At 41.3% G+C, this 259,202-nt stretch overlaps 8 protein-coding genes across 23 annotated transcripts; 3 read left to right on the forward strand and 5 right to left on the reverse strand.

Moving 5' to 3' along the window:
• Positions 1–4,834: 4,834 nt before the first annotated feature.
• Positions 4,835–10,603, reverse strand: orc4 (origin recognition complex, subunit 4). 3 transcript variants are annotated; one of them, XM_026159966.1, is made up of 14 exons: positions 10,522–10,603; positions 9,780–9,841; positions 9,609–9,685; positions 8,564–8,654; positions 8,392–8,467; positions 8,213–8,298; positions 8,085–8,133; positions 7,849–8,000; positions 7,591–7,764; positions 6,394–6,480; positions 6,194–6,302; positions 6,013–6,108; positions 5,867–5,934; positions 4,835–5,735 (listed from the first exon to the last, which is right to left on the reverse strand). In XM_026159966.1, the coding sequence occupies exons 2-14, from the start codon at positions 9,834–9,836 to the stop codon at positions 5,553–5,555; spliced, it is 1,305 nt and encodes a 434-aa protein (XP_026015751.1). In that variant the 5' UTR covers positions 9,837–9,841; positions 10,522–10,603; the 3' UTR covers positions 4,835–5,552. The 3 variants fall into 3 exon arrangements, with proteins under 3 accessions (XP_026015751.1, XP_026015752.1, XP_026015753.1); XM_026159967.1 differs by lacking the exon at positions 10,522–10,603 and adding an exon at positions 10,458–10,519; XM_026159968.1 differs by lacking the exon at positions 10,522–10,603 and adding an exon at positions 10,452–10,486.
• A 6,616-nt stretch (positions 10,604–17,219) lies between these two features.
• On the forward strand, positions 17,220–73,036 carry mbd5 (methyl-CpG binding domain protein 5). Of its 3 annotated transcripts, none has more exons than XR_003271313.1 (10): positions 17,220–17,322; positions 33,957–34,582; positions 41,270–41,372; positions 47,024–47,195; positions 52,862–55,249; positions 65,495–65,715; positions 65,807–66,931; positions 67,416–67,489; positions 68,135–68,372; positions 68,501–68,557. XR_003271313.1 is itself a non-coding variant. In XM_026159964.1 (10 exons), exons 2-10 carry the CDS (start codon positions 34,470–34,472, stop codon positions 68,725–68,727), a joined length of 4,335 nt encoding a protein of 1,444 aa, XP_026015749.1. In that variant the 5' UTR covers positions 17,220–17,322; positions 33,957–34,469; the 3' UTR covers positions 68,728–73,036. The 3 variants fall into 3 exon arrangements, 2 of the variants coding, with proteins under 2 accessions (XP_026015749.1, XP_026015750.1); XM_026159964.1 differs by lacking the exon at positions 68,135–68,372 and adding an exon at positions 68,665–73,036 and having other exon boundaries at positions 68,501–68,576; XM_026159965.1 differs by lacking the exons at positions 17,220–17,322; positions 68,135–68,372 and adding exons at positions 17,332–17,420; positions 68,665–73,036 and having other exon boundaries at positions 68,501–68,576.
• Positions 73,037–76,729: 3,693 nt separating this feature from the next.
• Positions 76,730–100,588, forward strand: kif5c (kinesin family member 5C). The gene is made up of 26 exons (XM_026159284.1): positions 76,730–77,367; positions 81,069–81,156; positions 81,961–82,034; positions 84,625–84,729; positions 85,026–85,074; positions 85,157–85,212; positions 85,473–85,560; positions 86,430–86,554; positions 86,656–86,760; positions 86,850–86,998; positions 89,610–89,758; positions 93,192–93,373; positions 93,733–93,801; positions 93,890–94,096; positions 94,192–94,344; positions 94,439–94,636; positions 94,720–94,837; positions 95,975–96,039; positions 97,066–97,175; positions 97,683–97,784; positions 97,868–97,928; positions 98,695–98,766; positions 98,840–98,944; positions 99,061–99,277; positions 100,013–100,124; positions 100,274–100,588. The coding sequence occupies exons 1-25, from the start codon at positions 77,242–77,244 to the stop codon at positions 100,099–100,101; spliced, it is 2,862 nt and encodes a 953-aa protein (XP_026015069.1). The 5' UTR covers positions 76,730–77,241; the 3' UTR covers positions 100,102–100,124; positions 100,274–100,588.
• A 3,253-nt stretch (positions 100,589–103,841) lies between these two features.
• Positions 103,842–182,399, reverse strand: LOC113016737 (plakophilin-4-like). Of its 7 annotated transcripts, none has more exons than XM_026159808.1 (22): positions 182,025–182,399; positions 181,054–181,239; positions 151,712–151,824; positions 150,112–150,146; positions 149,432–149,542; positions 147,468–147,622; positions 144,384–144,888; positions 133,322–133,492; positions 132,378–132,579; positions 131,570–131,702; positions 124,343–124,556; positions 121,335–121,518; positions 115,592–115,709; positions 114,128–114,322; positions 113,044–113,217; positions 112,557–112,707; positions 109,174–109,366; positions 108,935–109,019; positions 106,509–106,626; positions 106,262–106,393; positions 106,078–106,151; positions 103,842–105,960 (listed from the first exon to the last, which is right to left on the reverse strand). In XM_026159808.1, exons 2-22 carry the CDS (start codon positions 181,177–181,179, stop codon positions 105,703–105,705), a joined length of 3,447 nt encoding a protein of 1,148 aa, XP_026015593.1. In that variant the 5' UTR covers positions 181,180–181,239; positions 182,025–182,399; the 3' UTR covers positions 103,842–105,702. The 7 variants fall into 7 exon arrangements, with proteins under 7 accessions (XP_026015593.1, XP_026015589.1, XP_026015590.1 ...); XM_026159804.1 differs by having other exon boundaries at positions 149,426–149,542; XM_026159805.1 differs by having other exon boundaries at positions 149,426–149,542; positions 181,054–181,250.
• A 1,022-nt stretch (positions 182,400–183,421) lies between these two features.
• c23h7orf57 (chromosome 23 C7orf57 homolog) lies at positions 183,422–196,299 on the reverse strand. 3 transcript variants are annotated; one of them, XM_026159814.1, is made up of 8 exons: positions 196,178–196,299; positions 195,479–195,526; positions 195,197–195,370; positions 191,367–191,454; positions 191,012–191,141; positions 190,290–190,354; positions 188,721–188,821; positions 183,422–185,918 (listed from the first exon to the last, which is right to left on the reverse strand). In XM_026159814.1, exons 2-8 carry the CDS (start codon positions 195,519–195,521, stop codon positions 185,860–185,862), a joined length of 660 nt encoding a protein of 219 aa, XP_026015599.1. In that variant the 5' UTR covers positions 195,522–195,526; positions 196,178–196,299; the 3' UTR covers positions 183,422–185,859. The 3 variants fall into 3 exon arrangements, with proteins under 3 accessions (XP_026015599.1, XP_026015597.1, XP_026015598.1); XM_026159812.1 differs by lacking the exon at positions 196,178–196,299 and adding an exon at positions 196,035–196,151; XM_026159813.1 differs by lacking the exon at positions 196,178–196,299 and adding an exon at positions 195,616–195,639.
• Positions 196,300–197,471: 1,172 nt separating this feature from the next.
• Positions 197,472–204,232, reverse strand: LOC113016873 (four and a half LIM domains protein 2-like). Its single transcript, XM_026160035.1, has 6 exons — positions 204,169–204,232; positions 202,029–202,208; positions 201,744–201,918; positions 201,177–201,346; positions 199,570–199,756; positions 197,472–198,057 (listed from the first exon to the last, which is right to left on the reverse strand). Exons 2-6 carry the CDS (start codon positions 202,182–202,184, stop codon positions 197,906–197,908), a joined length of 840 nt encoding a protein of 279 aa, XP_026015820.1. The 5' UTR covers positions 202,185–202,208; positions 204,169–204,232; the 3' UTR covers positions 197,472–197,905.
• Positions 204,233–223,741: 19,509 nt separating this feature from the next.
• Positions 223,742–231,052, forward strand: LOC113016822 (PI-PLC X domain-containing protein 1-like). The gene is made up of 7 exons (XM_026159960.1): positions 223,742–224,007; positions 224,176–224,312; positions 227,527–227,652; positions 227,735–227,890; positions 228,319–228,425; positions 229,037–229,107; positions 229,972–231,052. Exons 1-7 carry the CDS (start codon positions 223,905–223,907, stop codon positions 230,244–230,246), a joined length of 975 nt encoding a protein of 324 aa, XP_026015745.1. The 5' UTR covers positions 223,742–223,904; the 3' UTR covers positions 230,247–231,052.
• Positions 231,053–231,540: 488 nt separating this feature from the next.
• Positions 231,541–250,312, reverse strand: LOC113016582 (NACHT, LRR and PYD domains-containing protein 12-like). 4 transcript variants are annotated; one of them, XM_026159484.1, is made up of 18 exons: positions 249,778–250,312; positions 248,516–248,560; positions 248,262–248,364; positions 242,950–243,060; positions 242,742–242,852; positions 241,743–241,821; positions 241,434–241,635; positions 238,964–240,755; positions 237,981–238,154; positions 237,697–237,864; positions 237,419–237,583; positions 236,575–236,748; positions 236,138–236,311; positions 233,901–234,062; positions 233,369–233,542; positions 232,318–232,491; positions 232,190–232,236; positions 231,541–232,093 (listed from the first exon to the last, which is right to left on the reverse strand). In XM_026159484.1, the coding sequence occupies exons 2-18, from the start codon at positions 248,532–248,534 to the stop codon at positions 231,555–231,557; spliced, it is 4,368 nt and encodes a 1,455-aa protein (XP_026015269.1). In that variant the 5' UTR covers positions 248,535–248,560; positions 249,778–250,312; the 3' UTR covers positions 231,541–231,554. The 4 variants fall into 4 exon arrangements, with proteins under 4 accessions (XP_026015269.1, XP_026015270.1, XP_026015268.1 ...); XM_026159485.1 differs by having other exon boundaries at positions 238,964–240,638; positions 248,516–250,312; XM_026159483.1 differs by having other exon boundaries at positions 248,516–250,312.
• Positions 250,313–259,202: the final 8,890 nt, after the last annotated feature.

Genomic DNA, 259,202 nt, shown 5'->3' on the forward strand with positions numbered 1-259,202 from the left:
AAGCAAATTTGGCAGCATAAGTTTGAGGTTATTTCCGCACACCATATTGCAACAACACCGCAAACCTGAAGGAAGTTGAAGCCATCATCTTATTTACATATTGTAGCATGAGTACAATTTTTTGCATCAGTGTCGCTTCCTTATGCTGCTCCACTGCTGTTCAAAAGCACCCGTTGTCCGAGGTCCTCGCAAAGCTTGAACAGTCGGGGACGATCAGTACTGCAAACCCCAGCAGCCCTTCAGTAAGTACTACCTCACTTGCAGGGATTTCTTCAGTATAGAAACTATGGCAAATAAATTAAAATCATAACCAGGTTGCTAAAAAAAATAATTCTAAATGTTCTTGATTTAGGGGAAAGGTTTCAGTTTAGGGGTAAACTTAATTTGTTCCCTGAAGGTCTGACAGACAGAAACAGAATAAGGCTACAAAGAAGCTTCCTCATTTCCACCACAATGTGTTTTCTTGTCCCACAAAGGGAGATTGAACTGCAGAACGAAAAGGATCCTTGAATGACACCAACATAAGGGAAAAACACCAGTATTATTCTTTTTAGTTCCCATGTTTGTGTCCTCAAATGCAAAACCTACTCACCAGTGTTCCAGCAGCCAAGTGGATATCCAAAAACTGCCTCCAAACTGGTTGGTTACCTGCCAAAGTGGTTGACAAATCTTATCAGCCACGAGCAAAGAAACTCGCTGCTGTTTGGTTGGCAGTCACATCCTAAGCACTGTAGGGGAAAGACTTCCGGCTTGAGTTTAAACTGCGCTCAGAGAAACCGACCCAAACCGACAAATACCATTCAGGGATTCAGTACTATGCTTTTCTAAGTTCTAGCGAGTTATATGCAACCAGTGCCGCAAACTACCCTACACTTCTGTAGGATCAGCTGCAGGAGTGAATTTCAATACACACACACACACAAATAACTTGTAGCATTTTATTTTTTTTATCCGTGACCTTGCATATTGATATGTTGTATTTATTTTTTAATTTACTGGCCTGAGGTTTTGGGGATTGGAGCTCGAGTGCAACTCGGAATAAAGTTCTGGCATGAGCTTTGGTTTTTGTTGGGGTTTCAGGGTTTGGGGTGGGTTTTCAGTTGTAATTCAGGAACTACTTTCATTAATTGATTCAAAAAGAAAAAGATATAAACTTTATTCATGCTTCTTTCTATTCAGTCTATGGACAAAATGACCGAGAATGAATGTTCTTCAGACTCCTGGATTCCAGTATTGTGTGTACTTCGATGGATTGAGCCCGGCCCTGTGTAACTTTAGAGGGCTTTGCGTTTGGCTGGTTTCGTGTGATTGTGCCCTGTCCCGTAGAAACTTGCAAAGCCCAGCGTATTTGGACATCCATTCATACACCTCTCGGTTGTACCGGCTCTGTGGTCCATTAGGACCAAACCGACCATCCAAAGGACGATGGGGGAAAAAAAGGTCCTCAAAAACCTCTGGTCCTACCATTGTTTTAGCACCTAAACTTCCAAAACGAAGCAGATATTTGGTTCTGTTTGTCTTCACCTGATCAAGTACCCAATTAAAGCAATTGACGACAATCTCGTCTACCATCCATTGGTTCCCCTCAGGAACCATGCCTGTTCTGACTCCACCAAAGGAGCATCTACATGATGCATTGCTGAACTGAACTTTGAGGATCTGTAGCGTTAACTTCTTGCACTGAAAAGTTAGGAAACTTCACCAAAAGAGCTTCTAAATACGCAAGAATTCGGAACATCTCATTTTAATAGGTGGCGCTTCTAAAATAGTCCAGAATGAACATGGCCCTATGGATCTATAGCTCAAATATTTAAATTTTGTGAGGTAAAGTTTTTCCTCTGGAAATTTTTGGAAAGCATTTGAGACATTTGATGTAGTAGATGTATATTTTTCTTTAAACTAGCAGCTTCTTCTTGAATCTCCTTTATTGGGAAAATTAGCTTCATTGTAGGGGGAAAAGGTAGAATTTTTTTTTTTAATTAACTTTTTGTCTAGAAGAAGCTTTAAAGAATTATTATTCAGTGTCAGTGGTCTTGTGAGCACCCCCAACTGAACCCAGTCACCCAGTTTCTCAGCAATGGGTAGTGAAATGGATCCTGCTAGAGTGATTCAACTTTGGAAGCACCAGTTAATCAAGTCAGTGAAAATGTAATTGATTGGATGTTGTCTCTGTAATGAAGATGCCAGCAGAGATACACCCCACCCCACCCCTGACAAATGCTCATGAGAATCCTCTTGATTGGTAAATGTTCACAAAAGAGGTTGCACAGCTTTCTAGATGGCAACGACAACTGACAGCCTGCAGGGCCTGTTGTACCCAATGTTCTCGCCCTTGCAAATGTTGGTGAACACTAAAAGTGCTGTCATATCCACTGTCCACACTTTGGTGTTTTTTTTAGCTAATAGCATCAGGGGTTTTGTCACCTTTTCAGCTAGTGCAGGAGCTACCAGATTAAATTACACTTTCTGAGTTTCCTGTTTTGATCTCTGGCACTGTTGTGGAGATTGTGTCTTTCGTTCAGGAGGATAGTGCAGCGAGTAGCGAGGCAGTGTTGATATCAGTGTTTGCAAGATAGCTGGTCACCTCAAAAGCTGAGGTGACCAGCTTTGGAAAATAGTCCAGTCATATTCGACCCTCCTGATTTGTATAATTTATCTTCAACTTCAGCCTTATCCTGATGAGGAGCAGTTGACTTGGCGACCTGAGAGGAGTTAAAAGGATGGATCTTTTGGATATTTAAAGGTGTATGGATGGGTCCTGCGCATGTTGAAGCTTTACATGTTTCTACCTTGACTTCCTCCAGCCCAGCACCTCACATTGCTGTGCATATAAACAGTGAAACATTTGTGTCTTGTTGCCCCCACTATTTTAAGCAGTCTAGGATCTGTACAGACATAAATACCTGTATCAACTATATACTCTGAGCTGAATCTTTATAAGTGCGTGTTGAACTTCAGTGTTTCCTCTACATTCATTTATACTTTTCTTGTGTTTTGACTCAGCACCCAGGCCTGTAAAAGTTTCCCTTCACTAAGCTGGAGGCTCATTGGAGTACTTTGTAAGGCAGAAAGAAAACGAATTGTGATGGTTCAGCCAAAGGTGTTCCTCTGGGAGCCTGCTTGGATCCCCTGATGGTTACATTTTAAAAAGCCCTCCAAGCTCTTTAGGAGCTGTTGCAATATTCCCATACGTGCTACTACAATCATCCACTACAGGTTATTTCATTCTAACTTCCCAGTCTCCTCCTTTTTCCTGCTGGTGGTAAAGAGTTTTAGAGGAAACATTGAACTCCATTGACCCCCACCGACCCCCACCGCTAAGACTGTCTTGGCAGTAAGAGAAGTCTGGTTACCAGGCCTGAAATTTCTACAAAAAAACCCCCACAAAACAAATCAAAAAAATAACAAAACAAAAAAAAACAAAAACACTACTTTGACCCCACATTTCTCGAGGCTGTCGAGTTGCAGCGCTTATCCCGGGTCTGCCAACACTGTCTCCAATGCCAGTGATGCTCACAGGTTGTTTAAAGCTGGGAGAAACTGATCAGTCTGAACATGAAACTTCAGTGTGTCATGTTTTAAAAAGAAAAAAAAAATCCTCTCTTCAGTGATGAAAATGTCTTTTTTTCTTTGCTCCTGATACATGTGACTGTGCATTTTATGTTACTGAGAAAAAAATGTGAAAACAAGAAAGAAACTAAGGTCTGCAATTTCAAACTGGAAAGTGAAGTACATCAAACAAACAAACAAAAAAAGAAACAGCCCACTGGGTTTTCCTGAGTAGGAATGAGTCTTTACCAGCTTCAAGGATGTCCTCATCCTGACCTCACAGAAGGGATGAGAGGAAAATCTCTTGAAAAAGTGTTACAGCAGAGGAAACAAACTTCATGAACCCTGTGTACATTATGGCAGAGGAGGCAGGACTGATCCCTGATTAGCGCTGCGACTCTCGGCTAATGTTAGCCGGCCATGGTTTTTATCAGCTGAAGTGATCCACGTGATGTAAATAAATGTGTTTTTAGATTGTGAATGTGTTTTCTTTCCTTTTTTCCCCCCTCTCTGAATCACTGCAGTCTGGAGTTAACTCTTTTTAGAGGCTTGGCGTTTTCCTGGAAACAGTTTGGTTTTCATATTTAGGGACTTTTTAATAAAGGAAAGTCATAAAATAAATTTTGATACATCAGATTTTAAGAGGTAAACCCTAACCAATGCAATTAGGTGTAAGTACACCTTGTTAGTACTAGATTAAGTACTTTTGTCTTAATTCTTTGTTAGCATCACAGTTACTGCAGATGAGAATCTCCTGTTCCACCACATCTCAAATCTGCTCTATTGGACTGAGATATGGTGACTGTGGAGGCCATTTGAGCACAGTGAAGTCATTATGTTCATAAAACCAGTTTGAGATGATCTGAGCTTTTGTGACATGGTGTGCTATCCTGCTGGAATCAGCCATCAGAAGACGGGTACACTGTGTTCATAAAGGTATGGGCTGTGCCTGTGTCATGGCTCTGAACTATGGAGCACAGTCACCTCCTTTCCTCTCATTCAGAGAATTAGATTGGCTCTTCTTAAGGCTGATACTCACAGGTCCCTTCACTCAGTTACAAGCCTTGCTTAAATGCTCAGTGCTCCATGTTTAAGAAAAGGCAATTAAATTGAGGGTGGGGGGCTGGGTTCCCTGTTGGAAACATGAGGCTTATATTTGGATTATAGGCTTATATTTACAGTACAGCATGGCATTGCACACTGAATAAAATCTTTAAAACTGTAGCCACAAATACATAGCATACCATTTAAACAGTTAAAATTAGTAAAAAAAAAAACAACTTCATGTTTATAAAGCTGGATTTATGCAACAATGTACCTTTGAAACTTGATTCTAAAAGAGCAGCAATGAGGCTTTTGAAGCCTAGAAACAAAATATCTGCCAAGAGGACACCTAATTAAATGAGTTCTTTTTATTGCCACTAAGGTGAATCTTCATTCAGCTCACGGCCATGCAGACTAATCAGCTGATCATTGTGCATAAACTGTAAAACCATCGTGGGAGCAGCGATTCTTGTGAACTGTGGAGGGACACATGCCTCACTGATGCTACAGCGTGTTTAAAAAGAAACAACAACAACAAAAAACAGACTTTTGGCACAATTACACATATTTTTGTCCAAGAAATCAAAACTGCAACTTTCATCCAGGTTATTGTCAACTGCACAAAATCACCACTAGATAGCAGTATTCAGCAGCCTGATGCTCACGACCTGAAAATGATGAAAGCTGGACGCTTGATGACACTTGCTAAGTCCAACTACTGATCAAATGACACAAGCACATGAAGCTGAGTTTTTGTATTAAGATTTGGGGGGGGGGGGGGGTCTATCTTCAGCATAAACCTCTAACTGCTTAGAGGGTGAAACAATCGCACCAATGCCAAACTATTCATTTCCTTTTATTTTCTGATCGTTTAGAGTGGGCGGCAGCACAAACCTTATGCCCTTCAGTCCAAGTCAAAACAAGCTTCACAGACTCTGAATTCTAAATGTTCTGAAGCTCTACCCAAATGCCGACATGGCCCACTGCTTGACGTCAGTGGGGCACTGTGGGTACTTCTGCAGGGCATCCATGATCTGGCTGTGGTCCAGCGTGAGCCTCATGAGCTGGTACTCCCTCTGGACTTTGGCCGAGGAACCATCGACAGGCCGGATCAGCTCCAGCTGCTGCAGGTGCTCGAACGCCTAAAGGCGAAGAGATTAAGGGTCAGTCAGCAAACAGATTGTATCGGTGTTCAGGAAATGTCCACTTTCTGCCTGGTGTGGGGGTTTGGTAGGAAAGACTGGGGGAAGAGTTTCGAAGCGTTTCTACCAACCTTCATGACAACAGGCTGCTCAAAGTTGTACATGGAGTTGGACTTCCTATGCAGGAACTTCTTAAACTCTGGAAACAATCAGGCACGAGTGAAGAAACAGATGGGACAGCTTCTTCTATTTGTGTAATTTAATCGTGCGATCGTACCATTATGGACCATCTGAAGGTTAAATGGCTCTCCTTCATACACATCATTGAGGTGCTTAATGGCGATGACCAGGCACAGCTCCAAGATGGACAAACCTAAAGAGAAACGGCTCACTTAGACTCTTCGGACCACGGGTAAAAAAAAAAAAAAAAAAAGTCCCTTGTTAGGATTTGTACTCACCATGGAGCATGTTAGCCGTGGCGTCAGCAAAACACATCCGGCTGGCCTCGAGCAGGTCGGCTGGTTTGATGGTAGGTTTGGCGACAGAGACGCGACTCAGGCACAACATCTGTAAAGATATTTAGTACGAAAAGAAACAATGAAAGAAAAGGAAACACCCAAAACTTCCCCAAACCGAACATGAGAAATGATCTTCTCACCAGCAGCATGTGCAGAGAGCGAAAGTCTTTGCTGGAGTTGAAGTGTCTCTGCAGAACTTCCTCCACAGATTTGTCCTCACACAGAGTCTGAAGAACCAAGAAAACAAAGATCAGTACTTTTTGCTTTGTATGTCTGCACTTCTGTTCTATGTGGAAAAGGTGTGTACATCGTCTGCCGTTCAAAAGGAGGCCAGAGATGACATCGCTGTCTGAACCATGTTAGCTGGGCAGTGATGTTACTACGGTCACTCAAACAACTCAAAATTAGACATTTTCTGAACTTTAGTGAGCTATTTAAGGCTTTTAGGGCACGAAGAAGGTAGAGCACAAAAAACAGCAGTACCATGCAAAAGCCAACAATCGTTTCATTATATTTTGCCACCAAGCCATCAGACTGTCATTTTTTAAAGTGGTCTTGAGCAACAATTCTTCAGGCTTTCTGAAGGTCTTTCCAAGTTTTCCTTTGGACAATGCCTTCTTTTTCACTAAGAGCCATTAGCTGAAACCATGGCATATCTCAGTATGGTATTCAGAGTTTTCTTAAAACATTTCAGGAGACTGGACCAGTGAATAACAAAAGTGGAAAGAGAAGAAGGGCAAGTCCTTAAAAAAAACAACTATCTACAGCAGATGAACAGTATATGAAGGCCATATCCACAGGACTTTAGAGATTCATCTGGACCTTTAGCTGATCCATCTACTGTTCACCGAAGTTTAATCACAAACGGTCTCAGTGGCTGTGACGAAGCCATTCCTAATGAAGGGAAACAGTAAGAAAAGGCTGAGGTGTGAAAATTACACAAGAACTGGACTGAAAATCAGTGACATGGGTCTTGATAGTGATGAATCCACATTTGGAGTCTTTTGCTTCAAATCATTGTCAGTATGTACGGGGAGACGTACAACAGTGAGTGTCTACAGCCGTGTGTAAAACACGGTGGAGGCTCCATCATGGTTTGGTGCTGTATTTGCATTTGGCAACAGCTTCAATTTTTAATCACGACAATGATCCCAAACTCACTGCCAATGCAGTAAAGACGTACCTGGATAGAAGGTAAGGATCATGTTGACAGAACAGAACAAAAGGCAGAAACATCCAAAGAAGAGCTTTGAATGTCCTTCAAGAAGCCTTCCTGAAGACGACTTAAAGACGTGACTAAAAAAAAAACTAACTTTGTGTCTGCCTGCTAACGTCACCTTTACACCAGCGTTCCACTCCTGAGCGAACTTCTTGTCAGGAAAGCTGTCCGGCAGGCTGAGTTGCGTCCAAACCCGTTCCAGGTACTGGGTGAAGTTGAGGCTGCTCAGCAGGTGGATCTGACGGTGGGAAAACCGCGACTTTACCCGCTTCTCCAGCAGCTCCAGAACATCCTGAATGGAAAAAGTATCACGACACTTACTAAAAACACCTACCATTATCTAAGTAGGGTTTCTGAGAGGTGTTCTGAGGCCCACCAGTCTGCAGGTGACGCCGACCACAGCGATGGGAGCCTGGGCGGACTGGGAGACGTCAAACAGGTTGTAGAGCAGAGTCTGGTTCTTGTGGTGGGCGAATAAGTCAAACTCATCCAGGACAAACAACACTGGGCAGCTACTGCTGCGATTGCCTTTTAGGAAAAAACCAACAACAAAAAAACATCAAACCTGCCCCTCTAGTCTGAAATCAGCTTTAAATATTTGAACTTTCTCACCTTTTTTTAATGCCTCCAGGAGGAAAGCCAGATTTTCAGCAAAGCTTCCCTAAGAAAAAAACGAGGTAGAAAGATCTTTGCAGTTTTCAGAGCTGAAAATGTTAATAACGGTCTCTCTAAATACTCACAAACACTTTGTCTCCAACAACGTTTTCCAGGTGGAGCTGTCTGGTTATTTCTTTCAGCGCTGTTCTGTCATCAGTCTGCAGGAGACCTGCGGCAAACACACAAACCCATCCATCCAATTCACATTTCCAGCAAACGTGTGGGTTCTTAAATTGTGAAGAACTTAAATGAGGTTTGGTACCACTGAGGTGAACCTGAAGAAGGTTCTTCTGCACCTTCTCCTCCTTCTGCAGGTCTCTCAGCACGCACTGCAGCAGCTTCAGGCACAAAAAACACAAACCTCACAGGATTCACAACAAGTCCACACTTTAAAAAAAAAATTTAAAAAAAATTCATTTTTTCCCACGGCTCACCATTGTTTTGCCTGCTCCTCTGGGACCCACGATTAGCACAGAGTTACTCTCCCCGTGGATCGCCGTCCGCCTCAGCAGCTCCAGGAGGTGTCTGCAAACACAATGGCTTTAACTTCAATACCCACAATGCTTAGTAAAATATACACCCCCATCTCATGCTTGTAATGAGTGGAAATCTCTCACTGGGGAAGCTCATGTTGTGGCCGAGTTGGCCTGGAAACTGGGACAGAGCTGTCACCCAGGTGCGACTGAACTGGGCCACTGAAACTCACACCGAGCTCCAGGTCTGCTCTTAATTATGGATGACAGTTCTACTACAGGCCTTCTAAACCATCCAACGCCTGTAGGAACCGAAGCCAAAACAAAAACAAACACCCTTTACAGGTTATTTGCTTTTCCCAAACACTTAGGACAAATTATTCATGGTTTTATTTTCACAAGGCCAGATTACAACCGATTCCTCCTCTCCAGTATGAACAGTAAGGCTGTAATGGCCTCGAACTTTTAACCTTTTACTGATCACTAGTAAAGGTACCTTTCGTAATTACACCCTACATACTGTCACTATGTTTCACCACAGTGGGCAGTGTTTTGCCAGTCAGTGTGTTTTTACATTTGTAAGCCTCTTTCCAGACCTCCACTTTAAACAAGAATGTGTTTTTAAAGGACAACCATATTTAAGTCACAACACGCACACATGCAGGCACACACACGCACACAGGCACACACACACACACGCAGGCATGCACACACACACACGCAGCTTTGACAGAGCCAGAAACGCCCCGAGGATTAAAACAGGCCGATCCAGTTGAAGCTATGAGACAGGAACCTGTGCCAGTCATTTCTCCAGTTTCTTTTCTCGCACCGATTGTCTTGTTTCTTATTTTAATATCCAACTTTGTTTGGATTTAACATTCTGATTTTCTCTGTGATTTTCTTGTAAACTCTTTTTCATGATACTATGATATGAGTCTTTTTGGTAAATGTGTTGATGTTATTATAAAATCACCTCTATCCACAGGCCCTGTTGTTATGAACTTACTTGTACTGAGCTTCTACTCCCTCTGGTCTGTCAGGGAGCAGCCTCTCACAAAACCGCTCCCTTAAAATCTGCTGAACCTGCACAGAAACATGTATTATAAATAAACTACATTTTATTAGGTATATTTCAGAGTATCACACTGAAAAACTCACTGGCTGTTCATACACACACCTGTGTGATGCATTCCCCTATAGGCAGATGAGCATCTCTGGCCTTCCTCTTACTCATGATGACTGCAAAACGTGAACAAGTGGGAAAACAGGTCAACTTCAACATGCCACTAAATTCATTTTCAGCGGGATAATACTGACACTTTACATGTCAATTAAATGCACTAACATGGTGGAAACAACGGTTTTAATTCCAATAAATAACTTTTTTTTTCCCTTTTAAGTTTACGCCAAACGTAAGACTAATAATCACCGAAACGAAATAGCCTCACTTCAGGACATGTTTACAGTTGTGCTGTAACCAATGTTAGGGTCGATAACAGGTGAGGATAAAACACTTTTCAATTCGGCATGCAGCTGATGCAACGATACCAGTCTAATCTCATAGCTGCCTTTGACTGCTTATCTTACAATTTGGTCAAAAATGAATGTCTAAATAGATTTTATGTATGCCGAATTAGAAAGCGACTCATAAGTTTGAGAATCCGTCTCGGGCTGCATTCGAGGCTGAGATCATATCGACCGACAAGTCAGGAGAACTCAAAATTGTCATTTTTACAACAGAACTTCGGTGCTACACGCTTGCGACGCAACCCAGGGCTTTACTCGAAGATCTGCTCGCTAAAAGTGCGCTGAAGAAACACGAATGTTTTCCATTTCTAACTTTGATTACTTCTACCGTTGTGTAAGACAGGTGTCAGCTAGTCGAGCTTCTTTTCACACACACATCAGAACAAACATACCGGGAGTAACGAAGAGACGCCTCAATCTTCGCGGGAATACTCCTCGGCCAGCGATGACGACTTCCGGCTTTGACTATATCTGCTTTCTGATTGGCTGCGATTCAGAGCAACGCAGAAGAGAAACGCTGTGGTTGTAGAATTATATTATTCACACACACGCACAAAACCACCAAATAAAAAACGATTTAAAAGAAAAAAACATGACATATAGTAATGTGCAAAAGTCAACAATTCTTTCTTTATATTTTGTTACCAAACAGACAGGCTTCGTTGTATTGTTTTTAAAGTGGTTTTGAGCAATAGTTCTTGAGGCTTCCTGAAGGTCTTTGAACGTTTTTCTTTGGACATTGGCTGCCTTTTCACTTATTTTCGGCTTCGTCCTTGTCCCTGACCAATCTTTTGCTTGTTAAACCACTATGAATCATTCAAGCATAAAAAAGACTGAACCACTGTTGTGCAACCACAAAAACACATAATTTGTTCTAATGCCTTTAGTTGGATCGATGAAAAATGTCAAAGATAACACAGTTTGACAGACATTAAACAGTATTTTTGTACTAACAAAGATGATTCCTAAAAGCTATTAGTTGAAACCTTGGCATAGCACAACATGGTGTGCCCTAAGAAAATCTGAGGAAGCTGGACAAGTGGAGGGCTAAAGAGCTGTCAGCCTTCAAAAACAATCTACATCAGATGAACAGTATCTGAAAATCATGTCCTTAAAAACATGAAAGAATCCAGTAAAGAGCTGACACAGAACCATCTACTGTTCACTGAAGCCTCATCAGAAATGGTCTCAAGTACAGATGAAACTATGTAAGCACAAAGCTATTCAAATAGATCAATATTATTTACATAAATCCACAACAATTTTAGTCACGTTGTGGTTTAATAACTGTATCAGCAGTAAAGAGGACATTGCACAGAGGTTATATTTGAATGTGAATATTTGAATAACCCATTCAGGTGTGTACAGATTTTTGAACTTGTTTAAAAATATATAAATTAAAATGACAAAATATTGTTTTATTTTTCATTTCAATTTAAAATACAATATTTTTAATTTGGTATTATAACAAATGACGCATCCTTGTCTTGAGGGCAAGAGTTTAAAAAAATGTGTCTTTTTATGCTTTTCACGAATTTTACATGAATATGATTTTATTTGTTGAATTTTATATACATTTTATTGTTGAATTTGATCCTGCGCATTTCCGTTCTACAGCATTTACTGGCTATGAAATGAAAACAATATGATATTATACTATATATATCATTCACAATTTAAGTTTTCTAGATTACTTTTTATGTTATTTTTGTGAAATTAAAATAGCAGGATGCTCTTAAGAGATTTTCATCAGCATAAATGCTAAAAACAAGTCATTTTGGCCAGTTGTTATAGGTGGTTGCTAGGCAACATGATGGCGTCATAACATTTGACATAGATAAGAACCTTCAGGAGCCTAAGACATACTTGTGTGCCAAGTTTGGTTGTGCTGCTTGTGATCATGTAGGAGGAGTTGGTGGACAAATAAATGAACACACAGACAGATTTTATGTGTTATAGTAAGATATATAAGAAATAGTCTGTCGGCACTGAGAAAGACTACAATTATGTGTTATTATATATATTTATTTGTGAAACTATAACAGCCCCTTCTGCTCTGGTTTGATAAAATTAGGAGGGATGGCTCATGTATATGTCTAAAAGGCCGCCTTCATGACAGCATCTTTTACTCACTGAAGCTCTGGAGACACTTAAACGCTTCCTGCGGCTTTTTGGTTGACTGATGAAAAGGAAAAAAAAAGACAGCAAACCGCCAGATATCTCGCAAATCGTCTCCCTCTCTCCGCTCACATTTAGCCTGTCACATTATTCTAAAATACGACCCTCCGCTCGCACATTCAGCCCTCTGTGTTTGCCCTTAAAAATACATGAAGCGCTCCTTCCTTCAGCAGCCCTACACTGAATTCATTTAACGTCTCCTCGGGTTTGACCTTCACACAAAATTCAGGGGTTTGCACCCTGAGCTGCATCTCGTCCTTGCTTCAGACGGCTGAGCTCATGTTTTCTTCAGCTTTTATGACCTTTATTTATCTCAGGAAATTATTTTGCTGAGTGTCTGTTTTTGCTCCACTGCCACTTTGTGTTGTATTTTTTGATTTTCTTTGCACGCAGCCAGTCAAAGTTAACCTTAATGAGTGTCATCTTGTTCATAAATATGAATAGTTTAGTTTCTGCTAAAAGATGTTCTTGTAATTAATCATTATCATTGCAGTTTGTAGCTTATGGTGTTAAACACTTATCAAATTACACTTCATAGACAGTATTTAACAAAATACCTGTAAGGTATTAGCAAAATAACTGGTAATGGGATTGTTTTTAATTAGGTGGTGACTTTTTTTCTAACCCTGTGAGTCCACATATTCTGAGTTTCAATATGTAGCCACTGGCTTCTGATCATTTTAGTACATTATGCTTAATATGTAAAGACCACCTTTTATTTTTCGACAAAGTAAGACATGGTAATGATAACGTTACAAAAGTTAAAACTTCTGTAAGAGGTCTTTATGTTAGCTTACCTTCTGCAACAATGACCCCTTCCCCCTAGCCCCCAAAAAGGAAAACAACAGTTGTACTAAATTAATTTCCTGTCACTTTTTCTAACTTTTAGAATTAATCAAAGTGATTATTTGGCATGAACTCAAACTATTTTGCAGATTAAATCAGGAGAACTTAAAGATCACTGTGTTCATTCCTATTGTTTGTGATGTGAGCCAGTCATGTCCTCCTGAGAACCAGCCTATTCATTTATGTCCTCTGTAATGGACATTTGTTTTTGGTTTATATCTTTTGAGTGATTTGAGAGTCCTGATGTACTAAATAAAGGACATCCTGGGCTTTCCACTGATATCTCAGGTGTTTGGGTGGCCTCTTTTAGCTCCAAAGAGGAAAGGAATCACAAAAATCCTTTTGCCTTGTCTTTATTCTTCTTTGCACAGATTCAAAAAGGTGATGGAATCATTCCTCTTACATTCTGGTCCGTGTTGACATGACAGCATCACAGAGTTGCTGCAGATTTGTTGGCTGCACATCCATGACGTGAATCTGCTGTTCCACCACATCCCAAATGGGCTGAGATCCGGTGACTGTGGAGGCCATCTGAGTACAGTGAACTCAGTGAACTCATTGTCATGTTCAAGAAACCAGTTTGTGATGATCTGAGCTTTGTGACATGGTGTGTTATTATGCTGAAAGCAGCCATCAGAAGATGGTACACTGTGGTCATAAAGGGATGGACATGCTCAGCAACAATGCTCAGGTAGGCTGTAGAGTTTCAGTGATGCTCAGGTGGTACTAAGGACCAAAAGAGTGCCAAGAAAATATTCCCCACACCGTTACACATCCAACACCAGCCTGAACTGTTGATACAAGGCAGGATGGAGCCATGCTTCATGTTGTTTACACCAAATTCTGGCTTGATCCTGAATTGTATTAGTGGAAGAAAGTGGACGGATGTAATCAAAGTATACAGAAGAGCATCTCTGAACAGGCAACATACTGAATGTTGATGCAGATGGTCTACGGCAGCAGAAGATCATAGCAGGTGACACTGCTAAGAACAGGAAACTGAGGTTACAGCTCATCAGAAATGACCACAGCCTACCCATCTTCCGTCAAAGACAAAGTGCAGCCTGTCAATCCTCGCTTAAAGTCAATTAATTAGACTTAAACAACTAACCTAACCCCATACATGTTTTTGGACTTTGAAGAAAGGAGTTTGCATCCAGTCCACTGGATGAATCCAACCTAGGAGCCTCTTGTGAGGTGACAGTGCTGATGACTGCACTGCCATGGCAGCCTTCCTTGGTTATAACAAGTGTCTTGTCTTGGTTGACATATTGATTATTGTTTAAAATTGTCTAGTTTTAGTTGAATTTTTAGTAGTTTCAGTTTTGCTTTGCAAAGTCAGCTGACGTGACATCTTGATACCCAGTAAACATCTCCATGAAAACCTCGTTGGGGTGTTTGTGTTGTGAATGCGTTCAAACTGACAGAAAGAGTGAAAGCTGTATCTGAAATTTATATAACTAATTGTTAAGGTTCGTTTTAGTACTTAATATAATCATGCCACAGTCAAAACAGTGTTATTACTTACGGAAGCGTAGAGCTGCCACCCAGGCAAAAGAAAAATACAAGTGTATCACGTTATAACGTGAAAAGTTTATTGTTCTAACAAGATACTTTTCCTGTTTGTACAACATAATATCACGTTATTACAATATACATAATTATCACGTTTGTACAATATAAATATTATATTGTACAAACATGATGGTATATTGTACAAACAGGAAAAGTATCTTGTTAGAACAATAAACTTTTCACGTTATAACGTGATACACTTGTATTTTTCTTTTGCCTAGGTGGCAGCTCTACGCTTCCGTAATTACTAACAAGTTGCCTCTAAGTCATTTTTCTGCAAGTAAATTCAACATTATTTATTTGTAAAAAAAAAAAAAAAAATCAGATGTATTTTGTTACCAAGAAGGTTATGTTTTTAGTAGGATTTGTGTGTGTGCATACCACCATCCTGTCTGTAAACACAATAACTTCAAAAGTTGTGAATGAATTCTGATAAAACTTTGTATGAGTGTAGAGTGGGGTCATGTTAACAATCCATTCAAATTTGGCTTACATCCACCAAGGTCTTCAAGGTCAACTCAATGATGTATTGGTGGAAAATGGACTAAAAGCCTTATAACTTTGAAACTATGATATGTAGTGTCACTGTAGTCAACATATATTACTAGTTTTATTAATTAATATTCAATAATCATCAATTTGATTTGATTTTATGACTTTGCTATGCACATTAAAGTAACAAGTTACAACTGTCAAATACATAATAATCGAATACATGTACAATGTTCCATTTTTGGGAAAACAAAACCTTGTGATTAAAAGCTTTTTCCACTTCATATTTATTTAAATACATTTTTATTCAACATTGAAATGAACAGTGTCTGTGGTCCAAACTGTAATAACAAGAAATGATATAAAACAAATGTATGTACTTTTTTTTTATTGAACAGCAAGCAGAAATACTTGTGTGTGTGATTTCCATGAGGTCTTTAGGTTAAAGGCTTTATCTAATTCCAGTGATCTATAGTGTAAAAAAGTATATTAGTATGGAAAGATACTGAGGCAGTGAGGAAAAAATGAAAGAAGCACAAAACATAATGACCAAAAACCATGAAAATCATGTGGGAAGACAAAAACAAACTCCAAAGGATTTAAAAAAGGGAAGCAAAATTGTTAATAATAAATAATAATAAGAGAAATTAACAGTCTTTTTGTCAGTCTCCAAATAAAAGCAACAATCTATTCAAAATACAGTTGGAAAATGAAAAAAAAAAACCCCACAATGCATCTCAAATCCAACAGAATGAAAGTGAAAGCAGGGAGTTGTTTAGTATGGAAGGTTGTTTCCTGCCCTTGTAAGGCTTTGGTTTAAGTTTGAAACTCTTAAATTACTGACCATCTTGAAACTTTGAGTTACTTCTGAGTAACTCCAAATTTCGAGATACCTAACTCAGAATTTCACAAAGTTTTCATAAGTTGTTAGTGAGTATCTCAAAACACAGAGGTATCTTGAAATTTCAAGTTATTTCAAGCTTGAAATTTTGAGATGCATAACTCGAGACGTGAAATTTTGAGATACATAAATCTAAATTTTACGTTGATTTGAGTAAAGTTGTTAGATTAGTTTTCAGTTTGTAATTTTGATTTATTATGTCTTAATGTTAAAATAAAAATCTTGAGATTTTGATTTATTCAGACCAAATTTTTGACCTATATAATGTGAATACTTGCATTATGAACCCCAAATTTCACATTAGGTATTTTAAAATGTCACATTACTGACGGATTATTTCAAAATTTCAACTTACTCAGAAGTAACCAAAGGTTTTTAAGATATGTTATCTTGGAATTTTAAGTTATTAGCTGAAATTTTTGAATAACATAAATCAAAATTTTGAGTTATCACCTTGAAATTTCGAGGCTTTTGGATGGCAAAAAATATTCACTCTTTTACTGGCAGAAGAAAGCTTAAAAAAATTGGGAAAATGACACAATAATGAAGTGACTTTTAGTATATTTTTTTTATGTGTCTTTCTGTATTTTTAACCACACAATGAAATTATTGAATTTTACCTTTTTTACAGAAACTTACATTATATAAAAAATGATAATATATTGGCAGCAAATGATCAGTATATTTTTTGTTTTGTATTTATTTTTGGTGGATGAGTATATACATGAGTGTATGAGTGTATATAGGATGACCTCAATGACCTACAGTACATTCGTAATGTACTGTGAAACGTTTCCATAGTCTTTAGGAAGAAAAATTATAAAAAATAAAATAATAAAAAATAAAACCAGTTCTATATCTCCCAGGATTAAAGTCAAATATGTGGAAAAAGGGATCAAATAGTTTTGCAGCCAATTCTGCCTCAGGGGTCCCTGGAGGCCCCTCAGGCCTCAAAATGGGACCCGCCGGTTCAGGCTGTGACTCAGTATGAGGCCCCATCCCAACCCTCACATCCAGGTTACCCCTAACTTTTTCCCCTTTCTTTTTTCCCCTTTTGGCCATGCAGAGTTCGTGTATGTGAGGAAACGTGCATCACCTCTCCCATCTGCTGGCTGGTTGAGCTTGGCGCATGCGCAGTGCAGCTCTCCATCATTTCCAATATCCCAGTGTAGGAGAACCAGCAGAGGCAGAGAACTAATGGGTAGGCTGCTTATTCTTATTTTTCCTAAGCTTGCAGACGCACTGTTGCTCGCCCGTTTCGCTGTTTCGGCTCCGGTACGCATTCGCCGGGATGCCCGGGTAAGAACGGACAGTTTACGGTTTGATTTGACGCAGACAGAAACGTTAGTGCCTGAAAAGCGTCTCTCTCTCTCCCTCTCTCTCCCTTCTTCTTCTTCGCTCTCCCCTCTGCAAACGCAACGGGATTGCACGGCTGTTAGCTAGCATGCTAAGCTAACCCGTGCTAACTCGGCCTTACCCCTGGCCTTGCCTGCCCCCCTCCCCCTTTGGCTCGAAACCTCAACGACCGGGCCTAGCTGCTTCTTCTCTCTCTCTCTTTTTTACTTCGACAATTTGAAGTCGGAACCCCGGGCCTGCTGGTCCCCGGCATGCACGAACCCAGCTCCGCGGTTCCAATTAAACGCTGAAACGTTATTAGCGTAGCCGAGCTCGTCCTAATTCATTTTCGTTACAACAAGCTAGCTAAGCTAACGGCAGCTAGACAGCTGACGCTTGGCAGGCTAACCCCCCAGCTAGTTCAGCTAGTTCATATACAGTGCATCAAAAAGGCAGTCAGACAGGACTGATCCCGCTTGTTGACACGGTCCCCTCTTAATGCGGAGGCCCCTCACACGATGGAGCCCGAGCTAATGGTTATTAAACCAACATTTGGCTCAGTTGATGAGCAGCCCCAGCTAATGTCCACCAGGCTAATTGGCTATTATCTAACGTTTAGGTTGTTTTGGTTGTGTACACAAGCGGTTGTCATCTTCCTCCGGCTTCGGGTGGGTAAAAAAAGTCTTGTCATTCAGGCTATGTGGCTGTCAACTTTGAAGGCTGCTGCAGGACAATATGGCTCATTTATCCCCGAAGCTTTCCTTAGCCAAATCCAGCAGGCAGGAGCTACAGCAAGATTTAAGTGCTGTGCTGAGAATTAATGGGTTTAATCTAGCCAGCGGTGGATATCTTATGGGTCAGGACAGCGTGTCTAACCTTTGTGGTGTTGCAGGTTTATGCTTAGCAAATAGAAGGTGCTTTGTGCTGGTAGCTCTTCACTTTCATGAAACTGGACAGCTGTAAATATAGATGGAAATTCACAAAAAACCCTTCATATTGAACATCTTCAGCGCAGTCTCGCAGCAGTTTATGAATTAGTTGCAACCTTTAATCTATTGATTAGTGTTTCATGTACTGTACTCATGTACTGATTTGTGTCAGTGTACGGCAGATTAATGTTTTCCACTTTAAAAAGGTGAAAGGCAATAGAAAAGTCTTTAGCGGCCCCTCATTTCTGTATACTTTTCTAGGAAATGGGAAATGTGTGCAAACATAAATGAAGATGCAGTATATAAAAATGGACCTGTACAGTTCTGTACAGTTCTGCTGGGCTTGAATGTCAATATCTGGTGTGACCACCTTTACTCTTCAACACAGTCTGAACTCTCTTAGGTAGCGTTCTTGTCATTTCTTTAAGTAGTCTTCTGGAATAGTTCTCCAGGATTCTTGAAGGACATTCAAAGCTTTTCTTTGGATGTTGGATGCCTTTGGTTCTGTTCTTAGTTATTATGAGGTCCGGGCTCTGGGGAGGCCAATCCATGACTGACAGTGTAGCATTTTGTTTTCTTTTAGTGCACTGGTAGTGTTTTTGGGATCATTGGTGCATCAAAATCAGACTTCTCTGCATTCATACTTGTTTTACCAACAGTTTCGACAAGATTTCCCACATCAGTGGCTGAAATCTAGTCCCAAACCATGATAGAACCACTCACAGTTGTACCTCTCTTTACATACTGGCAACAATTTGAAACAAAAATGTCAAATTTGGATTCATCACTCCGTAAGACCCGTTACAACTGATTTTCCAGGCAGCCCTTTTGTGATTTTGCATAAGAAAATGACTTTAATATACTGTTCATCTGCTGTAGGCCTTCCAAGTCTTCTTGTGTCCTCTACTTGTTCAGTTTCCTCAGATTTTTTTTAAGGACATGTTGCACACCATGCTGAGACAAACCAGCTAATAGCTCTTTGGGAATCAGTTTGTTACTTTTTGAACCTGTCAGTTTGTGTTATTGTTGGCATTTTTCATAGATTCGACTAAATAAATAAGGAAAAACTATGACTCGACTGAACCCCAGTGGGGAAAAAAAAACCATTAAATGCCCAAAGAAAAACTTTGGGAGACCTCCAGAAAGCCTGGAGAACTATTGTTCAAGCTTTAAAAAATAGCAAAGTCTGGCTCATCTGAAGCAAAATATAAAGAAATAAGGGGTGGCTGAAGATTTTCACAATACTCAGGTATAGGTTTAGGTAGGGCTGTTCGATATAACGATATATACCGGATGACGATGTAAAAACGTCTATCGTTTAATTTTACGCTATCGTTTATTTTGTGGTGTCGCAAAATAAACTGTTTACAGCAATTTTTTTTTTTTATCGTTTTGATGGTCAATGTAGTGGCTATATTAATTTCTTAAAGTTCTCTCTTTCTCTTTTATTTAATATAACCACACTAGGGACGGACAAGCGCCTGTATTTATGCGTTAACGTTAGCAACAACGACAGTAAAACCATTGCATCACGTGTCCGCTTGTTTATTTTCCACATAAACCCTTCACAATAAAGCTCAAGATCCTGTTGAGACTTTTCAAAATAAACTGAATCACGTGAAAGAGTATGCAGAGTATTTTCGGATGAGAAGCAAAAAAGAGCCGCCAGGTGCTAAAAATAAACCTTAGACTCAAACGTTAGAACAGGCTTTTCCCCGCAGCACACTGTGTAATAAATACTCACAAAGAAAACGGCGGCCGTTACAACTTATGTCTAAAAATGTATAGTTTCATGCATCGGTTAAAACACTCGACTCCAGGTACATGACGCCCAGCTGGAAACACTCCACGTAAGTCGAGCTGCCCGAGATTCACAGAATTTACAAAAAAAAATGTTAAATTTTTGTGATTTATATCGTCATCGGGACGATAGATGTCTTATATCAGGATATGAGAATTTGGTCATATCGCACAGCCCTTGGTTTAGGTACTAAAAGCTACTGTACAAGTTTAGAAATAATACAATACAAACACAATGCAAACATGAAATATACCATCTATTGAAATACATTGCTTATAAAGTTGTGCGACCTATCACAAAAAATCCCTATAATTTGTCTCTTTGTACATCAACAAATAAGTCTCTTTTTGTGACACTTTCATGTTTCGCTGTGAAAAAACTCTCAAAAACTGTCTGCATCTGAAAACCCTCTCAACGTTTTTTCTTAATTAAGGGGGAAAAAAAGACAATAAGTAGTTCTTTGAATGCACAGATATCTCATCTAAATAATGGGTAAGAGCATTTCTACCTGTAATTTTTCCTCTTCATATGTATGTTTACCTGGACTCTAATTTTCAGACTTTAATGGGATTAAAAGCCCAAACAGAATAAAAATGCTCCATATAGACACCTGACATCTGACGTAGGCTCACTTTGTTGTAATTAGGGTACTTTTTCCAGTACCGATACACAGGCACCAACTTTCTGCTAATACCATGTACTAAAACAGTACTTTTGTTAATGAAACTGTCGTTCTTACTGTGAGGAACATTTGGGAAACTGTTATGTAGATATACAACAAATTTTTCTGGCACAACTTCACCTAATTCCAAGGTGCATGAAGAAGACAAAGATCTGATGACATGAAGACTCCAGCGACACTTAAAGTATTAGGGAACAACTTTATTGGTTTTATTTTAGATTTTATTGTATTGTCAAAGATTATGTAATTGCGTTTGGGGCTATGGCAATGCATTTGCGACTTTTACATCAGACTATTCCTAAATTAAAGACGTCTAAAAACAGTGGTATAATCTTTTTCATGCATTGACCTCATAAACTTGGTAAATTTTTTGCTGCGTTCTATCAGCTTGTGTCCTGCATCATAAATGCTTGTGGAGGTATGTTTCTCCAAGCTGGTGCTCTGTAATGACCTTATCTTTAAGAGTAAAAAGTGAAATAAAAAGTTGAAACAAATGTACTTAAAACCATAAATATTCAATTCAAGGAGAGATTTGTGACTTTCACGTCAGTATTTTTGAAAATGTGCTCTATGGCTTTATTTAAATGTGGATGGAGGTATGTTTCTCCACAACTGATAAATGGCATTGTTTTTCCTAGCTGAACTGGTCCTTTTAACTTAATTATATACAGACTATGAGAGTTATGAGCAACTCCATAATTTATGTTCTTTTCTGTCATGAAAATTTAGAGTTTAAAAAGAATTATTTTCGAAATACATTTAAAACAGAGAATGATAATTCAGACATACATGCAATATTCATAATTCTAACAGTTAAAAACAACACAATAATGAGGCACAACAATAAAAAGACCATTTTAATCCAATTTCAGACAGTTCATTAAATCACATGCCAAAAAGACTGAAATAAAAGTCAAGATATTGAGGAAGATGAATGCATGATGTATTAGTGGCTTTGCATGTGCAAGGAAATGATGAAATAAACATAGTATGTACAAAAGGAAAAATAAATGGATTTATAACAAATCTCTAAAATCTCTCTCGCTCTCCATCTATCTATTTGTGAATAATTGTTGTGTGTGTGACATCACACAACGTTTTGTTCAGATTTGCCCACCTGTTAAGATGGAGATGGGATAAATGCAGACATATGCCATAGTCAAAATGTGCAAAATAATTATATATAAATGTAGTAGAGGCCACTTTGTGCTCCTAGTTTGAGTGAGCACTGCATGTATCTCTGTATGCAAGTATTTCTGCTAGAAAGAGAGGATGGCTGCAATTTTAAGAAATCTGCCAAATTTATACTAAACAAGCTGTCCATTTGCATAAAGGCAGCTTTTTTTAAGTACTTTTTACCACTCCTAAAAAACAAAACAACAACAATTTTTCAAGCTGTACTGGTCCTCTTCAATGAGTTTATTATATACCAACTCTGTGAGTTAAGAGTAAGCCAATAATGGAAATAGCTGTGCTGAAAAGACTAAGAATTTCCAAATGCAGTGTTGTTCTTGTGTTTCATTTTTTAAATTATTGCTAAATAGGTGGACAACAAAAGGAAAATGCTGTTGTTAAAGTCACATATGCATAAAGTATTCATGACTATTCAAGTTTGTCAGATACTGCATAGAGAAGACCTTTGGAAGGGTGTTTCTCCTCTTATGAAAAAAAAGGGTTTCTGTGATTATTAATAAACTCTTTAGTGATTAAAATCAATGGTGGGCACATTGGTGCCAAAAGACCATCCATATCTGAATTTCGGGATTTTTATTCAAACATCTGCCAAAAATATGAAATTAAACAAAAAAGCTGTTGAGAAAGACGAGTGGATGACGTATTTGTGACTTTTACAAAGAAAGCAGTGTAAAAGATGCTTTTCACGTTTTTAAATTTGCTGTTCTGGTAGCTTGATAAAGACTCTTGTGGGCTTTTTACCACCAGGAATTTTTTAATTTTTTTTTTTTGTTAAATTGTGAATAACACAAAAAATCCTGCTGATGTCTATTCTGGGGGGAAAAAATTGTTCACTTCACCTGGGGTCATGCTTTCAGTCGTGACACTGCCACTGCTCTTCCATAGATTCTCATTTTAAAATTAAAAGCCAGCATCATATAAAAAGCAGACTCTGGCATCTTTATCCCCTCACCACTCAACCAGTTACAGCAGGATGCTGGAGGTCTCTTTGTGTTCAAAGGGAGTTCTTCCTCCCTACTGTTGCCCAGTAGGGATCATCGGATTGTTGGGGTTCTCCCTCTAGTACTGAAGGGTCTTTACCTTACAATACAAGGAGGCTTATTGTGAATTTTCAGTCTACTTTTAGCCTCAAATACAGATGAGGGGTTCATGCTGTGGAGCTCCAAACCTCCAGCGTTGCCTTCCCGCTGCGTTTTCCACACCAGTTTCTCTCAGCAGCCTCGTGTGCTTCCTGTAATGAGAAAATGCTCACTCACTTGTTAATGGGGTTTGACTTCATCTAGTTTTTTGTTTGTTGTTTGTTTGTTTTTTTACAGTTGAACTGATTGGTTGAAATCAACCTGTGCAGACACACATTTTACTTTGCCATTGGTTATGTCAGACCCTGTGTAATACCAGTAAGACTAACGGATCATCTATTTTAATGCTTCCGCTGGACTGTGACTGTGCTCCCTTGATTTTTACAGTTCCCAAAACAACTACTCCACCACTGTTATCTCTTCTAATTGGCTTTATTAATTTGTCACTCTGCAAAGACCTTAAGTCTTCCAGTGGGTTATGTGCTCCATTCAAACTTACCAGAGTCCAAATGCTGGCAAACTGGCGTTGCGTGCTCCTAAAGTCGTTTGGAGCTCATGTTCTGACCTGAATTGTGAGTTGGCGAGTAAATGTTGTCGGCTCCTAGATAAAGGTTTTCCTCTTTCTCCTTTTCTTGTCCCGATGACTAAAGATCGGTCAGAGACAGGTTGTCGTTAGAGTTGAGTGAAAGTCCAGCTCAGGCATGAACAAAGCAAAGAAATCTACCTCTTGACCTAATAATGAAATGCACACAGGCCACTTTGTCTGATCATATTCTTTAATATTTGGACACTGACGGAGAACGTTTTCATTTACATAAGCTGCCATCTTTAATGGACCACAAATTTAGTTACTCGAGGATCTTTGGCTGTGTTTCTGCTCGTCTTTTTTTTTTCTTTAATGTGATTTCTTATCTAAAACAGTTTGTAATTTTTTTTACTTATTTCCTATTGAGGGTGCATTTCTTCCTTTTGTACCACATTAGCTTTTTCCCTCTCTTGTTCTCTACTGTTTTGGTGACGTGTGCAGCTGGATTCACTCCAAACTGTAAAATTCCCATCACATTCAAGTACATGCACTTTTGGATGTGTGAGATTGACCTTTCTGGGTTTTTCCATACAAATCTGAGTTGGCATATTTAAAAAGGGGTTGCAACATTTACCTTCATTTTGTGAATACTTTCAGTTACAGGTCCTCAGAGTAGATAAACATAGTTTGAAATCTGCCGTTTTTTTAATGTTTTTTTAATTTTATTTTTACCAGCCCTGATAGCTCAGTAAAATAAATGACCATATGGCCAAATAAATACCTTTAACAGCTAGAAACAAATTTGAAGTCAAAATAAATACAATCAAGTAAAATTATTATAGATTTCAATGAAAACTTTGAGTAATAACAGAGAAAAAGTTCATGGAAAATAAAACAGAATACAATTAACCTACTAAACGCACTAGTGGAAAGTGTGGTGCAAGAAAGCATGAAGTTGTGATATATACCTTTCATACAGAACCTAATTTTAGCAAATATTCACTTCTGAAAATCTGGATGGCGATACTTTTAAAGAAAAAAGTAAAAAATTATTTTCATCCACTGTTCAAGTTTTTGCTTGAGGTCTAACTTTATGCACTATAAGTTGAGAGATTTCCTCTCATATCTCTCTTCTATGGTTTAAGGAGACAAAGTAGGAAAACGAATTTCAAATACGTGTCTCTGTCCTTTTTTTTTTTCCATCCACAGTTGGTGTATTTTATACAACTGCATTGGTTTGACTGCTAGTGTTTGATCTCAGACAGTCCAGCTTGTAGCAGTTTTATCCACCTCCTCCTGCATCTCTATGTAGCCGGCAGAGCAGTAGGTGGCAGGGTGCACCTTCACTGTTCCCCAAATTCACATCAGGAGTTAGAGACAGGTAGAGGTAGCTTTAGTAGGTGTGCTTTATTGAAGGCTGGGAGCCTTTATGCATCTTCCTCATTGTTCTCTTCGTGACCACCACTGCTATAAACAGCTGGCAGGAGAAAATACAAACAGCCCGAGATGGTGAATCATACTTCTTGTGTCTTCCACGTGGTATCTCCAGCTGCTGCAGCCATGATGTGCAGTTATGTTTCGGGAACTCAGCTCTGCTGTCACCTATGACTAAGAAAACACACTTTCATCATGTTCAAGCAGCAAAGGAAACGCACAAAAATGGGTTTCATTTCCTTTTCCCGCTGTTTTTTGTACTTTAGGTTTAAGGAAATCCTCTGTAAAAAGACACGTTTTTCTTAACCCTCCTGGTTGGGAGTCCTTGCTGACAGCGAGGACATTACTTGACCACTTGGAAGACGTCGAACTTGTAGATTTTAACCTAGGTGGATAGAAATTTACCATTCCTGTGATATCTTTGGTGAAGTTGTAGCCCTCAAGCTTTACAGTCTACCAGAACACAGCATTTGTTTGGGACAGCATAGCATATGCTGTATTCACATGTACCCTGTTTTTTGTAGTGCAGATGTGTACTGATACTACTGGTATGTGCATTAGCATGGCTGCTAATGACAGCAACTTTCATGTAGAAAGTTGTAGTTTGGAATAGGGCTGCTCAATTAATCGAATTTTAATCTCGATTACGATCTGGGCTTTCAACGATCATTAAAAATGACTGAGCCGATTATTAGCCCCTCCCTCGTGCTTTACTCTCGCGCTGCTCCGTGTGGGAAATCGAGCGCACCTCTTTGCATTTCGAACACGTGTCACAACAATTAAGAGCAGCGGTCTCCAACCTTTTTTGCGCCACGGACCAGTTTATGCCCGACAATATTTTCATGGACCGGCCTTTAAGGTGTCACGGATAAATACAACAAAATAAAACTAGTACAGGTACCGAAAATTTTTTTTATTCATAACACATGTGAAAAGACCCAGGAAAACTGAGTAAACGATAACGAAATAACGCTGAAAACCGATAAAAACCCTAAAAACTATACATTTCACACCTGAGCCTCAACTCTCGCGGCCTGGTACCAAACTACTCACGGACCGGTCCGAGGCCTGGGGGTTGGGGACCGCTGATTAAGAGGACCCGAGGGAACCTCGGAAAGCTAAGCAGAAGTTATTTGGAGAGGAGAGTGACTGCCGTTGGTTGAAAAGAGAGGTAAAAAAAACTTCAGTGGTGTGGAAACATTATGCCCATATGGAAAAGATATATATAAATCTTATAAAGTTTGTATCTGTCTTGTGTGAAACTTGTATGAAAAGCATATAAGAGTGAAAACAGATATAAGATCCCTTGAAAAATTATACAATGAAACTTGTATGTTTTGGATACTTACTAAAACAATGTATGAAAGTAATGAGAAAGTGGCCACTTTCACGAGTAAATCATATAAGTTTTTACTATTTCTTTTCCATATGGGTGGGTTCGCGGAGTCAGATGTGGATCAAGTAGACATAGGCTGTGTCCCAATTCAGGGTCTGCACGCTTGAAGTACGCATTTTAAGTGCGGTTACGTCACCGCCACGCGACGACTGCTCTCCCAATTCGAAGTGTACTTCAAATGCATACTCCAAATGCGCCATCGATTTCCCCAAATATCAAGCGTGGTCCGGTGCACGCTTCGTGGTCCCATATATCCCACAATTCATAGCGCGGCGGTGGGTGTGGAGAATTTTGCCGCAAAATACGGCAGAAGGGAGCGGCCGAAGAGGGTTTTTTTTCCCCCAAACTTTATTGAACGTATAAAGCGAACAGTCATTCCAGTTCAGTTTGTACAGTAGACATACAAGGCAAATAAGAGTAACAATATACAGTACAATGAAATAATAAGGATAAATAAAAAAAGGAAAAAAAAAGGGGGGGGGGGAATGTGACAGACTTCATAACAACTTTGTACTTGAAAGTTGTGACATCTCATTCGTTAAACATTTCTGAATGAATTTCCCTAATAAGATGGAGCGGCCGAAGAGTGAACTGTCAAAAGTACTGAATATGACGTCACTTATTTATGTGCGAATGTTTAATAATTAAAGTCAGTCATATATCCACAAACACAACAATCTGAAATATATATATCTGACAATACTATAATATTGGCCATATTATATTTACATTACCACAGTGAGATGACTTTAGTCTCATGAACAACATTAACTAATTGTTATTTACTAACTAATCTTAAATGACTGTTCAGCACAGAAATGAAGCCCAACAATCATGTTTTACAGTCCCGTGGTCTCAGCCTCAGATACTCAACTAATCAAAGTGATGTCATGACAAAAATGAATGACTAACAAAACATTTTTCTCCTTCATTTCTGTCAAACAAAGCTGTATGTTCCCTGTCTCGCGGTTAGTATCATGGTTGCTAGGCAACCTGAACAGCGCGACGAAGCGTATACCGTCCTATTTCACAAGCCTCTCACTTCTGCACTTCTCGTACTTATAGTATGCACCGTACGTAGTGCGCGTACTTCAAGCGTGCAGACCTTGAATTGGGACACAGCTATAGTGTGTAAACTTTGCTACAGTGTCGTAGCTGCACCACAGAGCAACACTGCAAAGTTCACTAAACATAGATGTTTACATTTTTCATTTATTTTTTATATTGCAAACATTTGCACTGTTATCAGTATTTGCACACTATTTTATATTATTTTTTGACAATCTTTAAAGTCATTATTCAATACATTGTTATTGTTAAATAAATATCGTCAAATAATCGAGATCTCAATTTCAGTGAAAATAACCGTGACTTATCACTTTTTGCCATAATCGAGCAGCCCTAGTTTGGAAAGCATGTAAATAGTTTGATATCAGTTTGAGAAAGATTTTTTTTTTTTTGTTGTTCGTCCATGATTGCCAAGACTTGAGAGAACATTTTTCGAAAGTCAAATGTGGTTGTCCATAATAATTATATGTGTGGTTTGAGAGAAATTGATAAAATCCTGTTTACGTTTGATTTTTTTTTCCCCTTAAATTTTATATTTATGCAGGGTTCAACATAAAAAGTGGCCGAATCTTTGGAGCCAGTAATCATTAGTTTTTAATGATTAGTTTTTATTACCGTCAGTATTTTCACAATGAAATGCCAATGGAAATCAAACCACCCATATGGATTGTTTAAATGTAACAAAAAACTGTTTTGTTTGTTTGGTTGTTATTGTTTTTTAACTGCTTCCATCTACTTTTTACACGGCAGCAGCTTAGTAATTTAAGTAGAAGCTAAAATGGAAAATGGAAACTGTCTGCTTGCAGTTAAACTGATCTTTGTCCATCCAACGGCTGGAGCCATGGACTGGTCGCCAATCTGGCGCAGACTTAAAACACTCAAACCAGAGACAACCATTCACAGTCACACTTATGGGCAATTTAGAATCATCAATTAACCTAACCCCTATAACGGCATGCCTTTGGACTGTTGGAGAAAGCTGGAGTACCCAGAGAGTACCCACGCAAACACGGGGAGAACGTGTGAACTCCACACCGAAAGGCCCCAGGCACGTGGTAGAATCGAACTCAGGACCTTCCTGGTGTGAAGCAGCACTGCTAAACACTACCTGATAGATCTCTAAATCTGTAAAAATTTCTTGTAAACTTGATGCAGGCTAACAGCTGCCTCTCTTTTAGAGCCTATGATGTATGATTTTCAAGACTGGTACAGATATTTAAAAATTTAATCGACCAATACTTTGTTGCTCAGTTAGATGAAGACAAAACAGATTCCCCTAACGTTTGTTATGTATATTTATTTTTAACTCCTTTACATGCATTTTACTTTACGTACTAACTGCAGTGGAAGTATCAGTCTGCTAATAAATGACATGTTATTTTTATGCGATAAGCTAACAGTACGTAAAGTAATTTTAATTGGCTTTATTTTGGGGGAATTTAAAGTGATCGACCTGCCCCAGTGGGGGGGTAACTGTTAACACTGTTATTGTTATGTAAGCTTTTGTAATTCATGTGGTATGACTGCAGCATGCCTTAGAGATGATCCCAAAAAACTGATCCATGAAGCTAGTTCGTGCATAAGAAGAAATTCTAAAGAAGGGTAAACCAAAAATAAGAAAAGGAGTAGGATTGTGTTAAGCGAATAAGATTAACTGCTGATCAAAATAATAGAGGTGGGAATCACCATACATCCCACGATACGATATTATCACAATACTTAACGCACAATACGATATTATTGCAATTTTTTAAAAATATTTTGCGATATTCAGATTCTGTACATAAAGGTAAACTTTATCAATATTCATTTTATCTAATATCAAAGTCTCGCACTCAGTCTTTCTCTCATTTCAGTCAGGTTTATTGTTGACAAACTTGAACGGTTTGTATTACAGTCTAGTCCAACTTAACTGAATGCAACCATCTGGTACAATTATAGCTATTCTGAACTATGCAATTTATGAAAACTATGCAGCCCCTTCAGCAACTGAAGAATTTGAAAGTAAATTAAAACAAAATATAATTTTACATTAAATAAAAAGGTTTTAAACTTAATTAAAATAAAACATGTCTTAAATTAAAATAAGTAAACTGTCATGTTTATTGCTGCCAAAAAAAAGTTAAATACATTTGGACAGTGAAGGAATGTCAGGATTCTTGCTCAGAAAAAGGAGCTGATCAACATGCTCTGAAGTCAGAGCGTGTTCCAGTCCACAAAAACTTTTTTTGTAACAAAATATCGATTTCTGCTGTCCCTGTATCGATACATTATTAGCAAACAAAATATCACGATACTACACAGTATCGATTTTTTCCCCCACCCCTACAAAATAATCATGCTTATGAATTTTTGTGTTGTAGAGTAGCTCTCGGTGGTTGGTAATTTAAAAGTGTTTGATTGAGATCAGGCCCATGATTTTACGAGTCTGCATCTTTCCAATTTGAGGGAATAATACAAGACAGAGCATGCCTCAAAAAAACAGCATTTATAAAAGCCAAAGATGTCTTCAAATAGCAACGCTGCACTGGGCTCCTACAGGGAAGCATAATTCATTTTTCCCTCCAGTGTGAACCCAACGGTAGAAACGATGTCTTCTCTAGACTTAGACTTATGTTAAATTAGATTTTAACTATGCAACAGAGGTTTCTCCTTTTGCTGTCGTGTCTTTTCAGATAAACTGTGTATGTTTAACTGCCACCTCTTTCCTTTCTTTCTTTCTTTCTTTCTTTCTTTCTTTTTTTTTTAAACCGTTCTTCCTCTGTGGTGGTGTCACTGAGTTTGGTCTCAGTTATGAGTCAGCAGCACCAGCGGCTGAGAGGAAGTTTTGCATGGAGCTCCATCACTCACAGGCTCTATTCAGCCTGATTACCAGCTTTGACGGGCTTCTCCTACTGTCTGATAGGGAGACGGGGGGAAGCTGACAAAACTGCTGCAGTTTTTTTTTTTTTTTTTCTTTATATAGACTTGAATGTTGAGGCAAGATTAAAGACCTGTTGTTATGAAAGCGGTTAGGATAAATGAAAGCATTTTCAACAATCAATTGCTGTGTAAACCTTCGTCTAATATTTAGGCGATTAAGTTACAGACTCCTAGTAAGGATACTGGTATTGGTTCTGGTACCAAACAGCTGATGTTGGTTTTCTTGCAGCGAGATGTTACTACTTCTAGTAGCCAGGCTTTCTTTGCATTAGCTCGCTTGACAAAACGTAAAACCCCAGTAAGAGTTAATGTGTATCACAATGCTGGTTATCACCTTTCTTTGTTAAGACCTTGATTATACTTTGCTACAGACATGGACCATTGGAGACTCGAGAGCTGAGCTATAATTCCTGTTCCATTTCTTAGAAGGTCGCAGAATAACTCAAGTTTTCTGGCTCAAGTTTCTGAGCTGCAAAGAGGAGTTCATCTTGTCAAGAACAGTCGTGTATTCATGAATTAATATTTTTTGTCTCCCTCTTGGTGAAGTCATTGATTTGTAATCTGTACATTAAAGCTTTTGAAACTTTAAACTTGCTTTAAACATTAAAAGCTAGTCTTTTGCTTGCGGTCTGACTCCATCTCATAGCCTGAAGACCCAAAATTAACTACATTCTGGTCTACATCATGTTTGCAGACTGTTTGTGGATTTTGCTTGTATTAAAAGCACACTTCTTGTCATTCTGCATTTTTATTGGTCCACTATATGTATGTCACATTACAGCAAGCACCAAGGCTCCCCCGACGGGCATGCTTGCGCTGTTCTTTGACGGGTAACTGTCCTTGCATTGCGCAGTGGTGCTGTTGTTGTGTTGAAGGTGAAAGACCTTTAATAAAGTATGCACCTTGGTTTTACTATTACTTTTACTCAATATCCTACTCATAGACCAAGAACTCTTTATAATCTGTGGTCAACTATAATTCCCGGACTCTTAGTAGTACATTTACAATTGCTTTGGTCTCTGAATGATAGCAATAGTCATCATTAATGTCTGTGAAGGTTCTCAGTCATCCAGGTCATCGTAGTCAAAGGAGCTTGCAAAGAAAAGCATCTGGACTTCTTTAAGTTGCTTGAAGATGTTTCACCTCTCATCCGAGAAGCTTCTTCAGTTCTAAGGTCAAATGGTGGGGAGTCCCAGATTTAAACCTAGTGGGAGTGACCCCCCAAAGAGGGACAAAAGGACCCCCTGATGATCCTCTAATCGCCTGAGCCAAGGTGTGAAACTGGGTGTGGGTCACAATCAGCCAGGGTTTCTAATTTTGACCATAATTTACAAGGTCAAATTAGTCTTTTACTCAGTATGGCTTGAAATTGGTGTCTGAGCACATAAACTCATCAGGAAAATGTTTTCTGAGGTAGGGCTGGGCGATATGACCCAAAATTCATATCTCGATATTTTTTAGCTGGATGGCGATATAAGATATATATCTCGATATTTTTTTTAAGCCATAAAGTAAGAACAAAAAGAGTTCTTAGTCAAAGCTGTGTCCCAGATGTCACACAGGCACTTTTATTAACATACAGCACAGATGTACATGAAAAATTACTCAAAATTAAATTATGAGCATTCATTAAATAATAATGCTCCATAAATAAAAGAAAACAAGGTTGTTTTTGTGCTAAACAAAGAGCTCACAATTGTGCAGTCAAAATGTAAACTAAAAGACGCTGAGCGTAATAACAAAGACAGACAGATTTTACAGCTGCTCTGTTCCCAAGTTTTACTGTGTGACTGATAGCCTGGAGTTTGAAATCCGCTTCATAACCACGTCTCTTACAGGTGCCATTTATGGTCCTTATACACACACAATACGGTAATATTACGTTGATGCACAGTACGTATCACTCCGCGAAGCTCCTCGGTAGCCGTAATGCGCCGACAATCTATCAAGCGGTGCAGCTCCGTAGCTTACCAAAGTCGTACTCAAACATTTTTGACAGATTGCTGAACGCCGTGTACCACATAAAATCGGTTCGCGGCCACCAAGCACAACCAGAATTCATACATAAGGCGCGCTATCAACTTTTGAGAGAATGAAAGGATTTTAGGGGTAGCGCTGTTAGCTCGTTAGCGCGGTTAGCTCGTTAGCATGTTTAGCTCGTTAGCACGTTGACGCCGTCCAGCCCCACGCATGGGGCGATGCGCAGTAACTCGTTAACGGAGATTTGCCGTGTCCGTCTTGTCGCTGCCTGCACGTGAAGCGATGGGGTAGGAGGGGGAGTTGTCTTCAGTGAAGGCGAGGCGGAGTAACGTTGCGTAGAGACAAAAGTGGACGAAAGAGAGGCAAACTTGCGGCTCCACAACTATAATTATAACGTAACATAGACTATATCGATATAAAGGATATTGTCACATCTTATATCTCGTATAAAAATATATCGATATGTTTTAAAAACTCGATATATCGCCCAGCTCTATTCTGAGGTCACTCTACAGATGCAAGGGGTTTTCTTCCCCTAGACTTCTATAGGCAGTCCTCTTTGCAGAGTCAGAGAGTTCGCCTCCTAATGCTCATTAAATAGAATGCAGTTGTAAGACAAATCTGCATCGGCTTCACTTTTCAGAGCCAGGAGCTACAGATATCTCTTCCAGCTTTTTGGGTCAGGAACCAACTGATATCGACATATCAGAGTGGCCCCACCCTAATTTTAACTGTCCATTGAGCCACGAGAAATTATTTAGATATAACTGCAGAGTTTTGTTATTCCCTGTATTTCCCCGTATCGCCCCAAAGTAAATTAGAGTGCATCATGGGGGTTAAATTTCTTAAATTAGTTCTGAACAATAGGCTTTGTGGCTTAGATATTACCTTTTTACTCTCCCCTCCAAAAAGAGGGAGTATGTAATTAGTTCCGTTTGTCTGTCTGTGTTTTTGTTAGCAGTTTAGTCTTCACAGTTTACAAGATATAATTTTCAAATTTTATGTGATGGTAGATACCAACAACAGCTCAAGCTGATTTAATTTTCATGAAAATCAGGTCAAGGTGACACCAAATTTTAAAAAAACTTAAAAACTTTTATATTACCCACAATTTCACAACAATATACTAGGCCTTCGGGTACATGAGTACCTGGATTGGGTAATTATTTGGCCTTGACCTTCATTGTTAGCACCCAAGGTAAAACTTAAACCTGGATACAAAAAAATTTAAAAAAATTAAAGAAGGAAACCATATCAAGTATAATGTTTCATGAACGGGCATGGGGAGGGCTGTACAACGGACTTTATCTTTTCAATGCAACGCCCTGCAGCTGAAGCCCTTGCCCTTCGGGGGAGTTGCGCTCTTGATGTGCTTTTGTTAACTAAGAAATCATTTTCTATTAGGGCTGTACGCCTGTTAAATATTTTTGATGTGTAATTCTTTGTTTCTTGTTCTTACACCTCTGTCTTTTCTCCTCTGCCCTCAAAGGAACCATGGGAATACCACTACCCAACTGCATTTGGGAACCAATATGTTGAACATGGTCCGCAACATGTCCGCCTGAGGGGAGCCTGTTCTGGGCGGTGAGAGACAAATGGTGAAAAATTAAAAGTAAAGCGACTCTCCCCTCAACGCACAGCCGATTCCTCACCCCAACCCCCCACCCCTCCTCCTTCTCCCCTCCTGAGTCGGATGGCTCCGAATGACGAGCTGCAGTAATGGAAGTCCACCCGCCGTTCAGCACCGTGGCCATGAAGCAGCTCAAAGGGTAGGGTCTGCCGTGAGCTCGCCTCACCCTACCCACCCTGCACCCCCATCCCCCATCAGCTCCACCTGAGAGCACACTCCCACTCTGAAGTGAATATTCATCATCCTGAACCCTCCCTCCTATCGCCACCTCGGCCACGGCTTTGGAAGACAAACATGACGCGCATTGCGAAGACACTGGTTGATGTCTGATATATATACCTCTGAGGTGTCGAGCGTAAAACCAGCGGAGCAATGAATGGCGGAAAGGACTGCGAGGCAGGAGATGAGAGGCAGGCCGTCCCTGTCCAGGTCCCCATTGGCTGGCAGCGCAAGACAGAGCATGGTGGAGGGGTCGTGTACATAAGGTAAGAAAATGAGATCAAAACCATCAGAGATTTCAAAGCAAACATGGCTACAGATTAAGAGAAATATATCTGTGAACCACTGCACATGCTCAGTACATTTAGACTGAAAGCTGTTTAATAAAATGTTTAAACTAATTATGGGCATGAATGTCATGATAATTTCTGGCTTTTAATGATTTCTTTAAGCTTTTCTTTGTTCTGGAATGATTGTATATCATACATCTTTAATGACTTGATAAAACAAGTACTGGGTGCCCAAGTTTCAATTTATTTTGTATTTTCTCTAATCCACACACGGTCAAAAGTATATATAAATACAGGCTCTGTTATACTGTCTATATACTTGCATATATAGGGGATTTGGGAAGGCCATTTCAGAAACTTAGTTACATCTGAAATCCAAGTTTCATCCATCCACTTTTGATTTTTATCCACTTTGTGCAGTGCACCTTTACCACTGTCAGCAAAACAGGCCCAGAGAATGATGCTACCACCACCATGCTTGACAGTTGGTGCAGTGTTCTTGGGTTTGAAAGCCTCATCTTTACTCCAACTATAACTCAAGGCAACGATATAAGTTCAATCGTTGTCTTGCCACATAATAAACGTTAAAAAAAGAGGTCTATATTGGAGCAGGGGTTTCTTTCTTAATTGGCACCCTCTCTGGTGTTCCAGAGGTTTCCAGTTCATGTCAGGCTTGAACCTTGGTAGTTTCTGTGCTGTTTCTGAAGATCCTAGCCAATTTCCTGTGTGACAGTTTGGGTCTTTTTCCACATCTGAATAACTTGTACTTACAATTGTTTGAACTGATGATCTTCGAGTCTGCAGTTATTTAGACCTTCCTAACTTGTGTAAATCTGCAATTCTCCTTCTTAGATCTTCAGTGAGTTCCTTAGACCAGCGGTCCGCAACCTTTTTTGCACCACGGCCCGGTTTATGTCTGACGACATTTTCACGGACGTTCAAGGTGTCGCGCATAAATACAACAAAATAAAGCCAGTACCATTACCAAAAAAAGAAGATTTATTCATAAAACATGGAAAAAGACTCAGGGAAACAAAGTTGATGATAAAAACAATAAAAAATGACGATACAAAACCGATAAAAACCCTGAAAACCATAAATTTCACACCCGAGCCTCATCTCTCGCGGCACGGTACCAAATGACTCACGGATGAGGCCCAGGGGTTGGGGACCGCTACAATAGACTTCCCCCACTGTTCTGAGCATTTGTAAGTCCAATAAGGGCTGTTAAACAAATCCTTTCCGTGCTGCAAAGAAATTACCAGTTTTAGTCAATTGTGATCACTAAAAAGAAAAAGCCAAGTTGAGACATCATAGAACCTTCAGCACCACTTATTAAAAGATTTTGAGCCTGTATGTATATGTTTGAGCCTGTGTGGATTGTTAAAAAAATCCAAACTTGTTTTGCCCCAAATTACCATGACAGTCATGTTCTTAATGAGTGTATGTGTGGGGCTAAATGGCTGAAAGTCTAACCCCTGGCGTCCACCAATCGAGTATCAGTCTTTTTAAATCAATCTTAAATTGCATCATTTTGTTCCTATAAGAGTCAAGAAGAAATGAAAATTGTCGCCACATCTATCAGCTCATTATTACCACTAGTCTATATTAGGGCTGCACGATTAATCGTTAGAAAATCGCGATCTCGATTCATACTTATGTGCGATCTCATTTCCAAATGACAATGATTTTTAAAAAAAAGAAAAAAAAAGACTGCGATTGTACCGCATTTTGGTCCGGGACGTAATCTGCATGAAAACAAGCGCTCACTCTTCCTGTTCAACAAATGACAAGGGCGGAGCCTTATACCACGTGATACAGAAGCTGTGCCGTGTGATGCTAAAATTAGCAGGGAAAAAACAACGGAGAGCACGTCAGGGATGACGAGAAAGTGACAGGAGAAAATCTGTCCCGGTCAACCACCCAAACATCAACAACGGGAACCTTATACAGCGCTTCCCTATACCCGTCGAACTCCCGCAGGCACAAAGAAATTACGGAGGCTATCACTTATCACCTGACCAAAGATATGGCTCCCATCAACACTGTGCAGAACGAGGGATTTAGGAAAATGATCAACACCCTAGACAAACGCTACACAGTGCCGTCCCGCAACTATTTTTTTCTATTGTTGCACTACCTGCTCTATATACGCAGCGTCGAGCAATGGTGGAGACAGAATTTCAAGCAGTACAACATTTTGCAGCAACAACAAAACGTGAGACATTTGTTGTTTTTATGTTTATTTATTGTTTTTATGTTCAGTCTCAACTGTTACGAAGTTGATGTGCAGTTAATAAGTGCAATAAATATTTATACTGGAAAAGAAAATCGTGAGAGAATCGTGATCTCAATTCTAAGCCAAAAAATCGTGATTCTCATTTCATGCAAATCGTGCAGCCCTAGTCTATATCATGACTAAAAGTGTGTTCACGAACAACGGAGGTGATTGATGTCATGTATCAAAGGTAAGCGTCAGGTTTTGGTCCCAGTCATTTGAATTCAAAAAGCACCCAGCAGGCTTGTTTACTGTGCACACAGGGTAGAGTTTCTCTAACTGATCGATGAGCAGAAGCATGGCAACTCTTTGATGATGATGCTTCCTGTGTCCAGTCACAGTCACCTGATTTAGTTTCCATTTGGCATGAACTAGACACACAAATTTCTCCACTGATCAGCCCACGGACACAGGTAAGCTGCAGACAGTGAAATGACTAACAAAGCGACTGCTACTCGTCGGTCTCCTCCGATGAGTCGAATCCTTGTAGGCTGTGACTTGGTGTCCTTCCCGGCACGTGCGCTCACCAACCACAATGAACCGAAGCAGTTGGCTGGTGTCAGGTTTATTTTGGGTGTTGGAAAGAATCCTGTCTGTGACCGTGGCCTGATACTGTCACAGCACACTTGTATTTGCTGATGTTCTTTTACATTTGAAAGCATGCTTTTGCTTCAGGGATGATCCTCACAGTTGATTTTTTTTTTTTTCATTCTTTTTCACAGCCACAGTGATTGATGATTCAGTCTTTGGCTGGTTTGTCAACCAGCCACTGTATATGTTTGATAGGAACTACCAGCGGTACATACTGTTCTTCTTTAGAGGTAGTTTCTTTGTGCCAGCCTTCGAGTGCATAGAGACCCCCTTTTATATCTGTCTTTGGTTAAAGCTCGTTCTAATGTTTCATCCAGGGGTGTCAGACTCCTTTTATTATTACATGGGCCACATGCAGGCTAATTTTATCTCAAGCTGCCGCGACTAGTAAGAACATTGCATAATAACCTATATGTCTAAGTTTCTCCTTTCTTTAACCAGTGTAAAGATACAAAGGCATATTAGGCCTAGATTAAAAACAATTATCACCCAGAAACCGAATTTGTCCTGTGCATGTGTTCCATCCTTTCACAATAAAAGTCCTTGATTGCGTAGCTTCTGTACACAAAATGGCTCACAGAAGTGTACTGAAGTATTAGATACACTTTGCATAATGTGTGCCTCCAGAACTGCCATAATGCTTCATGTCATAGATTAAACAAGGCACTGGAGAATTTGATCCATATTCAGAGATGCTCTTCTGCACATCTGGGTTGTAATGAGTAGTTGTTTGAGTTACTGCTACCTTCCTGTGAGCTTGAAACAGTCTGGCCTTTCTCCTCTGACCTCTGACATCAACAAGATATTTTCTCCCAGAGAAATGCCGCTCACTGGATAATTTCTCTTTTTTAGGTCATCTTCTCTAAACTCTAGTGATGGTTTCTGAAATACCCAGACCAATAACCTTGCCACATTAAGTCACTTAAATCACCTTTCCTTTACCATTATGATGCTCATGTTGTCCTGACTATGCCTAAATGTAGCAAAAAAGGGGAAGCACATTATTAAGACAACCACATTTTCACAATTTTCCTTGAGGAAAGACAAATGAAGAGAAAGTAAATGACAATAATGACTGGGATGTGCTCCTGAGCCCACATGGTGAGGACATAGAGGGGGCGACACACTGTCTTACAGACTACCTCAACTTTTGTGTGGACACGGTCGCCCCTGCTAAGACAGTACGGTGTTATCCTAATAACAAACCGTGGGTAACACAGGAAGTCAAAGCTGTCCTCAACATGAAGAAGAAGGCTTTCAGGAGCAAAGTGAAGGAGGAGATGAAAGCAGCACAGCGGGAGGTGAAACGCTGCCTGAGGGAAGCAAAGGACACCTACAGGAGGAAGGTGGAGCAGAAGTTGGAGAGGAACAATATGAGGGAGGTCTGGAATGGTGTGAAAACCATCACAGGCCACAACACCAAGAAAAGCACAGTGGGGGGACTGTGGAGAAGGCAAACGAACTCAACAACTTCTTCAACAGGTTTGACCAGCCCACAACCCCCCCACCCTCACCCTCACCTTCACTACAGAGTCCAATCCCCACTCTCCTACCTCCCTCGCTTCCCCCCCTTCCTGACACCATGACACCCCCCTCCTCCAATCCCTCTCTCAGCAGCAAGACATCTCCCCCCCCCCTCCTCCCAAACATCTCCCAGTGTCACAGTGGATCAGGTCAGGAGACAACTGAGGAAGCTTCGCCCCAGAAAGGCAGCAGGCCCAGACAAGGTGTGTCCTAGGATGCTAAAGGTATGTGCTGCTGAACTTGGGGAGCCGCTACAACGAGTCTTCAACCTCAGTCTGCGACTGGGGAGAGTGCCCGCCCTATGGAAGACATCCTGCATCGTCCCAGTCCCCAAAAAGAACCGGCCCAATGAGCTGAATGACTTCCGACCGGTGGCACTGACGTCACATCTTATGAAGACTCTAGAGCGGCTCTTCCTCAACCTCCTCCGACCACAGGTACAACATGCCCAGGACCCACTACAGTTTGCATACAAGGCGGGTGTCGGAGGTACAGGATGCCATCCTGTACCTCCTACACAGAGCCCACTCACACCTGCATGGGGGAAAAGGCACGGTCAGGATCCTGTTTCTTGACTTTTCCAGTGCCTTTAATACCATCCGGCCCTGTATGCTTCAGGAAAAACTGAACAGGATGGAGGTGGACCCCTGCCTGGTGGCTTGGATCTCCGACTACCTCACCGACAGACCACAGTACGTCAGGCTGAAGGACATCACGTCTGACACAGTGGTCAGCAGCACAGGAGCACCACAGGGAACTGTGCTGTCCCCTCTTCTCTTCACCCTGTACACCTCTGACTTCTGCTACAACTCTGAATTATGCCACATTCAGAAGTTTGCAGATGACACAGCCATCATGGGGTGTATCTGGGATGATCAGGAAGAGGAGTACAGAAGTCTGGTGAGGAACTTTGTCGCATGGAGTCACACAAACCACCTGCAACTCAACACCTCAAAGACTAAGGAACTGGTTGTGGACTTCGGGAGGTCCAGAGAAGGTCCACTGCCAGTTCAGATAGAGGGGGAGGAGGTGGAGGTGGTCAACAAGTACAAGTACCTCGGGCTGTGGGTGGACAATAAACTGGACTGGTCATGCAACACAGAGCACCTGTATAAAAAAGCCCAAAGCCGACTGTACTTCCTCAGGAGGCTGAGGTCTTTTAACATGTGCAGGAAGCTCCTGAGGATGTTTTACCAGTCAGTGGTTGCTGGAGTACTTTTCTATGCTGTGGTGTGCTGGGGGAGCAGCACAGCAAAGAAGGACTCATCCAGGCTGGAGAAACTGATCAGGAGGGCTAGCTCTGTGGTCGGCATGAAGCTGGACACTCTGGTGACAGTGGCAGAGAAAAGGACATTAAAGAAACTGATGGACATTATGGACAATGCCAGGCATCCTCTGCACACGGCCATTAACAACCAGAAGAGTCTGTTCAGTGACAGGTTGCTTCTCCCAAAGACAAGAACTAACAGACTTAAAAACATCCTTTGTCCCACACGCCATCAAACTGTTTAACTCCTCTCTGGAGGGGAGAGGGAGGGGAAACAGGAGGACAAAGGAGGGGGGAACAACTAAGCTGTAGTGCCTCTTCACCTCACTGTACAATACCTTGTGCAATACTTTTTGTAAATAGTCAACAGTGCAATAGACCTCAATACTTGAAATGTGCAATTCACTTGTATTTTTATTTTTTATTCCTATTTATTCTATTTATCCCCTTCATATATTTTATTTATATTGTCTCTGTGTATATATATATATATATATATATATATATATATATATATATATATATATATATGTGTATATAAAATATTCTGTAACTCTGTAACTTCTGTCGGTGCTGTGCTTTTTTGGAAATCGAATTTCCCAGAGGAACCCACCCGAGGGATTAATAAAGTTCTATCTAATCTAATCTAATTATTTTCTGTCTTCATGTAAAGTGCATATATATTGTTCAGGTCAGGTGTTTTAATACATGTAGATGGAGATTATTCCTCCGCGGTTGATTTCATGCTAACTACTATCCAAAAACAGTCTGAAGGAGCTGCTAACCTGCCTCAGAGAAGGGGGAAAAAAAAGTTTGTGTCCATCGTGTTTCTTTTCTTCTTCCACGTTAACACTAAAGATCAGTGTTCAGGAGCTCCAGTCTAAAAATGTTGAATCTTATTTGAAACGGGTGTTTCAGCAAGCTTCCCAGAAGGAGCATTTTTGCTGTGGATCATTGCCAGCTTCAGCTTCAGCCTCACCTTGTTGTTGTTCTCTGTGTGCAGTCCCAGTGGCTCGGTGCTGTCCAGCTTGGAGCAGGTGAGGACCTACCTGCTGACAGATGGAACCTGCAAATGCGGCCTGGAGTGCCCACTCATCCTCCAAAAGGTATATTTATTTATTTATTTGTTTTCTTTTGGCTCTGATTAAAACACAGTGAGATTTTTACAGCTGCTCCAATCTGAGCTCCAGATGATTCGCTATTTAGAGATTAAGATGGAGGAGCCAATCTGCGACGGAAATTAAAATTCTGTTGTCCACAAATTACGGCTAAACAAGGACCCCTAAATTTAAACTGGTGTGTGGTGTTTGTTTGTACAGGCTCCTTTCAGAGCTCTAATCATCAGGCAACTTGATTGTACAGTGATAACTGCTGTTTCCTTTATTTACAGTAGAGATTTAATGTAACACCATCACAGTTTTCAGTTATTGTTATGCAGAAAGGAAAAACACAAACTGTATAAGCAAAAATTACATTTATTTATACAAACTGTCAGTTTTATCCTATTAAACAAAATCACAAGTTAAATCTCATCTTTGGCATTTTTTGGGCCGTTATTTTACAGTGCAGTATAAACACAGAATGGACAGGAAAGCAGGAGGCATATATAGCACTGCTACATATGCCTCTTTTCCACTAGTACCTTCTCCACTCGATTCTACTCGGTTTCAGTCGTTTTCCATTACAATTCAGTGCTTTGGGCTGTTAAAGCAACACTGCCAAAAGACCCGTCATGTCATTTGTATATGCAACAAAAACAACACAAAAATGTAGGATGTGGTAGGTATAAAGGTGATGGTGTGCCTGCTGCTAAACCGAAAGTAAGCATCTTCACTTCGTCACTGGACCACGGTGTCGGTGTTTGTGCAGCCATTGGCAATAAGTGAGGTGGTTGGCAACCAGTTTTTAGGCCACTCCCTAGAGTGGACACTCCCCACACTCTTATTTTGAAAGTTCACTTGCTGCTAAACCATTAGCATCCAGTCTTTCCAGTTTTCCTTACCGATAATGCCAATTAGGCGGTTGTTTTGGTGGTCCCCTATACTGGGCTCAAAATGGAAGAGTTGGGAGTCTACGGGATGAGAAACTCCAAAAACTACTTTGTTATGTATGGTCACAAAGTTTCTACTTTAGAGTCTTCTAGTTTCCATTCAGGACCACTGCCTCTATTGTCTGCTCTGACAGCTTTGAATGGTGGTTCTGAAGTTTTATTCTTCAAAGTGTGCAGAGACTCAAATCAGTGTGGCTTAGAGTGAATTGCAGGAGTGAAATTATAAAAGAGTATACAGGAAAAGCTCTCCTGTAGCATAATCCTCTCCTATTTCATACTTAGGATGTATGAAATGAACCCAAGCTGACCCACTGATCTCTGTACGACCAAACTACAAATGTTGGGGTTATGTGAGGCGTCACATTACACGGGGTAATCTGACCGATTATCCTTCCTGATGCTAAATTTGTCCCCAACACTCCACGCCATTATCAGAATGATTTTGTAGCTGCACGTCTTCCCTTATGAGTGCCCCCTCCCTGCTGTCTTCTTAGTATCTGAAAATGAAGATGCAAATATTTTTTAAGACTCATTTTCTGGTCTTAAACATTAGTTCACTTTTACATCTTAACCGTCTTAAGATGTGGGATATCACATATCTCATATCATGAGGTGCTTGGGAGAGCCGCTGCCTCCATGTTTATCTGCGATTTAGTCTATGTACATCACAGCCTGTGCTGTTAAGACAGCCCCAAGAGATGATGAGCGTGAGGAAAATATAGTGTGCTGCCAGACCTGGATGTGATTTACATAATATTCAGGGGTGGTCACGTGGCTCGGGGAAGCAGCTTCCTGGCCTCAAAACTGATCCTCACCATCCTTATTCTGGGCCCACAGCATGCTTTCTTTTCTTTCTTTTTTTTCTTTTCCTTTTTTTGTGGGGAGCTCTGATTAGTTGCAAAGCGTGATAATAAGCTTACTGTTATCTGTGAATCCATGATCACAGGAGATCCCAGTTTTCTCTTGAAAGAATTGCAGTTGCTCTAGAAGCCCACGGGTGACTGGATGGATGGGTGGATATCTATGTTTCTGTGTGCACTGATCTAAGAGGACTGTTTAAGCAGGGTTTTTCATGCGTACTGATTTTGCACAGGTATGTCAAGGAAAAATACTATTTGATATTCACAGGAATTTCTTGGACGATTCCTTGAAGATCCTTCCCCAGCCACTCTCGGATGACTGGGCATTGTTGTGGCATGCTGGCTTTACCTGAGGCCTGCACTCTGAAGCAGGATTTGGGCGCAGTGAGGAAATTTCAGTGTTAGGAAGATGAAGGTTTACTTCTCATAACTATAGTAACCTATGCTGGAGAATTAAGCTGCTCCTTAGCAAGCTTTGTTTAAGATTTGACATTAACGGGTATGAAATCAGCTTGCACTCACCAGTAATTTCTCTGGAAAATGGTGTCATCATTCCTAAAAGATCCCTCTGGGCAAACAAGGGCAGTTGTTGACCTTTTATTAGCGTTGCGAATAGCCTCAAACACCAGTGTTTGTCGTTCACATTAAAAAAAAAAGAAGTTTCGAAATATTAACCTTTAGTGTAATGAAAACAACTCTGTTTCGTGCTACAATCAGACTGAGGAAAACAGTGATTGCAGACCTGCAGTATTAATAAAATTATAGCAGCCATAGGTGTTCTACACCCTTTCTTTTATATAGTGATACAATCGGAATACAACCAGTTACATTTAGTCCCCTACTGCAAAGAGTTGCGTTGCAGGAAGTAGTTGTCAGTCTGCACTCGTTTTTACAGACTGACTCAGATTGATTATAGTATTTAGACTTCTGCCGGAAATGTACGTCCTAACTTACAACATAACTGAAAATCCTATGCTGTAACCTGAGTTGCACCTCCCAAGAAATGTGTTGGATTGAAGCAGCCAACAACTATTGTGAGCAACCTGTTCTGCACCGTTAGCTCCTCCTGTGCATTTCCAGCTACAGTTTTTTATTTATCAATGAGACAAACAATCATCACCTCAGTTTAAAGAATAATAATCAATGTAAATATGGAGTTCCTACTGGGAGATTGCTGAAACTACTGAAATGGACATTAGAATTTTATGAAGAAGTTAAAAAGCAAACAAAAAAAAAAAGAAAACCTGGCTCTGCAAAGACTCCCTGCAGAAGTGAAACTCAGGCATATGTTGGCAATCGGACTGTGTTTATAAATTATTTGGCAGTTGTTTGCAAACCTTCACCAATCTGAGGGTGATTGCAGTCAATCTGAGTTGGACTGTGATTGTTTGAAGACAGGTTGCCTGTATAGTGATCTTGAGATTGAAAGTGTTGCCCAGAGGTTGCATGCTCAACTCCTGGATGACAAGTTAGCTCTTTTACTAGTCATGAGAAGACTGCTTGCTCTGATGTGACTGGAACCTTAATGATAGAGGTCCCAGTTGATCTCTGCTGTCAGGTTTTTTTTTTCCTGGATACAAATAGGCTAAACTTTAGTATTACAGCAGCACCTTTTTAGTCGTACTGACCAAAGCACTTAAAGCTCTCTCACATTCACACGGTGCTTTTAATGCGCTTCACTCTCACTCGCAGTCTGCTGAGCTGTCTGCAGCAGCTGTGCTGGTTTCAGTCTGCTTTATGTCGTTTTATATCAGTTTTATCTTCCTTTGTAAAACCAGTTGTTGTGCTGCCAGTGCACTTCACTTTTTTTCTCATTGGGGAGGTGCTCAACCTTTGTGTGACCGCTTGACCCGATTGATAATGTGTTGATAAATAAAGACAGATATGAAAAAGGCATCCTGGGTATGGTGAATTTGATTAACAGTGTATATGATATACAGTGGGGCAAAAAAGTATTTAGTCAGCCACCGATTGTGCAAGTTCCCCCACCTAAAATGATGACAGAGGTCAGTAATTTGCACCAGAGGTACACTTCAACTGTGAGAGACAGAATGTGAAAAAAAAAAAATCCATGAATCCACATGGTAGGATTTGTAAAGAATTTATTCGTAAATCAGGGTGGAAAATAAGTATTTGGTCAATAACAAAAATACAACTCAATACTTTGTAACATAACCTTTGTTGGCAATAACAGAGGTCAAACGTTTACTATAGGTCTTTACCAGGTTTGCACACACAGTAGCTGGTATTTTGGCCCATTCCTCCATGCAGATCTTCTCGAGAGCAGTGATGTTTTGGGGCTGTCGCCGAGCAACACGGACTTTCAACTCCCGCCACAGATTTTCTATGGGGTTGAGGTCTGGAGACTGGCTAGGCCACTCCAGGACTTTCAAATGCTCCTTACAGAGCCACTCCTTTGTTGCCCGGGCGGTGTGTTTTGGATCATTGTCATGTTGGAAGACCCAGCCTCGTTTCATCTTCAAAGTTCTCACTGATGGAAGGAGGCTTTGGCTCAAAATCTCACGATACATGGCCCCATTCATTCTGTCCTTAACACGGATCAGTCGTCCTGTCCCCTTGGCAGAAAAACAGCCCCATAGCATGATGTTTCCACCCCCATGCTTCACAGTAGGTATGGTGTTCTTGGGATGCAACTCAGTATTCTTCGTCCTCCAAACACGACGAGTTGAGTTTATACCAAAAAGTTCTACTTTGGTTTCATCTGACCACATGACATTCTCCCAATCCTCTGCTGTATCATCCATGTGCTCTCTGGCAAACTTCAGACGGGCCTGGACATGCACTGGCTTCAGCAGCGGAACACGTCTGGCACTGCGGGATTTGATTCCCTGCCGTTGTAGTGTGTTACTGATGGTGACCTTTGTTACTTTGGTCCCAGCTCTCTGCAGGTCATTCACCAGGCCCCCCCGTGTGGTTCTGGGATCTTTGCTCACCGTTCTCATGATCATTTTGACCCCACGGGATGAGATCTTGCGTGGAGCCCCAGATCGAGGGAGATTATCAGTGGTCTTGTATGTCTTCCATTTTCTGATGATTGCTCCCACAGTTGATTTTTTCACACCAAGCTGCTTGCCTATTGTAGATTCACTCTTCCCAGTCTGGTGCAGGTCTACAATACTTTTCCTGGTGTCCTTCGAAAGCTCTTTGGTCTTGGCCATGGCGGAGTTTGGAGTCTGACTGTTTGAGGCTGTGGACAGGTGTCTTTTATACAGATGATGAGTTCAAACAGGTGCCATTCATACAGGTAACGAGTGGGGGACAGAAAAGCTTCTTACAGAAGACGTTACAGGTCTGTGAGAGCCAGAGATTTTCCTTGTTTGAGGTGACCAAATACTTATTTTCCACCCTGATTTACGAATAAATTCTTTACAAATCCTACCATGTGGATTCATGGAATTTTTTTTCACATTCTGTCTCTCACAGTTGAAGTGTACCTCTGGTGCAAATTACTGACCTCTGTCATCATTTTAAGTGGGGGAACTTGCACAATCGGTGGCTGACTAAATACTTTTTTGCCCCACTGTATAAGTATATATGACAGAAAATGGGGAATAAAACCAATTAAATGGCTAACAATAAAGGCCATTGCATGAGAGCACAGAAACATGGTGCAAAACGTAAATTAATTAAGCAAAAAGATTGTGAGTAAACTTAAACTACTTAGAACTGAAGAAGCTTCTTCAGTTCTGAGGTGAAACATCTTCAAGCAACTTAAAGAAGTCCAGACGCTTTTCTTTGCAAGCTCCTTTGATGATTGTGAGTAAACAAGCAAAACAATGACCAAGTCAGTTCAGTGACTTCTATCCACTTTTATTTATCTCCTCAGGTGTTCAACTTCGACCCCGGGGCAGCTGTCAAACAGAGGACAGCGGAGGATGTGAAAGCAGACGAAGATGTCACCAAACTCTGCATTCACAAGAGGAAGCTGCTGGCTGTGGCCACACTGCACAAGAGCATGGAGACGCACCCGCCTCTGGCACTGACCAGTTCAGGAGGAGGTACGAGTATACGTTACAGCTCTGAAACCATTTGTCAGGACACTTGGAAGTTAGCTCCAATAAATCCAAATGAAAGAGGACAGTGTTGATGTAATTTACGTCCTAGTTTTGGAAAATATCAGTGAGTTTGGTAAGTAATTTATCCATTGTAGAAGTTCAAAATTCTAGCTGAACTTATACACAATAAGCAAATGAAATATTTGGAGGTTTTCAGGCCTTTCACGTTGCCTCTGTGATATTCTGTCAAATCCACTCACTTTTATTTGAACTCGAAAATAAAGACAATCATAAATACTTAAAATTACCGTCTATTCATATATAAATCATACTTTAAGATGTATAAAACAGAGAAAAAGAAGAGAGAGGGAGATGCAGAGAGAAATTTATTGACACAAACTTGGAAGTAATAGATATAGAGTAATATGAAAATAATCAAGAAATCACCTATCTGTTTTGTGTCTGCTAATGGTCAATCCACCTTTACAGTTGTACTACTGAAAGTCAGTTATATGTAAGATTAAAAAGGTGTGTGTTTAAGAACTTTTTAGATTATTCTCAGTTTGTATTATTAGGGAGTCCAGCATAGCGAGCACCACAATAATCTGGTTCATTTGAAGTGAATGCACAAGTGTTTCATAATCACGTTGAGTTAGGAATTAAGAGATAAGATAAGATAAGATAAAACTTTATTAATCCCTCGGGTGGGTTCCTCTGGGAAATTCGGTTTCCAAAAGCACAACACCGACAGAAGTTACAGTTACAGAATATTTTTATACATATATATATATATATATATATACACACACACACACACACACATATATATATATATATATATATATATATATATATATATATATATATATATATATATATATATATATATATATATATATATATATATATATATATATATACACAAAGACATATATAAATAAAATATACGAAGGGGATAAATAGAATAAATAGGAATAAAAATAAAAATACAAGTGAATTGCACATTTCAAGTATGGAGTCTATTGCACCGTTGACTATTAACAAAAGTATTGCACAAAGGTATTGCACAGTGAGGTGAAGAGGCACTACAGCTTAGTTGTTCCCCCCTCCTTTGTCCTCCTGTTTCCCCTCCCTCTCCCCTCCAGAGAGGAGTTAAACAGTCTGATGGCGTGTGGGACAAAGGATGTTTTTAAGTCTGTTAGTTCTTGTCTTTGGGAGAAGCAACCTGTCACTGAACAGACTCTTCTGGTTGTTAATGGCCGTGTGCAGAGGATGCCTGGCATTGTCCATAATGTCCATCAGTTTCTTTAATGTCCTTTTCTCTGCCACTGTCACCAGAGTGTCCAGCTTCATGCCGACCACAGAGCTAGCCCTCCTGATCAGTTTCTCCAGCCTGGATGAGTCCTTCTTTGCTGTGCTGCTCCCCCAGCACACCACAGCATAGAAAAGTACTCCAGCAACCACTGACTGGTAAAACATCCTCAGGAGCTTCCTGCACATGTTAAAAGACCTCAGCCTCCTGAGGAAGTACAGTCGGCTTTGGGCTTTTTTATACAGGTGCTCTGTGTTGCATGACCAGTCCAGTTTATTGTCCACCCACAGCCCGAGGTACTTGTACTTGTTGACCACCTCCACCTCCTCCCCCTCTATCTGAACTGGCAGTGGACCTTCTCTGGACCTCCCGAAGTCCACAACCAGTTCCTTAGTCTTTGAGGTGTTGAGTTGCAGGTGGTTTGTGTGACTCCATGCGACAAAGTTCCTCACCAGACTTCTGTACTCCTCTTCCTGATCATCCCAGATACACCCCATGATGGCTGTGTCATCTGCAAACTTCTGAATGTGGCATAATTCAGAGTTGTAGCAGAAGTCAGAGGTGTACAGGGTGAAGAGAAGAGGGGACAGCACAGTTCCCTGTGGTGCTCCTGTGCTGCTGACCACTGTGTCAGACGTGATGTCCTTCAGCCTGACGTACTGTGGTCTGTCGGTGAGGTAGTCGGAGATCCAAGCCACCAGGCAGGGGTCCACCTCCATCCTGTTCAGTTTTTCCTGAAGCATACAGGGCCGGATGGTATTAAAGGCACTGGAAAAGTCAAGAAACAGGATCCTGACCGTGCCTTTTCCCCCATGCAGGTGTGAGTGGGCTCTATGCAGGAGGTACAGGATGGCATCCTCCACTCCGACATCTGCCTTGTATGCAAACTGTAGTGGGTCCTGGGCATGTTGTACCTGTGGTCGGAGGTTGTTGAGGAAGAGCCGCTCTAGAGTCTCCATAAGATGTGACGTCAGTGCCACCGGTCGGAAGTCATTCAGCTCATTGGGCCGGTTCTTTTTGGGGACCGGGACGATGCAGGATGTCTTCCATAGGGCGGGCACTCTCCCCAGTCGCAGACTGAGATTGAAGACTCGTTGTAGCGGCTCCCCAAGTTCAGCAGCACATGCCTTTAGCATCCTAGGACACACCTTGTCTGGGCCTGCTGCCTTTCTGGGGCGAAGCTTCCTCAGTTGTCTCCTGACCTGATCCACTGTGACACTGGGAGATGTTTGGGAGGAGGGGGGGGGAGATGTCTTGCTGCTGAGAGAGGGATTGGAGGAGGGGGGTGTCATGGTGTCAGGAAGGGGGGAAAGCGAGGGAGGTAGGAGAGTGGGGAGAGGACTCTGTAGTAAAGGTGAGGGTGAGGGTGGGGGGGTTGTGGGCTGGTCAAATCTGTTGAAGAAGTTGTTGAGTTTGTTTGCCTTCTCCACAGTCCCCCCCACTGTGCTTTTCTTGGTGTTGTGGCCTGTGATGGTTTTCACACCATTCCAGACCTCCCTCATATTGTTCCTCTCCAACTTCTGCTCCACCTTCCTCCTGTAGGTGTCCTTTGCTTCCCTCAGGCAGCGTTTCACCTCCTGCTGTGCTGCTTTCATCTCCACCTTCACTTTGCTCCTGAAAGCCTTCTTCTTCATGTTGAGGACAGCTTTGACTTCCTGTGTTACCCACGGAAGTATTATTAGGATAACACCATGCCGTCTTAGCAGGGGCGACTGTGTCCACACAAAAGTTGAGGTAGTCTGTAAGACAGTGTGTCGCCCCCTCTATGTCCTCACCATGTGGGCTCAGAAGCACATCCCAGTCTGTGGTGTCATAGCGGTCTCTCAGAGCATCCTCCTTTTCTGGGGTCCATCTCCGGATGGAGCGCGTTGTGACAGGCTGCCTTTGGACGAGGTGTGTGTATTGTGGCTGTAGGTAAACCAGGTTGTGGTCTGACTTCCCTAGTGGGGGGAGGGGGGTGGCTCTGTATGCATTGCTCACATTAGCATACAGTAGGTCAATTGTCCTGTTGCTCCTTGTGGGACAATTCACAAACTGGTGAAAAGCAGCCAGAGTAGAGTCCAGTGTGGCATGATTAAAGTCTCCAGATATAATAATGAAAGCCTCGGGGTTTTGTGTCTGAAGTCTTGCTTTGACTGTGTGTATTTTCTCACAGGCAGCTGCTGCGTCGGCCCTCGGAGGGATGTAAACACACACACAGATCACATGACTGAACTCCTGAGGTAGATAATATGGCCGCAAGCTAACAGCTAGCAGCTTCAGGTCCGGGCGGCATACCGAAACTTTAACGGAGACGTGTCCAGGGTTACAGTATCTGTTGTTAACGTAGACAATGAGTCCCCCACCTCTGCTTTTTCCGCTGGCCTGCGTGTCCCTATCGGCTCTCACGGATGTGAAACCGCATAGGTCTACGTTAGCCTGCGGCGTTAGCTCGGTTAGCCACGTCTCCGTGAAGATAAACAAGCTACACTCACGGTAAGCTACACTCTGTAACGAGTTCACGTTGCCCATTAACTGTCGGGATTGATGGTTTGAATCGCCTCCGGTGATCCGCTCTCCTCGCTCCAGCTTTGCAGCCTCTGTAGCTCCTCTTTATCTCAGCCGGGATGTTGTGTCGCATGCCGATCTGTCCCTTTGTTCTTAGTGCCAGCAGCTCCGCTCTCGAATAGATGAAGGAGCTGGTTCCAGAAGTTTTAAAAAGTGCATTAATTCAATTCAATTCAATTCAATTTTATTTATATAGCGCCAAATCACAACAAAAATCGCCTCAAGGCGCTTCATAGATACAGAGAAAAACCCAACAATCATATGACCCCCTATGAGCAAGCACTTTGGCGACAGTGGGAAGGAAAAACTCCCTTTTAACAGGAAGAAACCTCCGGCAGAACCAGGCTCAGGGAGGGGCGGTCATCTGCTGCGACCGGTTGGGGTGAGAGAAGGAAGACAGGATACAAGACATGCTGTGGAAGAGAGACAGAGGTTAATAACAAGTATGATTCAATGCAGAGAGGTCTGTTAATACATAGTGAGTGAGAAAGGTGACTGGAAAGGAAAAACTCAATGCATCATGGGAATCCCCCGGCAGCCTACGTCTATCCGGTTGTTCAGTGATGACGCGACGAATCTTACTTCCGGGTCTAAAGTAGTCTGCGTTTAATATGGCTTTTGTGTTGTTAACATGTTTAATGTTATGTATTTTCTTCTATTTGATCTCAAAAAGCTCCTAAAACAGTCAGTGATCACTGTTGACCTCCCTCGGCTTTTATTACCGCTAATCATTTATTTAAGCTCAGTTTTTAAAACCTTAGGATGTAACTACAGCCCAGCCCATGCAGCAGTATATGAATGACTAAGCTCGTATTGTGGATGGATTATCTCAGTTGTTCTCCTGGCTGAAGTTTGGTCCTTTTACAGCATCCTGCCATGCGATTACATTTGTTCCTGACCACCGAGAACACTCACGTTAACTTTTATCGAGTGGAAAAAAAGTTAGCTTGTTTATATTATGCTAACATAGCTGTGTCGCTAGCGGTCACGTAGCACATCATTATATACCAGCTAGCCCAACTTCAGTAACCCTACAAACATCACTGCTGTTTAGTTTTCTGTCTTCATTTATGCTGGAAGTGATAACAGAGCTGTACGTTTTAATTTGTTTCCAAAACCCCGCAGTCAGGACATGCTATATTGTATTTAGATAGAAGCTAGCGAGCTAACTTCCTGTTAACTTCTAACTCCGTTAAATGTCATAAATTCCGTTTTCATGGATGCCTGGATGTTAAACTCAATTGTTACACCTGGTAGAGCAGAACGCTGATCATTTTATTAAAGATGAAAGACTTTAGACAGTTTTTCAACTCTCAGTAATGCCATAGTGATCGTTTGATATATGGACCTGCAGCAGAGCTTAGACCCAGACACGGCTAGTGACGTCAGACTGAACAACCGGATTGCAGCATAACTAAGGGAGGAGCATTATCCATCTTGTATCACTATATCTAAGAGGTATAAGTAGAGTAACTAGAGGAAGGTGAAATAAAGTTTTAAAGCCTAGTCTAAAAAAAGTTAAAGTTAAGAAAAAGGTGCGGTGTTGCAGAGCTACTTGGAAAGGCTGCCGTCACTCCAGCGCCATCTTGTATATGTTGTGTATAATTGTCTTATTCTAGCGATATTTCCAAGAAGGAAGAAGGCTCTCTTGGTAAATAACTTGCCAGCCTATTAAAGTCCTACATTTTGAGTTAAACTACACATGGAGGTGAATAATAGTTACTTTCTTCTTCTGACTAATGTTTTCTCCAAGCTGTTGGTCCTGGTTTAACTCAGACTTTCCTTTTCTGTCTTTTTTTTTCTCTTTAAGGTACATCATCTGTGGTTGCTGTGCATTCCACAACTCAACGAGCAATAAGGACTAAACCCCACGATGGCGTGCCCAACTCTGTTGGCCCTGACTGTAAGAACCCTTTCAAGGTGATGATGGCAGGCGGACAGCAGCAGCAGAGGCTGTATCCACCCCAGGAGTTGGGTGGAGCCCAGCAGCCAGAGCATTACCCTGGGTACCCCAGGCTGCAGAGGCTGGGCAGCGGGGAGCCAGGCCCTAAATCCCCTTACCGGTCCGGGTATGGAGGCATGTTGAGCCCACCTCCATCTGGTGCTAAGCTTTATGGAGATGGCTCGCAGTCTCCCAGTACAGAAACTCTGGGCAGCCCTGAGGGCTTTACAAGGACCAATCCTTGTGGGTTTCCAGGAGGCGGTAGCCCTGGCTCAGCCTCTATCCACGGAAACACTAGGACACCTCTTTCCCCGCCTAGTGTGATGCTTCACGGCTCCCCAGCGGGCCAGCCATCGTGTGCCATGACAGGAAGGACTAGCACGCCCCTCTCCCCAACGGCCACTGCCAAAAGCCCTGTCATTAACATGAACATGCCGCGGGGGAACTTCCCCCCTGGTATGGATATGCCCCGTGCAACATTTCACCATAAAACACAGCCCCCTGTGCACCCTGTACCGCCCCCTCCATCCATACCGCCATCCTGTGCCCTCCAGAAAAGGCAGTTAACGTCTGAAAAGGACCCCTTAGGCATCCTGGACCCCATCCCTAACAAGCCAGTCAGCCTGACTCCCACCAATGCCCCAACACCCTCCAACTTCCAGCCTAACATCCACTCTCAGGTACCAGTGATGAATGTAAACATACCCCCTCCCGCCATTGTTCCCTTGCCAAGCAACTTACCGTTACCCACAGTGAAGCCTGGGCCTGTGGGTCATGGTGGCCATGTTCAAAGGACTCAGCAGGGTGGTCCGGCTTCCTCCATGTCTCCCTCCCCCGTTACCTCACCTGTCCACATGGCTGGGCCTGCGCTTGGGAGAATAGAGGCCTCCCCTCATCGCTCGCGTTCATCCTCCACCTCCTCTGACCACGGTAACTTTGCGATGCCCTCGGGACATCAGGCCCCGTGTGGCACCATAAAGGTTCCTCCTCGTTCCCCTCGATCAGCTATGGGGTCTCCCAGGCCCGCCATGCCCTCCAGCCCCTCCACTAACAAAACCGATGCACTCCATCAGTACAAAGACTCCCAGCTGCTGCCCGGTATGGCAAATTCAATTGGCGCCCAGCAGCACGGCAATCCCATGTACTCTCCAACCTCTTCCTCCTCCTCGTCATCTTCTCTGGCCACGCCCAGTGCTTCCCAGAAGGGTCACCCGGGACTCCTGGGGATGCCCCTCAACCAGATCCTCAACCAACAGAATGCCGCTTCCTTCCCCGCCAGCAGCCTCCTGTCAGCCGCAGCCAAAGCACAGCTAGCAAATCAAAACAAACTCAGCGCTGCTGGCAACAGCACTACTGGCATGGCTGCTGGTGGTGTTGGTATGTCAGGCATGGGGGCAGGTGGCGGAGGTAATGGAGGGGGTGGAGGGCATCCTGGCCCCGTGAGTGGCCCTCGAGGCATGGAAGGACACAGCACTTTAAATCCCATGCTCCCGCCAAACTCCACCATGCTGCTCAACACTCCTGAGGGCCAGAGCGGCCGGGCAGCTCTCAGAGACAAGCTCATGGCCCAGCAGAGGGATCCCATGCGCAAACGAAAGCAATCATCCGGGAGCGGTGCCGTAAACCATGACAACAACATGGTGTATAGCATGCTCAGCAAGCCAGGCATAGGAGGACACCACATGCCGGGCCCCAGTGCCACTGAGCAGCTACGAAAAGTGGGACGACTCGGAAACCTTCACCCGAACACCTCCATGGCCCAGCTTCTTCAGTCCATGAGCAGCCACAGTTCTCACAACCTGGCAGGCAGTGGTCATCGTCCAGGTCTAAACCCCGGACCGGCATCCGGCGCTTCAGGAGTCGCACCGCTACACTACAACGACAATACCGGCATGGTCCCCGGTGGCACTCAGCAGAACCTCCTTGTCCAGCAGAGGCTGCGGGGTCCAGGGGAAACCCTGCAGCACTGCCAGAACATGGACACCTCTGGGGGCCACTTGGGCCCACGTCCAGGCCAGTTCCCGGACATGATGGCTCAGATGCAGGCATCCTCCATGAGTAACTGTGGGCCTATGGGGCCAGGCGGCACACTGGTGGGACCTGACGGCATAGCGCTGGGGCGCCCAAACACTAACCCCCCACCACTATCGCATCCTGGCCCCCACCCCTCACAGCTTCATAGCATGGGACGGACTAACATGGTGATTCCACATGGAGGTGGTGATGGAAGCTGTACCCAGAGCGTCTCCGAGACAGGTGAGATGAGATTAAACCTACTTCTAGCTGTATGACAGGTAGAAACAGGAGGAAGGTATGGAAAATGCTGAACATCAATAATCTTAATGTTTATTCAGGATTCATTACAACCTGTCACATTGTTCAAAACCTCCATCTAGGTAACACCATCTCTATCAAGGTATGATTTTATGCAATCTCAAACTATAAGGGAAGACGTTACTAGAGTGTCATTTACTGCCATGTATGTTGAATACTCTGGTGCTACGAAAGAAGTGAAATCTTTATCATTCAGAAGGGATGCATTTAATCTCCCATCGTGGCCTGTGTTCCAGAGAAGTACTAGTGGGGAATGGTCTGACAATGTGATTGGGATTAGGGCTGGGCAATATGAGGAAAATCTAATTTGATATTTCTTGGCTACATCACGATACACAATATATATCACGATATGGTTAAATAACCTCCAAAAAACAAATGTTATTTTAAACCACATAGTGCCTAAAATTGCACTGGTATACTCATTCAAATCAGCCATTCAATGTTTGTTTGTTTTTTTAATTATCCGTTCGCAGCATGTGGGAGGGAGAAAAAAACCTTATAGTGAATTACATGCAGACAGCTTAATATTGCCATGGCAATTTATACTCGATGGTTACGATAAAGCCATTTTAACCATCGTGCATAGAAAAACTTGCGATACATCAAGTATATTCAGTCCCTAATTGGGAGAATCTCAACATTTTTAATTCTATATATCTCTACTTGTGAGGTGAAAAATAAGTCTGTTCTAGTGTAGGAACAGTGCCTACTTGGGTAAAATGTGAAACTCCTTCTTTTAGGAAACTTAGACCTTCAGACATCCACCAGGCCTGCTTCTGTAGCTTAATATTCAAGCGTATTCTACTTACTAGGGGTGGGGGGGGGAAATCGATACTGTGTAGTATCGTGATATTTTGTTTGCTAATAATGTATCGATACAGGGACAGCAGAAATCGATATTTTGTTACAAAAAAGGTTTTTGTGGACTGGAACACGCTCTGACTTCAGAGCATGTTGATCCTTTTTCTGAGCAAGAATCCTGACATTCCTTCACTGTCCAAATGTGTTTAACTTTTTTTTTGGCAGCAATAAACATGACAGTTTACTTATTTTATTTAAGACATGTTTTATTTTAATTAAGTTTAAAACTTTTTTATTTAATGTAAAATTATATTTTGTTTTAACTCATTCACTGCCATTGACGTCTATAGCCGTCAATTGCAGTGAATGAGTCAATGGGTTTAACTCATTCACTGCCAATGGCTGGCAGTGAATGAGTTAATTTACTTTCAAATTCTTCAGTTCCTGAATGGGCTGCATAGTTTTCATAAATTGCATAGTTCAGAATAGCTATAATTGTACCAGATGGTTGCATTCAGTTAAGTTGGACTAGACTGTAATACAAACCGTTCAGTTTGTCAACAATAAAACTGACTGAAATGAGAGAAAGACTGAGTGTGAGACTTTGATATTAGATAAAATGAATATTGATAAAGTTTACCTTTATGTACAGAATCTGAATATCGCAAAATATTTTTAAAAAATTGCAATAATATCGTATCGTGCGTTAAGTATTGTGATAATATCGTATCGTGGGATGTATGGTGATTCCCACCTCTACTACTTACCTGTGATAAGGGAGCCCTAGAGGTTGGTTACCAGTCTAATGATTCAGACATCACACAATGAAAATCTTCCCTCATCAGCAACAGGCCTGAGCTATAGCTGATATTCATTTTAAATACATGTTTGACAGAGCCTAGGGCATCCTCACTGGGAGCATATATGTTGACAAGGCATACCTCCCATTCATCAATTAATCTGTTCAATAAAATGTTATCTTCCCTCAGAGTTTCTGTAAAATTAACTTGTCTGTGGATGAGTATAGCTACACCTATTTTTCTTCCTGATTAAGGTAAGAAAAAACACACTTTTTCTGCCCAGGACGTTTTTTTCAGGTGTGTTTCCTGCAGTGGTGCTATAGAGACCCTTAACATTATAACTTAAAACTTTTAATCCATCCATTGTCTATAGATAAAATAATATTCTTTTTGGAGAAGAGGATTGGGGTAGGAGGGTGAGCCTCGAAAGATGCACTGCTGACTGGGCTGGGAGTTCCATGACTTTCAAAAGTGGAGGTAAAGGGGATCTATAGGCTAATTTCAAAGGGAAAGTACATTCTCTGGGAGTTCGGTATGTACCTTTGGGTTGAGTCACGAAGAGAGATTTATAAAAATGGTGGAAATTTAAAAAAAGAAAAAAAGGCAAACACGGTCTTGTGATTCTAGTGGACCTGCTAGCTTTAGCTGTGTACTTGTATTTTTGCAGTTTTTCTGCTTTCATGTTTAGGGAACCGAGAACCGTTTTCCAAGCGATCTATTTAAGGAAAAATGTGCCTAATAACACAGATAGAAACAGAATAACCTCGGTTTACATCCCTTACTCCCCTCCCTGCGATAATCTCGATTAAGATGTGGTTTCTATGGTTATGAGCGAGCTAAAACCGAGGGATTTAGGTGATAGGCCCTGAGCTTAGACCGTCAGGTTCCTCCAGTATCTCCGAGCTAATGAGCGGGAGCCCCCTCATCCTTTGGAAGGCCGGGCTAATTGTCAGTCAGCCAGTGTTTCCCTTTGTTTTATTTGTATGCTAGCATCAGTCAATGGTGTAAGGAGATGGAAATGGGATCTGCATCACGCTTTAAGGGAAGCAACCCAGATAGGGCGCTCTAAAGAGCTTCTCCCAGCAAGCCGGTCGCTATAGTAACGATAGACCCTGAATGGAGACCAGAGTGAAGCCTTTGATGAGGGTTTAGGCCTGTGTGTGTGTCTGTTGCTGCTTGTGTATTACAGTGTGTGTATGTGCATCTGTTTATTTGTGTGTGTATGAGTGATTGTATGTTTTTGAAACTGCTGAAAGAACCTACATCTTGTATTTTTAATTTTTTTTTATTTCCCCCTCCTCTTTCCTGCCTGCTGAGGGGACTGGACTTCGAGTTTATGTATTCATTGTGTGTCCATGTGTCCTCGTATGGTTTATAATGGCAATATCACCAAGGGCTGCTGCAGGCCACCTGTTCTTATCACCAGGTGCCCTGTTGGTCTGATTTTTTTTTTCCCCCCTTCCCAAAGTCAACTCATTGAAATTCAGGCGGTCTTCTGTAGGCCATGAGATAGGGATGGGAGGAGAAGCATATGTTTAAATTAGATTAATTATAGCCTGAGGTTTGGTTTCAAGTCTTCAGAGTCAAAAGTACTGTTTAATTCTTCTTTTAAGTACTTAAAATAAGAATTTTAAAAAAGAATGACAAGTCATCCAATCTGACCTCCTCAGAATCTGATGGATTTTTTGTTCAGTTATTTTTTAGTATATTTAATGTAAATTTTTACTTTCACATTAGGAAAGGATGCGTACTAGGAAGGATATACTATACTAGGTTGAAATGTGGCTCATTTTAATTATTCTTTCCTGCATACAGGATATTCACATGGAAACACTGAGGCTTTGTTAAACTACAGCAAAATTAATTTTCCACTTAGTTTCAGCATGATTATTTCTATATCCTGCCCTGAGAATTAGATTCATACTGGAGGAATCACAGATACAAGATGAGCCTGATATTTAAATGTAGGGCAAAAAGAAGACCTTTCACATGCTACAACTTGCTTTGACTAGACAAGTATCCTACATGGGGTGATATGAGCCTTGGAGTTTGGCTAAAATTCACTTTTTTAAGTTTCTCCATTCAGTTATCATGAAACTGATCCTGTATTCAAGGGTGTGAACTGCTTGTGTCTGTTTCTTTGCCTTGTAGACATTGAACTGGAACTATTTTGGCTGTTTGAACTATGATATGGGGATATTTTAAGCAAGAGTTCTTCAGATCTTCTATTTATGAGAAGCGGCCAATTAAGACAAAGTTCAGGGCTTTACACACTGGCCACGTGAAATCTGTGCAAATAATTTGTGTGTTCAGAATATATTTTGGAGTTGCCTATTGTTAATAAAGCCCTTCATACGGACCACAGAACGTAATTGTGTCACAACAAACAAAAGAGTTCAGATTTCTTTAAAAAGGGGGGGTGGGGTAAAAGGGGAGTTATTCCTTCCCACTGTTGCCAAATGCTTGCTCATAAGGGGTTGTCTAATTGTTAGGGTTCTCTCTAGTATTGTAGAGTCTGTACCTTACAGTAATAATTGCCATATCACAGCTGTTGTTGTGATATGTTGTGGCTCCATTTTCTTAAGCACTCCATTGAAGCAGTCTTTTAATGCAGACACTAAACACCTTTCTGTTGAAATATTTCAGTTTCACAGTACTGAGGAACATTTTAGCTATGTGGATAAACAGAATGACTCCACCAATGATCAGTGTAACAATAGAGATTATTTTGAGCTGTGACTCATGTAAAGCTACTCTAACAGAGTCCAAAAATAAAAATGTGCAGCGAAAAATGAGCGTAAAGGTGATGTTTTGGTGAAAAATTGTAGGAAAATCTCCCAGTTCATGCAAGCTTTGCTCCGACTGTCAGAAGATGAAACCAATCCTGCAAGCTGTTTGGAAACAGAGGACTATATTCCACATTATAATTGAACCAGCATGTAGGCAGGTCTGACTCAACACCATATGGAGTACAACACTGCAGAAGAGGAGAAGCAGCCTGTTGCCTCCACCTGTTGCTTGTTACGTCTGTTTTCTATTAGTTGAGATTATGTTGCCACGTTTTACTGTTTTTCTACTAATTTCCACTGAATAAGTTCATTTGGTTTCCTGGATGGTCTGCTGTTGTTAACCTGCTCAGGGTGCAGAAGATAGCCTCAAGTACCCTTTGTGCCATCTGCTTTATAATGCCTCACGATGCATCTACAGCTGTGTTTCCCACACTAGATCAGAACTAAAAATATTCTGTGATGCTTGTGAACCTTTAATCAAAATCTTGGTCATCACATGAGCCCCTCAAGTTGCCCCATGTTGCAGAGCGAGTGCTTCCAGTTTGCAAGGCCAGTCATTATTGGGCTTTAACACACCAGCCAATCAGGGTTGTAGTTGATCGTTTTCTTTTTTGTGTGTGTAAAAAGCACAGGGAGTTTAGCTGGATTTTAGCTGAATGTATATCAGTACATTTGACAGGGAATTGCTTGTTCTGCTCAGTAGATGCCTGCTGTATAATTACTGCAAGAGAAGTTCAGCATTAATGTTTTTAGTGATCGTTAAAGGTTTTCTGAATGCTTCATTTTGTTTTTTAATGTCAGAGAAGAGGGTTAAACAACATGAAATTAAGCGTTATGCAACTCATATTAGACTATTATAAACATTTTTTGAATGATAGTTGAGCATACTTACAGTGCTATGAAAATTTCCCAATTTCTTAGTTATTGCATTTTTTTTACACTTAGTCCTTAGCCCTGTAACAGACTGGCGACTTGTCCATGTTGTCCCCTGCCTCTTGCACTGTGGTAGTTAAATATAGGCTCCTGGTTTTCTGTGACCCTGAATTGAAGGAGTGACAGGAGATGGTTGTGCCACAACTGGCAGTTGTCTTTGCAGAATTGTTTTAATTTAGCCACTTTGGGTGGTTTTGAAACACGAACAGCCTTTAAGTCCAGGCTTTGACTAGGCCACTCCAGAACCATTTGTGGGTTGTTGTTGTTGTTGTTGGTTTTTTTGCCATTTAGAGGTGGACTAGCTGGTGTGGTTTGGATCATTGTTCTGCTGCACAGCCCAAGTTCGCTTTAGCTTCAGGACAATAACTGATGGTCAGACATTATTATAGGACTGGGCAATATATCGACTTTTTAAATATATCGATATATTTTTAAATGAGATGTGACAATATTGTTTATCGTTCTACGCAACGTTACTCTGCCTCACCTCTCTCCTTCACTAACACAACTCCCCTCCCCCATCGCTTCACCTGCAGGCAACAACAAGATGGACACGGCAGCTATCAAAGAGGAGGTGGTCAGTAAAAAGAAAACATTTGGAGATTACTATTTTAGTGCTGGTATCGTTAATCTCGTTAAAATGACATTAACGCCGTAACTGAATTAACACGGCTAATCTCCGTTAACGAGTTACAGCAGATCGCCCCGTGCGTGGGGCTGCATGGCGTCAATGCGTTAGTGCGGTTAGCTTGTTAACGCGTTGACGCCGTGCAGCCCCACGCACAGGTCCCACGATCCGTCCTCGGGACTTCCAGGTTATGCCACCATGTTTGACTGTTGGTGTGATATTCTTTTTATGAAATACTGTGGTAGTTTTATGTCAGATGCAAACCTTCCAAAAATGTCAGCTTTTGTCTTGTCAGTCCACAGAATACTTTCCCCAAAATCTTGGGGATCATCCAGATGTTTTTTGGCAAATGTGAGATGAGCCTTTATGATCTTTTTTGGTGAACTCTCCCATGGATGCCATTTTTGCCCAGTGTCTTTCTTGTTGACTTGACTCATGAACTCTGACCCTAACTGTGGCAAGTGAGGCCTGCAGTTCTTTGGATGTCGTTATGGGTTTTTTGTGACCTCCTTGGCTATGTCCATATGTATATGGGGTTTTTTTTTTTTTTTTTAAATAGGGATTTCTCAGAGTGTGTTTTGAAAAATATCTCAAAAGCTGTGAAAAGTGTGCCAAATCATCAGGTAGTGATATAACAGTAACCGTGAAGAAATGATGGCTGATTAAAAGCCACAGCGCACAGCCTTTTATCATAAAGGGACATAAAAAACGCACACCTTTGTCCACATGTAAATGCAGAAATGCAGTTTTCTGAAATCTTCACCCTGTCAGGAGTTTTACAAAAGCTCCATTGTCAGTATGCATGAAACAGGCTATGTTTACAAAAAATACCCATGTACATGTGGCTGTAGCAAAGGAGGTCACAAAAGAACTGAAAAGAACATATAAAGAACTGCAGGCCTATGGGCAGAGTTCATGATTCACCCCTGGATGAGTCTTCGATGCACTCTTGGAGTACTTTCGGTAGGTTGGCCACTCCTGGGAAGGCTCGCCACTCTTCCAAGTTTTCTCCATTTTGTGGGTAACGGCTCTCACCGTAATTCACTGGATGTCAATTACTTTGTTTCTCGGCTACTTCTTTACATTGTGTTGGCTAGGAAAACTGAACTTGGAAAAGAACGAGTTAATAAGGTTAATTCATGATAGAACAAAAGGGTCAATTACCTTTTCCCTTAGGGCCACGTAGGTTTGGGTAGCATTTCTCCCTTAATAAATGAAATCATCATATAAAATTTGCTTTTCTGTATTTTTGTCTAATACTAAAAATAGTTTGATTATCTTAAATTTGCACAGTAAGAAATGAATAAGGATTGGGGCATTTTTACAGTTTTTACAGCACTGTAGATGAAGTTATGTTTTGACCACATGCTGAACAAATACACTTTTAGCTTTCAGCTAAAGTCTCATTTATGAATTTTGGCCTTGGAGTTCTCCTGTTGGCAGCGTTACCATTTGGACATTTAGGGGAAATATTCAGTAAATGTTGGTGGGTGGGAGCAGGCTAAATAGTGTTTTTGTCACTGAATGGTGGATGTTACTGTCTGAAGAGCCCTGAAACGCTTTGAAAGTGGCCTAGTCATTGGCGTCTTAGCTTTAGCCTCTGACCATCTGTTTCTATACAGCGTGCAAGCTTTGAACACCCCCCCCCCCCCCCCCCCCTTTTCTCCTGCCATCAACAAATACTCCAAAGTTCATTGTAAACCCCTCCCGGTCCCCCCCCCCCCCCCCCCCCCTTCAACCCAGCTGACCACCGCCCCCATCCCCCAGCAGGCTAAAATCACACCACCCGACCCTCGTAACCCCCCCCCCCCCCCCCCCCACCCATCCACCACAACTCCCCTACCACCAGCACCACCTCCAAACAAGCTTCCTGGCAGCGGACAGCACCACCAATCATCACTCTGTTGCCAAGGCAACCTCCCCCAGCAACAGCCGTCACTATATCATAGCAGTAGCGGAGAGGACGTGGGGAGGAAGAGGGGGGATGGCCGAGTCGTGGCTCTCAGCATTAAAGAGAGAGTGAGAGAGAGGGGAAGAAAGAAAAGAGGAGGAAAAAAATGGAGAACACACAGCTGCCCTTCAGCTACGTCGCATCGCACCAGCTGCTCCAGTCGCTGCTCACACACACACACACACACACACACACACGTCAGGCTGCTGAGATCCTGTATGCGCTCCGGCTTTGTCTACATAACATTGCTGCTGGGCTTTCTCTTCATTCATTGATACATCTGTGGCCTCCGTGTATTTTCCTCATGTTCTGTCCTTGGATGCTTCGCTAACAAGTCTGGCTGTACCGTGCATCTGGCAGCGGGTCCATCTGTTAGCTTTGGGAGCAACAGATTGCTAATGTGGAACTTTGTTTCTTTGATTGTAGAAGCCACGGTCGGGGGACACTTTCTAAGCAACTCATTTTCTAGGTTTAAAATCCACCGAACTGAGAGGTTTATTACACAGATGAACACAAGGGCACAAGAGATTTAAAAAAAAACATGCTACAGCTGCTGAGATTTTTAATTATATTTATGATTTTATTTATACGGCTCTGTTGTTAACAGAGTTACAGAGTGCGTCATTGAATGAAGTTAAAGTATTATGGTGACGTTCCAGAAATACAACTAAAGATAAGGCAGAATAACAAAATATTAGACAGGATTTAAAACACACTACTTTAAGCCTTTTGATAAAATAACATAATATGATGCCATTTAAATGAGAAGTTTGTATTCTGGTTTGATTGGGCAGACTGGTCCACTAATTGGGAGCACTAATGGCAAATTATCTTTGTTTGCTAGCTGAGTTGCTTTCACCAATTTTAGCCCTAGATATACCTTTTATTTAATATTCTCTGTTTCCTGTTTGTGATCTCACCACTCAGTGAGTAGTTGGCGAGTGTTTGCAGGCAAGTTGGCATCTTACCTGAAAACTAGGATTAGCAGGTGAACCTAAATTGCCCAAGGGTGTGAATGTTTGTTCCCTGTGTTGGCCAGGATAGTTTCCAGCTCCCTGCTGTATAAAAGCTGTATAAGCGTTTAAGAAAATGGATGGATGGGTTCTAAAGTAGGAATGTACTCATCTAGTCCAATCCCGACTCAGAGCTGGATTCAGTATAAGGTGGGTTGGCTTCCTAGAGTGCTCAGGTGTAGCAGAGGGTCCGCTTTTCTGTGTGGTCAGGTGAGACGGTATTGCTGAAAAACTCTGACAGCTGTGATGTTGTCACTTGTCCGGTGCTCATTGGAAAAGCTTTTGTTGCACTTTTACGGTAACGAAATGTGTTGACACTGACGTCAGTAGGATTTCACTTATCAGCTCCCCTCTGCAAGTGAGTTTGTGTGCATGTGTGAGGAGGTGGACACACAGCGAGAGCAAGTAAAGGTGAGAGCAGCATGCAGTCACCTGATGATTTTCAAGCAGCATGTTGCGCTATCTGCAAATTAGAGACAGTCAACACTGCACTACAGTGCACCTTAGCACGTGCTCTTTTATTTGAGTTTAAAGAATTATAAGAGGAATGAGTGCCAGTCTGCGGCTGTCTGCTTATTAAATTCAGGTTTTAGATCAGCACTTACAAAAAAAGGTATCAGGTATAAGAAATGAAAAGTTCTTGCAGCGTTTGAATGCAAAATTATTATTAATTTATTAATAATTTGTTATTGATTATTGCACTGTAGAGGCTGGTGAGGAACAACATTTCGTTTCAGCTGTGGATTTCTGTAAATACCATGTGAAATGACAATAAATCCTACAAACTTATATTATCTTAACTGAAAAATGAGAAAAAAAATAGGAAAGCAATCTCCTTATGTCCACAAGAAATAGATGGCCATTTGACGATTGTGTTATCTTATTGGTTAAAACAGGTACTGATTTGCAGTTACAGAAAAATGTTAAAAATTTGGTGATTCCCACCTCTACGAAATACAGTGAAGGCTCCAAACACTGGACCCTTTGGTAGTCTGGCTGGGGGCCACAGGTCCTTTGTTTGACATCCTTGATGTAGGCCATCCATTCTTGTTGATGAATGCAGTGAATATTGTGGATTGTTTTAAAAAATGTAACTAGAATTACACTTCAGCATGCTTTATCATATGTTTTACCAAAAATATAAAATATTGCTTAGTTCCTTAGTCGTGAAGTATCAGTGCTGTCTGTATTAAAATACACACCATGTCTGATGGTTCGAGCTCACCGGCCTCTCCCTGTTGTTTTGCAGGAAACCCCTCGTCACTTGGATGTGGAATGGGCGCTCTACAGCCACATGTCAACGCCGGTGGAGGTCAGATGTACCCGCAGCAGGTCCATCAGGGCATGCAGCAAGCAGTGGTATCTCATCCTGCCTACCAGGGGCAGCAGCACTTCTCCGACAACCCGCCCTACGCTGACAGCAACAACGCCAACTCCGGCTCCATGGCCTGCCTCTACCAGAACTACCAGGTGGAGCAATGAGTCATGTTTTGATCTGTGTAGTATTTCAGATGTTTTAGATGACATTTCTAATCACAATGGCCCCTCTCTGTATCCACAGCAGGGGATGCTGCCACACCCACAATTTGGGGAGGAGCAGCAGCCCCAAGGTGAGGGACTTCCAGCGGGTACGCCTAGCTCTGACAGAGCCCCCGGCGGAGGGCCAGAATCTGTGGACGCCATCTACAGAGCTGTTGTGGACGCAGCCAGCAAAGGCGTGCATGTAACCATCACCACGACAGTGAGCGGGACAACGCAGGCGAGTCCAGTGCACGCCCTCAGTGCCATGAGTGCCTTCACTGCCTCCATAAGGGAACCTGTCAACCTCCCCCAGGCAGTCAGCGCAGTCCTGCATGGGCACCAGGAAGGGGAGACCATACCCCAGCAAGCCAGAGTGCGGCAGGTGAGGCCTGGGCGGGGTCAGAAGAACATGGATCCAGGGAAGAGCACTCCGGATGGCCCTGAAGCCAATGATTACTTCCGTTCTCCTGGACGCGGGACTCCCAGGGGGCAGTGGGACGGGGAGACTCATCATGGGGGAGGCTTTGACAGTCAGAACAACAACAACGCCTGGGGTGGTGAGGAGTTCCTGGAGTGCTCAACCCAAGTAAGGAGTAGTCCCTGCATGGAGAGACCTGCCAGTCTGGCCCCTGCGCCACCCTGCCCCACCGATGGGTCCAACGACCACAGCCTGGTGATGGCCCACGATAAGGCCTACCTCGATGATAGCTTCCGGTTCAACAACTGCGGTCGGGCACCAGCTAACTACAAGGAACGTCTGGAGCAGACGGTGGAACGTTGCGCCCATCTCAACGGCACCACGCCCCACTTCAACACCCGGGGCTACGGAGAAGTCCTGGGCCCTCCACGGCAGGATGACGACCAGTCACCCAGCTCCTCCACGAGCCTGGAGGGCCCTCTGGCTACAGCCAAAGACTACAGCCACTACAACGGCCACTTCAATGGAATGGCGCCCAGCCCTTCGGACACGAAGAGCCTGAGCAGTGAGGAGGACCTCCGGCAGCCAGACTCGCCCTCGTCGGAGCTGCTCCACTACCGGTCCAGGACCTTCAACATGGGAGAGCTGGTCTGGGGCCAGCTGAAGGGCTTCCCGCCGTGGCCTGCAAAGCTGGCCGGGGATGAGCAAGTGCACAGCGCTGCCATGCAGCTGCGGGAGCAGGCCAAGGTGAGGGGCCGGGGTAGTCTGTCACCACCTGTCACCATTTTGCCAGCCAGCGCCTCAGCCTGAGGAGGCTATGAGCAGCAATCCCAGTATTAAAAGTTTCAGCGAGTCTTGGATTACAATGAATTATCTTCCAATTAAAGGGAGTTGCTTGCCAATAAGTCGAGAATAACTCGTATTTGACTGTAACTTTCAAATATTGCAGCTTTGAAAAGTCAGAAGGAAATAGAGCTTTTTAAATTTCTGTCCAGCGGCCATCGAGGCAGATGGACTCCAAATTACTCCAAAAACACATCCACGGCTTTACCTGCCAAATCAGAAGTGCAGAACAGAGCATGTCCGACAAACGGTGACTGCCAAATTATCCGCTAGACGCGCCGAAGTGATAAACCGGAGTTCAAATTGAGCATCAGTTCCTGGTGCTTGGTGGGAAATTTTCAGTCTGGTGCTGAATGTGCTCAAATTGATTCCACTTTTCTTTGTGCAGGTAGAGCCAGAGAAGCTGAAAACACTAACTCATGACTTGGAGGCATTCGACCGCGCCGCCAAAAGAGGCCTAAAGTAAGTAACCTCACCCAGCACACTGGTGCTTCATTAATAATATAAACCCACCTTTGCTGTAGTTTGAGCTGAGCGAGGCCTTTTCGTGCTTCCTCTGATGATCTTTATCCAAAGTGGCATTGACACCTAGTGGTTAAAGATGGTGTCCTGCAGCAAAGGAGAGGCAAACATTTGTTTAAGTGAAACAATAAAACTTTAAACGCTTTGGGGCAAAAATAGACCATTAACCCTGAAGTGACTGAACTAAAATGACAGAGGTAGAGTCGGAATACTTTATTCAGTGGCTCTGTTTCCACAAACTACACATGTACAGCTTCTTTTTTCCAGGGTAGATATTAAAAACTGTTCTAGTCTTTTATTTCAATAATCCAAAATTAAAGCTTTAAAGGTCTGTTTAAGTGACCTATGTGTTACAGCACACTCGTATCATTTTAACACCCAAATATGGACACATTGGAGGTTCTGTAATCCTCCGAACAACAAATAATGATGGAAGTCATCACAGTGTATACTATAAACTTGTGTCAAAATATTAGAAGAGTGTAAAATTACAAAAAGATCAAATAGTATATAAAATCATATACTTCCCTGTAACTTCTAAATTATCTTTCCTGCACTGCTTATTCTTTTGGCTGCTCCCGTCAGGGAATCATCTGCCTCTATCGGACCCTAACGCTAGCTTCCTCCTCTGATGCCACCCCTCTGAATGTCCTCCTTCACTACATCCATGAACCGCTTGGCACCATCTCCAAACCATATATCATAGCAGGTCTCACTCCTGTATTACAACAGTGGGACATTTTCAGTTAAAGAGCTATGAGAAGTTCATTAGAAGCATAAATAAACACGTTGGTCACATGGAGTTGAACCAGCTGCTTCTCCGGTCAGTTTCCTCATCCTGTAGATGGATTCAAGTGTAATAATTATTTTTTAAGCTACCTTTTTGTTGTAGTTTATAATTGTAAAGTTTTCTTCTGCCTAAAAGTAAATAATATAAATATTGTCTGACAGACCGGGGAAACTGAATAATCACTTGGAAGCTGCTATCCACGAGGCCATGAGCGAGCTAGACAAGATGTCGGGCACAGTGAGTATTTGCGCTTTTCCTCTCTTCTCATGCACTGCTGTTTCCCCCGCATTCACCACCACACCGTTTCCTGTGTGTGTGCCATCAGATCCCGTCGAGGGATCGTCAGGTGAAGCTCCCCAAGCCGAAGAGGAGGAAGATATCCAGATAACATTGAATGTGTTGGCCCAAGAACGTCCTCAGAGCCTTTCGGAGACTTTGTCCGTTCAGCCTTGATGCGATCTGAGCTCTCTAACAGGTGCTACACGTGGACTTTCAGTGGTACATCGTTGTTCCATGATATCAACTTGACTTAATGACTGACCACAGAAGGTGCTGGAAATTCCAATCACCACTACAGTTTATAGACTGTAGGAAAAAACATGAATACAGAAAAACATCAAAAACGGTTGCAATTTGTCTACAGCTCACTGAATTAACTATTTTTTTCTAGTATAAGATAGTAAAATAAACAAAAAAAGCTACAAGCATTACCTTACATATTTAAGAAAAATAGACAGTCCAAATATTTCTGATACATTTTCAATATGTATATAGATAATCCTGAAATTTCATGCTATTAAGAATTGTATGTAAATATTGTACAATGTCATGTACAACCGTACCTAATGCACATTTTATCTTTTATTGTACAAAACAAAGCAGAAGTGTACCAATGTCTTGGTTTCTATTCAGAAATGCGGTCGCATATGGCCGCATGCATAGGATAAATAAGAATACAGCCTAAAGCTTTTATATGATGAACTGTAAGATGTGCTGTTTTCTTTTTTCTTTCTTTTTCTTTTCTTTGTTGTTTTATTTTTGTAAGGGAACAGCGATGAAACTGACATGAGCTCACCATAACAGTAGTCACTCCAGCTAAGTGTTCATTTGTAATGGGGAGAAAAAACAGTTCAAAAAACACAGAATGAACTTTACCAGCAGAAAGTGTTCAGTGTCCCACCTCACCCACACCCTGTATCCCTACCCTTCCACACACCCACACCCTGTATCCCTGTCCACCCACAGCCTGTATCCCTCCCACCGAGACCCCAGCCGGCTCCACCAGTCACCACGTTACTTGGTCTGGTTCTGGGTTTTTCAGGTGTTGTAATTTATGAACAAAAACTTTTTTTGAGTGTTTTCAGAAGGAAAAATCCACTCACAGACACTTAATTTTCCAAAACCTCCACAATGATTGTTTTTAGAAGAGGTTCATTCATTTAAAGTAAAAATGATGGGGGGGAAAAGTCCTAAACATGGGTTGTCCAGCTTCTGAAACGGCAAGACTTTTTTTTATGTTGTTGTAAATTAAATGCTATTAATTAATGTTGGACTTCAGAAGTTGAGCTCTTTCTGCCAGCGTGCTTACATGCACTGTAGTTAACTCCGCTGACGTTACATCTGCTGGCTGTGCAGAGTTTTTAACTGGAACAAGTGTACATTGCAAAACAAGTTTTAGCCCATTTTAGGCTACTGAAATGATGAATTGATGGATATTGGTGGTCTTGGTGCATCTCTGAAAAACATCCCTGATTTAATGATTTCAATGGTTTGGGGCTGAGGTTTTTTGTGGTTTCTGAGTTGCGGCACAGAATAACGGAATGAGGAACCAGTTTTGAGGCTGCGTAGCGTCGGGTAGCAAGTGAGTTGGGGTTGTTTCAGTGGCAGGAGATTAATTTTGAACAGAATTTCAAGGGGTGCATGAGTGAAGTGTCTGGATTTCTTAGGTAGCCCATCCCAAATTTAATATCATGAGCAGTTCCAACATTGGGGTTGGCCATTTCTGGTTGCCTTTGGACCGTTGGTCTTTGGTTAGCATTTATAGATTTGGCACCAGATAATATGACCCTGAGCTATCTTGTCTTGTCTTAGATGCCTTTAGCTTACCTTTAAACAGCTTTGAGAACCCCACATAGGGTTGCATTACACAGTGACACAGTAGCTTGGGGTAGTATCAGTGAACACAATTTCCAATAGCAGCCCAGCCCATAATCTCTGATGTCAGTGGTTCCAGCTTTGTGACTGGCAATTTTGCAGTGCTGTTGGGAGTGGCAGTCTTTATTTTGTAAAAATCTATGGAATAGGCGTCAGATTTGGCGTCAGCTTGATGGATGTAGCGCAGCCACTTCTGCCTTGTTGTGTCTTGAGGACCAGCCCGCATTTTGACAGTTTTAAAACAAATGTAATACAGTATTAGGTTGTACAAGTTTAAGTAACTTCTTACAGTAGCTTCTCCCACCAGTGGGTCCAAATTTGAGACCGGCATTTTGTTTTAGTGTTTGTTTTGTGTTGGGGGGGCGGCATGCTAATGCCTTGCTAATGCCAATGTTTTTGGGATCTATACAAGTTGTTTTTTGAGGGGCATGCATCTGTAATACACTGTAAAACAAGAGGTAGTAGATACTGGGGGTTGAACAAGGGTTGGGGAAAGTTCTCTGGAACTACAATCATAATGGAAAGAATCTGTGTGCTGTCTGTTTGAAATCACTGTGCATTTCATGTAGTCCCAGACATCTGCCGCTCCAGGTTTGGGACCAGTATTTTGTGTTGCAAATGCATAGAGCTGGTCTAGATTGGGCACTAGCACCTACTAATTGGGAAATATGTATCAGTGGTCTAATTAAGACTTTTTCTTCTATGTCCTCTTTTATGAGGTTTTGGTTGACATTATTTTAAATCTGCAGATGGCATAGCTGGATGCTCTGTTGGCATAGGGTTAACTTCATGTCACTCGAGTGCTTACATGTAAAATGGCTTTTTTCAGGAGAAATCTTTTGCTCCCTGATTACTGAAACCATAAAAGTCCATCGCTACATGCATATAAACACACTGTGAGATGTTTAGAGACTCATCCTGGTCCATTTTCAGTATGATGAGTAAAATAAGCCCTGCTCTTAGATTTGAAAGCTTTAACTCTCATTGTTGGAAGTCAAAAAACCATAAACCACTACATCTGAAAATGCAGACAATTTCAGTTTGCTTTGTGTTGTAACCACAAACTTTGGCCAGTTATTAACATGGGTGGATTTTTCCTTCAGCAACAAGAATCACAGGCTGCATCGAACGATCATGTCATTGATTGTCGCGATCATATTCACATGCTTGTTTGTACAGTGACTGTTTTTATTTTTGTTCTCCACGTGTTTTTACCCACAGCTTTCAGTAGAGTAACTGACCTCCGAGGCATCTGAAGCAACACTAACTGGGCTTTCCAGAGCAGTGAAAGCGCTTTTATTTTATTTTGGTTTTCCATTTTAGAGGCCTTGTTGTTTGTTTTTCATATTGATGTAAATTATTTATGTACAGTACTCCATATTTATTTTAAGCTTTACAAATATGCTAGATGGCAATAATACTACCAAGAGTTGAGAACTCAAGCCTTATATGTGTATATGTATGTTTTCTTTCCTTTTTTAACAAGTGAATTGATCATGTATTCAGAGTCCATTACAAACAAAAAGGTCATATTCTGTCTTATTTAAGAAGTGAACGTTACAGATAAGTCTTTTTAATTACAGTGAGGTTTTCTAGTCTTCATGTTTTTACTTGTTACAGATTGTGTCATGGTAGAGAAAAAGAGCATCTTATTTATGAATATGCACATCTGATGTTGGTAATAAATGCAGTTTGAACACTACAAGTTATCAGTGTTTGAAGCTGAGAAGAAGAATCATCATTCGATCGGTCTGACAGTATTGGAAATGGATCAAAACCACCGGCAATCTCTACGGAATAACCAAGTGCAATATTACCAATCGATGGCAAAGATCAACACTGCGAAACACTGCATCTCTCATTGTTTGGACTCTTCTGTGTTGCCTGTTTTGCTTTTCTTTCTTTCTTTTTTTCTTAATAGTCATCTTTTCTGATGCTCTAACCTGAGAGCAATGAAGTAGAAATTGATGTGTAGCTTTATTTTTACACGCCAGCCACAACCGTTAACCCAATTAGCCTCAAAGTTTGAACTAAAATACTGTTACTTGAACTTTATACGCAAGAACTCTAACAAATAAAAAGTTAAAACCAAATAATACACTACTGAAAGAACAGATTCCCCTTTGTCAGCCTCTAAAACAAGGGGTGCACCATTATTGGCCAAATATCCATACGGACACTGGTATCGGCCAAATATCTGCATCTTTGGTAGATTTACAGATATTAGAGGCCAATATTTTGCAGCAAGAACTAAAAAGACCTTTTAAACAAATTAGTTATTTTACCTGACATCAAGGGTGAAATTTTGTGCAACAAAAACTGAAAAAAATATAGATATATAATTGCCCTTTGAAACATCCATTTCTGTGCTTTCCAAATGAAAACACTACTATGACTACATATCCATAACAAATGGAGCCTTTAAGTCTAATCTAATTCCTGCATTTTTAAGTCAAGTTGTACTGTATTTTCCAATGAGATGTCTCTCTACCTTATTGTGTTTTTGTGCACACTGAAAAAAACTGAGAATGTTTTTTTGTTTTTGTTTTTTTTTTTTAAAAAAGCTAATTTTTTTTCTTTGTTTTTCTCTTTTGTTTACTGTTAAAAATATCAGTATCAAACGCGAACACAAGGCATTGTTGTTACCTTCACAGCGGCAACAACATAAGCAATACCTGTGAAGAATGTGTTTAAAAACACGTCCCCGTTATTTTCAGCGTGCACCCTTTTGAGAGTCGAGGTTTTGTTATTTTGTCTTACTGTAAACCTTCGGAGGAGATGTCCTCCGGCCGTTTTCCAAAATGTGACGTTCGCTGTGGAGAACATGTGAGCTGTTTCGGTAAAGTTCATTCTGCCTCGTCTCCCCCTTCTCTCCACCTCTTTTTAAAAAAACAAAACAAAACAAATTATGTTTTCTTTTTTGGTTTTTGTGCAATGACATGCAGGTTCCTGCACTTGTGACCGGAACCCCATGTGTTACGGATCTGTTATTGGTTTCTTGTAATTCGTGGTCAAGCGTTCAAAGCATTTTTTGTGTTTGAGGTGGTCCGTGCGGTCTATTTTACCCTCCTGTCTCCTTCCACCTGTGATTGTGTGAGGTGTGAGTGTGAGTTTTATTTTTTCCAGTGTTTGTTTCTGCTCTTTAAATCTCCCATCCTTTCGTTGTCAGTATTTTGTTTCTTCAACTTGTAATTAAGTATATATTTTCTCACTAATATATACTTTACAAAAAATAGACCTGCGTGAAGTATGATGTGCACTTGATTGCTCTTTTTATTTTTCTTTATTTGCATTAATGTGGGCTAGGGATAGTTTGTCAGAGTCCATTATTTTGAGATTGTTTGGACTTTTTTTAATGGTTTGATGTACGCAGCATTTTTTTTGTAAATATTGTGAAACATTACAGGTCATGCAGTGATGTAACATTTTGAAAAATGTTGCACAGATGTTTAAGATATTAAAAACATGGTCACTCTTACTTGAATTATCTGATTTGTTGTGCATTTTTATGCCTTTTTGTGGAGGCCGGGTGCTTTCCCCCCCCAGGTTTGTTATTAAATATTTCTAAGAGGAAATTAATGAGAAAGTTTGGAGTAAAACCACGAGTCTAGTTTAAAGCTTGTTGTACACTGGCCTCTAGTGGAAAAGCAGGAAAGCACACTTATATGCAGGGTTTTTAACATTAATATTAAATATTACTCTTTAAATATCTGCTGTTTGTCACTCTTCAAATCGCCCCCAAATTTACCTGAAACCACACACACAAAAAGCCCTTTTGCTTGAAAAACATCCAGCTACTAGACCTACTCAGCAGCCCTAGACGACCTTTTTTATTAAATGTGGATTAAATGCTTATGTTTTTCAAAGTAGTCACAGAACATTTAGTCACATTTTTCACGTGGGGAATACTACATAAAGTTTAAATATAATCAAAAGCTTCAGAGCAGTTCTTAAGAAGGAAGTGAATATTAGCTTTTACTAACTTGGACACTGTTCAAATTTTGTTATTTCACAACAAAACAGTGACTTTAATGTAATTTAATTGTGTTTCTATTACTTATTTTGGTGCAGTGTGAATGGAGCAAAAGCGCTTAAACTTGAGAAAATACTGTTAAAAGTAAAAAGAAAATCTATTTCCTCAACATTTTCCAAAGCCATGTTTGGGGTCTGCCAGGCTTATTCAGACCCCCCGACCTTATGTTTGATTCCCCTACTTTATTCTATAGCTATATTAACATAGAAAGGATTAAAGTATTTATTTTAAGATATACAATTATTCTTTAAGTAATGATTAGCAATAGCTATTTAGTCAGATATGGTTGCTTGCTTAAATTTGAACCTGTGTGAAGCCTATTTAAAGCTATTGTGAAGCTTTACCTATGACTAGCTTGTACATTTGTCAAATTATTTACTAGTTAATTGGAAAAAATCTTTAACATATATATAAAAAACATATTTTTACAGTTCAAGAAAAAAAAGTTGATTACCTTTTATTCTATATTCATATTAGCTTATAAAGTATCAACATATATTTATTAAAAATGTAAAGTTGAGGTAATGATTATCTAGCTAGGTAGGAAAGGTTGCTTTCTCAAGTCTGATTTTTATCATCTGTGTAAGGCTAATGTTAGCTAAACTGGGATTACTTTAGATGCTTGTTGAACCGACACCGGCCAGTTGGGAAAGAAATTACTATTTTTTTTAAATAAGTTCTTTTTAGAGGACCAAATTGTTGGTTTACCTTTATTCTACATCTATATTAGCTTATAAGTATTTAGTATTTATTTATTTATTGTCATTGTCAAGAACAATGAAATTGTGTTTGGGGCTTCCATACAACCCAAAAAAAAGAAGAAAATAATAAATACCCCTTAAAACCCAAGTGTACATATTTAACCCAGTGTGACTCCAATGCAATAAGACAATCCTTAGCAATAATGTTCGTAGAAATTCAGACAAAGACCTGAGAAACATGACAAAATACAACAATGCAACCCATTCAATATTATTGTATTGTGAGATATGATATCAGATATGATAGTTATCTATTTAAGAAAGAAGAGGGGGAAGAGAATAAAGATATGATGCACCAATGCAGACCAGTTCATTGCTATTAAGAAGTTGGATATGGTTATTGTCCGTGAGAGGGGGGCAGAGAGTTCAGGAGCCTCACAGCCTGTGGATACAGGCTGTTGGCCAGTCTGGATGTTCTGGCCTGTATAGACCTGTACCTTCTCCCTGAGGGCAGCAGATGGAAAAGGTGGCGCGCAGGGTGATGTTGGTCCCGCAGGATACTGTGCACCCTCCTCAGACAGCGAGTGGGGAAGATATTACTGATCTCTGGCAGACTTGTTCCAATAATTCTGCCAGCTTCTTTCACCACCCGCTGGAGTGCTTGCTGATCGGCCTTGGTGCAGCTGGGGAACCACACTAGAAATCCATACGTCAGAACGCTGCTGATGGCACAGTTGTAGAAGTTCAACATCAGAAATCTGGGAATGTGTGCGCTCCGCAGTCTCCTCAGGTAGTAGAGGCGCTGTTGGGCCTTCCGTACAACTGAGGTGATATGGTTGCCCCAGGACAGGTCCTCGGTCACAGTTACCCCCAAGAATTTAAAACTGCTCACCCTCTCCACCGCCTCACTGCCAATGAAGAGAGGCAGATGGTTGTTATGACCCCTCTTCCGGAAATCTACAATGATCTCCTTGGTCTTTTTGGTGTTTAAGACCAAGTTATTGTCGTGGCACCATGACTCTAGTTGTTGCACCTCTGTCCTATAGTTTGTCTCATCATTGTTGGATATAAGTCCGAGCACTGTAGTGTCATCTGCAAACTTAACAATGAGATTGGACGCGCAGGAGGAAATACAGTCATGGGTGAAGAGAGTGTATAGCAGAGGGCTCAGAACACACCCCTTATAAAGGATTAATATTTATACAGTTAGCGTAAGGCCCTCCTTTCTATATCTAAACTGTAACTTAAGCTAATGATTAGCCAGTGTTATTTGCAGCTAAAATGTTTACATTTCCAAAGATGCAGATAGATAACAAAAATAAAAGTTATTAAATATTCTAATTTGCCTAAAATATAGGATTTAACACTTATTTGTACTGTATATTTTAAAAAAATACAATAAACTGTTGATTTAAATATGAAGAAACATGAAGATTCATATAGAGCAGGTTGAGTGCTCGTGCATGTGACTAACTCAGTGATGGTGGTGCTGATGTGAGGTGAAGGCACGCGCCGCGAAATCGTGCGAGCGCGCGCCCCGATCACCGGTAAAGGACGATGCGGCTGTGTGCGCGCACACCCTCCCCGGACTCGGTGTCTCTGCAGAGCGGACAGCTCCCCGCTCAGTCCTCCTCCGCCGTTGACAACCTAGTAAAAACGCCACGTTTCCGCGCGGCTGTCGATGCCACAGCCGCGGGGCGAGGAGGCCTGTAAGCTCCACCGCAGTCCGAGCTCCAATCCGAGACGCAGCACTGCGGTTTGTCCGCTTTGGCCATGGCGCAGCGGAGGAGGCTCAGATAAAGGACGCCCTGCGCATCGGCTAAAAAGCTGGAGGAACTTTCCTACTGCTGAATTCCTCTGAACACAGATGTGACACTCCTTCTTTAGAACAGGAAAATTCTCGACTAGCTACAGAGACTAAACCGACCAGGCCCCACTGGAGGTCCCTAAACCTCCCTTTGGGCACCACCGGACAGAGGGGGCGGTGTAAACATTGGTAGGAGCAGCAGAAGCCATGGCAGACGCGGCGGAGTGCGGGGTGAGAGTGATGTGCCGCTTCAGGCCCCTGAACGAGGCCGAAATTACCCGAGGAGACAAATACATCCCCAAGTTCAAAGAGGACGACACCGTGGTCATAACGGCAAGTCTGCACACACTGCTGTCACCTCAATGCTGTTTACCTGTGTATGTGTGCGCGCCCAGTGATTTAAAGGAAAAGACACCTGCGGACCAGACACCAGTGCTGAGCCATACTGCAAATTTCGTTGTGATCGATATTACCGATACTAATATCGATACTGTTTTAACTTAAACATTTTGTACTATATGTACTATGGGCTATAAAAAAATAGAAATAAAAAAGGTTAAGACATTTTTCATAGTGCATATTTGAGGTTTTTTGGGTTTTTTTGTTTCGTTTTCACAAAAAATATGTATAAATAATTTAATATGAATCAGTAGGCTTCATACTGAACTTAGAAGATAGAAGCAACAGAGGAGCATCCTATTGCGCTAGTATCGATCTGGCGCCAATACTAGCGTTGGTATCGATACTGTCGATATATGGATCGATCCATCCACCTCTACCTAATGCCAAATACGCAGTAAGTCTTTGGTGGTACAGAGGAGCATTACAGCAGCTTGGAAATATTTACTTACTATAAAGACTGCCTCTTTACACCTGTATGATGTTACTTATGTTATTATAACTGATCAAAACTGTCTGATGCACTCATATGTAACATCTCAGTGGTTCTCAGTTGGATTCAGCTCTATGGGAAGTGCCTATACCCATCAGTAGGAATCCTAGGCCTACTGCACCAGTATTAGGCCTGATGTGGGTGCATGTGGGGGACTTTATGGCCCTCCTCTGCAGACAATCAAGGATATTTTTATTTGTTATACAGTCAGCAGAAATCACACACAAATAAATACATAGTGAGGTATTTAAAAGACCAGTGACAGCTGGGAGTCTACTGGTCCTACATGTTGATAGGCCTATACTGTATATATAGCCAGACGTAAGCCAGCATAGACACTGCCTCCTTCAAAAGCCACTTTATAATACAGCCTGCTGCTAAGTGTGTGATTCAGTATGTTATTAGAAATTATAGTATAATTTTATTTACAGACCAATATTTAAAGGTAGGCACATTAGAATACATGTGTATCAAATCAGGTTTTTACAGGAACAACTAAGTAAATTTAGTACTATGTGAGTAATGTTAAGTTCTTTTAAATGCTGCGTAAGTAATTTTTGGTACTTTTAGGTAAATGTAATTTTCGCATCAGTCATTTTTACTTTTGAGTCTATTTAAGTACTGCATGAGTAATTTGTAAATGTAAGTACTTTTAAGTGAATGTAAGTACTGTGTAATATAATATATAGTATAATATGCATGATATGGCCTGCCCCTCAAAAAGTACAGCATACTTATGATATAAGGTGGGCAAATATTGTTGGCATTTCTGTTAAATTGCCAGAGAATAACGCGGTAATTGCAGAATAATTATCACCTTTAAGTATTTGTAGGTAAATGTAATTGCATAATAATTATAAATAAAATACACTGAAATCCCATTTAATTACAGAACAATTACTTCATTAGTGGCAGGGTGAATTAGTGTCACAACCTAACCTCATGCAGGTGATGAAGGTCACTGACCCACTGCCAAACCGGTCCTGCTGCATGGTGTTGCAGGCATCTCCACGTCTGTCGCACGTGCTCAGTATGAGTCTGCTCTCATTTCTAAAGGTCTCACAGGTGGACCTGCTCGTTCATTGGAGCTGCACGACGCTGGGCTGTGAGCACACGTCCCACTACAGGATGTCAGGGCCTCGCGCTACCCTCACAGAGTCTGTTTCCGACAGTTTGTGGTTGAAACACGTAGTCGAGGAGCAAGGTGGGGGTCATTTCGTAGGGCTCTGGCAGCGCTCCCCTTGCTTCTTCAGCACTGTCCGTCTGACCTCCACACTCTGGAGACTGGTTCAAAAACTCTTCGGTGGAGGAGTTGGACAACCTGTGCAACCTGGGGTGAATCGGTCTCTCCATTGCACCTGCTGTCACTGCTGAAATGGACCCACACTGGTTTCTGCTTCCTAAAAAGGCACAGTGGTATCCCTGGAGTTTAACTGACTGCGAGTCATGCTGTGATGATCATGTGTTCCCTCAATATTTTTGAACAGTTCAGATCTCTTATTAAAAGGATCCGACCTCAATCACCTGATGCTCTGACGCTTCAGAAACACCCGCGTTTATTTTGTACAGGACCTCTGAAAACATGTTCTTTTTATTCTTAGTGAGCCTGTACCTCATGGTACCTCATTCTTATGTATTTGTACATAAATGGATAGTTTTTCTTTTTACATCAGATTTGTGCTTTCTCTGTGACCCTACCATCTTAAAGAAAAAGGTGAATTTTTCTGTAAAGTCTGCTGCAGAGAGAGGGTGACTGAAGACGAAGATGTGTCACCTCCATCAGCAGCCCTCCGTTATCCGTGCAGTTGCTTTAATCGCCCAGCAACACTTTCTCCTCTGTCAGGACAAACTTGCGCACCGCCGCCTCGTGCCATCAATCAGCAGAGCAGAAGCACATTACCGACAAACACACCCGGATACTGTCTGTGTCAGGGGTTTCTCTGCTGTATTTTGGGGGCTCGGAGTGCTGCTGCCGCTGCCTCCAAGTGCTGAGGGTGGCGTTTTTGCAGCGGGAATGAGGCTTTTCCCCTTAGAGCAGGAGTCAGGAGCTGGATGAATGATGGATGGCAGTTACTGGAGCATTTTGAAGAAATGGTAGAGATTTCTGGCCCAGCTTCACCCATTTTCGAGCTGCACCGATAAAGAGAGAGAGGATGAAAACTGATAGGTTAAAGCTCTGAATCCAAAATCCAAAGCAACCAATCACGCATGTCCACAGAAACATCCTCTAATGAGGCAGCTACAAGTACCATCTTTTTTTGTCCATAAACTGGAGAAGTTCAGTTTCTTTGTCCTTTGCAGCAGGTATAGAATTAACTCCATCAGCATTTTGATTGGAGTATATGCTTATATATATGTATAAGTATATAAATGAGAGGAAGACTCAGGGAGGAACAGCTGGGGAAACACTGTGGAAGCTTATTGACAGAAACACGAGATCCAAAAGTGAAAAATCACCACTCGATTCAAAGACGTGATGCAGGAAATAAAGGCTACGGTAAAGAAAGCATAGAACACAGGAACCCAGAAATCCAACGACACCAGGAACGACAATAAAACCTCAAAAGAAGCCCAAACTCATTCACTCAACAGACACTTTATTAGGTACACCTTCCTCGTTTCTCCTTAAGAGCTGCTTTAATTCTTCATGGCACAGATTCAACATGTTGTTGGAAACATCGTGCAAAAGTGTGCCAAGAAAATATCCGCCCACACCATTACGCCACCACCGGCGGTGTGAAGCGCTGATACAATGGCAGGTTGGATCCATGCTTTCAGAGTGTCACCCTACCATCTGAATACTGCAGCAGAAATTGAGACTCATCAGAGACTCTTAAATATTTGAGCTAACGAGCAGTTAAACGAGTGTACCTAATGAAGTGACTGGTGGGTCACAAAGAATTCAAAATAAAGCAAAACAAGTCGGCGGTCTTTGTATCCATGTTTGCATCCTTTTCCCAGAGTGTTTGAATCTTCGTGCCAAACCCCCTTATCTGGTTATTTCTAACAGTATATCTGCATTATTGATACAGTTTGGTGAATCATGTTTTAAATATCACGGGCGACTGGGAACAGCTGTGTTCGGTGCTGATGACTCTGAAGCTTGTCGCTGTGTGTTTTTGTCTTTGTCATTGTGAATCAGGGCAAACCGTACGTGTTCGACCGCGTGCTGCCTCCCAACACGACGCAGGAGCAAGTGTACGACCAGTGTGCCAAGCAGATAGTGAAAGGTAAGAAGCTTTAAACTGAGGAAGCATAGCTCTTTATGTAACCGTCATCTATCGAACATCTGCACACAAACTTAATCTGCTCTTCATCCTTTTTCATTGTTGCTTTACATAATGGAGCCATGGAAATGAGTGTTTCCCGGAGCAGCAGGGCTGATGCTGGAGTTTTGGGGGGCTGACATTCATTTTTAGGCAGTAAAACTACATCATTACTATTAGATATTGTATGCATATGTACATGTAATATGTTAGAGTTGTATTCATAGGCCAGCTATTTAAAAATGTCTCCTCCCACCAGGGTTTATATGTTCCAGCTGTATGCCACGAATCCATGAATTTTCTTCTTCCATTCCTGCCTGGCAGCTCCATCTTTAACATCCTTCGTCTATCATATGGGTTGTCCCTCTTCTGCACATGCTCAAACCTTCACTTACCTCTCTAACTTTGTCTCCAAACCCCGAGCTGTCCTCCTGATCATTTCTAATCCTGTCCATCCTGATCACGCCACACCTCCTATACACTGAAGGTAAAAGCACTTCTGCACAGGACACACCTGTGCGTCCTTCTCTTCCAGCCTCCTCTCTCCTCTAGATGCATTTTAGGAGTTGAAATGTCCTTCAACCCAGCGTACAGTTACTGGTTTCTAGTATAACCTCTGAAAAATCTCTGCAGGTAGCATCAGTAGATGGATGCGCTAGTGTTTATAACTGTGAAGGTTTAGTGCTCATTTACCGGAGAAGCGGGCTGGACTGTGTCTGACTGTGTCTGACTGTGTTGTTGCACCCTTGTGTCTTTGTGCTACTCCAGATGTGCTGGGCGGCTACAATGGGACCATCTTCGCCTACGGGCAGACGTCCTCCGGGAAGACCCACACCATGGAGGTAAGACGCTCATTAGATCATGTGTGCTCTTAAACCCTAGTGACCAGATGTCAGCTGCAGAGGGGTTTCATTCCTTTGAAGTTACAGCTTTTTTACATAAAGGTGGCTAAAGACTATCAAAGTGACAGCAAATACTCTCTAAAGCCCTTTGTGTAAAGACGTGCGGTGACTTTTATTTGGAACTTTCAAACAGTTGGCGGATTAGAGCACAGCGGGCGTTGTGTAACAGGCTTACTGCCAACAGGAAACCCACTCAGGCTCGTGCGAGGGGTAGGATTCAAGGAATCAAAAGCTGGTAAGGTTAACATCTTGGAAAAGCCTTTAATCATCACGTCCAACTCAGCGTGTGTTTTAAAGGAGTGAAATTGAATGAGTAGAAAATGGTCAGAGGAGCTCTTCGTCATTTCGACATGTCACCAGTGTAACTTCAGCTCGGAGTCTAATCCTCAAGCCTGGTTTTAATTCTCTGATCTGATCTCTGCTTCACCCTCTTTAAGTCAAACTTTTAAGTCCACTTCTGAACCCAGATGTTCTTTTTTAAATTTCTTCATTTAAAAAGGCTTTAAAATTGGGCTTTGCAGCCCCAGGACCTGGGTACCTTGCAGCCATTGAGTCGACCATGAATTCGTCTCGATACCAAAATATTCTAGAGTAAAATGTAAACTGTCCTGCTACGTGAAACCTTAGAACTGACAGAGGATGCACTTTCTTTGCAACGCGCCTGTTCAGCTAATAACAATGAAAATCAGTTTAAATCATATAGCACAAGGTCATGACAACAGTCAACTCAACATGCTTTATATCGCAACATCCTCTGTGAGCAAGCAGTTGGGGACTGTGGGTAAAAATAACCCGCCGTTTATAACAGGAAGAAACACGGCACCATGCTGGAGCTGTTTGGGGAGTTAAGAGGAAAGAGAAACGAGAACGAGAAAATAGTCACCATTTGTTGGTCACCAGCGGACGTTTCAGGCTCCGGTTGCCTAGGAAACCCTCTAATGTATTTACCACCCTCAACATATGGCAGCATTAAAGAGCCATGTTACACACATGAAAAAGACTGACCCTCTACAGTTCGCATACCGCCACAACAGGTCCACTGATGATGCCATAGCCCTGACACTACACACTGCCCTGTCACACCTGGAGAAGAGAGACACGTATGTCAGAATGCTGTTTGTAGATTACAGCTCAGCATTCAATACCATCGTTCCCTCAAAGCTGGACAGGAAACTGCAGGATCTAGGACTGAGCAGCTCCCTCTGCAGCTGGATCCTTAGCTTCCTGTCTGACAGACGCCAAGTGGTCAGACTGGGCAGCATCACCTCATCCCCCGTCACACTGAACACTGGTGCTCCACAGGGGTGTGTACTGAGCCCTCTCCTGTACTCACTCTACACCTACGACTGCACAGCCACTAACAACTCCAACATCATTGTGAAGTTTGCGGACGACACTACAGTGGTGGGTCTTATCACCAACAGTGATGAGACAGCTTACAGGGAGGAGGTCAGCGCCCTGACCCACTGGTGTCAAGACAACCATCTCACCCTCAACGTCGCAAAGACAAAGGAGTTGATAGTGGACTTCCGGAGGTGCAGAGAAGTACACACCCCCATCACCATCAACGGCGCTGCTGTGGAGAGAGTGAGCAGCTTCCGGTTCCTTGGCGTACATCTGGCTGAGGATCTTACGTGGTCAGTACACATAAACAAAACGGTGAAGAAGGCGCAGCAGCGCCTCTTCTTTCTCAGGAGACTGAAAAGATTCGGCATGAGCCCCCGCATCCTCAGGACCTTCTATCACTGTGCCATTGAGAGCATCCTCACTGGATGCATCACCACCTGGTATGGCAACAGCACCGCCTACAACCGCAAAGCTCTCCAGAGAGTAGTGCGGTGCTCTGAACGGATAGTGGAGGTGAGCTTCCCTCCCTCCAAGACATCTACAGGAAGCGCTGCCTGAGGAAAGCGGGGAGGATCATCAAGGACTCCAGTCACCCCAGCCATAAACTGTTCAGACTGCTTCCATCAGGAAGGAGGTTCTGCAGCATCCGGTCCCGTACCAGCAGACTGAGAGACAGCTTCTTCCATCAGGCCATCAGACTGCTGAACACTTCATAGACACCTCAGCTTCACTACTGGAACTTCAACATTATGCACTCCACACTGTATATAAATGCCACTTGTTTTGCACATATTCAACTCTGTATATTTTTATATATTTTATTTATTGTTTACTCTATTTGATTTGTAAAATATGTGTATACACACACACACACACACACACACACACACACACACACATAGAAAAATATTTAGTATACAAATCCAGAAATGCATATACTATTATATATTGTACATATATTTATTAGTTTCAGATGTAGCCATTCTTGTATTTTGCTTGTTTACATTATTGTATTTTGCACAACTCTGTTGCTTGTGAAGCTCGAACACAAGAATTTCACTCACATGTGCTGTACCAATGTACCTGCACATGTGATGTGACAATAAAAGTGATTTGATTTGATTTGATTTGACTGCAAAAACTGCATCGCTGTAGTATAACACATGACTGTTGTTGTGTTCAGGGCAAACTGCATGACCCGCAGCTGATGGGAATCATCCCTCGCATCGCCCGCGACATCTTCGACCACATCTACTCGATGGACGAGAACCTCGAGTTCCACATCAAGGTGAGAACAGGAGTCATTCACAGTTTACCTCCTGAAAAATGAACTAAATGTCAGGTGTGAGCCGCTGCACTGGAGACCTGCAGCCTGTGGCCGTCTCTGAGATGTTTGTTAACAAAGTCTGTGAAAGGAAAAGCACACACAACCCAAAAATGTTTTATGTGAAATAAAAGGTAAATGATTGAGTTTACGGTGCAGTAAAGACCTTAAATCTGACAAAGTGAGGAAGATGAATTCATGTTCAGGGCAATGAATTAAAAGTTTTTAGATTTGTGAGACAGATGCGTTTCTCTATGCAGGTCTCTTATTTTGAAATCTACTTGGACAAGATCCGAGACCTGCTGGATGGTAAGAGAGGCTGTTTATCTGAAGCACTCAGCAGTCTGTTTTTCTTAAACTGTGACTTTTGTGATCTTTTTTCTGTCTGAAGTGTCAAAGACGAACCTCTCCGTCCACGAAGACAAGAACAGAGTGCCCTATGTGAAGGTTTGTGAGCTGAGCGAGAGCTGTGACACAGTCATGTGAAGAGGTTTATATATTTAATCTCCCCGTGTGCCTGAGCTGGAGCTTCAACTCAGCGAATGTTTAATTTTAGATGAACGAATGATTCAGTTACCGTTTTAGTCGTGTGTGCAGGTTTAGTACACCTAAAAACCTTAAAACTGCGATTTTTCGGTCTTTTCTTTATCCTGTAATCGATGCTCATGTCCACACTGGCAGCTGCAGGTCATGATTCTCCTTTTCAGGGCTGCACTGAGCGTTTTGTGTCCAGTCCAGAGGAGGTGATGGACGTCATCGATGAGGGCAAATCCAATCGGCATGTAGCAGTGACCAGTACGTATTTTTATATGTCTGCTTCAAAAGCGGCACATTTTTAAAAGGTTTCCTGGTATTCATTTCTACACTCACTGACCACTTTATTAGATACACCTTGCCTGTATCATGTTGGGACCTTCTGTTGCCTTCAGAGCTGTCGTGAATCGTCATAGATTCGACAAGTTGCTGAGACATTCCTCAGATTTTGGTTCACACTGTAGAGCAGCTGGTCTATCCACACAGACTCTCTGTGGTGGAGCTGTACAGCATCAGCAGCTGCTTCACCTCCAGTTTGTTCCTCCCGAGAAACTCTACAGGAGGTGGAGTCACTGTTGGGCCTTCCTCAGCACTGTAACTGTGTCTTCTGACCAGGAGAGGTCCACAGTGATATAAGGCCCCATAATTTGAAAGAGGAAACCATCGCCATGCAGTCACCTTTAATATTGAGGAGGGTAGGGGCAGTTTCTCCCTGAAGTCGATGATGACCTTCTTCCTTTGTGTTGATGGACGCGTTGGCTCTGCTCATCCCTGCAGGCTGAGGTGGTGGGAGGAGGTGGCGCTTAAAGTCAACAGGTTCTGTGTTTATGGAAGTTAGGCGAGGGGCAGCCAATCTGCTTCGTTAGAAGCTGGGAATTGTTCAAAACTATTTGTATGGAGTCCCAGAATAAACACAAAAGGTCCTTTAACCTCTTAATATCCATCAAGTTAGCGGCAAAGCCCTAAAAGTCAGGATTTTAGCACAGCTCCTGAAACTTCTTAAGGAGGCAGAAACACCTCAATATCTAGATTTAAATGTTTTAATTTCACCTGAAATCTTAAAAGAAGATAAAAAGCCTTTTCTGGTTTCTTTTCTGCGGTTGTAATGATTTTTTTGCTTAATTTTGTAGACATGAACGAGCACAGCTCTCGCAGCCACAGCATCTTCCTCATCAACATAAAGCAGGAAAACGTAGAGACGGAGAAGAAGCTGTCTGGGAAGCTCTACCTGGTCGACCTGGCTGGCAGCGAGAAGGTTGGTCCAAGCGAGATCAGAAACGTGTCGTTAGGGTTTGCTTCAAGACTTTCCTGAGCTGTAAAGCTGATTGATAACCTGTTCGATCGCTGTTTGGTCAGGTGAGCAAGACGGGAGCTGAGGGGGCGGTGCTGGACGAGGCAAAGAACATCAACAAATCTCTCTCAGCGCTGGGAAACGTCATCTCAGCTCTGGCTGAGGGCACCGTAAGTCCATCCCACTTCTGTTTCGTATGTAAGTGAAGAAGTATGAAATATTAGAAAACCTCAGCACAGCTGTATTTTCTTTTCTTCAGAAAACCCACGTGCCGTACAGAGACAGTAAGATGACTCGGATCCTGCAGGACTCTTTGGGAGGGAACTGTCGCACCACCATCATCATCTGCTGCTCACCGTCCATCTACAACGAGGCCGAGACCAAGTCCACGCTCATGTTTGGACAGAGGTATCTGCGAGCTCTTATGTCTAATGTACTCAGTGCCAAAACAGGGCAATGTTTTTTACTTTCTTTTTTCCATTTTTTCCATAATTAATGCATAAAAAAAACAACAGAAATTTTAAAAAGGAGTCTTTCATCCTTTAAACAGCTAAGATTTTACGTACCACCATATACAGTTTCATCTGAAGTAACCACAACCACCTCATATTTTTAACAGAGGAAGAGAAACACAAAAAAAGTTTCCTCCTTCATAGCTATGTTCATCAAAGACCTCCAACTACCCTGCCCCTTCCCTGGTACTGCTCCCCGAACCCACTGCACCTCTACTCCTATGCAGTGGAACCACATCCGCCACATACTTTCAGATACTTTTTGTCCCACTTCTTCTTTTGTCCAGTTTCCTCTAATTTTTTAAGGCCACACTGCACACACTGCTCATATATGTCAAGTTTTTAGCTAATAGCTCTCTGGGAATCACCTTGTTGATCCAAAAATACTAGTTTATGCCTGTCAGACTGTGTTATCTTTGGTATTTTTCACAGATTCAACCAAAGAAATTGGAGCAAATTATGATTAGACTGAGGCTACGTCCACACGTACACGGGTATTTTTGAAAACGGAGATTTTCCGTTTTTGTTTAAAAAAAAAAAATCCCGTCCACACATAAACGCAAAAACGAAGGAAAACGCTGCTAGGAACGTGCCAAAGCAACAGGTGGCGATATATTCCTAACTGTGTAGAAATGTTGGCCAATCAGAAGTCTAGAAGCCTGGGTGCGAAAGAGTAGACAAAGATGGCTGAGTACTATGTGTGGAGGGACAGAAACTGTGTGTGTATATGTAAGCATGTAAACACTACAGAGAGTACAATTAACAGTATTTTGTCTAAGTACGCCATTGTAGAAATTCATTTCACCGAAACAATAACGTGGCGCACAGTGTGACGTCAAAAAACCTTTGACCTGCGTTTTCTCTGTTTTCCTCATCCGCACCTAAATGCAAAAACTGAGTTTTCGAAAATCTCCACCCTGGCAGGAAAATCTCAGTTTTCAGTGACCAAAAACGGCGTTTACGTGTGGACGAAAGGTGCAAACGCATAGAAAAATCTGCGTTTTCAAAAATACCCGGGTACATGTGGATGTAGCCTGAAAATTAGTTTAAAAAACAGCCAAAGACATTCAGAAAGCCTGGAGAACTGTTGCTCGAGACCACCTTAAAAATGACAAGAAAGTCTGACTCAGGTTATATAAACCTTTCCTCACATACAGCTGTTACGAAGCAGGAAACTGGATCCTCAAATAGCTACAAGACAAATTTTTTGCACTTCTGCAAACGAAAAACGTAACAATTACAAAAGAAAAAGCTAAAGTCAGTTTTGAATCAAACACAGAGTTGCTGTTTGTGTTTGTGGGAGAGTATCAGTGTATCCAGTCCATCTGCGAAGGTACACGGTGACTCATTTGGTGCAAACTAGCAAACAGATGGCTCTGAGATTCCCGCTGTGCATCTGGGTTTATTCTTATTTATAGACTCCGACACTGCCGCCTTCTTGTTTTCACGTCATGTAAAACTGAGAATAATGAACATTTTCTATTTTCTACACAGTTTTTTCCTCACACTTCATTCTGAAGCACATTTCATTCATCTGCTTCACTTCTTTAGATGTTACAGTTTCATAAAAGTGAAGCGTCTGTAAAGATCCTCGACAGCAGCGATGTAATCATTTATTTTAAAAATCAAGCTGAAATCCACTGAGCCTTGATCAGTGAGTTCAGACTGAGCAGTGTCACAGAGGCTGATCACTGTGCAACCATCTGCCCTCGGCTAAGAGGAAATTCAATTAATTAGGAGATTTCCATCATGAGAGGAAAGATCGAGAGGGGCGGAGGTCCTCTGGGAGAAAGCAGACTCACACATGTAGCATGTGGAAGTGACTGTATTAGGTGGAAAGGTAGAAAACACACTCAGAAACAGCTGTAAAATGTGTTGCTTTATTTCCACTAAGACAGCAAAAACATGCTTACCTGCAGGGAAAAGGGAAAAAAGGCGTAAACTCTTGGATGCTCCGACTACTTTCATCTGATCATGCTGAATGTTGCAAACTTGCATGGTCAGATGATCAAATTCCTGCCTGTGTGGGGTTTTTTTGTAAGCTCTTGTTTTCAGCAGATGATTTTTAAAGAAGTAGAAACTAAGTAGTGGAAAATAAACCTGAAAATGTTGCTTTTAATCATTGTAATCAGGGGTTAACTTGACATTTGGTGGGCAGGGGAAGACTGAGATCCTGTGTAGCTGTGCAGCAGGAATAATCACAAAGAAGTCACCAGATTATTAGTTTTCTTTGATTTAAGCTGCTGAATCAAACACACTTTAATAGATGTTACATGAATGTGGAACATAAAGGTGGAATTTGATGCCTAAAACTTAATCCCAATCTAACCCCTGTCCATTACTGTAAGATGAACCACACTTAAAGTTCAGCTCAGTATTTTGATTCGATTACTATATTAACTCAATGAGCTGGAACAAACTGTCAATAGAGTCCAGAGAAGAAGTCTAACAATCAGGCACGATGAGATTAATTAAAAGACTAATGCTTACTGTCTGTGTCCGCTCAGAGCGAAGACCATCAAGAACACAGTGTCTGTGAACCTGGAGCTGACGGCCGAGGAGTGGAAGAAGAAATACGAGAAGGAGAAGGAGAAGAACAAGAACCTGAAGAGCATCATCCAGAGGCTGGAGGCTGAACTCAACCGCTGGAGAAACGGTGAGATTAAAGCGGCCTGCAAGGGCTGATTAAAGGAAACAGCTGCTGTGAGCTCCTGAGTGTTGATCGGTGGTTACGCAGTGGGATGTTGGGTTTTTGTGACAAACATACATTGTTGTTGTATCGTACAGCTCCACAGTAAGTTATGAATAGTTAACGTGCTGCCTTTCTGCTTCCTGTGCACTCATTTCTATACCTTTAAATAAATGATATTTCAAAGGGAACCCACCTTCTGTTGCACAGTTGCTGCTTGGTGGGACTTATTACAGAGTCCTGATTAACAGACCTCAGCCTGAGATGTTTACCAAGCTAATAAAGAGGCCCTAGTTTTACAGCAACTGCTTTGTGAACGTGTGATGGGAAGGTGGACGAAGGGTGGGATGGACAGTCGTGGTGAAGACAGAGCCAAGAGAGAGTTTTTGATTTAGCAGGCGAGTGATCCACGGTCCAGCCCTCACCGATGGCCATGAGCTCTGGGTAGTGACTAAAAGAACAGGGTTGTGGGTACAAGCTGGACTCCCCAGAGGTAGTTTGGTGGCCTCCTCGACGCCTCTCTTTGGAGTTCTTCTGGGCACGTCGACCCTTCAAGAACTCCAGAGGAGGTACGGAGAACAGAAGAAGAAGCTCCTCTGCCTTGCCTCCTTAGTGTTAGAGATCCAGCAAGGTTACGTTCTCGTGCTGACGCTGTTCGGCATCTCCTTCCCTACGCCCCTGAACTATCCTTTAGGTGCCATGATTTCGTATCACAGCGGGACCTCCAAAGCCTGATAGATTGGTTTACCCAGACCTGTAAGGACTTTGGGCAGACTTTAAAATTAAAGGCTGAACTTGCACCAGGCAGGAAAAAAGTGCTCAACACGTTCTATTTGAGACGTCTCAACATGAGAAACAACCACAATAAGGGGATATCAGAGCACCCCATCCAACTGGTGGAGACGTACCACCTGGGAAGAGACCCTCGATAGACCCAGAAGTCACTGGAGTTATTAAATATTTCATCTAGTGTTGATGAGGAAAGGACGTCTGGAAAGACCTGCGCAATCTGCGACCTGACTCTGGATAAATGGAGGAAAATGGATGGATGTTTTGTAATGACTCACAACACAGAAAGCAATCAAAGTGGAACATCATCAGCAGCCTCCTTTCCTTACATCTTAACATGTGAATACCTAGCAGAGCGTGGCTACTCGTTCACCGCTCGTCTGCTTATTTCTCTGTGCACCGAGGTCTGAAGGACCTGAGGAGTGGTGACGCTATTTTCCTGAGATTGGATTGGTCTGTAGGAGCTGTTGCTCTCCAATCTGGAGCATCATCAGCTTCAAAAAGTTGAAAAGCTTTGACACTTTATCACCCGAGTATCTTACAGACTGTCTGGACTTTTTGTCATATTTGGCTGTAAAATTACAAAATAATTCTCATCTTACATGAACCATTTAAATTTCCGCTGTAGCTCAAACTGTGAAATGCACATAGTAAAATCTAGGAGTTGCTGATTTTTCTGTGTATAGACGTTGTGAATGCTTTGCTATACAGTGATACGCCGAATATTCCAGTAAAACTCGCCTTCTCTTTTTTCTAAAACCGTTTGAACGTTCATTTAAAATGAGTTTTATTTATACAGCGACGAATCACAACAACAGTTCCCTTAAGGTACTTTATATTCTGTAAGATGAAGACCCTAAAATAATACAGAGAAAACCTCAGCAGTCAGACGACACCCACCCTGTGAGTAAGCATTTGGTGACAGTGAGAAGGAAAAACCCCTATTAAAGCTATCAGAGATTAAAATGAATTGCTGATGATTAAATAGTGCAGTAGTGGTGTGTACTAGTAGCTGCTACTTTGTTTTTAGGAGACTTTGACCTTTGACCTTTGAGAGTCAGATGCTCTCTGTGACACACACACACAGAAAATGTTTTTTTCTCCATGCATGCCAACAAGCAGAAATTTAAAAAAAGTGGGCGGCGGCCTGAGAAACTCGAGTGTCATTAACCGCACAGGCTCTTTTAGGTAGCTGTGTGTGCACATGCTCAGTCTGTGACGTCTGGAAATCACATGTAATTACTGCTCAGATTAATCTGCCGCTGTGATAATGTGTGGGGTCTGATCGGCTCACGCCTTGTCCTGCCCGAATGTTGTAGATTCTGCATAACCCCACCATGAAGGACGCCACGCTGCCTGTGTGTGTTTCCCCACCACACTTCCTCCCTCTCTGCTGAGACTGCAGGGTCTCCTTCACAGCATCCTCGCCCTTTTTCCCCCATTTCTGTTGCATAGTAACCACTCCTCCTCCTCCTCTCAGTCCTTTCTTTGCTTTAATGCCTCCCCGCCTTCACCCCCCTCCTCCCCCTTTCTTTCTGTGGCCATTGTTGCATTTTAATGTTTAATTCCCCTGTGGATGCTGATAACACTCCCCCTCCTTAGCATCAAATCAGCTCAGCTGCAGCAGCCAAAGCTCCTGACATGTAAATGCAGCGCTCTCACACACACATACACACACATCATGTTGATACAGTGTTTGTGGTTTGAGTCAGCCGCTGGCTTCCTGCCCTGCCGTTTAAAAGGAAGCAGCTCTCCGCCTCCTTCAGTCTGTCCTCGGCTCCATCTCCTCATTAGCTGCTGGCTTTTATCACCAAACCCACAGTTAGAAAATCAATAATCACACAAACACTGGTGAAGTCAGCATGATTTCACTCAGTCAGTATAACTGATGCAGTTTTCTCCTGAAGGAAAATCATCAGAATTGTAAAAATAGTAATAATAATAGTAAGTTGTGTGCTGGCTTACAAACGTAGCCAGCCCCCAAACCTGATGTTTCAGGAAATGCATCAGGTTTATTTTAATTATCTGATAATAACTTATCTAATTTACTTTGATAAACTACAGTATCCTGGTGTTATCTTGACTGCAAGGCAACAATTGTTCCTTTTATGTTAAAGGACTGCTGCCAGGATTTACTACCCTACACGCACGTTGCAGATGATTAATTTGGTTTTGTGCATTACAGTAAAACGTCTCCACTTTAGTCTCTAACGTCCAAAAGAATTTGTGGTTTGTTCAGATGCATCTTTGCAGACCCTAAGCTATGCTGCTGTGTTCTTTTCAGAGAGGTGAACCCTTCTTCCCACTTCATTTATGAAGCCTGCTTGAGCATCAACATCTGGTTTGTTACTTCAAAATGCGTAAACTGAGGCTTAGTTATTGCACTTATTACAGTATTTAGACTTTTATCGTGATTTAAAAATTCTTACACAAAATTAAGATTATATGATGCGACGCACTGAGGCATGATGTAACAACTATGGTGCTACTCGATGTGACACCATACCACAACATATGGCACGATCAGAGTGTTTAAAACGTCGTCACACTAACATGTGTGAATATAATGGATGCATGAGTAGAATATCTAACAAGTGAGTTCCTATCGCAGGGGAGAACGTTCCTGAGGAGGAGCAGCAGAGCTCTAAAGATCAGAGGAGCGGCGAGCCGTACGACAACACTCCCATCATCGACAACCTGCTGCCAGCCGGAGGAGGTGTCTCCGTCTCCGGTGACGAGAGGAGGAAGTACGAGGAGGACGTAAGGAACCTGTACAAACAGCTGGATGACAAGGTGAGCAACAGGACGAGGCTAAAGCTGGTTTATTGTAAACATGTCACATACAGCTATCTCAGGATGGGTTTTATTCATCTTCTGTCTGGAACAAAGTGTTCTAGCTCCTCCCCCTTCCTTCTGATTGGCTGCCCCTCATAAAAATAGATTTGAATGGCAGGTGGTTCACCATATATGTGAACCACCTGCCTATATATATATCATATAGCTGATATATACCTATATGATGAACCACAGAGCCAAGAGTGTTCGATCAGTCTGAAGCCTGAGCTTTGGGCTCACAGGGATTACATGTACACATACTGCCCTTGTTATTTAAACAATTCCTGAAAATCTGTATATTTTATTGCCGCTGACAGGATGACGAAATTAACCAACACAGTCAGCTGGCAGAGAAACTCAAGGAGCAGATGATGGATCAAGAAGAGGTTTGTCTCCCAGCTCAGGTTAATAGTAATGATAGAGCATGCCTGCGTATTTCCTCTGACACGTGTTTTTTTTTTTAAATCTGTGCAGCTGCTGGCGTCAACACGACGCGACTATGACAAGATCCAGGAGGAGCTGTGCCGGCTGCAGACGGAGAACGAGCTAGCCAAGGAGGAGGTGAAGGAGGTGCTTCAGGCCCTGGAGGAGCTGGCAGTTAACTACGACCAGAAGAGCCAAGAGGTGGAGGAGCGAAACCAAGCCAACGCGCAGCTTACCGAGAAGCTGCAGCACAAGACGGTGGGTCGTGACTTTCCTGAATACTACTCGATTACACATGAAGTGCAGCGATGCAGAGGCATGCTGACAGGCTGTCTTTGTGGCGGCATCCTCAGGCGCTGCTGTCGGTGCTTGAGAGGGAGGTGAGTCAGCTGCAGGAGCTAAACGGCCTGCAGAGAAAGCGTGCTGCCGAGGTCCTCAACCTTCTGCTGAGAGACCTCAGTGACATCGGTGCCATCATCGGCACCAGCGATGTCAAGACGGCTGCGGTGAGCACCCACGTCCACATGACAAAAACCTTACCAACCTTACCCGAAACAGACACATGACCCTTTAACCCGGCCCGTCCTCCTTCCCTCTCAGTGCTCAGAGATGAAGGGGAACGGCTCGGCGCTGGAGGAGGACTTTACCGTTGCTCGCCTCTACATCAGCAAGATGAAGTCCGAGGTCAAGTCTTTGGTCAACCGCAGCAAGCAGCTGGAGAGCGCCCAGGCCGACGCCCACCGCAAGATTCAGGCGAACGAGAAGGAGCTGGCGTCCTGTCAGCTGCTCATCTCCCAGGTAAGCGTCACCTGACGTCGTCACGCTAACAGAGTTCTCCTGGGGTTTGGTAGAGTGTCAGTCACGTGTTGCTGTCCCTGCAGCATCAGGCCAAGATAAAGTCTCTGACCGACTACATGCAGAACATGGAGCAGAAGAAAAGGCAGCTGGAGGAGAGTCAGGACGCTCTCACCGAAGAGCTCGCCAAACTGCACGCTCAAGGTCGGTCCTAGAAACCTCCACAGACTCTTAAAAACCAGACTCATTTATACAGTTAGGCAGTATGAGCACAGCTGACATGTCATCCCACCCCGAAAAAAGAAAAGCTCAAAACAACAAAGACAAAGATGTTTCTAATGTATGAGACACCACTTTATCCTTTTAGTTGTTACTCATTCAATAACCATTATTTAATCAGTGTGTTTTTTAGGTTTTCTTTATACCTCAGTTACACACAAAGAAAGCACTGGAAGGTCTTTAATTTGAACTTTATCCATCACTGGAGTATCACATAGATTAGGACTTAACGACACTGTATCTTACAACATGCAGGGTGCTCTGAGCACGAGTGGCCAGTATATTATGTCTGAGTATCACCACAGGGGCTAAAGTGGGATCTGGCAGGCGGGGGGACCTTAGGATCAGGTGCATCAGTGCTGTGTGGTGAAAATAATTACTCAATAATAATAATAATAATAATAATGATGATAATGATTATTATTTGCTGCTCTATCACTAGCTAGACACTGAAGTATCACAACTACGACTTCATTTGCATCTGCACCATGAACGCATCACATGAAGGTATAAGTGGGCCGTGGGATTTTATTATTTTATTATTACTGAGCAAATGTGTCCATGCAGTCAGTCTGCAGCACATAAGAAATAATTGCCAGTAATGTGCATTAAACTGCCATTCTGAACCTTTGAGGCCGTCTTTAACCCCTGCATCCACATTAGTCAAATTTCACATGTGTATTGTGTGTGCACTGTGTTCATGCGTTCCAAGCATCATTACACTTTCTTTGGTTTTTGCTTTTGTGGAAGAAGACAGTCACCTTATGACATATCCAGGCGATGGATGTGATATAGTCTTGCACATCAGAGGTTTTTTTTTTTTTTACGATTAAGATGAATTTGACAAAAAGGGTGGGCTGAGTAACTACGCTATGAAGGTGAGGGTTTGTCTTTGGTTGTGTTTGAGTCTGTGAGTCTATGTTTTGACCCCCGGTGGGAAGTCTTTTGTCTTGATTTAAATTGTCTTTCAGTAAAATATCTCATAGTTTGAAGTTTGAGAGTTTAGCTTTGTGAGTAAATTTGCCTGCAGTTTCTGACACAGCACAATTATTCTGTCTTTAGAGAAAATGCACGAGGAAAAGGAGAAGGAGGACATCGGCAGAGCGGGCGGAGACGATGACATCAAGGTAAAAAAAATACAGCACAAAATTGATTTTGATTTTTACAAAATATTAAAATCTGGAACCTAACAGAGTTCAGCACAGTCTGAACTCTGTTAGGCAGCTTTCTTGTTGTTTCTTTAAGTCGTCTTCAGGAATAGTTCTCCAGGCTTATTGAAGGACATTCAAAGCTCTTCTTTGGATGTTTCTGCCTTTTGTTCTGTTCTCTGTCAACATGATCCCACACTGCTTCAGTAGTGTTGAGGTCCGGGCTCTGGGGAGGCCGATCCATGCCTGATAGTGCTCCACTGTGTGTTTTTACTGCATTAACAATGTGTTTGAGATCATTGTCACGCTGAAAAATGGAGCTGTTGACAATCATATGCTTTCCAGATGATTTTGCATGGTGTATCAAAATCTGATGGTGCTTCTCTGTTTTCATAGTTGATAATTTTAACAAGGTCTCCACCACCACTGGCTGAAATGCAGCTGGAAAAATGCTTCTAAAGATGATCAGGTACAAGCACTGGACTGCAAATGAGTGAAAAAGCAGCCAATGTCCAAATAAAACCTTTGAAAGAGCTTCAGAAAGCCTGAGAACTATTGCTCAAAAACAATTGAAAAAAAAGAAAATCTGGCGGCTTGGAAGTAAAGCGTAAAGACATTAGGGTTGATTCAAGACATTTGTTCATATTTGTTCATGTTGCAGGTCAGATTGAAGGCAGGAGATCCAGTAACTAGTAGTTAACTACTAGTAGTTAACTACTAGTTACTGTTAACTAGCTAACTAGTAGCTGAGACACTTCCAAGTAGCCAGATTTAAAGTGTTAGACCTAATACAGTCTAACACAGTCCATGTCATAGGTTTATCCAGTATTTAAGTGCTCCAGACTGACCCAGAAAAACGAGCAGCTTCTAACAGGAAGCTCTTGTATTTTGGATCATGGATTTGGGATTATCATAGGGTTATTTTAGTGCGTCATGTTTCTGTTCAGTGTCCTCTGAGGGAATAATGTTGCCAACCTCAGGTCTAATGTGTTTTTATGTCTTCAGAAAACGCTGGAGGAGCAGCTGGAGAACCACAGGGAGGCTCATCAGAAGCAGCTCAGCCGCCTGCGGGATGAGATCGAAGACAAACAGAGGATGCTGGACGAGCTCAGAGAGTGAGAAAACATCAGCAAACGCACACACTGACGCACACAAACCAACTCTGAGGATGTAACAGCACAGCAGGGGGGAGACGATGGGAGATTAGGGGAGAGATATCACAGGGAAACCCACAGATGTGCTCAGGTTTGAAACCGTTCTACACAAATCCTGATCTTTTCAGACGAGCTCAGGCCATGAGCAGATACACACATATACCCATTTTAATATTCCCCTCAGCCCTCAGAGTAGGGATTTCCACTCAGGTTGTCTTCAAAGGGGGACTACTGAGGAGAAGAAGCAGCTCAGAGAACAAGTGCGAGCAAGGAGCTGCTGCCTGAAAGCGATCAAAGATCTGGGCTCAAAGTCAGCTTCTGCTTCAAAAGAAGAGTTAACATGACTAGAAAGTGACTTTCAAGGCCTCAACCTGCAACTTTAGAGCCTCCAACTAAACATGCTTCGATTCCAAACCACATTTTCTGAAACTAGAGAGCGTATTTATTAAAACAGTTTCTCCCTCTCAGTCTAAATCAGGGGCTGTTACTGGAGCAGGAGCGACTCATGTCGGATTACTACAAACTGCAGGCGGAGGAGCAGGAGAAGAATGCAAAGCTGGAGAGGCTCGTGTAGGTGAACACAAGCATCTTAGAGTTAATTTGAGACAATAAAAGTGTCACATGGTTTGATTATTGCTCTGTTTTCTGTACAGGCTGCTGAATGAACAAAGGGAGCAGGCCCGAGAGGACCTGAAGGGTCTGGAGGAGACTGTGGTGAGACTCAGTGATGGCCCCATAACTACTCTCACCTTTGAAGTCACAGCTGTTCTAACCTTAGATGTCTGTTTAGTCACATAGCAAAGCAAAGAAACTGCTGGAAGTCTGCACCAATGCAGGCTTACTCAAAAACAGTGCTTTGTAATATATTTAATGAGAATAGAGGCAAGTCAGAGGATTAAAGAAATGTTGTTAGTATAGTGCATCTCATTGATCCAGCTGTTCACAACTTCATCCCAAAGAGTCGTTCGGACATATTTCTTAAAAGTGCACTTCTTTTTCTTACATTTACATAAAAAGGGGAGTTTCAGTGATCGAGCCTCAAACGGCTGTGATTTGATGCTGTATAAATGGAACAGAATTTAATTGAATACCCTGAGTAGGGATGGGAAGCTGGATACTGGTGTTTCAACGCTGTGTTGAGCTTACGAAGCACTGATCTGAAGTGCCGTTCAAAACACCCACTTCACATGACCATGGCTTTTTCAGGTTTCACCCTAGGTTTGGCCGATGGTAGAATAAACCTGATGACATCTTTAATTCAGTTCAATTTAATTTAAGAGTATTTACATACAAATGAATTCAACTGAACTGAATTAAAAGGAAAAAACCAACAGTCTGATGATTCCCTATGAGCAAATACTTGGCGACAGTGGGGAGGAAGAACTCACTTTAAAAAGGAAGAACCCTCTGGCAAAATGTAAATCCCAGAACTATTATGTGGGTCTAACTTCCAGCTTTCACTCCCTTCTTGTTCACTCAGGCCAAAGAGCTGCAAACTCTGCACAACCTGCGCAAACTCTTCGTCCAGGACCTCACTGCACGGGTTAAGAAGGTAGATCTTTTTACTGTTGACACATACGACTGGTCGTTTAATGTAGTTTGGTGTAATTTTCCTCTATTATAAGAGTGCAGAGCTTGACTGTGAGGAGGGACTCAGCAACATTGCACAGAAACAGAAAATCTCATTCTTGGAGAACAATTTGGAGCAGCTGACTAAGGTCCACAAACAGGTACGGTTGCTATACAGAGGCTGAATCCATAAAAATATTATAAAACAGAAATGCTGAGCGCTGTGAGATACAGTGCGATAAAATAATGCTCAGTAACTTCATGCCGCCGCCCTCAGCTGGTCCGGGACAACGCAGACCTTCGCTGCGAACTGCCCAAGCTGGAGAAGCGTCTGCGAGCCACGGCCGAGCGAGTCAAAGCGCTGGAGAACGCCTTGAAGGAGGCCAAGGAGAACGCCATGAGGGACCGCAAGCGCTACCAGCAGGAGGTGGACCGCATCAAAGAGGCTGTGCGGGCCAAGAACATGGCCAGGAGGGGATACTCTGCACAGATCGGTGAGGTTTTACTTCCATTTATTATTTCACTGAAATAGATGTGCTCATGTGACAGCTGTCGGACAAAGAAGACCGGTTCACACAGGGGTGAAACCTGCCACCAGCACCGTAGCTGAACCTGGACACAAATACATTTCCGAATGAGTGATAGTGTTTCTAGATAACTTCTATATGTTTAAATAACCATCTTTACGCTAAAGAGTAGCAATTTAAATTGGTTTTGCTGAAAGCATGCTGATTGGCAGGATTGTTTCTGTGGCCTGGACACTGATGCTTTTGTTGCTGTGCTTTTAAAACACAGATTACAGCCATTTGTGTTGAGAACACTATTGCAAATAGATGCTTATCAGCACAATCTGACTCAAATATTTGCAAAATTTTCCAATTTGTCTGAGAGGGATTGTAGTCAGCCCAAGTCAAACTGCAATTTTAAACCTGTTTCATAGTACAGATTATACCCTGGTGACTGAGGTGGGGAAGAACTCCACTTTAACAGGAAGTGACTTCCAGGAGAACTATACTCAGGGAAGGGCAGTCAGGGATTCAATCCCTCTGAGAGTAGCTTTTGCAGTTGATATTTCAACCAGAAAAATTGAAATATCTGAGCTGGTTTAAACTTGAAACAAACAAACAAAAAAATAAAACACTGGATAAAAAAACAGACCTGAATATGGATCCCTGGGAGAAAGATAAATCAGCCAATGGATCAAGATGTTCTCTTTTTTGTGTTTTCAGCAAAGCCTATCCGGCCCGGACATCATCCACTGTCCTCCCCGATCTGCAGCTCCATCAGAGCCGGAGGTGTTGATATTCATAACAACTGAACCCACAACAGCAACATAATCCTGTGAGTGCAAAAATCTGTTTTCCATTTTACGAAATATAATTTCCTTTGCTTGTCTTACACATGGCTACCACCAGGGGGCGGTTAACAAATATATCACTTACACATAAACTGGATATAAGACAGTCTCAGAGATTTGCCTCTTGTTGCAGACGACCATAAACAACTCAGTGCATGCTCACCACCCCACCTGGATCCACAAGCAACGCCCCTCCTCTTGGAGCACCAATGGGAGGCCTTCACGACAGACTGTCATCGCTCGGAGAAGCACCATCCAAACATTGTGTAAATACTGATGAGACATATTTAATTTGCTGAATGTAGATCTCAGAGGCCTCGTTTATAACACATTCGCTGTTATAAGTTTAGTTTTCTGGATCTTCTGATGGTAGATTGTCGTTATTATGCAACAGGGCAGCATGGTGGTTAGCACTGTTGCTGCACAGCAAGAAGGTCCTGAGTTCAATTCCAACATCAGGCCGGGGTCTTTCTGTGTGGAGTTTGCATGTCCTCCCCGTGTTTGCGTGGGTTCTCTCCGGGTACTCCGGCTTCCTCCCACCGTCCAAAGACATGCAGCTTGTGGGGATAGGTTAATTGGATAATCCAAACTGTCACTAGGTGTGAATGTGCGAATGAATGTGAGTGTGAATGGTTGTCTGTCCCTGTGTGTTGGCCCTGCGACAGACTGGCGACCTGTCCAGGGTGTACCCTGCCTCTCGCCCTATGACAGCTGGGATAGGCTCCAGCGCCCCCCGCGACCCTGAAAAGGACAAGCGGAAGCGAATGGATGGATGGATGGATGGATTAAAAGCTCGAAGTTTATAAGTGAGGCCCTGTATTAGAAATGAAAATGAAGCTTAAGTTTTAGGTTTTCGCAGCTTTACAGGAGAAGGCAAACGTGTCCGTTTTTAGATAAGTATTGTTTAACGTTTTAGGAAACAACTTGCTTTTTTCCTTTTTTTCTCAGTCGTCATGATGACAGAAGTGACACCACTCGAGTGTATCTGATCAATATGAAGCTACAGCCAACAGACGGTTAGCTTAGGTTAGCATAAAGACCAGGGAATGGCAATCACAGAGATCTTTGGTCCTGTACCCTATATACCTCTTTGCAAACAGCCACTTGTCATTAGGTTGGTGGAAATACACATTTTTCCCTTGTGATCCAGTGGTTGCCAGATGATTGCTGCCTGGTCTCTAGGCCTATGTGGCTGACGCTACAGCAGCATCCCTCCAAAATGGCAGTCACACCGAAGACAAGAGTTTACTATGGATAAACGCCTCATCCCACTCCGTAGCCTAAATGGCGACCATTAGGTTGATAATTGCTCCGAGCTCTTTATGGACAGTGTAATCACTGAGTGTGTTAACTACAACTCATTGCAAAAAAATTTAACACGCATAATCAGCAAATTACGCCCCAGCTCATTTACATCAATGCCTGAAGATGATTTCTGCTGTTAGCTGGGTAGCCCTAACATGCATGCTACCTGCATATTTTGGAAAACATCTACAACTTATTTACAGATCCTGAATTGAAAATCTCATCCATATTTTTTAGAAGTATTTTAACTATGGACCAAAAAATTGTACCCACCAAAAACAGACTCACTACAAGCTACTAAACTGTAAAATGATGGCATGTGACATAAAACATTAATGTATTATTTATAATATAACGGAGAAGAACTACTCTTCCCGCAATCCTTAACTGAAACAGCGGCATCTCTGATTGGTGGAAGTTAATAATAATAATAATGGATTGCATTTATATAGCGCTTTTCGGGGCCCTCAAAGTGCTTTACAAGTTGCTGTTGAATGACATTGACCTTGGAAATGTGTAAACCCACAAACATCAGAATGGACGAGTTGCAGTCAGGAACATAGCACCATGCCACATCGATAACTTGGCTACACTTGACCACTCACGCACAATACAAACTACAAACACTAAATTCTAGAAGGCTGGAAGTCGGTTGCTATGGAATCTAGGATTTGATTGTATTATTGGATGAGTAGTTCTTTCACTGTTAAAAGTCATTATGTACACCGCAGTGGATTATCTACTAATTGGAAGGTCAGTGGTTCAACTCCCGGCTTGTCTTGTGTTCGTGTTAAAGTGTCTTTGGGCAAGGAACAGAACACTGAGTGGCCCCCAGTGCATCCATGAGGGAGAATGCTAGGTTCAAAGCACTTAGATGCAGTGAGTGGAATATTTATTTCTGGAAACAGAACTTAAAATAAAAATGGCTGTTTCACCATTTTAACCTAAGCTAACTGCCTGCAGGATGTAGCTTCATGCTTACTTTTATGGATGTGATTTGTTTCAAAGCAGGGCCTTTAAGTTTCTAACCTCGGTGATGTTGAAGGTTGTTGCTGGAGCTGGGCAGCAGAAACATGCTTCCACACAACTGTCTTTGCATGTGTCTTGTCTTCCAGATTTTATAACTTTTGTGTTTACACTTTTGTTTGATTACAGGTGACAATCAATAAAAAGAAACTCTTTGATTTGGTTTTAGAAAACATGCTCTGGGCTTCAAAAAGATTTTTCTTTTTTTGTCGTTTTGCAAAGAGGGATCTCATACAATTAAATTGCGCTGCTGTAGCTCTTGAGGAACACTGACCAGCCAATCAGTTGCTCCTAGGACTATGAGCCTGGTTTATAACTCTGGTTTAAAGCTGATTTAAATTTTTTCTCCCCACACAATTTCAGTGTCTGGATTGTTGTAATAGTCTGCACTCAATCTGTAAAGTTTCTGATTGGCCAGTCAGAGTCTTTAAAAACAGATTCAAAGGCAGAAAAAAGGTTTTTCCCCTCAGGCCAAAGTAATTAAAATCTCAGTGGATAAGCTGGATAAGTTTTTGCCTTTAGAAAACTGAAATCATCAAAACAGCACTCCAGCTTTAGAAATGAACACATTTCTCTACATTGACTTGTGACTTTGTAACTTTCTTTTTTAACGTCAAGACTGTAATTTAACGAGGCCTCTTGACCCTTTAGTGGTACATTAGACGTTTGTGCTGCTTTCCTTTATGGTGCCTGTTTAACATATTTTTATGTACATTATTGTCTCAGTGTAAAAGGCCCAATTACAGTTGTTCTTTGGTTATAGTCTACCATTTTAGTTTCTTTTAGGTATCAAAGAGTAGCAGTCATCAAGCTCGAGGACGATACCCTACAGTCAAGCTTGATGACTGCTACTCTTCTAATGACGACCCCCACCCTTTGAATTAGCTTCTTGACCAGTGGCAGTTATTGAGCTTGATGACTGCCACTATTCGACCAGTCATTGGGCTGGATGAGTGCTGCCACACTTGACTGCTACCCTGCTGAACATAAGGCTGACGCCTCGGGTAGGACTGGGCCTTAGTTGTGCAATGTGACTTTCGGGCTAGTTGCTTTTGTTTCTGTGGATGTTGCTGTAGAATGTTACACTTTCGCAATGGCTTAGTTGCAGGACAGCAACAAGCACAGACGACGAATAAGTGAATGTAACTGCATGGACTAGAGCTTGTTGTGTTAAAGGCATGCTCAGGGAGGGCAGTTTCTGTACAGGATGCATTTACCTCATCATGTTGTACATTTTTTGTTTTAGCTGTAGCATCGTGTATCCAAATATATATCTTACAACTGATGCAATTAAATCTAATAAAGATAATCTATTTAACTTGCTTTTTTTGTGTGCATTTCAAAATTAGAAGAAAACCGCAACTTCCAGGTGTCTCATCGTGATATAATCTTTAATCCCTATACATATTATTTCCCTCTGTAACACATCATCATTATCAGTTTTAGACAGAACAGACAGATTGGGTATTTTGGTCAGGTCACAATTAAATTAATAAAAATAATCGATAAATAATACAAAAATCTTCCTCACAATCACATAAGAAAGTTCTACATATTGAATACAACAATGTAACAGGACAGTTAAACCATTTTTATCTGTACAAATAGATGTTCACTTTTGTTTTTCCACATATTTCACATACTTTATGATATACTGCACTTTTGGCCAACATTACAGAAAAGCAGAGGGTTACAGGTTTAACCCCAGTTCTCTGAGTCTTTAAAGGTTCATGAGCGTGAGGATGTTCATCTCCAAACCCAGGTCAAATAATATTTGGAGCAGCTTTTATGTTGTTTGGAGTAGTGGTTTTATTTAACTGGTAAATAGAATTTGTCCCAGGTGTGATCCTCAGCTTCAGCAAGTTTCTTTTTCTCTTGCATTCAAGATGATGCTGGCGGACGATATTTATGTTATAAAGCCAACACACTGCACACTTTTACTGCAGAGAAAAATGAAATCAGTTGACGTGAACAAACACTCGAGTAAACAACAATGTCAGGGCTAGGTTTTTTTTCTTTCTTTTGTTTAAAAAGCACCTTTTGACTAAGCCTTGGGAACCCATTAGCTAGTCTGTAGACTTAGCTTCTGGCAGAAATGGCAAAGCCCAAGACAATTTGTTTCACATCCTGATCATTGTTTACAAAAAAACCTATCAATTAAAACGCAAAATCTTCCTTAGAAAGAATCCAATTTAGTATACTCAAAGCAACAAGACTTACTTTTGATCCTTGATGGTTGTTCACACTTGGCGATGATTTCCAGAATTTAACATTGTGGTTAACACACCGAGTCTCAGTAAGGTCATAGCTATATCAGAGAATTGTCTTAAATATACACAAGAACTGCCACTCTGTGGACTTCCAGTTTGATAGGGGTTCTATGAGATAGTCCTGGATAACTGGGGAGTTCCCAGTTTAATCTGATTTAATCTTTCTGGGATTTCAAGCATGCAAACTCTTCTCTAAGGATTTCTGGCTCTTACTGTAGATTGTAGAAGTCTATGCAACCTCAGTAAACATTTTCCCAACGAGTTCATGGTCTCAGTCGCTACTTTCAAGTGTTACTGAATACAGCATAGTGTTTATTTTGCAAATTGTGGTCCCTGTTAATGTCAAAAAGGATGAAAGGCTGATAAAGCAAGGTATGGGAGTGGGTGCGGTAGATCCACTCCTCGTTTGACACATTTAGCCAGAAGACACTCAGCTCGAAGGGACTTCACTGAGGGGGGTGGGTAAGGTAACGGTGGCTACGTCCATCTTTTAGACTGTTCGTGCCTCTAGCCAACACCTTTACAAGTGTGTGGGAATTATAAGTTGTACGCAACGGCCAAACAACATGGTGGAAATATTTCAGAATATTCTAGTTTTGCAGCCTGAAGCTCATTAAACTAGCGAACAATTTCATACAGCACTGCTTCTTTATGTTATGCAATAAACCTCTGATAAAACTGACTTGTGTTTGTTTGGTTTGTTTTTAGCTTCGGAGTCAAAAATAAAGGGATAATTTTTTTCCGGGTATTATTATCGTGCGGTCTGACTTAGTCAAAAGCTGCACGTGGCAAACCAAGCCCTGGTCATTCAGCACAGCTTCAGTATAGACACACACATACATATCCACATGCATCCGCAACCTTTCACGCAGCCACACAACGCACTCCCCGCACACATACACCCACAGGAACGGACAGCCAACGTGGTGAAGACTTGATGTCCACGGCGTCTGTTTTCTTTCTACACCCACGAGTCGGGGGAGCCGGTGAACTTGTTCGCCCTGTTTGAAGGCCTCCGTGTGGTGGAGTAGAAGTCCACATAGTTGGTGTTGGCTTTGAATCGGAGCGACTGGGTGGCGTAGCCGTCGGGAGAAGACGGGGTCAGGTGGGCCGGTTCGTCCTCAAAGTGCTCCTCGCCGTAGCCTTGTGGGGACGACAGGTACATTCTGTAGCTGTTGAAGTTCTTCCTGTCGGGTTCGTCGTAGAATGGCTCTGGGTGCTTGGAAAACAATGTAATCAGTCAGTCTATATAAAATCAACCAAACTGAGAAAACATCCTTACCTGGATGATTGAGCACGACATTACTGTATGATGAAACAACAAAAGGCTTCTTACCTGGGATCTTCTCAGATCCTCTCCTGACTGGGAGGAATAGGTCCCAATGAAATATGGGGTTTTCTTCTCTGACCCTGAGGTGAAAAATCCATAAGTAGAGAGTAAAATAAATATAACTCCAAACTGAAATGGTGGTTGTTTGAGAGAAACACCAGTGTGCAGATCCCTGAGGAATGCCACAAACCTGTGTACTGCCGTTTGTGTAAACTGTTGTCTCCATAATATGTGTCGAGTTGCATAGATGACTGGGCCCGCTGATAGTTTGAACTGTGTCTTCTTATCCCGAGCATCGCTGGCGAGGATGTTGCACTACCGCCTGAAAACAAAGCCAACCAGAAAAATAAAACAGTGATATGATTTAAACCAAATCCTGTTTCCCCCCCCAACAATCTATTACTGAAATATGATCATCGGTTTGATGTCTCTCACACCTGATTGAATGACGGGGGACATCTGCATTGGGCTGGTGGGTAGGGTCGGCTGAGAGCGGTATCGGTCCCGCTCCAGAGTGGAGACGGGGGTGACAAAGTGGGTGTAGTTCCAGCCATCCTGTTCACATGTACGACAAAAAGAAAATAAAGAGGCATGCTTGTGCACACATGTAGGAGCTCCTGCAGGGTTTCTTTAATATGAATACATACATTTAAAACCTCCCCCCAAAAAACAAAATTGGCTCTATAGAATAGACAAAAGACTTATGGAATTAGGCTATGGATACTGGAAAAAACAAAAAACATCAAACGTTTCCAAGGCTGTTGGAATTTAGATGCTCAAATTGCTGCAGAACCTGCTGGGGGAATGGTTGAGGACCTACATGTACTTAAACTACTGCATTTACGTAGATTTCATCCATTCACCTTCTGCCACAGACCTCCCTGACCACCTCCTCCTGATCTCCTGTGGGGAACAGTATTGTAGGGTCCTTTACCTTACAATATAAATCACCTTGAGGCAACTGTTGCTATATAATAATTTGAACTGAATTAAATTTTCTGTCAGAGAACCATGGCCTCAGACTTGATTCCCACCCCTGTTGCTTCACACTCAACTGTAAACCACCCCAAAGCAAACAGGGGCCATCCCCCGACGGAGCCAAAAGAACCACATAATCTGCAAAAAGCTGAGATGACATCTTGAGACCCTCCACTCTTTGGCTGTTCCTAGAAATTCTGACCATAAAAGTCATGACCACAATTGGTGGCGCAACTGGACCGGAAGGTTTCATCAGTTTGAATCCTGTGCCACAACACTTTTACCGCATAAGAGTTACAGGTTTGTTACGAATTTTGCCTGTGGCTGTAACAGTCAGTGGTGAATTCCTTTATTCTTTGTCAATTTGGCTTTCATAACAGCTGCTGTGTTTAATTGGTAATATCAGTGGCTGCCGTTTCAAATCTGGCTTTCCTAAGAATCATATAAGATGAGACTTTTACAGCATGTGTCATTTATGCAGATCCTACATCATGAGTCATCCTCATGGCACGAAACATGTCCCTTCAGCTGTGAATGTTTCTCCTTTCTTTATAGTTGAAACAGGAAGAGCGATTTATTGAAGCATGTGCAAAAACATGTAAATACAAGCATATAAGGGAAAAACAGTTTGTACCATGCTAACGAGCTGGAAGTCAGTATTTGGTGTGACCACCTTTATTCTTCAGCACAGTCTGAACTCTCTTTCTTGTTATTTCTTTAAGTCGTCTCCAGGAATAGTTCTCCAGGTTTCTTGAAGGACATTCAAAGCTCTTCTTTGGATGTTTCTGCCTTTTGTTCTGTTCTCTGTCAACATGATCCCACACTGCTTCAATAATGTTGAGGTCCGGGCTCCGGGGAGGCCGATCCATGACTGATAGTGTTCCACTGTGTGTTTTTCTGTCCAGGTATTTATTGCATTGGCAGTGTGTTTGGGATCATTGTGATGATCAGTGCTTGATTTTTTTCCTTTCTTAAGGACATTTTTTTCCAGACACTCTTCATCTGCTCTAGATATATATATATTTTTAGGCCCGATACCTCTTGTTTTGTCCTCCGCTTGTCCCGTCGCTTCAAATTTTTAAAGACTCCACAGTACATAGGTCACTTTTATCACACTTTTATCACAGCAAAACAGCTCTGGGGTTTTGCTGTGGCACTTTGCACAAAATTGATGGAATAATGAAGGAGGAGGACTACCTCCAAAATCTTGAACCTCACCTCTAATCAGCAGCTTCCAACAAATTGAAATGTGGACACAGTTGGATGTTACAGCAGGACAACGATCCCAAACACACATCACAACTGGGTGGCTGTAGCTCAGGCGGTAGAGCAGGTCATCATCTACTGATCGGAAGGTTGGTGGTTCGATTCCTGGCTTCCCCTAGTCTGCATGCCAAATATCCTTGGGCAAGATACTAACCCCAAATTGCTCTCCGATGCATCCATCGTGTATGTGAATGTTACTTAGAAAGCACTTAGAAAAATGTGCTTGTGCAAATGGGTGTGAATGGGTGAATGCACAAGTTGTGTAAAGCGCTTTGAGTGCTCAGAAGAGTAGAAAAGCGCTATATAAGAACCAGTCCATCTACCATTTACTGAGGGATGTGATATGCTGATAGCCTTTTCTTATCTTAGCACCCACATTTTGATAGATGTGACCAAGGGACTCTCATTCCAATGAAGTCAGATTAACAGAAGGGAGTGCACTTCTGAAAGAGACTTTGGATAATGAAGGCCTTGAATGATTACCGTGCCCTGAATTACAAACAGACGATAAGAAAGATAATCAGCATCTCCCTGAAAGAGCCTTTAAATTTCTTGAGGTGTAAATGGAGTTTTAATTCCATCAGTGTGAGTTCTTCCACATGTGTCTGCTCGTACCCACCTGTTTGTAGAGGGTCCTCAGCTCTCTGTACTGCCACAGGGTGTTCAGCACCTGAGCAGCTGCCTTCACAACCTTCATCGAATATCTGTGACACACACAGTATGTAAAATAAAATGAGTTAAACCAGTTAAGGAGTGCCTGATTTTCTATCACCCATCACCTGTCACAGTGGTAGATGTTCATTATAAACGTAGCGAAATGAGTTCAATAATAAAAACATGGAGGTGGTCACGTCTTACCCTTTCCCTCGACCTTTGCTGATATCCACCAGTTTCTCGATGCCTCCGCTGTCGGCTAAAGCTTTGGCGTTCTCCATGTTGCGGCTGATGACTTCATGCAGCGTGCAACAGACTGATGCCACCGTGTCGTCTGACAGCACAGTGGGACTGCCGCCAGGCAGCCGGTTCACCAGATCCCGCATGGCGTACTTTCCTGCAGGTGGAGAGACAGACAGAACAGAAGGTCTGGATCTGCTCTTAGCGGATTAACAAACAAGTTTAACAAACAAGAATTGGTGGCACAAGATTGAATTAATGTCGGAGAATTGTAGATTTACAAAAGTTGGGAAGGTCTCTTCGAGCCATTTCAAAACAACTGCAGATTCCAAGATCATCAGATCAAACAATAATAAGTACATGTAATTCAGACGTGTCACCAATTTGCCAGAAGAAGACAAGATGACTCCAGGGCTCAAACCTGTCATGAACTGAAAACATCTGGAACACCAGCGTCACCGTCCACAGCGGAGTGAGTTTTACATTACCATGGACAGAAAGAAGCCCCTGCTCCAATATAGACGAGCCAAATACCTTCTGGAGAAAAGCTTTATAGTCAGAGAAGACAAAGATTGAGCTTTTTGGTCAAAATGAAAAGATGTTTAGAGGAGTAAAGGTACGGCTCTCAAAACCTGAGAACTCTATACCAGCTGCTAAGCATGGTGGTGGTACCATCATGCTCTGGGGCTGTTTTGCTGTGGCACTTTGCACAAAATTGATGGAATAATGAAGGAGGAGGACTACCTCCAAAATCTTGAACCTCACCTCTAATCAGCAGCTTCCAACAAATTGAAATGTGGACATAGTTGGATGTTACAGCAGGACAACGATCCCAAACACACATCACAACTGGGGTTCGAGTGGATACAGCAGGCTAGCATTAAGCTTCAGGAATGTCCTTCCCAAAGTCTCTTACAGTGGGGCAAAAAAGTATTTAGTCAGCCACCGGTTGTGCAAGTTCCCCCACTTAAAATGATGACAGAGGTCAGTAATTTGCACCAGAGGTACACTTCAACTGTGAGAGACAGAATGTGAAAAAAAAAAATCCATGAATTCACATGGTAGGATTTGTAAAGAATTTATTCGTAAATTAGGGTGGAAAATAAGTATTTGGTCACCTCAATCAAGGAAAATCTCTGGCTCTCACAGACCTGTAACGTCTTCTGTAAGAAGCTTTTCTGTCCCCCACTCGTTACCTGTATGAATGGCACCTGTTTGAACTCATCATCTGTATAAAAGACACCTGTCCACAGCCTCAAACAGTCAGACTCCAAACTCCGCCATGGCCAAGACCAAAGAGCTTTTGAAGGACACCAGGAAAAGTATTGTAGACCTGCACCAGACTGGGAAGAGGGAATCTACAATAGGCAAGCAGCTTGGTGTGAAAAAATCAACTGTGGGAGCAATCATCAGAAAATGGAAGACATACAAGACCACTGATAATCTCCCTCGATCTGGGGCTCCACGCAAGATCTCATCCCGTGGGGTCAAAATGATCATGAGAACGGTGAGCAAAGATCCCAGAACCACACGGGGGGACCTGGTGAATGACCTGCAGAGAGCTGGGACCAAAGTAACAAAGGTCACCATCAGTAACACACTACAACGGCAGGGAATCAAATCCCGCAGTGCCAGACGTGTTCCGCTGCTGAAGCCAGTGCATGTCCAGGCCCGTCTGAAGTTTGCCAGAGAGCACATGGATGATACAGCAGAGGATTGGGAGAATGTCATGTGGTCAGATGAAACCAAAGTAGAACTTTTTGGTAAAAACTCAACTCGTCGTGTTTGGAGGAAGAAAAATACTGAGTTGCATCCCAAGAACACCATACCTACTGTGAAGCATGGGGGTGGAAACATCATGCTATGGGGCTGTTTTTCTGCCAAGGGGACAGGACGACTGATCCGTGTTAAGGACAGAATGAATGGGGCCATGTATCGTGAGATTTTGAGCCAAAACCTCCTTCCATCAGTGAGAACTTTGAAGATGAAACGAGGCTGGGTCTTCCAACATGACAATGATCCAAAACACACCGCCCGGGCAACAAAGGAGTGGCTCTGTAAGGAGCATTTGAAAGTCCTGGAGTGGCCTAGCCAGTCTCCAGACCTCAACCCCATAGAAAATCTGTGGCGGGAGTTGAAAGTCCGTGTTGCTCGGCGACAGCCCCAAAACATCACTGCTCTCGAGAAGATCTGCATGGAGGAATGGGCCGAAATACCAGCTACTGTGTGTGCAAACCCGGTAAAGACCTATAGTAAAAGTTTGACCTCTGTTATTGCCAACAAAGGTTATGTTACAAAGTATTGAGTTGTATTTTTGTTATTGACCAAATACTTATTTTCCACCCTGATTTACGAATAAATTCTTTACAAATCCTACCATGTGGATTCATGGATTTTTTTTTTCACATTCTGTCTCTCACAGTTGAAGTGTACCTCTGGTGCAAATTACTGACCTCTGTCATCATTTTAAGTGGGGGAACTTGCACAATCGGTGGCTGACTAAATACTTTTTTGCCCCACTGTATATATACTTAAGTATATGTTTGAACCTGTATGCATGTATACGTCTGAAATTTGTGCACCCACTTCAGGATTTCATTAACACTGAACATGTGTAAATGTGTAACAGTGCTGTTTATTTGCAGGCAGAGTATTAAGAGATGTTTAGTTTTGCTGAATCAGTTTTAGTGGCCGTCTTTCGTTCCTTTTACTGCAGCTCTATACTTGGGCGTGGCAAGATGCCACAACCCAAGAATGACTGTTCACAGGTAAGCTTTAGGTGTTCACCCTTCCCAGGAGCAGCATTTAGGCATTAGCTCTACTGTGACAAATGGTTGGTTTTTTGTACTGTTTTTATCAATAAATCTCAGCAACAAAGGACCTACACCCATGTGTGTTGATTTCTCCCTAAGACGGCAAACTGAAACACTCCAAGTTGGTGACTTTTGGAGATTTATTTCCCTGGATGATTGAGAATGCATCAAGATGAAACACAAAAGGAAGTTCACAGCTTTTAGCAGCTCCCCCACCCCCTCATCCACACACCCCCACTCCCCTCCCTCCAGAATTCCCAGCTAACAACCTAATATACATATGAATGACTAGCCAATTTAGCTTCCACTTGGCTGAAGCTAAAGCTTAGCTAAAAGCCATTTGGCTGCTCTCCGGGTTTTAAAGGTAGAAAAAGCCAAATGGCAGTCCGTGGTGATGTAAGTGTTAACTGTAATTTGTTTGCAGATAGGAGAGGGCACAAATGTAGGATTGTGTCACCACTAGGGGGCAACGTAATGTCAAAGACTGAGTATGTGCTGGCTTTGAATAAACAGTTGAGGGGTGTGTGTGTGTACCTATCAGTTCCTTGTTGCGGCTGTCCAATGCCATGTTACGCAGAGCGGTGGCGACGGAGCAGACTACCCGGTCGTTGTCCATCCTCAGCAGCTCCACCAGGATGGGAAGGCCCTTCTCCTTACGCACCGCTGCTCGGATGTAGGCCGAAAACTGCACAAATAGAAACAGAGTTTTAAATGCCCCGAAAGGAGTCAAATATTGTTTTTACCCATCAGATTCCTACTGTGACAAACACAAGACTTGACCTGCGATGTCTCTGTTTGTATTCACTGGAGGTTTGAAGTTGGCAAAATAGGACTGAGATGAAAGCTGATGGCTTGTTCTGATGTTCCAAAGAAACAGTTCAGAAAGTCTGGAGAACTATTGCTCAAGAGCGCTTTATAATGGACAAACAAGTCTGGCTGCTTGGTGGCTCAAGACTTTTCCACAGTGTTGTCTATAATTAGGAAAATCTGCACCTTGTGTTAGCCTTAGACGAGGTCTTACCTTCCAGTTTCCTGCAGAGAGGTTCTGCAGGGACCCGGCAGCGCCCTCCAGGGTGGCGGGGTTGGAGCTTTCAGCCAGCAGGTTGAGGTACGGCTTCACCACCATTGGGTGCCACAGCAGCTCTGCTCCTCTCAGAGACTGGGAGAAACCCGGGACTGTCCCGACACCGTCCCACTGCGACAAACGCACCAAGGCACAGAAAGTGAAGTCGAGTTTGTATAATTGGGAGTGCTTAAACTGCTTAAAGGGCGATTCCTCTAAGGGTTGCTTGATCCAGGAGAGGGAAAATTTTATTTACATAAACTCTTTACATAAAAACAAGCACCTAAAACCAGCTTAGAATCAATAACTAACCCACGGAGCAGCCAATTCATTTCTCTTTATCCAAATTATACAATGATTCAGTTCAGATGGCTGTAAACAGAATATATTTGTGGAAAAATTACCTTCATTTTCCCTTATTTGCTTCCGTCCTTCCTTTCTGGGTTCATTTCAGAGGTTTTGATTTCTCGTTATGATTTGTATAACCTAATCAACCAATCAATAAAGAAGCTGTTCCCATGATGAGTCTCCACAGCAGATCGTCTGCCTCCGTCTCATCCTGTCTCTATCATCTTCCTCTGTCACACCAACTATGAAGCAATCCATGAAGCTTCTCTGTGGTCTTCCTCTTTATCGCCTGCCTGGCAGCTAAGAACTTTTGAAGATTTCAGTTTTCAGTTTAAATCTAGAGCTACAAGGACCCGTCATGGCTCATATTTGCTTTCACTTGCTGACGAATACAGAGGACAGCAAACCTTACAGCTGTGCGGTTGCCCAGTTTTCCTGTCGGGATAAATTATATGAAGGCAAAAGGTGAGATTTTTGTGGTTTCTGTTGTGGATCAGTCCCACTGCATTCAGAGTCCGTTTGCACCAGGTATAAACTGGAGGGTTCCCTGAGATCACCAGACTAGCTTTTGAGTTCTCAGATTGCTCAACAGGTAACTGCTCTTATACACATCTTGTATATTTTTAGTACTTTTAAAGCACATAAACATCTTTTCATGCTTTAAAAGAATGCCTGTAAAAGGCCTCAGTCGTACCTTGGAGTCGGGCCAGCCGCCTCTCTTCCTGCCACGCCTCCTCTTGCCCCAGCAGAGGTAGTCCAGCTCCTTGGCTGGGGAGGAGAACCCCAGCAGGGTGTCCAGCTCCTGGTTGCCGAGGAGGCGAGAGGAGGGCATCTCCATCTCCAGGCGGTACGAAAGGTTCCTCAGGGTGCAGACGCTGTTCTCCACTATCTGAAAGTAAAAATGAGAACTGAGCATTTCTTTTGTTTCTGCCTCTTCTTCTGTGTTTCCTGCTAATGAAACCTGATGGTGGTGCTAGAGGAAAGTTTTCACATAAAATCAAACATTAGACATCTGCTCTGCAGAGCTCTTGTTTCAGCCTGTGGATGGTGCAAAAGGTTTATTTCTGTTATATGATGTTTTGTCTGTGCAAGTAGTTTAGAATTTTCAGACCACTGACATCGATGTTTTATTGCTTAAGCTATTTATTTCTATTTGTTAGCTAAGGTAGCTGGGACACTACATCCTCTTCTTGTTTGCATGATGATGATATTATGCCACACGTCTGCAACACTTCTGTGCTGTAGTTGTATTTTCTGTACTGAACATGTGATGCCCTTGGATGTTTCCCCAGTTTGCTTGTTATCGTGTTTTAGAGGTTCAAGCTTTATATTAACTTTTAATATCATTATTAAAAGGTCAGCGTCTTTTATTTTCATATCAATGAATCTTTTGTGAACTACAGATGATCATTAAGCCTATACAGCTATATATATATATAATTTTTTTTTTTTTTTTTACTTGGTGGTGATAGCCACAAACACCTATGTTTGATTCTTGAAACACATTTTTCTGTTCCTAGGTTTTCAATTATAGGAACTATTACCACAGCAATAGTACTTAGTAGTAAAAGTACTTATGGATCTATCTGTGAAGTGTTGAAGGGTTATCAACTGAAGATGAACACAGGCCAGGGTTCACTTCCATGCAATACCAATTTGTACCACAGGATGGTGCAAGTGAGTCAAGTAAGCATTTAAAAAGATTTGCCTACATTTCAATCCATTATTGTATTAGTAATTTAAAATCAGGTGGTGCCTAAAAACAAACAGCAAATGCTAAACATCAGCACACCCCTGAAAACATTTCATCACACCCACTGGTAAAACGTTGCACCCTGGTGGTCAAAATTGTAGTTGAATTTATGAATGCATAACATCTAAACACATGTATAGTACGTTTATGTGGCCTGGCCACGTACAATCACATATAATGGTAACTAAGTAACTGACAGGGCATCCTTATAACAGCAGTCTCAGTAGCTGTAGTTTGCACATACTGCAGTATGTGAGTATTGAGGGATCAGATTCAGGTCCCCAGAGTGCGGTTCCAGCTGTGTCTGGGTCAGGTTAAGTTGGGATGACTCTCTCGGGGATAAACTGTGACAAAACATGACTCACACACTCATGTGCATCTTTGTGTGTTTGTGCTTTGCTGCACCTTGCTGTCGTAATCGGAGGTGTTGACGCAGGCTCTGAGGACGTGGAGCAGCGAGTCGACCAGACCTTCACAGCACCGCAGCTGACTCCTCGCCTCTTCCCCTGCTGAGCTCAGGTTCCTGACACACACACACACACACACACACACACACACACACACACACACACCACATTAATTCAGACTCAGGTGCAGTGTGTGGATTCCCCCACTGGGTGGCTTCAAACCTGCCTGGATACAGTAAAGAAGGGAGCTGATCCTCCAATAGGAACCTCCAGCTGCTGCTAATGGAAAGCTGCCATGAGAAGACTGCACAACAGCAGCAAAGAAATCCCACAATGCATTTCCATACCATCAACCTACAGCCTCACGCCAGTCTAAGTGAAGCAAAGTGCCCGAGGCTCGCGTGCACGCGCCGCTTCCCCACAGCACTTCAAAGCTGTTTGAGACACGTCGTGCAGTTTTCTGCTTCAGGGAGCACACCTGGACTGGAAGTCTCCACTCAGCAGTTTTGAAGTTTTGTGTTTGGTAAATAAATCTACAACTAAGGGAAGTATTGCATCCTTAAGACCCGACTCTTGGTGTTACCTTACAGGTACGGTTTCTCCCCTACTAACAACGGAGACACACGAGAGGTAGATAAAAGATTTAGCCACTCATGAAACAGATCACATACTGAAAAGAGTCTTAATGCATCAGGAGATTCATGTTTTACTTGCACTGTTGCTTTACATAAAATTACAGTGCTTCAGAATTTGGTGAAAAAAGTTGGATTACAATGTGATGCACTGAGTAGCTTCTTATTTCTTCAACAGCCACGTCTGGTCGTGGAAAAAGTGCTAGTGCAAGTCGTAAAGCTCAAATTATTGAGAAAGCAGCTGAAACGACTGTTTCTAAAGCCCGGAAGGAGTGAGGTGACCCTTCATGTCTGAGGACAAAATGAGGTCTCAGTGAACATTTCCACGCGCACAATTCAATTCAATTTTATTTATATAGCACCAAATCACAACAAAAGTCACCTCAAGGCGCTTAAATTAAATTAAAAAGAGAACTTGAGAGTTTGGGACTGAACAGCCCTGTAGCCTTAAAAACTAAATATCGGCGAGGCTAATCGGAAAAAAGAAAATGTCAGCCTGCTTGGGAGTAGAGGCTGGACTCTGGAAAAAGGTCATGTGGTCTGACGAGTGCAGATTTACTCTGTTCCAGAATGATGGGTGCACTGGGGTAAAAGGAGAGGCGGATAAAGTGATGCATCCGCCTACAGCACAAGCCTGTGGGGGCGGTGCTATAATTTGGAGTTGGATCGACCTCAGAAGATGAGGTCAGCTGATTACCTGAACACACCGAACGACCAGGATGTTTTTTCTTTCCATGACGGCATGGGCATGATCCAACATGTCAATCGCAGGATTCATCACACTCAAAAGAAAAGAACGGTTGGAAGTATTAATCGCTATCGCTGGACTACTTTAATGTTCAAGAAATCTTCAGCAGCAATCCGGTCGTTAAGTGATGACGCGACGAATCCTACTTCCGGGCCTAAAGTAGTCTGCGTTTAATATGGCTTTTGTGTTGTTAACATGTTTAATGTTATGTATTTTCTTCTATTTAATCTCAAAAAGCTCCTAAAACAGTCAGTGATCCCTGTTGACCTCCCTCGGCTTTTATTACCGCTAATCATTTATTTAAGCTCAGTTTTTAAAACCTTAGGATGTAACTACAGCCCAGCCCATGCAGCAGTATATGAATGACTAACCTCGTATTGTGGATAGATTATCTCAGTTGTTCTCCTGGCTGAAGTTTGGTCCTTTTACAGCATCCTGCCATGCGATTACATTTGTTCCTGACCACCGAGAACACTCACGTTAACTTTTATCGAGTGGAAAAAAAGTTAGCTTGTTTATATTATGCTAACATAGCTGTGTCGCTAGCGGTCACGTAGCACATCATTATATACCAGCTAGCCAAACTTCAGTAACCCTACAAACGTCGCTGCTGTTTAGTTTTCTGTCTTCATTTATGCTGGAAGTGATAGCAGAGCTGTACGTTTTAATTTGTTTCCAAAACCCCGCAGTCAGGACATGCTATATTGTATTTAGATAGAAGCTAGCGAGCTAACTTCCTGCTAACTTCTAACTCCGTTAAATGTCATAAATTCCGTTTTCATGGATGCCTGGATGTTAAACTCAATTGTTACACTTGGTAGAGCAGAACGCTGATTATTTTATTAAAGATGAAAGACTTTAGACAGTTTTTCAACTCTCAGTAATGCCATAGTGATCGTTTGATATATGGACCTGCAGCAGAGTTTAGGCCCAGACACGGCTAGTGACGTCAGACTGAACGACCGGATACAGTCAGCAATACTGGCCTTGTATTTACTTGATATCAGATGGATACCAAACATTTGCACTATGGCAGAGCGCTACTTTGCGGTAATATTTAGGACATTTAACACCAGGATTTGTTGACTGCTTTTGTTGTAGCAGATGAAGATGGTGCAGGTGGTGACATAAAATAAATGCGTGGGCTGTGACAAACACGTCAAGCTGTGCACTGATGGAGCTTCCACATGCTGTCGGCCATGAAGAAGAGACAGAAAAGGAATGAAAGACAAAAAGCACCTTCATGATCATAAAACATCTCAGCCATATTCAAATCGTTCCATCATGCCTTCACACTGAAATGAGCTCAGATAATGTGAGATATTCTCGACCTACGTGGATTAAAGGACAAAACCCTTAACAAAATATCAAGAGTTGTGAATCGTGATCACAGAAAGAAAAATGTTTGGCATATTAATCATCGCACACTAGCTTTAACCTTCGCGTGGGCGGTAATAATGCAAGCAGATTGTTTACATCTGGTGCTCTTTGCAGAACGTTTAGCAGAAGTGAGCATTAAAGTGCCACGTGAGAAAGAAACAAGGCTGTTTTCTTTGTGGAAGCACGTCACGCGGGATTCGGTTTGGTAAATAGGAATGCCTTTTCTGCCTCCTGTCCAGCAGCGTGAACAGAGATCATCAGACCTTCCTCCCCTCGGCACCTTTCCCCTACAACTGAGAACAAACAGCCTCCAGAGGAAGCTCACTGTAGTTGTTTGTACTGACAAATGTGATGCGAAATCTCTACACAACACAGATTAATATCGTCACATTGATCATCCTGTTAATGCTATTGGCTGAGTCCTTAAACGCAAAGTGGTGACAAGTCCGATTAATCTCAGTATGCTAATTGGATGTTAGAGGGTTGAAAGCACTTCCTGTGTGTGTGTTTATATGTAAAAATGAAGGCATCCACCCTGCAGGTACCAAACCTTTAATAATGTTTTTAATTTTTAAGGTTTTATGCATCAACATGTAATAAAAATCTTAAAATTATGTAAATACAACTTCAGATGAATAACAATACCCTGATAAACCTCACATTTCAGCAGCCTGTGGAACCACCTTAACAGTTAATGGTTTTCTGTGTGACTTTATCAGTTACATCATTTTGGAGTTACTTTGGCCCAGTCTTCTTTACAATGTTCCTTCATTTCATGTGTTTATGCACAGCTCTCTCAACTCCCCACCACAGCATTTCAGTCAGGTTGACATCTGGACTTTGACATTGCCACTGTAACACCTGTTGCAGACACGCTGCTAAGCTTGGGATCATTGTCCAGTTGCATCATTCAAAGGTGCCAATATATTTATTCGCTCATCGTCGCTCACTCATCACACATATGCACCCATTTATTGCTGTTGTTAAGGCGCAAGAAGCCGCTGCAGTATTCTCCTGAACAGCAGGAGTCACCACTCAATATTGCGCCATATGCGCTGAAACAGGAGGAGAAAAGTCAAAATCGGAAGCATGGTCTGATGGTCGATGACTGCAACGTGGCCAAATCAAGGCAGATCACATGATCCTCATTCTCTACCTCTTTACTTCTTTTTCATACAGTCTCTTCATCTTTTTCACATCAGCTTTGATTCAAAACTTTCTTTTACTATTGTTTTAGTATCTCCAGTCGATCTTTCTCGCCGTAGTGACGCAGACTTCACCACTCTCTCCACTTCACCTCCAGGTGTTTCCTTATATAGAAAAATGGTGAGGCTGTATGCAGATAATGTAAAGAACGCTCAAGTTGATGCTCTGTTGATTTAGCATGAGTCTGATTTACTAAAATACACACAGCTGTAAGAACAAAATCAGCTGGTACACATGTGGCATAAATGTGACGGCAATTTTGCCCGCAAACTGTTTTCTTTGTTCGGGGTAACGACATTCGCACACATATTAGTAAGTGAGGGACATTGTTCCAGAAGCCTTGTGGTTTGTTCAGATGTTCTCATGGCAGACCTTTCAAACAAGCCATACTTATTCAGTCCTTTTCTAATTGTACTGTCATGAACTTTAATATTTAACATGCCAACTGAAACCTGTAGAGTCTGAGATGTAGCACTTAAGCTCCGAGGATTGCACGGTCTGACCTTGGGGTGAATTTTCTGGGACGTCCACGCTTGGGAGGATTGGCAACTCTCTCAAATGTTCTCCATTTGTGAATAATCTTTCTCACTGTAGAACGATGGACATCTATAACCCTTCACAGACTGGTGTCTCAGACCAGCAAACTAAACTTCTGTTTTTATAGAGCCGCTCACACTTGCTGCTACATAAAACCTCAGATCTGAAGGAGGAAGTCCTTTCTTCTTCAGATGAGTGCGGCCGCTATTAATAAAGTGATTTCTAGTCTTAAGAACCACTCACGGCCCTTTAAAGTAGATATTTTCATGTATGGTACATTAAACCAGCACTTTCTTCTGTGCACTTAAGCACATTTACACCTATGACCAACTATCTTTGGAGCTTGCCGAAGCACCCAAAGAGAACGAGACTCCACCCAGACTAGAGCCATGTTGATGTCAATCCCCTATTTTACTTTTAACCCCAACTGTCTGTAAATAGTCATGTGCTATGTCTTGATTTGGAAATTTAAAGCGTTTAATTCTTGCGGCTTCTCTGTAGCCCCCAGTGTGCGACTCTGCCATATGCCACTTTGATCTAATCCCAATTATTACCAGAACATCCTGAAGTGAACTAAATCATACGGGATAAAAGGAGCTTCTACTCTAAATTACATCTTTCAAATGAGTTCAAGACCTTAAAACTTTCTCTGCATGCTAACATTTGCAGGTAATAAATCTCAACCTTCATCCTGGGCTTTCAGTTTGAAGATACACTTTCTCTGGTATTTGCGTCTGTAGGCCAATATGGTCAAATGTTTCTTAAAGACTTCACGGCTGCATAAAATCTCCATTACAGAGCCCCTTATTGACGGATTATACGGCCGTGATTATGAGCTGTGGTTTTACAGAATCATTAAGATGAAAAGTAGATGGGAAGGGGAGAAAAAGCAGCACAGACAACCAATAAATCCAAAAGTCGTCCTTGCATTTCAAAACCAGAATCAATTGAATAAGCAAACAGCGAGCTGGGTTACTCAGCAGGCTTAGGAGGCGATTATTTTCAGGGTGGAAATGAGGATGGATTTGCGTGGTTTGAGGACAGTTTCGGCTAAAGAGGTGTTTAATGTGTTGATGTGACGCGGACAAAGTTTGATGAATAACGTCATAATACCAACCATATTTCAAATTGGTTCTTTTCCTCGATTCTATCATCATTTTACGACTTAAGCTGCTTTTTGCGATGAACACACGCTGACTTATTGAGTGTTTGAGGGGGCCGTTTGATTTGTTTCTTACCTCAGGCAGCCGGTGGTGTTGCGAAGCAGCATGGAGGACTGGAACTTGACTTTGTGCTCGTCACGGTGAGAAACACTGCTCCAGCCTGAGTGGGGGATGACCACTGTGTTGGTCAGCGTGGTCAGAGCATCGCGGATGATGGTCATCTTCACCGCGTCGCACGAGGAGAGGTTCCACAGGACGCCTGCAGTGGATGCACACAGTAAAATAAGTCAAAACTATTGTTACCTGTCCATCCATCCATCGCTGTCTATCCAGGTCTAGGTTGTGGTGGCAGCAATGTAAGATCTCCAGATCTCCCTCTACCTGGCAACCTCCTCCTCCGGCTCTTTCAAGGAAATATCAAGGTGTTCTCAAACCAGCCGAAAGGTACAATCTCTCCAGCGTGTCCTGGGTCTCCTTCCAATTGGACAAACTGCCTCAGCTATGAGGCACCATCGAGGCATCCTAGTCAGATGCCAAAACCACCTCAACTGGCTCAGTTAAATGTTGTACTCAAACCTTGAGATACTGGAACTCTTCCACTTGTCAATTAATTCCCAGCCCAGAGCAGGCACTCCACTCTTTTCACACACAAACCACTCCAGTGTGAGGTGGAGGATGAAGCTAAAAGAACCACATCGTCTGCAAAAAGCAGAGATAAGATCAATAATTTGAGCAAAAGATTTAAAATTTAGATTCATCACTCCATCAGAGCTGTTGCCACTGATTTTCAGTAATTTTCATACCTCGCTTGAGCCAAGAACTGCTCCTTCTTCTTTAACGACTGACACTGTACACCAGCTGAGATGTGCAAAGCTTTCTGTGAATAGGTCCTTGGGAATCCCCTTGTTGGTACAAAAATACTATTTTATGTCTGTCAAACTGTGTTATCTTTGAAATTTTTCACAGATTTCATAGACTAAAGAAATGGGAACAAGAGATGTTCTTTCGTGACAGGCTGCTAGTAACAAAGTGCCTCAAGATATAATTTAAAATCTTTTCTTAGTTGTCTGTTATGTGTAGATACAAGACTGGTTCATTTCAGTGTTAGGTGCCTTTTTTATGCTTGAATGATTCATTCATCGGTCGAAGTTAAGTGGCTTACAATCTGAAAATGGTCAGGTATAAGAACTGGACTGAAAACGAGTGAAAAAAAAAAAATCAGCCAAAAGTCCAAAAAGACCTTTAGAAAGAGAACTATTGCTCAAGAGCAGGTTAAAATGACATGAAAGTTATTGCTGCTTGGAAGCAAAATGTTTTATATTGAATACAACTGCCAACCATGTCCAAGGCTTCACGTAAAAATATCCTCCATAAACGAAGTATAAAAGAGTAATAATGGGAAAAAAGCTTTGAGTTCAGTAAAAACAAGTGTTTTATTTTTAAATATGCAGCTTTGTTCCTGAATGTTATTAAGTGCAATTTGTTTTGGGGTGTGGAAGATCAAATTTAAGCAGCTACCAAAGAACAAAGTGCACCTTTAATAATCAGAGTCCCAACCCGAGCTAAAAATAGAACATTTCTGAAGCATTTCACCAGACAGAAGAGTCTCCTCTGTGGTTTGTGAAGCGTGTCTAGCAGCTTCTTATCTGCTGCCTTCAAACAGTATGTGTGGTGTGGCTGCAGAGTCCTGTTTCCAAAGCACATTATCTTAGCATCTGTCCCGAGGACTGTGCCGAGATCTGCTCAGCGCTGTGCGCCGAGTGTTTAAGCCGCTGCCGCTCACACCTCCCACAGAACAGCCGATACACAGATTAAAACACTGCCAGGCAGTCAGACGGCACCGCAGACCGATGCTCAGCCAGCAAGGCGGCCAGTCGGCCGGCCAACCAACCGGGAAGTCAACGGACCACGCTGGCAGGCGAACACCCACACACACCAGACTTTATCGTGTCAAGCTATTATTCTGAGCCTTTTTTTGTCGATGTGGACCATAGTGTTAGCTTATTTCACCCATTCAGGAATAAAAAGGCATCTGAGTTTAGAGACTGTTAGAACCAGTCCTTATCGGAACGACAGGATTTATGAGTCGGAGAAATCAACCAGAATCTAGAAATACAGTTTAAAGATGTTCGGCTATACTCTCTTAAACCTCTGCACTTACTTTAAATGACTGTCTCTAGCAATTATGAATATTTGAATGTGAATATAAAAATTTAAAGCTTGGAAACATACAGATGATTAATGTTTTCATTAGTTAAATCCAGTTTTCTAGATTTTTCTCTGCTTTTATAAATAATTAAAGGTACCCCGTGTAGTTTCTGGGCAGTAGTAGGCATTAAGGACAAGGATAGGGTCACACACATTCCTACTGTTCCCATTTATTCTAATGTTAATACATGACACCTGCTAGTTTTATGCCTGGCCTATATTCTTATCATTTAAGGTACCGTACCTTCTAAGTAGGAAAAAAATAACCTTAACAAACAAAAGAGCTACAATTTTCTGACATGTAACCCTCAAAAATATATTTGATTGCACATTTTTATGCCCATAAACATCATTCCACAATTTAACCCCAACACCATAAATACATCTTCATTTAAATCCTTTTTTTTTTTTCCACAGTAAAATGACAAAAATCTCCCAAATCACACTGAGAAAAACACTTGAACACAGTTCGGGAATAACTTTAGCTTTAAGCATTATTTGCATTATTAAAAACCCCCCACCAATCATTACATTTAATTAACGAGATCTACAAATGATTGTTTCCTCTGTTTACTTACATTTTAAACAGTGTCACCACTTTTTCACAATTGAGGTTCAACGTAATCCCTGTGAGTTCAGGCTTCAGGTTGCTCTAAACACTCACTTTTACACAGCTTTTCTACTCTTGGCTCTGTATGACATCACTGAGAGGGGATAACCCTAATATGGTCGTCTCAGGCAAAGAAGCCCCACCACCTGCTATACAAACCTTCTGTTTTTGATGAGAAGCAGCCAATCAGGAGAAAGTTGGGTCAAAAGGGGAGAAGCTGTAAATGAGCAGATTAGGTTGGCAAGTCAAGGCTATCGGGACGTACCGGTGACCAGTTCACGGACTTCATTGTCAGTTGTTTTCCGGAAGAGGCGGAGCAGGGCAGGCACGCCACCGCAGTTCCTCAGCGTCACCTTGTTGTCGTCGGTGGCCTTGCCGTACACCAGGTTCCTCAGGGCCCCGCAGGCGCTTTTCTGAACCTCGGCCACCTTATGATCCAGGAGGTCCACCAGGTGCTGGATCCCTCCCAGGTGACAAACCTGCAGAAGAGGAGCCGTTACGCTTAATAACGTCAATTTAAACTGCAGTGCAGAGCTTGTGTCTGCCTCTTGTGGCAGTACCCCTAATCAGTTATATTTGTTTCTCTGTTTGTTGTAGTCAAGCGTCCACGGATTTCTCTATATCAATTTCAAATTTTATGTGATGGTAGATACCAATATCAGCTCGAGCTGATTTAATTTTGGTGAAAATTAGGGTCAAGGTCACACCAACTGTTAAAAATGAGAAAAAACACAAGTTTTTATGCAAGGTCTTCAAACTTCACAACAGTATACTAGGCCTTGGGTGAAAAGTACCAAGGTTCGCTAAAACATTTCAATAAACGATATGGAGTAATATATCATATGAAAGGGCCTGAGGAGAGCTGTACAACACACTTTTTATTCTCTCAATATGACACAGTATGATTTACTTTCCATCCACAGAGGACTGTCTCACCACAGACAGAAAGTCAAAAGCATTTAGCAAAAACAGGTGAAATGACTGCTGGTGACACAAAGTTAAACTTTCGGTAAATGGTCTGGTGCTTACATATCGCCTTTATACTCAACTTGACCACTCAAAGCACTTTCTAATACAAGCCTCATTCACCTAATCACACAAACATTGAAAAAGTGCTTTTATCTACACCAAAACACTTTATCAAACATTTACACAGACACTCTGATGGGTTCATCTGAGGGGCAAAGATGCACAGATAGTGGAGCCGGGAGACTGATTCAACGACCTTCATGACAGGTCGACAACTCGCTTCCCCACCTGAACCACAGCCACCCACCTTTCAGCTTCGAAGGGAGCAACTGAAGAGACTACCAATTAGAGTGAAGGATAGCATTGACTGACATATGAGGGGTGTGGCAAATATATTCAAGTGGACCATTCAGCCTGGATGGTTCATTGGTGACCAATCATCAGCTACAAAGTGATGATCAATACAGCTGGGTACCTTTCATATTTGAACCCAGTAGTGGTTTTTGATACGGGCGACACGGAAAGTTGCCGGGGGCGGCATCACGGGCATCGGCAAAAAAAAAAAAAAAAAAAAAAAATTACTCGTACTCATGCTGCCCCGACATCATGCCAGGGCATATTGGGAAAGTCGTAGGCACCGATTGGTTTTCTATCGCCCATTTGCTGGGAGTAAGGGCGCCCTCCGTTTGCGAGGTGCGCCTGCTGCTTGCGGCACAGGGAGGAGAGGGCGGGGCGGCGGGGGATTCTCTGGCTGGCTGGCGCAGCATCTAATAACCAACTCGCAAAATAACACAAAATAAAAACAAACCAACAACCAGGAAAACACCAGACATCATGATACAGACTTATAATTTGCACTGATGTTTTTTCAAAATTCTATATGTGAAAAGTGAGCGCGAGAGCCCTCAGTGCACCTGCTCGCTGCTGTGCTGAAGTCAAAGTAAACTTTATGTGTGAATGTGTGTGTGAATGGGTGGATGACTGGATGTGTAAAGCACTATACAAATACAGGCCATTTACCATTTTATTGTCATCTCCGCTACATACAGTCCAGTATATAGAGAGACGAGACGACGAGGCTCCAGTTACAGCAGTACAAGTAAACAAACAATAAATATAAGAAGAGTAAGAAAATAAATATACACTTTAGGACTCGGGTAAAGGGATCAATAACAATTTAAAATTTATAATTTACAGTTTGATGATTTAAAGTCTCACACACACAACACATCGAAAGGTGAGGGGGCCTGCTGCCTCCAAGTAGAGCACATTTCATTTATAATGTTGTAAATCCAGGCCCATCATGTATTCATGATTTGAATCCTGGGAAATCCCAGAAATGCACCCTCGACAAAGTGAATCTGTGAACTAAGGTGGAGGTGTGTTAGGTTATGTTGTCGCGATCCTCGAGTTGGGGGATGGGTGTTCATACTGGAGTGCAAAATTAAAACCAATGGAAGATGGACAAGAAAAGTTCAAAGCCATCAGGTGCTCCGTTTATAAAAATGAGAAAAGAGGAGGAGGAGAAACGAGCAAAAGATACAGATAAGCAGACGTGTCATTGGATAATGGCAGGTCATCCTGAAACAATCAGAATCAGAATACTTTATTAATCCCTAAGGAAATTATGTGAGTTACAGTTTCTCCAAGAAGAAATGGTAAAAATAGTAACAGTAACAGACTAAACTCCAAACAATACATTATGTTACAGATTTCACACATTTAAGAAATAGCACTAATATATACAGATCACTCAGTTATATATATCAAGGATTAACAGAGGTGATTATAAATAAATATCAAGAAAATTGATGAGAATATTCCAGAGTAGAAAAGAGCGCGTGTTCAGCACAATATTAGTCATTGTCAATTCTTGATTTGTCCTGTTCTCATCGTGTGGAGAATTATGATGGCTGTTTGGTAGCCGTTTGCATACAATGCAGAATCTCTCTCTCTTCATGTATGTGTGTGTTTCTCTGGTGAAATTCAGTATGGCTCCAACAAGCTTTATGTTAATGTACAATCCATAATATGTTTTGTGTGTGTGTGTGTGTGTGTGGGGGGGGGGGGGGGTGCTAGGACCGCCACTGTTTGAACCAATACCAAACTGAAAGAGCAGGGACACAACTGGGGAGACAAAGGTAAATAAACATGGAGACAAGGCTAACTTCCACGGGAGACCCTGAGGACAAGACACAGAGACAAAAACAAAGACACAAAAGGAAACTAACAATATCAAACAAGAACCAGACATAACCTCAGAGACACTCGGAAGAACTAAACTTGAAACTAAGCGGTAGAAGAATCATGAGTCCATAACAAAACTTGATTTTGGACTTTGACACTTGAGCCTTTGTATGGACATATCTTTGAAAAGGTAATTAAAAAGAACAAGATCAGAAGCTCTGATCTCTTATGCTGTTTACAGATGTAGATTGGTTAACCAGTTCGGGGCAGATCAGGTGTAGAGATTTGTCTTTCTACCTAAAAAGCACATTTAAACAACTCATCTTCAATCTCTCTTTCCAGATATCACCCAGTTCTTTAAAAATTGTCTGAATGGTTGGGATAAAAAGTACTACACGCCAGAAGATAAAATATGCATATCTGATTTTGGAGGGAACCGTTACTTCAAGGTGGAAGCAAATGGAGTAGAAACACTGGTTTTCAGGCTTGTAATAAGTCACTCTTCATCAGTTTGTGCTTTCTGATCGGGTGCTGCTGGCTGAAGACAGAACGCTGAATAATCACAGAGCTTTCCCCTCCTCAGCTTCATATTAGAGAAAAGAAATTCAATCAGAAGGCAGAAATGGGAAATAAAAGCGTTTTCTGTGCCTCCTGGATGAGTTTCAGATTTATGTCTTACACACATAACGGGATAACTGTCACGGTTGCGCATTAGTTTCAGACTTTAACTGTTTGCATACGCACAAGGTCACCGTTAGTGTGGCATGCTCACAGGAGGAGAGATTAAAAACACACGTAAAAGACGGACGTATCAGTCGTTAAATGAATTCAAAGGAATCAAACAACTGTCAGGATGAATGAGCAGCAGTTTTAGATCTATTTGGTAACCATCCATGCAGTTTCTTTGGACCTGTGCAAATGTTTGAAGGTGATTTTGATGGTTACATTTAACCCGTCCGAGACTGAACCTGGATTTAACTAAGCAAACACAGATGACGGTCAAACTATAGAAAGTTTTTGAAAATGAAAGAGCAATAGAAAAATAACTTTTGAAGCACATTATGACAACTTTGAGTTTTAAGATGTGTTCTTACAAACAAAAAAACCCAAAAAAAAAAAACATTTTAAAGACAAAAGCACTGATTTTATGTGCCGATGAGTTTCTGAAATAGTTTGGAAGGGAACCAGGACACAAAGCTGCAGACGCTTCTCTGTGCTGTGCTCAGAACTTTCTCTTGTCATCTCGAAATAAACCCCATCTCAGGAGAGCTGCATGCGCTCCCCGATTCTCTCCGACTCCGCGTTCAAACCGTCATTGAAAACATTTGTTTCTGGCTAAATGAGCAGGCTTGTGTCCAGGCTGCTCCAAAGGCTAATTAAAAGCTCATCACCAAACAAACCCAAAGGCACTAAAATGGCTCTCACGCGGAGCCGCGCCGTCCTGTTGGCGTCATTTAATGCACGGGAAGCCGAGCAAAGAAAGAGAGCGAGCGCGCGTCGGAGCGCCGGCACATTTGGCACCGACGTCACTTAAAGTTTTGTTGGAGCAGATGGCGCTTTGGCTCCAAATTTGGCAGCAGGCATCAAAAAAAAAAAAAGAAAAGAAAAGAAAAGAAAAAAGAAAAAGAGGAAGAAATAAAACAAGATTTTGATTCCTGTAAGCTGAGAATACACTCAGAGACGACACAGGCATACAAAGGGAGAAACAGGAGTCAGAGCAAAAGAGCCACTGAAGGTGGACTCAGATGGTTGAGACTAAGAGAAATCCAGAAATGTCTGAAGTATCAAAAAAGACTGAAAATATCAAAACATTTTAATTTGCTTAATTTTCACGTTTATTTCTTATTTATTGTTATTTATTTATTCAGAGATCTGTGTGCCCTTTTAGGGATTTGTCTTGATTTGTGTTGATGTCTGATTGCCTGATCAAGGATGATTATCTCCTGTGGGAGATGCAGTTATCTTACATCTGATGCTCATTTCTCTGTATATACAACGCTCAAAAAATTTCATGAATGCACTGAAAACACATCGGATATGAATGGGAAAAAAAAAATCATGCTGGATATCTATAGTGGTACGAGCTGGGCAATGTGTCAGGAGGGAAAGGATGCCTCATCGTTTAATGGGTGAATTTAAAGATACCTCAAAATGAAAAGATGATGTGGCAGGGTACTCTATTTTGATGAAATTTCATGGCAGCAGTTCAAGATGGTACTCAGTAGTTTGTATGCATGCCTGACCACATAGATGGTGTCCTGGGGGTTCTTCGCCCAGACCTGGAAGCAGGGCACCACTGACCTCATGGACAGTCTGAGGGGACTGAATGGACCAAAGATCAAAAGGTGTTCTTTTGGATTTAGGTCAGGTGAGTGTAACAGCCAGTTTCTTCATCCCACAGGAACTGCCTGCAAACCCTTATGTGGTATGAGGCCGGGCTTGGTCATGCACCAGGAGGAACCCAGAACCCACTGCACCAGCATAGCACTCCTGACAGTCGGTCTAAGAACGTCATCCCGATACCTAATGGCAGTCAGGGTGCCGTTGCCTAGTCTGTAGATGTCTGTAGGTCCCTCCATTAATATGCCTCCCCAGACCATCACTGACCCACCACCAAACCGGTCATGCTGAACGATGTTACAGGCAGCATAACGTTCTTCACAGGTTCTCCAGACCCTTTCACATCTGTCGCATGTGCGCCGTGTGAACTTGCTCTCATCTGTGAAAAGCACAGGTCACCAGTAGTGAACCTACCAACTCTGGCATTCTATGGTAAATGCCAATTGGGCTCCACGGTGCCAAGCAGTTAGCACAGGGCCCATAAGAGCATGTCAGACCTTCAGGCCACCCTCATGAAGTCTGTTTCTGATTGTTTGGTCAGAGACATACTCACCAGCGGCCTGCTGCAGGTCATTTTGTATCTCTGCCAGTGCTCCTGTTCCTCCTTACACAAGGGAGCAGATGCTGGTCCAGCTGATGGATTAAGGGCATTGTACGGCCCTGTAACTGCCTGTCTCCTCCATGCTCTTTAGACTGTGCTGGAAGACACAGCAAACCTGGCAATGCCATGACTCCACCAGGAAGTCGGCCTACCTGTGCAGCCTCTGTAGGGTCCAGGTATCTCCCCATGCTACAGTACCAATAGTGACCCTGATGCTGGTAAATGCAAAACTAGTGAAAAAATGAATAAACAAACAAAGAAAACCTATAAAAGATGAGAGAAAACCATTCATGTTGTGGGGAGTGTGTCATGAACCAGAATGTTCATGACACACTATCCTGTGTGCCTATCCTCTGAAGCCTGTTAGCATATTTATTGTTATACTGCTTTTCACCCACATCAGTACTTCCCTGCACAGGGAAGGAGGCGTTACAATTACTGAGATCAGCAGCAGACTGATCTGACTGAGGTTTAGAGTTTATAAATATGTGATAATGACACGACTAACATATTTTACAGCAGTGAAGCAGAAGTTCTAACTGAATGATGCAGAGAAGGGCCGTCAGGTTAGGCAGGATCCTTTCACTCTTCCACTCAAGAGAGTGTCTGTTCCTCTCTATCAGCCCGTCCCAGCAGCTGCACCATTACTTGCAAAGAAAGCAAACTGTGCACTTCATAACTGTGGGATTTTGAACAGATGTTTCCTGATCCCCCCCCCCCCCGCCCAACAACAGTGTCACCTCTGCTGTCAAGGGATGAAGACCGCTGAAAGTCAGTTTCTGATTTGACTGTTTGTCCTGTAGATGCATCTCCTCTAACCCTCCCCTTAAAAACTGCACTCTGGATAATCCAAACACTTTTTGAGACAGCTGCCTGTCACTGTCATATAGGAATGTCAGTCTTACTAAACATGCTCATTCTGCTGGCACTTCTGGGGAACACTTAGTTTTATTTTACCTCTTTTAGTTTTAGAGTGTTCTGTTTTGCTAACTTTAATAATGTCGATGTGCAGCATAAAAGGTGTGGATCACTGTGCAGAGAAAAGCACCAGTGTTCATGTTTGCAAACTGGAACCAGCTTTTACTCTATTAAATTGATGTTTTAAAATTAACGGGTGATTAGACTTGCTAGTATTTCAACGGATTAAGATATAATTCTTTCTGCACCGTATACAATGAAATCCCTTTAATCCTGTTTAAATAGCTTGTCCTGTCCCCGACTGGAACTCTTAATGGGTTCTTCCTGATGTTTTTTGGACAGGATCAACATTAATTAGGTCTCAGCACAGCTGTTTTTGAAACCTTTAGACACGGCAGCAGCGACTGAGTCATATCTGTGACGTTTGTCTGGTTATTTTTACCCAGACAGACTGCCCAGCATGTATCATCCCCTTACCTCCACCTTGACCCTGTTGTCTCCGTAGCACAGGTGCTGCAGGTAGGCGGCGGCGTTGGCTTGGACAGAGGGGAAGTGATGCTGCAGCATGTGGATGACCTCGGGCAGCTCGGGGTCACGCCAAGCAAACTCCCTGATGGGAAACAGAGAGAAAAGTCTCCATAAGGGTGGCTCACCTTCTACGCTCAGCCATTTTTGGTTTATTTGTGCTGTTTTGTAGCATCTTGGATTCATTATAACACTTCTGACATTTTTTTTAATGTTTAGCTATTTTCTATTTTCAGAGGATTTATCCTTTTGATTGCCTGATATTTAACAAGTAAATCAGCAAATAAGCAAACAAACTAGGATGACTGAGCAGAGCATTGGATGGTGCTGAAGACATTCCCACGTATATTGCAAGCATCTACTATGGGTTTTAGCAATTTTGTAAAAAATAAACACTCTTTGTCAAGTAACAGAATTTGAATAAATTGAATACCCACTCTGTGACCACCTACATCACTGTGTAAAAGTTTGAGTGATTTGTGTGTTTATATTGCTCATCATCAGCAAAAACGGGGGCCAAATTAATTCAGTGAGCTCAAACAGCCAGACTCCAAAAACAAAAAATCTACGGCCAAGAGATGAAAAAGAAGTCCTGCAGCAGATGGCGAGGCCCCAACAGAGGCCTGCAGACAACACAGAGACAGCCTAAACCCCCCCAAAATAAAGACTGTGGCAAGCTCTCTCACATTAATACACCAGTATACATGCTAATTAAACTGTATTGTACTGAGAAGAACTGGTGGTTGGAGACTTTGAGTACCTGGGGTCCTTGTGGATGCTCTCGATGGACGGGGTTCGGGTGACCACCTGGTCCACCAGTCCAGAGTGCCTGTGTGAGTAGACGGGCTCGCCGGGAACCCTGAAGGAGTCGACGTATACAGCTGCAGAGCTCAGCCCATAGCTGCTTCTTTGGTACGGCAGCGTGTTGCAATGGCTTGTGGTCCGAGGGAGAGTCCCCATTCCTAAGAAAATTAGGAAATTTAATCTGTGCTTTCTTTCATTCGCGATCAAGGATGTGTTTCTGGAGGCAGTTTACATCGTCAAAATGCCTCCAAGGTCACATAAAAGAGAAAGTAATATTCTACATTAAGTGCTTCAGCAGGCAGGGAGACGAGTCTCAGGCCAAACCTGTTTAAATCTTGACTAAACAAAACTAAAATGGCTCCTTAGATCCTCCACTATCAAACTCTACAGAGCTTTCAGCCTTAAATCATTCAGCAAAGACTTCAATTAAGAAGCTGCCGAGTACATGAAAGGTTTCAGCCTAATTAAAGTTTGACCTCGGGGAGCGATAGTAATAACAGTTCCTGTGCCTGTAAACCACGATTTCCGCCACAGATTTTAAAGGAATAATTTCTAACCAGATGTGAAACTGAGCTCCATCTCAACCTGGGGAAACAAGAAAAAATAAAAACTGGGTCGTCTGAGTAACTCTCTCATTTCAAAAAGACTGCTACCACAACCCAATACCACCACCAGCACTGCTACAGATATGATACAGATTTTCTGGGGCAGTTAGCATTTACTTCCTTTTGATTTCCAGTTAGATTTAGTGCTGAAATGTATTGATAATTCACAGTAAAACATAAATTTGATTTATTAGGACATAAAATTTGTTAATTTTATTTAAATAACCAACTGTCACATGCAGCTAGCAGAAATATTTCCTTATAAACAAGTCAAACTTCTGCTGATGTGCAGTACCTGTGTTTGTCCTGTAGAGGGAGCCCTGTGGGTCGTGGGTGGGGCTGTGGTACAGGGGGCTGTGGAAGGAGCGCTCGTCGAAAACAGGCGTCATGTGGCAGTCTGGAGACAACGCCGCCCTCAGCTCTGGATCAATTTGCCCGCTGTGACCGGCGTATGAGCTGTGGAGCCCTGCAAGTAGACAATTAAGCTTTTAAATAAACGTTATTTACACCACAGTAAACATAAAAATGTTTACTGAGGTGGCCTCCTCCATACTACACTCACAGAGGATGAGGAGACATCCTAATAGTGTTACCGGCAACTTTGTTAGGTACAACTGTTCATTAATGCCAAAGTCTTCTCAGCCAATCATATGGCAGCAACTTATTTAGGCATGCAAATATGGTCAAGTCACCCTTTATGGTGAATAAAGGTGATTTAAGCAACTTTGAATGTGGTACGATGGTTGGTCTGAATATTTCAGTAACTGCTGACTTACTGGGATTTCCACCACACAACCATCTCTAAAGTTTACAACAAACAAAACATCCGGCGAGAAGCAGTTCTCTGGGAGAAAATCTCTTGTTGACGTCAGAGCTCAGAGGACGATGACCAGACTGCTTCATACTGAAGGCAACAGTAACTCAAATAACCACTCGATACAACCAAGATATGCAGAAGAGCATCTTCTACACCAGGTGTGTCCAACTCCAGTCCTCGAGAGCTACTTTCCTGCAGCTTTTAGATGCATCCCGACTTCAACACAGTTGAATCAAAGGGTTGGATTACCACTTCAGCATGCCATCAAGTTTGGCAAAGGCCCAGTAATAAGCTATTCTGTCGGAACAAGGATGCATCTAACAGCTGCAGGACAGTAGCTCTCGAGGACTGGAGTTGGACACCCCTGTTCTACAGCAACAGAAGACCGCATGGAGCACAGCAAACTGAGGATTCACACTGGCTCACCAAAACTGGATAGTAGATGATTGTAAAAATACTGCCCAGTCTGATGATTTTCAATTTCTGCTGCAACATTTGGATGGTAGCGTCACAATTTGGTGTAAAAAGCAGTAAAGCATCCTGCCTTCTATGAAGGGTTCAGGCTGCTAGTGGGGTAATTGTGTGGGGGATATTTTCTTGGCACACTTAATACAAACTGAGCATCGTTTAATCACCACAGTCTACCTGAGTGTTGTTGCTGACTCTTTATGGCCTCAGTGTACCATGTTCTGATGGTACACCTCAAGGTACTCATGTCACTTGAGCTACTTCACATGTACTGTGTGCAGAAATACTGAAAAATGTGCAAGAAAACACAATGTCTAATATCTAAGAAAGAAAAAAGAAGCCCAGAGCTGCATGACACCAGCCTATCATGGTCACACATGAAATCGCCTCATTATCTGGCTCGCATGCTTGTCATCAACTTGTGAGACCGTGCCAATCCATACTGTTCAATACTCTGTATTTTAAGTCACCAGAAACTGTTGTTGCGCCTATAAAATGCATGAAGACTCTGGTCATTCAAACCGTGCTGTAGGCTCAGACACCAGCAAGTCAAACAAGTAAAGCAGAGGGTTTTTCCATCCTCCAATCTCAGAGCAGATCAGTTCAAAGAGTGCTCCAATTATAAAGAAGCTTTAGGGCATGAGGGGGGCAGCCTCGGCGGATCAGTCCAACAGCTGAAGCACACAATTTGCACTTAAAGCTGGTGATGAAGGAGCCATTTACTTCTGCAGTTTGCCTCTCTCAATTTACATAAATGTCCTAGTGAAAGAGATGGGCGCTCTGATCTCACATGGCTGGATGTATTTCTGAAAGAAAATGAAAAAATGAAAAAAAAGCCCTGTTCAATCTGGACCTCGGGGTCGTACTCGAGGGCTCTTCAATGGCCCATAAAGAGTGTGACCTTCAGGTTAGAGGATGCTAAAGCTACCAAATGTATGAAATGTGCTAGAACGACACAGAATCAGGTTTCAAGGGGTTCGCAAAGGCTTTTATCAAACATCGAGCACTGCAGCGGCTCCTAAACTGGAGATTACTACACTATTAATAATATAAAGACGACTGTGTCCTGTGTATAATTTATTACAGCTAAACTGTCAATGTCAAGGCTGGTTTGCATTGTTATAACTAGAAACCAAAATAGAATCTGAATAATTTCGTCCTCAACCCGCTTATCTGGTGAATAATATAACAATTTCTCTGAAACCGGATTTATCTTTTTATCCATTAAGGTTTAAGCTAGTAAACTGGTGTCAGCGGTTTACAGCCGTTTCTGTCAGTTACTCAGACTACTTTTCGATATCCCAACCATTTAAGCACTCTGAGACACACTTTCACACACTAATCTAAAACCTTTAAAGTCTCCAGTCCCGTGGAAACTTGATTCAGCAGCTTGTGAAGCCTTCTTCAGCTGCCACATCTTAAAGTAATGTAGTAACAGCTCAAGGATGTTTTTTTTTCTTTTTTTAACCATCTTGTTGCAGATTTGCCGCTAGGCCTGGGATAACTGGGATTCATTCACTAATATTTTAGTAGAAGTGTTCTTATCTTTCACAAAAAAATACATCTGTACCCAAAATTACCATCAGATTAATTAAACGTGCACACCTACCTATTTTATTCTTACCACAGCTGTATATGTGTGAATCAGACTGAATCTGAATGTGGTAGGACTCGACTTAAGCGGTCAAAGAAGTGCAGGAGACTGATGCTGTCCAGTGTAGCAAGTGATTTATTCACCATTCTGTGGCCCAAGAATATTTACAAAGAAACAAATAAGAAACTCAACTCTATAATAAACTCAATTCAAATAAACATAACTGAACTTAAATCAATGGAAATTAAGGTCAAACTGCACACAGCTACACTGACCTGAACCCTTCTTCTGAAACACCTGAGTTCGTCTGCTTAAATAGTCCCCTTAATCAAACACTTTCTCCTCTGGACTATTCCATTCAGTAGGTAGGTGAGATGAACATGATTATATTCATCCTCTACTACTCCTCTTGACTGGCAACATAAACTCTGGTGTAATCAATACATATCACAACATTAAATCTATTTCTTTATAAACCCTTTAAAATCAACTTTATTAAATTATAAGAATTCTTCCCCTCCTGCCCTTGGTCTCTTCCTGTGACCTCAGATGAACCCAGAAGGTATAAAGCAGGAAGTAGAACTACATTTCCTCCTTTTGCTTCTGGAAGACAGGTAGGTAAAGGTAAGTTCAAACAATACAAATTAACAGTTGAAATAAATAACATGTTAACTTAACAAACTTGCATGAATTGATTTAAACCAAGATGTTATATTATATAATCTGTAAAAGTGCAGAACATAAACAAACCCGGGATAGTAGATGTTTGCCTATTGCAGATTACATGTGAAATATGGTTAAATCAAAACAAGAATGTTAACTAAGAATGTAGACAAATGGTCTTCTCACCCACTTTGTCACACTGAACCCACAGGCTTGTGCATCCTGCATACCACCATGCTCTCATCTCTCTAATTTAGGACAAATACATCCAATTCCAGGAGAAGCAGAGAAAATGGTGACGATGTTGCAAGGGAGAAGTCTGCACTGGCAACGCAAGAATAACGCAGAAGTCATTTTGAATAAATAAAATGAGACATGAGATGATGTGAGGTAAGGAATATTGGAGTATCTTTAAATGAAAAGCCTGCAGCTTTACATTTAGTGTTTTGTTGTCTTTACATGCATTTAGCACAAAATTTCTAATTCACTAAAATTTCAGCCATCTATCGACAACTTAATTACCATTTCAAACAATCTTTTACGTTGAGCTTTTAAAATCATTTATCCAATCATTTTAAACAATTTTATACATTTTTATGCTACTTCTAAACCCAATTTCAGCCACTTACCCAATAATTTTAGCTAAAATGCTTATTCACGGCTTTAAACCACATTTTTAAGTTACTACAAATTTCTACAATATCAGCCATTTACCTACCTACCTATTACATTTAGTATCTATTTGAACAATTTACACATTTACATTATCCATATATGGTTTTACACTATTTCATCTGCTGTCTTTAGATATCTGTCCATGTATGACTTTTAGCTAATTATGCTAAATCAGACATTGCGGATCAATCCTTGTTACATGAAAACAGATCCTTCCTGTATCTATTTTTCTGTTTTCAATCAAAAAGAGATCTGGGAAGACCAAAACTTAAAAATCTGAAGCATAATAATGACAGCGCTTATTGAAAAAATTATTTCCACAAAAAACAAACAAAAAACCAGCTCATCTTGCAGTTGCATTCGTGTTTTGGAGGCACACCGGGTTTCAGTACCTAAGCCACGAGTTTCACTGATCAGTAATAGCCTAATCTTGTATATCCATCTATTGCTTATCTCACTCGTGTAATCTGGGATTACGCTGGATCTGCAGGATAACCGGGAATAAGGACTTAGGCGACGTATTAGGCCACTTAGCAGCACTGCAGGATGAAAACCAGTCAGCTAGAGAATAGAAGGCATTTTATTTAGTCCACTGATTCTGCCTCCTACCCACACACAGACATAACGCACAAGAAATCCTTCCATCCTGTTTTCACACATGCACAAACACAACAATAGCACGACACACAAGATGCACAAATGCATATTCATATTCTTGACACATATGCTTGAGCTGATGCACACAAAAACAGTGCAGAAGAAAACATATGAAGACTAGTACAATAAAGCCTTCCAGTGCAGTCAGCTGATAATCACATGCTGATGCTCCATGGGGCTTTGTGATAGAAACTCCCCTATATGGGTCAGTGGGAGCGGCTTAGTAAAGTGGCAGAGGGCAGGACGAGGCATAAATCTGTGTCGCTGCTGCAGCATCAGCAGCGCTTCTCCGACAGTAAATCCTCCACCGGCCTCGTGCAGGGAGGAAGCTGTCGATAACCAGTTAACAGGCAAGGAGCGGATGCGTCCTAACGTTTCCAGAATACAAAGCTCATGTCCTTCAACATCACCACGGCCCTGGCGACAGAGTCAAACACGTCTAGTTCAAAGCCACTTTTGGGTCTGAAATGTGCTCCAAAGACGCCTCAAAGGCAGCTGTAAGCCAGGCTCATTGAACAGCCTGGCAGCAGTACAGAAATAATCCCTTCTCAAGTTTCTCAGCCAGCCTCGGCTGTCTCAACCAATCGGAGAGGCACAAAGTCAAAAGGTTGGCTCTCAACAGAAAGTCAGTCAGCTTCTCATCATCCACTTAGCGTTGTTATTAACTCTGTAGACTGACAGTAGCTGCTAATTTTGATGAGTGGTCAAACTAATTTCATCCCTCAAAGCTTCACAGTTCCCACAGTTCGCATAAAACAAAAGGAAATGTTTAGTGGCACTAAATGTGTTGACATTTCACCAGTTTTACTCTATTTTTAAAGGTTCCCACTAAATGACATATTAAACACAAGCAGGTTATTTATCAGGCAAACGGGCCAACTTCTGTTCTCCATTTTATCTCATTTTCAGAATAAGCACAATGAAGACGTCAAAACTGACACACTGAGCTATAATTAATAATAAAAATAATCACGGCGGCATGCATGAATGACAGACTTGCAAACTCACCCTGACTGCAAATCCACTCCTAGCACCTCATTAGACAAACTGAACTCACCTGGAGGCCCGTGTGTTCGCCAGTCTCTCGTTAGGTGAGACCGAGCTGGAGCGGAGCTGCGGTGACTCAAGAGTGGACTGTAGTTAGTTCTAACAAAGGCTCTGTGGTGTGTACTCACACTGAAAAGTACTCACTGCTTAAAAATATATAAATACACGGTGAGCTGCCAGACATCAGAGCAGCTTGAGATGATGAAACAAAGGTAGAAGCGTCATCTTTCTATCCACCTAGAAATGGTTCAGTTTAGTTTCAGCTTCTTTCCAGGCCCACATTTAACAAGCTCAAATCTGTTATGTAGACTTCCCAGCCTTACAAGTTCAAACTGAGCAGAAAGGTGATCCAAGTGACTTTGAGCGTGGCATGGTTATAGGTCAGAGTGTTATAGAAACTGCTGACCTACTGGGATTTTCCCACACAACCATCTCTAGCGTTTACATAGGCTGGTCTGAAAAGGAGAAAATATCCAGTAAGCAGCAGTTCTCTAGGTGAACACGCCTTGCTGATGCCAGAGATCAGAGGACAATGGGCAGACTGCTTCATGCTGATGACAATAGTGACTCGGAAAACCACTTATTATAACCAAGGTCTGCAGAGAAGCATCTTTAAATGCACAAAATCCCGAACCTTGGGCTACAGAGGCACAAAGACCACTCTAGGTGCCACTCCTGTGAAGAAAGTGAAGTTACAACTTGAGTCTCAAATCCTCCTGCAACATTCAGATGGAACAACCTAGAAGTGTGGATTTGTCCTCCCTTATATCGGCAGTTCTGCTGGTGGTGTAATGTGTGGGGGATACTTTCTTGGCATACTTTGGACTCCTAAGTATCATGTGACCATGTCCATCCATCTATAACCACAGTATCTTAAATCATCACAAAGAGAGTGGTGAGGGAGGCAGAGCCTATTATGGGAAGTGAGTTTCCTTTCTTCCAGAAGATGTACGAGCACTGATGCACTGCCCAGCCAACGGTTCATCAAAGGCGCTCACAACCTTAACCGCAACCTGTTCCAGGCCTGTAAGAACTCACATGAGCTATTTTCCTGGACAAAGTATGACTGTTTATTAATTAATTAATTGCCAGACGTATGTTCTTATATTTTTGCATTTGCATATATCTAAAATATGGTGTCTTATTAATTGTGATCTGCTAAAACATTTTCACCAACTTCTTACTTTTGAAAATCTGTGATGACAATAAAACCAGGTGAGAGTCTGAATCTGAGTGGGCTTCTCTGTGCGTATGTGTAAAAACTGGTAACGGGAATAGTAGCAGTAATAGCTGCTAAGATATGAGGTGTGATCAAACATCAAGCTCTGTTTCCAAATGACCTGAATTCTCTATAGAGGATCACAAATGGTGATGAGAGCTGGTTCAGCAGCTACAAATAAGCAGTTTTCATTGAACCCGATTCCAAACCCCCATAAAGACTGCATGTGACGACCTCCCCTGTACCGTCAATGACTAGTTTTGACATCTCAGTATAAATCAATAAAGATTAGAACAGGTTCCAGGATTTTTCAAGGGTAGCCCTGGTAAGCTGTATAGGCAGAGATCACCGTCACTAACTTCTAACGCACACGCAGTCGTTTTGTTCTGGAAAGTTTGTTCTTTTGTGCCTGAAATATGGAAACCACTCAGTTTAGAAAAGAGAAACACGGGTTACTTCTAGTAGACATTTAAGGGGGAAAGAGTTAAAGGGTTAGGATGTCAGCTGAGAAGCAATACCAGGAGCCTGTACTCCTGACATCATCGTCATGGATGGACTTCGGCTGTAACATTATGAGTTGTCTGAAGTAAAATATCTACACTGTCGTGCACACCATTGTGAGGTTTTTTTGCAGATACCAACATAATCATCGGTTGCTATTTGGACCATTTGCCGCATTTGCCTCCCTGCAGGTTTGGCCAAAAACAAAAGTCAAGTTTAAGAATCTCGATTGTGACAAACATTGCATATCCAGTGCCCACAGCAGATACACTGGGTCCAGTGTTTTTGTTTAGTTTATTTGAATCATCTATTTGGACTGTGGTTTGTAAATGGTTTACATTTACTTCATGTATGTTTTGGTGTATTTAGTGCTGCTACTTGCTCCTGGTTGCTTTAGAGTTTATTCCTCCCTCATTGTTTAATCCTCTCGTGTCTAGGCTCCCATGTTTATGCTGCGTTACAGATACCTCAGAACTCAGATGTTGGGAGTTAGCGTGCTCTTGAAAAAGTGAGGAAAAACAGGATTTGATTTGGTTCCTTAGCAAGGTAGAACCATTCAGGTATCACTAGCAGTAGAGCACAATATATATATTCTTTTGCACTTAAACACATTCATGACTAGAGCCTGGTCAGTGCTCTGCATATAGCTTATTGAGTGAAACATAAATGAACAACAGTGACGTTACAGGATAAAAGTTTAAGTTTTACCTCTGTTTATATTCAGTGGCACCATCTTGCATTGTTAACTCGGGGTTGCTGTGGCTGCTTCGTCTTTCTGAGTGGGAAATCTGAGGTAGAGGGACTTTCCGCGTTTCACAATGGGAACTTGGAAATTCAGATTTTCTCAGGAACTCACTGTTAGTTAATTTGTGTTTCTGCATTTCCTGTTATCACACTTGCTGTTTTACTTTGAGAGTCAGTGTTCTTGGTGCTTTGCTTTTAGTTTTCTCTTCCTTTGTCTTTTCTCCTGTGATTTAGTTCTCCTGTGTCTCCACTTCCCTAATCACCCTGTGTCTATCTATTGTGTCTGTATTAACTTGTCCTTTGTTGCATCCTCCCACGAAGTAATATCTTTTCCTTGTTCCACATCTCCCCAAAATTCCTAGTTTTTGATTGTTTGTTTCAGCTCAGCTCATGCCCTGTTTTTTATGTTCTAATGAAGACGTTAATGCTTGCTGTCAAAGTGTAACAGGCGCAAGTATAACAGGACATCTAAAAAAAAAAAAAAAAACCATCTAAAAATAGCAGTGGAACTGAAAATGGTCCAGATGTGCAGGACAAGGTGAACTTGAAACTGATATGGGCAAAATTTAAATCAGGTATGGACTGCTCTCCAAAATTTTTCTTGCACAAGCCCCCTGCTAGATATGCTCCCACTGGGCATGTGCAGACTGATGGTGGTGAGACCACAGTTCATAACAAGCAGAAGTCAAGGTTCTTAGCATCCAGCAGCCTTCTGGTCAAACACTCCTCTATGAGTGTTACATGCAATATAAATCACTGTCGACCTGCTGCACTGCAACCCCTTGCTGCTTCTTTCTTCTGCTTCATATTCAGACCCATTGATACTAACGCGGTTTCCTCGCTCAGCCATCATTTTGCTGAACGGCACATGAGAGAGAAAATGGAAGCCCTGCGATCGTGCGCAGTGTGTTTTTTAAGCATTGGCTCTGTCTCTGGCTTGTTTTCCTTTAACCTGCCGCACATCAATCACAGCCGCCAACAAGATTAAAATTAAAAGACTTCAGAACTACCTGCTACAAGTGAGATCCTTCCCAGACGACATTGCACTCCTTATTTTTCATACTAGCGTGGATCAAATAAAATTTTATCTAACCCAGCAGCATTATCTGCCAGTGCCGGAAGATAATTTGACTGAAGAAAAAACAAAAAAAACAAAACATGAAATGAGCTCCCCAAGCCTGGATAGGAGATAACATCACCTGCCGAGCTTGCACTTTGCCTCAAACTTATTTTGTTCAACGTGAGCTTCGATTAATGATTCTGGACGCTTGACAAAGACGCAGGAAACATCTGCAGAGAGCACAAATGTTGTGTGCTACAATATTAAATCAGCGCTGCTCAGTCAACTTTCCCCAGACCAAGGAAAGGTTATTAAATCAACAGAGGAAATGGTGTCGAGGCTGTGGAGCGTGGCTTTGTTTATTTACAGCGAGGAGAGCGCACAATCAGTCCGCCTCCCGCTGCAGTGCAGCCATTTTCTCAAGGGAAACTTAACGTTTCTCCAGCAGCCCTCCAGGCCAGAGACTGACCTCTCTACCGGCTACATTACTGACTCAAGAGATGGAGGAAAGGAGAAGCTGCGCCTTTCCACTCAGTACGTTTGGAATGCAATATCAGACCGTAGGCTGCAGTGATCCCAGAGGTTTGTTTACACAGTTTCACACCTGAGATTTTTATCAGCCTCTGCAGCTCTGAAAGAGAATCAAGCTATTCATGAACATTTACTGGTTGTGATGGTTTTACTATGTCGAATTTAAGACTACGAATTTAATGCCTTATTTGACCTAGTTTCCCTCTGAGAACTGAAACTGAAAAGAAGGACTTTGATCTAGATCATGCTTTTTAATAATTGGCTTTATTTTAAAACCATATTTCTTTTAGTTGGGATTGGATTTGCTGACGCATGAAAGAGCCCTTTGTTTCCAAGTTGTTCTGTGAAGTCACACAGACTTAACTGCAAGTGGACCAGTTATGTTTTACATTATACGCTCTGATTTTTTTTGCTTTTTATAATATCTTGATTGTCCTGATTGCCAGGACCTGGGTGAACAAAAAGAAAAAGAATAGAAAGATTTAAAAACCATCCAAAAAGTTAAAACCAAATCAGCAAATAAGCACTGAATCATAGTTAACGCTGTTTAGAAGTCTTTAAATAATGATTTAGCGGGCTTCAATCTGCAGTTTGTGACATAATTAGATAATTACCGGCTGAAATGTTGAAACAGTAGTAGTTATTTCCTTTTTTCAAAACGTCTCTGATTATTTTTCAAGCTGTTATTTTTGTAAAACGGCTAATGGCTACAGGAGGCTAATATGATACATTTATTAGCCTGCTAATTCAAAAACCAGAACTGCTAAGATAACAGTTGTAGTTTTTGCAGAAACAACTACACTGGTAGAAACCTTAAAAAGCTGTTGAATGCAATGTGTACGTCTGCTATAAATATTTCTGATTTTAGGGAGCAAATGGAAAATGTAAATAAAGGTAAGAATGGAGCTAATGTTTTAATATATGACTATAAATACTGCTTAGAACAGCTTCAAAAATAGAAAATCTTGTTGCTTTTTGGCAGTTTGAGGTACGTACACTCTAAGAAGGGAAACGAGACAAAGTGATGCATCTGGCAGCTCAGGAAACAGACTCTGATGAGTTGATTTAATCCTAGAAATGAGTGGAGACTGCTGTCTGCAGACAGATAACCCTCTGTAACATTATCACCTTTATGTGGATAAAACAAGCAAGATAAAACATGTAATCGCTGAACTTTAGAGTCGATCGTTTTCTCCTGTCTCAAGTCTTAAAGCTAATCTGTGACAACTCGCTGCATCTAAATCTCATCAGGAAAGCTAATAATCTGTTTTTAAGGTGGAGGCACATTAGAAAGACTGTTGACAATCTCATCCTTTTTCTGGGGACTGATTTCCTCAGGTACCGATGAGCATGACCGTTATTAGCTGGGTGTCACACTGACCTATGAGGCTGTCTGGGCGGGGCAGAGCGCTCCTCTGGTACAGGCCGTATGGATCGGTGCCGTACGCCAGCGGCTGGCTCTGCCTGGGGAGGGTGGAGCCGTAGTGCTGCGGCACCGCCGTCATTCCTGAGCGCAGCGGTGACCCCATTGAACCCCTCCCCTCGATCAAGGAAAGGGAGGACCCCAGACGTCCTCCACTTCCTCCTCCTCCTCCTCTTTCGCCTCCTCCTAGTCCAACTCCTCCTACAATTCCACCTGCACCACCCCCTCTACCCTGGGTGCTCTCAGTCGGGGAGGTCGGCGACGGGCAGGAGGGCGGCATGGTAGTGCCTTGGAAAACAGCGGCCAGCGGTTTGGGCTCAGACAGGATGGGCGAGTCATACGTGCTGCCTTGGGATGTTCGCAGGGAGATGCGGGAAGGTGAGACTGTGCCGGCGGTGCCGCAGCCAGGAGACTGGCTCCTGGAGGGGAGGGAGGCCATCCTCCGTAACACCCGGCTGGAGGCCTGGGAAACCAAGAGGAGAAGAAATATTACAGTTTACCCTTCCAGAGAGTAGAGTGTGACATTTTATTCATCTGATAATGAGGCATGAATTTTTATTACACCTTCCTAAAGTGCCCTTTGCATCTCACAGGTCATTACGTTTGTGCAAAAACCATTAAATTGCCCTCATGTGCTGTTTAAAATGTGCATCATGTTCAGTGATGTGCTTGGAAGGGTGCAGAGAAACGAAACAATTAAAAACACTGAAAATCCGTATTCTTATTTTGGATAATTGAAATTAAATAAATATTCCAGTAGTCCTGCCTGCCTGCATCATTATTAAATGACATTTAATGGCATTTTATTCATTTCTAATTAACATTCACTTGATTCTTTGCTCCTCTGTGACTAAAAATGTCAAGTATAATACCCGTAACAGTGTTGACAATTAATCACTTCAGCATTTTGGTTTCCTAAATAAATACCTGACAAATGAACATTAAATTCTGCACACTGCGCGTCTCCCATTTGCAAATATACTCGCCAATTAGGAGTAATGCCACACTCTCAGACAGCGCACTTCATCACGTCTGATGAAGAGCATCGTTATCTTTTCCATTTGTCCAAGAAGCTGAACGTGCTTGCCTCTGGGAAAACGTCCTAATTCATTACACTTCAGACTGAGCGTCACTTTTTAGGGAAGACTTGACAGAATTTTCCTGATTTATGGTGACAAACATTTTCCCTTTTTTCTTCTTCTCCTCATTTATGAAATATAGAATGTCTCCTAATTACAGACTCAGCCAACTGGATGCCGATCTGTGCCGCCTTAATCCATCGCAGCCTCGAACGCCTCGAAGGGAAATTAAGAGCGGAGACATGTAAGCCCATCCAGTGAGGCTGCTGGGTTTGGAATAAATCAGGAGAAAATTCAAACAGGCTCACCATTATCTGTCATTCCTACTCCTACTTTCATTCTAAGTGCGTATAATTATTAGCCACAAAGAAAGGAGCTGATAATGTTTGAGCCTGAGACATTTCAAGGTAGAAGTGGTTTTGATTTGAAGGGTTTAGCTGATGTTCTTCGTCGCTCATGACAGTAATTACCGAGCCTCAACCAGCTGTCATTACTTTAAGAAAGAATATTATTGCTTAGAGCAAAGACATACATATTTTTCGGGTGGCAACGCTCTGAAAACCAATCAAATGTGGGAAACCTGAATATGATTTCTCCTCATGAGGTTCAATTACCTGCGCCGGAGCTTTGATCGTGTTACTCGATGATTCGCTAGCAGCTGGAATTCACCGTGTTATCGCCAACTTAGCGACTTTGTCGCTATATTTAGCGAGTTTTCAGACCCCCTTAGCGACTTTTTTTTTCTAAAAAGCGACTAGCGACAAATCTGGCGACTTTTTCTGGTATTACTGGAGACTTATTTATGACGACTTTTTGACGTGAAAACACGTATCGCTCTTACTCTCAACAGGCAGCGGTGCTGCCTTGGGCACCTTGCCCGTACCAAAGCGCTCACAGGCGGAGGATAGTCCTCCCCCAGCTGCTATCAGGGCAGGAGACGTTCACACCTGTGCGTCCAAACGGCAAATGAATCGCGCATGAGCGAAGCCGCTGCTCCCGCACTGACTGTAACGCAGTCAGTTCTTTTATTGTTATGCTGTTTTGTGAATCACAAGGTTTAAAACTACTTATAAACACACACAAAGTAACGCCACCAGAGTGCCAGTTTCGAGTCACTTTTGCCGGTCCAAGCCCGGGTAAAGGAGCAGGGTTGGAATTGTGACATTAAAAAACAATAATTGCTAAAAGAAATTTAATTTGTAGTTCTAAATAAATTTAACTGCATTTAGGACGTTTTTTTACTCACTTTATGTCTCTTCCACGATGTTATTTCTCTCTCCAACAACGCAGGTTACAATTACATTAGCATGACCAATTGTGCAAATTAGGCGATGACGTCATTTGGCGACTTCTAGCGACTTTTAGGACAACCAATAGCGATTTTCCTTACTGAGGAGTTAGCAACACTGGTCCTAATTTGCTTTAGTACCAACGTCCAGTGTACAACTATAGTTAATGTTGCCTTTAATGAGTTCCCTGTGCTGAGTTCATTGGTACGCTACTGCAGCGAGAGAAAATGTCTCTCCTGCTTTGCATCTGCGATCTAACATAGATATTTTTGCACTTTTATAACTGTGGCTACATTTCTCTATGAGTGTAAAAATCATAGCTGTGACTATGCATACCGATTCATGGGTGTGGTTGAAAGTAGCTCGTTAATTAAATGTATCACATAGCCTGTAAAGGTGGCACATACATTTTGTAATCATACAGGACTGACTCTGGTAGTACCCTTTATGAACTGGCAAAGCACTAACATTTATGTTCTCCACAGTAAGGGATGGATCTAAAATATTGGTTTAAGACATTTTTACACATTTGTATTTGTGGTTTTCACCTTTGTGCTCTTAATCTTACTAAATGTGGCTGAAAAGCTAAGTGGACACAGAGGTAAAATCTTACCCTGAGCTTTTCTTTCTAAGGTTAGTGACTTGTGATGTAACCCTTTGGAGATCAGGCCTACCTGCCCAGAAGCTTGACCCTCTGCTCTTGGGCTTCTGGATATTGATGCTCGGGGCTCCGAACGCACTACGTTCTGGTTGCTGTAGTAACTGACGCTGCTGTCCTGGTAGCCGCTGTCAGAATACGAGGTCATCTGGACCGAGTGACCTCCTGAGCCTGGAAGGAAAGCACAATAAGAGGCCTCAGTGCTTCTTGTGACACATTAAAGCAGGACGTGGTGTGATCAAACCACAGCCACCCCGACATCAGTCACTGCGGTTTACTGCGATTTGCATAGTATCTCACTCGGCTTTCAACTTGTTAAAAAGATATTATGCGTATAAATACATACACGCGGACATCTGCATTAAGCCGTTCCTGGAACAATCTGCTGGCCTACTTTCTCCTGTAGCACCAGGAGGAGGAAGCGTGGGTGATATTTTTACACTTCCAGTGCACTCCAGCTGTATGCAATATAAATAAGACCAAAGGCAAGTTTGTTTTAAACATTACAAATCGCTACTCAGATGTTACATATTTACTAATGGTAGCGATAATAAATGTGGAGGGAGAAGGAGGCCGAGTCTTTTTCTGCGTCGTGCTTTAAAAACATGAATAAAACCAGCAAGTGTTCTGCACATATAAGAATTCACAGCTGCACCCACTGCTTCGCTTTACTGGCCGTCCAACTTTTTTGTGGTTTAACACAAGCTTCTGAGGTAGCTTGATGGACCAAAGTGTCAAACACTCCAGTGAAGATGCCTAATGTCCAACAGTGGTTGGACATTAGGCAGGCTGTGGCTGTAATGCAAAGCTCCCACGAGTGAATACGTGGGAAACATTTCCGCCAAACATGGCAGACTATAAAAAATAAAACTCAGACAGCAGAGCGGAGGCGGATATCAGGTTCTGGGTATTTTAGACTCATCTGAAACAGTGTGGGGCCTTTGGCATCTCTTAAATGTGATCAGATTGTCCAGTGTGGGTTCAGAATTGTGGACTTATATTCACTGGTTGGTAAAATGCTGCTGTGAAGCCTCGGGCTGAGCTTTGGCTCCCTCAGCATCTGGTGTTTAGACTTGATGAGAGAGGGGTGGATCTGACTGTGAAGCTGAAGGATGCTACATGCTTGTATGGTAGACATTCCTTAAAACTTAGTACTGTAAAAAAGCCTTGAGCCACCCCTCATTTCTTGTCATTTCTTCAAGTAGTCTTCAGGAATATTTCTCCAGGCTTCTTGAAGGACATCCAAAGCTCTTCTTTGGATGTTTTGTTCTGTTCTCTGTCCACATGATCCCACACTGCTTCAATAATGTTGAGGTCCAGGCTCTGGGAGGCCAATCCATGACTGATAGTGTTGCATTTTGTGTTACTGCATTGGCAATGTGTTTGGGCTCATCATATTACATCCAAAAATAAAGATGGTACCCATCAGATCCTTTTCAGATGATATTGCATGCTGGATGAAATCCCGTTGTTTTGCAGCCACAGGAAAGTGTATCCCGCAGTGACAGAGCAGACCATGAACTCCTTTGTATACCAAAGTATTCTAGAGGCCATCTGTCCAACAGCTAAAGCTTGGCTTAAACTGGGTCGTGCAACAGCACAATCACCCCAAACATATCAGCAAATCTACAACAGAATGATTGAAAGAGAAAAGAACGAAGGTGTTGCGATGACCGAATTTGGACAAAAATTCCTCCACAAGAATATGAGAGATATATTCAAGTTACTGCTGCTAAAGGTGGTTCGATAAGCTATTGAATCAAGGGGTGATGTTGTTAATATAAATCATTTTAGGACCAGAAGATTTTGCTTTGTCCCAGTATGTAAGATTACAAGAGGGTGTACTTATTTTGCTGCATGGCTGCAGAGTAAACTAAAAATGCTGGTGTTTTCCAGAATCTGCACTCAACATCATGAACTTTAGTCCCTTCCTAAAGCATCGTTTAAACCGTGTGCTGAGTATATTTAACAGACCCTCACTGCCATGTAGGGATGCTCGGTCCGGCTCCGGCAGGAAGAGTCCCTCCTCTGCTTCCAGGTGACGACCAGGACATCCAGACCCCTCTGTGGCTCCGCCCTGAGACTCTCCGCCTGTTGTACGATTAAAAACATGCAAAGACTCTAGGATTAATGCACGTACTTCACACACATAGATTCACACGCATTGAAAAACACAGGTATGGCAAATCAACAGCATCATCTCTGCATCAGTTCTTTTTATACCACTTCTTTTATTTCAGGGGAAAGATGACAGTGAAGAATGGGATGGAAATCTGAGGAAAGGGATCTGTGACAGAATAGTAAATGGACCCAATTCAAAGCTTTTATACATACAGTATATATACTGGCAGAAACATTGCTTTGCTTTGCTTGACCGGCTGGTGCTGCATTCTGGCAATGTTCAGCCTTTTGGAGGCTATTATAGCTTTCTCATGTTAAAAAACAAAGTTCTTTCAGCGGCCTAATCATATACACTTCATCCTATCTGAAACTACAGCATTTACCATTTAAATGAAAGTACCGCAGGAATGGAATAAAACTCCACTGAGCATCACTGAAGCTTTTTGCCTTCATGTAGCCTTCATGCCAACACTTTATATTACCATTTTGTATCTTTTATTTATTACATAATGTTAAATGTTAAACAAAAGAAGTCATACCTGCGGATCTCCATGCAAACGACTTCTCGGATGAGCTTCGGCAGCAGAGCAGATGAGGAAATGGAGGAGGCGAGAGAGCAGAGAGAGAGGTAAATCAAATTAGAGTCACTGTCTACGTCCGATCAGACCAGGAAGAAGAAGGAAGACGGTAGAGAAGATATAAGAAGATAAACTGGATAGGGAACCATCTCGTGAAAAAAAAAAGCATCCAATACACAAGAACAATGAAGAAAGTAACGCTGTGTGAGTTCAAGTCACTTTTTACACAGACTGACTGAAGTCTGAGGAAACACCTGCAGCTGAAAACAAATCATTTATACTGAAATGAACACCGAAAACCCCCCATACAAATACAACTACCTCTAAGAATATGACCAAAGTCAAAGCTCTGTTTAGGTCACTAGATATTGTAATGCTTATTGTCTTATGATTTGTGGACCAATGTTACAACTTGAAGCATCTTTTAAGGGTCAAAATTACAGACATCATGCATAAAGTGTCAAGTTTTCTTTAATATTTCAGCAGTTTTGTGGATTTCAAGGTTTCTGTTTGTGCTCAGAGTGATGTATGCTGGCTGTGACACCACAAAGTGACTGTCAGCTGGCCGAACATCACTCCTCATGAAGACAGATTTCACCATTATGTGGTTTGACAGAGCTTTCTGGAGCTGGGTGTGATTTACAGCCAGCTGGAATCCATATAACAACAACAACAAATATAGGTGCATTATTAGGGCTGTTTTGCTACAGATACGAAAATTAAATGGAAAAAAAAAAATACTTTCAAGGGGCCAGAGTTCCTTGTAAGTATGCTAAATTAAAGTTGAGCAATAATTCTAGACTTACTAAAGTTCTTTCACACTGTTTCTTTGGACATTGGCTGCTTTTACACTCATTTTCAGTCCAGTCCTAATACCTGAGCCTTTTTTGTTTGTTTGTATATTGCACAAAATCACATCATTTGTTTTGTTTTCTTTATTTGAATCTATGAAGAATGCCAAAGATAACAAAGCTGAGAGAAATAAAATAGAAACCAATAGATGCAAAAATAGGTGATTCACAAAAAGCTATTACCTGAAAACTTGCATATCTCAGCGTGCTCTGCAGTTTGTCCTTTAGGGAACTGGACAAGTGGAGGGCAAAAGAAGTGTTTCTTTTCTAACAAAAGATCGAGAAATGAGGGTGGCTCAGGACTTTTTTCACAGTACTGCACTGTATTTATTAATGCTAACATCCTTCTTCTTCTTACCCATTTATACATGCTTACACTGAAGAAACTAGGGTCCAACAAAAAATATGTCCTTGCATGTCCTTGAGTAACATCCAAAGAAAAACTCAAGGATACACTGCACATAGATGTACCACGTTTGTCAGTTAATGGGTCTTTGGTAATAATTTTCTTGGCACACAAATACTAAAATAATTTGAATGAAAATGGTCAGATACAAGTAAGGGCTGAATAGGGTGAAAAAGCAGCCAATGTCGAAAGGAAAACTCAAACGATAAGAGGTGGTCATGTGTATTTTTGTCATGAGATACTGTGTGTTTTTAATTGCAAAAATCTTCCAAATACTTGATGTGATCACTTTAGTCAAATCTACCTGCTGCTGTCTCCTTCTGGTGACTCGGCTCCCAGCATGCACCTCTCCAGCTGGCTAGCCACGATCTGCCGCTCCTCCTCCAGCTCCCGAGTCAGCCGCTCGAACTGGAGCTCCTGGGGCAAGACATTAACAGCAGTGATTATAACCCAACATCCACCATGACGCGGTGATTTAAGCCTCTTCTTTAAGACCTATTTGGTGCCAGTTAGAATTAAGTGTAAAACCCATTTTGTATTCAGCCTGCGCGGCTTGACTGATTTCTCACCGTCTGTGAGCTCGCTGAGAGGCTGTTAAAGGGGGGATTCAAGATTTTAAACACTAAGAGTGTGTCCGGCACCTTTTAACAGCATTTGGTTCAGATAATGTAATTACACACATTTTTGAAACTTTTGGTACAAAGCACAGAGGTTTAAGCACAGAATGATAAAATGTAGACTTCATGGTAAAAATTCACCACAGAGGGTGAAACCAGATGTTTCCTTTTTCTTTTATCATGAGTATTCTGGGCACAGCCTTTAATTCCACATTACTAATAGATACAGTGACACAGCACTATATCTGTAAATCTGGGGGGTTTAAGCCCTTAGAGTGAATTGCTCAAGGTGGTGGCTGACCTTTCTTATTGTTCATTCCACTTATTGTTGTGATAAACAGAATAGTGTGTGAAATCTATTGAGCTGTAAATGCAGTTTACTTTCGAAGAAGATGAAGAAAACCAGAAATTATTCACAATTTAGTAGCTGGAAACAAACTTTGTGGCATTTAAACTTTAAAAATTAGCCTGCAAGCATTTTGCAAAGTCCTCACTGACATAATATACATAATATTGTAAAGGATTTTGAAAGAATTTCACAGGTGCGCGCAATTGAGAGTGTTTGATTGCCAAATTTAAATCAGTTCACCCAAATCTGAGCAAACATTCGTGTCGTATTTTATGCCAAAGTCGCGGAGGCCTGGAGACAAATTGTCAACTCCCCGCCTCCACAAAAATAAAATAGATTTTCACTCCCAGTAAACGTAAAGCAATAATTTTGAGTAAACTGCAACTGAAATATGTAAAAATTTAAAGGTTAATTCATTCAAATACTTATGCTTGGCATAAACTGGATGCAAACCCATCAGGTGGATTTCATTTGACCAGATTTCATTACATTTAACATTTTATACCGTTTCATGGAAAGTTAATTAAGTGATTTAAAGTCAACATTCTGGGCAGAAACTATCTTTTTGATTGTGGCAAACACTGTTTGCAAAGGAAAACTGTGTATTTCCCAACAGGTTGGAGCGTGGTTGCTGGAGGTGGGGGTCCCGAGCCAGTCTACTCCTAGTGTCCTAATGTGCTCCTAAAATCTTTGCCAAATCAAACACTGGGATTATCAAGAACAGGGGTGATTTGTGACAGATGTAAAGAAACAAAAGTGAAAGGGAAAGTTTACAAGATGCTAGTGAGAGCTGGTATGTTTTATGGTTTGTAGACAGTGGAAGTGCAGAACTGACAGGATTAGAAATGACTTAATCAGAGGTCGAGCTGAGGTCGAGCAGTCTGGAGACAAAGTTAGAGGGACAAGGCTGAGATACTTTGCACGTGTGCAGAGGAGGGGAAAGTGGATATATTGGATAAAGGATGTTGAAGACAGAGCTGCCAGGCAGGAGGAAAAGAGGAGACTGATGGATGTGAAGAAGACATGCAGAGGGTTGGTGTGACAGAGGAGGATGGTGGGGACAGGGGGAGATGGAGGCAGATGATTTGCTGTGCAGACTCCTAAAAGGAGCGAGAAGAAGAAAAAGAAGAAATCTGCACTGTAAACCTAATGGTTAAACATGCTGTTGCATAACGAATTTCGGTGTTTTGCACCTTTAATATTCATTATGATGTACAACAAAAGTACAGATGACAGTCACTGTTACAAAACTACAACAATTTAAAGTATTTAGTAAAGTGTAATGTGTATAAAATACCTTAGAAGGAAGCACAGAAAGCAACTTTTTCTTTTACCGGTTTGAGCTTCACAAAATGAGTGTCATTTAATTCAATTATATTTCACAGAAGACAGACATTTCTACAGCTAATATCTACCAAACTAGGCAAATCTCATCAAAACAGTCTAGATAGTTAAACATCATTAAAATATGAAAACTGGATTTTCCAGCCTCGCTCCTCAGGCTGCACCACCTGCTAAACAGGGGATGAATAATCATGTGTATTGTAGGTTAATGGGGCTCACATGCGGCCACATGTCCTCTAGTTTCCCCTAAAAACCCATCCAGTTTGTGACTATGGAGCAGTAAAATAACTCTTTTAACTAAAATTAGGGATTTGCATGATTGCAAAATGAAATTAAACACAGAAAACTGATGTTGAGTTCAAAATGTCCACAAGATTTTGTCAGCAGATCGTGTTTTGGAGAATTTTGACTACTGAAACACCAAAGCATTTAAATATACCCTGTTCACTGCCATCCCCAATAGATGGTTGGGTTCCAATACCTTGCTCAAGTTTATGAAATTGGAGCAGATGTTTATGGACTTTGACTGAATAGCAGGTATTGTTGGCACTAGCTTATTTGTATTCTGTAAAATAATACAGAAGCTTCCCAGTTGCTCCATAAATCATCCAGGAACCACAGCTGGTGTCATCACGGAGGTCCACTGGAGAATTAGCTGTCTGCAAATAATGTCTAAATATAAAACTGGCCTGCTGGAAAAATACACCTTCACAGGGAAACGTCACTGTGATTCATCCATCCATTCGCTTCCGCTTATCCTTTTTCAGGGTCGTGGGCAGTGTTGGTCAAGTTACTTTAACTAATTACTGATTACTTCCCCCAAAAGTAATCCCGTTACTTTACTGATTACTTATTTTCAAAAGTAATTAATTACTTAGTTACTTAGTTACTTTTTAAAAACACGATTTACAACCTGAATAGGTGATAAAGCGATAGATCTTTCAGCCCAATTCTACTTTTTCTACACAATCCATCATACAAAATGTAATCAAATGGAAAAGTCCTTTTTTAAAACTTGTTTTATTAGTTTTAATCTTTTAACTTTATGCATCAAGCAAACATTTAATTATATGCAACATTCTCTGACTGGAAGAAATTTGTTTTAAACCTATTTAAACCTATTTTCTGCACATTCCAGCACATAAAATATATATATTTTTTTGTGTTTACACTCACTCTTTCAAATAGATGCAAGTAAAACACAGCAGAAAATAAAGTCAAAGACTCAGCGGTCCTGTTGCTCTATTTTCACCTGTAAAGCAGGAGTTGGGTAGGCGGAGGTTTACCCTGGTGCATGTGTTACGCAGCGGTCAGTGAAAGAATCCGCGAGTTTCTCTGTGAGTTTCCCATTACGTCGTAGCTACTCGGTGTTTGCTTGGAAGTTTAGGGGTTTTTTGCTGTAAAAAGAAGTTTTCTTCCCACGCACAATGCTAATGGACGCTAATGTTTTTGTCACTTTTGGAATCAAACTTAAAGTAAGGTCAGTACTTCCACACTTTAAACGCTGCACGCTCATACTCTCTCCCGCAGGCGATCCATTGTTGATCTGCACACAGCTGTTGTCAGGAACATCGCACTTGCTTACGTCACTGTCATGAGACATTCTCGCAAAAAAATCACGGTTTTAGTAATGCAGTAACGCAGCGTTCCTACGGGAAAGTAACGGTAATCGAATTACCGTTTTTGCAATAGTAATCCCTTACTTTACTCGTTACTTGAAAAAAGTAATCGGATTACAGTCTCTGGTCGTGGGGGGCGCTGGAACCTATCCCAGCTGTCATAGGGCGAAAGGTGGGGTACACCCTGGACAGGTCGTCAGTCTGTTGCAGGGCTAACACACAGAGACAGACAACCATTCGCACTCACATTCACTCCTAGTGGCAACTTTGGATTATCCAATTAACCTATCCCCACAAGCTGCATGTCTTACCTCTCTCCTCCTCCTCTTACCTCATGTTATGTATTTTCGTTGTTTTTTTTCCTATCAGCCTACCTTTCTGACGTGTCTCCCCAATGTGATGTTTGTGTTAAGTTGGTCAGAAGGTTCCTTTGTAAGTGCACATGCGCAATTAGCGTGCTGCCTGCTGTAACCCTAATTTCCTTCGGGATTAATAAAGTATTCTGATTCTGATTCTGATGTCTTTGGACAGTGGGAGGAAGCCGGAGTACCCGGAGAGAACCCACGCAAACACGGGGAGAACATGCAAACTCCACACAGAAAGACCCCGGCCTGATGTTGGAATTGAACTCAATTGCAGCAACAGTGCTAACCACCGTGCCACCGTGCTGCCCCTGTGATTCAGGACTTCATTAATCCAATAAATTTTCAGAGGCACCAAAAGAGCTGATAGCTGCAGCTCATTATGACACCTGTGGTTTGGGTAAAAAAAACCTCACTGTATCTCATTCAAATGCTTTACTCAGGTAAAGGACCTCAGCATGCCTGTAAGTAAAGTAAAAGTACTCATTATCTTCTGGATAAATCAAATTTTATTGAATTTTTAAGAAGTTTCGTCACAGTGGCATGTTTGTTTTCTAAGGCTACGTTCACACTGCAGGTCTTAATGCTCAATTCCGATTTTTTGATCAAATCCGATTTTTTTGTCTGCTTATTCACACTACAAATAAAATGCGACAGCAAACGCGCTCTAGTGTGAACGCTCAAAGCGGCCCGCATGCGCAAAACAAGACGTCACACACAACGCGCTCTGTATAGACCCAGAGCAAACAGTATTGTTTGACTGATGGCCCTTAATATAAAGACTTCAGACTTGACGTTTCCCAATTTTTGCTTTAAGTTATTTTGTTATTTACATAATACTGTAGATAACCTAATAATTATCCTTATTGCTGTTTTAGAGGAGCGGTGCTTCAAAGGATAGCTGCAGATTTCTGACAGAATCTGCAGGTTATACAGTACAAATAAAATGTTCACGTTTCTCCAACGTTGTCTTCCCAGCAGTTTCACTGGATGGCCAGGAAGCGTTCGCGATGTCTTCTCCGGCACTGATAATTGGCGTCTGTCTTGTGTCAGTGACGTAAAAGACGGATTTAATGCGACATGACCATTCAAACAGCAGTCGCTTTCTAAAACATCAGATATGTATCGGATTCAGTACCACATATGAAAGTGACCCAGGTCGGATTTGAAAATATCGGATTTGTGCTGTTCACACTGTCATACCATGATCGGATATGGGTCGCATAGGGTCAAAAAAATTGGATTTGATGCGCTTTCGCCTGCAGTGTGAACGTAGCCTAAGTGGATCAACAAAGAATAATGGATGACAGATGATAGTTCATATAGACCTTGGGTGATACTGAACTACGACAGACCTATGTGGTCTAATATTTGTTGATATCACATATTAGACCACAGATCATGTCATACAATAAATAAGAGCATAATATGAAATAGTAGGAAATTGATGATATAGACAGAGCCTTGCATTTAAATTCCATCCACAGCAATGACACAAGCCCAGACATGTTTGAGGGGGTGTGTCTGATGACTTGTGCTGTGCAATAGTACAAAGTTGGCATCAATCCGATACCAAGTAAATACAGGGTCAGTATTGTCTGTACCAATAGAACAGTGTGTCATGATTTAATCATCATCTTTAATTTCCTTTCAGCTTTCGTTTATTTAGAAACTGGATTTTTTTGGAGACCTGGAAGGAAAATGTGCTTGTCCCTAAAGCACTTTGGGTCACTTTGTTTAAATGTGCTATAGAGTAGACTAAAATTAAAATAAAATAAAACAGAAAACAGAAAACAGTTCCGACATTTTTCATAGTGCAAGTTTGAGGTATATTTTTCATTTCTAAAAGCATATATATACACTACCAGTCAAAAGTATGGACACACCTTCTCATTTATTGGTTTTTCTTTATTTTCATGACTATTTACGTTGTAGATTCTCACTGAAGGCATCGAAACTTTGTTTACTACGTATTTCCATATGTGTTCATTCATAGTTTTGATGCCTTCAGTGAGAATCTACAACGTAAATAGTCTCCAACAAAACACACTGCTTTACAACATATGCAAGAAAACTATTCTTGCTAAAGGTGGAAACAACAAATGTGTTTTACCACTTGACTCCAAAACAATTGTTGATCCAAAATCTAACAAATGACTCCACCGACCATTGCTGGAGCACTCATTAGCTGTCCTCCATATGACAGGAAGAGCAAACAGTGGATAGAAAACACTCATTTGATTACATGGTGGAAATCAAGGCTTTAATAAAGGTGGTCGTACCAAATACTGACTTTCAACCTGGTTAGAAACTCTGAATCCACATCGTTCAATAAATCACTGCACCCATTTCACATTTTTCTAGCAACTTAGGAGAAATGAGGGATGGCTCAAGAGTTTTGGACATTACTGTATCTACCCATCCTACCAGTACAGTATGGTGAAAGTCCTTCAAATCATAATCCCTCATAAAAAAACAACAAAAAAACAAAAACAAAAGACCCTTAAATCCACACTGGCAGCTCTCCATCTGTTTACATCTCTTAATAAAAGCTTTTTTGTATTTGGGTCAGCGATGACCATGTGATGCACGGAGCCTTAACAGTCTCTTTAGTCAGATGATGTACAGTGATTTAGCTAATGGTCTCCTCATGCTGGTTCTTTTCTTCGGTCTCGTCTGCTGTGGACTGAAAAAGTCTGTGTGTTTATCACAGCTGACTGCAGAAACAAAGCTGGTTGGATTTCAGAGTTAGCATGCTTGCTTCTGTAATCTAAGTAAACTCACAGAAATGAAATCTGTTAAAAGGCATTAATTCAGACAACTTAAAAAGCATTCCAGGCGATTTTAGACAGGGGACTGTTTCGCTTGGGGAACATAATAATTCAGTAATTCCCACAAGGAAATCGGCTACATGGCTAATTCTGCAGCAGTAATAAGTGTTGGTTTTTCTGCTGTATTCCCTTCCAAGCTAATTGAGTAGATGTTTGTAGGCTTGTGGGGCTAATGCAGCTCAGAGCTTGCTGCTACAAACTATTACAAAATGTTAATAATAATGATAAATCATGCAAACATGAAAAATGGTCTTTTGGTTTAAATCCAGCCACGCAGAGCTTATTTCAATACATTTGTTTTTAAAGAACTGTCATGTCAGTACAAGAGGTTTATCACAAGTTGGTATGATGGTGCTCCAAGGTGAGTCATGCAGGAAATTTCAATGAAAAATAAAAAATAAAAGCGGGTGAGAAATTAAAAATATCCTACAAAGCTCACACAATAACGGTAAAACAATGCAATACAATCAAACAAAAGTAAATGCAAATTAGTGATTTGCAAAAGTCGAGAAAAACCTACAGAGGTTTATAAAGAAAAGTAACACGTTTCAGATTAAGAGGAAGGTAATGACAACAGCAAAAGAGAAGCTCAAATATAATAGATGTGTGTCATTCAGACACGGTGCCTTAAGGGGACCTGCTGTGCTCATTTCCAGCTCTACAGCACGCTGTACGTCTCCGGGTTCTGCCCGTGACTGAAGCAAGTCTTTTTTACCTCCTGTCTCTTTAAGGCACCAGCACACACCCAGCAAACTGTAAATGGTACATGAGGACTGACATGATACTGGCAGCAACAAAGATTTCAGCAGGACAGCTTAGCTCAGTAAATATTGGGCTCATAAGCTGCTTATTACATCACATAATGGAGGATTTAATCATACACTCATAATATCCTTTAAACAGTATCTATATAGTTCTCTCTCCTGTATATAGGAACAGGAGAGGGAAATATGATAAAGGTCAACTGAAATGCAAAATACTGCCACCAGTATCTATCTATCTATCTATCTATCTATCTATCTATCTATCTATCTATCTATCTCACTCTTTAAACTCTTGCCATGTTTAAAATGGATCGACTCTGTTAATTTTGCTCTTTTCCAGGCCCAGTCATCCGTTTTCTTCTACTGGTCAAGGGGGCAGCAGTCTAAACCTAGATGCCCAGACCTCCCTCTCCACGGCCACCTCCTCCAGCTCAGCTGGGAGGACATGTAGGCATTTCCACACCAGTTGACAGATTTAATCTCTCCAGCATGTCCTGTCTCTGCCCTGGGACATTCTTCCTGTAGGACTTGACTATAACACCTAGTCTAGGAGGCACCCAAGAGGCTTCCTAGTCAGATGCCCAAGTCACCTTGACTGCCTCCTTTCAATGTGGAGGAGTAACAGCTCAGCTCCGAGTCCCTGCTGAATGACTGAACTTCTCAGCCTATTTAAGGGTGACTCTAGCCACTGCTTGGAGGAACCTTATTTCCACTCGTGTCTGCGATCTCATTTTTTCAGTCACTACACAGAGCTTATGACCAGAGGTGAGTGCAGAGGCGTAGACTGACAAGTAAGTTGACAGCTTCGTTTTTACACTCAGCTCTCTCTTCAGAACAAAAAACACAGGTACAGCGTGAACATCACCTGTCAGTCTCCCAACTGACTATTTGAGGCAGGAATTTGTCATTGACCCAGAGTGCACGCTCCACCCTTTTCAAGCTGAGAAACATGGGCTTGGACTCGGAGGTGCTGATTTTCATTCTTGCCCCTTCACACTCAGCTGAAGAACACCTCAGTGTGAGCTACAGGCCACCGCCTGATGAAGCCAAAGGAACCACATAAAATTCTTAATTCACTGATTCTTAATCAGTGACAAAGGGGAGCCTAGGTGTAGCTCAACACCCACTGGGAATAAGTCTCACTTACTGCCGATGTAGTAAGTGTGTATACACACACACACACACACACACACACACACACACACACACACACACACACACAATTAGGATGTAATATATACACAATTGGGACCTGTTACTGTTCTGGCTGTTGACAGTAGTTTCTGATTTATGAAGAAATAAAAATAGATGTCCAAAATCCCCTTAAAAACATTATGACAGAATCAAATCTGAAATCTGAGCCTTTCTTTATCCAAAGTTCAAAGTTACATTTATTGAAAAGTAAGCAGGTTGCCACATAGTTGGATAGATGACACCTCGCATGTGTTCAACTGGGAAAGTTGAAGGGTGATATCTGTAATGGGAAGTCTTTTAAGTGTCATCGGAGCCGTGAACTCTGACAGCTCTGGGATTTTGGCTCTATCATGCGTAGCTGGCTCACTGCTGATTGAAAAACAATAAATATGTTTCCTTAGTGTTGATGAAATTCCATAAGATTGGAAGTTCAGAACTGGATGACCATCTCTGCTATACCAGTCATGGGTGATGTCATGGTAGCTGTGTCTGTGTTTTATAGGGTGTAATATGTACAGCATGCTCATCTATTTTATTTGATAACTAGTTGATATTTCACTATAAATGTATCCATATTTCATACAAAATATGTATTTCTGCTGAACCATTATATCAGTACAAGAGCAAATCTAAATTCCATTATAGCAAATAGCAACATGATCCCTACAATCAAGATCAAGGAGATGATTATTGATTGCAGGAGAAAGAAAACAGATATTCTGACACTTTTCATGAGTGGGGCATGTATGGAGAGTCTTGGTTTTCCTGTTCTGTGGTGTGGACCTAACAGACTTTGCTTTCTGATGATAGTCAGGGAGAACCACCTCACCCAAAAACTGATAGCATCTTTCTAATATTGCTCCACAGAGTGTATATTGAATGCTGTGTGTTTGTATGCAGTTTTATAGCTGTGCAGAAAGAAAAATGCATAGAGAGTCATCACCGCTGTCCTAAAGATCATCAAATGCCCTTTTCCCTCCCTGGAAGGTCATTAGAGTCTTCAGATTTACAGGTTTCTTTGAAGTAATCTTTCCAAGTAATCCCAGGTAGAATGATTGTATATCTTTAAAAAACAAGAATTGGGTGCACAAGTTTGAATTTATGTTGCATTTTCTTTAATCCACACAAACATATTCACACTTAAATCTTTTAATAAGTGATGCTGAAGCTTTTTAACTTGACAAGGCCAATTAACTCCTCTTTAGTAATGATGATTGACTGCAGCTTGCAGCACAAAAAGCATTTGTTTGACAGCACTCATTAGATTGACCAAGACTCAGAAAAATGAGAAAGTTCAAGGAACAGTGAAGATCTAAGAAGGAGAACTGTCCGAGGTCTGGAAGAAAGCCCAAACCGTCACCCACACATGACAGGAAGATAGATCGGTTGTTCCCAGGAACCACCAGAGCTCAAGTCTGAACTGGAAACTTCTGGAACACCAGCTGTCAAGCATGGTGGTGGCAGCATCATGCTCTGGAGCTATTTTGCTGCCAGTGGTACCTCCAAATTCTTCAACCTTATTATTAACAGCTAGATAGTTGTGTCCAACACTTGGACACAGCTGGATGTTCCAACAGGATAATGATCCATAGACTGCTTTATGCATAAACCTAACATTAAACTTCTGGTCCTCTAAAGTGCTGACTTCAACAGGTAGTGGTGATGTGTGTATATATGGATTGGATTAGAGAAAATCCAAAACACATTTAAGCTTGTGCACCCAATTCTTTTTAAAACATTTTTAAAGTCAGTAAAGATGTAAGCAGTAAAACCATTCCACGGTGGAAAACGAAAAGTTCAGAGAAATGATTAAAAGCCCCAAAAAACATAATTCAATTTCGATCTACATTTGACAACAGAGTTATAGTTACTGCTAATATTTTTATCTCTTAACATCCAACACTGCAACACATATTTGACAAAAGATAAGAAAGCCTAATAAGTACTCTTAAAATATGCAGCATGTATTCAGAGCATCAGTGCTGACTGTCCTCCTCTGCTCCTGCATCTCCTTACATCACTCTGGAGCAGCACAGAGACAGGGCAGCAGCACACAGCCCTCCTTATCTCAGCCTTGCCACGTCACGGCACATCTCGAGGGGCAAACAGAGCTGCATCGGTGCCGTGCGCCCATCACCTCGTGATGTCTGGAAGCACGCCTGGCCCTGCCAGGCCGATGCAAAGCCGTGCCAGGCAATGTCTCGTACCAGCTGGGGGCCACTGGACGATTCGCCACGGCTTATTGGGAGGCGTCACTAAGTGTTTTTCTCTCTTTTCTGGAGTGACACCAACCGCAGACCTCTGTGTTTCACTCCTTCTCGCCATGTCTAATCATAGCCCGGCAGTTCAGTTTATCTGGACTGCATCTGTGATACCCGTGAAATGTTCGGCCTAGTTGTGCAGCTGTGACACGCTGCTGATTTTTGCTGAAACTCACCATCTTAAAGAGTTTGTTAAAAAAGGCAGCTTGAAGATTTTCAGGCTCATTTGACCGCTCAGAGAAGACTTATTCTTGCTCTCACAAACGTCTGGCCATCATTTGGTCAGTGACGTAATGAGACATGTCAGACGTGGCAGTAAATTTTCATTATGAGACTTCTGTTTCTTTCTCGAGGCACAGAGAGAAATCATCAGAGGAGAAGCAGAGATACCAGCTGCTACACCCACAGTAGCCTCAATAAACCAGAATGCTATGCATCCACTTTTGTTTTTCCATGTCTCTCGCCCTCTCTCCACCCACACATGCAACCCGTATATGGGTTTAAACATTTTCAGTCTTTCTGTGCGCCCAAACAGGCACCTTTGATCAAAAGCAACAAGTTGTGTGAGTCGTTCTGCGAGGGCTCTGACAAGTCACTAAGCAGATGAGACAGGTGCAGGCAGCTGAGGTTCAATAAGAGAGTAAATAACTCCTGGAAATGCAAAGAACAGCCCCGACTGATGAGATCTGAAACAGTAACCCAGCGTGAATGTTCCTCTGTGATTTCTGTGAGACATCAAGAGAAATCAGCGTCCTCTTCCGCCACACTGACTTTGCTGCAGACTGCTAACCTCAGGCGTCCGTGATCCCGAGTCAACAAGGCAGGCCGCCGCAGCGAGCCATCGTGAGCTCTCCCTTTTCTAAAGCATGACAGCAAGCATGCATTCAAATCCAGGCAGATATCCAACACAAACAGCAAACAGCACTGTGGCTCGGATATCATTGGGATCATCTGAAACATCGGAGCAGGGAGGCGGTGGACGTTGACATAACTGGATTGACGGAGCTGGTTAAACCCTGCAGGTCACGTGAAGCAGGGAAAGCGGTCACGGTGGCGGCTGCCATCAATCATGCACGCCCAGATGATCTGCGCTGTAAATTTACTTTGACGTCAAAGAGTGGTCTTTTGGCTCTGAAACCAACCCAAGTGTGCAGAGCGCTGATGTGGCCCAGTTGTTGTTATTTTATTGGGCTTTTTTTTCTCCTCCTCTATATATCCTGAGATGACATTTGCTGAGCATGTTCTTTTTCATCACGCCATGCTGCAGGCTCATTCAGTGGGACCCTGCGTTTACACCTGGGAGCTGCCCCGCACAGTCTGTTACTGTCGGCTAAGGCAGCAGTTCTCATGCTGGGCGGGGTGGGGGATGACGAGGGGAAAAAACATACCGTGAAACTAGGCTGCATAAAGATGATTAAAGCAGGGGAACATATATAAGAGTTTGCCGGAGCTGGAATCCTTTTTTAGATGCCATTTCCTCTTGAAGTAAACTCTCCGATGGGGGTTGTTACACCAGCAGAAAAGCTGAAATTAAGAGAATCTCTGTATATTTCTAAACAGTGATAGATATGCTTGTTTTGCGTTCAGTAACAGGATGAAACTGACTCACTGTTTACTGACCTGCTTGGCCGTGCTAAAACCACTGAGAGTCCAGCATCACAGGTTCACACTGTGAAGAGTTTGAGGTTTGAATATTTTTTTTTTCACAAGAGCTTTGCAGCTTTCATATGTATGTGTGAATTGATCAAGCCTAGAGCTCCACTGATGCTGGATATTTTGGTAGAGAATAAAACATTCTGGTATTGATATAGTAGCCCATAGCTTACACCAGGAGGAGTTTGAATATTTTACAGTGTTTTCACTGAGCTGTGTAGTTTGAAAGAGTTAACCTACACCTGAGTTTTACAGGCGACGCAGATAATGATGAAAAGATTCAGACAGGTACACCCCACGATTCAGTAGCTTGTAGAAGCATCTTTAGCAGTAATAACTTTAAGCATTTTCTGTAGGACTGTCGTCTCTCACATCACTGTAGAGGAATTCTGGCCCACTCTTCTTAGGATCATTGCTTCATTTCATTGGGGTTCATGCACAGCTCTCTTAAAGTCCCACCTCAGCATTTCAATCAGCTAGAGGTCTGGCTGTTGACTGGACCACTGCAAAACCTTGATTCTTTTCTTTTTCAGTCATTCTGTTGGAGATTTGCTGCCGTGCTTGGTATCATATTCCTGATGCATTATTTAATTTCAGCTAAGCCTTATCTATTCAACAGATGTCCTCACATCTGTCTTTTGAATGCTTTTGTGTACAGAGGAGTTTATAGTCGACTCAGTGACTGAAAGTTTGTCCATGTCCTGTGACTGCAAAACAAGCCCAAATCATCATGCCTCCACCACTGTGCTACTGTTGGTATTACGCGTTTGTGCTGATGTGCTGTGTTTGGTTTTATGCAGTATAGCAAAGTACCTGCACTGTGTCTCATCTGTATAAAGGCACAAGTCTTGTGGTTTGTTCAGATGTAACTATTGCATGTTCTGTTTAGAGTGAAGAGACTTTCTTCTGGCAAACCTTCTAAACAAGTCATACTTGTTCAGTCTTTTTCTAATTGAACTGTCATTATCTTTACCTTAGGCTCTTAGGTTTTTTGACCTTGTGACCTTAACCTCCTAGGACCTGGCGTCCACATATGTGGACATCACATTTTGGGTTATTTATTCTAAAATAATCAATTTTGCTCTACAAGGGCCTGATATCCACTTACGAGGACATTATACTGCTACTCTTCTATCGAAATTTTAAACATATATCCTCCATTAAGGTGAAGGTTATCTCTGGAAGGAAAAAGTCTCCATGGAGAAACTGCACACTAGTGAAAAATGAAAAAAGAGAGTGTAGGAAAGCTGAGCACAGATGGAGAAAAACAAACCTCCAGGTTCATTACGACATCTATATCAACTGAGGAGTGCAAGAAGGTCCTACTTCTCTGACATCATCACTAAAAACAGCCATAATGCTCAGGTCTTATTTTCCACAGTTGACAGGCTAACAAACCCTCCTGTGTCAGTGGCAGGTGAACTTCATTCGACCATGACCTGCAATGACTTTGCCAAATTCTTCACAGAAAAAATCCAAAAGATTAGACAAGCAATTGGTACATCAACAGCAGATCCAGGATATGTACTGTGTCCACTGAAAAACTGTTTAAACACCATAAAACAGTTTCACCCGATTAACAGCAAAGACCTGGAGGACATCTTAGGTCAACTGAACTCCTCCTCCTGCTGTTTAGATGTCCTGCCAACAAGTTTTTTCAAAAAGGTCTCAAAGACTTTGGAGTCAGACCTGTTACAGATCGTCAACTTTTCTTTAATGTCAGGTGTGTTTCCAGAACCACTAAAAACTGCTGTAATAAAACCTATACTGAACAAGGACAATCTTGACAAGACACAAATGAACAACTACAGGCCGATCTCAAATCTCCCATTTTTAAGTAAGATCATTGAAAAAGCAGTTTCTCAACAGCTCAATTACTTCCGCTCTGACCAAAATGTTTAATGACAGTGGAAAAATGTCAGTCTTAGTTTTTCTGGATCTCAGTGCAGCATTTGATACAGTTGACCACAACATATTACTCAAACGACTGGAGAACTGGGCAGGTCTTTCAGGAACTGTGCTAAACTGGTTCAAAACATACTTAGAAAAAAGGAAATACTTTGTATCAATAGGTAACTTCACATCTGAGCAGAACAAGTATCACATGTGGAGTTCCCCAAGGTTCCATCTTGGGACCCCTTCTGTTTAACATTTACATGCTCCCACTGGCACAGATTATAAAGAACAACAAAATAAACTATCATAGCTATGCAGATGACACACAAATATATATCACAATGTCACCAGGAGACCGAGGCCCTGTGCAGGCTCTTGGTAAATGCATTGAGGAAATTAATGACTGGTTGTGCCACAATTTTCTCCAGCTAAACAAAAACAGTTTTTGGTTTAGTCTTTGGTGCCAAAGAAAAACGATTACAGGTCACCAGAGAACTTCAATCTATACACCTAAAAACCACAAACCAGGCGAGAAATTTGGGTGTAGTGATGGATGCAGACCTAAACTTAGAAAAACACATTAAGACAATAACAAAATCAGCTTACTATCACCTCAAGAATATTTCAAGGATAAAAGATCTGATGTCTCAACAGGACCTGGAAAAACTAGTCCATGCATTCATCTTTAGTAGGCTTGATTACTGTAACAGCATCTTTACAGGTCTACCTAAAAAAAATCAGTCAGACATCTACAGCTCATTCAGAACTCTGCTGCTCGAGTCCTCACTAAGACCAAAAAAGTGGACCACATCAGTCCAGCTCTGAGGTCTTTACACTGGCTGCCTGTCCGTCAGAGCATAGACTTTAAAGTTCTGATGCTGGCCTATAAAGCTCTGAATGGTTTAGGACCAAAATACACCAGTGACCTCCTGACCCAGTATGAACCTTCCAGATCCCTCAGGTCATCTGGATCCGGTCTTTTATCAGTTCCCAGAGTCAGAACCAGACACGGAGAAGCTGCATTCAGCTTTTATGCTCCTTATATCTGGAACAAACTCCCAGAAAGCCTCAGATCAGCTGAAACACTCAGTTTATTTAAATCCAGGTTGAAGACTCACCTGTTCTCAGCTGCATTTAAATAAAGCACCAAATCCGCACTTAAGCTTAAATTTCAAAACTAACATTTTAACTACTGATTTTATCTACTGTTCTGATTTTATCTGTTTTGATTTTATATACTGTTTTGTTTGTTTGTTTGTTTGTTTGTTTGTTTGTTTGTTTGTTAATTAGTTAGTTTGTTTTAATCAATTTTAAATCATGCTTTTTATTTGTTTTTGTTTACAATGTCTCTGTAAAGCACTTTGAATCACCTTGTTGTTGAATTGTGCTATACAAATAAACTTGCCTTGCCTTGCCATATGTGGCTCTCATTTTTCTTAAAAAAAAATCAGGTAAAAAAAAAAAATCAGGTAATTCTTTGTTTTTACATTCATCGGGTCCCAATATGCCCAAATATCAACGAGAAATTAAACATGACGTGGAAGAGTTTGGGTCCTAGGAGGTTAAGGTTAAATTGCTGGGACATCCACTCCTGAGAAGACTGTAACATTGTGTTAACACACACCTGAATGCTCCAGACCAGCAAACTGCTAAAATCTGGCTATATAGCAATACATAAAGTCAGAATTGATACAGTTATTTTTGACTTGTTATTGAAAACTTTCTTCAGTTTTTTGATTTTATAAACATTTTTGAACGTGCAGTGAGGCAGTTAAAGTTATCACGAGTTATCATGAGTTATCACGATGAACACCGGTGTACCACAAGGCTGTGTGATGAGCCCTTTCCTCTACTCCCTCTTCACCCACGACTGCAGACCTGCTGATGATTCCAACACCATCATTAAGTTTGCAGATGACACCACGGTGATTGGCCTCATCAGTGACAACGATGAGGCCGTCTACAGGGAGGAGGTGGATCGTCTGGCTGAGTGGTGCGACACAAACAACCTGCTGCTTAACACCGAGAAGACCAAGGAGCTCATCGTGGACTACAGGAGGAATGCTGACCCACATCCACCCATCCACATTAAGGGGACGGCTGTGGAGCGTGTGAGCAGCTTCAAGTTCCTGGGAGTCCACATCTCCGAGGATCTCACCTGGACGACCAACTGCTCCAAGCTGGTCAAGAAGGCTCACCAGCGCCTCTTCTTCTTGAGGACTCTGAGCAAGAACCACCTGTCCTCAGACATCCTGGTGAACTTCTATCGTTGCACCATCGAGAGCATCCTGACCAACTGTATAACAGTCTGGTACGGGAACTGCTCTGCCTCGGACCGGAAGGCGTTGCAGAGGGTTGTGAAAACTGCCCAGCGCATCGCCGGAGCACCACTTCCTGCCATAAAAGACATCTACAGGAAGCGGTGTCTGAAAAGGGCTGGGAAAATCATCAGAGACCCCAGTCACCCATCACATGGACTCTTCACCCTCCTGCCCTCTGGGAGGCGCTACAGGAGCCTCCGGACCACCAGGTACCGGAACAGCTTCTTCCCCACAGCTGTCAGACTCCTGAACTCTGCCTCCTGACATCTGACCCACGTTAACACATGGACTGAACATACACACACACAATGGACAACTGTACCCTCAAACACACAATAATAACATGGACTGAACCACCACTCACAACCACTAGCACTTTATATAGCCTCTGTAGAAATTATCCACATATCTCACTTATCTTAACTGCACTACTGTATAGCTCTGTGTAAATAATCATTCTGTACATTCGATAATCTTTAATCCTACAACTGTTTACAACTTGCATAGTTCCCATTTCTGTATAGCTGTGTATCTCAAATTCTGTAAAGTTATTTATTTCATATTCTGTATAGTTTTTCATATTTATATCCTGTTCATAGCCTGTACCTTCTATGCTCGCTTCGAGGCTGCAGCTAAGGTCTCCAACAATGCTAGTGTTAGCGGCGCTAACGGCTGCAGACAGGAAGATACTGCCAGCACCGGAAACGTGCTCGTCATCTCCGAGCATGAAGTAAGGAGAGCCTTCAAGAGAGTGAACACCAGGAAAGCAGCAGGACCAGACGGCATCCCAGGTCGTATCCTAAGAGACTGCGCATACCAGCTAGCTCCTGTGTTCACTGAGATATTCAACATCTCTTTATCTCAGTCGGTGATCCCCACATGCTTCAAAGAGTCCATCATTGTTCCTGTCCCGAAGAAACCCCACCCTGCTTCTCTCAATGACTATCGCCCTGTAGCCCTCACCTCAGTAGTGATGAAGTGCTTTGAACGCCTGGTCAGAGACTTCATCATTTCTTCACTACCAGACACACTGGACCCACTACAGTTCGCTTACCGTCCAAATCGTTCCACAGACGATGCCATCTCTCATCTCCTCCACACATCACTCACTCACTTGGACACTAGAAGGGGGAATTATGTTAAAATGCTCTTCATAGACTACAGCTCTGCATTTAACACCATAATTCCCTCCACACTCACCACCAAGCTGGAGCATCTGGGACTCAGCTCATCTATGTGTCAGTGGATCTCCAACTTCCTAACTGGCAGACCACAGGCAGTAAGGATGGGCGGACATGTCTCAGCCTCCACCACTCTCAGCACTGGAGCCCCCCAGGGGTGTGTTCTGAGCCCCCTGCTGTACTCTTTGTACACATATGACTGTGTGGCCACTACCAGCTCCACCACCATCATCAAGTTTGCTGACGACACCGTCGTGGTGGGCCTGATCTCTGATAACAACGAGACGGCCTACCTGAAGGAGATTAGGAATCTGGAGAACTGGTGCCAGAGGAACAACCTCCTTCTAAACGTCAGTAAGACAAAGGAGCTGATAGTGGACTTCAGCACTAAGCAGGAGAGGAACTACCAGACCCCCGTCATCAACGAGGGCCCAGTGGAGAGAGTGGACAGCTTCAAATACCTCGGAGTTCACATCACGCAGGACCTGTCATGGTCCTGTCACATCAACACCGTGGTGAAAAAGGCCCGACAGCGTCTCTACCACCTCAGACGCTTGAGAGACTTCCAACTGCCCTCCAAGGTGCTCAGGAACTTTTACTCGTGCACCATAGAGAGCATCCTGGCGGGAAACATCTTAACCTGGTTCGGGAACAGCACCATGCAGGACAGACGAGCTTTACAGAGGGTTGTGCGGTCAGCTGAGCGCACCATCCGCTCCGAGCTCCCTGACCTGCACTCAATCTACAGCAGGCGGTGCTGGACCAAGGCCAGGAAGATCGTGAAGGACCTCAGCCATCCCAACAACAGACTGTTCTCTCTGTTGAGGTCAGGAAAGCGATTCCGCTCCCTGAAGACCAACACAGAGAGACTGAGGAGGAGCTTCTTCCCGCAGGCGATACGGTCTCTCAATCACACCACTTTCTGGACTTTGGTTTTGCACAACACTGGTCACTATATTCTTCATTTCCGGTTAATACTTGTACAGCTGCTGTTATTGTGTATATATTTATTTATATTTAGATTTCTTCATACATTCTTATATAGTTCTATATTGTGTATTTTGTTGTACAGTTATTTTATTTTCAACTTTAATTTATATATTTTATCTTATTCTTCCCAGTTAAATTTACCCTTCATTCTAATTTGTGTTGTACAGTTATTTCATTTTTAACCTTAATTTATATTTTATTCCTTCCTAGTTAAATTTACCCTTTTTAATTTTTCATATTTATTTCCTATCTTATTCATAGCCTTTCCTTTTTTGTTTTCTTTAGGTCACGAGCAGTTGTCCAAGCATTTCACTACATATCGTACTGTGTATGACTGTGTACGTGACAAATAAAAATTTGAATTTGAATTTGAATTTACATAGCTTGTACTCACTACAGCCTGTACATACTTAGAGTTATAGAATATTCACAACATACTTCATACCGTGTACATTATAACATACCATAATAGACCCATTTCTGTATCTATATTATTGCTAATATATATTGTAATATATATATATCACTAAAGCACTTCTGGATGGATGCAAACTGCATTTCGTTGCCCTGTACCTGTGCATGTGCAATGACAATAAAGTTGAATTCTATTCTATTCTATTCTATTCTATTCTATTCTATTCTAAAGACACGACTTCTCTCGAACCACAGTTGGGTTAGCGGAGATGCTACTGTGCTCTGCTACTTAACACTGATTGGAGCTTTAATATTTAGAAGCCCATGTTTCTATTTATTTGTATGATGTTAAGTAAAGCATGACATTTTGTGAAATGTATATGGGAGTTTCAGTACAATGTAAATGCGAAAATAGCACTATTTCCAGAACTTCTGCAGCTTCAGTCTCAACCCAAACAAGTACAAGATCTCACAGCGCAGCACTTTTGCTTATTACAAATGTACATTACAGCAGATCTGCAGACTCTCTGGATTTGATATCAGGGAGTCTGTTTCTTTGTTGATGCCGATAGGAGCTACAGAAGTCTCATCTTTCATTTTGGAGCAACTTTGCTGCAGGCTGTTGTCTCAACATCTGATCAGTCTCACCATGTTTGCTGAAGAAGTGACAAAATTAAAATGCACACACAGACACACACCGGGGCAGTTTTGGGTTTCACAAGTTGCCACTTTTGCAGGTCTGGCATTTCCCTGCTCACATCTATCACTCTGCTACTTTTAATGGGCTAAATGAGAGCAAAGTGGAAAGGCATCAGGGCCTAAACACAATGGAAGGCAATAACTGATGTGCTCTATTTAGCACGTCTAATTTGACATTTCTGTGGAGGAACTGCAGGCGGTAGATTTGATGCTTCAGCAGCACTGCTGCCTGCATGCCAACGCTGAGAAGAGTGAAGCAAGTTGATTATATTTTCTGGTCGCAGACTTTTCAACAGCCTGAGACGAGCTACACAATGAACGTTCGCTCTCCAGCAACACCCAATTTTAGGCTGCAGTCGTCCTGAATGTTGCAGGGGGAATCTTTCTAATTTGTTAGCTGCTAATTATCCATTTCTCACATCAACATATGCCGTCTAATCAGAAGACACATTGAGTGTGTTTGTGTAACCTTTTCCATAAAATCTTCATAGCCTCATACTCATTGGCTCCCCTGGTGAACCTCTTCTGCTCTTGTGGGTGGTAAAACCTAAACTGCAGAATAATGTGAAGTTTTGTTTGACGGTTTTCACAGCTCATGTGAACTTTTCACAAAGAGCTCATATTAAACACACAAAGGATCCTTTTCCTGGTTTCTGTGACTACTGCTGCTAAGTCTGTAAAAGGTGTTGGAAGGAGATAAAGTGAAAAAAGCAGCCTCGGGTGTCAAAGACACACAATATTTCTACCCATTTTCTGACCTTCTCCACAATGTTGGGGCTCAAAGACTTCAGTGTTGCTTCTTGTGGCAATTGTTGCTCCAATGTCACTCAGCAAATCAGTGTTTCAAGTTTACCTTTGAATAATGAAAACCTTGTGAGTTGAAAGGTTGAACAAATAAACTCCAGATGAAAGTGAGCCAGGGATGCTATGCTCTTACAGGATATTACAAAGCCACTGGTAAACAAGGACCTGCGGAAGTGCACTTATTTCCAATTATCCTGAGGCACAACAGACAACACAAAAGATACTTTACAGCTAGTCTCACGGTTACTGACACACAAGACGTTCGATTAATTGAAGTTTTGGTTATTTAGCTGTAAAGTCTGGTTGAGTTTGGACTGTAGAAACATTTCCTTCAGAGTTAGAGGTGAGGCTTTGTTATGACCCCTTACACACCTTCAGCATTACTGTCTAGCATGCATGGTGATGTTGCCATTTGTGTGGCAGGGTCTTCGTGAGCTTTTATTAAAGTCAAGATTGCCCCATTGGGTCACGACTTAGACAGGATCGTAGGACAACTGGACAACGACAAAGTCGACCAACAGAACTGACGAGCCTCGCATCGAGAGTCAGTTATGGTCACCACGTTGGTCGTATTGTGCACAAGCAAGGACATCACCATAGCAATGTCACTAAGTAACCACATGCTGAGGGAGAGGGTACTCGCTGTGGTGTTCTTCTGAAAGACACGGGTCACCATTAAGCCAAAACCTCCACGTTAGAAAAAAGACACTTTTCTCCAGCTGCTGCAGCAACTCCCTATCAGAGAGTCTCTGCACAGATCAACATGATCACTGTACGCTCACGTCTTCAACCCAGCAGCAGCAGATGTGACATAACTTCGAACAACGGAAGACAAATGCCCAACATTGCTGTTATATTGGTTGGTTTGATGTTTCCACTGTGCACCGTCTCTGTCGTGTTTAGTGTTAGTTATTAGCCTTTGTAGGTTTGTCTCATCATGTGTCTTCTTGCTTTTGTTTCTTTCCTTCCTGCGTGACCATCTGCCCGCCCTCATTAGTTTCACCCGTGTTTGACCGTCTCCACCTGCTCCTGTTTCCTTAGACCGTGCACAGTCTCATGTTTCCCTTTTGTCTTTGTCAGATCTTTAGTTTGCTCCCTAAGAATTAACCTCACATTCTTCTTCTTGCTACTTTTGCAGATTCATGTTTTGTTTCTTCGTGGACTTGCTGTACTTCTGGATTCTTGGAGAAACCAATAAAAAGTTATTTTTTTAATTTTACCTACCCAGCATCTTGCATTTGGCTCTAAAAGCTAAACGCACATGAAATTTCTCAATTTTTTTGCATACTAATGGTAACCGTGCCTACAAGAGTAAGAATATCAGAAGAAAACATCTGGGTCAATTTATTTCAGATGTTGCAGGACTTCTATTGAGGACAGTCAAACTATTTTGGATGTAGACAAATGACACTAAAGATATCGTGTATGTAATAATATGTCATTAATGGGTCCTGAAATCTTTTTATCATTACACAATTCATTAAATTTTTTTAATTAGCTTCCATACGATCCAATCCACAGGACTCATGCTTGTCAGTTTATCAGTGTCAGTGTAGTGGTGGTGTTACACCTGATTCACATGAAAGCCTCTTCGTTCTGTTTCCACCTGTGTGCACGGCTGCATTTTCCAACACAGAGAATAAAAAAGTACCTTTAAATCGATAACATCACTGCTATGAATATGATCCCATTAATGTCTCATCTTAACTCCTCACAAGGTTATAGGCTGCTTCAACACCATCTTTAATGTGACCCCAACGTGACCTAAAGAATACATAATCAACCTGACAAAGAAAAAAGGCCTTCGACTTCCCGCCTTTCAATCAGAGCTGAGGAAGTCCAGCTGCCCTTCACTTAACCCTTCAGGACACAGATCAGTTACTGAGAGCAGCCTTATTGGATCCTATTTCATCACCTCGCTGGTGCCTGCAGGAATATACCCACAACAATACCTTCTAACAAGCTCTGCAGCGCAATAACTACCCAGAGTCACCTTTGGTAGACGGTTTAAAGATCTGAGCAGCTGGCAGGGAAGCTGGATTCAGATGTGGGGGATGAGATTTAAAAAGAAAAAGAAAATGCTGACCTTAAGGTTGTAGAGCAAATGCTTTGCAGCCCATGACACATGAAACATAGCTAAAAAATGGTGCATCATAATTTGAAGATTGGTTTCTGGTTAATAACACAGAAAAAAAAACCTGGCGGGCAATAATGCAAAGGTTTAAAACTACAGCGGCACGTAAGCTTATCGAGAACATGGAAGGAGAAAAAGATTATATATATCGTTAGCTTCATAGCATAAGTGCCTAAGTCATTGACTTAGTCAAATGACTTAGGCAATTATGCTATGAAGCTAACGATATGCGATTATATCAGACAATGTTTGAGTCAGCAGGTTTCCTGTCAGTACTGGGGTTCAATGGAGCTGCTATGTTACTACAAAAACATGTCCGATGACTCATGGTGATGAGAACAAAACTCTCCAACGCTACAGAACAACTTCAACATGTCAGAAAATGGCCAGTGTGGGTTTAACGCTGAATCTGTGATGCACGGACTCTTTAAGGAAACAATGTTGGGCAGTGAAAGACGGCTCTGCTGGTTAGTTATGAGGATCATTAACACTCACATCTGGAAAATAAGAGCTAAAGTTGCTACTGAACAGTTTAAGGGTGCAGTTAGTTGTTTTTTTAGTTTATTTAATAGAAAAAATGAATTTATGAATTTACACTGATTAGTGTGTAATTACATCTTCCAACAAACTGATGAGCTCTCATAAAATTAGAATCAATTGAAAACACACAGGAGCAGCAGGCTTTTGTGGAAGCTGCTGTGTTACCCCGCCATCTTGAAAACAGTGGCTGAGACGGACATTGGTGTTCTGCCTAATCACGTTTTCTATATTTGGACAGAGATTAGCCCAATACGTAGCGTACCAATAGTGGAGAAGAAGAGAGCTAAAGAGAGCTCACAGGTGCAGATGCAAATTTAATTTGCATTCATGAAGTTTTATCATTCGAGATGGGATCCCCTTCACCAAATAAGCAAAAAATGAGAAGGTAAGCGACTTGGCCACCATGTTGATAAAATGTCATCCTCTTCTACCTCAGCTCAGGCCTCAGAGCCCTAACATACAAAAAAAGAGCGTAAGCGTGCTTATTTATTAATGATATCGTCACACTTAGAGATGAGATGATGAGATGAGATAGCCTTTATTTGTCAGTTGCAGGTCTTTTGCCCACAACCGAGATGACAGACCTTGCCGACCGTACATACAATACACAAACATCACATTGAGGAGACAGGTCAGGCTAGGTAGCGAGGAAAAAAACATTGAAATGTGTAACACAAAAGGATAATACAGGAATGCACAGATATCAACACACCATAGCACAATAAACAAAGACAAGCAACATGGGAAAGAGTTCCAGTGTGTACATCTGATCTGGGACCGCTGCAATCTTTCGACTGCGCCTCCAACTGACCCGATGTCCACATCAGAGGGGAGGTAAGCATTGGAGGTGGCGTTGGATCCGGGGTAAGGAGGGTGATGCGTCGGTGAGTGCTTATCAGTATCAGTATATGTATATGTGTGCGTGTCCATAGTTCAGCTGAGACAGTGTCCTTCGCCCTGCCAGGCTAAGTAAACAGTCTTCCAGCCAACCCAGGTGGCCTTGCATGGAATGGGAAGGAACAGACTAAACACAGTTGTTATCAGGGTGTTTTGTTCAGCTCCGGCCTTGCAGCTGGCGCCGAAGAGGTATCCGCATGAAGTGATGGTATTTTTTACTTTAGTGCGAACAGCTCATATGAATTTCAAAGCAGTTCTACAGTCCAACACTGGTCTCTCAATCTCCCGTTGGAGAGCCGCGAGCTTCGCCATACTTGCGTTCTGTGATGTTGTCATTTCTTGTGCTCAAGGAGCCAATTTCTGAGAACTCACGGCAGCGTGCCTCCCCGAGATGTCATCCAATTTTGCGCCCAGAGATGTTATTCCAGGCTAGCCCTTCCCGAGATGTATCCAGTCTGCAGTCAGAGATCTTATTCTGAGTATTCACAGCAGCCGTAGCCTCTCCAAGATCTTATCCGTGTTGACTCAATGAGCCCATTTTGAGAAACTCACGCCTCTCCCATCGTTCCAATCCCCCCGGGCAGCCTTGTGGGGGTTTGAACAGCCGGTTCCGCTTCCTTAATTCTTCGATAAGTCAGGGCCAAGCCAGCTCCGATCAGCCAGAACCCTGTTACCATGGTTCCGAATAGGTAGATATCTTCAGCACTCAGGCTCACCCGAGCCCAAACTTCTCGTTGAGAAAGGGGTGTCAATTGCATTTAGGGACCAGTTGATCCAATCCATAATTCCTCTTTTAGGTTTTAGAGAACAGACTGTGAGAGAATATTCCAGGGAAAATACAAAAAAACCCACGAGACTAGACAAGGACATAAGCAGGGAAGATAAGGGAGAGGAGAAAAAGTGCGTCCGCCTCCTCCGAGAGCCAAAGAAGGAAACTTATTGTCAGCAGATTAGAGATGTGACCCTCCCGTCTCCGGACAGCTGACAACAAGCCGGCTAAACGACAACAACATCCAGCTATAAGCTAACATTACGCCAGCTAAAGTTTGGCTCGAGTGTCCTAAAAATCACACTTTCCCTCTGACAAACAGCTTGATCAGATTCTCACATCGTATAAGGGTTTCTTCACTAAGCGTGCTGGGTTGCAGCTACACCCTCCAACTCACATTTCTTATGATATTTAAAGTGTGTTGTGATCTAGGACGCTGAATGTGGAACCGCTGAGCAAAAGGAAAAAAGAAAGCCCGGAGAGAAGATTCATGGATGTAGTAAAGGAAGACATGCAGAGGCTTGGTGTGACAGAGGAGGATGATAGAGATAGTGAGATGGAGGCAGATGATCTGCTCTGGTGACCCCTAAAGGGAGCAAGAAGAAGAAAAATAAGAAGAAATCTAAACAGTTTTGCCTAATCAAGAAGAAGAGAAGGGAGAATGTTGTGATCTCTCTTGTGTGAGTAGAAAAATCAACTGCTTCAGCCTCTAAATGTGGAATTTTTCAGTTTTGAAACTGGAAAATGTGCATTTCATGAACGTGGACATGAATGAGCAGACATTAGAGCGGTCTGATTAAAAAAGTTGTTTTCTAGGACGCAAAAAAAATGGAAGATTCACGTCCACAAAAACGAATCAATGTCTTACAAGTTGTGACTACTTCACAAACTCCTTTGAAACTGTTGTGTTTAGTATTGATCTTGTACTGACTCTTCATCCAACTTTTTCAATTCCAACCTTAAGTTTTTTTTCATCGTGGGGGGACCCGCTGTAGACATTAATCAACAAGAAATGAAAACAACACAGGCGACATCTGCAACATGAAGCTCAAGCAGAGCTTTTTAAAGCACCAAGAGTGATCGAGGGGTGACAAAGCTGCTCCTGCTGCGTTCTACGAACACCAAAAGCAGCTGGAAACAACCTTTTCCCCCAAATTCACATCAGTAGAGATTTAACCACAATCTGCAGCGACACAGAAACGGCAGATTAAAAGTGAGAGCTGATTCTCTTTTCTTGGACATCATAAGCCTTTAAATAGCAGCCTGCCTCATTCGGCGTCACACACACTCGGGGACTAAGTTGAGAACATGGCCACAGTCCAGGAATAATTAAAAGCAGGACAACAGACAGACTCCTGTGTCGACTGGACAGAAATCACCACAAAAATAACAGCAGGGAAGGGAGACAGACGGAGGCTGTGTTCACATGTGTCTCTGTGTTGTAACGCTCTCCCTGATCTCATGTTTGTTCAGCGAGTGTCAGCAGAAAGACGTTTGTGTTAGAAAAACAGAGGTCAGCTGATATCAGCATTCAACCCATCAATTTGAATATCTGAATGTTCCTGAGCTTTTAATTAAATTTTACAGCATTTAACCAGAGATAGGTTTAGTCACACTGGCAGGGCAGCAGTAGGAATGATAATGACAAGGACAAAAACAGTGAAATACTGCAGTGGAATATAAAAGGAATGACAAAAGACAAAACACTATCTGAAATGTGTGGAAAGCAAGCAAAGGAAACAGGTACAAAAACACACTTTCATAACATCGCTGTCAGTTCGTATAAAGGCCTGTTTACATTGGATAAATATCACCAGGTGACCTCAAGCGATCTGTAATAACTGCAGCAGTTGTCTTTGCTCTTAATCTTGTGCAAATCTGCCATGTCTATAATCTTCATAATAAAAAAACCCCCATCAAAATAATGTTTATACATCTACTCCTGTGTGAGTAAATCTTTTTTAAATATGTTTTTCCCCCCCATCCTTTTAAGGGCAGAGCATCACAGAAGGCTGATAGTGGAAATTATTAATGAGAGTTTTAATAGAATTCTGGGTGCAAATTCATGAGGCTCAGCATGGAGACCCATTACATTTCAGTCTCATCTGCAGATAATCCTCTGGATTTGCTCAGTAAATTTGGGTGAATCGCAGACTTCATTTATCCTGTGAGAAGGGGCGGGACCAGAGGGATGGCTAGTGGTGTAGTGTCCCCTCATACAATCTGACCATCCTCCCAAAACAACTACGAAAGGATGTATAATGATCAGAAAGAGGAGGCAAAGTAAATACAAAAAAGATGTAAGATGATCTTAAGGACATAAATGCCAAATGAACACAAATGGTGTTACAGTTAGCCCAAAGAGACAAGAACAACCACAATCAGATATAAATGACTTCAGAGAGCAGCAAACGACAAAACCACCACAGAAGGGAAGCAAAATGAAAAATAAAAGAAGAAAAACAAAGACACAATGTGACTATAAAGGAAAGGAAAATGTAGAGAAAAGGATACAAAATGATGCATATAAACACAAAATGACAATAAAGGATAGTGAATAGGTACACATGATTCTACAGAGGGATGGAAAAATATCCAGGGACACAAAACCACAGCAGAGAAAAGGGATACAAAATAATACCAGAGATACAAAATTAATATAAACAGATGCAAAAGGGCCGCAATGAGAATAAAAAATGCCCCCCAAAAATGCAATACAAATACAAAAGGATAGAAGATGACCTCAATGTTAAGCAAAATGCCCCCAAAACACAAAAGAAACCAGAGAGGTAAAAAACAAAGAAGCCCAATAAGAAGCAAAATCAAAGAGAAAGAGAAACGAAAGAAATGCAAAATGACTACAATGGAATGCAAAATGGCACAAGGAGGACTCAACAACAAAACAACAAAATAAAAGACAACTAAACAACATAACAACAACAGGTAGAAAGAGACCACTAAGTGACACAAAACAACTTTAACGTGCTAAAGATGAACACAATAAATAAATAAATTCCAAGAACCACAATAGGAAACAAAAGAATGTTAGAGAAGCAAAATGTCCCCGAAATAGATAAAAGAAACATAAAGCAAGACAGAGGAACCTGTTCTAAATGAATACAAAACAAAAAGCTCCAAAAACAAAGGGATGTGAAATGGCTCCAGAGATTTAAAAAATGACCACAAAGGGATCCAAAACAACCACAATGGGACACAAAATGACCACAACGAGACACACAAGACCATGAAATAACCATGTAGGAGTATGAAATATCTCAAGAGTCAGAAAATATCCTCAAGGGGATGCAAACAGACCTTGAAGAAAGGCAAGCTAAACCCACAGACACAGTGGGACGCAAAATAGTGCAAGAGAGACACCAAATTATCCAAAAGAGATACAAAGTGACTACAAAGAGAAGTTACATGCCCCAGAAGCACACAAAACAACAACAAATGAACAAAAAATTAGCACATCCCAAACAACCAAAATAGGATTTAAAATAGCCATAGGGAGGCAGGAAATGCCCACAAAAAGCTATAAAGGAGGCAAGAAAAACCATCAAAGATAAGCAGCCTACCACAAAACAGATGAGATGAAAATTAGCTTGAAGAGAAACTAAATAACCAATAAAAACACAAAAATATCACAGTGGGATGTAAAATGATCATAAACAGACATAAAATAACCACAGAGAGTTATACTACATGACTCAAAAACAAAAACATATGCAAAACAACCACAAAGCATGCATGGATCTTCCTAAGCGAGTGCCTCTGTGCAGAGATCTTCAAGCAGGTCTAATGCAAAGAAACAGCGAAAGAAGATAAGGTATGAGCTCCATTAAAAACACAGAGACTGTCAGTGTGAATGCAGCCTCAGAACTGGCAGCGTAAAGCCAAAGTCAGTCACTGATGAGTTAATGGAGAGTGAAAGGCGTGGGAATAATGTGGGAAAATGAGGAGCACACACGAACAAGGGTGTGACTGCAGCATCTTCTGCCGCCTACCTGCTCTTTGACAGAAGCCAGGAGGTTGGTGGTGGTGGTGCCGCTGGAGTCTGTAGGGTGGCTGTGACCACTCGGTCCCTCTCTGGCCACCATGGGCCCTTCCCCCTCTGTGTCACCCTCCTCCATCGCCTCTACCTGCCCGCTGTAGTCCAGAGCCGGCTGGCTGCTGAGGCGCCCTCTCTGACCCTGCAGGAGGACTACAAGTCGGTCAGGATGTGGACAAGGAGGAGGCACAATGACCAGAAAATCACTGTCACAGCCACTGAGCGTGTCACAGGGTGAGTTTACAGGGGTGCACCCTCTATAATAACCCTGCAGGGATTCACACTGGTTTTTATAAACCTCCCTAATATCCCTGCAGACACTCATACTGATTTTATAGTGACCTTATGGTATCACTACAACACCCCTATGGAGGCTCATGGTGTGCTTTTCTTTTTATGCACCTACAGTATCAGCCTCTGTAGGGATTCATAATGAGGCTCACTGATGAGATTAGAGTGCTTTCCCTTATATATGCTTTAATCTCCATGGAATTGTGAGGCATTTCAGCGGGGATTTAACCCTTCTGTGCCGCAGGTGACTGCAAATGTCTCCACAATTTACAGTTGCAGTAGTGTAAATGTTATGGATTGCATTTGAAGGTGTGCATGCAAGCTGCACGGGAGGCATTTAACAACATGTCACGTTCAGGATCCTTTTTTCCTTTTATTTATTTATTTATTTTTTACCCCCGTTTCTTTTCTGGGCGATAAGCGAAGAGCCTTGATCACATCTGCACACCAGCCTGACTGTCACACATCAATCACTCATCCACCATCCGGCAGCCAAGGACGAGGTCACACCGACTCACCGGACCGGAGACCGGGGAGCGCGGCTGTGTCAATCCGAGCCTGCCTCTCTTGTTTCGGGCACGCAGAGCTGCGCTGCCCGCCCTCCTGCCTGGCAAGCGGCTGTCAGTGAGGACTCACCGGCCAGATGTTGCTGTCAGAAGCAGGCCACAGCTGGCTTGATCCGTCCTGTTACACATCCATCCTCCACCTGCGGACGGCCGTGACAGCTACTACATTTCCCACGCGCCGACGTCAAAAATAAACAAACAGTCCCCGTGCACGTCCTCGCGCTCCTCCTGCAATTATGTGTTTCCCCCCCTCCTCTCCTCTCCTCTCCTTTTTCTTTTTCACCTGCTGTGGGGTTTCGGTGCACTCATCCACCCCTGGCGTCCGCGCGGCACCCAGCCACCCACCCACCAATCAACCCGCCCAGCCACTATTACCGATCAGCGGCGTGACGTCACCATGCGGCTACGAATTGCTTTCCGATACGATAATCGATCAGCGGTCACCGATGCCCCACCGGTGCATGCGTTGCTGCAGCAGCTGCAGCCGTGCAGATGCGCGGAAGCTCCGTGCAAACACCCCGCTGGAGAGGAGGGATGCAGCCCGCGTGCGCGCGTGTGAGTGTGTTTTCTCCCCTACACAAACCTCCGTGGGCCTGAGTGGTCATTATGGGACTCCCAACGGTAAATTTAATAGTAAAGTTTATGAAGCACTTCAGGATAACTTATGGAAATTATTTTATGAAAGCCCTTTTACGCCAGGATAATAAAACAATTAAACTATTAAACCACTGAATTCAAATCAATACAGATGAAATATTAAGAGATTTTTTTTAATCCGAGTATTTTAATACACATATTTTGATGACATTTTGCCCCGTGTTAGCTGACTACAGTGGCAGTGGAAACCCACCAGTACTTGTCCCTAACAGCTAGCAGGATGGGGCATACAACTGATAGCTGCAATCAAGTTAACATATTTTGAAACTTACCATGAACTCCTGTGACTTCTAACACTTTTTCCAGACTTCTCCTGTCACACAGCCCTGGTAAGCTTGCTCTTCATTTCCGGTTTGCTGGTAGCAGGTTTTGCTTTTCTAGCTGAAATGTTTTAACTTTCAGACATCATGTTACAACTGTAGTGGAGCAAATTTACAATTGATTAGGAGATTTTGTGGTTGTATATCTGTTTAAACGCATATGCTATGTATGCTATAATCTTATCAGACTAAGATTTTGTGCTTTTATTTTATTTAATTATGTATATGCTTCTAAATTACACTAATGTAAGGTGACCTGGAGAGTTTTGAAGAGACTAAAAATAAAGAAAATATTGTTTTAAAGTTGTTGTTTTTTTTTAAAGCTACTACAAATTTCATTTTGTTTTAAAGCTTAAACATGAACACACCTTCACTCATCTTTAAATAGTTGTGTGTGTGAGAAAGCATCCACATTTGGTGTAGAAAGAAAAGGAGGAGCTTCGTTAGTAGATTCTCACGCTCAGAAAGAAAAGAAAAAGCAGAACACAGGTACATGCACATGCCCATTTATTTAAATGACAATTAAAGAGTCTGTGTGCGGTCTTAAACGTAAGCATGGTCTCTGTTTAACAGCTGCCTTCTTCCGTCTCCTCTGGTGCACCTTAAGTAAACTTGCAGATAGAAAGCAAGACGAGTGACAAGACTTTAGGAAGGAAGCTGCAAAGTTAAGCCACTAAAAGGTTTCCCACTACTGGTTTGTAAACCGATAACGCCACCGGCTCACACGGAGCCGAGGAAGACACATGACAAAACACTGCTTTTTTTAATAACTGTGAATACCTGAATATTTAACAGCTTGTTAAAAATAAACCCGCTCTTCAAAGCAAACCGTTTCAAAAGATGATACATTCGACGTTCCTTGTACTGCAAAGTAAAACACTGTGCCGGTAAAACATGTTGGAAACACCACACAGAGATAAATTATGCATCACTGATTAAATATATTAAAACCAGACAGCCGTGTTGAACATGAAACATCCCTTGTAAGGGTTTTAAATTCTTTCCAAACAAGAGTCCGTTACTGCTGCAGCATTTCTGACACGCAGGTGATGAATTTGTTGGATGTATTAGGAGAGACACGTCACCGCTATCCTTTTCATTTTAAGAGCAACACCCCCACCCCCAAACGAATGTCCCTGAAGGATTAGGATTTCTGCTGTCACGGTTACGCCTCAAAAGTTAAAACTATTAAATGACTCAAAGCTGAAATGTCCATCAAACACAGAAATCCATTACTTTTTTTCCCTGGGCATCCTGACAGTCAAACTAATGTTGCAACAAGAGGAGGAGATGGGAGCTTTTCAACTTTTATAGCATCAGTCTGCTCCTAAACTGAGCATTTCAGGTCCTGAAAGTCTCCTGCATTTAATTTGGGGAATTACATCAAACACAGGGACATTATCTCCTTGAATACAATGCATTGGTAAGTTAAAATCTAAAGATTCAACACTGCCTCTCGACTGATGTCAGCATATTAAGTGGGAGGAAGAAGGTACACATGCACTCACACACACATATATATATACACACAGACTTTTAAACTAAACATGGCTATGTGCCATTTAGTCTATTGGCATCAATGCATTTCAAACCGAAAAGTACATTTCTAGGCTATTTTATTATAACATTTTATACTTATATGATGCATATCTTAAATGTTACATGAACAAAAGTTTTCCTTGCCTTTAATGCTGCAGCAGTAATCGTTCCTCTCATCTGATCAGAATAAACTCTCCATCGCGTCATGGGGTGGAGGGCTCAGCATGACTGGGCTGTGCACTAACACTAACTTCTTCCTACTGATGTCTACGAAGTCTAAACACTGCATGAGCAGGGAAAAAACTGCTTGGTTGGCACGTTCAGAACTCACTTAAAAAAAGACGAAGGGGGAAAAAAAAAAAATCCTCTCCTGCCTTAATCGTCACTGGGAATTACACTGGAATTGACTTTCAGCTTGTCGGCCTGCAGAAGGAAGTCGTTATCCCCAAAGTTGTCCAGGATGTTTTATCTGTTGTGTGGGATTTGGGTTTTTTAAGCTGGAGGAAAATGCACTGATTTAGCAGAGAGGGGCTTTAACCTGGAGAATAGAGTAAATTTAGATCTTTGATTGGGAAACTGCTGACATATCTGGAATGGACTCCAACATTTGGTTCTTTGTTATATTCTGCTCTGTTGAGCCTTGTTACTGAGGAAAAATGAGTCTTTATGAGTGCATGTTTCTGGATTTTCTAGCCTCAACAACGACAGCGTTGTGGGGCGAAGGGGTTTGCGAGAAAAGGCAACCTTTTGCAAAGCGGCAAGCTGAAAGAAAAAAAAAAAATCACTTTTGGTCCAAACAAACTGTGGCGGCTGTGGCCATCAGCATTCGTTTTAGCACGTGGTCACAGCCGCAAGGCTGCTGTCTCAGCGAATGAGCGTATTTGCCCCCGCATCAGCAAACACACAAACCTGTAGCATCCCTTCAGACAGCAGGAGCATTTGGTCAAAAAGAATAAATATGTCACGTCACTGGAACCACAATTTATAAGCACAAACACTTGGTTACTTCACTAACTCGATCTTCATACAACCAGGGAGGGGAACTAACGGCAAATGAGGCGGAAACGACCAGCCTGTTAGTTTCCAGCCCTGCACACGACTCGTCTTTCAAATCGAGGAACGACAAAACAAATAAAAGACACCGTGAGCACCGACAGTTCTACTCAAACATAAAACCCGCCTGACTTCTTTTTACAAATTAAAACAAATAAATAGGGAGAGAGGACAGTACCTTTGCATAAACATGAGTACAAAAACATAACAGTCAGTGGATGTACAGTAAATGCGAGTGATTCCAAGAGGGGCAGAGCAGCGCCTTCGTGGGTTTGTGACACCATGAATCAGTGTTAAGACGCCCCCTCCCCCCCTCCGGACCAAGACCTGCGCTCACTACTCCAGATCGTCCACGTCCTCCGTCGCGACAGTGCTCGTCTGTTCTGAGGTCACACCTGAAAGACAAAAGAAACATGAAGAAGAGGAAACGTCTCTGAGGCCTATCAGGCCAAACTGTAAACGCTCTCTCCCACCAATGACATACGCGTTAATACCACTGTAATCTACTGTTACAACCAGCTTATTAGGGCTGGGTATCGTCACTGATTTCTAGAATCGATTCAATTCCGATTCACAAGGTCCCGAATCGATTCGATCCACGATTCGATTTAATTCGATTCGATTCGATTTAAATCTGGGAAATTTTGACAGTCAGAAATATAATTCAGATCAGAACATTTACATATTTTTGTATCTATAAAAAGGAAGCTGACACTCGCAAGACTTTATCAAAGGTGTGAGCATCACAGCAGAGGCCTTTGGGTCAAAGTAGCTGAAGATAAAACACAGAAAAACATGAAGGTTTTCCTGGCCTGGGATTTTATAAAAATATTCTGCAGTACATCGAAAACGAAAGAAAACCATTAATTAATGAACATTACCTCTGACGTTACAGCGGTTTTATTAGAGACACGGCTAAGCATTTTGCATTTTGAATAATTTTAAAAAGTTTCAATTTGTTCAGTATTGAACAGCAGAAATGAGGTTTTCTTTTCGGAAGCATGTAAAAGGGAAAAAAACAGCAGCCGACAGCGCTGTAAGCAACAGTAGACTTGTGCATAACAAGCAAGCGAATAATGAAGAAAGCGAAACTGTTCGAGAGAGGGGGGGGGGGGGGAGAGGGAGAGAGAGAGAGCTGCGCATCGCAATCGAAGCAAAACAGTAAAAGAATTCATGACGATGTTTATGTGAAGCGTTTGGATCTTCTTTTGCTGCTGGTTCGGTCAATATTGTTTGGAGAGAGATCAAACTAACAGCTTTAGAATCAGCGCATAAAGGGCGTGAACACAAAGCGCGGACCCGGATCAGCGAGCTGTCGGCTTTCAGCCCCGACTGTGAGAAAGGCGACATCTAACTGATTCTGATCCGCTGTGTGTTTAAGTCTATGTGCAGAATCCCTGTACCTGCTCTCATTTACTGTTTGGTGGTTCTTGAAATTTTGTGAGATGTCACCAGAGATTCTGGCATTTTGGACAAAATAAATTTATATTAAAAAATCGATTTAGGATTTTAATGAATCGATTTTACGTTATCCAAGCCAGAATCGATTTTAATCGATGAATCGATTATAAAAACCCACCCCTACAGCTTATTAGTATTAGTGTTACATCAACTACTTCAATCGGACAGTTTATCCAAATAAATGTACACTGTATTGGAAAAAAGTATCGCTCAAGGGAATTTGAATGCCATCCCATTCTTAATCCATAGGGTTTGTTATGATGTTGGCCCAGCCTCTGCAGCTATAACAGCCTCAGCTCTTCTGGGAAGGTGTCTGTGTAGGCTCTTAGTGCTAGTCATTGTAATCTAAGGAGCTTGGAAAGAAAAGCAAGCTTCTTCGGTTAAAGAAGCTTCTCGAATGAGAGATGAAATGTCTTCAAGAAACTGAAAGAAATCCAGTTGCTTTTCTTTCCCAGCTCCTTAGATCTTCTGGGAAGGCTTTCCACAAGGTTTAGGAGTGCGTTTATGCAAATTTTGAGCAGACACTGATGTTGGATTAGACGGCCTGGCTCGTGGTCTCCACTCTAATTCATCCCGAAGGTGTTCTGTTGGATTGAGATCAGGACTGTGTGCAGGATTTGTTAACTTGTCGGGTTAACCTCGAGTTTTCATTTTTATAATGACTTCTGCCACAGGCCTAACATGCTCCAAAGCACATCCAGTTTAAAATAAGAGATCACCTACTGACCAATCAATTCTCTGAAAGTACATCACCAATGCTGGAAGCTTGCTCAATGCGCAGACAGCAGGAAGATCTAATCTTTTTTTAATAGTGTCTAAAGTCTTTGCCTTTCCCCGGTGAGCGTCAGTAAGAAATACAGATTTCTAGAAGCAACTTTGTTCCCTTTTTTTCCATGTTGGTTGCAAACAATTTTAAAATGATTTCATTTTCCTGTAACCCTGAGCCAAGTCTATGTTTGATTTCTTTTTCTTTCATCTAGTTTATAACCACACACAGCTTCTGCATTTTGGCATTAAGTAAATAATTACAATGCCTCATGTGTTGTTGTTCCTCTGCGGTATTAAAATAATTAAGACCAGATTAAATTCTTTAATTATCCACATATGTCAAACGTTGAAATTGAAAGAGGGTGTAGTTTTTTTCACTACTGTAGCATCACAAAATGTAATTTAAAAAAAAAAAGCCTCTTGAAGCCATAACAGTAGCTCGACAGCAATTTAAAGGTATTTTACTTTCATGAACATTTGGAATATTCATGAATATTTGGCATCATATTTGGTGAAGTCAGTCTAAAGACCTACATGATGCCCTAGGTGCACGCACTCTTTACTCATTTTTGATACTCGCTGTGAAAATTCATCATTGGTGCTGCTGTTTGAACCACCATACTGTTTGGACACATCCATCAGCTGATGCAGACTGTGGCTGTGGATGCAAAGACCACTTGCTGGACCTGTAGCTGTATACATTGTCTAGCATCTCCATTAGCTCCGCTGATAGAAGAACAGATGCAGAAAATTTTTACCAACCTATACCACAATACCTGCCTTCATTACTTATTTCCTGAGGTCTTCAACTCTTTGTATTTTCTATTTAATTGGCAACTTTTGGGAAAATTAAACATTTCTTATCTTACTCTGTATTAAATCTGTAAACATGATCAATACTATGTATTGAATTTACTGCAGGATTCACACATCACTGGCTAACACCCTCCGGCTGTTTGACATCATACTTGAGGCATCGTCGTCATTGAGTGACTTCTTCTGCCCCTCCACGTAGCCGTGACTCAGCAGCTTGGACATGCTGACGGGTGTAGTCTTCTTATCATAAGACCTGAAGAGGAGGCAGAACGCAGCAGTTTTACTTTACGCTTATATATATATATATATATATATATATATATATATACACTCAACAAAAATATAAACGCAACACCTTTGTTACTGCTCCCATTCCCCATGGGATGGACGTAGAGACCTAAAATTCATTCCAGATACACAATATAACCATCCCTCCCAAACAGTGGTCACAAATCAGTCCAAATGTGTGGTAGTGGGCACATCTGCCATATTGAGATAATCCATCCCACCTCACAGGTGTGCCACAGCAGGATGCTGATCTGACATCATGAGTAGTGCACAGGTGTACCTCAGACTGCCCACAACAAAAGGCCACCCTGGAATGTGCAGTTTTGTCTCACAGCAAAATGCCACAGATGCCACAGCAATGAGGGAGCGTGCAATTGGCATGCTGACAGCAGGAATGTCAACCAGATCTGTCGCCCGTGCATTGAATGTTCATTTCTCAACCATAAGCCGTCTCCACAGGCGTTTCAGAGAATATGGCAGCACATCCAACCGGCCTCACAACCGCAGACCTCGTGTAACCACACCAGCCCAGGACCTCCACATCCAGCAGGTTCACCTCCAAGATCGTCTGAGACCAGCCACCCAGACAGCTGCTGGAACAATTGGTTTGCACAACCAAACAATTTCTGCACAAACTGTCAGAAACCGTCTCAGGGACGCTCAACTGCATGCCCGTCGTCCTCATCGGGGTCTTGACCTGACTCCAGCTCGTCGCCGTAACAGACTTGTGTGGGCAAATGCTCACATTCGATGGCGTCTGGCACGTTGGAGAGGTGTGCGCTTCACGGATGAATCATGGTTCACATTGTTCAGGGCAGATGGCAGCTGAGAATGTCCCAGTTCTTGCATGGCCAGCATACTCACCGGACATGTCACCCATTGAGCATGTTCGGGATGTGCTTGACCGGCGTATACGACAGCGTGTACCAGTTCCCACGAATATCCAACAACCTCGCACAGCCATTGAAGTGGAGTGGACCAACATTCCACAGGCCACAATTGACAATCTGATAGACTCCATGCGACGATGTGTTGCACTGCATGAGGCAAATGGTGGTCACACCAGATACTGACCGGTTCTGGGTCCCCAGACCCCCAATAGCGCAAAAAACTGCACATTCCAGGGTGGCCTTTTGTTGTGGGCAGTCTGAGGTACACCTGTGCACTACTCATGATGTCAGATCAGCATCCTGATGTGGCACACCTGTGAGGTGGGATGGATTATCTCAATATAGCAGATGTGCCCACTACCACACATTTGGACTGATTTGTGACCACTGTTTGGGAGGGATGGTTATATTGTGTATCTGGAATGAATTTTAGGTCTCTACGTCCATCCCATGGGGAATGGGAGCAGTAACAAAGGTGTTGCGTTTATATTTTTGTTGAGTGTATATATATGTACAGGAACCAAACAACCAGAGAGTTATTACCTTCTTTTGTATTTGTTGGTTATTGTCAGACCCTCCATCTCAGAGCCTGGAGCATCAGGAGACATCTGCAGGTTGAGAAAGCTGTGGTTATCTCTGTATCACTTCAAGACATAAAGGACTTGCATGTAACAGCAGAATTATTCAACAAATACATCATTACTTTAAGTGGGCTACTAATATAGCATGGGGTAAATCTGGGAAACAGAAAAAGGATGAAATGAAGGAAGAAAAGTGAAGAAAATAGTTATGCCATGAAAAATGATCCAAGAAACTGACAACAAAGTAAAACTGCTCAAACCCAAAATACTTAAAAAGCATAAATATATAATAAATAGCAGTTTAAAATTTTTTTGCACTTTCTCTGCACATTTTATTTGATGCACTTCTCAATATCTGAAAACTATCTCTGTCACAGCTCAGGAACGTTACTTCTTCAGATATTGTACAGTGTAACATATTCAAAGCATCGCTTGTACTTACCCAGAGATTTGATTAAAAAAAAACAAACAACAAAATTCCAATAAATTATCACCCCAAAGCACCGGCAGCAAATTAGACCCAAATAAACTTCAAATAAGCTGAAAATGCATCAATGGAGCGAAACCAGGTGAAAACACAAGGAAAGGTGATGGGAAAAACTTATAAATAAATTAAATATGGAAGGCACTGGTATGGCGTCAGTGGAAGTGGGAGGGGGTGATGCATTTTTGGAGTCCATTCACCTTCTCTTTACCCTGGGTAAATCTATCAGTCTCTCTTTCCCAGGATGTACTGTTATCAGTGCCAAACGGCGGGGCAAGAGGCTGCCTGCCTCCCTTCATCTGGCCATCGGGAGACGTTTCCTTGCTTCCGCTGTAAGCACAAAACCACGATGACATGCCATGTGAAATTACTGCTGGACACTTCTGACAGCCTGCCAACTGTTAGGATGCAGACTTCATGGCTTGCTAATGCCGAGGCCCGCGCTCAGGGTGACCAATGAGCGCAAATGGTCATCAGATTTCTCTTTTATTAAACAATCGCTATAACTGAAGCTTTTCAGTTAGTGACGCGTCCTCATCGCAGCTCGTCTCTCACCTCTTTGACTCATCTCCTCCAAACCAGTTGGATGGATTGTAGGTTTTCTTCGGCATGTCGTCATCGTCCACATCGTGGCTCAACAGCCCTGCAGCAAAAAGAAACCCCCCCCCCCCACAATGAAACCAAAGCACTGGCAGCAGTAATGATGCATTGTGTCTCACCTTTAAGAGCACAATGTGGCATTTAACTCACAGCCTATTCAGCCAAGCAGCTAAACAATTACTCCAGTCCAAGCTGAGGCTGGAACTGTTTTTTTTAGGCAGCCTAATTGTGAATTCGTAATGTTTATCTTCTCTTCTGCTGTTTGCCACATTATTCTCCTGCATTGCTGTTACAGCAGTGATTTGACAGTCCTTAACCATCTACAACAAAGGGTGGATCGCGACCCTGAACTTTTCAGTTACAGCACAAGATGGAGAGAAGCTGTAGAGTGCCCAGGAGGCAGAGTGAGTGCCAAGTCACTAAAAGCTTTAATAAAGAGAGCAGATTATGTTAAGCAAGCAGTGCACTTGAACTTAACGCATCAAAATCTTTAATTGGAACTTTTTCCAATGGACTCTGGTATCTGGAATCAAACCTCTAATGCATGTATGTGCACAAAAACAAGCACTACAACTTCTACAGGGCTCTGATTATTCTATACCCTAGACATCACGCATACACTTTAAAATACATTTCCTTAAACTTAATTTAAAAGATACATGAGTAATATATGTGGATATAGCGAGTAAATTAAAAATATTTGTTTTTAATTAAAATCTGAATAACCACAATATCACATTTCTTATCAAATGAGCCCACACGTGCAGACTAGCATGAAATACTCCTATGAAACTTTCTGTGCAGGAGCTCTGCTTCTCCCAAGAGAAATGAAGCCTGCAAAGTTGCAGTTTCTATAAACAAAAAGAGACTGTTGTGTTTTCCTAAAACGCAGAAGCTTTTCTTTCTCTCCTTCTTTTCATGTTGTGGACTTTTAAGCCTGTTGTTTGAGGTTTGCATTTCAAAGCCATGTGTGTCACCCGTTAGGCATTTTTAGTCACAAAAATGGGGCGAGTAGTGTGGCTTCAAAGCCTCCACGCTGAGAGCAGCAACCGCAGAGGGCTCATCCAGGTAACTTCAGGGCATCCTGACCAGGTTATGTTTAAGCTTAGACATTATCAGGTTTGAAATTGCTGCCTATCAACTAACCACTTCTCTGGAAAACAGAATCATCATCCTTGGAAAAGCCCTCAGACCTGTGTTGTGTTGTCAGTAACAGAGTGTTAAGTTGTTTTAAGAACATCTGAAGCCTTTATTATTTTCCCTGAAGAGCAACAGTAATAAATACAGGCTCTTTATTATTGATTTTCCTCCCTGTTTGCTGCAATTCTTGATCAATTTTATTGTTCTACACGTGTGAATACAGAATCCTAAAACACGACACCTATTTTATTTACTTGCTGACCTTTTAACAAATTTGCACACAGACTACGACTGAACATTACCAGGACAGTCGCTCAAAGAAAATCTAACGATTAATTTAATATAATATGTAACTGTAATCCATCTGATTCACCCGCTCTTTAAAGATAGAGCTGTGGTACTGAGAGGTCTGTAAACTCTTACAGTCAGCATTTTTGCCAGCTTTCCTCCTTCAAATAAGCTAAACTTTATTAATATAGCCCAGTAACGCTTCACTGAACTTAAAGCTCACATGCATTCATGCAGCACCTTTAAAACCTCACACACACACACACACACACTCACAGCTGATGTGTCTGCAGCAGCTGTGCTGCTTTCAGCCTGGATCATGTGGTTAACCTCTTCATCTTTTTATCGCCACTGTAAAATCTGTGGCTCTGCTGCTGAGTACCCTATCCATGTTTTGTATGATAAATAAACCCTGGCTTCACTTATCAACCTTATAACCACCTTTATTGACTGCCTATATTAGAGTACGTGAAGCCAGGTGAATGAGTTTCCTCATCCAAATGCTGGTACAGACCGTAGAAGGAATCTCCTACGTTGGATTGTGCTAAACAAAAACTCCTTTCTTGCACAGCTGTGAGCCATTTTAAGGCCTTCTGATTTTTGTGTTTTTATGTTTCATTTTCTTTTGTTGACATTAGGGCTGCCACGATTAGTCGACTAGTCACGATTACGTCGACTATTAAAATCGTCGACGACTAATTTAATAGTCGACCCGTCGTTTGAAGCTTTGTAAGATCCCAAAAGACGCAGGAATGAGTAGTAGGATTTAAGAGTGTAATAACGGACTGAAACAGAAGATGGCAGCACTGCATGTACAAGGATGCCAGCTACCCTTAAACTCCGAAGAAGAAGAAGCAGCTGTGTCCCAGAATTCATAGCGCAGCCCTGCTCAGTTTCCAACAATGGCGGCAGCTAGTTAGTTTTAATATTACTCTTATTATTCTTTCTGGGTCACAAAATAAATGTTTAACATATTTTCAGGCGAGAATGTAGCTGTGTAAACCTCAAATATCTGCTCAGTTTATCAAGACACCACATATTTTCAAAAGCGCTCCGACGTTTTCGGAGACGTCTGTTACCCACTAGCTCGATAGCTAGCCGAGGGCAAGGCTCACTAGAGCCGTGAGAACACCGGACTCCCGGCAAATCGTTTACAAACCCACCGCAGTCTTTCGCTACTCAGGTTAAACATGATATATGAGTCACTTAGATAACTTAAAAATGTTAGTGTTTGGCTTTTTTTTAGTATTTTATTTGTTCCTGAGTAAATCAGTTTGGCTGAGGTCAAAGTTATAGTTTTTACACAGCTGAATAAACGTCAAGCAGACAGCTGATCATCAGAAGTGTGAGATGCTGGAGAATTTACTCCGGTGTCCTGTTATATTTTAGATAGCAAGGAGTTTATTAAACTCCACCGAAACAATCTGCAGATTTCATTAAAATTTAATAAACTATCATCTTGTCTTTTTAGTTAGCACCTTAAACACTTAAAGCTGTAAGCTAATGATAGTTATATAAGAGCAGATGCTGCTGGTGCAATAAGCTGTACGTTTTATGTCCAATGGATTTGATTAGTCGACTATCAAAATAATCGTTTGTGGCAGCCCTAGTTGACATTCAGATACTAAACTTTATTATAAAATTTTAATATTACTCAATATCCATCCAAGCATCCACTTTATATGGGTCCAGGTCACAGGGGCTGCAGTTTAAACAGAGATGCACAACCTCAACCCAGCCACCTGTAAAACTCGTCTTGAGAAACACTGAGGGGCTCCCAAGCCAGCCAAGTGACCGAATCTCTCCAACATGTCCTGGGTCTGTTCCAAGGTCTCCTCTTGGTAGAACATGTCCTGTATACCTCACCTAGGAAGTGCCTAAAATGAGATGATCTCCAAACCACCTCAACTGGTTCTCTATATGGTTGCCTGTGTCAAAGTGCTGGCCCTGAGACAGACATGATCTGTCTAGGGTGTACCCCACCTCTTCAGCCTCCCCATGACCCTGAACTGCATAAGCATACTAGAAGCTGACCGAGAGACATATTTGATGATTTAAAAATGGAATAAATCAGACTCTTTCAGACACACACAACAGACTTCTCTAATATTTGCTATATATAGCTCTAGTACTTATACAAGTACTTTATATAGTTTAGTCTCCGCTCAAAATATGTTACTGTTTGGTAAATGGACAAAAATTATAGACTTCTTTTTAGTCTTCTACTCTGAGCCAGGAAAACTCTGAAACTCTTTATAAAATTAGAGCATAAAATCTTTTTTTTTTTACACTGGCAATCTTCATATAGATGCATTTCAAGGCATCTATATGAACAGACAACAACTGTCTAATTTTACCTTTGTGTCCCCCCTGCTTCGCAAGCTTGACATAGTCCGAGTCCGTCTCAAATATCCCAACTCGCCGCCCACTGATCCTCTCCGCTGGAGCGCTTTCAGTGGCGGTCTGGCACAGCCCAGGGATCTGGGAGGTCGGTCCCGTCACACCGCTGTTCGCCGCCCCGGGCTTTATGCCTGCAATAAATGAAAATTACAACGCTGTGTCCTTGCTGATAAATATGTAATTAATTTTTTAGCCTTTAGTTTCAACATGTATTACAGGTTATAGAGTTTGGATCTTACCACCAGGCTTGGTCCTTCTATGGTTGGGTACAGCAGCACTCATTTTATCTGAAGACAAAAAGGCAGGTCTGATGAGAAACAGGCCCGTTTTATAATGTGCAAAGAGTTTCTTTAAAACAACCTGGCATTTCTCACACCTAATTTATTGCTTAGTTGACAGCATGTGTGTTGATTTTATAAAAAAAAAAAAAAAAGCCAAAGAACACTGGAAACACCTGCTTATATTTGTAATTTTTCTAGGGTATTTGGAGCCTTCTGTAAAGCACAGCGGCGGTACTGTGCGCCACAGTAATGACACTGACGAGACCATTAAGAAAAAGCAGTATTTTGCGTTTATTTTCAGAAGCTACCACCAATAAAAGCTAATAATTGCACATTTCTCATTCTTTAAAAACTAAAGCCGTGTAAAATTAAGAGTTTTACTTCACAAATACTATCCTGCATGTGCATACGGTCACACAGCTTGGGCAAACACAGCTGAGGCATCTTTTTTTTCTAGTGTTTTCCACGCTATAATTTAACAAAGCCGTGCTAATGTGGTTAGCCGCCTCCCTACTTGCCGCAGCAGCTCTCCTGTGTTCAAATATTTTGCGCTACAGCGGTGTTCTTTAACAACACAACAGCAACGAAAACAAGACATATGTCATATGTGGTTTTTGATTTCTCGTAATTGTGAAGCAGGGTGTTGCTGTTAAATACCGTTAGCTTCTCGTTCCTCTTCTTCTAGAAGCAGGGCTGGACACAGACACTTCCTGCGGCACCTGCTGCCCACTTCCGGTGCACAAGGAGGAAGATCGTGTGTGTCTGACGGAGAAAAACTCTGTGATTTTCTCTGTGACACTCACAGTGGATTTAGAGATAATGGCACAGAGCAGGAGTGAGAATGGGACAGAGTGAGACCTCTTCTCGTGATTGTGCTCGGAGCATGAACTGCTAATCTTAACTGGGCTACGACTAATTTCGGTTTCAAACGAACGACTGTTAAAACAGGCTAGTTGGTTAATGAACTCAGTTTTATGTTCCAGTGTCCCTTATTGTTTATTATAAAACAATTTATGTATAGTACACAACAATATTTACTCACCTGTGATCAGGTAATCGTAATGAGGTTGGACTTGAGCTTTTTTTTTTCTTAACCATACCATAATTTATTTATATAGCACTTTAAAGGTTTGATTGTATGTATGGGTGCTACCATGCTAATTACATTGTCCGTATTGACACTAGTTGTGTCTATAATACAGATGAAGACTGATTGATCATTCAGACCTTCTGCTCGCTTGTCTGATTCTTGCATCTAACAGTCTGCACAGTTTTGTCTTGATGCATGCTCAATCATCCAGGTAAGTAAATCCCGAAAGCTGACTGAGCCCACTTATTCAGTGGACTAGTTTCAGTTATTGTGCAAATGTACTGTTTATAAGGTTGGGGAAACCTGCAGTAAGCTGAGACTGAAGAAGTCACTTGGATGAGTGAGGAAACCTTTGTCCCACTGAAAACGCTACGTCCAGATGAACAGAATCAACCTTTTGGGAGTCTGCACAGTTCTTTCATTAAAAAAAAAAACAAGAAAAAAACTAAATATTCATGTTACAGGATAATACAATCAGCTGTTTGGTTGCCATTATAAGCTTCTGGTTTTTAAGTGTTGCTGTTATAATCGAAAGCATTTTTATTACATATCAGTGTGTTCTCATACCTCTGTCTTGACTGCATATTTCCTTTGTTTAACAAGATATGAGGATATTGTTGCAGGATCCCTTTCCCCTCTTTCCTGATAGTTTAGGCTAAACCCAATATGATTAATTTCTGCACAAATTAATGAATGTTTTAATACTAAACATATAAAAGCGTAAAACGAATTTTTGTAAATTGGGTCTTTTTTTTGGCTAACTTTGTCATGCAAACTTTGTGTCATAACTGTGTAAATGTATACTGTCCTTCTGGATTTTTGACTCAGCATAGCTAGTGGGCCAGCATGTCAAAGCCTTAATCCAGTTTAGCATCCTTTAAAGCTCTTTATTGTGCCTAACAGATTGAAATTAGATTACATAGCAATGATTTAATTAGAACAAACAACATTAGTAGTAACAATTACATCATAGTGATATCAGTTAAGAACAGCCTCACATGCTCTTACATGTGCTGTCACATAGTATATTTGGGTTACAGCATTCTTGACTTGAAAGTAAAACATGTTCTTGTTCCACGTATGGATGTTTTCTGAGCAAAATGCAGAAATCCTGATGGGGAGTAAAGGCTGCAGGTCATTCACATAAGACGCAGTATCTTCAGTGCATGCATAAAAAAACATGTTAATGTTTAAGACACTGATAAATGATTCAAATCATGCAAAGTTAGGTGAATGCTGCTGTGCATGCCGACAGGCAGCCAATCCGGCTCGGGTTGTCTTCTGGTGGATTTCGCTCAGATGTCCTTGCCGCAGTCGGGGCACAGGATGTCGTCTTTGCACGTCAGGAAACCCCGACCAACCAGAGACACGCAGCACCGTTTGCAATTGAAGCAATCGTTGTGCCACTGGCGCTGCTCGAAAGAGATGTATTTGCTCCCCCCAAGACCTGAGATGGAGAGAAGAGTCAGTAAAGGGGAGTCTCATGATCTGGGTAATGAAATAACTCCGTAATTGATGGTGAGTGGATCCACGCAGGATGCTGAGGAGGGGTGGTTTATACTGTGATCGTCACCTAAAAGCAGTTAAGATTAAGTTGCTTTTAAGTATGCTCCCATGATCAAAACTTTGCAGTATTAGATTTGCCTTGCTTCTGGGTGTGATATTTAAAGTGCTTCTTTAAGTCGCACTTATGGTTGCCCGTTGGCCCAAAATAAAAAGTGATGAAAGCCACGGCCAAAACCATTTAAACTTGTTATTCAGTCTTTGAAGACAAGTAGACAATTATTTGTTTAGTAGAATTTTGACATTGCATGATAAACTCCCTGAACATTTTATTAGGTAATGCAAATGGCTAATCATACATTAAAAGACGAACCGGCTAAAGCTTAAATGTAGTTCGAAAGGGGAACCTGGGACCAGTAAGGTGTACTAATTTACTCAGTCCTGAGTTCATATGTTACAAAGAAACTACAAAAGAGTCCATCATTTCAAGCGTTCCCATCCATCCATCCATTCGCTTATCCTTTTCAGGGTCGCGGATTACAGTCTCTGGTCGTGGGGGGCGCTGGAGCCTATCCCAGCTGTCATAGGGCAAAAGGCGGGGTACACCCTGGACAGGTCGCCAGTCTGTCACAGGACTAACACATAGGGACAGACAACCATTCACACTCACATTCACTCCTAATGGCAATTTGGATTATCCAATTAACCTATCCCCACAAGCTGCATGTCTTTGGACAGTGGGAGGAAGCCAGAGTACCCGGAGAGAACCCACGCAAACACAGGGAGAACATGCAAACTCCACACAGAAAGACCCCCGGCCTGATGGTGGAATTGAACTCAGGACCTTCTTGCTGTGCGGCAACAGTGCTAACCACCGTGCCACCGTGGCATTCTGTGCAAGTGTTCCCTTGTATATTATTTTAAACTGATTTTATGTTTACCCAGAGTCACACTTATTTAAGGGAGAATTCAGTTTCTGGAGAACAAACCTGAACTTCAACAAAAATAGAGGGTATTTTTACAGTCTACTATTGTTCATTTATCAGCAAATACCTTCAATGCTCACGCAAACAGCAGCTCCACTGGAATGTGGATGTCATGCTGCCAGATGAAGCTGCCAGTAGTTTAGTATAATTTAACAGGAAAAATTATTAAAGTGTGGACTTAAAATCATAATTCCATCATATTTCCAGTAATTCATTTTCCAATGAGCCTCGACTCAACATGCCAAGCTCGTTTGGACAAGAATCCCCTTTGTACAGTCGTCAAACTGATACCACAGCTAAATTAAGCACCTTAATAGTTTATCCTGAACACTGTGGGTCATAAAAATTAAACGCGTAAAGCAATAAAATGAAAAATTTAAAGGTGCAAAGTGTCGGTAACTCCCTGGTTATATGCTGGATGTGTAACATGAAGGGCAGTACTTCTGATATGAGTGTAGCATGACCTTTACCGCTGATTGGGGTGGTGCAGTAAGCACATTTCTTAGCAAACAGGTTGCAAAAGCAATCAAGGCAGTAGGCAAAATCATCTCGAGAGGTAAACCTCTGGCCGGCCAGCTGCTGCTTGCACCCGATGCAAACAAAGCACTCCTTATGCCAAGGCTGGTCGTGGTAGTTCACACCTCCAGTGGTGATGGGCTGAAAAAGAGCATTTTACAAATGTTTAAATGACCAGCAGGGGGATAACTGTGGTTGTGAAAAGACCCAGTCCCAGGCTTCAAAACATGCTTTCACAAACAACCAGGTTATGTAACCGTAGCTACATGTTTTATACCATCTGCGTCGGACATATATTGAATCTTAAGGTCTAAAAATACCTTTTCAAATGTTTTTAATACCGTGTCAGAGCAGAAACACACTGATAATCCAGCTGTCAAGCATAAGCTAGAGCAAAAATTTTGAATAAGGTGAGAAATCGTTTAAAAGAACAAGACCAGGATTCCATGCCTTCGACTACAGCTCTGTAACTCCCACTGAGTTAAATACTTTTCTCACTTGAGCTGCCAAACTTGTCACACAGGTACATCTTAAGCCCCTGAAGGCTCTTATCTATAGCTCATATAATGTCATGTTGCCTAGCAACTACCAAGAAATGGGTTTAAAAGACCTGTTTTTAACACTGATACATCCATAAAGCTTGATAAATAACACTGTCATTTTTGATTTTACTATTTAAAAACCCCCAAACAAACAACGATTTATTTACACAACTTGAATAATGCATATTTTATGCCATCATTAGGTTGCCTGGCAACCTCCTAGCAATGGGCTAAAGTGACCAAATTTTAGTATGCACATAAATTTCATTCAGATTTTCTCACTGTGATTAAGTATGATTAAATATTAGTGTGCAAACAATACTGTACATAAAAGTATTTTGCAGAAAGATGCATGCTGAAAGTGGTATTACGCCCAAATAAAGGTGCAAACATCACCCAGTATTGCACCCAAAGCTAAGCACGTCTTAAACATTTAAGCCTTGCATAGTTTGCTTTGCTTTATCCTTGGAAGTGACACTAGAAATTGAGGTATTTTGTTTCCTGTACTTGCTGTACTTGTGGATGTGAATTATCAAGCTACCACCATGTCATGTGATGTTGACTGAGAGGAACTGATCATCTTGTTTTTTAGTATTGTTCCTGTCTGTTTTGGTAATGTTGTTTGTAAAATAAAAAATCCTGTTATTTCATTTACCGCTCTTTGCCTTTGTAAACCAGTCTAACTTCACATTCTTGTCATTTTTGTGCATTTGTTGCTGACTTAGTCACAGGGGAGGCAGATGACTGCTCTCTCAGCTTTTAGCACAAAAAGACGCCTCCGATCCCTGCCTGTGTGACCATCTGTTTCCTGCCCAGAACTGTTACGTACCATGGATGTGAATCTTTACCCGCCTTCATTGCATGTATTTTCATTATGGCAGCATTTACATTGATTTGGACCATTTATCAGGCCAAGTATACAGAGCCTGTGTAAGACCTTTCTTTTTACATGTCAGACCAGTTGAATCTGCAGCTTAACAAACACAGCGATGATTATTAGCCACAGCGTGTCACTTTACCTTCTTGCAGTGGACGCACTGCAGAGCAAACTGCTTCTCATAGCAGGGCAGACAGTAGTTGTTGGCATCCTTCTGGACAAAGCTCCTGGTGCCAATGGGCTGCTGGCAACGGTTGCAGGTGAAGCAACTCTCATGCCAACTGTTGCCCTTATGCTCCATCTTTTTAGAGCCTGGTGGGTGCACAAGATGGAGAAGGAGAGAGAGTGACTAACAAATGTCATTTATTAGTTTAATCCATCTGGTGCTGATGTATCGCTGTGTTGTCATTTGGGAAATCTCCAACTTGCTAAAGCGGCTGTGGCTATAAAAACTCAGTGGCGAAGGTCATACTCTAGTCTACTCATAGCCCACACTGCAAACGCTACAACACTTTTGGAAGTGGGACACTGGACTATTTTATCCCTCCATGTTTATATCATTATTGTAGTGGAGATTGTTTCCTATTGATATCAACAATTTGACGAATAAATTGTATATTAGAATTTTGTTGGCTGCCATTTTGACAGCTGAAATTGTTGGTCAGACCTAGAATCTGTGTGTGCTACAGTAACCTTAGAGTTTCCTAACCTGGCATGATGTTCTTCAGACACGCGTGGCACTTGGCAGAGTACTCGTTGCTGTAGCACTCGATGCACATGAGCGTTTCATTTTTGGTGGCAAAGGGCCGATCGACCAGAGACCGGCTGCACTTGTTGCAGAGGAAGCAGTCGCTGTGCCAGTGGCGATCCTTGTACGACAGATCCTGCAGAGACAAACACTCTCAGGTTCTGTAGTTCGTGGAAATATTTAAACAATGGCAAAAACAAGAATCACTGTAAGAAAAATGTAGCAGTTAAAATGTGAGTATTTCACCTTGCTTGTGCAGCTGATGAGCTTCTGGCACACTTCACAAGTGTTGGAGAATAGTGTCTCATAGCACTTGATGCAGTAGGGCTTTTCCTCCTTCAGGATGTACTTATGGCCGTACAGGGACTCCTGACACTCTGTGCAATCATAACGCTCGCCCATTGCGACTCTTCTGAGTCCTATGCTCTGTAAGAGAGTGCTATAAACGTTGCATAACTGCAGCCACACACAGGAGCAATCGCTGGCTCAAATGTAATCACATTTTGTACAATTAGAGACTTTTCTACAAAAGAGTCACAGTACTATCTCAGGACCACGTGGCACATAAACATATTAATGATCATCATGCCTTTATGAGCACGTGTAACCTAACTGGAATTCCTGTGAAGTTAATAAAGCACTACACTCAGCAAATTAGCTAAAGGAATGTCACCAATAGCTCTGAAAATGGGGCTGAAATGAAGTATAAACTCAACTCTTCAATAGAGTCTAAAACTAATATTAAAAGTAGGTTAAAAACAAAAAACACATGATGGAAAATCAGTGAGAGTATTGATGGAGGAGGAGTAAAAGATAAAGAGCTATTGAAGAATGATTTACAGTTAAATTCTTGCTTTAAGAAGGGGTGGATTTAAAGAAAGTCCCTATTGAAAGTCTTATGCAACATCCAGAAATCAGCTTTTGGAAGAGATCCTGCTTGTTTATACGACTGGAGGATTTTCAGTCGTGCTGGTTTTGAAGAAACTGCATATTTAATTACACCCATAGGCTCAGATCTCTTCTTAATTACCATAAAGGTCAGTTAAAAAGATTATTATTGACTTGAATTTGAAAGAAAAGTTCTAAAGCTGCTTTGTGATCAGGAAGAAGGCTTTTGGATGGTACCTTGGGGTGTCTTTGTAGAAATTATTTAAGAAAACAACACTGTAAGAAATAACAGCTACATTTGCCTGCACAAACCTGTTATTTTACTGTCTGTATACTATCATTCTTGTGTTTCTAATTCCAAAAAATATTTTATTATGAAGTAAGAATGTAAAATAGCATGCTATTTGAAGGATTTGTACAGTATCGGTGTAAATACAACAGCTAGTCTATTGGCAATATTTATGAAGTTGTTTTCAGATGCTAGTTAAGTTAACTGATACTTTGAATAGTTAGGTTCAGCAGTTAATGTTTCCTTTTTAATTTGAAAGTTTTCACAGAACCTTATCATCAACATAACCCTTTTAATGTGCATTTTATTTCCAAATCTGTTATTTTTTGTCCTGTGCTCCAGCCTGTTTTAGTCAAGTAATAGTTTGACAAATAGGAAATATGCAGAATTTCTTCTCTACTGTCCTCTTCATCCAAAATCATGTGAACACCTCTAAAATTCCTCAGAAACCCAAAGCAGCCTCTGCTAAGTAAGTGGACTCTTGACATAGGCAATAATGTTGGGATGCTGTTTGGTGTCGACACCCATCTAAATCCACTATTTTCCCCAAATATATTTCAAAATCAGCACCCACCATATTCCTCTGTAGCCTTTGTGCCTTTTTTATTCTGGCTTTTCTCATTATATATATATATATATATATATATATCTCATTATATATATATTTCTCATTATATATATGTGCTTCTGTGACTTATACATCCTGTCTGCCATCTATACTTTTTCTCTACCATCTAAGCAAACAAAACAACCACTGTATACTTAATAGCCCCACATAAACAACCTCTAATCCTTTGTTAATCCTCAGTCCTTTCAGTGCTGAGTGAGCTGACATCAGTACTTTGCTATAAATCCCATTTCTACCTTTGTTCCTCTTACTGTACTTTCATAACCATTCCTCAGTAAGTCTTTTTGTGCCCAATACATCTCTTTAATTGACTTTATTTAAATGTCATTATGTCATGGTGTACTGGCCAAATACCAGACAAACTTTTTAGAATTTACTGAAAAAAGTCTGTGTTCACTTTTCCCTCACTCCCCCTAAAAAGTTGCTCAACAATTAATCCGCTAAACCTCCAGAGAAAGTTGGATAATATTCAGCTAATCATGGGGAATTTACAAATACACCAACTATTACTATACAAAAAATGATGCAGATTTAATGAATGATTCAATTAGTTAGTAAAGCAACTCAACATAAAATCTTACCAGAAAGGCAGCTTGGTAGCAGTCGAGGACCCGAGGTGTCTACTGAGCGCTGTGGTCCATCTCCTTTATACAGCCCAGGCATGATGTGACCCACACTGGGGCGTGGAGGCGGAAGCAGTGGTCTGACCAGAGTGGGCAGGTTAAATTCAGACGGGTATAAAGTCGAACCAAAAAGCTGCAAATCCCAGAAAATCCTGCTGTGAGAAGCTCAAAACAAACTCTATCAAATAAAAAAGGATCTGTGATGAGCTTTAGTTTAACGTTTGCCCATTTATAAATAACACTTGTTTTTCCTACCCGTTATAAAACTTGTGAGTGTGACTCCAAATGTGAGATAATAAGATAATAACGTCTGTGCTGGTCTTTAGTGGTTTATCTGCAGGTTTCATGCACATTTTGCCCAGAGGATTTTCCATTTTAATGACCATCCATCCATCCATCTTCATCCGCTTTATCAGGGGCCGGGTCGCGGGGGCAGCAGCCTAAGCAGAGAAGCCCAGACCTCCCTCTCCCCAGCCACCTCCTCCAGCTTATCCGGGGGAACACCAAGGCGTTCCCAGGCCAACCGAGAGATATAATCTCTCCAGCGTGTCCTGGGTCTGCCCCGGGGCCTCCTCCCGGTGGGACATGCACAGAACACCAACCCAAGAAGGCGCCCAGGAGGCATCTTTGTCAGATGCCCGAACCACCTCAGCTGGCTCCTTTCGGAGGAGCAGCGGCTCTACTCTGAGCCCCTCCCGGATGGCCGAACTTCTCACCCTATCTCTGAGGGAGAGGCCAGCCACCCTTCGGAAGAAGCTCATTTCTGCCGCTTGTATCCGCGATCTCGTTCTTTCGGTCACTACCCACAGCTCGTGGCCATAATAATAATAATGGATTGGATTTATATAGCGCTTTTCAAGGCACCCAAAGCGCTTTACAATACCACTATTCATTCACTCTCACATTCATACACTGGTGGAGGCAGCTACAGTTGTAGCCACAGCTGCCCTGGGGCAGACTGACAGAAGCGAGGCTGCCATATCGCGCCATCGGCCCCTCTGGCCAACACCAGTAGGCAAGTAGGGTAAAGTGTCTTGCCCAAGGACACAACGACCAGGACAGATAGCCCAGGGATCGAACCGGCAACCTTCCGGTTACAGATGCGATTCCCAACCCCCTGAGCCACGGTCGCCCATAGGTGAGGGTAGGGACGTAGATCAACCGGTAAATTGAGAGCTTCGCTTTTACACTCAGCTCCCTCTTCACCACGACGGACCGGTGCAGCGTCCGCATTACTGCAGCTGCAGCCCCAATCCATCTGTCGATCTCCGGCTCCCTTCTCCCATCACTCGCGAACAAGACCCCGAGGTACTTGAACTCCTCCACTTGGGGCAGGAACTCATCCCCGACCCGGAGTGGGCACTCCACCCTTTTCCGGCTGAGAACCATGGCCTCAGATTTGGAGGTGCTGATCCTCATTCCTGCTGCTTCCCACTTCCCAAATTTTGATGTGTATCCGGATCACATTCTTTGAAATTGTGAAATAGAGCGTTGTACTTCTTAAAGAGCTGCCTTGTATCATTTCTTGATGTAATTAAATCTTGGATGAATTTCTGCCCATCTGTCTGTCATTGCATGACTTCCACAGTAAAAAGGTTGCGAGTGGAGTTTTACTTAATAAATAAAAATCAGATGTGACTGCTGTGAAGTTTCATTCACATTCTGAAGACTGTTTCTCATTGTGAGCCTGATTATATTTTAATTTAGACTTTCATGTCTCTTATCAGTGAAATACTAACATATTATTATTTTCAGTTTCCTTAGCTCTGAAGTTTAGAGTTTTGGATCATTTCCGTATACTTTTTTCTATGTATGTATGGACTGGATTTCTATTTGTATTATTAGTCTGTGTAGAGACTGACATAGGTATTTTTTTTCCCTGGTTAAATTATATTTTGTTAACTCTGACTTTGTCTGGTTTGGTTCTTGACCAAATAGCTAGAGGACCAAACAAATAGCAAATCCTGTTAGACAGTTTAACCCGCTGAACATCAGCTTTGAGTTTTGTTTAAAGTGCTACAGCTTCACTAGCATGTGTGCGGGCTCATAAGTTTGTTTCTGTAGACCTGGTTGTCAATAGGGTTAGTTGACTCAATTCATGCCAAGACGTGGGTTTAAATGGAGATAAAGAATACAACAAAAACATACCACACAGAGGAAGATTTTGCTCAAACATGTCTGCTACTCTTTGTATAAAGTGGATTATTTCTAGCTCCAAAAGGCTGATTGTCGAGTCAAATCGATTCCTTTTCTGAACCTAAAAAGAAGCTGAGAATTGAGGGTCTTTTGAAGGTTTGAAGTATTTTTTTACGCCGTTTTCCAAATTTGTGACCAAAGTCTTATAAGATCATAACTAAACACCATAATACTTTACTGACAAGATAATAGTTTCTCTGTAGGTGGCTCCACATCTTCAGTTTAAAAGAGGCCAGTAATAATGCTTCAGATTCACTTGAATATTTGTGCAATTGGATCGGATATTAACCAGTTTTTTCTGTAATCTTGTCAAAACATCCTTGATACATGTTACAGTAGCAGATACAAGAAAATAAGATAATTTCTTAGAGATCATTCAATCTGATAGAGACAGAAATAAAAAGCGAACAACAAAAGCATTTAACAACAGCAGTCTGTGATTGCATGCCTCTGCTAAGGCTGAAAACCCCCCTGACACAATGCGTGAGTCCCTGAATTTGGCATCTATTTGAGAAGACGTGTCATGAATTTCCCCCCATTTCACAATGTTAGAGAATGTATGCGAAATACGTGGAAGTCAACATCTGGATTGACTCCACAAGTTAACCACTAAATTAGACCAAATCGAAAATGTGATACACTCTTCATTCAAATCCATCCATACCTAACAAAACAGACAAACTGAACCAATTAGATAACCTCCTTAGCAACAGTAACAAAAGACTCAAAAAACTCAGATATGAATGGCTGCACTGTCCTTAAAGCTCAGATTTGGCTCAAAATGCTGATCAGCAGTTACCGAACTGACTACTGAACAACAGGGTTCACATAAATGTACTAAAACTCTGACATTACTTACTGTGGATGGTTGTTAATTTGAAGTTCTGCTGTGGTCATAAGCCCTGTTGGATCAATATAAATGTTTTTAAATTTAGCTATTGAATTAGTCATGGACAATATCCAGCGAAGCGAAAATGCAGCACTTGATTTTTATAAACCACTGAAACCTCTCATATAAACATCAAAGGGCTGTTTTTTATTGCTTAAATTGAGAAATAACATTTAAAAATAAGTTACTTAATTTATTAACCTAGATTTCAATGTATTATATTACAAAAAAATGTCTCTCAGACCATATCTTGTGTAACAGGAGGGTGGAAGATGTGCTAATTTAAAGCCAACTGAACATACTGAACATCATTTTACAATGTAAAACTAACAAGTTTTCATGAAACCAGAGCTAACAAAGTGCCTGTACTTTTCCAGAATAATTTCCATATGGTACAGATTTTATTTTCTATAATAGCTTTGCATGACTCACAATTCAAAGTAATCCTTGTTTATCTTATACTATAACCCTTAGCTCACATAGCTCATAAATAAGCCAAATTGGCTCCTCTAGCATAAAACATCCCTTCTTCTAAATTGGCTGCCCCTCGTTAACAAAGAGTATGACTGGCACGTAGGTGGGGCGCCTGTGCCTGAGATGACCGTACTAGGGATCTAACCGATATAAGCTTAATGCATGTAAAAGGAGAGAAATATATCTTAATATAAATATTAAATTGGTGTTGGCTGTTCGTTGTTAAATATTAGCACTGGGGCAAAGATGGTGAATTAAATGCATTTTGAAGAGATGGGAGTTCTTCAGGGCATCTTTTGAGTTTTATTTTTTTTTCTCAATAGCTTTTTATCCCTTATTTCCAAATAAGTATTTTTATTGCTGGACTTTACTAGCGTAACCTTTGATTGATTCATAGTTTAAAATATTGCTTATTCATGTTACACCATTCTTTGACGCAGCTTTGTTTCTCAAACAAGCCATTTAGCTCCTCCCCTTTTAAGTCAACTTTCTTCTAGAAGTATTAGCAGCAGGCGGGTGGGGCTCCTGTGGCCAATATGAACATATTATGGATCTACCTGACATAATTCATTAAGAGTAAAGAACATTACCTGAACCTAAAAGTAAAGTTGGTACAAGTCAGCTCCGTCTGACTGAAGCAAGTGCCCTGTGTTGGTCCTCTTGGGTTTTGATTAGCTTCCTATTAGAATTTTAATTTTGTCTTTATTTTATTTCCTTTTGCAATGAGTTTCTTTCTTTCTTTTATATCTTATGTTTTTACTATTTTAGCTTTGGTGTTCTAATTTATTCTTTGAGGTTTATTTCTCATATGAATAAACAGACAGGCATATGACAGTGAGTATCTTGGTCCTGGGTCGGTGACCCAGTGGTTTTCTGTTTTGTATTATTTATCTTTGATTTCATGAGGTGTCTTTTGGTTTGGGTTCTGTATCTTATCTTTTCCTGCCAGTGTGTTCCTTCTATGTAAAGCCCGTATCTCTTAGTCTGTGTCTGTGCATAGGTGTTCAGTAAGCACCATTTATGTTTTTGGTGTAAGCACCTTGTAGCATATTTTTTGATGAGTGCTATTAAAATAAACTGTATCATTATTTCCATGACTCCTTGGATGGAAACACTTTAAGGCAGGGGTGCCCAATCCCAGTGCTTGAGAGCTACCGTCCTGGAGCTTTTAGATGGATCCTTGTTCCAACACACCTGAATCAAATGAATGGCTTGTTTTAAGGCCTTTGCCAAACTTGATGGCATGCTGAAGAGGTAATCAATCCATTTGATTCAGCTGTGTTGGAGTAGGGATGCATCTAAAAGCTGCAGGACACTAGCTCTTGAGGACTGGGATTGGGCACCCCTGCTTTAAGGATATAGATTTCACAAAAAGTGATGGTTAGAGTTACCCGACAGACAGATGTGGTAAAAGCTATCAGAGCAGCTAAAGGTGGCTTGTAAATCAATCACCTAAAATAAGCTGAAGCAGGACTCGCATCTCCTGATTCTCAGCTGAGTTCAACCTGTTTAGTTGGAGGATATTTATCTAATTATGCCCAATGGAGAGAAGGGAATTGAACTAAGCACCAGACTGTTTACTCCTCTATGAGGCTATAGGTGGTTAGTGAACACAGTGAGTTTACTATGTCACAGTCTCTCCTCATTTCCTTAATTGCATTAATTTGGTGACCTCACCAAATTAATGCAATTTGTGCTCAAAATACTTGGAACTTGGAATCCAAGTATTTTGTCTTTTGAAGAGGGAGTTTCCATACAGGTTCAGGATTGCTCGAGACATATAGGCTTGGTGTCACAAGATAATTGTTCGTTAATGCATGGCTTAGTTTCCAGTCACTGTTACCATGCAATGATGGCACATTGGTACTAACTTCTTCAGAGAAAATTGTAACAAACACACAAATATTTTTATCATTTAAGAATTTGTAGCATTCATTTAAGGAAAAAAAGTGTTTTTGCTCACTTATGTGTCTTCTTTGATATTGTTGTCTTGCACAAAGGCTACTGTTCCCTTTATGTAGCATAAGCTTTTTCGATGGGTTAATGTGTATGGACAGAAGAGGCATCTTAAGCTTTTTTGATTTGAAGCCCTTTTAATCTTCTTTGATTTCTGTTTACTCAGGTGACCCCATTACTACAGAATGTTAGACATTTTTGGGATTTAGCTGGAGACACTCTGAAAAGATCTGTTTTAACCCAAAGCAATAGTTGCACATCAAAGACCAATTTTGAGCTCCTTGTTGAAAGTCTTGTTTGTCATTTCTGACAAATTGAAAAAGCTTTTGGAAGTCATGGCTTTTCTTTACCCTTTACGCCACCACAAAGACAGTATATGAAGCCTGGCTTTTCAGGTGAATTCAAATTAGTGAAATCTTTGGTTTCAAGAATTAAAAGTAGCCCCAAAAAACTATGTTTGCATTTAAAGCAGCAATGCGGGAAATGCTGTTCTGTACTAGAGCTGGTGCCGAACAGGACAAAAGGCCAAATCACTGTACCACTTCACTGTAACATTGAGACAAGGTATCATACTGCTGAGACATACTCAACTTCCAGAACCAAAAATTTACAAAAGAAAGACGCAAAAACTGCACTCATCTTCTGGGCACTTGAGGGTGACTCCAAATGTGAGATAATAAGAAAACCTTTTTTTACATCCTTGCACGAAAACATTTTGGATAGTTTCCACCATTATAACAATGCTGAATGGAGTTTTTAAAACTCGTACCTGGATACTGGAGCCAAGGCCATATTCCCTTTTATTTGCAACTACATTTGCTAGCTGTGTGCTAGGCTTCCCGTCAGCTAATTTGAGTCATTGTCCTGGACCTTTTGACCACGTTTGTGCTGTTGGAGCCTGTAAATGCAATCGTCTGAAAAAGTTTTTCCTTCACTTGTCATAAGCGAAATTCTATCATTTTATCATACTGTTATATAGCACCCATTAGCATGTCTGTTTGTCGTAACCCTTACAGCTTATGAATGCACCTTGCTAAGGCCATAACCTCACAGGCCTAGAGATCAGATGGCAACCTCATAGTAACCACCATTCCCTAAGGAAAAAAATGTATTTCCAAGATGAAAAACTCTGACATAAACTCTAAGCATTCACCTTCAAAGTAAAAGGCCTAACCAAACTTAATGGTGTTAGCGCCTTACTTTCATCCAATTCTAGGGATGGGTACCGGTATCCGGTGCCATGACATAAACGGTAGTAACCAGACCGAAAAGCAGCGCACATTTCGGTGCTTTCTTTTTTCCTGAGATGTCATACACTTTGGATTCCAGCCAATCATTTTACCTTTGCAAGCGTAGTAGGCGGGCCCAGGTACGTACGTTCTTTTAGAGCAGAGCTACAGATTTAAAAATGCCCAAAGCAAAGCGGTCAAAGTCTTGCTGTACTTCACAGCAAAAGATGCAAACTCAGCAGCCTGCAACAAGTGCTTTAAGGTGATGCTGTACAAAGGAGGTAACTCCTCGAATCTGATGAAACACCTGTTGACGTATAGCATTTTGTTAAAAGCCGAGAAATGCGCCGTATTTGATAGCTTGCTGCGAGACCTCACACCGAGCACATCTACTGCGTGTGGGTTGCCTGTTATCTGACCCGGAATTAGCAACATCCCCCAAAAACCCGAGGAGTAGAGTCCTGGGTCCTAGCCCTGCCAGTGTGGCAGAAATGATGACGGATGATGATGGCAGCAGCAGCTGTTCTTCTCTGCGTGAGTAGCTTAATGTTGTTCATGTGTAATTTACGTTAGGTAGGCAAACCACGTTATTACATTAATGCAGGTAAGGTGAACTAGCAAACACAGTCGTAGTTACATGCAGCTGTCTTCTTGTTTGATGGCAGGTACTCCCTTCACCCTGGCCAAAAAGGCGAAAATGACCAAAGAAAAAGTGGGAAACAGCTAAACATGAGAGGTTTTTGGACAAAGTTTGTTTTTTCCATTGTTTAAGCACTGCTTCCAGCCAAGAGTGATGCCATAAATCCCCTATAGCTGCAGAAAAGGCTAACATTGTTATCTTGTTACAAAAAAACAGCTGAACATGAGAGGTTTTTGGACCAATTTTGTGTTCTCCATTCTTTAAGCACCAATTCAAGCACCGTTTAAGCACCGGCACCGTTTCAAAAGTACCGGTTTGGTACTGGTATCGGATAAAACCTAAACGATACCCATCCCTATCCAATTCTACGGAGCCCCGCAGGGAACATGGGAGGAAAAAAATTAAGACGGACTTTTGCGAGATCTCGCAAAACAAACTCGGGATCTTGCAAAACTTTTGCGAGATCTCGCAAAACAAACTTGGGATCTCGCAAAAGTTGAATTCCAACAATGGCGGCAGCTACTTCGTTATAATATTACTCTTTCTGGGTCACAAAATACACTTTTAAGATATTTGGAGGCGTGAATGTAGTTGTGTAAACGTCAGATATCTGCTCGGTTTACAAGACATCACATATTTGCAAAAGTGCTCAGACGTTTTTGGAGATCTGACATCCACCATCTCGAAGCTAATGGGAGGTCAAGACCTGCTACAGCCGGGAGGAACACCGCTCTCCCGGCACATCGTGCCTCGACATCCTGGTTGGCTTCGAAGAATGCGGCTAAAACTTTTGCGAGATCTTGCAAAACTTTTGCGAGATCCCGAGTTTGTTTTGTGAGATCTCGCAAAAGTCCGTCTTAAATTTTTTTTTTCTCCCATGTCCCCGGTGGGGCTCCGTACAATTCTGGTCATTTCTGACTCTGAAATAATACGGTGGTGCTCAAAATGTTAAAGCTGAGACTTTAAAGTCCAGAATCTTAAACCGACGGGTGATGTCACGTGGTTGTGCCCATTGTTTTTATACAGTCTGTGGGGAAAAAAATCTCGCTATTGCATGTGTTGTTTTCACTTTAAAGCGTTATCATTCAGACTTAAGGAAAAATAGCTTTTGGAAAAACAAGAGAGGTAAAAGTTTAACTAGTAAATAGAAATGATTTACAGACATTGCAGCGTGTTCCTCGAATGTTTATCATACCTGTAGTACTAGGAAAAAGCCTCGACTTAGAGTTTTAACAAAGTTTGTTTCCTGTTATTGCGTTTGGAGTTTATTTCGACGAAACCAAATGAAATAAGATTCACTATCAGTTCTAGGAACTGTTAAGTAATCAGTATTGAGATGGGTGCTGGTTTAGTTCACTGGGTAGAGCAGGAAACCCATATGCTGTTAGTATAACACTGAAGCCCGTGTTTAAATCTGTCCTGAGACCATTTGCTGCGTATCTCCCCCTGGTCTTTATCCCAGTTTCTCTGTCTTAGCTTCACTGTCCAATTTTAATAAAATGTTTCTAAACTATATGTCAAAAAGTAACCAGTATTGGGATGATGTAATGCGTTATACTGGTGGCACTACAAAGACATGCTATTAGACCTCTCAGGTTTTTTAGGGACACCATCATCAAGGTCATCATAAAAATTAAATGATTTAAAGAAGTAGTTTCTCATTTAGCAGGTTCAATTCAATTTCTAAGATCTGATACCACTGACTGATTACTCTTTGGTATTATCATGACATTAGCAGATGATCTCATGGCCTTTTTCTCAGGACTGGCAGGTTTTATTCTGGAGATCCCAAAACAACATTACCTGTGTCCTCATATTTCAAAATGTTGTATAACAACAATAATTGTCTTTTCCTATCCGATAAGTAGATATCACTCATGTAATTTAGTAATAGAATCTCAAAAAACAACAACAACACTTTTTGCCTATTAAAGAATAAAACTGTGTGACATCGGGTCACGATCGTGGCTCAAAGAGTTGGCAGTTCGTCTTGTAATCGGAAGGTTGCCGGTTCGAGCCCTGGCTCGGACAGTCTCGGTCGTTGTGTCCTTGGGCAAGACGCTTCACCTCCCGCCTACTGGTGATGTCCAGAGGGGCCGATGGCGAGATATGGTAGTCTCGCTTCTGTCAGTCTGCCCCAGGGCAGCTGTGGCTACAACTGTAGCTTGCCTCCACCAGTGTGTGAGAGTGAATGAATAGTGGAATTGTACAATGCTTTGAGGGCCCCGAAAAGCAATATATAAATGCAATCCATTATTATTGGGTTTATTTCTGCTCAGAATAGTTGCATAAAAGCTTTCTCATACATTCAAGTCTTATTTATGATATGAAGATGGACACAGAATGTGATTTTTGTTTTAGGTTTCCAGCTGTTGCAGCTTTTATCAGCCGACGGAGTGATCATTGATCTCTTTAAATATACAGTCTCTTCATAATCTCATGACTGTTCAATTAGATTATATAATAGTGATAAATACACTCAATTATTCCCTAGTTTATCGCTTTGCTGGCACAGAGAAGGACAGCTCGAGTTTTTTAATGGTTCTGAGAACAGCATGTCATGTAAGAGCTAAACAGCAGCGTCTGGTTTGCAAATAAATGGTTAGACCACACTAACATGTCCATGTGTGACCCCACTGAGGGTCAGTGTGCTCTGCCGTGTGGCTTTAATCACACTTAGACACACATTTTTTACTTTATAGAAGTTAGTTAGGTCTGATGTTTTCCAGTCAATTTGGATTACACAGTTTTAGCACTAAGAACTGAGCAACTGAGGACAATTGTCAGTTATTTTTCTTCTCCACAGCAAATCATCTGCCTCCATCTTACCCTATTTCTAGCATCCTCCTCTGTCACGCCAGCCATCTACAGGTCCTCCGTCACTACATTGTCCAGTAGTTTCTTGAAATAAAAGTCTGATGCTTCGCTGGCAGAGAAACTGGCTACAAATGACATATTAATAAGTTTATACCCAATCATATAACAAAATTAACCCAAGCAGTCTTGAGAGCATGGTGGTTAGCACTGTTGCCGCACAGCAAGAAGGTCCTGAGTTCAATTCCACCATCAGGCCGGGGTCTTTCTGTGTGGAGTTTGCATGTTCTCCCCGTGCTTGCGTGGGTTCTCTCCGGGTACTCCGGCTTCCTCCCACCATCCAAAGACATGCAGCTTGTGGGGATAGGTTAATTGGATAATCCAAATTGTCACTAGGTGTGAATGTGTGAGTGCGAATGGTTGTCTGTCCCTGTGTGTTGGCCCTGCGACAGACTGGCGACCTGTCCAGGGTGTACCCTGCCTCTCGCCCTATGACAGCTGGGATAGGCTCCAGCGCCCCCCGCGACCCTGAAAAGGATAAGCGAATGGATGGATGGATGGACAGTCTTGACAGTCTCCACTAGAAGCTTTTGTAAACATTACATTGGTTAGCCAGTCGTTGGTCCTTCCAGTTATGCTGCTTCCTGGCTTTAAATTTAAAATTTATTTCACAGTTGTTTTGTATCATTTTAAATAGGAAATATAGAGTCATGTGAAAAATGTTTTCTTAGTACTCTGTAGAGTTCTAAGTCTAAAAATTAATTCCACCCTTACTGCTTCCATAGGAATTAAGACATTTGATCTGGACCGAGGTGCTGCTGATTGAATGCACTTGATTAACTGATCGTCAGCAAGTGTGAGTACATCTGTTAAATCAGAAGTTTTGATAGTTTGTACCTCTCTCCAATCTCAGGCCATGCAATGCTTAGAGAAACGGCAAAAACTAAAGAGCTGCATCTCAGACTCTACGGGCCTCAGCTAGCAGCTTACACGTTAAAGTTCATGACAGTACAATTAGAAAAAGACTGAACAAGTGTTTAGTTTAGTCAGAAGGATTTCCAGGTGAAAGTCTGATACCTCTAAAAACAAACATGGCAGTGCAGCTTCGGTTTGTAAAGACTTCTGGAACAAAGTTCTTTGGACAGACGAGACCAAAGCAGAGATGTTTCATCATAATGAAGAGGAAAACCAATTACAGCATGTCAGCACAATATTTTGTCTATCATTAAAATTTGTTTAATGATTTCAAACATTAAGTTGTACATGTAATATATGTAAAAACTAAATAATCAGGAAGGGGCAAATACTTTTTTCACAGCATTGCCAAGCACGGTTTTGGAGTGATGATGATTTTGGCTGGTTTTACAGCCTCAGGACTTGTGCACCATGCTGTCATTGAGTCAGCCCTGAAGTAATTTAAATGAATGCCTGCAAACCTCAGTGAACTGACGCAACCTTGTAAAGAAGTGTGTAGAAAGTAGAGATGGACCGATCCGATATTACGTATCGGTATCGGTCCGATACTGACCTAAATGACTGGATCGGATATCGGAGAAAAATAAAAAATGTAATCCGATCCATTAAATATCACGAAAGCACCTCACAAAACTTGCAACACGCCGTAACTCGCCTCAGAACGTTAGCATGTCGGAGCAGTATGCATCACGTGATAGAGCGGCTGTGGCATGCGGGACCTGTGGTCTGGATAGCATTTGGAGCTTCGCTAGCAACCCGGCATTTCATCTCCGACAAAGTTATCCCCGAGAGAAGTAAAGCAAGTGTGTAAGTCCATCTCTGAATGTTTGTAAAGCATTCCTGCGTTAAGCTTAACGAGCGACTGCCTCTCGCTCTCCGGCTGCTACTTCAATCGTGAAACTGCTTAAATGATCAGCTGATCGGCTTTTCTGTCCCGAGTCCGTGTCTCTAGTTTGTTTTTGGCCCACTTTGCACCAGAAAGAGGAAACCAGCGGCTGAACAACAGCAGCACGTTTAAGCTTGATAAGCTGTTGTTAGAATGTATTTAATATTACTTTCTACACCAGGATCTTTTTCTACATAGCTGACGCTGGTAACTGTGCAGGGGCGGATCTAGCAAAGTTTAGCCAGGGGGGCCGATAGGGCATTAACAGGGAAAAGGGGGCACAAAGACATACTTTTCTTTCTTATTCTCATTTAAAATGTCTAGCTTTTAATAAATAATTATCTGACACACAAAGTTTTAATTTGATGTAAAATGAATAGAAGTCAATTACTGTATATAGTGACTATTAAGTCTAATATATATACCCTAGTAAGCTATAGTACTTTTTCCTTTGGGAAGGTACCATCTGTGCAGTCTGCAATTTTGTTGAAGAAAGATGTTGAATCTATTTAATATTTCTTGAAAAATAATTGATTTCTGTGCATTTTTTTCACACTGCATCAAATTAAGGTTGATTACGTCGATTAAGCATCATGAGGTGGAGCGTGAGGGGTGGTTCCCTATTTTTTATTTATTTATTTTTGTTGTTGCTGGGAGTTGGAACCCTATTAGTTAGGTTGCTTAATATTTACGCTAAGTACTCTTTAAAATACCAGAATAGGGAGGATGGTGTAGGTTTAAGTTTATTAGATTGATTAGTATTGCTGAACTATGAAATATTTTTTTTTGTATACAGGTATAACAGAATAGCTTTAGTGTAGTTGTTGTTTTAAACTTGAGTATGAACTTGCAGACTTGCAAAATGCAGCAAGATATTTTAAAAAACAGTTTTGTTGATTAAAAAACACTATATCGGATTCATATCGGTATCGGCAGATATCCAAATTTATGATATCGGTATCGGTATCGGACATAAAAAAGTGGTATCGTGCCATCTCTAGTAGAAAGGGTGGCAAGCTTCCGCTTCCTGGGAGTCAATATAGAGGAGAACCTTTCCTGGAGTGTGAACACCTCCGAGCTGCTGAAAAAGGCCCAGCAGAGACTGTACTTCCTGAGAATTCTCAGGAGGAATAACATCACACAGAGACTGCTGGTGTCCTTCTACAGAGCCACCATTGAGAGTGTTCTAACTTACTGCATATGTATTTGGTACACTAGCTGCACAGGGGCTCAGAGGAAAGCACTCCAAGGGATCATTAACACCGCCCAAAAGATCACTGGCTGCCCTCTCCCCACACTGGAAGTTCTACACAACGCCCACTGTTTTAAAAAGGCCCAAAACATCATAAAAGACACCTCACATCCTGGCCACTCCCTGTTCAAACTGTTGCCCTCAGGCAGACGGTACAGGGCAATCAGAGCAAGGACTAATAGACTCAAACACAGCTGTTATCCAACTGCAATAACACATCTGAATACTACAAAAAAATGTCCATCACGCCACTCTTTTTTTTTTTTTTTTTTTTGTCTTTTTTGGCCTGTCCCGTTTGGCTCTTTTGCCATCAGAATTGTTGTCTAAAGGCAAAGAAAGATGCCCAACGGATTTACTTTACCAAACTGACCATCCCAGCCTTGCCGTAATGGTCCATTTGATTCACCTTTTATTGTTTATTTTATTTTCACTTACTGAATACGGGACAGACTTGACTGGGGGAAAGAAGGGGAGAAAGAAAGAGGGAAAGAGAAACAGCTGAGAAGAGGGACGGGGGAGAAGGGCAAAAAACAAAAACCAACAGAACGGGCAGAGAAAAAAAAATGCATATATCAATCACCTGGATCACCTGCTGAGAAAGAAAAAAGAAAACAAGCAGAAGAGAACAAGAGTAATAGAATAAACAACATCACAATGATATATGGGAATATGACAGTAAATACTAAATATTAAACATTATTGTGCAGCACATAAGATCAACAGAACACAGTGTGCTTTGAGGTAGGAGCCAAAAAGGGTGTAGTTTGTGGGTGTGATCACCCGTGTGTACACCTGTGAGCATGGACGCGCTTGTTTTTTGTTTTTTAAAAGGTTCCTTCATGCAATAATCTGCTAGAGGGTGTGGGGGGGCCACAGCCCCGTCCTCCAGGGCGTGAAGCAGGTGTGGAGGAGATCAAAACTCCAGACATCCAGAGGCCCTCAGAACACATCACGCCACTCTTGTGTTAATCTATGCACGGTCTGAAGCATGTGTGTGGGAATGTATGTGAATGTTTTACTGTTACATCTTATTAGTATTTTAAGTGTTCTATCTATTTTATTTATTGAATTTTATTGTTTTATTTATATTTTGATATTGCTAGGGATGATGCAATGATCGGGGACCATTCTTCATTTCGTTGTTCTCGTGACAATGACAATAAAGTTTCTGATTCTGATTCTGAAGAACGGGCCAAAATTTCTCAACAGTGATATGAGAGACTGATGATAAAATCATATTCTTGTCATAGTCAAAGTTACTTGGGTAGACGGAACGCCATGTTCCACATCTTGCATTACCTTTTAAAGCTTTAAGGAATAAAGGAAATTACTTTCTGTACTTTTTGAACCCAAATATTTGCCCACTATTCTTTAATATAGATTGTTAAAGCAGTTTGTGTTCTCTTACATTGGCCCAAGTGTTCATTTCTACCCCAAAAATCATGTCTGAATGTTACGCTGTGCTGCCTAAGTGCTTTATTCAGTATTCAGTATTTGTTTTCCACCTTGTCCCCTGTGGACAGAGATTTAATTATATTATGTGCCACAGACGATGAAATCATCAAATTATTCGTATTCTCTGAAACTTTTTTGTTGTTTTGTTCAACTGTTTTCCACCAGATACTTTTTAAAGCATCACATAACTCTTCCAGACTTTTTTGTTTTCCAGTGAAAAACATGAATAGCGTGCAACAGAACAAAACAGAATAGAATAGAATAGAATAGAACAAAGAGCCTCTATTGACATTGAATTTAGGATACAGCAAGACTTGGGGATCAACTCCGGTCACATATTTGAATTTACAATTTAAAAAAAATGTTACATAAGCACACAAGCGGCCACTGATAAAAGGAGAATTTAACATTAGGCACCACAATATGGAACGCCAGGACTGTCATAATGAATTTATTAAATACACCATTAAATTATTTATTAAATGTGGCAATAATTAATTAAATGTGTCAATAATTAATTAAAATGTGAAATATATAAATAATTAATTAAATGTGTCAATAATTAATTAATTAAATGTGTCAATAATTAATTAAAATGTGAAATACATAAATTATTAATTAAATGTGTCAATAATTAATTAATTACATGTGTCATAACTATTTATTTAATTAATTAATTCCAATTTTAATTAATTATTGCCACATTTAATTAATTATTTAATGGTGTATTTAATTAGTTCATTATGGCAGTCCTGGCGTTCCATAGTAGTGACCTTCAAGTAGAATTTCATTGACCCAGTGTTTTCAGTTTTTCATGCTCTGTTTATTTCTCACTCAGTCTCATTTCTTGTTTTGCTGTGCCATTTTCCATCCTGTGTCATTAGTCAGATTAAGTTCACTCACCAGTCTCTAATCACTCATCATTCAGTAAATATATTTAAGTCCTCAGTTTCCACCAGTCCATTGTCTTGTCATCAAGGTTGTCACTGCCATCGTTCCCATGTGTGTTGTCAGATCAGCCAGCCATTCAGTCGTTCAGCCAGTCAGCATTCATGTTCTGTCCATCCACTCACTATAATAAACCTCCGTATCCTGCGTCGTGAGTCCTGCATTTGGGTCATCTCCTCCTCGCATCCACACACGAACCCTGAAAACCTGGATGATTGAGCATACATCAAGACTAAGAATTTCTAATATTAGACAAAGATACCACAGTTAAATACAAAATGCAGTTTTTAAATTATGATTTAATTTGTTAAGAGATCAAAACTATCCAAACCCACCTGGCCCTGTGTGGGGAAGAAAGATTTGCCACTCTTGTAAAAATAATGAATTAAAAGTAATTAACATCATTTTTTTGAAAGCTTAGTTCAATTTCACTGTGTGACAAAGTGAAGCAGGTTAAAAGATCTCTAAAAGCAACACATCACACCACAAGCTAAAGAAACTAGTCTGGAAAGGGTTAAAAAGCCATTTCTAAGGTTTTGGGACTCCAGTGAACCACAGTGAGAGACATTATCCACACATGGAGGAAAGTTGGAGCAGTGGTGAAGCTTCACAGGAGCGGCCGTTTTATCAAAAGTACTCCAAGAACAACTCATCCAGGAGGTCACAAAAGAACCAGAAACAACAAAGAACTGCAGGCCTCACATGTCTCAGTTAAGGTCAGAGTTCAACAATAAGAAAGAGACTGCACAATTTTTTTTACCACTTTTTGAACTTGTTGAATTAGATTAAATTAATTTTAGTTTTTTTCCAAGTTTTAAGAAATTATTGTTTCTTGTTGGTCTATATTTCTACAAGAAATAGATGCCATATGTTTTTCAAAGAATCAAGTTGGAAGTGCGTTCTGGAACCAACCACCTGTTTTCTTGCAGTATTTTTGTTTCAGAACTTAAAAGCTAATCTCACATTTCCCTGAAAACATCTTGATAATTCCTAAGACTTTTGGGAAAATATTCTGTGGACTGATGAGACACAGGATACACACACACGCATGTGCACATGTACACTGATACTGATACGCCCTCACAATCACCCTCCCTTCCCCAAATCCAGCGCCTCCTCCCATTCTTACCTCTAATCCGATGTGGACAGCGGATCAGCTGGAGGTGTGACTGAAGATTGCAGTGGTCCCAGATCCAGCTGTACACTCTGGAATACTCTCTCATGTTGCTTGTCTGTGTTTTATTGTGTTATGGTGTGATGGTATCTGTGCATTCCTGTATTATCCTTTTGTGTTACACATTTCGCTGTTTTTTTCCTTTGCTACCTAGCCTGACCTGTCTCCCCAATGTGATGTTTGTGTATTGTATGTACGGTCGACAAGGTCTCGGTTGTGGACAACTGCAACTGACAAATTATGGCTATCTCATCTCATCTCAAAAGTAACATTTTTTGGAAGGTTTGAGTTACATCTGATATAAAACTAACAGAGTGACCTTGTCCAAGTCTGAATTTATCTCCAATTGAGATACTTTGACCTGACTGCGACCTCAAACAGGCTGTTCATGGTTGAAAACTCTCCAATGTTCCTAATTAAAACAATTCTTCAAAAATTCCGCCAGAGCGATGTGAAAAACTCATCATTTTTAGTTATTGCAAATACTTGATTGCAGTTTTTGTTGCCAAGGGTGACACAGCCAGATATTAGGTTTAGGGGCCAAGTACTTTTTCACACAGTGTCAATTAGGTTTGGATACCTTTTGTTCTCTTAATGAATGAAATAATCCTTTAAAAATAGAACTTTGTAATGTCTTGTGTTATCTTTGCCTATTATTAAAATATGTGAATCATGTAAGTGTGACAAATAAGCAAAAATAAATATGCTTTTTACAGCACTGCGTAGTTTAAATGATTTACAAATGAATGGGTTTTATTTTCATTTACACTCCACTCAAGTAATACTCTGAATTCGACTGAAATCCACACAAACCATTGTTTAAAAGACAGTCCTAAATATTAAGCCTAAGATGAGTCCTGGACCTAGATTACCCAGAAATCAATAGGATAACCTAATAGTGGAGCTAAAATAACTAGAGAAAATAAAGGTAGGTGCCTTCTACTTTTACCAGTGTTACTATTACTATTACCAGTAAGTTTGATGGTTTCCAGCCATAACTCACATTGTCTCCTTGACAATCTATGTACTGAAGGTCCTTCAGGAAACTGGGTTTGAGTCTGTTATCCTCTCTCTGCTTTCCTGTAAACAGTCCAATCCAATAAAAATGCCAAAACTAAATAAATTTACTGAGTATCAACTGAGACACAGTAACAAAATTGTAACCTGAAACTTAATCTAAAAAGATCACAGTGTCATTTGGCTGTCTGAGTCATACTCCAACCTAACAGTCACAAGAACAAGTAAGTTAATTTCATAGGGTCACAAGGTAAAAAGGTTCAATTTAAGGACTCCTCATAATTCAAGCATCTCTAATTGTCTAGTTATATTATTTCTAGAGCATTTACATGTGAAAACAGCTTCACCTTATTATATGAAACTGAAGACAACCATAACAAATTAATGCTTTGAAATCATAACTTAATTTTATTACATTTAATTTTTGACCGTGTGTGTGTTTTCTGTGTCTTGATTTAAGGCCATTTTTCATGCTGTCACGTCACACTGATTTCCCCCTAGTGGTCACAATATGTAATTACACAAAAACTGCCAAACTTTAACTGCAATAGAAAAATGCACAATTAATTAATTGATAGCAATGACATTTTAACAAATATATAATATATTAACATCACTATAAAAATGTATAAATAAGTAATAGTAATTAATAGTATAATATAAACAAAAATTGGCAATCCCTTCCATCCGGTAATTTAATGAGTACCAACAACCTTATTGCATCTTTAACCTGATCATTCATCATTCATTCAAATGGTTGCTGCAGATGGCCACCCCTCTCTGAGCCTGGTTCTGCCAGAGATTACTTCCTGCTAAAAGGGAGTTTTTCCTTTCCACTGTTGCCAAGTGGTAGAGTGTATTATTGTAAGGTCTTTACCTAACAAGATAAAGTTCCTCACGGTTGTTGTGATTTGGCGCTACATAAATAAAACTTGAGTTGAGTTAAATTGATTTGAGTCTTGGGTTTTTTTTCCAGTCTCTTTGTAAATGTTCTGTTTCTTCCAGTAAATTTGCAAGTGTTTCTTGTCAATTAAATTTTTTTTACATTTTCAATGTCGATGGAAACCCTAAATATGGCCTTTTTTTTGTCTTCGTACATTTATACATGTAAATGCAAACTCCACACACTTTTTTATTTTTAACGTTATACAGCCTACAAACTGGATTTGGCATCAGAGCTCTTTATACTTCGGTTTTTCTGTTTGAGCTTTAATGAAACGGCCTTTGTATTGCAACGTACTGTACAACAGACCCCAGTGAAGCAGAAGCATCATGTAGTTCAGCTTTTCTCCTGTAGATGGAGAAAGAGGGCCACTCCACGGGCCCAGGGGGCAAGAGGGTTTGATGAACTTGCCTAAAGCTTAATCTGAAAGGGTGCGGAAGTTGAATGGGGGGGGATATTGTTTTTATGAAAAGCAGGGCTAAATGACAAGACATCAGGAAAAGCTAAAATCTGTCGGGGTAGGACAAGCTCTGTTGTCTTGCTCTTTTTTTGTTTACTTTCTTTTTGTTTTTATTTTTTTAGTGTCGGGGGTAAATTGACTACTATGGTTCTCATTTAAAATGTAAAATTAGCACACATTGTTACCGTACTTTTTACTTTAGTGTTCTAACGCTACTGTTTTTTTAAGCAAGCTCTCGTCGCGTTTGGTGATTTTATTTTGAAAATCGCTAAAGGAAGTGGAGATTGACAACAACCGGAAGAGTTGGTAAATAAACCGTGTTCAGATCCCGAAGAAACTCAAAGAGCATGCTGAACATCTGTAGTAGGACAGGGCGGTAATAAGACATGGAGGACAAACAGCGGGAGCAGCTCGGAGGAAACCCGGACTGGATGTCGCGTTTGCCGGAGGAGCTGCTGGACGTCCCGCTGTGGAACCTGGCATTACCTGGTAAAACAGGAGCAACCAGTTCAGCCAGTTCAAGACAGAAAAGAATAGAAAACACTCTCATACAGATCACGTGTTTATTTTAAAAATATAATTATCCTTAATTTCAGGTTAAACTGTAATAAAAAAATTGTCTCAGATGCTTGTTGACAGGCTCTTCTCGCACCACAGGCAGCCATGACAGCATGTCCTTCAGCCTGGATGTCTCTTCTCCTGTGGTGAGATCGGAGTCCTGCTTCCTCAGACTGACTGACAGGCTGTTCCCCTGCTGTACTCGACCCTGTGTTTACCGCTGGGCCACCACGCAGGTATTTTACGGTCCCCCTAAAGGTGAAAGAGAACCAGGAACCTGCACCACCTCAGGTGAAGCTCCCTACCTCGTAAAAGGTTTGGGGAATTCATCTGAGGTTTTGATAATTTGATAATTACTGAACTACCGTAGTTTGGAAGGAGGAAGGCAAGGCAAGGCAAGTTTATTTGTATAGCACAATTCAACAACAAGGTGGTTCAAAGTGCTTTACAGAGACATTAGAAACAAAAACAAATAAAAAGCACGATTTAAAATAGATTAAAACAAGCAAACAAACTAACTAACTAAATAACAAACAAACAAAACAGTATGTAAAAAAAAATCAAAACAGATAAAATCAGAACAGTAGATAAAATCAGTAGTTAAAATGTAAGTTTTGAAATTTAAGCTTAAAAGTGTGGATTTGGTGCTTTATTCAAGTGCAGCTGAGAACAGGTGAGTCTTCAACCTGGATTTAAATAAACTGAGTGTTTCAGCTGATCTGAGGCTTTCTGGGAGTTTGTTCCAGATATAAGGAGCATAAAAGCTGAATGCAGCTTCTCCGTGTCTGGTTCTGACTCTGGGAACTGATAAAAGACCGGATCCAGATGACCTGAGGGATCTGGAAGGTTCATACTGGGTCAGGAGGTCACTGATGTATTTTGGTCCTAAACCATTCAGAGCTTTATAGGCCAGCATCAGAACTTTAAAGTCTATCCTCTGACGGACAGGCAGCCAGTGTAAAGACCTCAGAGCTGGACTGATGTGGTCCACTTTTTTGGTCTTAGTGAGGACTCGAGCAGCAGAGTTCTGAATGAGCTGTAGTTGTCTGACTGATTTTTTAGGTAGACCTGTAAAGATGCTGTTACAGTAATCAAGCCTACTAAAGATGAATGCATGGACTAGTTTTTCCAGGTCCTGTTGAGACATCAGATCTTTTATCCTCGAAATATTTTTGAGGTGATAGTAAGCTGACTTTGTTATTGTCTTAATGTGTTTTTCTAAGTTTAGGTCTGCATCCATCACTACACCCAAATTTCTCGCCTGGTTTGTGGTTTTTAGATGTATAGATTGAAGTTCTCTGGTGACCTGTAATCGTTTTTCTTTGGCGCCAAAGAGTAAACCAAAAACTGTTTTTGTTTAGCTGGAGAAAATTTTGGCACAACCAGTCATTAATTTCCTCAATGCATTTACCAAGAGCCTGTACAGGGCCTTGGTCTCCTGGTGACATTGTGATATATATTTGTGTGTCATCTGCATAGCTATGATAGTTTATTTTGTTGTTCTTTATAATCTGTGCCAGTGGGAGCATGTAGATGTTAAACAGAAGGGGTCCCAAGATGGAACCTTGGGGAACTCCACATGTGATACTTGTTCTGCTCAGATGTGAAGTTACCTATTGATACAAAGTATTTCCTGTTTTCTAAGTATGTTTTGAACCAGTTTAGCACAGTTCCTGAAAGACCTGCCCAGTTCTCCAGTCGTTTGAGTAATATGTTGTGGTCAACTGTATCAAATGCTGCACTGAGATCCAGTAAAACTAAGACTGACATTTTTCCACTGTCTGTATTCAGACATATGTCATTAAACACTTTGGTCAGAGCGGTTTCAGTGCTGTGGTTCTGTCTAAAACCTGACTGGAAGGCATCATAGCAGTTATTCTGTTTTAAGAAGTAACTGAGCTGTTGAGAAACTGCTTTTTCAATGATCTTACTTAAAAATGGGAGATTTGAGATCGGCCTGTAGTTGTTCATTTTGTCTTGTCAAGGTTGTCCTTTTTCAGTATAGGTTTTATTACAGCAGTTTTTAGTGGTTCTGGAAACACACCTGATATTAAAGAAAAGTTGACGATCTGTAACAGGTCTGACTCCAAAGTCTTTGAGACCTTTTTGAAAAAACTTGTTGGCAGGACATCTAAACAGCAAGAGGAGGAGTTCAGTTGACCTAAGATGTCCTCCAGGTCTTTGCTGTTAATAGGGTGAAACTGTTTTATGGTGTTTAAACTGTTTTTCGGTGGACACAGTACATATCCTGGATCTGCTGTTGATGTACCAATTGCTTGTCTAATCTTTTGGATTTTTTCTGTGAAGAATTTGGCAAAGTCATTGCAGGCCATGGTCGAATGAAGTTCCGCTGGCACTGACACAGGAGGGTTTGTTAGCCTGTCAACTGTGGAAAATAAGACCCGAGCATTATGGCTGTTTTTAGTGATGATGTCAGAGAAGTAGGACCTCCTTGCATTCCTCAGTTGTAAATTATAATTGTGAAGTTTCTCTTTATAGATGTCATAATGAACCTGGAGGTTTGTTTTTCTCCATCTGCGCTCAGCTTTCCTACACTCTCTTTTTTCATTTTTCACTAGTGTGGAGTTTCTCCATGGAGACTTTTTCCTTCCAGAGATAACCTTCACCTTAATGGGAGCAATTGTATCCATTACATTTAACGTTTTTATGTTTGATCATGACTTACTGTATACAGTACTGTGTAACGAGCCGCCCCTCATTTCTTCATATTTTGCTTCTAATCAGACTATCTTCATTTTTTTTTTTGTTAAAGTGGTCTTGAGCGGTTCTCCAGGCTTTCCGAAGGTCCTTGAATGTTTTTTTTTGGACATCTGGATGCTTATTTGATCATTTCCCCCCAGTACTTAAACCATTTTCAGAGGAATGGTTTTTTTGTTTGTTGAGGCACTTAACACTAAGGTATGACTCATTCCAGCATCCAAAAAAGGCTCCTAACGCAAAGACGGAACAAGTGTTGTGTCTACACATGCAAATATCTAACCAACTTTAAACTGTATCTTTAAGCGTTTTGTTACTAGAAGCCTGTCACAAAAATGGGTTGAATGTTAGAAAAATAACAAAGATAAGGGTTTAACAGACATAAAATGTTCTTTTTAGCACCACCAGCTGAAAACTTGGCAGATCTCAGCAGTGTGTCATTAAAAAGTTTGAGGAAGCAAGTGCAGAAAAAAGAAGAGGCGGATCTATAAAACTATTTAAAAAAAGTGACTAGCAAGTAACCTGAAACAGGAAGAAAAAGCTGAGATATGTCATACTGCGCAAGAATTAGACTGAAAATCAGAGACAACAGGTGTGATGGAGTGATGAATGCAAATGTGAAATTGTACAGAGGAGATCAGGAGAGAGATACAGCCATCTGTACAACATGGTGGAGTCTCTGTCATTGTTTGGTTCTGGTGTTTCAATATTCATTCTCTTTCTTGGCTACAGCTATCGGTCCTTTCTGATCAGTGTGATCTTGGTGTTCGTTTCTTGGACCTGCGGATCGCCAGAAAGCCAGCAGGGAGCAGCAAATTGTTTTTCGCTCACGGCATATACACGCTAATAACCGTCAAGGTCAGTAAACTACACCAAAACTGCATTGATACTCAGAGTGAAGGCTAATTTACAGCAAATTTTAATGTCTGTCTGCATGCAGGAGGCTTTGGATGAACTGGCCGGCTGGCTGGACGCTCACCCCAAAGAGATTGTAATCATTGCCTGTTCACATTTCGAATCTCTAAGTGACGAAGACCACGCCCATCTGATGGAGTTCATCCTTCTGCTGTTCAGAGGGAAGCTGTGCCCACCACAGGTAGATAGACATTATTAGGATAATGATTGATTTCTAAAGTTTAATAATGCCAAATATTCACTGCTTTCAGCCTCTCAGATAAGGATTTACCATTTTAACTTCAGCAGATATAAATACATGGAACTGATCTCAACCACAGGCTCATTGGGAACCCCCGACTAAAACGAATGCATTTACGACTGTAGTCCTGCAATAAATCCTTTAATCATTTAGGTCATGGTGTTCAGTTTCTGTTGAAACTCTTTTCGACTCAGGTGTTTCAAATATCAGAGGTATTTCTCTAGTCCAGAAACCTGCTAATATACCACACCACAAACGTCACGCTCCGAAAATTAAAACGTGTTGCTGTAATCATGTTATTAGCCTGCATTGGTTTTGGCACAGTGTGCCTAATAAACTGACAGTTTGATTCATGTGTATGCATGCAGGAAACTCCCACTCTGCGGTCATGTTGGTCAAAAGGTCAGCAGGTCATTGTTTCCTATGACGACCAGGAGCTGCAGCACCCTGGGCTGTGGAATCGGATACCTTATTGGTAAAATACATAGACTGTATGTAGAAGGGTTAGATAGACTTCGTAGCTTAAGTGTCTTCGATTCCGTGATTTCGGTTCTGATTACTTTCTCTGGCAATATTAGTTGTTCTTTTTTTGTTTGTTTGTTTGTTTTGTTTTTGAGCATCTTGGTGTCTCAAAAGTATTAATAATAGATGTTGGTACAGTGACTTTAAACCACACTGAGAACAGCAACAGCCAAAGGTTCAAATATGACATAATTGGAGTGTCATATTTTAATGTGTGTTCACTGTCAGACATAATACGTGCTTGTTGGTTTATTTATAAATGGTGTGACATGGTGTGAAATACAATATTAAATATGTAAACACTGGTTGCATGTAATATATACACGTATGTAAAGATAGTTTGTTTCCTCCTATTTTCAAACCTTAGACCTTATGTGGTTTTCTTGGTCTTCTTCTCTCCCTCCTTCTTTTTGGGTCTTTGACTGGTGACCAAGACTGGTGGCCATTAGGGGAAAAAAACAGATTTAAAGCAGTGCCTGATTACTTTTACTTTTCAAGGCTACTGTCTGCACAGTTGTTCATGTCACTAACACTGAAATGATTGAACCTGTCCTGTGTGTTCAGGTATGCTAACAGCCCAGATCCTAAGAAAGTGATCACCTATCTGGAAGGCCAGCAACGGCAGGGAAGACCAGGTATGAGGTTGTTAGAACAAGTAGTGCAGTGAGGGAAAGTAGTAGCATTACAGACCTGTATTTAAAATGTTAGAGCAAAAGTACTGGATACAGAATATACTGTAAAGGTAGTTTACTGGATTTAATAACCTGCCAAAGGTACAAATGTTAGTTTGTACATATATATGCATCCCACACAGCCTGTGATGGCTTTCAGTACCACTGTTTCCTCTGATGCTGCTTCTTCTGCTGTAATTTTTTTTAATCATCAGGAAGCCAGTGGATAAAATTGGAGAGAAACTCCACGGCAACACAGCCACGCCACATACAACTATACTTGCTGCTAACAATGTTGGACACTTTTGCGGGTTTATGTAGTAGGATTGACAGATTCAATGCAGAAGTATAATTTATGCTTAAGCTCAAAATTCAAAGCGTATTCAGACTACGCAGGTTTTCAATAAAAATCCAACATGGATTCGGATTTGCTGCCCCCATGTGGCGAACGTTTTTATTGAAAGTTGAAAAGGTTTATTCAAAAATTTAAATGAAATGTTTTTATTAAAACAGAATAATTCCTTTAAATACCAAATTTCTAATATTCATATACTGTTGATTGAGCCACCAAAATATATAATATAATTATTATTAACCTTTTTTTTTTTTTTTTTAAAACTCTTGAGATTAAAAATCTTTTACAAGAACGTCCTGGACAAGATGGACAGAAGTATTCTCATAAGTTTAATAATATAATAATGTCAGTGACGTAGTAAAAATACTCTGAAGTGTACTGCTTCTGCAGCTAGCTGGGATTTATTTTACCTCAGGTTTTATTTGCTGTTCGTTTCTTTAAGCACCGGCCTTACAGACGGTTTTGTTTTCCAGATGGTTTTTACGTCACTGGTCTGAACCTGACAGAGACCATGTTTTACGTCTTCCTGCACCCTTTCCAGAGCATGAGGATGTTGACGTTGAACTCTCTCTCACTGCTTCTCCAGTGGGCGGGTGAGCAGCAGCCAGGACCCGAGGGAGTCAACATTATGTGCTGTGACTTCGTCAGTATGAGCGAGTTCTGCTCGCTTGTCGTCGAGCTGAACTACAAACTGGTGGGCAGAGGCTGCAGGAAGCTGCCAGCATCCTCCAAAATAAGTGCCAGTTAATAATTTTGTGAGCCTGCCATCCTGTTTATACAGTTGTGTGCTTGATGTTTTTGTTTTTTAAGCATCACATTACCGTCTACATGTTTATTCAGGTTAATTTCAACATGCTTTACCTAAAACTATAAGGAGGTACACAAGTTACATGTTCTTTACACATTCACTGTGCAAGTGTAGTTAAAGTTTTATATTTTGCACTACTGGACACTTTTCCACAAATATTTGCACAAATATGACAATCTATATATTGTATATGCATTTTCTTTTTTATTTTGACTTATTTTTAATTTCTAATTCATTTTTCTTTTTCAATGATTTTTCTTACCTCATAACTCGTCTCTGTGCTGTGAACTTTTCTTTAGGGATCAGAAAGTCTTATCTTTGCATTTCACAATGCCACATGTTACAAATTTTAGTGTTTACTATCAACATCACGAATGCTAGCAGCCTTTTAATTAGCGTACAGCTATACAATAGTTAGCTTGGAGAACAACGTGCTGAATACTAGGTCTCTTGCACTATATCTTGTATGATGTTACATTTCTTTTTTGTTTTACTGTAAATTAATCAAATGCTGGTATTTCTAAATAAATATTTTCATATTTATTTTTCACATTGTATTTTATAAACAGCTGTGTGGGTGCTGTTTGGTGATTAGCATTGTCACCCCACACCAAGCAACTCTTGAGTTTGAAACTTTGCCTGCGTGGCTTTCTTCTACAGTCCAAAGAAACGCATGGGTTATGTCACCTGGTTATTCTACATTTACCGTCACACTGCCTGAATAATAAAAATCTGTGATTTTTGTACCTGGATTTGTTTGTAATTAAGATATTTAGAATCCTCAGATGATGCGCACAAACAAAATGATGAAGGCCTGGCTAAAAATGACTACTACTAATAATATAATAATAATAATAATAATTTTCAGTTTTCCAAAACGCCACAAGCTACAAAATGTTCAGGATTAAATAAAATAAATAAATTACATGTGAAAACAACAACAAAACAACAACAAACAAGAACTTATAGTTGTTTACTTTTTTCATACCAAGCTTGATGTCCAAACTTTGACTTAATTAGCAAAAAAGAAGCAACATCTGTCAGATATTCAAATATTAAAAGTATAGAAAAAAAACCTTATTTTTTTAGACAAAAGGTGCATTTTTTAAAATCTCATTTTTAAAAACCACAGCCTCTTCTTTTTAACATCTATTAAATATTTTGCTTTTTTTTTTTTTTTTTTTTTTTTGCTGCATTACTGAGACCTATGGCTATTTCACCAGGAAAAATTAGCCTTTTTTGGATAGATTATATTTCTAACAGTGACACAGAAGAGTCTATTGATAAGAACCCAAACCCAGGGTAAAGTGGTTCAGTGAAGGCACCACAGAAAAAGGTGTACAGGTGAATCTGTGAATCAGGCAAGACTGCGTAGAAAGCCAGAGTGCCTTCAGTCCAGTCTAAATATACTCCCACTCTTTCAGAGGCAGAGGACAGAGGAGCAAGGAGAACTGTTTTTATATTATTGTGCCAGGCGTAGATGTTTTTATCATTGAACTCTAAATTCCATGATTTCTCATTCCATCCAAGCCTGCTGCCATCTAGAGCTCCCCTCCTTCTGACGCTTTTGTAAGTTGCTCCAATATCAACACCTCCTTTCCACTCCACCTCCCAGTAACAGCGGCCTGTCAGACCCGTTGTACAGAGCAGCTGGTAGCACCAGTCGAATCTGTCCGGGTGTTCAGGATATGGCTGCTTCTCTGGTGACAGTCTTACTTTTCTGTTATTCTCAAACAGGACAACATTTTTGTGGGCTGTGTTTGGGTCCAGTGTTAGTTCACATGCATCTAAGGAATACACAGAGAGGAAAGGGTGAAATACAGCAGTAAGTCTGAAGGTTTTAAATCAAACCAGAAATATAGTGTTACATCTTATATACTTACACTTCCTCAGACCAGATTTCAGCCTCTGAAGACCACTGTGGTCCTCGCTGGAAGGGGAAAATCAAAGTCAGACCAGACTGGAGTCCTTTAGCATTTCTACAGTTCCTGTACTCCAATGTACATCATACCTGAGGGAGTCCAGTCTCCAGTTTGGATCCTTCAGTCCCACAGATCGTAGCTTTACTCCCAACTCATCTGGATGGTTATAACTGAGGTCAAGTTCTTTCAGATAGGAGGGGTTGGACCTCAGAGCTGACGCCAAAGACGTACAGCCATCTGCCGTGATCAAACAGCCTGACAATCTGCAAGAGTGCAAAACTGAAGTGATCCATCCACCTAAAACTAATATATAATTTGCATGATAATTGGTGCAGATGGTCATATGCAAGTGAGACAGTGTAAAGTACCTCTCAAGTGTCTTTCAAAGCAAAAAAGTAATTCCTCAGGTACAGCAGCTAGTTTTAAAAATGGTCTTGTTCAAGATTTGCAAAAGAAACAGAAATGTGCTCATAAGAATCTGCACTCAGTCTGTCCACCACAACTATGAATTCATTAGTCTGACTTCAGACAAAAAAAAAGCCCTCTCTTGCTTTGTACACTATGCTATCTGAGAAGTTAAATGAAAATGTTTGCACTTTCATAACTGTGGCTGTTTGTGCATACTGTTTAGTGAAGATGTTTTATTTATTTATTTATTTTTTGCTTTTTTTTTCTGTTGTGTAGGTTTAGGTTTTTATTAATTATTTAGTTTTATTGACTCTGCAGCAGTTTTAAATGTAGCTCTTAAGGGTTATTTTCATTGTAGTTTATAACCTTTGTCTTATGGAGATGGAGTGTGTGTGCAAACACAACATTAGTTCAGTTTTATTTACATTATGCCAATTCACAATAACAGTCACCACAAGTTGTTTTTTTTATATTGCAAGGTAAAGACCTTACAATATTAGGATGAAGCCCCAGCCACCAGTTGATCCCCTATGAACAAGCACTTGGCAACAGTGGAAAGAAAAAAATCCTTTTAACTTGAAGAAACTGCTAGCCAGGGTTTAGGAAGGGGCAACCATCCTGACAGCAAATCGTCTACTAGGAAAAAAATGGGTCCCCTTGTCACAGTTGGCTGCCTGTCCAGTCTTTTCACAATGACCCTTACGGTGCAACACATATTCCTCAGATGCATACCCAAACGTTTGTAGTCTACAGTGTGGGCTCCTCAGTCCAGCAGAAAGCAGTTTTACTCCTGAATCTCGTAGGTCATTGTTACTCAAATCCAGGTGTCTCAGACTGCAAGAGTCAGAGCTGAGGACCAGTGAGATATATTGACCACATTTCTCTGTGAGATTTGTGTGATTCAACCTGAAAAATTAAGAATGTTTCTCCATGTAATTTCTGTGATCCATTTACCTTTGACTTTCATTATCATAATGAACAAAATATGTGTGTATATATATATATATATATATATATATATATATATATATATATATATATATATATATATATATATATATGAAGCTTAAACATATTTAAACTATGGTACAAACCAAGCCAAATTAAAGGATATTAGAAGTCTCAAGCATTGGCATATTTATAAACACCAAAGATTAAGTCAGAAACTCTGTAATTAAAATTAATTAAGTGATGTTAAAACAATAAACAGCACTAAAATAAAATTAAAATGTTTGGCTAAGTTAGTGTAAAAATGTGACCTCACCTCAGAGTTTCCAGTCTACAGTGTGGACTTGTCAGCCCAGTAGACAAAAGCTTGATGCCCGAATCCCACAGGTGGTTCTTACTTAAGTCCAGCTCTCTTAGACTGGTAGACTTTGACATCAGAACGTCACAAGTTCTTTCTGATAACCTGCAGCCACTCAGGCTAAAGGATTAGATTCAGTAAATGTGCGATTTGGATTATATATATATATATATATATATATATATATATATATATATATATATATATATTTATTAGGGGTGCAACGATATTCGTATCGATATTGAACCGTTCGATACAGTGCTTTCGGTTCGGTACGCATATGTATCGAACAATACAACATTTGTAATTTATTTTATCAATTTTCCTTCTGACGATGCTGTCTGTGTTGAGCGCTCAGTGAATCTGTGTTCGACTACTCCGCCTAGGCTGCACTGTCCAGCGCAGATCCACTGAGCGCTCAACACAGACAGCATAGTCAGAAGGAAGAGCGCAGGGCAAGCTAGCGAGACAGAAGTTAAGCTCTACTTGCAACAGGCAAATTGAACCTCATTCAGATCTGGCGTTTGGAATTATTTTGGTTTTCATGTGACGTATGACCCTGAAGGTAAGCGAGTCATGGACTAAAGTAAAACAGTATGTTGAATGTGCCATGCAATGCTCAATTACATTGGTGTGAACTAGTGTGTTAGCGCAGTTAGCTCGTTAACGTGTTTGCCGTCTAGCCCCATGCACGGAGCGATCGGCGGTAGCTCGTTAACGGAGATTTGCCGTGTTGTGGCGTTAAGGTCATTTCAACGAGATTAACCTGAAAGCACTAGTGGGAACACAACGAATATGACTGCACATTTACGCCGACATCATCCTAGTGCAAAGACAAAAACAACAAGCATGCTACTAACTTTAGCCGAGTCATTTAGACAGCTGTTAGCACATGATTCTCCTTATGCTGCTGAGAATATAGCCCAGAAGAAGCGGATAGTATAGCTTTTATTTTGGAAAGAGCCATTTCTCTGTAATAAACTCTCTTTTCCAAAGATGAGCGATTCCTCAATCAGATACAGGGCTTGCAATATCGCTAGCCCGACGTCCTGGAGCTAGCGATTTTTTTCAGTCGGGCTACCAAAATCTCTCTCTTCCCTGCCCGTCGGGCTATTGTAGGAAAAATATATGTCAATGCTTTTGCATTCTTTCAGAAATGTAGCTGGGTAATTATGTCATTGGCATCGGTGAGCCACTGTCAATATGTGACATATTGAAGTCGCGTTTGAATTTGCGCTTGTTTTTTTGCTTTCACTTTGCAATCGTGCGAACTGTGTATAGAGAGCGACAGCACTGATCTGTGAGTGATGATAATTTGTGCACCAATTCCTCTGACATCGTCTTATTAATCGTTAGCTTACTATGCAAACATGACAAGTGAAATCTCCCACAGCTTAAACATGTGAGAGGTTGATCGCGCAGAGAATCGCTGAGCTTATGTGAGTGAGCGTGTAAAAGCATTTCAGTTCTGCTGAGCCAAATAAGACAGGTCAGGGTGAAGAAGTGACAGCCAAAGAAAAGCTTACCACAAAACGGAGAAGTTATGACAAATCAGACTATAAGGCAAAAAGAAAGTGCAGCTTTATGGTTTCATGGACAAAAGAATTTCTGTGGCTGCAATATGATGAGCTAAATAACCGGGGCTGCACATAAGTGGTCCACAGGTGCGCATTCGCTGTCAAAATAAAAAACACGCACAAGGGTTAGGGTTAAATTTAAAAACTGTACTTTTGAGTTAAAATATATATTTATAATTTTAATAAATGACAAATTAAAAATGCATGAACATTTTTTTGTATCGAAAAAATATCGAACCGTGACACCAAAGTATCGAACCGAACCGAACCGTGAATTTTGTGTATCGTTGCACCCCTAATATATATATATATATATATATATATGGAACATTTAAATATGTAGGATTAAGGTATAAACCATTCTACTACCATTTAGGTATAAAGCATGGCAGAAGAGATTAGAAAACTTTAAAATGTCAGTAACTGTTATAAACAGTAGAACAGAGTGTACCATGACATAAAAATAACTTTCTATATCCATCGCACTGATATAGCTTTTTCATTTAGGTGCACCTACAAAAAAAGATTGACACAAATTTTGCTCAAATTAAAAGTAACAAATAACCAAAACCGACATTATGTATAGAAAGTATTAGAGTTTACAAGTTAAAATCTGACCTGAGAGTTTTCAGGATGCAGTACGGACTATGCAGTCCTGCAGACAAAAATGTCACTCCGGAATCCTGCAGATCATTGTTACTGAGGTCCAGATCTCTCAGACTTGAATACTGGGAGCTAAGAATTGTTGAGATGTCATTGCAGCATTTCTCTGTGAGGTTGGTTTGAGTTAACCTAACAAATGAGATACAGGTCTTTAACGTGTATACTTTAGAGCATTGTAGACTATGTTTTTAAAAAGGTCAATTTTATAGAAACTTGCAGTATCCATAATCAAATACAAACAAAAAGTTCTCTGTACCAGGTTAGCTGTTTTATTTATGAATAAGCATCTTATAAATAAGAAACATTTTACCAAAGGACAAAGCATTTGCAATTACATCTAACGTCACAGTTGCAGAATCAAGGTAGCCAAATATGTCTTAACCTGACCTCACCTTAGAGTTTGGAGTTGACAGTGTGGACTTCCAAGTCCCTCACAGAGCAGTTTTACTCCTGAGCTCTGCAGGTCATTGTCACTCAAGTCCAGCACTCTCAGACTAGACACCTTTGTGCATAAAGCTGATGATAACCCTTGACAGCATTGCTCTGTGAGACCAGTTCGACTCAATCTGATAAAATAAAAAAAATACATCTTAAAATGTTTTTAGACCAAACATTTATGGGATGTGATACAGTGGCGTAGGAAACGTGTTTTGTGTAGGCCAAGAGAGTTTGATGGAAGTTGCCATCACACTGTCTCTATCATCACATCTCTTGAATAAAAAAAAAAGCCAATGGGATTTTTAAAAAGAGATTACTTTTAAAAGAGATTATTTTTAAAAAGAAATTACTTTTGGATGATTCTGCAAAATAAGTTCTGCAGGACATGTTTTGGAAATTTACATCTGTTTTTAAAGATAAATTTGATTATGTTGATTGTAATGTTGAACAAAATATGCAATTTTTAATGATCTCTGAAACATAAATTCCAAGTAATAAAATACAAATTTCAGGCTACAAATGAATAATATCAAGTTGTGTGACTTGAACATCATCGATACGCTTCTGTAAATGAAGTAATGATGCTAATTATCCCCCAAAACTGGAAATGTCTGAATTAGGTACTTGCTAGCAAACACCTTCTCAGGGACACTTGAAATCTTTATAATTCTGTTGTAGAACACAAGTCTGAAGGTTAGCCACAGATTTTATTATAAGCATGTAACCAAAAACTAATTTTAAAAAACCTAATGACTTTAAGATTCAAATGTAAAACTTTAACATAAGTCATAATCCAACCGGAGAGTTTCCAGTCTGCAGTGCTGATTTCCCTGTTCAGAGAAGAGCATCACTCCTGAATCCTTCAGGCTGTTGTTGCTCAGGTCCAGCTCTCTCAGATTAGAGGAGGTGAGAATGAAAAACAGCGTATCATGACTTTTCTCTGACAGATTACAACCAATCAGCCTGTAGAAGAATTTAAATCAGTGCACAAATTAAAAACAAAACACAACATACAGAATTATTTTAAATATCACACCACAGATTATTAATTGCTATGTAAAATAGGATATCCCGACCTGAGTGTTTCCAGTCTACAGTTTGGACCTTTTAGCCCAGCAGAGAGTTGTTTCAGTCCAGAGCTCTGCAGATTGTTGTAACTCAAGTCCAATTCTCTCAAACGAGAAGTCTGTAGAACTAATGACAGCTCTTGACAGCATTTCTCCGTGAGATTGTTTTGGCTCAACCTGGTAATAAGATGAATATAAACATGTTTTGTTTAGACATTTACCATTTCTGTTCAATTTTTAGCAGTTTCAGCAGAAACGACTGTGAAAATTTGCCCAAAATGTGTTGATCAAACCTTAGCTTTTCTAGGCTACACTGTGGATTTTTCAGTCCAGAAGACACCAACTTCAGTCCTGAGTCCTGCAGGTTGTTGTTTGTCAAATCAACATCTCTTAGAGTGGAAGACTGAGCGCTAAAAACTGAGGCCAAACCTTCACAGCATCTCTCTGTCAGATTACAGCCACTCAACCTACGTTTATTATTCATACAAAAGGGAGCAATGTTAATCACAACAAAAAAATCTACTGATATCTGCCAAAATGTATTATTATATGTTGGCCAGATACGTAGTTATTAAATGCATGTTCATGTGGTCACCATTAAGAAACTACTGAAAGTAATTATGGTATTAAATTCAGGTTTTAAGTACCCAAGTAAACAGCTCTGTATTTTCAGTGTGTTATTTCAGATCCTGCGTAAATTATATAAAAAATTTCCTTCTCATATAGAGGATGCATCGTTCATAGCTTTTAAATCACAGCTAGAACATTTAGAAAATAATGCATGCAGATCTAGTGCATTAAATAGCCCAAAAACGTTCCTAAAAACTACAGCAAAATTTAAGATACAGAAACTCTGGAACAAAGACTCAAAATCTCATGGTAATTAAAATGAGCATTTCTCCAAAACAAAACAACCAGACTACTTAGAAAGAATCAGGAACATTGATCAATAATGGAATTTTGCTGAAGCTGTAATTGTATCAACTGCCAGTATGTCATTAAACTCATCAGAAATAGTGAAAATATAGTTATTAATGAAGTTGAATGATTTCATATTTTTGTTTTACTTTCTTTCTGTATTTACACATCCCATGATTTCCTTTTTTAAGCTTTTCTCTTTTAGCTTTCTCTTTGTTTAATCTATTTTTATTTTTTAAACATATACATGCATTGATTTCTAAGTAAATTATAATTTCCTGACTTACTTTATTTTCAGCAGATTAAGCTAAATGCAGTAGTTCTTTAGCAGTTGTTTCCCATTTTTCAGGAAACTTACAGAGATTTGTTGGAGGCTTTGACCACAGGCAGCAGCCTCAGAAGACCTTCATCAGAAGCAGAGTATTTCTTCAGGTCGAACATGTCCAGGTCTTCTTCTGATGACAGTAAGATGAAGACCAGAGCTGACCACTGAGCAGGAGACAGTTCATCTGGGGAAAGGGTTCCTGAATTCAGATACTGTTGGATCTCCTCAACCAGAGAATGGTCATTCAGCTCATTCAGACAGTGGAACAGGTTAATGCTTCTCTCTGGTGACAAACTCCTCCTGATCACACTCTTTATATACTCAATTGTTTCCTGCTTCCCAAGAGAGATATTTCCTTTCTGTGTCACCAACCCACCAAGAAGTGTGAGATTTGTTGGCAGGGAAAGACCCAGAAGGAAGCGGAGAAACAAGTCCAGGTGTCCATTGGGACTCTGTACAGCCATGTCCACAGCACTTTGGAAAAGGTATGATAGCTTAGATTTGTCCCTGAATAAATTTGACCACCAAGTTTCAGACTGAAACAGATTCACGCCAAAGTTTGTCAAAGTCAGAAAGACATAAAGAGCAGCTAGAAACTCCTGAACGCTCAGATGGACAAAGCAAAACACTTTCTCCTGGTGCAGCCCCCTCTCCTCTTTAAAGATCTGTGTGAACAATCCTGAGTACACCGAGGCCACTCTGAGATCAATGCCAGATTCTGTCAGGTCTGATTCATAGAAGATCAGGTGACCTTTCTGCAGCTGCTCATATGCTAGTTTTCCCAATGACAAAACCATTTCCCTGCTCCCTGGATTCCAGTGTGGATCCACCTCAGCTCCAATGCAATACTTGATGCTCCACAGTTTTGCTTGAACCACCAGGAAGTAGATGTACATTTCAGTCAAGGTCTTAGGCAGCTCTCCTCCTGCTCTGGTTTTCAGCACATCCTCCAAAACTGTAGCAGTGATCCAGCAGAATACAGGGATGTGGCACATGATGTACAGGCTTCGCGAAGTCTTTATGTGAGAGATGATCCTGCTGGCTTGCTCCTCTTCTCCAAATCTCTTTCTGAAGTACTCCTCCTTTTGTAGGTCAGTGAACCCTCTGACCTCTGTCACCATGTCAACATATCCAGGTGGAATCTGATTGGCTGCTGCAGGTCGTGTGGTTATCCATAGCCGAGCAGAAGGAAGCAGGTTCCCACAGATGAGGTTTGTCAGCAGAACATCCACTGAAGTGGGCTGTCGAGCATCAGTCAGGATCTTATTGTTTTGGAAGTCCAGAGGAAGTCGACACTCATCCAGGCCATCAAAGATCAACACAACCTGTAATTCCTCAAAGCTGCAGAGTCCCACTTCTTTGGCTTCAGTAAAGAAATGATGAAAAAGTTTCACCAAACTGAAATTTGTACCCTTCAGCAGGTTCAGCTCTCTGAAGGTGAATGGAAATGTGAACTGGATGTCCTGGTTAGCTTTGTCCTCAGCCCAGTCCAGAGTGAACTTCTGTGTCAAGACTGTTTTCCCAATGCCAGCCACTCCCTTTGTCAGCACTGTTCTACATGCCTGATCTTTACCTGATGAGGCTTTAAAGATGTCCTCACATGTGATCGTTCTTTCTGGTCTGGCCGGTTTCCTCACAGCGGTTTCAATCTGTCTGATCTCGTGTTCATTGCTGACCTCTCCAGTCCCTTCTTCTGTTATGTAGAGCTCTGTGTAGATGTCATTCAAAAAAGTTGGGTTTCGCGTTTTAGCTGTCCCCTCAAACAAGCACTGGAATTTCCTTTTTAAACTAAATTTAAGTTTACGCTGACATACTGCAGGGGATTCTGCATAAACACACAAAAACAACATATAAAATTATCCCTCACAAGTAAAGTTAGAAATAATGTTAAAGTTTAGGTTGCTGACAATTTTGAAAACTAAAACCACAGATACTTTTACAAAAGGTTGTTGTAGCTTCTATGTGTGAAATATGAAGCCAATGCTGAACCTGTATTCTTTCCAACAAAGAACAAACTTGCAATTAATCAATGAAAAACATGCAAAGACCTAAACTCTGCAACTTTTGCACTTTTTACTGTCTTCAGCTTTGAAACCTGTGTGACTGAGATCTTAGCCATGTACAAAAAAAAATCCAAAAATAAGATCTGGTTTTGTCAAATCTATATTTTCAAAATAGTGTAAGTTTAAAAAAATATACAAACAAATAAAAATTACAGGATTATGGCCATAGTCACTGTCCCCATTGTTACCTGTGGTTTCATAACACCAAGATGGCCACAGTCAAAACATTTAGCTTGAAGCACTAGCAGTAAACTGACAATCAGTCAGTGATGACGAATGGGCTTCAAGTACATAATAAACTCGTTAATCTGTTATACCTGCATTAACTGCTCAATGTGGAGTTTAAAGGGCATCTTTATACTGTATATTTGTTTCCTTTTTCTCATTGTCTTCCTTCCTCACATACCATCCATTAAAATGCAGCTGTAAAATGTTCTTACTGCTCTGCAGAGAATCAGCCAGGTTCTCGTGGTTTATTCTTCTCAGGAAGTGCAGTGCGATGTTTTGAAATGCCTCTCTGCTGCTCCTCATGCCCTCATTCATATCGGTGTCCATTTCTCCATCTGAACACTTTGATTTTAAAAGCCTTTGCATTCGCTTCAACTCGTCTTTCACAAAAGTGAAAATACTCTCCTCAAGCAACTGAAAAATTATATAAAAAGATGAAACATATACTGTGACTAAAAAACCAAACCAAACAAATCAAAAACTGCTGAGACTTTGCTAAGTGCACACTGAGACAAATTTACCTTAAATATTGAGTCTATGTCTGTTTGATGGTCCTCCACACATGAAGCACTATGAACCTCTGAGATGTCCTGATACAGTCTGTGAATAAAAATGAAACACACTACACTAAAAAAATTCTCTTTTTGATAAAGAATGACAATCTATTTTACTGGAAAACTGTTTTTCAGCATGTTGCCACTTCAAGATCATTCTCAACATGGTTCTCTTGTTGCACAAAATAAATCCAATAATTCATAAATAAAGTGCAGAAATTGGTAGAAAAACTGTGTAAATTATAAGTTATAAAGTAGTTTTTTTTTTTTAATTAATAAAATTTGTAATAAACATGCAAAGTCGCAAAAAAGCCCCCCATCATTACTAAAGTTTACATTGCGGGGTTCCACAGGCTCAATACTTGGTTCACTGCCATTTTAGGGTTTTATTGAATACGCAATGAAATGCCAGATTGGATGGATTGCAAAGATCTTCAATGTATTTTCAGTAAGTGCCACATAAAATATATGTATATATGGCTACCAATGATATGGCAGCCATAATAATGATAAACATATGTAACTAGCAAGTTACCTCAACAGTTTTGTTATTGATAAGGGGCCACCACAGCAGGTAGCTCCACATATTAAGTCTGGCAGATTTTGTGATTCTTGCTCTTCCTAAGGAAGCCTACAAGGGATTTTTCCCAGAGAATTAACTCATTAACTCATTGGCCCAGTTTTCCAACAATTTTCAGTGTACACAAAGTGTTTTAACGTGTACCAGTATTAGGTTTATGACAGTTTTAGGGTTTCAGTATGTTGCCACAAGTCATTTTGACGTGCAGTCTAGAGGAAACGTCACAGTCCTGATAATAATAGAATGAATAAAGAATAATGAAATGAAAAAAATGTGTTAAAAGTTTAGACTGCAACATAAAATCATTACTACTTACATACTTTGCTCCTTAACAGACTTGATGTGATGTTAATAAACTGAGGTTATATAGTGACACGCTAACTCACTCTGTGCCAGAAGTCTGCTTTCTGTTAAAAGCAAGAGGTGGCTCCTTGGAGTGGTCACTCATGACCGAATCACAGCTGGATACAGGACAACCAGGCCTCACCTCCCCAGTCCTGGCAGAGAAACACCAGACAAAAGCATTATTGTTATTATATCTGCCAAAAAACAGTTTAATAAATGCAAGTGTAGCAGATACTGCAGTGGACTAACTCTTTTCCAGAAGATTGTTGTCTATTAAAAGCAAGAGGTGACTCCTTTGAATGATTGGTCTTGATTGAAACAGAGCTTGGTGCAGTTGATGTAGTCTGCTGCCGCTCCTGGCTTCAAAACAAGAGAGTTGTTAGTCTCACTAGTCATGTAGGAAAACCTGGACATATCTGAGCAAGATTCCTATGTCTTGAGTCTACTATTGTTCGCGTTGCTGACACAACTGCAGTGCTGCGTTTACTCATTCTCTCTTTTTCTTTTTTTCCCCCCCTTTCTTGCCAGTCCTGTTTGGCTCTTTTGCCATCAGAATTATTGTCTAAAGGCGAAGACAGATGCCCAACAGATTTACTTTACCAAATGGACCATCCCAGCCTTGCTGTAATGGTCTATTTGATTCACCTTTTATTGTTTATTTTATTTTATTTTCACTTGCTAAATACGGGACAGATTTGATTGGGGAAAAGAAAGGGGAGAAAGAAAGAGGGAAAGAAAAACAGCGGGGAAGAGGGATGGGGATAAAGGGCAAAAAACAAAAACCAACAAAATAAGCAGACAAAAAATACATATATCAATCACCTGGATCACCTGTTGAGAAAGAAAAAAGAGAAAACAAGCAGAAGAAAAAAAAAAGAGCAACATAATAAACAACATCATGATGATCTATGGGAATATATATCGTAAGCACATATGGACACAGACATACAGGCACACACAGATACAAACATCCATTCCCACCCTCATGCTCTCATATGCAAATACTCAGCACTCACCCAAAGTGGAAACAGACATAAAGAGACACTGTACACACGATCACACTCCCCAAGTGTATTCTATACCCCAGGTCTAGGTACCCTTGCCCATGGAGGGGGAAACTGCACCCAGACCCAGGTAGTGTTACCCTTTTCCCTGGGGTGGAGAGAAGCAGACTGTCCCGACTCGGCAGCAGCAGGGAGGCCCCACATTCCAGACCCCAATCGGACGGCCAACTCCTCCTCCTAGCCCCCCGCTCCAGCAGGCTGCAGAGAACGGGGGTGTGTGAAGATTCCAAACCTCCCTCCGCCCGCTCATATGTAGTGTTGATGCATGTGTGTTCTAAGATGCATTTAAAACCCAGGAGGGCATGGAGCTACCTGCCAGAGAGCAGCAGGTAAGCGCATAGCCCCTCCTGATAGCTCTCAATGTCTGCATGTATTTAAAATTGAGAGGTAGGCAACGACACCAGGGGTGAGGTTGGATTCCGTATAGCTTGCCCACCCCCAAGATACTATATGTATGTGTTATGAGAGTGTGAGTAATGTGAATGTCTATGTTGTGAGATAAAATTGAGGCACAGGCAGTCAGAGGGGGACAGAGAGGGGGATGCATCCCCTGCACCCTGGTGACACACCTTTACCCCAAGGCCCTGCATGTGTGGGTGATTGTGGTGGAGTGGGAAGAGGGAGGCAGCTGGAGATGGTGAGGGAAGGAAGGGAGAGGCAAGTGACCCCTCCCTGGGGCCAGCTCCCCCGCTGACCCCAGTGGGCACCCCCACACTCTGCAACCCGCCAGCGAAAGGGGGCCCAGGCCCATCCGGACCGGGGCCCAGTTCGGCAGCGCCGCCTGGCCCCACAGAGCCCGGGACAGCCCACCCGACCCCACCACAGAGAAAACTGCACCCACCCTGTCATCCACTTGGGGCGATCGTGGCTCAAGAGTTGGGCGTTCGCCTTGTAATCGGAAGGTGGTTGGTTCGAGCTTGGACAGTCTCGGTCGTTGTGTCCTTGGGCAAGACACTTCACCCGTTGCCTACTGGTGGTGGTCAGAGGCCCCGGTGGCGCCAGTGTCCGGCAGCCTCGCCTCTGTCAGTGCGCCCCAGGGTGGCTGTGGCTACAATGTAGCTTGCCATCACCAGTGTGTGAATGTGTGTGTGAATGGGTGGATGACTGGATATGTAAAGCGCTTTGGGGTCCTTAGGGACTAGTAAAGCGCTATATAAATACAGGCCATTTACCATTTACCACTCATCTTCCAGACTACACAAGACAATCGACGCCCAGGCTGAGGTCTTCCTCCACCTCTCCTGTATCTCCCCCTCCTGCAGAGTGAGTTCCTGAAGAGAGGAGACCTCCTGCAAGATGTAACAGCCTCCCCCACCAGTTTAAGAGCCCCCCAGGTGGCTCGATGCACTGGCGGCACCCTGCGCCAGGGCTGGGCCCCCATGCACCCACCCACCCACAACCCCGGCAACACACCAACCAGGACCCAAGCCCCCGAGGCCCAGCCAGGGCCCCAGCCCAGAGACGGAGCACCCCCAGAACCCCACGCCCGTCCCGGACCCACCCAGGGGCAGCCAGGCTACAAGGTCAGTAACCCACGTCCGTCAGTACAGACCCTCCCCTAGCCCCGCTGCACGGAGCCACGAGGAAACCGTCACCTAAGAGCCAACAGAGCCCCTAATAGGCCATGACCGTTACCCCGGGTTGAGCCCCCCAAGGAAGATGCTCCTGGGGAATCCCCCAACGCCCCAAGCCTGTCCCTACCCCCACACCAATCACAACAGCAAAGGTGGGACCAAACTATGACCCCCCACCCCCACTAGGTGATGGAGCTGATCAAAGGAGCCCAGAGCAATTGATCTGATGTGGTGGCAGAGGCTGTATCAAGACTAATGTAATCTAATAGGTAATTTCTATATTGGTTATAATTAAGATTATTTTTATTTTTCCAGTTCATGAGGACTGTTTTCTTGGCAATGCATAGGGCAGTGAAAACCATATGGGCGATATTCTTTTCTGAAGTGACATTATCTAAGCTGCCCAACTAGGGCTGCTCAATTAATCGAATTTTAATCACGATTACGATCTGGGCTTTCAACGATCATTAAAAATGACTGAGCCGATTATTAGCCCCTCCCTCATTTATCCGCGACACCTTAAAGGCCGTCTGTGAAAATATTGTCGGGCATAAACCGGTCCGTGGCGCAAAAAAGGTTGGAGACCGCTGATTAAGAGGACCCGAGGGAAGCTCGGAAAGCTAAGCAGAAGTTATTTGGAGAGGAGAGTGACTGCCGTTGGTTGAAAAGAGTTTAAAAAAAAAAAAAACTTCAGTGGTGTTGCACACTATTTTATATTATTTTTTAAAGTCATTGTTAACCCTTTAAAGCCGGTCAGAGCAGCACGCTCCGTTTTGCGTAACTATTTTTAAATCCCTGTAGAACCTGAACCGTGTAAGCTAGCGCAATAGTTTGTTTTGCATATGAAACCGGAGGAGTTGTACTTACATCTGATGCCATCAGCTTGTCCTCGGTCACGGTTTTGTTCCACATATAGCTTTGCAAAAATTGCATAAAAAGCGCTTGCAGGAACAAAAACATAATATTCCAGAAACACGCTTTGCCGATCCTATCAGCTGTTTGTAACACTTCCCACAGTAAAATGATGCACATGCTGTTTTCTTTGCAAATTTGCATCATAGGATTGTTTTTTGTTTTTCCTGCAGTATATAAAAATTGGTGTATCTCCAAAATAAAACTATGAAGACACTCAAAATAAATTTCCTGTGGTGGGAAACTATTTTTTTGCAACTTTATTGTATTTAAAGTTTTGAGGGATAAACCTCTTAAATTTCTCCAAGTAGAAATATATGTAAACAAAACAAAAGCGATTTTCAATTTTTTTTTGTAGTTTATTGCACTTTTTTGCAATTTATGTAATTACTATGGACTTAATGCATACATATTATTAAAATATGGGCTATAACAGTTGTATTGATGTATAGCAACTTGAAATGCTCCCACAAATGGCACTACAGCATGTAAAAAAATAATATAAGCTCTGGTGGACTTGGTTCTATAGTAGGTCTTAAAGGGTTAAATAAATATCGTCAAATAATCGTGATCTCAATTTCAGTGAAAATAATCGTGATTATCATTTTTGCCATAATCGAGCAGCCCTATGCCCAACAAACACACTAAAGGGACTTCGATAAGTCTTCACATATCTCGCGCGAAAACTTCTGAACTGGTGGACAGAACCAAAGAGCGTGGACATGATTGTCCGGTGAATTGGTTTGGCAGTGTGAGCAGTTGTTGGTAGACGTAATGTCATGAACTGGCTGTGTGGCAGGCAGGAAATAGGACCCAAACGCAAACTCATGGGAAAACAGGACTGAACTCAAAATGCAGCTTTATTGCTGACAAAAGATGACAAAAGATAACAGCGATACAAAATAACATGAAACTAAACTGGGAAGTACTAAGGAACGGACTTACAAGGAAACACACGGAGGGGCACACAGTCATGAGGGAGAACGCGACACAGAACTGAGGGAGACGCAGACATAAATACACAGAGAGTTAACGAGGGAAGTGGGAGCACACGGGGAACACAGGTGACACTGATAATCATAACAAGACACGGCAGGAGTGAACGCAACACTGACGGGAGACGGACAACGTAAAAAAGGAAGTACACAGAGGTTCAGACAGGAGGAGAGAGAGCACAGGGAGAACACAGACATAACGGGCTGGGGAAAACATGGAATAAAACACAAGGAGAGACGAGGGCTCACAGATACACAGGGGCACACAGGAGGTAACCAAATAAGGAACATCTTTAACAGAACCTAGGAACCACGGCATAAGGAACAAAATACAAAAATACAAGAAAACTAAGAATGCTGGGCCAATATGGCCCAGGATCATGACACGTAAAGCCCATCTTGAACATCCGATGACCTGTATAGTGTACTCTATGTAGTATTTTGTATTGAATTAATTGAAGACTGGGATTTCTAATTAAATGAAAGGTTTTTAAGCAAATCTGAGACCAGAAGTTTTGGTCTAAGTTAACTGATAAATCCGCTTCCCATTTTGCAATAGGAAGTGATATTGATTCATCCGTTTTAGAAAGCATTCTGTATATTTTGGAAAGTAATTTTGGGGTTTTAAGAATAAGAAATTGAACCACACTTGGTGGTGTTTGTAGTTCAACTTGACCCAGTTTAAATTTCTTTTTTTACTATGGATTTAATTTACTCATTCTCAGTCATTCACAGCTCACTGACAATAGTGCTGGCAAATTATTCAGCAGGATCAAGTTTTCGGGGATACAGATAACTGACAGCCTCTTAATACGTCAGTACTGGTTGAAAAGGGCTGACCGGCATCTGCACATCAGGCACTGCAGCAGATCGTCTTCACTGTGTCTATATGCCTAAATACATTGAGTTGCTGCCATGTGATTGGTTAATAAGATACAAGTTAATAAGCAGTTTAACAGGTGTACCTAAGGATGTGGCCAGTGAGTGTGTAAGTGTCAGAAACACAAGTAACTTACCTCTGAGCTTCAGTGGGCCCACAAAGTTCCCCTGGTGTAGTGTTTTTAGAGGGAAGGATCCCATCATTTTTCCCTTCTACAAGATCCATGGTGGAGCTCATATCTTTATACAAAATACACCCAACTTACAAAACATCTGAGACTAAAGATTGCTTTCTAGAACACGTCAAGGATATTGTTAAATTCAACACATATTTTCAAAGTGTTGTCAGAGCTTCCAATATTAATTATATTTCCTCAAAAGAAGCAAATACCTTTTAAATTCTTATCCATCAAATCATCAGTATTTTCTGTGATGTCTGTAAAGGAGAAACAGAACATGGAGTTTGTTGTTTATTATTATTTTATTATTAAGACCCTGCATATATTGGACTTGCACATATGTTTTCCACACTCACTGAAATGGCAGCACAGATTACTTTTTATGAATGATGACCCCCACCCCCTCTTCTGATCTCTATTTTAATTTTAGTTAATTTAATCTTAGTTAGCTCACAATAAATGGATTCTAATTTATTGTTAGATTATTTTCTTGCTCGGTGTTAAGCTCTTAATATATTCACACTTATATAGTGCTACTGGCCACTCAAAGTGTCCCTAAGTTTTACAATACTTACTACTTCCTCATGACTATTTATACTACACCAAAGTGTATCTATATTAGAAATACTGAGTAGAAAAAACGTGTTTTACTTTATTATTACTCCCCAAAACTAATTACAACTAAATGTGAAATTAAGCCTGAAGAGTTTGTATTAAGGATACTTTGTCTTGTGGGGCACCTTGTCTTGACTGAGGTACATCAAAGTGAACACAAGCTCGTTAACAATTACCTTAGTATTGTCGCATTTATGATATGTACGATTTATACAAATCGAAAGTTTGTGTTACAAACTGTTTATGCTGTAAAAAGTAATTTGGATTAACGTTTGTGACAGGCTGCTTATACATGTGATGTTTTTAAATGCTTTTTACTTATAATTCTTGTACTAATGTCGAGGGCTGCAGCTATCGATTATTCCATCGATTAATTGAGTAATCAGATAAGAATGAGTTTTGTCTTATTAATGAGCAATATTAAATAAACAAAAGGGGAAAAAAACCACAGGTCTTTCAATATCAACTGCTCATTTCCATTATAAAATTGCAATATTTAAAATCTCTAACAACAACAATAACAACTAAACCCTTTAATTTTATGCACATGTCTTTTGAAATCTATTTTTTGTAGTTCTTTCCAGTTCTTTTTCTACATATTTTAGTAGAACTTCTGGAGGCTTACTGCAGATTTGTGTAAAGCAAGCGGAAGTGGATGAAGACTCTGGCTCCAGAGTGTTTTTAGTCGCAAATGTAGGCAACGGCGCGCTACAGAGCCGTGTGTTAAACGAAGCATCGAAGCAAAGAATTTGTGTCGAGTTTTTTGGCTGTACTGTCTCCAACAGGGTCAGGAGATGCTGCACTTCACTTGTTCTGACCTAAATGCATTTTAAAGAGAGAAAATAAGATTTTACAGTACCTTTTCATGGTGACAGTAACGCTCCAAGCTCACTGAGAAAATCCACCATTGAAAGAAGTGCACAAATCCCACTATCACGCCCAGGCGTGAGTCACACCAGGGCGTGTGACAAAGGTAGAATAAACGTAACGCTCCCTGGGCTTTTTCCTTGCAGGCAGTCAGTGCCTCTGCTCTGATTCGGAAGCATTATAAAGCCATAACTAGTAACCATAGGTGTTAAAAATAAAGACATAACATTTTGCGTAAGCTTTAGTTATACCAGTACGTTTCCATAAAGCTGCAAATCTGATAAGGAAGCATGCCTGAAGTCGCAGCTCAGGGCAAACAAACACACATCACAGGCTGAGGATGAATCACAAAGATAAACTTGGACCTCAATGAAGCTTCAAGTTTCACTCTGACTGGAGAAAAAACTGTGACATGATGAACAAATAAAACCTTTAGTGATGTTAAAATGGACTTTTTACCATAAAACAGGGGCCTCTGCACACTTCTTCACTCTGCACTGCTTCTTTTGAGAAGCCTGATTCCTGGCTTTTCTCTTCTGCATTTTGCTTAGTGAATAAAAATAACAGCCTATATTTGGCAATCCTGCCTCTGCACTCAGAGAAACTTCCTCTTTCTTAGTTTTTTCTCCCCTCAAACTGCAGTCGTTGCTTTGTTTTGCTCAACACTTTGTACAGTTTTTGCTTCTCTTTTCTCACCTTTCTAAGAGCTGCAAATGATGAGTTCACTGTAAGTTCATTTAACTGCTTGCATTTTAGCCTTAGCAGGATTTTTCCAAGGCAACTTTATAATACATGAGGTTTCATGTGAGTAATTAACTTAATGGAGAAGCAAATCAGTACAACAGGTACCAACAAGACTGGAGAATAGAAGGATGTTTGTGTTCACAGGATTTTTACCATGGGAACGGGTAATTAGGGTTAATTCAGTCTTGGATTTAAGATCCTCCTTATGACTGCAAAAACTTGTTTGAACATCATCACATAAGCTTTGCTGATTGTCAGAGTAATTTTAGTAAAATCAGTTCATTCTGCCTGGCAGCTTCATATTTAACATCATTTGTCCGATATATCCAGTCTCCCTCCTCTGCACATGTTCACACCATGTCAGCGCCGCTTCTATTCCTTTGTCTCTAAACCACCTCAACGTAAGTGTCCCTGTGATGTACTCATTTCTAGCTTATCCTCGTCTCTCCTAATAAAGACCCTGCCAGCTCCATCACATGAAATACAATACAATATACAAAAAGCAATTAGATATACAACCAAAACACACAGTGGAAATACAAACATTAAATCATACTAAGTTTAAAGTGATCACAAATCTGCTTTGAGACATTGTTGAGAAATGCCTTCAAAGTCTTATTATAATTCCACAATTTGCTTCATTTTTGTGACACCACACTTGATTTCTTTAAATTCCTAAAGCTCAAAAGAATTAAACAAAATTTAAAAGTCCTTAAGATGCTCATGAACAAAATTTATTAATAGGAGCTACAAACTCATATATTTTTCCTTGATTTTTGATGACACGTCAAATTCCTCCATTTACAGAGTTCCTGTGTAAACATTCAATTTACCGGACTTTGGACAAAGGATTTTCCAGGACTTTTTACAGTTTACACACAGGCGTCTGATCATGAGTCACTCTTCTTCATCTAGCCTCCTGAGAACCACCTTATTCGTTTATGTCCTCTGTAATGGACACTTGTTTTTGGTCTATATCTTTTTACTACTTTGAGCTACCCTAAGAAGTCCCGATGGACATCCTGGGCTTTCCATTGATCTCTCATGTGTTTGGGTGGCCTCTTTTAGCTTCAAAGAGGAAGGGAATAACAAAAAAATTCAATGGGAAGATTCTCTTTTCCTCAGTTTTCAGGAGGCTAGAATGTGGCAAATAAGAATGCTAAATGTAATGTGTACTCATTATTATCTACTCTCCGTTGTATCTAATGTCATTCTTATGGACTAGATTTCTTAAGGAGACTCCTGGGCAAAACATTTCCCACCCAGTAATCCGTGGTCCCAAGAAAATATCTCCCACACCATTACACCATGAGCAACCTGAAATGCTGATACAAAGCAGGATGGAGCCATGCTTTCAAATTTAAACCAAATTCAGACCTACTATCCAAATGTTGCATCAGAAATGGAGACTCATCAGACCTTCTGTTGTCCAATTTCCTGCTCATATAATATAGTATAATATTATATATAATAATCATATATAATATAGGAGTGATACCCGATGTGATCTTTTGCTGCTGCTGCTTCAAGGTTTAACATGTTTTGGGCTCAGAGATGCTTTTCTGCATACCTTTGTTGCAACAAGTACATATTTGAGTTACTTTTGCTTTCATCAGCTTAAAACAGCCTGACTAGTCTCCTCTGACCTCTGACATCAGCAAGGCGTTTTCACCCAGAGAACCACCGCTCACTGGACATTTTCTCTTTCTCCAAATCCTAGAGATGGAAAATCCCAGCAGATTAATAATTTCTGAAATGCTCAAACCAACAACCAAGCCACATTCAAAGTCAATCAAATCCCCCATTCCTAATTCACAGAGTTCAGGTAAAGGCTGTTACCTGTAAATACACAGATCTTTATGTGTTTTACAAGTGTAACTGAGTGCAAGTATATATTGCACACAAAGATGTGCATGCTGAATAATGTCATTAACTAAATGAAGTCTCATTTTATGCTGCTTTGGATTCTGCTGTGGGCTTTTCCCAGACCAGCGGGGGATTTAAATCAGATTTATTTAGGAGTGAATGAGATTTAACTCCAAATAGGATCTCCAGGTCAAACCATTTGTAAATTTATAGTGATCGTGATTTTATCTCAGAGGTATTTAGATCTCTGAGAGTCGACGCCACCTCGTGGATGAGCTTTTTTTTTTACTTGTTTGTTTTCTTTTCAATATTTAGCCACTAGATGGGGACGTAGGGCTCCAAATGGCACAGTTGTTTACAGGTTATTTGTGACACCGAGTCTGTTTAACTACACTGTTCAGAATCAAAGAGTCCTAGACTGCTGGTGTCTCTGGTTTATTTTCAATGTACTCTAAACTGTTAGGCCACAGGGCTTTGATGGTCAAATTGAGGTTTGTACTGTAAACCTAGAAACTTCCATACTCTCTATATTTGTTTATTACAAAGAAACTGTTTATTTTAGGTAGTACTTAGTTGAATTTGCAGGAAAGTACAGGGCACATAAGATGTGAGATGAGGAAATATTGCTTATTTTTACTTAAATTTACCATGAAATAACCCAGTACTTAAAATTACTTAACCATTTAATTATGGTTATTATTTATTTATTTTTATGTTATTTTTTTGTTGTTTCCTGTACAAAAGTTGTTACACAAAATTGCATGTAATTACAGGCTACTTGTGCGTTAGTCACAGGTTTCACAGGTGACTCCATAATATGGCTCCCATTCCAGAAAGTACAGAGTGCTTACAGCGCACTTGTTTCATTGTTTCTTGCAAAAACCTGACTTGTTGCCTACAAAATGCATGTAAGTACAGGGTACTTGCACCTTACTTGCAAGTCATGTTATAAAGTGTTACTATTTTCTATTATAATGAATGCATTATAAGAAACTATTTGTCTGTATTATCCATTACCTGCTTATTAGGTACGCATAGCTAAGACATGGTTGCCTTCATGGAGGTTATGAAAAAAGGTTAAAGCCTATAAAGCGATGGTTTTGTTTTGGGGGTTTTCTGTTGTTGGTGCACAAAAACATTTTATTAAGAATTTCTGGATCACTTTCATTCACAAACATTCAAATATATATACAAAGCCCCACCCACTTTGTTGGGCCAACTTTTGTTTTTTTCTATTCGACTATTTTAGAGAAATACAATGCTTAACATTTTTTTACTACCTGCCATAAAATATAAACAAACAAAAATTATTTTAGATATCTGTTTTGTTTTAAATTCAAACTAACTTTGTTATTTGCTTAAAAAATAACAAACTGAATTTATGATTTTATACGCAAATTTGAGCCAGCAGACTGGACTTCTCTGAGAAGTAAGAAATTAGTCAAGCACAACATTTTACCACTAAAACTAAACGATTTAAGAAACCAACAACACAGCCCTGTACTTGATGGCACCAATACATCACTGTTCCTCTGCTTATGGGACTGGGTGAAGATGAAAGGTGAGCAAAGCACATTCTATGAGGATTCAGTCTGTGGGACACAGGAGAGACTCCCAAATAATGACATTCTGGGACAGATAAAATGGAAAGGGCCCTGCCCTCTTTCTATTTCCCCAGATGCAAACTGTTATGCCACTGTGACAGGCCTAGTGCCCCCTCCAAAGAGGTCAAGGAGATTAGCCCCTGCTGATATAAATAAATGATGTGAGGCAGATGTGAGGTGACACATATAAAAGCTGTTTTATATGTGTCAATATCTGCAATGAATCTGTATTGATTAACGAACACTGAACAACTGCCATACACCTGATATACAATGCCCCGCATTGATGATGCCCTGTATTCCTTGTCAGGCAGCCAATGGTTCTCAGTATTAGATCTGCGTATGGGATACGATCAGATAAAAAAGGCTGCGAAGACAAGGAAAAGATGGCATTTATTTGTCCCCTTGGTATCAAAGTCAAAGTCAGCTTTATTGTCAAAGACCAGTCATACACAGTGTTGGTCAAGTTACTTGAAAAAAGTAATCAGTAACTAATTACTGATTACTTCCACAAAAAAGTAATCCTGTTACTTTACTGATTACTTATTTTCAAAAGTAATTAATTACTTAGTTACTTAGTTACTTTTTAAAAACACGATTTACAACCTGAAGAGGTGATAAAGCGATAGATCTTTCAGCCCAATTCTATTTTTTCTGCATAATCCATCATACAAAATGTAATCAAATGGAAAAGTCTCTTTTAAAACTTGTTTTATTAGTTTTAACCTTTTAACTTTATGCATCAAGCAAACATTTAATTATATGCAACATTCTCTGACTTGAAGAAATTAGTTTAACATTTAAACCTATTTTCTGCACATTCCAGCACAGAAAATAAAATATTTTTTGTGTTTACACTCAGTCTTTCAAATAGATGCAAGTAAAACACAGCAGAAAATAAATAAAGTCAAAGACTAGCGGTCCTTTTGCTCTATTTTCACTTGTAAAGCAGGACTGACGTAGGCGGAGGTTTACCCTGGTGCAGGTGTGCCGTGGTCAGTGGAAGAATCCGCGAGTTTCTCTGTGAGTTTCCCATTACGTGGTAGCTACTCGGTGCTTGCTTGGAAGTTTAGGGGTTTTTTCGCTGTAAAAAGAAGTTTTCTTCCCACGCACAACGGACACTAATGTTTTTGTCACTTTTTATGGAATCAAACTCAAAGTAAGGTCAGTACTTCCACGCTTTAAACGCTGCACACTCTCTCCCACAATCGATATGTGATCCATTGTTGATCTGCACACAGCTGTTGTCACTAACGGCGCACTTGCTTACATCACTGTCATGAGACATTCTCGCAAAAAAATCATGGTTTTAGTAACTCAGTAACGCAGCGTTCCTACGGGAAAGTAACGGTAATCTAATTACCGTTTTTGCAATAGTAATCCCTTACTTTACTAGTTACTTGAAAAAAGTAATCAGATTACAGTAACGCGTTACAAGTAACGCGTTAATGCCCTTCTCTGGTCATACACATTTGAAATTGCAATGCTCGCATAGCCCTCAGTGTACACTAAAAATCTAAAGATGAAAAAGTAAAAATAAAGTAAAATAACATCAAATAAGTCTTATGTACAACACAATACAATACTATACAATTATTTAAACAGCAGTGTCCAACACAATCATAGTGATTGTGGGCCAGTTCGTGTGCGAGTGGGAGTGGGGCAGTCAGTGAAAGGGCAATGGTGGTGGGTTAGAGTTTGTATGTTTGGGGTTTTGGGGGGGGGGGTTCAGAAGGAAAAGATGAATGCTGGTCTGGAGTTCATGTGTGTGAGAGCAGGGAGTGAATTCAGCATCCTGACAGCCTGATGGACGAAGCTGTGTTCCAGTCTGCTGGGTCTGGCCCGGAGGCTCTTCAGTCTCCCTCCTGATGGCAGCAAACTGAAGAAGTTGTTGGATGGATGAGTGGAGTCACCTGTAATGCAGGTGACTCAACTGTGCCTCTGTAGAAGGTGTGGAGAGCAGGGAAATTATTTTACTGCTATTGGTAAATAATCATCATCATTACCATTGCATTAATAATATAATTTACAGTATTGATATTGTATTCAGAGGTTTAAACAGTGTGTGTGTCTTTCAGAAACACTAAGTTGCAGGCAGGAGTTGACAGGAAGTTGCAGAGAGTTTGCAGAAGTGAAAGCAGAGTTTAAGTTATTCTGAGGAGCAGGTTAGACGAGGCTATTTGAATTACTAGGTTATTCAAAATGTCTGTTATACTTTTATATTCTTTTATTAAGCTTTTAGTAGAGGTTCTTGATTAAAACATTTATTCAACATAGTACATATAGTTTCAGTTAGGTTATTGTACCTAAGGATGAGCCTCGGTTCTGGTAAACTGTCACATGGTGGAGAAGATGGTGACAAATCAGAAAGAGTGGTATAAGGAAATGCAGTCTTCTACAGCAGGAATGTCTAACTCATTTCACATCGTGAGACACTTTGATCTTAAATAAGCAGAACTAGTGAAACTCCCCTTTCAAACACAATAATAACATGGACTGAACCACCACTCACAACCACTAGCACTTTATATAGCCTCTGTAGAAACTATCTACACCCTCACTTATCTTAACTGCACTACTGTATAGCTCTGTGTAAATAATCATTCTGTACATTCGATAATCTTTAATCCTACAACTGTTTACAACTTGCATAGTTCCCATTTCTGTATAGCTGTATATCCCAGATTCTGTAAAGTTATTTATTTCATATTCTGTATAGTTTTTCATATTTATATCCTGTTCATATCCTGTACATAGCTTGTACTCACTACAGCCTGTACATACTTATAGTTATAGAATATTCACAACATACTTCATACCGTGTACATTATAACATACCATAATAGACCCATTTCTGTAATATACTCACATATCTATATTATTGCTAATATATATTGTAATATATCTATATCACTAAAGCACTTCTGGATGGATGCAAACTGCATTTCGTTGCCCTGTACCTGTGCATGTGCAATGACAATAAAGTTGAATTCTATTCTATTCTATTCTATTCTATTCTATTCTATTCTATTCTATTCTTTCTGTCACTTTAAAGGAGATCAGTAGGAAGCTTTGTGAAACCTGTAAAAACAGTTAAAAGTCCTCAAGACCATAATACATATTACACCATAATTTGTCTGATTTTTAAGAATTTATTTGCAGTGTGATTTTCTAGGTTTTTTCCCCCCTCATTTTGTCTCTCATAGTTGAGGTACACCTATGATGAAAATTACAGGCGTCTCTCATCGTTTTAAGTGGGAGAACTTGCACAACTGCTGGCTGACTTAAATACTTTTTTGCCCCACCGTGTTAATGAGTATCTCTACATGTCGGTTTATATGTATATATGTTTTTTTATTTATTCTGTTTGGTTTGTTAATATGAGTGGTGGATCAGTTAAAGTGGTGGTTTAATTGTAGCCCAGGATAACTGTAGCCCAGGATAACTGTTGGGTGGTGATGACTTGTAGAGGTGTTTAGGATAAAGGATAAACAAAGTTATGCTGACAAGTGGTGTTTTCTGTGGTCATCTTCTGTCTTTTGTCAAAATAAAATAAAAGTGTCAATCATTGAAAAAGTGGATTTCAAATTAGTCTATATGCGCAGTTTCTGCTGTTTATTCTACTGTTGGCGCTGCATCACATCATACAGAACAGCAATCTCAAATATGGTCCTCTCAAGGATGCAGAAACCCCAACCATTTGTTGTTCAAACTTTCTGTTCGTGAGGGGCAGCCAATCAGAAGAAACTTAATTTAAAGGAACAAAAATGATGTATCAGCATGGTTCCTTTGTTACCAGTGTTGTTTAAGTGTGGCCTTAAAAGGGGGAGGGGCTAAAACAGAAAGGCTGAACGGAGGAGCTGGGAAAAGATACATGAACTGATGTCGTCGTCTTTATGTTGTTCTGGTTCATCAGCACTAATGTTGGTCCAGGGGCCTGTTCTTCGTACCTCGCTAAGTAAGTTAGCTGGATTAGATTGTTGACGATTTCGCGTGATCCTGGATCGTTCGGTTCCCCGAAGCTCATCCGGGACTTGCTGTCATAGCAACAGAGCCGTAAGCGTAAACCTGCTGGGGAGCAGGTTTACTTTATGTAAACAGGATTAGATCGCGGCCACGCAGGTATGTCCGCTTCATTTATACGAAAGCAACAGCGATATTTTACCACTGTTTCACCATAAATAAATAACATCAATGTAACTAAAGATAATGCAGCACTTGATCCTTTTATTGATGTCACACAGATACATACAGGTCATTTCCTAAAAAAGGGAAATGTACTATTAACATTCTATTACATGTATGTGATTATTACAGATGTAATTCATATTTCAGAGTAGTAATTGTAAATTACTTCGTGTAATCAAGATGAGAGACCACGGCTATAAAAGCGAAGGTGGATTTGGGAAGCCTGTCGCAGCCATGTCCTGTCCGTATACGCGACCAACCCATTGCGGAAGGTGCAAGATTGATAAGGAGAGTTTTCAGAATTCAGCGTATATTGCGGGATAGACAGGATCCTTTAGCTCAGCGCGACAGTGTGCTCATAGAGAGATATCGATATTCCCGTGAGGGTATTATTTACTTAACCAACTTGTTGACGAGGGGGTGCAGGACCACCACCTGTCTTTTTTTCCTCTGCCCTTTTCTTGGTTGCTGTTATGAACAAACTAACAGAGTATTACAGGCCAGTATTACCTTGCCAAGAGACGCAAAGCAATCTAAGAGATAAATATTACCATTCTGTAGAATACTCCTGTATTCCACTTTTACTTGTTCCCATGTTCTTGTGGGTCCTGTTGTGGCTCTAATGTGAAAGGGGATATAATACAACATATTATAATATAATATAATGCCATATGATATTGGACAATATAGTGTCATATGATAGATCTACCCTACCGCCTACTGGTGTTGGCCAGAGGGGCCGATGGCGCGATATGGCAGCCTGGCTACAACCGTAGCTGCCTCCACCAGTGTGTGAATGTGGGAGTGAATGAATAGTGGTATCGTAAAGCGCTTTGGGTGCCTTGGAAAGCGCTATATAAATCCAATCCATTATTATTATTATTATTAAATTACCTACGAGTTTGATTTGTCAGCAACTTTCTGCCAGCCCTCTCTCCTTGCTTTTGCAGCCTTTGCAGTGTTCTCTTGCGTTTTAATTAAACTCTGAAACTCCTGAAATCCCTCACTCATGAGT

This window comes from Astatotilapia calliptera, chromosome 23, assembly GCF_900246225.1.
Source record: "Astatotilapia calliptera chromosome 23, fAstCal1.2, whole genome shotgun sequence".
In the NCBI taxonomy this organism is placed as follows: Eukaryota; Metazoa; Chordata; class Actinopteri; order Cichliformes; family Cichlidae; genus Astatotilapia; species Astatotilapia calliptera.

Excerpts from the sequence above, each read along its gene's own strand:
- LOC113016873 (XM_026160035.1), bottom strand. The coding sequence starts at position 202,184 with ATGGGCGAGCGTTATGATTGCACAGAGTGTCAGGAGTCCCTGTACGGC. Across the intron at positions 201,919-202,028 it reads TCATCAGCTGCACAAGCAAG|GATCTGTCGTACAAGGATCG; the intron begins GTGAAATACTCA and ends TTGTCTCTGCAG. Across the intron at positions 199,757-201,176 it reads AGTGCGTCCACTGCAAGAAG|CCCATCACCACTGGAGGTGT; the intron begins GTAAAGTGACAC and ends GCTCTTTTTCAG.
- c23h7orf57 (XM_026159814.1), bottom strand. The coding sequence starts at position 195,521 with ATGAGTGCTGCTGTACCCAACCATAGAAGGACCAAGCCTGGTG. Across the intron at positions 195,371-195,478 it reads TAGAAGGACCAAGCCTGGTG|GCATAAAGCCCGGGGCGGCG; the intron begins GTAAGATCCAAA and ends CATTTATTGCAG. Across the intron at positions 191,142-191,366 it reads GGAGGAGATGAGTCAAAGAG|CGGAAGCAAGGAAACGTCTC; the intron begins GTGAGAGACGAG and ends TTGTGCTTACAG.
- LOC113016737 (XM_026159804.1), bottom strand. The coding sequence starts at position 181,179 with ATGGAGGAGGGTGACACAGAGGGGGAAGGGCCCATGGTGGCCAGAGAG. Across the intron at positions 150,147-151,711 it reads CCAGAAGGAGACAGCAGCAG|CTCATCCGAGAAGTCGTTTG; the intron begins GTAGATTTGACT and ends CTGCTGCCGAAG. Across the intron at positions 144,889-147,467 it reads AGGGTCAAGCTTCTGGGCAG|GCCTCCAGCCGGGTGTTACG; the intron begins GTAGGCCTGATC and ends TTGGTTTCCCAG.
- LOC113016582 (XM_026159483.1), bottom strand. The coding sequence starts at position 248,582 with ATGTTCTGTTTCTCCTTTACAGACATCACAGAAAATACTGATGATTTG. Across the intron at positions 242,853-242,949 it reads CAACAATCTTCTGGAAAAGA|GACTGGGGAGGTGAGGCCTG; the intron begins GTTAGTCCACTG and ends TTTCTCTGCCAG. Across the intron at positions 241,822-242,741 it reads AAGCAGACTTCTGGCACAGA|ACTGTATCAGGACATCTCAG; the intron begins GTGAGTTAGCGT and ends TTTTATTCACAG.
- kif5c (XM_026159284.1), top strand. The coding sequence starts at position 77,242 with ATGGCAGACGCGGCGGAGTGCGGGGTGAGAGTGATGTGCCGCTTCAGG. Across the intron at positions 86,555-86,655 it reads ACCTGGCTGGCAGCGAGAAG|GTGAGCAAGACGGGAGCTGA; the intron begins GTTGGTCCAAGC and ends CTGTTTGGTCAG. Across the intron at positions 86,999-89,609 it reads ACGCTCATGTTTGGACAGAG|AGCGAAGACCATCAAGAACA; the intron begins GTATCTGCGAGC and ends GTGTCCGCTCAG.
- orc4 (XM_026159966.1), bottom strand. The coding sequence starts at position 9,836 with ATGAGTAAGAGGAAGGCCAGAGATGCTCATCTGCCTATAGGGGAATGC. Across the intron at positions 8,001-8,084 it reads CCTGGAGGCATTAAAAAAAG|GCAATCGCAGCAGTAGCTGC; the intron begins GTGAGAAAGTTC and ends TTTTCCTAAAAG. Across the intron at positions 6,481-7,590 it reads AGTGGAACGCTGGTGTAAAG|ACTCTGTGTGAGGACAAATC; the intron begins GTGACGTTAGCA and ends TTGGTTCTTCAG.
- LOC113016822 (XM_026159960.1), top strand. The coding sequence starts at position 223,905 with ATGGAGGACAAACAGCGGGAGCAGCTCGGAGGAAACCCGGACTGGATG. Across the intron at positions 224,008-224,175 it reads GTGGAACCTGGCATTACCTG|GCAGCCATGACAGCATGTCC; the intron begins GTAAAACAGGAG and ends CTCGCACCACAG. Across the intron at positions 227,891-228,318 it reads GGAAGCTGTGCCCACCACAG|GAAACTCCCACTCTGCGGTC; the intron begins GTAGATAGACAT and ends GTATGCATGCAG.
- mbd5 (XM_026159964.1), top strand. The coding sequence starts at position 34,470 with ATGAATGGCGGAAAGGACTGCGAGGCAGGAGATGAGAGGCAGGCCGTC. Across the intron at positions 67,490-68,500 it reads GCCGCCAAAAGAGGCCTAAA|ACCGGGGAAACTGAATAATC; the intron begins GTAAGTAACCTC and ends ATTGTCTGACAG. Across the intron at positions 68,577-68,664 it reads TAGACAAGATGTCGGGCACA|ATCCCGTCGAGGGATCGTCA; the intron begins GTGAGTATTTGC and ends GTGTGCCATCAG.